The 234,425-nt window shown below is 38.3% G+C and overlaps 19 protein-coding genes, 2 long non-coding RNA genes and 1 other non-coding gene across 45 annotated transcripts; 8 read left to right on the top strand and 14 right to left on the bottom strand.

Annotated features, from left to right (window-relative positions):
* Positions 1–8,533: 8,533 nt before the first annotated feature.
* Positions 8,534–9,265, bottom strand: LOC138912423 (uncharacterized). The gene is made up of 3 exons (XR_011417969.1): positions 9,127–9,265; positions 8,705–8,818; positions 8,534–8,645 (listed from the first exon to the last, which is right to left on the bottom strand). It is a non-coding gene; the product is annotated as an uncharacterized lncRNA (long non-coding RNA).
* An 11,058-nt stretch (positions 9,266–20,323) lies between these two features.
* On the bottom strand, positions 20,324–22,475 carry LOC108065934 (uncharacterized). The gene has a single exon (XM_017154196.3). It carries the CDS (start codon positions 22,403–22,405, stop codon positions 20,384–20,386), a length of 2,022 nt encoding a protein of 673 aa, XP_017009685.2. The 5' UTR covers positions 22,406–22,475; the 3' UTR covers positions 20,324–20,383.
* Positions 22,476–23,819: 1,344 nt separating this feature from the next.
* Positions 23,820–26,094, bottom strand: LOC108065936 (uncharacterized). 3 transcript variants are annotated; one of them, XM_070219311.1, is made up of 5 exons: positions 25,816–26,094; positions 25,471–25,753; positions 24,693–25,411; positions 24,253–24,624; positions 23,820–24,197 (listed from the first exon to the last, which is right to left on the bottom strand). In XM_070219311.1, the coding sequence occupies exons 2-5, from the start codon at positions 25,684–25,686 to the stop codon at positions 23,867–23,869; spliced, it is 1,638 nt and encodes a 545-aa protein (XP_070075412.1). In that variant the 5' UTR covers positions 25,687–25,753; positions 25,816–26,094; the 3' UTR covers positions 23,820–23,866. The 3 variants fall into 3 exon arrangements, with proteins under 3 accessions (XP_070075412.1, XP_070075406.1, XP_017009686.3); XM_070219305.1 differs by having other exon boundaries at positions 24,693–25,408; positions 25,471–25,758; XM_017154197.3 differs by having other exon boundaries at positions 25,471–25,758.
* A 65-nt stretch (positions 26,095–26,159) lies between these two features.
* LOC108065941 (uncharacterized) lies at positions 26,160–28,596 on the bottom strand. Its single transcript, XM_070211498.1, has 5 exons — positions 28,376–28,596; positions 28,033–28,320; positions 27,251–27,969; positions 26,811–27,182; positions 26,160–26,754 (listed from the first exon to the last, which is right to left on the bottom strand). The coding sequence occupies exons 1-5, from the start codon at positions 28,532–28,534 to the stop codon at positions 26,439–26,441; spliced, it is 1,854 nt and encodes a 617-aa protein (XP_070067599.1). The 5' UTR covers positions 28,535–28,596; the 3' UTR covers positions 26,160–26,438.
* Positions 28,597–35,298: 6,702 nt separating this feature from the next.
* c-cup (calcutta cup) lies at positions 35,299–36,295 on the bottom strand. Its single transcript, XM_017154208.3, has 2 exons — positions 36,138–36,295; positions 35,299–36,079 (listed from the first exon to the last, which is right to left on the bottom strand). The coding sequence occupies exons 1-2, from the start codon at positions 36,160–36,162 to the stop codon at positions 35,496–35,498; spliced, it is 609 nt and encodes a 202-aa protein (XP_017009697.2). The 5' UTR covers positions 36,163–36,295; the 3' UTR covers positions 35,299–35,495.
* A 4,712-nt stretch (positions 36,296–41,007) lies between these two features.
* wry (delta and Notch-like EGF repeat containing weary) lies at positions 41,008–68,630 on the top strand. Of its 3 annotated transcripts, none has more exons than XM_070219683.1 (12): positions 41,008–41,116; positions 48,782–50,698; positions 55,599–55,747; positions 60,999–61,162; positions 61,851–62,123; positions 62,196–62,292; positions 63,068–63,195; positions 63,847–63,989; positions 64,841–64,963; positions 66,257–66,368; positions 66,519–66,700; positions 67,311–68,630. In XM_070219683.1, the coding sequence occupies exons 2-12, from the start codon at positions 48,896–48,898 to the stop codon at positions 67,698–67,700; spliced, it is 3,564 nt and encodes a 1,187-aa protein (XP_070075784.1). In that variant the 5' UTR covers positions 41,008–41,116; positions 48,782–48,895; the 3' UTR covers positions 67,701–68,630. The 3 variants fall into 3 exon arrangements, with proteins under 3 accessions (XP_070075784.1, XP_017009787.2, XP_070075785.1); XM_017154298.2 differs by having other exon boundaries at positions 66,266–66,368; XM_070219684.1 differs by lacking the exon at positions 64,841–64,963.
* Positions 68,631–69,542: 912 nt separating this feature from the next.
* On the bottom strand, positions 69,543–96,093 carry LOC108065995 (major facilitator superfamily domain-containing protein 6). Of its 2 annotated transcripts, XM_017154301.3 has the most exons (12): positions 95,199–96,093; positions 91,310–91,432; positions 89,688–89,851; positions 82,060–82,510; positions 79,732–80,131; positions 78,339–78,769; positions 78,132–78,276; positions 77,905–78,056; positions 77,118–77,434; positions 76,562–76,846; positions 74,296–74,403; positions 69,543–69,948 (listed from the first exon to the last, which is right to left on the bottom strand). In XM_017154301.3, the coding sequence occupies exons 1-12, from the start codon at positions 95,344–95,346 to the stop codon at positions 69,760–69,762; spliced, it is 2,913 nt and encodes a 970-aa protein (XP_017009790.2). In that variant the 5' UTR covers positions 95,347–96,093; the 3' UTR covers positions 69,543–69,759. The 2 variants fall into 2 exon arrangements, with proteins under 2 accessions (XP_017009790.2, XP_017009791.2); XM_017154302.3 differs by lacking the exon at positions 74,296–74,403 and having other exon boundaries at positions 95,199–96,092.
* Positions 83,008–84,246, top strand: LOC108065997 (uncharacterized). Its single transcript, XM_017154303.3, has one exon. It carries the CDS (start codon positions 83,086–83,088, stop codon positions 83,956–83,958), a length of 873 nt encoding a protein of 290 aa, XP_017009792.2. The 5' UTR covers positions 83,008–83,085; the 3' UTR covers positions 83,959–84,246.
* Positions 96,094–97,711: 1,618 nt separating the features above from the next.
* LOC108065930 (accessory gland protein Acp29AB) lies at positions 97,712–99,280 on the bottom strand. The gene is made up of 2 exons (XM_017154192.3): positions 98,997–99,280; positions 97,712–98,550 (listed from the first exon to the last, which is right to left on the bottom strand). Exons 1-2 carry the CDS (start codon positions 99,053–99,055, stop codon positions 97,905–97,907), a joined length of 705 nt encoding a protein of 234 aa, XP_017009681.2. The 5' UTR covers positions 99,056–99,280; the 3' UTR covers positions 97,712–97,904.
* A 3,339-nt stretch (positions 99,281–102,619) lies between these two features.
* Positions 102,620–168,839, top strand: Wdr62 (WD repeat domain 62). 10 transcript variants are annotated; one of them, XM_070211513.1, is made up of 20 exons: positions 102,620–103,317; positions 127,410–127,809; positions 155,437–155,528; positions 157,200–157,443; positions 157,511–157,720; positions 158,035–158,454; positions 158,951–159,673; positions 159,732–160,972; positions 161,513–161,841; positions 161,914–162,056; positions 162,321–162,365; positions 162,990–163,101; positions 163,331–165,832; positions 166,040–166,135; positions 166,213–166,358; positions 166,576–166,651; positions 166,713–166,787; positions 166,849–167,049; positions 167,108–167,261; positions 167,663–168,839. In XM_070211513.1, exons 2-20 carry the CDS (start codon positions 127,732–127,734, stop codon positions 167,850–167,852), a joined length of 7,077 nt encoding a protein of 2,358 aa, XP_070067614.1. In that variant the 5' UTR covers positions 102,620–103,317; positions 127,410–127,731; the 3' UTR covers positions 167,853–168,839. The 10 variants fall into 10 exon arrangements, with proteins under 10 accessions (XP_070067614.1, XP_070067616.1, XP_017009728.2 ...); XM_070211511.1 differs by lacking the exons at positions 102,620–103,317; positions 127,410–127,809 and adding exons at positions 129,563–129,679; positions 131,308–131,786; XM_070211515.1 differs by lacking the exon at positions 162,321–162,365.
* Positions 168,840–170,225: 1,386 nt separating this feature from the next.
* On the bottom strand, positions 170,226–170,884 carry LOC108065968 (uncharacterized). The gene has a single exon (XM_017154245.3). The coding sequence runs from the start codon at positions 170,787–170,789 to the stop codon at positions 170,445–170,447; it is 345 nt and encodes a 114-aa protein (XP_017009734.1). The 5' UTR covers positions 170,790–170,884; the 3' UTR covers positions 170,226–170,444.
* Positions 170,885–171,041: 157 nt separating this feature from the next.
* On the bottom strand, positions 171,042–174,179 carry LOC108065967 (protein lifeguard 1). Of its 4 annotated transcripts, XM_017154243.3 has the most exons (7): positions 173,994–174,169; positions 173,686–173,934; positions 172,908–173,624; positions 172,601–172,849; positions 171,930–172,543; positions 171,619–171,870; positions 171,050–171,559 (listed from the first exon to the last, which is right to left on the bottom strand). In XM_017154243.3, exons 3-5 carry the CDS (start codon positions 173,013–173,015, stop codon positions 172,187–172,189), a joined length of 714 nt encoding a protein of 237 aa, XP_017009732.2. In that variant the 5' UTR covers positions 173,016–173,624; positions 173,686–173,934; positions 173,994–174,169; the 3' UTR covers positions 171,050–171,559; positions 171,619–171,870; positions 171,930–172,186. The 4 variants fall into 4 exon arrangements, with proteins under 4 accessions (XP_070070921.1, XP_070070926.1, XP_017009732.2 ...); XM_070214825.1 differs by lacking the exons at positions 173,686–173,934; positions 173,994–174,169 and having other exon boundaries at positions 171,046–171,559; positions 172,601–172,761; positions 172,826–172,849; positions 172,908–173,004; XM_070214820.1 differs by lacking the exons at positions 172,601–172,849; positions 172,908–173,624; positions 173,686–173,934; positions 173,994–174,169 and having other exon boundaries at positions 171,042–171,559; positions 171,930–172,145.
* A 4,804-nt stretch (positions 174,180–178,983) lies between these two features.
* erm (earmuff) lies at positions 178,984–203,507 on the bottom strand. Of its 4 annotated transcripts, none has more exons than XM_017154338.3 (2): positions 203,412–203,507; positions 178,984–181,546 (listed from the first exon to the last, which is right to left on the bottom strand). In XM_017154338.3, the coding sequence occupies exon 2, from the start codon at positions 181,532–181,534 to the stop codon at positions 179,714–179,716; it is 1,821 nt and encodes a 606-aa protein (XP_017009827.2). In that variant the 5' UTR covers positions 181,535–181,546; positions 203,412–203,507; the 3' UTR covers positions 178,984–179,713. The 4 variants fall into 4 exon arrangements, with proteins under 4 accessions (XP_017009827.2, XP_017009826.2, XP_017009825.2 ...); XM_017154337.3 differs by lacking the exon at positions 203,412–203,507 and adding an exon at positions 182,950–183,046; XM_017154336.3 differs by lacking the exon at positions 203,412–203,507 and adding an exon at positions 182,154–182,434.
* Positions 195,776–195,848, top strand: TRNAR-UCU (transfer RNA arginine (anticodon UCU)). The gene has a single exon. It is a non-coding gene; the product is annotated as a tRNA-Arg (tRNA).
* On the bottom strand, positions 202,077–203,021 carry LOC138912000 (uncharacterized). The gene is made up of 3 exons (XR_011417632.1): positions 202,903–203,021; positions 202,609–202,684; positions 202,077–202,165 (listed from the first exon to the last, which is right to left on the bottom strand). It is a non-coding gene; the product is annotated as an uncharacterized lncRNA (long non-coding RNA).
* A 5,370-nt stretch (positions 203,508–208,877) lies between the features above and the next one.
* Positions 208,878–210,156, top strand: Der-1 (derlin 1). The gene is made up of 4 exons (XM_017154193.3): positions 208,878–209,232; positions 209,293–209,547; positions 209,608–209,718; positions 209,785–210,156. Exons 1-4 carry the CDS (start codon positions 208,988–208,990, stop codon positions 209,909–209,911), a joined length of 738 nt encoding a protein of 245 aa, XP_017009682.2. The 5' UTR covers positions 208,878–208,987; the 3' UTR covers positions 209,912–210,156.
* A 380-nt stretch (positions 210,157–210,536) lies between these two features.
* On the bottom strand, positions 210,537–216,103 carry LOC108066007 (BRCA2-interacting transcriptional repressor EMSY). Its single transcript, XM_017154324.3, has 5 exons — positions 215,890–216,103; positions 215,584–215,758; positions 215,243–215,513; positions 211,994–214,172; positions 210,537–211,534 (listed from the first exon to the last, which is right to left on the bottom strand). Exons 1-5 carry the CDS (start codon positions 215,948–215,950, stop codon positions 211,326–211,328), a joined length of 2,895 nt encoding a protein of 964 aa, XP_017009813.2. The 5' UTR covers positions 215,951–216,103; the 3' UTR covers positions 210,537–211,325.
* Positions 216,104–216,891: 788 nt separating this feature from the next.
* Positions 216,892–217,776, top strand: LOC108065940 (adenosine 5'-monophosphoramidase HINT3). Of its 2 annotated transcripts, XM_070211704.1 has the most exons (4): positions 216,892–217,278; positions 217,340–217,530; positions 217,589–217,641; positions 217,726–217,776. In XM_070211704.1, the coding sequence occupies exons 1-3, from the start codon at positions 216,963–216,965 to the stop codon at positions 217,628–217,630; spliced, it is 549 nt and encodes a 182-aa protein (XP_070067805.1). In that variant the 5' UTR covers positions 216,892–216,962; the 3' UTR covers positions 217,631–217,641; positions 217,726–217,776. The 2 variants fall into 2 exon arrangements, with proteins under 2 accessions (XP_070067805.1, XP_017009695.2); XM_017154206.3 differs by having other exon boundaries at positions 216,893–217,278; positions 217,589–217,776.
* Positions 217,777–217,909: 133 nt separating this feature from the next.
* LOC108065999 (uncharacterized protein KIAA2013 homolog) lies at positions 217,910–220,682 on the top strand. The gene is made up of 5 exons (XM_017154311.3): positions 217,910–218,194; positions 218,246–218,732; positions 219,257–220,189; positions 220,251–220,375; positions 220,435–220,682. Exons 1-5 carry the CDS (start codon positions 218,008–218,010, stop codon positions 220,620–220,622), a joined length of 1,920 nt encoding a protein of 639 aa, XP_017009800.2. The 5' UTR covers positions 217,910–218,007; the 3' UTR covers positions 220,623–220,682.
* A 138-nt stretch (positions 220,683–220,820) lies between these two features.
* Positions 220,821–225,064, bottom strand: Got2 (glutamate oxaloacetate transaminase 2). 3 transcript variants are annotated; one of them, XM_017154313.3, is made up of 5 exons: positions 224,905–225,064; positions 222,742–222,901; positions 222,574–222,675; positions 222,258–222,506; positions 220,821–221,721 (listed from the first exon to the last, which is right to left on the bottom strand). In XM_017154313.3, exons 1-5 carry the CDS (start codon positions 224,973–224,975, stop codon positions 221,026–221,028), a joined length of 1,278 nt encoding a protein of 425 aa, XP_017009802.2. In that variant the 5' UTR covers positions 224,976–225,064; the 3' UTR covers positions 220,821–221,025. The 3 variants fall into 3 exon arrangements, with proteins under 3 accessions (XP_017009802.2, XP_070067798.1, XP_017009801.3); XM_070211697.1 differs by lacking the exon at positions 224,905–225,064 and adding an exon at positions 223,944–224,111; XM_017154312.3 differs by lacking the exon at positions 224,905–225,064 and adding an exon at positions 223,949–224,106.
* A 1,993-nt stretch (positions 225,065–227,057) lies between these two features.
* Positions 227,058–227,733, top strand: Npc2a (Niemann-Pick type C-2a). The gene has a single exon (XM_017154191.3). It carries the CDS (start codon positions 227,169–227,171, stop codon positions 227,613–227,615), a length of 447 nt encoding a protein of 148 aa, XP_017009680.1. The 5' UTR covers positions 227,058–227,168; the 3' UTR covers positions 227,616–227,733.
* A 3,561-nt stretch (positions 227,734–231,294) lies between these two features.
* On the bottom strand, positions 231,295–233,272 carry Obp22a (Odorant-binding protein 22a). The gene is made up of 3 exons (XM_017154179.3): positions 233,120–233,272; positions 231,733–233,066; positions 231,295–231,674 (listed from the first exon to the last, which is right to left on the bottom strand). Exons 2-3 carry the CDS (start codon positions 231,790–231,792, stop codon positions 231,360–231,362), a joined length of 375 nt encoding a protein of 124 aa, XP_017009668.1. The 5' UTR covers positions 231,793–233,066; positions 233,120–233,272; the 3' UTR covers positions 231,295–231,359.
* Between the last annotated feature and the right edge of the window lie 1,153 nt (positions 233,273–234,425).

Raw genomic sequence — 234,425 nt, forward strand, 5'->3', positions numbered from 1 at the left:
TTTTCCCTTTTTTCCCTACTTTCTGGTGAAAGGGATACAATATTTGTATTTTCAATTAAAGTTAGCCATTATTCAGTGAACAACTGCAGGGATTGTGTCCTTTTCACTTCCCATTTTCCTATTTCCGCTATTTTCCCAACCAACTCCCACTTCCTGGCTTTCGTTGTCCGTTATCTGAGCATCCGCTTTGGCTTAGTTTCCCATTCCATTTCCACACATTCCCTAACAGAGTGTTTATCATTAGTCCACATGACTTGCCATCCCGAATTTCCACCAAGAACTCCATTCCGAATTCCCTTCATTTGCGTAGTCATACAAAATTAATTAGGAACCTCTTCACACATTAGCAAGTGAAAACTGAGACTCAGGAGGGAATTTGATAGTAAGAAGAAAACTGAGAACGGATTACTATTACTCATATGCCACCAACTCCATTTAATTTCGTTAATGAATCATTCCATTGAGACTCTGCAGGTGGGACTCCGATTTCACTTTGCCATTTACATTAATTTGCAATTTCGGGTTTCTTAAGTGTCTGGTCTATTTTTTTGGTCATTTTCAAGCGTTAACTTGATTTATTCGTTGAGTTCAGAAGAGATGAAAATCAAGGAAAGATGATTTGTTCACCTTAAAGTTCGAAAATGTATAAGGCCACAAGAGGTAAAATAATTTCAAAAGGAAAGAGGTCAAGAAATTCTACAGAAAATCAAATGGTGAAGTTAAACGAAAGTGCAATTTACATTCACAATGAAACGAAGTTATTAACTCTTTTCCATATTCTTCATCTCCTTCCATTTAACTGCCCCCTCAGTTGTCCTTTGAAAAGTTTTCAACTTGCGCTGAAACTGAAATTGCATTTAATTAACATTCAGCCACAAGTTATGGAGGGAGAAATCCTGACCCTGGGATAATTCCATTGCAACAGTTGGTCCCGTGGTTTTTTCCTTATTATTTATCCACCCTTCTCAACTTCACCACTTCAACCTTTCACCCTGAGTAAATCGAAACTTTTATTTCTTCATTACGTCAGTTTAGATCGATTCGGGAAATATCCTTCCTGTTTTCCTCCACGGATGACATTTCACTTTACATATCCTTGCTCTTCGCCACTTAAATTTCCTTCATATCTGGTGACGTGTTTTCGGTTTATTTTGTTTTCCTCTTTTAATTGAACGAAGCGGAGATTTTAACGAATTTATCGACGGCAGGATGGCATCTCCCAGGATCCCCCGCCCCTTCGGCAAAGAGGGCATGGTCGGTTGCCTTGTAACATACTTTATGCATGCCTCAATGGGCGTTCCCTGAACAATGTGGGAAGAGTCGGGATAAATGGCAGATGTCTCTATCGCATTTCACCGGATTGTTGAGTGGCTCACTGGAGAAGTGGAGAATGTGAGAAGAGAAAGGGAAATCATGGAGATACAAGTGTTATCCATATGCAAATGACTCCTTCGAGTGGGTTGCCTCTTCCCAGTTCCCCATTGTTGTCTCCATGTTCGGAGGATATTAACCACCTGGAACATAAGCAGCGGTAGCAAGTGCATCTCCCCCATCCTAGAGACTCCCTTCGTCTTCATCCATCCATAAATCATGCAACACCTTCGACCCATTTCCGAGTGTTCAGCTGTCGCACAATCGTGAATGGAAACAGAGGACGTGACTGCAACTTGACTTTCCCCCTTCCCATGACCCTCGGTTAACCTCTCTGTTCCCCGACAACCGAGATATTCGTGTTCTCCGCAGCATTAGCATCTCAAACAAGGCGAAACATTCAAATTGATGTGACCCCAAGATAAAGAGGGAGCTAAGGGGCAAGGAGGAGGTGTTCATATCCATTTAAGCGAGGAGTGAAACCTCAACTAGTGATGCATTGGGGTCAGGGAGGAAATCTTTATTTTCCCGGCAAAACAGCGGCTTAAAGTGGGTGGAATAGCACAAGAATTTTCCACTTTACCCAAGTGTTTCCATTTGCATTTGTAGGCCAAAAGGAATGCCAAACAGTGAAACAAAGCCAGGAAATGTATTAGAGGAGGGAATAAGAGGTCCTTTGGTGGAATGCTCTCAATTCAGAAGTAAGGAGAAAGGGGCGAGAAGGTGATTCAGCTTTCCTCTGTGGTCTCCATTCGAGTTTCTTCATGTGTAAGTTCAAGGTCAGAAAGTAACCTTGACCGTTTTAAAAGCGAAAACATTCCTCTAATCTGTGTCCGAACTTGTCTCGGACTGTGAACTCATTAAAAATTCTGAAAGCGGAACTGAAAGCATTTCCACAGTCGGATAAAAAAGACAAGTGGGGCAGACGAGTGCGGACAACGATGCGTATGAGTAATGGAATTTAAAGTTGATGAATGGGATGAGGAAAAACATTTAGAAACGGATAGTGAAACACTTTTTGGTGAAAATTATTAAAGGGTAAACGTGACAAAGCAACAACTCAGCTTCAGTTTAAAGTTTTTTAATTTTTACTAGTTTAAATTCTTAAAGATTTCCCTAAACTATCCTAATCAAGTAAACGTATCCCTTAATTCACCTGATGAGGTCAAATGCACTCGCAATCCCTTTGAGTCGTCTAGGATTTCATCTCCCTTTGGCTGCCTTTCATCGGATGCCTGAAAATGCAAGAAAACACTTGAAAAATGCTTTGTTTGCTGCCTCATCGGAACTTTAGTGAGTAGCGTGGAAAAATGCTCTCCAATCAACTGAACTCAGCTGCATGGCCACGCCCTCCGCCCCTAAACCCCCTCCCTTTTACCTATTTTGGATCCAAAATGCGGGCAATAATGAAAGTGCTGACAATGTGAGCCCAACCGAGGCCCCAAATTGCAGCTGCACCTTGTTTTTCCACCCGTTTTCCCCTATTTTGAAGGCCCCTCTTCTCTGCCGCCCATGGCAACCGCAACTCGTTGCTAAAGGACGAAGCCAGAATCAGGAGCAGTGGGATGGGCCATCGGATCCAAGCTGATGTCCTGCGTGAGCGGAATTTTAGACGGGTGCCAGGAACAGAAGCAGGCAGCATCATCTATCACAAAAGGGGGTTACGTTGATCAGGGGTTAGGTGTGTACAAAAATAGAAAAGGGGGAGGGAAGGGGATGCATCCACTGCACTTTGACCTGCATCCGCTCATTACAATTTGGCTTTGTCCGCAGAATTCAGTGCAATTTCCTCCCACTCCAAACCAAAACAAATAAATTTGCGGGTCCTCGATTCAAGTGGGCGTGGCATGTCAGTGAGACTGAATGGAAATGCGCAACCATCACAAATTGCCAGTAAAAACTTTGTGTCAAGGCCTTTAAACCAATTAAGTGTTTGTCGTTTGGGCCAAGTTCGTAATTGGTTTAAAGGGTGTAGAAGGGTGTGAAGAGGGGTGGATTGTCTGTGGTTTGGTGAGGGGAACCCCCGAAAAGTGTCACCGACAAACACTAACAGATGGGAAAAGTAGGCAACCAGAAGGCAATTGACCCAGAAATCCATCTGCCCCCCATTCTCAGCATCTTTTTCCCTTTTGCAACCCCAAATCGAAGTCAAAACAGAACGGGAAATCAATAAAAAGGGAGAGGTGAAGGGAGAACCAAAGGACGAAGGATGCTGCATGCTTTTCTTAACAACAAATGTTGCCAGACATTGTCAACATGAAGCCAGGATTATTCTCTCTTCATTTAATAGCATCCTTTAGATAATTCTCTGGAAAAGCTCTCTCTCTCTTCTGCGATTTTCCTCACTCTGTTGCCATAATTCAGAGTCCAACATCCGTTCGAGGACCACATTTTGGGGGAGGTCAGTAGTCCTTAGTCCTTACTCAGTAGACAGTCCTGCGTCTTGGTCGAAATTCTTATTATTCATGTCAACGACTCGCACATTTAGAATGGAAGAAGGGGAGGGATATGGGTAGGTTATCCACCCGAATTTAAATTTATTTGACTGGCAATTTGTTTGCCTTGGTTGGAGCAGCAAACAAAAGTCTCAATTTAAATATCAATTAGAAATGTTTATCGGGGAGTAAGAATGAGGATGAGCGACGCAGATCCTGCCATCAATCAATGTTCGAATGGGAATAAAATATATATGCAGGATACGCTTGAGTTCCATCCTGATTCATGACTGCAGATCCTTCTTCTGTAAGGAGAGATTCCCTTTAAACTCTGATGAAGATGGAAGATTGAAGAGTTTTGTCTGAGCTTGGGGCAAACTTTTAATTGATTTGTGCGACAGGGAAACTTTTCCCTTCCCCTGTTTTTCCATTTGTCTCTCGAACAACACTGCTCAACATTTCTGTTAATTTGTTTACCATGGAATAAGAGAGACAACAAAGAAGCAGCTAAATCAACAGATAAGCAGAGGGAAAATCTGCCCCATTTTCAAATATATTTCTCAAGGAAACTCGCTTGGAAAACGTAGGAAAAACCACGAGGAAAACTGCGCAACAAACAAACATTTGCGGTTCCAGGAATCCAGAATCCGCAGAGCAAACGGAATATTCGATTGAAATATCTGAGAGACCAAAGGGGATACAAAGAATTCGGCATTAGTTTGTCCAACAACATTTCGATTTATTGGCAAACTTTTCACTGCAAAACAAGCTGTATATCCAAATTATTTTGTTGGTTTTAGTTTCGTTTGTTTGGGCTCAAACTTTGCTAACTTTTTAATTGTTTTTCAAGTCCTTCAGTCATGTAAATTAATTTGGTAATTGTATTTAATATTTTTGCCCATCCTTTTCCTTTGCAAAAAGTTTGGCTTGCCTCAAAAAATTAGTAACTTTTAGTTTGATTGTTAGCCAGAGTTTTCCATCCTTTACAGAGTTGAAAGTAAATAAATATTTTCATTTGTCGGTATAACATTTACAGCAATGTGATGAAAGAGCATTTATTCCAGGAAATGTAATTTATTTTTAGCTTAAGTACTTATTTATGTTTTTCTTTTTCTGGATAAGTGGGTGTAGGAAGTTGGAATTTTTATAAAATTTAAAATTTAAATTTTATTTAATTTACTTTCCTTTTTTATTTTCTCTAAGCAGCTTAGATCCGAGTTCAGTTTTCTTTTGATTCTGGGTCACTTGTCGTGATTTGTATCGCTTTTCCTCATTTCGCAGACAAGACAAAAGGAAAAGGACTCGGAGACAAGGAAATATTGCAGCTAAGCTGGGAGAAAATAAAGAAAAGTTCGCGATAAATGAAAACAAAGTCGCCAGTAAACTTCCCCCACTCCCATTCCGTTTTGTTTTCACTTTTTTAAATGGGTTTTTCCTCCCCATCCGATTTGAGGTCGTGTCACAGTTTTTCCTGCCAACAGATTTGTGGAATTTCCAAAAAAAAAGGAAAGGAAAACCTTCCACTTCTGTTTAATTATGAAATGCAAGCAGAGTGAATGAGTGGAAATGCGGGAGGAGGGCAGCAGTTTTCCATTGTTTGCATTGGCGAGACTTTTCTCCCCGCTTTCCCCGGCTTTCAGTTTGGCCACAATTCTGGAGAGGAAAACTTTCGTGGGTCCTGCAGTGATTTTCCCTTGCTTTGACATATTGAAGCGTCTAAAGGGGCGGGAAAAGTGCTGGAAAGAGGCGGAGCAGCTGTCAATCCCTTGACTTTATGTCTCGCGATTTTCCGGGGGAAAGGGAAAAGCGAGAACCGGCGACGTAGGACCCATTTTAGGCCTTAGTCAGTGGAGCACCCATCGTAATTGCTTTTGTATGCTGAGCATTTGGCTTACAGCGATGGAAGTGAGACAAGGGAACTAAGCTGGCGAGAAAGAGAGGGGGAGATACGAGGGAAAGAGATAGGGACACAAGTGGGAAAGAGAGAGGGGGTTCCCTCGTTCCCTTTGACTTGTTTTCAGCCACCGAATAATTTGAAACCACCAAAAAAGCCACAGAAAAGGAAGCAAAAAATTTCCGCCAAGAGGAAGGTAACACACATTAAAACACACACACATATTAACACAAAAAAGAAAGAGACAAAGGGAAAGAGACTGAAAGAGAGGGGGAGATGCCACAGAAAAAGTTGTATTAAATTATGAGTCTGTGGCGAAATAAATTTGGAAGAATGGAAATTTAAATAATGCGAGGCACATTTACCATAAACCGCCAGTGTGTGTTTTACAGTGAAAAAATCATAAAGAAAGAATTATTTTTTGATATAAAATATAATACAAATAAAAATAAAATAAACATTAATAAATGATAATCTATAGTTTTTCTATGAGCGATAGAATTCTAGAAATATTTTTAATTAAGATAAATTTGTTTTACCAGTGCATTATACTTTAATGTGGGATGTATTCAAAATATGCTGCTCACTTCACCAGAAATTGTTGCCATTTACACGATACTTGGGCAGCCAGAGAAGCCCTCTCTTTCACTCCTCTTACTTCTCATCTCCTTCCAATTCTCTATGGGTAATTTCTCATCTCTATAAATGTGAGTGTAAACGGAGAATGCTGAATGTCTCAGTGGGCCAACTTTGCTCATCAGTCCGCGTAATTTCGCGGTGCAAGTTTCAAATTTGTCAGTGGTCCACGAATTATGTGGCTCACTTCCACTTCCTCTAGATCTCCTCCTAAACTTAAGGAATCCCCAATATGGATGAGGAACTGCCTCCGGCCGAAACAATCTGCTCAGGTGGAAAAAGAAGGGCAACTTATGGGATAAGCTATCAAAATTTGGCTTCTTTTGAGTAAGAAATTAGTTTTTCCTTTGGTTTCACTCCCATTTTAGTTAACTGTAGTTCGCAGAAAGTTTTCAAATGAACTAAAGTGAATCCATGGAGGACTTTTGAGAGTGGAAGTGGGATAATGACCAAGGGTCAGGTTTAAAATCCTCATTTTAGGGGCGGATGAGGTAGTCTCATGCATAGTTAAGTATAATGAATAGAAGAGAACCTTCTGAGTAAAATAAATTCCCATTTCACCTTTAATCTGATATTACAAAACATATTCAATTCTAATATATTTCTGCAAGTGTTCAACCCTTGCCATTTAAGCATAATTAGGGGCTTATAAATTCGATGCTCAATTCAAATTATTGCAATCACTTTCTTGTTGTTCTATTCATAATTTAACCGACTTATTGGTATTTGCATTTGAATGTTTCCATATCGCATATTAATTTCATGTTTACTTCGCTTAGGAAATATCCACATATTCCTCCTCTTTTGACCCACTTTTGCTTGGCCAAGATTTTCCTTCTCCTCCTTCTCTTGTTGCCCCGTAAATATTGTAAATTATTTTGGCCGAAAGCCAGCAAACTGGATTTGGAATTCAGAAACGAATTAAATTGGCAAGCTCGATGGTTCCTCGTCCTTTTCGGCCGTTTTCTAAAGGACATTCTCAGCATTTTGCCTTCTTTTAATTTCGTTGAAATGTCGCGTGCATCTCAATTCTCCGCTCCTTTCCCTCGGGGAAGAATTGCCCGTAATAAAGTCGCCTCAGTCTGGAGAAAGGCCTTTCGCAGTGGGGAGGAGGCCTAAGGAGGCATGGTCCTGGCATTTCTCATCTCATCTCCCATGCTAAATTTGTAGTTTCCCCGTGGTCTCGGTTTCGCCTCTTTTATCGCTTTTTTCGTTTTTTGCCTCAAAATGGTTTACGGCTACGTGAGAGGAGAATTTGCGAAAAGCCAACATGTGTGTCTCCGTCTCTTTCTACATGCTATTCCCATCTCTTTCTCACCCTTGGCATATTGACAGTGGGATTGGGAGATACGCATGCAAAATACGAAAGCGACACAAAATATTCACTTGGCGAATTGACTTGAGAACATTTTCCTTTCTCTTATCCCACTCACGATTTCCCCGCTTGTGTTTGTTGACATTTTCCCGACTCTTTGTTTTCCCAGCGAGCGATTGGGGGAAATCGAGAGGAAGGGAAATACACTCATAGAAATTTTCCGGTAAAATCGCCCTAAAAACAAGGAAAATCGCCCTAAAACGGGGGTCAATGGCGACTAGGCAACAAAATTAGGGCAAATTGCCCTAAAAATACGAGTGAATTTGTCATACATTTAGGGCGATTTTTGGTAGATCTAGGGCGATTTTTCTATTTTTAAAGGTAATTGCCCTAAAAATAAGAAATGAGACCCTTAAACTAATGGCAGTTTCCTTTAAATCCAGGGCGATTTTTTTGGACTTATAGGCGAATTGCCCTGGAAATCGGAAAAAATACCCTTAAACTAAAGGCAATTTTTTATAAATCTAGGGTGTTTTTCTGGATTTTAAGGCGAATTGCCCTAGAAATAAGGAAAAATATCCTAAAACTAAAGGCAGATTTTCATAAATCTAGGGCATTTTCTCTGGATTTATAGGTGAATTGCCCTAAAGCATGCAAAATGCTCCTCAAAATTTCACGGCCATTTTTCATAAATAAAAATACAATTTCAATATATATTTTTTTTGTTTTTATATTTTTGTTTGTTGTTATTTACATTCACTACAAATATATTTACACAATTTATAGTTATACAAATTTACATACTCTCCCATTCTTATTCCTAAATGGATTATATCGGGTTTAAAAATAATAAATAATAAATAACTTTAAAAGAAACGGCTTCCCGAGTCCGCAATGGTGTGCTTCGCGTTCTTGCTCCCGGCGTCCTTTTTTGTTCTTGCTGTCGGCACCAACACTGAATGGAACGCAAGCCAATTTAAAGTTGATTGTATCTCTATTAAATGAAAACAGTCTAATTATTATATGATAATAGAAAAAAAAAGAAGCACTTACCTTCAGAGCTTTCCAAAAATTTGAGCAGGATTATTTCCTGTTGCTTCCTTACTCCTGCTTTTAATAAGTCCGAAAAGTGGTTTGCGAAAGCTGGATCTGAAAAGCGTTCTCGATCTAAAAAAAAAAAGAAAATTTTTTTAGAAATTAATATAAAAATGCACAACCAACACACACAATTTTCATTTAGCCTGCGATTGCGTTTGCTGCTACTCCTAGAAAAAAAAGAAGCAGCAAAAGCAAATTTCGAGCACTGACGAAATGTCGCAATAGAAATTTGGGGGTTGTTTTGGCATATGCACTTGTAAATTCTTTCTTGTAAATATATACATATGTATGTGTGTATTCTGTTGCATCATCTTTTTAACTCAAGCATTATTTACATATACACATACATATATGTAGACTCTTATTAATGATCTTACTTTGTTCTGCCACACTTCCAAAACTTCCGCTTCTGAACCGACTAGTTGAACAGGAATTTCTCCTCGTAGCTGCTTCCACTCAAATTTTTTAAAGTTTCAGCTGCATTTTCCTTTGTTACAGATATGTAAATTCAATTAGTTATTAATATCCAAATTGCACAATTATATATGTAAGTACTCACCAGAAAACAGAAAATGAATCACCTCCCAAGTCCTTTAATAGCGTTTACATTTTTAACTTTTTCACAAACAAAAGGTTTCAAACAAAGACGTCTGTCACTGCCAAGCGCCCGAAAAATTATGACAAAGTCTAGACAATGCAACTCTTTCTACCCCCACCCTTGCCACTACAACGGACGAAAAGTAGCAAAGAAGAAGAAAAAGGGTGGACTTCTCTAAAGTCAAATGCGCTCAGCATCAAAATTCATAGAAAAAGGTCCGCCCTAATATACACACACATTCACTTGTTTTGACCTGTCAACCACACACACATACACACATGTATTACATATGTATCCATCAATTGCGTCTTAAAATTTCGTTTGACTCTTCCTTGTTTTTAGGGCAATTTCAGAACATTTTTTTTGCTATTTTGTTCTGCGTTTTAGGGCGATTTCGCCCTAAAAAGAAGGAATTACTTTTGGAGGCGACTCATAAAAATTCGCCCTAAAAAACAGGGAAAATTTGCCTTTTTGAAAAAACTAACCCTAAAAAATATTTTCCATGGCGATTTTTCGTATATTTAGGGCTAGCCACCCGTATAATAAGACAATTTTCCGTAGTTTTAGGGCGACCTCGGTTTTAGGGCGACTTTTCTAGTATTTAGGTAAAAATTTCTATGAGTGTATATGGCATTGGGTCACGTGCGAATTCATCGATGAGGATGATGATGATTGAGGGGATGATGGAGATGGTGGGCATCCTTGGAATCCTAAAGAATTCGTGGATTGAGATGCCAACTGTCCGAAGACAATTATTCAAGACATGAATACTTCATTCAATACTACAAAATGAAGTAAATATTAAAGAGGCACTTTCGGGTATCCTACCAAAAACAATATCGATTGATAAACAAACAAACCCCTCTGTCAAATTGAAAAATCGGCTGAGAGAATTGTGACGGGATATTGTCTGAATCGCATTGGCAAAGCGTCGGAAAAATCTAGCAGAAAAGTTGCCAAATATGCCAAAATGAAATTCGAGCCGTGACAAGGAAATCGATCAAATGAAATTAAAAGACCTGCGGTTCACAATTCGCTCCGTTTTCATTTATTTTCATCAATCGAAATTTCTCACGGGATTCTCTATTATCTAAAACACAGCACTGAAATTTAAGCTGTCATTTCTGTTTTCCAAGTTGTCATTTTCAATTGTCATTGCCTAATGCCACGCCCCTGTCCGCATCACCGCCCACATTGTTTGTCCGTATAATTTGTTGATTAAATAGCTCAGTCGCGGATATCGGGTCAATATATCAAGGGGGAAAACCGGGGGATTGGGTGGAAGAGTGGTCGCTGCAGCAGTTCTAAATTATTTACCGATGGCCACAAATGAAATGTTCCAATTCCCCTTCCATCTGCATTATTTCGTTTGGTTTTTGGTATTTCCCAATAAATTCGAAAATTGTTTTCCCATTTGGTAATATACCGATTGTACAGGCACTCCTCTCCTCATTTCATTTTCATCCTGAGTTGTACATTGCTGCTCTATTTGCGTTTTGGCTTTTGTCTAATGTTGTTTCTAAATGGCCACTAATTAATTTTTGGTTTACAGATTATACAACATGTAAGTTAGCAAGGTCATAAATATTAATTTTAGTCCAGTAAAAAGCTGTTTACCTAATTTTATATTAAAGTTAATAACAATGCAGACGGTGAATAATTCCACTCACTTTAAGAAGAATTCCAGACATTTAGCCACCCATTTCCTCCTTTACCTCTGCCTTTCGGCATTTAATTTTCGTCTGCTTCCATTCCATTTAACTTTTGTGTTCTCCAGAATTACAAATTCATAGACGCAAAAGTTGATTGCTCCGCAGACAGAGTTTCCCACCTTTCACACCTGTCCTGCCTTTTTGACTGCCCATGAATAATTCGAGATAGTCCGCTGACAAATTGTGTGGCTCGTTAAATTTTGGCCACAAAATTCGCAGCGAATTATGCAAATTTCAATGAAACGGACACAGCGATTCCGAAGATTCGCGAATTCTTTAGCAGTCCAAATTCTGAAAGGCCTTCCTTGCTATTTTATATCTGTTGAGAGAGCAAAACCCGAAGACAGACATTAATTCCGCTTAAATTGTATCCTGGCTTCCTGTTATCCTCGACTTGGCCTACATAAATAATTTTTAATGATGTGAAAATGGGTTCGCAGGCACTTTTCCTATAATTAATGTTGACTTCCTGCTAAGGAACCGCAGGAAGAAAAGGGAAGATGAAAAGCTCGAAGGCAAACCGCAAGGAAAATTGAAGTGGAAAGGCCAGTGAAAGGTGAGGAGCGACATGTGTTTGGAACCTTTTCCGGAAATGAAAACCACTCCAGGGGAAACTCCACTTTTTATACCCTTGCAGAGGGTATTATGATTTCAGTCAGAAGTTTGCAACGCAGTGAAGGAGACATTTCCGACCCCATAAAGTATATATATTCTTGATCAGCATCACAAGACGAGTCGATCTAGCCATATCCGTCTGTCCGTCTGTCCGTCCGTCTGTCCGTCTGTCCGTCTGTCCGTCCGTTTCTACGCAAACTAGTCTCTCAGTTTTAAAGCTATCGGGATGAAACTTTCGTAAAAGTCGTATTTCTATTGCAGGTAGTATATATGTCGGAACCAACCGGATCGGACAACTATATCTTATAGCTCCCATAGGAAGGATCAAAAAAAAAAAACGTAAAAAAATTCTAGCTCCGGTGTTTTTTGAAATTTTACCTTTTACTCTTGGGAATATTTTTTTTTATATATTTCTGAATTTCGGTTTTTTTGTTTTTTAAATCGGATCACTATATCATATAGCTGCCATAGGAACGGTCGAAAAATTAAATGGAAATTAATGGGAAAAAAATTATATCTTTGTTGGTTTTTATTACATTCCCTTCTACTCTGGGATATGACTATTTTGAAATATTTCCGAATTTCGATTTTAATTTTTAAAAAATCGAACTACTATATCATATAGCTGTGATAGAAACGATCGAAAAATTAATGTGAAATAATAAGAAATTTAACATTTTTGTGATTTGTAAATTAATAGAATGATCTGCAAGGGTATATAAGCTTCGGCTTGCCGAAGCTAGCTTCCTTTCTTGTTGAAATTTCTTTTTCCCACCTGTTTGTATTTTCCGATTCCTTGACACCAATTCAATCAGAGTTTTCACTGCAATACTTCCTGCCTTTCCATAACATCCCACTTCCCTTCCACTTCTTAAATTTCTTTGACATTTTCCCATTTTCTTTGGTCTGCTACTTTTATTTAGAAATAATTTCCGCTGCATTTTCCTCACAGAAAGCAAGTTGAAAGTGATTGTAAGAGAGGTAATAAGAGTGAGGAAACTCCAAAGAATAATGTGCATTCATTTGTAGCCAGAACTGAGGAGAAACTGGTGAGAAGTTTCCCTTGTCCGCGAACAGAATTTAATGCAATTGAAATGGCAATTTCCCCGGTGGAAATTCTTTCTCGGACCTTGAACTTCAGTTGAACCCCTCACAGTGCCTCCTAAATTAACCACTCTCTGAAGTGCAATAATTTCCCAACGAACCCAAAGAGGATCCAGTCGGAGTCTCTCCTGATCCACATCCCCATTCACATCCACATCCTTATCCTGCTTCCATTAAGCATCCCCCGAAGAGGAAAAGACCGCAATGCAGTTCGTGTCCGAGTTCCGTTTTTATGGCAGCTGGAAAAGGCGGAAAAGTGGGTGGAAAAGGGGGTAGGGAAAAGCGGAGGTGATGGCACCTGCACATAGGTAAATTTGTCCAGCAGCGAACTAAATTCCAAACGGAAGTGACACTCTAATTGAGAGCAACGAGCCAACTGGGAGGTGTTTTTGGGTGGTGAAAGGAGAGGCGAAAGGGGGTTCCAAAAGGGGGAGAAAGTGGGGAAAGCAGAGAGAGTGGTGAAAGGAGTGGGGAGGATATGTCCACTTGATGCGGGCACTGGGAGTAGCACTAAAAAAAGTAAACTCGTTAATTGCTAAGTGCAAAACCATAAAACGTCTGTAAAGAGAAAAAAGGAGAGGAATTCTCAGGCGGAAAAAGGAAAATGGTTGGGGGAAAACTGTTTGGTTTTGGATCAGGCCAACAATATAAAGAGGAAATGAGAGAATTTAGTAGGTAGGATAAATTATAATGCGGGTTTGAAAGGCAGAAACCAAAAATGTCTGTAGGCAATAAAATAAGAGTTAAGTTTCGTATAACATTTAGACTTGCTATAAAAAAAACTTTACAGTATAATTTTATAAGCATTCACAAAGAAATTAAATGCAAATATATAATATACAAGGTATAACATTATATTATATCTAAAGTAATCCCATCAATGGATATTCCTTTCAACTGACTTCATCCGATTTGCATGGCCCCCAAGTCTCAGTAAATATCAAGGAAATATCTCCCATCCGTTTCGACGCCAAAAAGGATGTTCAATGTCAAGCTCACCTTCGCAGGATTCTAGTTCGACAAATCTGTATCCGCTTTTTGCCTGGCCTGTCATCGGTTTGGGTGAGTTTTCCACCGAACCTAAAACAAGATGGAAATGCGTTGCATATTTATGAATAATTCAGCAGGGAAACTCTTCCTCCGGCTTTTCCTATTTGTTTTGCACAAATTGTCAGAATGTTGCCTGGATGACATTGGCACCACGTGTAAAGCACCTCCTCCTCCTCCTTGTTCTTTTCATCCTCCACATGCCACAAAGTTTGTCCAAAATTGGCCATTGGAATTTATTCATGTGGATGCGGTTGTGGTAAGAGGAAGAAAAGGGAAGAAGGAGAAAGTATCATCATGCAAATCACTCACTCACATCTTCTACTCTTCCTCTTTCCCTATTTTCCACCTTAAAGCTTTCCCAGTGGTCAGTTCGCAGCTGGAAAAACTTGGTCCTGCGACAGCTGAAAAAATGAGTTCCATTTCATAATTATCGTGGGAGGTTGCCAAGGTCCCTGGGGAAATTGAAAAAGAGAATGAGAAGGTCCTTTCGCACAGCTCAGCTGCGACATTTTTATTAAATTTCCGCCACTTTCCCCTCTCTGCAGGATATGAGTTGGCGGGAGCTTTAATTAAAGAAATAATCAAGGGGAGTTTGTCCCTAGTAATATATCAACATCTCCTTCTGCTCCGATTGAACTTTGGGGTGTGACGAGTGTGGAAAGGAGGGATGGGGAATTGATTAATGAATGGGGAAAAGTGGCCAAAAGGTTGCTTAAATATTGGGATAAGAGAAATTGAAGTGGAAATCAGAAAGCACTGGAAATCGGAAAGTACTGTTTCCATTCTTTGGTAAGTTACACACATTTTTAAAAATATTTAATAAATTACATCCTGTTAACCCTTGGCATTTTATGCCACACTTTGCCAAATGGAATTTGTGTTTTCCCCGTTTTTACGATTTGTTTCTCGAAAGTTTATGACTCATCTTGTGATTTCACTCAAGTTCCCGAGTATATTTACAATTTATGGCGGAGAGTAAAGCAAAATCCTGTCTCAAGGCTGCCAGAATCAGGATATCCTTTACCAAGAGATTAAAGGGGAGAAAAGGAAGGCCATATCACTCTGATGGTTCAACTCTGAATTTTTAAAGACTTCATCAGCAGAGTGCAATCGGTTTGGCAATATTTTTCGTTCTCAAGAAAACTGAAGAAAAAACGAGTGAAAATACAAAAAGAAAATGGCAATTAACCGAACAGAACGACAAAAACAAAGCGAAAAAAGGAGAGGAAAAAACAGAGACGAGGAAATTAATTAACAATTGAGGCTATGAAAATGCAATGAAAATGGACGAAAAACAGAAAGCAGATGCGTTTCTCTTTTCCTTCTTTAGTGGCAATAAAAGAAATAAAACAAAAGTCACAATAAACATCCAACAGCAATCAAAGAGCACTTTATTGCCAGCCAAAATGCTTTCCTACAAACTCGAGTGGAAGATATTGGGGATAGAAACTGTTAAAAAAGGATAACACTGTGATAGAATAATTTATGATTTTTTAATGGCAACCACTAACTTGTGGGCGGGGCTAATGGGGCGTGGCAGATTTCGTTGTCCGTTCCTGACGCAATTACGGAACCTGGGAAACTTAATTGCTGCTGCAGTTGAACGACGAGCGAGGTCCTTGAAGTCAAAGGAAGGAGGAGATGGGGATTGGGATGGAAACTGCGGCTGTTTACCAGTTGATTATCGTCCTTGTCGGCTGTCTCCGCTGTTTGTCTGCTCCTGCTCCTGTTTGTGACGTGGATAGTTCGTGGTTGCCTTGGTCGGATGTCCTGCACATCCTCTCCTTTGGATCCTGCAGATTGAAACCAGCCATTGTTCGTCAGTGTTTCTTTAGCTCAGTGCTTTGGTTTATTCTTTGGTTAGCAAGTGAAACCTCCAAGATAATTTTATTGACATTACAACAGCTAACCAGTTTGTGGCTTCTTAATTCATCATAATAAAAGTATTTTTAAAGAGCAATTTATTATTTTAATTAAATTTGGTGTAAGCTTTCTCTTTGTAAGCCCCTTAATATCCACCTAAGTCCCTCATGTTTTCACCTCTCATCTGAACCCAATTTGAATGCATAGCCAACCCGCATGACATCTCGTATTTGGTTTTCTCATTTGGAGGCCTTCATCCTTTTGCCCATGCTGTTTGCCAATTTGGTCAGAATTGTGCAGCTGACCAAATGAAAATCCCCGTGCTACCCCATCCCCTATTTAACCCCCTGCTAATTCCCAAAGCCGTGATTTGCAAACACTTTAAATATGCCAGTGATGTGGGAACAGAATGCCAACTCCCCATAAATTCCAGAACCCATTTCCCCCCTTTAATACTCATTTGTTGGGAGGGCAGTCAAGGATTAAGGATTCCCCAGCAACGGGGATTAAAAGGGTGGCAAAGAGGCACTCACATTCATAACTGTTTTAATATTTGCATTTTTGCAGTGAGTGTTGGAATGCTGAGAGCCAAATTCCACATCGAAGTGAATTTGGGATATCAATAATTTATTCATATGTGGAAGTGCAGAGGGAAAATGGCAGACAGTGAAACCCCTTTGCACTGCCTTTTCATTAACAATAAACCAACGAGTAGGAGGGGGAAACAGCAACTGGACACGCCCCCAATTTGTGCAGTAGGCGCAATATCCTTCCGGTTTCGAGGTTGGCCAATTGAACCGGAAGTGCAATTCCGGGGGGAAAGGGGAATATTGCGGTTGAGCAGCGATTAAAGCGCCTCGAATGCAATCGGGTGTTAATCCTACGCTCGTAATGGGAGATAATTTATCGGAGGAGTCGGTCAATTAAGCGGATGTATCCGCATTCAATCTCAACTTGTATAAAATACTTGCCTTGGCCTACAATGAAAATGTTTAGCAAACTTTATTTGCTCCTCGGACTGCTTCCATGCCATTTCCCTTCACCATTCGCTCTCGAGGATCTCAATCCTCCAAGCGGGTCAAGTGAAATGTGCCCCACAAACTTTTCTTCTTTCCCAGAACCCCCCATTTCCCCACTTTCTTTTCCCACACACAACACATCAAACAGGGAACACACAATGGAGCTCGAGAGTCGAGAAGAAAGTGGAACTTGCGACCTGATTTCTGGGCTTCTCCTACTTGGACACGTTCCGATGCAGATGTATGTGTCTGGGGATTTATGCCAGCAGTCTCAAATTTATGCAGAATTCGCCAGCATTATTGTTATGAAATTTTTGATAAATGCTGCCAATTAAGTAAAAGCTTGACAGCAAACGGATTTCCCAGGAAACAAAGAAAATGAAGGGAGTGGGAAAAAGAGAAGGACTCACATATCGATTCCTATTTGGATTCGGACTGCGGATGAGGTTGGTTTACCATGGGGATTTGGCCTTAAATGCTCCTCATTTATTTTAACACCCAGCGAGAATCGAAAGCCCAAAGCTCAAATGTAATATGGGTACAGTATGAGAAAAATCATGTACCTAACTTAAATTGATACCTTTAATCTCATGACAATTAAAAAAATACCTTAAAAATATATTTTTTTTTTCTACATAGTAAAAGATAAAATAAGACATGGTAAATTAATTTTCTTTCAGTGTAATGGAGGTGTTCCGCTGGATATTTTTCTACTTTGAGCCACCGCCTGTGGCGTAAATATCTGATTAGGCTCCAGCCCACAAAAACTCCGCCCCTTTTCTCCCTCGCAATTTTTCCTTTTCTAGGCAGCCGAACAAAGGGCACAAAGAAAATGGTGAAAATAATCTCGGGCAACATCTGGAGGAAAAGCGAGGGAAAAACGGGAGGCGACTGCTCCCTTTACGATTGAGGACAAGGTTAAGCATTCGGCAGTAAAATGGCAACTTATTGTTTGGAATTGCAGGGAAAACAAGGGAAAGGTGGAAAGTGCTTTATTCTTGAGGTTTTCCTTGGGGAAATTCAGTTGGCAGTGGCTGTTTTCAGGAAATATTGAAAATGTTTGACCAATCACATAGATTATTCTGGCTATAACCTGGGCAATTAGTTGGCTCATTGATATCTGTGGCTTGCTGTTGGGTCAGCAGTTTCTGGTTCATTTCTGCCTTAGTAATGCTCCTCCTTACAGTAGGAACCACTTGACCTGCTCCTGTTTTCAGCATCCTCATGAACGGCTGTGGTTGCTGTGGTCGTCCTGCCACTCGACTTCCATCCTGGACACTCCACTTCAGTTGGGCTCCCTGTAATTGTCCTTGTCTGCGTCAGTTATCCTTTGTCCTGGTTTGCTTCTTTGTGCGGTTCTCTAATAACTGATGGAAATATTATATGCATTTGGTTGTAATATGGGAGATATCAATTTAATTTGATTATCTGTTGCAAATAATTATGTAGTTTTGACGTTCGAAATTAATACTAAACTTTGCTGGGAATTTTCAATTTATCATTGAGGAACATAACGTAAATAATTGGTTAATAATCAGACTTGGCATTTACTCAAATTAAAGATAAGTTCAGGAGAGCAATCATTCAGAGCTTATAAGAAAAATTCATTCGGATTTGGGTTTATTTTCTCAGAATCCGATCACTTTCTGCTTGCATAATTTAAATCATTTAAATCGCATTACTCGCAATCTGTTTGAACAGGCAAACAAGGAGCTGAAATCCTTCCAAACGAATGCACAAAATGTATCCTCTTGTGCCCAACAAAGCATCCGTTTGGCAATTTTATATCTACACATTATTTTTTTTGTTTGCTGATCCCATTCCTTCCCCAGTCAACCATAAATAACATAATTCACATAAACATATATATCCTATTTTTTTGGGAAATTTCAACAATTGAAGCTTTGAATGCATTTTATGTTCTAGTTGGCAGTTTTCATTTTCATTTTCCGCTTTCCAATTCGATTATCCCTGAATGTGTTTTTTTGTACCTACGGATGTCCGTTAAATTCTACGGTTCTTCCTGCTCCTCTGGCGAAACATTTAAATGTGGATTCATTGAGGTGCAATAAATAAACTCGGCACATAAATCATTTTAGCAGCAACTTAAGCATGGAAAATGGAATTTATCCGGCTATCTTATGTTTCTCAGTTTCACACGCAAAATGAAAATAAGGCAGGGAAATAAAACGGCATGTTGAAGTTGGTTATACTCTATTGTTTTCAGAGGTAAACATTTTTCGCATTTTTAAATTTAATTTAAATTTTTCATTTTCATTTCAAAAATATTTTATATGTAGGGAGTTAAAAAATTCTAGATTATTTATTTTTATTTTTCTTAATGAAAGCTTTTTATACCGTATTTAATATTTTTATTCCACGCCAACGAACAAATTGAGTGACTAAGCAGATGCTGCTCCGGTGCTTCAAATTATACGGCGATCCATAAAACATATTTAACTTCCTCTTGGCCGACGCCAAAGGATTCCAAGGATGCCCCGAAACGAGTGTATATAAATTTCGTTCGGCTAAGGACGCCTTGGGGAGAGATTCAAGACGATTGCCGAGACGGGCTGGAGACCAAGACTAATTGGCTAAAAACAATAAAACTCAACTCCTTTAAAACGGAGCAAACATTTGACTCTCCGTCTATCTCTCTCTGTAAGACCTTTCTGTCTCTGTTGCTCTTAAAGTTTTTTGGCCAAATGTTTGCCAGTCCATTTATAAATCCGTGCAGCGTTGCTGCTCTATGTGCCCAGGGGATTTTACCCCGAACAGGACAAGGCAAATATTGAAACTATAAAGCGTTCGCTTTTTGCTCCCTAGCCCCCTCTCTTTCGCACCCCCTCTATCTGTCTCTTTCTCCCTGGCTATATGTGTGCGCTCGGTAAATCTGCCATAATCCTAAAAAAGTTTTTGCTGGTGAGTGGGTTAAAAGTAAGAGCAAACTGCGAGTACGAGTACATGGTACATAAGCGGCTTATGCCATTAGTTCGGAATCGCAGTTGGTCCACCTGCATGCCGTCTATGTATAGTATGGGTATAGCCATAGTATATCCCTCAAAAGTTCCCCCGCAGGTGCTCCATTGGCATCTGCCAACTCATGCGGCAAAGTTTTAAAGACTCGCCACCGGCGGCAGTGGCCACTAATTGGTAGAAGTTCGACGTGCAAAATCAAAAGTTATAACTCACAGATAGTTGGCGGGGGATGATGCTCTGCCACGACCAGAAGCTATTGAAGCCAGTCTTCTGTTTAAGACGAGTGCAGAAAAATCGACTGGAGCTTAGTTTGGTTGGAGCTAAAGGATATGGGTGGGAAACTTGGCCTCCAAAGTTTGCATAAAAGTTGGGGGTAAATGCTTAAAGTAAAGACTAACCACTTAGTTAATATTTACCACCGTGATTTAATTATTAAAAAAAAAATTTCTTAAAATTTAATATGCTTTGTATTGAATATTATGATTTTTTAATTAAATAATAAATAAGTAATTTTGAATTCAATACTATTTAATTTTTTAGTCCCTTTTTTAAATAAGTGAGTGTAGAAAATCTTTAGCAATTACCTTGGGCATAAAACATTTTCCTTAATTTTCTAAAAACAGACCAGAAATAGAAACCATCTTTGTAATAAGTTTATTGTCATATTTCTCATAGTTTATACAAACTGAAAAATCTACAATGCACAGTGACAAAATGGTTCCAGCAGGGGATTCTCGATGCAGTCATTGTTCTTGTTGCCATCGTCGCCAACTCGAACCACATCGCCGACGAGCGAAAGTTTGCTTCCCTGCCGGCGGGTCATTCCCTCGAAATAGGCGTTTCCCGGCTTGGTCTTCAGCCGCACCACGATGTCCCTGTCCTCGTAGGTCCGCTTCTCCCAAAAGGGTCCCTGCTCGGGATACACGTTCTTGTGCCCCCCCTCGATGTAAAAGTCACCATCCCTCTCGGGAGCTGCGAAATAGGCGCTCTCAATGGAATCCAACTCCAAGGGAATGCAAACGGGATACTCGGCCATCAGCTGGTTGATATAATCTATTATAATGCTGGCTGCCTTCCTGGCCACTCGATTGGTTGCGGGTATGGAAACTTGCTTGTGGCAGAGACAAAATTCACTGGGTATATGCGAAGTGTTGCAGGTTCTCCACGGAGGAATGGGCAGAAACAGGCTGACGGCCCTCGGGGTTTCCAAGCCTTTGAGCTTCCACAATTCCTCCGTTTTCCTAGCAATGGGCTTGTCATTTAGGGAATGCAGATCCAAGATATGTTTTAAGGTCTCGTGAAGATCGTAGGTGGTCACCAGACTGCGGGCATTTCCCGCTAGATTTTTAATGGCCGCGGGATACCTTTTCCTCATCCAGTCGGGATAGAGGACAGACAAAAAGGGCTGGCTGTCCTCGATCATTCCCTGAAAGCTCCTACGAAAGCGACCCCATCGCAGGCCATGATCCGACATGAAGAGTATGATGGTATTATTGGTAATACCTGCATCATCGAGACTGCGCAGCAATCGCTCAAATCTTCCATCCGCGAGACGGGGAGAATTGAAGAACTCGTGGAAGCCATTGGCATACCAATAGAAGGAGAAGAAGGGGTAGCGCTGCTTGTGAGGCAGTAATCTATCGTTCATCTCCAGGAGCATATCCACCAAGGTCCTCTCGCCCACGCAATAGGTGTCCGAAATCGTACTGTGCTGCCTTATGACAAACATTTCCACCATAAAGTCATGCAAATTATTGTCCGTTGTCGGTCGCTTAAAGCCCGGTTTGGCATAATAAAACATCGAGTAGGTGGCCATGTCCTCGGCAAAACTGGTATTATAGCCGGCCTTCTTGAACTCCTTCCAAATTAGCGGCAAATCATCCATGCAATTCTGTCGCTGCCAATACTCCAGCGACTCTGTTTCACTCAAACCCGTGAGCAGGGCTATCAAATTGGGATAGGTATTTATGCCTATCTTGTTGAAGCCCCAAAACTCCACATGCGACATATTCTGGCGCATATAACGCACTGTCTTTGGCATTTGGCGCAGCAAATTCAGATGCGATACGGAATCCAGGCCCAAGATCATCACGGAGATCGGAGGTGTCTCCTTATTCGATTCCTTCTCCTGATCCCAGAATTTCAAAGTGGGTGGCGCCTTTTTCAGCAATTTTTCCGGCGGCGGTTGAACGAAGAAATGGGCATCATCGTGCAACGATTTATTTGTAAAAGTATTCATGCACTTCACTCGCAAATGCCTCACCCCCTTGGGAACTTTTACGGCATATGGAAACTCCAGCGAAAACTGTTTTTTACGGTAAAGCTTGACTTTATAACGGCTTGTGACCATCATCTGGTACCAAACGCACTTTATCTGCCAGTCATTGGTTAGATCGTTTTCTTCCAGGATCTTATCGATGTCGCGGGTCAGTTTTAGGTACCACTCCCCGTTGGCCACCTCCGTTCGAAACCACGTTTGATACGGGCACTCCAGATGGAATCGCTCGTCGTTCCACTCCCAATCGGTGTATTTGGCGATGGTCGGGTTCATCACATCCATGGCTATAATGCGACATCCATCTGTGTTCACAAAGAACGCATTATGTATCTTTCCGCCAGCCTCGTAGATCTGCGTGTCCATGAAAAGCAAAGTGTAGAGGACCAGGGCTGTAAGGATCACACCCAGGCCCAATTTGCGAAAGCTTCTCTCGCCCATGATGCTGATGGGTCAAAACTAGGCCTCCGAATGGAGGGAAGAATGATTTAATTCTGGAAAATAAAACTAACAAGACAGGAAAGTCATGGCTTACTACGAAGTAAATTATTTACCACCCCAAAGAAAATATTCATGGAAATCGAACTATTGGATTAATAACTTTAAAGTTTAAACTTATCTTGATAAAATTAATATAACCTTAATACTTTTAAAAGTATTATATAATATTTATTATTCATTATAATATTATTTTATATATAGGCCTAATAGTATTTTGTATCAGTAATTTAAGGATATAAATTGTATGGATATGATTACCAATGGTATTTTCAAAGCGAAAACTCATTTTAGAAAACGATTTTTGACAAAACTTTTTGCAAGTGTTACAAAACTACCCATGAGGGGCCACAATATTTGCCGTCAAATAAAATGCCAACTCTTGTATCCACATCCTTATCCACATTCAGTTGGTGGCTAACCAGGTGCCAACAGCCGTTTCGTTTGGTTCCACTGCAGTTGCTAAACTCTGAAAAGAAATGCGACAGCTGAAAGTCATCAACTCGACAGCGCCAAGAGAATTCGCAACAAAGTGCCAAAAGAGCTTTTGGGGGTCGGAAAGTGTTGGGGAAAAAGACGGGGACTCTGCACTTCTGTCTCATATTTTTGTCATTTTCCCCGGCGCCATTTTGTTGGCTAGCAATTTAATTTCATATTTTATGCAGTCAAAATCCGCGCTGAGCATGCGACAAAAAAAGGTTGTTCTTTCCTTTGGTCCTTTGGTACTGTTCCTGAATTTTGCGCTTGCTCTTTGCCAATCTGCTGCAGTCTCAAGGGGTTAATGGAGTGGGATTGGCGGAGGGTTAAGGTTCAGGGAGCTGACTTGCCTGGGGTCATAATAATAAAGTCAGACCTGATGGCGACATTCTCATCTTTTTTGGCCTCCTGATACCAAATGAATAATGAGCTACCCGAAAAAAAATTCTCTCTTTTCAAAAAAGAAGCCAACATCAACAAAGTTACTTCATATTGCATAAATATCCAAATGCCAATCCGTTGAAGTAATTTCTATTCAAAAAATCAAAATATAGAATTTTAATCTGCATTAAAATGTTAAATCAATCTGTCCCCTTGATCGACACCAAATTTGATTTTCTTTCTTTTTTGGTTTTACTTTAGTAAATAAAAATTTCGAAACAAATAATTCGTCGTACTCGACCTTTTGAATCATCCGTTCCGTTTAATCATCTATGGTTTTTTTATATTTGATTTCATTGTTTGGAAATAAACAATGCGATAAGCAAGTAATTTCCGAAATAGTCATCATGAATTCGTAGAAAAACATATGTAATTAAAAAAAAATTACAGTTAAAAAAGCGAAAGTGCTAAAGTCGAAGTAGTTCGAGATGGAAAAAAATTGTTTTGGGTAACCCATAAATCAAGAAATAATTTATTTTCCTAATATTAATTAACTATATTGTCTTCTACCTTCCGAGAATTCAGAGACTCCCATGTGGGCAACTGGACGTGTGGCGTAAAGTCGTAGGTTAAGATCTTGGGCGCCAAAAATCCGCCATACCCATCACGGCCCTTATAGTAAATTCCAATTCCGGAAAGCGGGACCACTGGGTCAGAAATCACGTCCCGAATGTCAATATAGGGCACAGTGCTTTGAGCAGCATCCTGGTAAAAACCCGTGTTGGTAAATTCTATGTACTGGTTTTCATTCGGGAAAGGTATCGAGGGGACGTGGGATTCTGTGGGCACGTCGACTTCCTTCAAAGGCAGCCTCTCCCTAAAAAGCATGTGAGAGATATAACACTGCATTTGGTAGTAGGTTAGAAAATTACCTTTGTTGATCCCCTGCTCCTGATACCCAAAAGCTCGTTGACTTTGGCTCGATGAGCATTCCTTTTTCAAAATCAACTCTGCTGAATTGGGCCTGCATTTGAAGATGGGTTCCGACCACTTGAAACCTCAGTCCGGTAACCACCGAGTTGTTCTCTACTTTTAGCTCACCAAGATCTATGGATCGCTTCTCGTATGTCAACATGTGGAAGTCAACGGATTCCTTCACATCATTATCGGTTATGGTGTACGCATCCACGGGTTTCCACTGAATAGTGGTCTCATTGATGACTCCGAGTGGCAGGAGTTCGCCTTCCTGAATCTGCAGGTGAAAAATGCGATTTCTCTTTACGAATCGAAGGCCCGTTACGACTCTGAAAGATGAGTTTTTTATTATCTTTTATAAAATATTTCCAAATAATTTTAAGGAAAGATTACCCACCTGTTGTTGTCCACATCGGCGATCATAGGTCGCAGGTTGAAATAGCGATCCGACTTGGGGCTTTGATCATCGCACAAGCAAACGCAGTAGCTGCACTCCATGAAAATCCAACGATTCCAACTTCTGGCTCTGTTTAACCAGGTGCCACATGACTTTTTTCGTCCGTGGACAAGTCCACTTTTGTACTGTATAAACTCGTATCGCCTGTTGGAGTTTTTATCCGCCTGACATATCTCCATATCGGATTCCACAAAGCGGCAGTCGTACACTCCACCTGGGCATTTTGGCTGCTCGGAACAGAACTTATTATTAAAGCAGCCCTCGTTTTTGGAGGATGTGTAGTAGCCGCATCCACGTTTGCATGATCCATCTGTATTAAGATCAACCTCGTTCTCTATGTAACCTTGAAGGAGGCTGGTGACCTCCTCGTAGGTGACCCCGAGTTTATGGTTCCTTGGGTCACAACGCCAAACGGAGCGATCTGTCTGGCTCATAAATTCCTTGATCTTTGACAGAGTGCCTGAAGTCCTTCGCTTGTAGGCTTCCCGACTCTCATTCTCCTCATCGATGGATCCTCCACGTCCGAACTTCCTGAGCAACATCCATGACCACTCCACCAAGGCGTGGACTTTCAGTTCGAGTAGAACGTAGTCCAAATAAAATCTGTAAAGAAATTGCTGAGGGGACTGTGGTGTTTTGCACGTGTAGATTTGAAACTGCTAAGAAAATTTTGTAATGGGTTATTTTTTAATTTAATGTAATTTTATTATAGGTATACCTGGTTGCCCCTGGCCAGTAGTCCAATCAGATCATCTCTTCCGAAGAGTTTCCGGTGAATCTCTTCCATAGCTTGAAGATTCTCGCCCTCTTTTTTCGAGACTTGGGCCTCAGCCAAACTTATTTGTGTTATATTTTCATATTTATCCATCTCAAAGCGTCTTAAACGATCATAATGCCTTGAGATCCAACGTATTTTGTTAAAGATTTCCATCATATCATTCACACCGGAAATACTTCCATTAATATAGTCGTCGGAGCCCAAGGCAAAGGCAGCTGCATGTCTGTGCTAAGGTTTACAATCATAAATGATGCTACAAAATTTTAAGTTAAAAGGTTAACTCACCTTAACTACATTCTCCAATCTTTCAATTTCCTTAAAAGTTTCGCCCAAATGCAACATTTCCCTTTCATCCATATAATTATAGTTTATTTTGGCTTCTATTGGGTTTTGAAAGGCCCATAGAAGGGCAGAAAAGAAAATTATACCACATTTCATGCCGGTCTGAACGAAATAAATTTCGAAGAAACGATTTGAAAGCGAAAACAATGCTAATCACTCTCAGATTAATTATGGTTTCTTCCGAATAGTAAGATTAGGAAACGAGCTTTTCAAACAATGCGATCCGACGATTTATTTTGAATGAACAGCATTTAATTGTACGGGTGCTCTTTATATCAATTTAAACTCTTATCTGGTAAGCTAGGCTACAGTTAATTAATGTGACAAATTTGAATACCCTACAGTGGGTGTTATAATTTCATTGAGAAGCTTGCAAAGCGGTCATAAATTTTTGATTAGCATCAACAGCCGAATCTATTTAATCGGAAAATTAATAGAACAAAATTCTAATTTCTATATTTTTCATAACATTTATGTAAAAAAAAACAACATAATTTTGACGGAACAGAAGTTTGTTAAAAGTTTGTGTAGAATGTAGAGCATTTTAACATGCTGTGAGTGTGAACCTAATCCAACTTTTTGGAATTCATAATCTCCCAAGAGGGCAACTGGACGTATGGAGTAAAGTCATAGGTGATGATCTTGGGTCCCAAAAATCCACCATATCCATCCTCTCCCTTATAGTAAATTCCAATTCCAGAGAGCGGGACCACTGGGTCAGAAACCACGTCCTGTATGTCGATATAGGGCACTGTAGTCTGGGCAGCATCCTGCTCAAAGCCCGTGTTGGTGAATTCTATGAACTGATTGTCACTTGGATAAGGTGTCGATGGGAAGAAGGATTCTGTGGGCAAGTCGACGCCCTTCAAGGGCAAACTCTCCCTACAAAAAAAGTTAAGGATATATTGAAGAAGTTGGTCAGCAGTTAGGGAAATAACCTTTGTTGATTCTCTGCTCCGGATATCCAAAAACTCGTTATAGTCGGCTCGATAAGCTTTCCGCTTTCAAAATTAACTCTGCTGAATTGGGCCTGCATTTGTAGATGGGTTCCGACCACTTGAAACCTCAGTCCGGTAACCACCGAGTTGTTCTCTACTTTTAGCTCACCAAGATCTATGGATCGCTTCTCGTATGTCAACATGTGGAAGTCAACGGATTCCTTCACATCATTATCGGTTATGGTGTACGCATCCACGGGTTTCCACTGAATAGTGGTCTCATTGATGACTCCGAGTGGCAGGAGTTCGCCTTCCTGAATCTGCAGGTGAAAAATGCGATTTATCTTTACGAATCGAAGGCCCGTCACGACTCTGAAAGATGGGATTTGTATTATCTTTAGTAGAATATTTTAAGGTGATTTTAATGAGAGATTACTCACCTATTGTTGTCCACATCTGCGATCACTGGTCGCAGATTGAAATAGCGATCTGACTTGGGGCTTTGATCATCACACAAGCAAACGCAGTAGCTGCACCTAATGAAAATCCAACGGTTCCAACTTTTGGCTCTGTTTAACCATGTGCCACATGATCCTTTTCGTCCGTGAAGATGTCCACTTTTGTACTGGATGAACTCGTATCGCCTGTTGGAGTTCTCTCCCGCTTGACAAATCTCCATATCGGATTCTACAAAGCGACAGTCGTGAACTCCACCTGAGCATTTTGGTTGCCTAGCACAGAACTTATTATCGAAGCAGCCCTCGTTTTTGGCGGATGTGTAGTATCCACAATCATGTCTGCATGTTTCATCGCTGTTTAGGTCCACCTCGTTCTCTATGTAACCCTGAAGAAGCCGTGTGACCTCCTCATAGGTGACCCCGAGTTTGTGGTACCTTGGGTCACAACGCCAAACGGAGCGATCTGCTTGGCTCATCAACTTCTTGATCTTCGACAGAGTGCCTGATGTCCTCCGCTTGTAGGCTTTCCGACTCTCATTCTCCTCCTCGATGGATCCTCCCAATCCGAACTTTCTGAGCAACATCCAAGCCCACTCTACCAAGGCGTGGGCCTTCAGTTCGAATATAACGTAATCCACATAAAACGTGTATAGAAATTGCTGTGGTGACTGAGGCGTTTTGCAAGTATAGATGTGGTACTTCTAGAAAGGTTTGTTCGGAACTTAACTATTTCAGAGGTTTGTTTATTTAACGTATTTAATTACCTGATTATCTCTGGCCAGTTGACCAATTAGATCGTCTTTTCCGAAGAGTTTGAGGTAAACCTCTTCCACAGCTTGGTGATTCTCGCCGTGGCTTGTCATTAGCTGGACCTTAGCCATATTCACTTGGGTATCGTTTTCAAATCTACCCCTTTCGAATCGTCTCATGTCCTCGTAATGAGTTGAGATCCAATCCATTGTGTCATAGATCGCTATCATATCACTGGCTCCTGAAATTAGTACATTTAAATAGTTGTCTGAACCTAAGGTGCAGGCAGCTGAATGTTTGTTCTGAAAATTACTTAGTTTCACTTATGCAACTAGATTTTAAATAATGTTTACTCACCTTAGTTACATTCAGCTGCTCTAATTTGTCAATTTGCTTATAGATTTCTTTCAAATGCAACATTTCTTCTGCATTCATGAAATTATAAGTTTGATTGGCATCTATGGGGTATTGAAGGGCCAAAAGCAGGCACAAAATCAGAATAATTCCACAAATCATGTTGTTCTGTAGCTCATAACTTCAAGGAATAATTCAGAAATTATTAAAAATTATGATTTTCGTGTGATTTGCTCTGATGTTTTCAATTTAATAAACAGAATCTAGCCTTTCGGCTGCTCTATATACTTATATAAATTGAGACTCTTATCTCAAAAATTCGGCTAATATTTTTTCATTTGTTTACTTAATGAAGCTTCTGAGTTATCAGTTATTTCCTTATCAAGCCAGAGTTTTCAAGAATCAGCTGGCTTTGAATATTAAGCAATACAATTGTTCTTTGTAATTTGCATAGTTAATAGTTGGAAAGAAACAAAAAATTAGAATAAGTATTTTTTGAGTTTTTTTAAACTTTTTAAAAAGGGTTTTAAAAAAACACACTAAAACAAACTCTGTTAAATTCATTGTTTGCCAGGGGGTTGAAAACAGTTTAAGCCATTTGTTTGCTCGTTTTAGCTTTAGTCAGTTTCTGTTGTTGTTTTCCGCACTGCGGCGAAAACATTCTGGTCAAAATTCAGAGTCAAACATCTGGTCCTGGCTTTTGCCCTTTGATAAGTAAATTATGAACTAAACGAAAAGCGAGTGGAATTCAGTTGTACTGACTGACTGGACCAAACTTTGAGTTGAAACTAATTTATCTGCTGTCGGCCAAGAGGAGAATTTTCAACGCCATCTGAAAAGATTCTGCAGTGGCTTATGTTATGTACAAAATTGTTTCATTTAATTCGGCCAGGGGCAAGAAATGTTATTAAACTTTCAGTTTATTTTGTGGCACCGACTTGTAATAACTTCTTGCCGTTTGACAAAGCACTCTATTAAGTTGATTAGCATTTATTTGGGGGGAATCGAGGTACCCAAAGTGCCAACCGGTTAATGCTTCGACTCTCTGTCGATTTATTTGAATTAAGTACCCGAGCTGGTTCGTAATGAGCCCCCACTGCGTATGAGCAATATTTGTCTAAATTATGCTCCTTATTTTTTGCACTTTCCTCGCCCAAATTGCTTGCAGTCAATTTGTTCAAACGCTCCGCTGCTTCTCGGCCATCACGATAATGTTGATGATGATGGATTTATGTCTGCCATTTGTTTTAGCTTTTCCCTGCCATCTCCTTACTTTTTTTCACCGTGCTGACTTTGGTTTTTGTTGGCTGTTGCTGTGCGTCGGCTGTCATCGGCAGCAAAGTGAAAAGTGAAGAGTGAAATGTGAGATGTGAGATGCCTGCGCAAAAATGCCATAAATCAATTTTCACAATTCACAAATTGCCCCTGTACAAAAAAAAATTGACAGACTTTGCAAGCCGAAAATGTTTTTTCCCCCAGGATTAATTGAAACAACGCCAACTCGGAGCCTCCATGGGAAGTTCAGTGCTTGAAAGCTACTTTAAGGAGGAATCAACTTGAAGAGGCAGGAAATTGAAGTAAATTGCTAAGTAAAGCGTAGCATAAGCTGTTATCGTAAATCATCTTAAAGGTTAAGGGACTTCGTTTAAGGTGAAAAAATATTAAAAATAATTCATAACAGATTAAAAATAAAATGAAAATAAAAAAAATGTAGGTAAATTTTGTATTGTAAATATATATTTAATATTATGTTATGTATGGAAACATAAAATAAACCGTCCGTTACTAAAAAAAATGTTTAATTTAAATTTCAATGCATTAAAGAATTTCATAACATACTTTCAAAATATGGCAATGTGAAATGTAAATATATTTAAAATCACAAATCCGTTAAAATAGCGAATATAAAAAATGGGAACTGTTCCTAAAATCCTATATCATCCTGTTGGCAGCCTCTCATGAGTCATGACATTTCATATTTACTTCACATACTCATAATTGAAACCGAAGCTGCGTAAAAATGTCACCAGTTAGGCATTAATGCGGCTTTAAATATGGCAAAAATAAGGGCCACGCCCATGGGCGGCAACTGAAATAATAACCACAAGCAGGGGCAAAAACAACAGCAATCAGGCCAGAGTGAGTGGAACTGAGCAGCGCCGGCAAGAACATAAAAAGCCAAATTAGCTATGTTTCACATCAAAGTGCGCATTAAATCCGAGACGATAATCACACACACGACGCACACTCACCCACACACACATAGGCACATAGGAAAGACGTCGTCCTTTGGCTCTTGGTATGCGTAAGGACATACAAAAAACATAATTAACCGCGACCTGACGACAACAGCAACAACCACACCAGCAAACAAGGAGAAAGCGACGAGGACGACGTCGGCGACCTACAAAAAGCCGTCAGCCTAAGGGACCCACAGTATACACTGAGAAAAATGGTAAAGATTCTTGGGAATAATTATCAAATAAATTAGCTTTAGATTAGTTCATTTGGAAAAAAAGTAAACATTGATTTATAAATTAAACAAGACTAAAAATAATTGTAATTGAATATAAAACCGGAAAACATTTAATAATATCAATAAATTAATCATTAAAATTGTGATCTACTTTTAAATTAAAATTAAATTAAATTATTTGTACATTTTTCTTAATACGAAATAGGTTTAAATGGAGTAAACGTTTTCTTAATATTTTCTATATAATATATGCTGGTATATAAATTTCTTAAAAAATTATAAAAATATGTAATCAATTAAGATAATTTTTCCAAGTGTAATCCGCTTCGCACTTGGCCAGCATTTTCCGTCCTTTCCCCCTTTTTCCCATTTCCCGCGTGGCATTAGGTTAATGTGACGAACACAGCTGCTGCCTCTCGGTGTCGCTGGGGGGCGATGCCGGCGGAGCTCGAGCCGACATTTTTGCAAATTACACACTTTTGAATATAAAGTACTCGCATAACGCACCCGAGACAGCCAGTCTGTGGCCACTTTTAATGGGCCGAGCCGGAGTTTTGCCTGAAATTTATTTGCAAACTCCCCGAACCCGAGGCTGTTGGATCCCAAAGTCTAGACATCGCCGGCAAAATGCCTTTGGGTCAACTCTTTAGATCGCAAATTGCATGGCCCCACTCCTCGAGCCCTGAATTGCAATTAAGCTTGATATATGAGACAAAACTGGTTCAGCTTTCGTTTCGTTTGGTTTCGTTTCGCTTTGTTTCGTGTCATTCTGGGTAACATGGATTTATGAATTCCAAAAAGCCATTGGACCTCCAAATTCTGAGCTAGCCCAGCCCAATGCCATTTGTAAATCAAATTTTGGCCAGGCAAAAACATCAAAATGTCTCCATACCCCTCGCAAAAAAAAAGGACGAATTATTGCCAAAATGGTTGCATGACATTTGACTTGTCGCACTGCTCGTTGCCAAATTTAAGCCTCTTCCTACCGAAAATATGGGAAAATCTGGCAAATGTTGTGGCACAAAGTGTATGGAAATTTGTATAGCAGTTATAAATTGTGTTTACGTGTGTTATATGTGAGAATTGCAAATGGAAGCAAGTCTTATAAAAAGGTATACAAAAGTTATAAATATAAAGGTTATTTTAAACAAGAGATAGCACACTCCTCTCTTAGATTTTAGCCTATTTAAATTAAAATTCAAAGTTTTTATAAGCCTTGCATTTGTGCCAACTTTATACAAATTTAAAGAAAATCTCATTTTTATTTTAATGCCTATTTTGTTTGATTTCTTTTTCCTTGATATATTTAAATCCTATTTAATTCATCAAAAAAATAAAACAAACCTTTATAAATTAATTGCAGCCAGCTAAGTAAGTCCCTTGAAAACCTTGTTACAATTCCTTTATTGCCATTTCCATTTATTCACTTTGCCATAATTGTCCATGGATGGCAAATCACTCTCGAATGCAATCAAATTAAAGAGCCAAGTGCAGTTTAATCCTTTTACAAACACATTAAAATGTAGCCAGCAGCTGTTGAGCCACTGCCATTGTTCGCAGGATAAAAAAAATGTTCTAGAAGAGATTGGGAGGTGGAAAAGGAGAAGAAATGGCAAAAGAATTAAAAAGAAAGCGAGGCATTTAATGATAATTACAGCGACCATTAGCAATTGTCTGGCGGCAATAATAACAAAGTGAACATAAAAACCAGACTGCGAAATGAGGAGAAGGACTCTGAAATGCATGGGAAAACTGGATGGGCGGGGAAAATCGGGGAAAATCGCGGGGCGTTGGGAAAATCAAGGGACTAAAGCGTGACGCGCTTTTCAATTACCACAGCCGGGCGCCCGGCTCAATCTAATGAATTGTTAAATTATGTAATGAAGCGTGTACTTTAGATAAATGAAAACTAATTAAATTAACTCCCGCTAGCGACGCAAGCGGCGAATGGCAAAGAGCAGAGTAAACTTTTGGCCAGAAAGAAAGTGGATCCATTCCTTTTCGGCCCGAATGCAATTGAGGCGAATTTAATTTGTGTTGTTTGCAAACATTTTAGTTCCGAAATTGGAAAACTAATTGTTTGCCGCCCTCACACACACACACAGCCATTTGCCTGAGTAAATAGCAAAAACCAGATTCGAGTAGTGTTTTCTGGCAATTAGGCACGTTCCATGGCATAAGCTCTTCTGGTTAATTGCCTTTCACCTCGTACACATCTCTTATGGGCACCTCATCCTCCTCTATTGTTCACCCCTCCACCTGTTTTCTGGTCTATTCTGCATTTAATGAGTCATTCGATTCGATATCGCATGGGTCACGTAAAACATTAAAATGAATGAATGACACTGGGGGAGGGAGATCTCTCTGGCTACCGAGAAAATACGGGGTTGCACATGACAGCCAGATGGTAATAAATTTAGAGTTTGGCAAAAATTATATGGCAAACCATAAATGGTCAAGGCAGGGGGCGTGGCCAACTGGAAATGGACAATGCACAAATCATGAGAATGCGACATTGAAGAGGAGTCATAAAGGGTTTTGTTTAATTAAGGACGGCAAATAAAAAATGTAAAGATAAAGTGCAAGGAAAATGATGAAGCACCCATACAGCTTTTACACTCCAAAAGGGTCATTATTAATCTCATCATTTAAAAGTTGAATGAATAATTCTCGTTACTTTTAAGCAGTATTCAGATCATTAATAATGAAATATTTATATAGGATACATTTAAAGAAATTTTTAACAAAATATTTATTTTTGTAGAAAAGAAACGCAAGTTGGAAAAATTCTGTTTTACAGGCGAACGAGTTCTTGTTTTGTTATGCAGTCAAAACATTTTTTTCAAACGGAATTATAAACGCAGTATAAACAATAAATTTGATAATCTATGCAAATGTTTTAGTCCAGGCAGGACATTCTACTTTTAATCTTGACTCGCCACTACTTTTCCCACACCTTTTCCCAACCTTTTAGGAATCCCTTTCCACTTGTTATTATTGGCCCCTTGCTGTTGTTAACTTTTGAGCCCTTTTGTCACCTTTTCGCTTGATCAAATTCGACACTTCAAATAACACTTTGCCAAATGTTGTTCTTGGTACTTCGGAGTGAGTGTGGTGTGTGTGTGTTGTCCTTTTGCACATTTGACTGAATTTGAAGTGTGTGCTTAACAATTTTTGGACAACTTTTTTAAATTCCTTAAGCACGTCGACTGCCGAAACTTTGGCGCTGGCAAAAAGTAATTTTGATTTTATTAGCTGCGTAGCACCTGACGGCATTCCCTGTCCTTTCTCGCCCTCTTTGTCACTTCTTGGCTTTCTGCTCTCGGCTTTCAGCATTCAGCTTTCAATTCAATTTCAGTCAATTGCGTGTTTGGCGCAAAGTTTTTCCCACACACATACCAACACAATGGGAAACCCGAATCACCCGAAGCCCTGTAAAATTCGGCGACAACTTGACAAAGTCAACAGCTTGATGGGCAAAAAGTGCCAAGGAAAAAAAGAAAAGGAAAATAAAAAGAAAAACACGACAAACAATTTGTTGTTATCGACATTTGCCGTTGTCGATATTTTCCTGTCAAAGCATCGGCGAAAAAAAGATTGCAAGACAAAGCGGAGAAAACTTTCCGATTTTCCAAATGCCAAGGGCTCGGTCAAACGGCAAAAAGAAGGGAGGGAAAATTAATTTGATCTTAGTCAATGGAAGGCTAACAAAAAACCTATACAAAAACAAGAGAGAACGCTATAGTCGAGTTGTTGTCCCGACTATCTAATACCCGTCACTCAGCTAAAGGGAGTGCGAACGCTGTGTCGGGTTGGTGTCCCGACTAATAATCGTAACTCAGCTAAAGGGAGTGCGAGGGAGATAGATATATAATTTTTGATTGCGTATAACTTTTTAATGAATGGTCCGATTTGAAAAATGTCTTCTACATTTCGATAGGTATAAATATACACAACAAAATTGCATTTATACTTCTCGGAAATCTTTAAAGATGTGGGCGCAGGACCCATTTTAAAATCGTTAGTGGGCGATTGTGGGCGTTAGAGGGGGCGTGGCGCTCGGCTAAAATAAACTTGCGCTGCGTAGGAAGCCAAAGAATATGTATGGGATATCTCAACCTTCTAGCTTTTGAAGTTTCTGAGATCTCAGCGTTCATATAGACGGACAGACGGACAGACGGACAGACAGACAGACGGACAGACGGACATGGCTAGATCGACTCGGCTAGTGACCCTGATCAAGAATATATATACTTTATGGGGTCGGAAACGCTTCTTTCTAGCTGTTACATACTTTTGCACGAATCTAGTATACCCTTTTACTCTACGAGTAACGGGTATAAATATTTGGCTACCTGTTTAGAATATTAAATACACGTAAATATATATTTTTTTTATTAATTGTTCATTAATTATGTTTAAGAATTATATTTTCTTCGTAACAGAAACATTTTGAAACATCATAATTTATTTTGTAACCGATTTTAGTTATTAATTGCCTTTCAGGAGCGAAAACAATAAGTCATTTTTCAAATCAACATATTTCTAGTCTTAGGTGCATTGAACATCCCCCTCTTTTAGTTTGGAAGTAAAAGCATTAAACACTATTTTATTGCCAAACTAAAGGAAAGGGACATTCAAAGCTCATTAAACGCCTTCACTTGTCTCCGTTTGATGCTCGCTCTCCAGATCCTCAGCAACATTCTCCAGATCCCCAGCACCCATTTCCACATCCGCATCAATCAGATAGCCTACGATATTGAATTCGGCTTTGAGGCTCCGTTCCCAGCGATTTATTACATTTGCGGCACAGACGCCCATGGAAGCACAGGCAATTTTCAGGAGCTTATTGGCATTGCATCCGGCCATAAAGGAGTAGGGCCCATGGCTTAAGAACTTCTCACGGCCCGGGCTCAGATCATAGATCAGGCCATTCAGGGCGGTATACATGGGAAGATCTGGGTTCAAGCCATCGAAAGCAGTTAGTTCCTCTGTGCTGAGTATCACCACCCCGTTTCCCTGGGGCAAAAGCTCACTTTCATCCTGGGGCTCTGAATCCTCATCCTCATCCTCAATCCCCAATACATCGGATTTGTCGGAATCGCACTTCAATTTGCTATACATTTGCGACAACTTTGTGGTGGCCAAGTAGCCCAGCAAAAAGGAGATAAGCGCCTGGCCAAGAGGACTTTTCAGCAATCGCGTGGCTGTCTCCAAATTGGGACTTAGTCCTTATGCGAAAGGTAAGTTAATAGAGTGATAAATACATTTGCTTATAATTTTACTTACTTGCGGCATACATTTGACCCAGCATTTTTGACTTTTATAACGTTTTTCTAAAAACCATACATTAATTCTGTTTATGTATGTAGTTTTCCTTCTCAGCTCTACATGAATTTTGAAAAATTCTATCAAAACGAATTTGAGTGCAAGCTCAGCGGCCATTTGATCATACTCAATTAAGCCGAGTTAAGAACAATTTACCGCAGTGCGGAGCGAATAAAAATGTTAAGCCACCTGCTGCCAAGCTCATTTACATCATTCATATAAATTACGTGCACTGAAAAAATTTTAATATAAATTTAATTTATAAAAATATTAAAAAAAACAAATTAAAGCCTTCGTGCAGACGAAAATTGTATTTATTGTTTTTAAATCAGAAACCTTAGAACAAATGAATTCAATATTTTATTTATTGTTTTAAAATTAAATTAATAGAATTAATCACTAAACATTTTTACAAGCCTTAATAAAGAATCATGAATTGTAATCTAAAAAACGAAAAATCGAATATTATTTTTTCTTTTTGGCACCTTTTTCTTTGAATGTAGTACACACATATCTGGCTTGTGTCTGCGCCATTTGTTATTAACATTAATGCCAAATGCTATCGTAAAAAATGGCACATAAAAACATTTTCATGTGTGTGTCGCCAGTCTGCTGTCAGTTGCTGTTTTTATCAAATTGGTTGTACTTGGACTTTAATATGACTTAATAAGCTCATTACAATTTTTGCGCTACGAGTATGCGAGTGTGTGTCTGCCAACAAAGTGTAATTTTGCGCCAGGAGAGCGCTATGGGAAGAATACATACAAACGCATATGTAAATACAAGTACAACTGCAGGGCGACTGGGAGGACGAAAGAGTCCGGCGCTGATTTTGGGTGGGATTTAAGCGATACCCTGGGCTTGCTCAATGGCCCGGAAAGCTGAAATTGGTTTGTTGTGGCTCTTTTGTTTAATTGAGCTTTTACAATAGTGATTGCATTTATTTCATATTTATATTTGTCATTTTCTTTTGCTTGCCAGTTTCTTTAAAGCAGAAAATGTGATTATCCTTAAACTTTTAAGGTAAAAAACCTAATATAATTACTATTTATTTAAAAAATATATTTATATAGACTTTTCGATTGGATATTTAATATTTATATTCTGCATTTTTTTGGTTTACGATTTACCTTTAAACAAAATAATATTTTCGTTAAACACTTAAAAAAAACATAAAATTTACTAGTTATTTTAAATACAAGTTTTCCTTATATTTAGTCTTTTTATTATTTATTTTAGTTTATTTATCATTTAAATGACAGATTTTCTTTTTCATTTCATTACATTTTACTCTCCTAAATAAAGTTCCATCATACCCATTTAACACCCTGGAAGATACCCTTAACTGGAATCCAGAGAAAACTGGCAAGCGTAGCGCCGTTTCGTTTCCGCCTTATGCTCGCATTAAAATTTGCATAACGTTGATTTTGTTGCGAGCACATTACGCATACGCCGCGTGTGACGTTGGTTCAAATTGCTTTGGGCACTCGGTTTGCGGCTGGCTGCTTCCTTTGCCTGTGTTGGTTGTTCTTCTGGTTGTTGTTTTTCCTTCTTTCCGGCCTTCTTTTTTCTTTTATTTTAATTTAATAAATTAAAACATATTTCGCATGCTGTTCAAATATAATTACATTTCCTTCAGACCGCACTCGCTTCCGCTCAGCTATGCCTTCTTTTAATTAAAAATAAAAATCACACAAATACAACAACCAAAACGAAAAAAAGAGCAGGAATCTCTTTAAAGTTCCTGTGGCTGCTGTTGCTGTTCCTGCTGGTTATTAATAAACTTTTCAATTGCCCACCAACTGCGAGGGCAGCTGTGTCGTATTAACTTTGTCTGCCAGTCGCCCCCTTTACCTCCTTTCCACCACCACTGTCTCTTGTTTGGCTTATTAGTCCCGCTCTGCTGAAATTTGCTTTGGCAAATGTCGAAAATCCGAATGCCTAAAAAAAAAACACAAAATTTCCACCACAAAGTGCCAAAGCTCATAAGCCCACAAACAGCATAAAAAGGCTGCGGCAAAAGGAGGAGTTCAAAGTATGCGGATGCTGCTTATTATTCGAGTTAATTAAAGCAAATTTCAAAAGGATTAAATTGCCAGCAGATTTGCTTAGTTTACTTTGCTGCAGGCCCTTCGAGGAGGGCTAGGATTTTCAGCTAATGGGATAGACTTGGAAAAGGGAGGAAACGTTAAAGGGTTTAAACATTGACAACTTAAGGAGGGTTTTCCTTCACTTTAAGCATTAATCTTGCCGAAATTCTTGATATTTTTAAACTTTACTGATATTTTTGTTTAAATTATTTTTTAAAAAAACTTTAAAGAAACTTTTATCTAGAAATTCCGGCCATAAAATTGACTTTATGCACTCTGCTGTTTACCCAAAAAGTTCTCTAAAAACAAACCGAGCTTCTAAATTGTTTTCCTTTCGTTTTGCCCGACTCATGCCACATTTATGCAAAGCCAAAACGAGTACAAACATTCCCATAAAATATTATCAAACATTACCAGCGAAGCCTCACTCCATTTCGGCAAAAAACCCCAACCAATCCCCTCGGTGTCCAATGATTTATTCATTGAACTGAAGAAGCAAAGAAATAGCCAAAAAATAGACCGAAAAATAAAAACTCCCACATAGTTTTTGGCCTCGGTGCCGCCCTCACACTCGGCACTTTGGGTTTTCCGCCTGATGCTGAAATATTTTGCTGCACTAACCATAAATAAAAAGTACAGAAAAATAGAGGAAGAGCGAAAATAAAAATAAAAATCAACAGCATTGGGCCCAAACAATGGGGGCACACACAAACAAATTGAGCAAGAATAACAACGGATGAAAAAATATTTTCATGCGACAATTGCAAAAGTGTCAAGGTGCAGGCGGCGCCAGCCACAAAAAAAAACCCAGAAAACCCGGAAAAATAGATAAAAAGGGCCAGCAAAACTGGGGCAATAAAGCGCGGTGCCAATCTTTCATAACCCCTCGTAGCCATTCGCCCACGGAAAAATCGAAAGTTGCCCAACTTTGTGTGCTAAATTCACAGAATGAGAGGACATTTTTTATGCCTGGCATACTTTTAATGCATTTTGTGCGGTGTGTTTGGTTACTGATAGGAAAATTTCAGATGTATGCCAGCATTTAGCAGACAAAGTTGCCCTGGGAACGACTGTCATTTAGTGGGTTTTAAGTGAGATTTTAAACGGGTGCACAGAGGAAAATAGAGGAAATAGATAGAATTCAGAGGAATTATAAGGGTTCTGAATTACTTAATATGCTGATAATTATCAATTAATTAATTAATTAATTATTATTTAATACACATATCGTTTTTACTATGCAATACTTGTAAAATTGATATTAAATAATATCATTTCGTTGAATTCTCTCTCTCGGAAATTCTCTGACTTCGAAAAAGAGACTAAAAAGAGTAAGTAATTCGAAATAGAGCGAGACTGCGCTTTTACTAAGTAATATCATATCAAAATTGATATCACATAATATCAAATTGATCAACTTATCAATTTTTTTTGGGTATATGTATTAGTAGGTCAAACTCCCCATTTTTCTCTCTGCATACTGACAGTTGCTGCCAAACTTTTGGCAGATTTCACTGCTCACTCAGGCAGCCAAAAAATAAATCACACAAACTCCACCGTCGAGTTTCTGGCAATGCATTAAATCAATATCTCACCCACTGTCAATCCGTTTGTTTGTCTGTCTAACTGCCGGCGAAAAGTTTTCTTGCATAATTGCGAACGAAACGATGGAGAAAAATTAATGAACTTCCACAGGGGAAAAGCGGTGTGTGGAAAACCGAAAATCCAAGGCATAAATATCATGCACGCCTGCGAAAATTCTCATCTTAGTTTCGAATTGATGAGAAGGAAAGTTTTGCGTGCGAGCTGGATGATTTTCCGCAATTATCTTCCGCCCACTGCAAAAGTTGCTCATTAAGGTGCCGATGCGAATTTGCGAGAATTCCCCAAACGATGCCAGATTATTAATAACTCTGCTTGTGTGTGGATGCGTGTAAATATTTGCGCTTTTCTCATTAAAGTTTCGCGTATATATCACGCATACGCCGCATTCGCGTTGTGAACAATTAGTTGCAATTTATACGCCCTTACTCAACACAACAGCCGAGCACTCGGCTTAATGATACTTAATGTGTAAATCATTATAATAAATTACATGCACAGGCGATGATAAAAATAATCCACAGCCAAGAAAAATACAAATAAACCGACTCAATCCGCATAATGTGTGCGCCAACATGCCCTCTATATTTATGTATACATATACTTATACTACTTATATATAAAACGCAGTGCAAACAGAGCCAAGTCGGGATTTAAGAGAGGGTCCTTATGCACGCATTAGACATAAAGGCCATAGACATTAGTGCGCATAATGAAAAGCATTTCGCAGCCAAGAGTGCGTCACGCGATGATGATAATGATGATAATAATGGGGATACCAAAGCAACCGCAACATCAAATAGACAGAGAAAAACCGGCAAAACAAAAAAGAAACCCTATATAGAGACAAAACGCTCCACAAGTTATGAAAGCTTCGGCTCCTAACCATCCTCAAATTGTCAGCTGTTCGCCAGCTGTTGTGCCATTCAATGTTTTGGGTAATTTTCAGATAAAACCTTTCGTTTCCGAGCACGAAAATTCCCCTGAAAATAAAACCCAAAACATTTCTCCCGGATGCTGAGTGCGCATGTAGAGAAAATCGAGTTCTCGCAAGTGATTTTCTCTCTCTCACTGATTTTATAGCAAAGCTCCAGGACGTTTATCTCAATCTGACCAGCATCCTGGCGACCAGTAGCGGAGTAACTTTGACGCGTTACGGTTGGTCGCGATTTGGAATCGGAATATCGGCATACAGGACCCCAGAAAGTTTCCCCGGTCGAAGTGTGTTTACATTGTTTGCAAACTAAAGTGAGTTCACAGCCGACCTACCCAATCATCATGATTCTGCTGAAGTGCCCAAATCGTTTTTCGGTCTCAAATTTAATTGGCCGAGTGCTAGCAAAATTTGGAAAATAACTTGGCAACCACAGTGCTTAAATATAATCTTGACTACACGAAGTTTACACATTTCTGAGTTGGGTTTTTCTCCATAATAAAAACAAACTGCCATTGGGTATTTATAATCTTCGATAGAGTATAAAATATTTATGGAAAACACAATCTCAATTGCTGAAAAGTTTAAGAGCCTTTTCAGTTCATTAGTTATTCCATTTAAATGTCAAAATGTTTTCCCAATCAGTTGAAAGGCTTTGAAAACTCGAATAATATATGCGAATGAAAGCGTTTATTGTTATTAATTTATAAATATGTATGGAACTTTTAAATGTTCTTTTAAAGTCAGATAAAAGAGTACAGTTGGTTGTTTTATAAAATTCTACAAAAGGTTTCATTTAAAAATGCATTTAAAATATTCTCAAATTTAATAAAAACAAAAAGACCCAAGAGATAGACAAAAAACACAGAGTTCATAATAATTCTTTCAGTGAAAACCTTTCTTCTGGCTTAGAAAACCTTTGGGGAATTATCAACTAAATGCACAAGCAGGCACACAAAAATAACCAAAGCTTGGGCAGTTATCCCCCCAAAGATAACATTCCATAGAAGTCACCCACAAAATCCTTTACAGTACAAACAGAGTAAAATTCATGAAAAACAAACACAAAGCGACAAAGTGAAATTAACAAAAAAAATAAACACAAAAACGGAAAAAGTGCAAACAGAGGGCCACGCGAGCCAAGGCCGAAGTAAAAACGGTAAACCCAAACAAATAATTTGAAATTAAAACTAACACGAAAAGCAGAGCCAACGGATCGTATCGAATCGGCGGACAAGGGAGTTTCGGGCGGAGTTAGTACGTGATTTTGCTTTCAGGAACTACATTGAATAATATTTACCGGCAGATGTGCAAGGTCCTCGCCTCATGCGCTTGGTATCCCAGGAATTTCTCCCCCTTCTTTCTGGCTTTCAGCACTTGAACTTTACTTAGCTTCTTGTGGCTCCCCCTTCTCGTTCGGTTTTCCCGGCTTTTTCTAGTCCTCTTTTTTCCAGCTTAGCTTAGCGCTTCAAGTGGCGCACAAGAGCTTCGATTTTCCAACTGAAGGTATGGCACTGGATGGTGTGCTATGGAGTGGTATGCGTGTGTGCGGTTGGCTGATGTTGTCACCCACGAGGAGAGGCCTTAAGCGCTTCACTTTACATAGCAAAAACTAGAAGATTGAAGAGATTAGGCCCACACACCCCCAACGACCCAAAAGCCTTCTGGCCAGCCTCTTTCCTTACACAGGAAAATAATAAAAAATCTAAGAGCTGGAATTCATTTAGAATTTGTAAGCTAAAAGAATTTTTTTTAAATATGCAAAAGGTACTATATAATTATTTTACATATGAGGAATTTTTTATTTTGATTAGCTATGTTTAAAAAAATTTAAAAATGTCTTTTTCAACTGAAAATATTCCTGCCTAAAAATATTTTTTTTTAGGTGGATCCCTTTTATTATTTGAAGAACAAGTAGAATTTAAGAAAACTTGTTCGGTAAATTACCAGTATTTAAAAAATATTAAATTTTTATTTTAAATACAAACAGAATATAATTTTTTCAGTGTCCTTTTCGCACTCGCACCTTCTTTTCTCTGTGATTTGTATGCGTTCGCCGCCTTCAACGTGGCCCCAGCTAATGTTGGCTTTAGCTTTGCCCTCGAGGAAAGGGGGTGCGTTGGGTGGAGTGGGTGGCAGAAGGCTACGGGTGCGAAAGTTAACTCCGCCATAACCCCCATCCGCCTCGCACTAAAAACCTCGCCATGTCGCCCTCTCCTTCGCTTTGAGCAAGACGCCGTGTTTGTGGCATAAAAATAAAGATAAATGCGAGTTCTTTACAACGCAGTGCCGAACACTTTGAGTTGGGCGCCACGAAACCCCCGAAATCCCCGTCTGGCTGCGCCCCTTCATACATCCTGAAACAAAGCACTGTGGCCAGTGCGTGGAAAAGTTATCTTAAGTTTGGAAAACTGGAAAATAAGTTCATTTTAAATGCTAAGTTTTTGTGGGGAAATAAAAGCTTTGGTGAAGATGTGGAAAAATTAGGTTCTGTTAAACAGTTTTATATTATTTTATGGACAACAAAACTTTACAAAAATTTAATTTTTGAATAAAAGTATTAAACACTCTGAATTAATTTTCAAAGCTCCTTAAAAGTAGTCAAAATATAATTTAAAATTTATAAAATCCGCAAAGATATTTTTCAAATCAATATTGATAGCTCTTTACTTTTCTCATAAATAATATTTATAGCATTCATTAAACCCGACAAATGCGTACATAAAATAAAAATTTAAAACTTTTTCCACACATTTTCGTTCCTAAATGTTGTCTTTCAAAAGCGGCTCAACAACTTCCACTTAAATCGTCGGCAAATGAGGCAGCACTTCAATTAGGCAATCTGGTTTTCCATCATCCTGGCCACCACTGTGCAAGGACACACCTTGTTTTAAGGTCCTGGTTTTCGGGGGGAGGTGATAAGGGGAGGCTTTTTTGGGTTGCTCTCTGTGGTTGCTATCAAAAAAGCGTCACCGGCAGGCCAAAAACGTGTGGATGGAGTTGGTCTAGGAGAACAGGGGAGTGGAGTGGTTTTTGCGGTTGCGAGTTTTAGATTTCTTCTTCTTTTAGCCTTTTTCTCGGGGCTGTGTATATGTGTGTGTGTTACCCCAAAAATGCGACCAAAGGAAGGCTACAAAAAAAGCACACACATTTCTAAATATACAGGGGGGCGAGAAAATGAAGGAGGAAAGTTGCTTTGCATAGAGCGAAAAATGTTTTTCGCTATGTTTATCTGCAGCGGCCCATCTCCACATCGTCTTTTCCCCGCTCTGTTGATATTAGCGCTTGTTTATGGTCCCAGTGTATATGTATTTTTATACCCAGTACTTGGGGGGTTCGGGATAGAGAGGGTATAAAAAAATTATAAGTAAGAAGAAAGATTGCCTATAAGTATTTTTTGTTTATAGAGATTTTTAATTATTAATTCAATGTTTATTGCATTTGAATCGAATTTTTACATTTTATTTACTTTACCCAAAAAAGTATGCTACATTTTTGTATTCAACCTACGGGTATAAAAAGTTCGTGGCAATCTAAAGATTTTTTTTCGTGTGTGTTTGTGCCACGCTTGGTCGCATTTTAAATTAAGCTTCATTTTTATTTCTATTTACATTTTGCTCTTTCACATCGCTTTTTATTTTTTGCTCCTCTTCTTCGGCTGCTGCAACTGTTTGCCAAAGAAGAAGCAGCAACAGCAGCGGAAAAGTTTTTCCAGACATAGAAGGCCATGCCCCCACCCGCATTTTTTATTTGTTTTTCATTTTCACTTTTATTATTCCAGCATTTCTACAATATTTTTGTTGATGCCCCGCTGTTGTTGTTGTTGTTCTTATTTATTTTTGGGCTGCGCCAAGTGAAATGTTTGATTTATTTTTTATTTGCCATTGAACGTGTTTATTTATGTGTGTTGCGCCCTACGTTTTTTGCTACTTTGCTCTTTTACAGGCTTACTTCACTCCATTTTCGCATTTATTTCCTTGCTGCTCTTCGCCGTTTATTTGCCATTTTTGTTTGCCTCTTATTGTAAGCTTCAGTAAATTGGGAAATTTTTTAAGTGTTTTTATTTTTACTTTTTCCGTAAGCCGGCATAAGATTTGTTTCATTCTGGGAATTAGCTTTGTGAGCATGATTTATGACAGGAAACGTTTGGGGGAGCTTGAGCGTTGATCTCATTCCGGATTACAGAAATGAGTTTTTTCTATTTGAATATACAATTTTCGCAGAGCGGAATGCCGGGGATTTGAAAAAGCTTTGTCAAAAAGAATTTTCAATTTTATTATTCACTTTTTTGTCAAAACTGCCAGGCCTTAAATTTAATCGCTTAATTATTCTCTCAATATTTATGCAAAACGTGGGAATTTAAATATTAGTAAATCCGTTAGCTGTTAACCGAAAGTAAAATACATATTTATATGGAAATTACTTAGTTGTTTAATCACACGAATTTGTGTGGGAAAATTTTTCAAAAGCTTACCATAAGCTGGGCTAATTGGGTATTAACACAGAGAGTGTTTACCCTTTAAAAGACAAAATAGGCTCATATTACTCAGATTAGCTTTGACAAAATATATTTTAAATATTTTGATCTTAAAGCAACTTAATTAAATGAAACGAAAGGCTAAGCTCCTCTTAAAATTGAAGCATTCGCCCTCGGGGAAGCACAGTTGAATAAAAAGTGCAGACTGGTCAGCACAAAAAAGGGGGCAATTGCGGAGCATAAATTCATTTCTCAAAGGAAATATGAAAATTCCCGCAGTTTTCCCTTCTTACGACTTTTTCTTCTCCAGCCTTTTTGTGAATGAGTGTGTGTTGAGCTCAACCGCAAAAAAGTGATGAAAAATCTGGCAATGCGGAGGCTGGAGATGCGAAAAGTTGGGCTCAGTTATCGGGCCTTGCCACAGAGTTGACTTTAAGGGGACTTTAAAGGATGCGAGGGGAACCGGAACTAAGCGGATTTTGATTTGTTTTTGCTCGCCGCTTGCAGCCAAACAAAGAAATGTGCTTAAGTTGTTTGTGCCGGAAAAGTCCCTGATGCTCTTAACTTTTCCCCCCAACCACACACAAAATGTTTGCCCTCTTAAACACAGAATTAACATCCATTTGAGTTCGGTATATAAGTTTGACCCACCTGACAGTCGACCGCAGAACATAAATATACTTTTCAATATGGCCCCAGCCGCAGCATCAAATTGGATGAGTTTTAATTAATTTCGTCATTACAATAATTAATTGAATGCCTGCTGGGAGGCGCTCAAGGACATCCCGAAATGCGGGAGCAGGATGCGCGCAGCTGCAACAAATTGCAATATATTTTACAGCTACTTAGTCGGCATTACACATGCACCGCAGGAGGCAACTTTTCGACGGCACTGTGTGCGACTAGGTTTGATTTATTGCCAGCCATCGGCGCTCGTAAATAAGCAAAACCGAACCGGGGAACGGAATTAAATTCAGTCCTTGGGAGTGCAGCAAACTAATGATTTTTCATGGCATCCAGCATATATGATATTTTTCTTTATATTGACAATGCTTTTCGAACAATTTTTTATTTAAATATGAATTGCTTTTTCTTTTGTGGAGTATTAATTCGGATTTATTTGTCGGAAAAATTCAACAATATTTCCTCATACTATTTCAAAATAAAATAATAAAGCTGGTCAAATATTATTGCAGATTGCATTTTAAAATGCAATATTATCTTTTGTTCTATCACTTATATTTCTTCTATTTTAAATTCTAATAATAATTAATAAATTTACATTCCATGTATTGTACTGTTTCTAAATTTTTTTAAATTTAAAGCCATTTAAAGCGTTTAGAAATACCAGGGAACGAAAATAACTGTTATTATAAATTTTTCATACAAAAAAATCACGCACTTAGAAGGGTCCTAAAAATTTTTTAAATACACCACAATTTTTATTAGCCATTGTAGTTTACAAATCCGTAATGATTTTTATTTTTTGATTTTTATAATAAAACTCAAAAAATAACTGTTATTTTTTGATTTTTATGAATAACAGTTATTCCCTTGACATTTTTGAAAAAATGAAATAATTAAAAAAAAACATAATACCCGTGCTTTTTATAACTTACTAAAAATTTGTTAAAAAAGGCAACCGCGCATATTTTATACCTATATTTTTTTAAAATTTTGTTTACCCACAAAATCGCCATAAATCAAGTTTGAGTTTTATTTTGATCACGACGAATAACTGTTATTTGTCAACTTTTATTATAAAACTCAAAAAATAACAGTTATTCTTTGAGTTTTACTTTACAAATCAGAAAATAACTGTTAAAGTGTGATTTTTAAAATAAAACTTATAACAGTTACGTTCCCTGAGAAATACTTTAGATAAATACTTTTACCGTCCTTTTTCCAAAGATTTAAATCAATGCAAAATTGCTTTCAATTTATCCAAATTAAATGGATTTTCGCCACTCAACTGAGCCAACCAATCAGCATTTGCCCGGGCCAATTTAGTTTAAGCAGCAGTTAGACTTCAGTTGCCTTACGGCCAAAGCCACATTCAAACGGAATATCTAAGATGGCTCATCTCGTTTGGACTGGTCATATGAGACCATTTCGCAGAGCGAGCACAAACCGGTTTAATCTGGCAAAATGTGCCTATAAATAGCTCAAGAAACCTCCTCCCGCATCTCGCATCCTTCTTCAGGATTATGGCTTTTCCTGATAAATCTGTCGCACATAAAGTACCACAACGAACGACTGTTGAACTAGATTCAACATTCATGCCCATCCACACATGAGGCTGCAGAGGGAGAAAAAATGCGAACAAAAATATAACTAATAAAAATATATATCTTAAAATATTTATAATTAAAGTACAAATCATAAACTAATTTCGTATTTTTCCGAAAATTTTATAATTTTGGTATAGATATTTAAAAAAAATTGTAGTTCTTTCAACATAATATCGAATATATTTTAAAAATTTTATTTTAATATATAATATATTTTTCCTTATAGCATCTAAAATATTTGAAGTGCTTCTTTGCTACCCTTTAGCCAAAATTTTTTCTCGCAGTGCACTCGAGTAATTCATGGGGCGACTCTGCGTCTTCAGTTGCGTTGACAAACTGCAGAGATAAGCGTGCGAAGAGGAGGACCAAGACCAAGTACAGAGCCAGTCATGAATGTATGTCCAGCTCGAGTTCCACTCAACTTGGCTCAAGGGGTGTCTCGTCCAGTCCACTGGGCGCAATCAACTGTGAGTTGTCAGCTGCCAGAGACGGGCAACAGTGGGTTAAGCGCGGCGAGCCGCAAATCAATCGAGCTCCCTCCCTTTAAATTCCCAACTGACTTCGGGCTTCAGTGCCCCTTGAAATGCTTTGTCAATTATATAATTCCAATCTTCCTTTTATCGGGGCCATCAAATTCATTTGCATGTATTAGTTATTTTACTTTGTCGCTTATTCAATTTGCCCAATGAATTATGAATGTGCCCACCCGTATAATGGAAGTCATTCGAAGGGCTGACAAAAACATTCGTCCTTCTGCATTTAGCAAATATTTCCAAAGTGTTGAGTGCACAAATTGGTTGCATACTTTCATAGGGCGAGAAGTCCTTTTCGAGGACCAGAAATTCGCTGAACAAGTGTATTTGCCAGTTTATTGTTGGCAAATTCGGAATATGTGTGCGGAATTTGTGTAAATAGCGTGTGTAAGGGTGTATGGATTTTTAATTAATATGTTGCCGGCCATTATAAATTCTATTTGTGCCGTCGGATTTTCGAAATAAGCAAACAAATGTTGTAAAGCGAAACCCGCTGGTAAAATAAATACGATTAAATGCAAATATATATGTATGCCAGAAAAGCCAAACAACGGAAAGTCAGTGGACTGTGGATTTATAAATAAAATATAACCCTTTTTTTTGCAAATTGATGGTTGTGGCCGCAAAAAAAAAACCAAAAATACGTTGTACTAATAAAATGTATTTTTCTATTTACAGATTTGCAGTCGCTATGAGCGGATATTTATAAAAATAGGAACAGCCAGTTAGAATCAAAATAAAAATTTACGAAACGAACGAAAAATTCCCAGAGGGAAATTCAAAGCCAGAAAAATGTGGAAAATCTGCATTTTTACATTGGTAATTGCGGTGGTGGCAGCAACAACAACAACTAGTGAAACCATAACAAATGACTTGACGGCCAAAAGCAACCGAACGCAGTTGAAAATTTCCACCGACGATGAGTCGAGGGAAATTTCCGCTGTGGGCGGGTCAACCTCAACGGCCACGCCCACCACGACGGCCACAACCAGCACAACAACAACGCGGGCAACAACAGTTTCCGAGGAAAATGTGGAAACAACAACAACAGTCAGGCTAATGACAACCACCCAAAAGATGGCCGAAACCGATTTGGTTGAAATAGGCAGCCGAATCAAGGATGCACTGCATCGCATTAAACTGAGCGAAAAGCCAGTGGACGAGGAACGGACAACCACCACTGAACAACCAGAAGCCGTGGATCAGGATGACCAGCAGGAGGATGAGCAGGAGGATTCAGAGGATGTAACGCCCACAATTTCGCCGCTGCAAATTCAAATGCAGGCTGCTGCCTCATATCAAGTAGCCGAAACGTTGGCCGACTTGAATGAGGAGGAGCGCGCCAGATACGATGCCATGTTGGCCCAACAGCCCACGGCCAGCAAACTGAACATAGTGGATCTTTATCCATTGAAAATCGAGGATTTACAGCCCATCATCCAGAACGACAACGATGAGCTGATTAAGCAAAGGACAGTTTTTACACAGCCCGAAAATGCCGAGGAATACAAGCAGAATCTGATGCCCAACGAAGTGGAAATGATGGTCGAGAGGCAGGAGGCAAAGGAAAAGGTTAAGATAAATCAGGAAAAATTGGGAAGCTTCTCCACAACAACTAGCAAACCGAATCAGATAACCACAGCTGATTATACGGGCAAACTGCTGGCCGATCAAGATGATCTCATCACGGAGATAGAGAGCAAATTTCAGCTGCATGAGACCACTACAGTGAAGCCTAGGACTACTACCATCCAACATCCTGGCAACACTTTCATCGATCGGCGGGTCAAAAAGAGCTTCGAGTTTCCCATGCAACATCGGGCCAGCGATGTGATGGCCATGCCGCACATTGACTTTGCCAACACCAAGTTCCAGACGGATGCCGATGCCCCCCAGTCCCACCCACCAGCCTCACATCCCGAATTCTCCACCACAAAGTTCTACAACAGCAAGGAGCTGTACAACGAAATGCTGCTGCACAATAAGCGCAAGTTAATGAAGGCAACCAAAGCTGAAGGCAGTCCGATAAAGTCAGCGGAGGACACAACTCGGGCCACAGCAAACTTGAACGTGACGCCAGAAGGGAAAACTTTCAGTACAACAACAGCGACTGAAGCCTCCACCACCACAACAACAACAGCTAGAGCCACAACAACTGCTGAGTCAACAACCACAAAAACATCAGCAGCAACAACAACTGGAACCACTGACAACCCAACAACAACAACAACCGCTGGAAAATATCAGAAGGAGCTTAAGCGTGCCAAATTATTGCTCAAGGCCCTGACACCGCCAAAGTCGAGTGACAAGCGGACGGAAGTTGCCGGGGAATCCCCATCATCGACAGTTACAGGGACACCGGCCAGCAGCAGCACCACCACAACGATGGCCACTCTGCTGATGGCCACCGCCAGGACTCGTCCTTCGAGCCCAGCTAATCCCACTAAGACCGCCGCAAAGCCAATCGCCAGGCCGCGCATCCTGAGTCGCCTGCAGGAGAAAATCAATTCGCTCGAATGCGAGATCCCCAATGTGCCGCAGGATTCGCATCTGTGGCGCGGCAACGAGACCCACGAACTGCTGCTTCCTATTGTGGTGAGTCCGAGTCCACTAAATAGGTTTTAAAAATCGCAACAAATTTTTACGTCTAGTTTTCTTATCCGCATCTTAAAGTTAGGGTTAGGGTTTAAGGCTTAATTTGTAGCCTTAATTTTTAAATTTTTCTTATTTTTACGAAATATAAGCATCACTATTTCTCTTTGTGTTGAGCGTTTAGGGCTTTATCAAAACAATTGAGGCCTTATTAAGTTCTTATCATTAGACAGACAAAAGGACACACAGGAAGAGAAAGAAAAGACAGCTTAGCAGCTGAATGGAATGGGAACACACGGCGTATGCGTGTTATTCGAGTAAGCGGGTTAAGCAATTAGCTGGTGGTTAAGGGAAAGGGAAAAGTAAAAGGGAAAGCGGTAGGAAGAATAAGGGGAGGCGGGGGATGGTAGAAGCGGGCGACTGACTAACGGACTCCATTTACATAATACGCCTGCTGACGGCTAATTAGTATGGAGGAAGCTTAGTTTTCGGGTCCTGCGAACCTACGGATTAGCCAAACGGAAACGAGAATCCCTAATGAAGCCGCTGAAGTTGTTCGAAAAGATTGATTAGGGATTGAATTCGCAGAGCAACCCGAAACATTCCTTAACTTTGCCAACGACAACCGACATTCGATATCCAATTTCCCTTCCAACAACCGAAACTTGTTAAAACTGTTTGCTCGGCTAATTGAAAACCTTTTAGAGCTGAGACAATTCGGCAGCCGAAGGAAATCAATGGCGGCCGGAGCCACATAAATAAATAACAAGCACATTTGGAGTTAACATAGATGGAACAGGAACAGTTGAGTGGACAAGAAAAGGACATCGGCATACTAACAAAAAAGGATTCTCCGAATCGAACCCTGCAAATTTAATCCCCCGATAAGTTGGCCAACAAAGGGAAATTATTGATCGCCATTTTATTTGGCCATTTCCTTGGCAGCATGTGTATGTGATGGAAATGGGGGAGATGACCCTAAACAAGTTGACCGGAAACATGAAGGTTTTCCCTAGTCCTTATGCAAAAAAGGACAAAATCTGGGGGTGTGCTTACAGTGCGGTTCAGGTGTGTATATTTTACTTATGGCAGGTGTAAATTTAAGCCTTACAAAAAATAGCTTTACAGGAAAAAAAAGATTATTAAATTAAATTTATGAAAAAATGTTTTCAAGCTGATAATAAATGTATAAATGATTTGTGGTCATTAAAATGCCTGTTGATTGACACAAAAAAGTTTAGTAGGAAAATTAAAATAATAAAAACTTAAAGCCGATTATAAATTTACTAATATTTGTGGTAATTAATTAATTCATGACCTCCAATAACTTATTAAAGAAAATATTTTTTAAACAATTTTTTAAAAAGATTAAAGGGTCTCACTAAATTACGAAACGCACTGTCTGCATGGCCGAGAAAAGGGTTATCCATTTCTTTATTAAATCGCATTTGTTGTTAAATCACGAATAAACTAGACAAGGGACTCGAACCGGAGCTCATCTGGCGAATTCCGTCTGGGTCTGGGTTTCAGTTCGGAGTCAGTTTTCACATCCCATATCCCCTTTCATGTCCTGTTTATATTGACGTAAATCAAGCCATTTGCCTGGCCAAATCACAGCTGCTGCCCCTTTGGCAAATATTTAAATTTAAATTCATTTCGTAGAAAATGTTCACCCTTTTCATCGGCTTCTCGGAGTTATGTGTGGGTTCTTTCTGTGTGTTTTTGGCGAACTAAAAACCTTTGACTACACTAGTTTACAGCCGAAATGCTCCCCAGCAATTAATGGCAAATTCTGTTAGTGTTGGACCCCTAGATCACAAAAATAGCACTAATTTTTTTTTCGATGGCACAGTTTTTTTTTAAAGATTTTTTAAAGTTTGAAATGATAAATTTCTGACTTTTTTCGAATTTCTTCTTATATCTCGGCAGATATCCACTTGGTTGAGCCAGTTTTAGTTTTATTTTAAAGTCAATAGATCAGAGCTTAACTTTGCCATACAGATCAATATGATTGGATGAGTAATGGCAGCGCAGAAGCTTGACAAAGATGAAAAATGTGTTTTTTGGTCGTCTGTAAGTCGGCTGTATATATCGTAAAAACTCGAAATAAATCCGTTGAAAAATCATAATGGGTACAAACTTAAAGTGTACATCCTACCGAATAGAACAAGCTGGATATGGCCCAAATCCATGGAAAACTGGATTTGTGGTGGATTTTTAAAGTTCGGATTTTTCCACTTTTTTCGGTTGACAGAGTCCAAATTTAAGATTTATCATAGGCGGCGACATGTAAACAAAAATAATTGGTGTTGGCAGCCGGGTCACTAAATAGCTAAATCAGATATTTAAAAGCTATAAAATTATTAAAGTGAATTTAATTTTTTAATTAAGGTTACTTTTTTCATAAGATTGAACTATCCAAATGGATAGTACTTAGTTAAAAATACTCACAGTCATAACGCAAGCAATTTTATATTTTTAAAGGAATTTTCAGAAATTAAATTTATTTTATAATTTTCTAGCTTTTAAATTTAGCTATTTTTTGACCCGGCTGCCGTCACCACTCATTTTTGTTTACATGTCGCCGCCTATGATAAATCTTAAATTTGGACTCTGTCAACCGAAAAAAGTGGAAAAATCCGAACTTTAAAAATCCACCATAAATCCAGTTTTCCATGGATTTGGGCCATATCCAGCTTGTTCTATTCGGTAGGATGTACACTTTAAGTTTATACCCATTATGATTTTTCAACGGATTTATTTCGAGTTTTTACGATATATACAGCCGACTTACAGACGACCAAAAAACACATTTTTCATCTTTGTCAAGCTTCTGCGCTGCCATTACTCATCCAATCATATTGATCTGTACGGCAAAGTTAAGCTCTGATCTATTGACTTTAAAATAAAACTAAAACTAGCTCAACCAAGTGGATATCTGCCGAGATATAAGAAAAAATTCGAAAAAAGTCAGAAATTTAACATTTCAAACTTTAAAAAATCTTTAAAAAAAAACTGTGCCATCGAAAAAAAAATAATTGCTATTTTTGTGATCTAGGGGTCCAACACTAGCAGAATTTGCCATCAATTGCTGGGGAGCACACCAAGAATATTATTTTGTAAACTAGTGCTAACTGACTGTGGACCGAATGTTTAATTAACATTGGGCCAGGCTGTCTATTCAAACTGCTTTCTGTGTGTTTCCAAGCGAAATACCATTAAATTTGATGGCCATTTGAAGGCTGTTTGGCTGAGGTTCCATTTCCTTTGTTGGTGAGAAAAATTCGGGCAACGAAATTGATTTCCTGTTTACTTTTTGGTCAGCAAATGCCAAATGGCCAATGGCAGCTCGGCCATGAATTTAATTAAGAAGCACTGCAGCATTATGCAAACTCTGGGCCACCTGAAAGGAAAATAGGTATACATTAAGCATTGGCATAATGTGTACCTTGCATAAATTAATGCCCACTTCCTTGGGCCACCTCGAGGTCCTTTTTTCCAAGGACCAGGTACGGAGAAAAGAAAACAATTAAAGAAAGCAAGTTTTGCATAAAAGGTTGAAGCATTTCTTCAATGTTCTGTGTTTTAATTTTCTTTTTCAGTTTTTTTTCCTCTGTGGAGGTCAGTGAAAACATTTTTCAACTGAATTTGTTTACTCTGCCGTTTGTTGTTTTGGGACTCGTTCTGATGGAATTTTTCGTTTTTTTTCCTCCTTTTTCTCTGTTTTGGCTTTTATTTAGATACTTTTTGAGTTATTTAAGCCTAGATGAAAGTTTTCTAGTTTTTTTGTCGGGCTTATGCTAATGATTCAGTGCCTAATGTCCTGCAGGCACTTAAAATGATTAAAAATATTTAAGTGGATAGTTTCAGATTTTAAAACCAAATTAAATTATTTAAAATGATTTAAACGTTTATTTGTTCGTATAATAAAATATTCGAAATAGATTCAATTGGCAAAACATTTTGCGTTTTAAATTATGTCATGCGTAAACATATATATTTTATCAAACCCCCCACTGTTTTATATTCCCTAATATTTGTGGTTTTAATTTCAACAAATTGTATGTTTCCCAAGAAACTCGGGCAAACAAAAACAGGAACTTTTAAATATATACAAGGAATAAAAATGGAAATTTATGCCATTACCTATTGCGGTGTTCATAAAAAAGCAAGCCGACCACAAAACACGCATGAAATTTTCCATGTGACCCAAAAACTTGGCCATTTCCCAGTGGGCCAACACATTCCCCTTTTAGATGTAAATATGCAGCTTTTCTTTTTTTGCGAGCTGACCAACGTACAATGTGGATTTTTATGTGCGTAGAGACAGGCCATTAAAATGCCATAAATTTGAAGCTCCTACAAATCCCCCGAACAGTACAAAAGCGGCACAAAAAAGCGACAGGCAAACTAAACCGCTTCAAATTGCGCAAAAATATGCTAAAATTGTTGGACATAGAAGCGGATCGCATAAAAAAGGGCAGGGATAACCACAAATTCGAGTCTGGGTTGTGGATTATTTTTTCCTTTTTATTTGTATACCGATGGCTCATGTCTGTGGCTTAACCCAAATTAATAAAAATTTGGCAACATCAAGTGGATCCTAGGCATATGTTAGGAACTTTGCTAATATCCACCCCAAATGAACCTTTTCGGCTGGAAGTTTATTATGTTCGGGCTACTACTTATGTAAATTTGTTGTCTGCGGCAAAAACTAAACTGGCTTAAAAGGGGACAGCATCCGCCAGCCCTTAGACAATGTTATAAAAGTGAAATTAGAAAACTTGCTAAATAATTCAGTTCTGAGCTTTTCGGTTCGGCCATCAAACCACAAAACCTTTTAGGCCTCTCTCACGACGAGTTGAGTAACAACAATTTCCATCTTCAATTTGTTTACCTCCAGACCACGGAACACTGTAAGCCGGATGAGAACTGCATACCGAATGTCCTCACATGGCGAGGCGAGGCGGAAATCCAGTCCGGCGACATTTTAATTGTGGAAATCAACGATGCCATGTTGAATCCATCGCACGAGCCGAATAACACGAGCAGGTAAGTGCCAGAAAAATGCCTTTAATTGGTTCGATTCAATTGTATGTGAAATGAACTGACAGTTTACACGTTATAGTATTGAAACTATAACAAACTAGTGTTTATTAATACCTATAGAAATGTAAAACAAAATTTTGAACTTTGAACTTAGTTCTTTAACTGTCTATCAACTTTTGATACCTTTAGCTTTATTCCAAGACCATAAATATTATAACCATGCTATATGGTGGTGTTCAAAAACCTACAACAGTATCAATTTACGGTAGATAAGGGATCCAATCACTATGGACGGCAGTCCATGTAGTGACGAAGCGCACCAGGAGAGTGTGCAAAGGCGACTACTATATATACACGAAGAAATGAAAATCTACTGCGATGGTCCGATCATAATGAATGATACACCTATCGAAAGGTATTGCAAAAACTAACAGGATTGCATACCAAGACTCTAAGAAAATCAATTGGCTTGGGAGAGAGAGCGGTGAAAGTGAAAAAGTGAAAATTTCGAAATTTGGAGCTGTTGGGGCCGGTGGGGATAATTGCCTCCTCGCAATATTTTACTTGTATTCCTTTTGAAAATACCCGTCGAATGAGGGGTCGTTTGTCAAAATCCGACGCTCCGTTCAAAAGTTATAGCCAAAATAGAATTTTCTTCGTCTTCCCAAAATGAAAATTTAATTCTGTTTGTCAGTTTGTCAGTTTGTCAGTTTGTCAGTTTGTCAGTTTGTCAGTTTGTCAGTTTGTCCAAAACATGTTTTTTAAGTTTTGAAAATTTTATATGACGTTCATCACATCGATATAAAAAACTTTTGTTCTACCACTTTTGGAAAAACTCGCTAGTTTAGCGGGAAAACAGCTATAAATAGCTAAAAATCGGAAAGCCGTAACTTCTATACTACTAAAGCTACAGACTTGTGCTGCATCTCGTTTGAAAGGTATTTTTAAATGCTATAAACGCCTTCTATATGCAATTTGTGTAAATGTAATAATTAAAAAAATATGAACAAAAGACAATTTTTTAAAACTTTTTTTTTAGCTTTTTTTTATTTTTCTCAAAAACGGCTCTAACGATTTTCTTTAAAACCTTAAACTGTATAGCCCTTGAGATTCCTTAAATTTTGGTATATAACACATTACTGTAAAAAGTCACGTTTAAAAGTTATTTTTATACGAAAATAGCCACTTTTGCCAGCTCGAACAATTAACGCTCCCTGAGTATTGAATTTTGTGGGAGGGTATCCGAACTGTATTTTAGGGTCATGGAATCAGTAAATTTGCACTTAAGAGTTCCATATAGGAATCTTTTGTTCTACGACTTTTGGAAAAAGCCGCTACTTTAGCGGGAAAAAGCTAAAAATAGCTAAATTTCGTTAGTTTGTAAGTTCTACACTACTAAAGGTACAGACATGTGCTATACCTCGTTTAAAAGGTATTTTGAAATACTTCAACGCCTTTTTAACTTAATTTGTTAAAATACAATAGTTTAAAAATTATGATTGACCAATTTAAATTTAAATGTATATATTAGCTCCTATGAGAGCAAATGTAAACAAACAAAAACTTCTGATATCAAATAAAAACACCTCTTAACGAGGTAAAAAACTAGTGACGACCGCACCTTCAACATACAAAAGTTCTGATATCAACATTTGTGACGAAAAATTATTACACTCGTCATTAAATAGACTTTCTAATATTTTCTCATTCGGCACGCTGCAATAGAAAATGCCTGTGAAGGGAAAAATGCTGGAATAGTTTGCTAGGGCGGGCCGAATGAGAAAATATTAGAAAGTCTATTTAATGACGAGTGTAATAATTTTTCGTCACAAATGTTGATATCAGAACTTTTGTATGTTGAAGGTGCGGTCGTCACTAGTTTTTTACCTCGTTAAGAGGTGTTTTTATTTGATTACATAATCCCCATTTTTTCTCCGTCATTACTTGTTGAAAACGTTGCTGGCGAAACGAAGTTAACCTGACTGCTGGCAGTGATGTATGTAGTTGATCAAAGCCAGTGACTTGGGGTCCCGGCAAAAACTGTCATTATGTGCCATCAGCAACATCATCAACAGTAGCAACAGCAACACCTACACTTCCAGCAGCAACTGCTGCCTCATCATTGAGCTCATCATGTAGAGACCCTTTCACCAGCACCAGACACCTGAGCTCCATAGAAAAAGCTGGGGGAATCCCCTAAACTGAGCATGGAAAAAATATAAAATCACTCCTTTATTTTTACACCTAGTTGGCAGGTGGCGGGCATTGGTTGAGCTATTTTTTCCCCCTTTTTTCTTGTTCCTATTTTTATTTTCAGTTAAGCGCTTTAATGCGCACTGAAACGTGTTTGTTCGGGGGCTTATTATATAATAACGTCCATTAAGGACCTTTATTGATTTTTCTTCAGCACGTCTGCTTGGGAAGGGATGATAAGGGGGAATAGTTACTGGTCCCAGACACGTTTCGCCATTATCATGCCCTTTTTACAGTTTATTAAATTGTTTTCTCTTACTCCACATTCGTTGGTCTAACTCTCGTTTCTCGTTTACCTCTCCTTTATTTCTGTTCACAAATTTTTATTTCAGTTTTGTTTATTTTATAATACCGGACAAAAATCCCCGACAAACTGCGCATTAATATGCGATGTCAGGCAGTTTTCAAAGGCACAGGAAATAAAATTAGTTACATTTATATTTTAAACATTAACAAACATTAACATATATTAAATTAAATAATAGATATTTATGCTAAAATCGTTTTTTTAATCTAAACAAATTTTTTTTTTACCTTACAATTTTTTGTTCGTTTTAAAATAAATCAAATTAATTCCCATTTGACTGTGAAATTTTTTCTGCGTGTTGTCCTAGATGTTGACCATTAGTCATTGGGTTGGACGTACACACACCACAGCTGGCTGACCCTTTTTGCCATGGCAATTATCACGTTTCTCTCGGTTTTCGCTATCATTTTTACCCCGGCTGCTGCACACATTTTTTGGTCTTTTTAATTTAGCTCGGTGGCTGGTTCTTATCTTATCGCTTGATAGATGCCGCCGCCACCCATCAGAAAGTTTGCTCGCCCCGAAAAAGAAGCGCAAGAAAAATTAAAATTCATTTGTCGAACTTTGGGGCAGACATCAAACGCGACCACGTTGGGAAATTTTCCGCTTTTCCTTCTATATATAAATACATCTTTTTTTCTTATTCAGCCCGCGGGCCTGGCAACTCGAAATGCCTGGCATAAGTTCCGATTTCGTAACTTTCCTTGGGGGCAAAATAAGACCGCAAACAATCGAGTTAGTTGGGGGAGTGAAAGTGATGCGAAGTATAGCGCACAATTGAGCGCAGGGCCCGCAGAGAAAAGTTCCCGCCAACTATGAAAATGAGATGTCAAAAAAGTTTTTATTATCGATTTAATATGTGTATGTGTGGGAGTCGGCGGGTCCCAGCCAAGTTAACAAATGCAATAGCAACAAATAATAATGCCACGGCGAGGCGAAGCCAAGGAAAAGCGAGCTGCGAGTGGGTAGCAAATAGATTGGCAAAGCTGGAGGTAGTGAAAACTTTCTGGGCTCGCAGTTTTCTAACAAGTTTTCCCTTTTTTTTTCTCCCACTGACTTGACTACGTGTTGTTGAAAAATTGCAAACTTGGATACTATATGAGGTGTCTCCCTCTGTTTGTGTCTATGTTTCTGCGTCTAGGGCAGTGCTGCCATTTTGTCCTTTTTCCGGACAGATCTGTCCTTTTTTTAACGGGTTTATCCGGAAAAAATTTCAAACATCCCCTATCCGGAAATCTGTCCTTTTTTCAAAAATAAGGTTTTGAGTGTTATTTTTGCCAGTCGAAAGTGTGTAAACCTGTTTTTATATGCTAAAACGCCTTTTTAACCATCAATCTTACAGTTCGGCACTTAAAAAATAATTATTTTTACAAATTATCAAAGAGACGTAAAGCAGTCGATGGATTTTCTTTATAGTACGATTTATTCTGTAGCAAAAAAAAGAGGAAAACACTTTAAAAATTTCTCAACTTTTACTCTCTGCTTTTTTGTCAGAAAAAAATTTCAGATTTTAACGTCTCTTATTCGGGTTTGAGGCAGATATTGCATTTTTTTGTATTACCAATATAGTTACTTGAAATGCTCTTATTATTTTAATAATTTTAGATTATTACGTATACGCACAAAAATTTACCATGGTAAAATGTTCAAACAAAGAAGGATGTGAGTCGGGCGCAGCAGGTCATTACATAATTGAATTTAATATAAAATCCATTTAAATTAAGTAATTATATAACCCATTGGTAAAACAGAAAAATGGAGGCGCATTTACTTTTGTCCCTTTTTTTGTCCTTTTTTAAAATTTTTTGTCCTTTTTTTCCCTGTTTTTTTTTGGCTTATCTGTCCTGTTTTTCAAGCTGAGTGATGGCAGCACTGGTCTAGGGGAAGTCTTGCGATGAGGAGTACAAGGTTCAACAAGATGGCTTCTAGTGAACAAGAGTGTCTCCCTCTTTTTTTTTTTAAATCAACATAAAATAGTGGAACAATTTAAGAGCCTTTAAGAGTTTTAAATAAATGACTTTTTGACAGAGTATTTGTTATTAACGCAATCATAAAGTCGACAATTTAAATGGACCATTAATTTGGGAAAAACAGATAGATATTTTTTATAGGAAATATATTGCTAGCAAGATAATAAAGAATTGTTCAAATTAAAATTATCTTTTATATAAAGTTTTAAAAACTTTAAAAATCTATTTAATGCAGATTTTATGTAGTTTATAAAGTTTCTTTAAAATAAACCCTGCATTTTAACCTCGGGCTCGCCAATTTGCACTCCATTAATATCTACGCGTATACTAAAACCCCTAACAAGAAGTAACCGCAATAACCGCCTGGCAACAGGCCTTAGAAATCCTCAGAATAAACCTTTTTGCCCGGGTTTCTCTGCCCTGCTTCGACTAATTTCATTTCCGTTTTTGTGCTATTTAATTTCCGCTAGAGCAAGGTAACCGAGAGAGAGCAACTGCTTATAAATAAATTTCAATTAATTAAGCACATATACAGGGAGAAAATACAAGGAATAAGGACTGACATCGTCGGTCATATTTATAACTTAAACCAGCAAGCATGAGCCATTTAACTTGGCCCCCCACTCATTGCATATCTATGTATATTTTTGCCCCGTTTCATTCTCACCTGGATTCTGGATGCTGGATTCCGGGGGCCCAATAAACGTCAACGAACAACGAGCAGCGCGGTACATGCCACACAGGTGTATCAGGTAACTCGTTCCGGCCACGAACACTGCGATGTTACCGAGGGCGTCCTGTTGGATATCACGCCGCTGGTGGTCGACGGCAGGAAGCTGGTTACCCTGTACGATAAGGACCTCACCGAGGGAGTTAACCTGCTAATTGGTGAGTAGACGAAGTAGACCCGGTACTAAATTGGTGGCTGGAAATTCGGTTAGCTTCGCTCGATGAAGAGCGGTCTTAATTAGATCATTGTACTTGGCATTTATGAAGACGTTCGTGTTAAATTATATGGAAAATATATTTTAAGCTAGTGGGTAATAAAATGTGTTTAATCGTTTAGTTCAGAATTTGGATGTGAGTTGCATACTTTTTGAATACCAATATATTTTTTTTTAGTTTTTAGTTTATGTTAGTTTTAGTTAAATCAAAATAAATACTAAATAGTAATATTTACAAAAAATAAAGTAGGTTCTTTGAAATTTGTTTTAATTTGTTGAAACGTTTTTAGAAGAATAATGGAGGGTTTCTTTACAAAGATATTTGTAGGTTTCATGAAATGTATTTAAGGTAGATTTGTCGAGCTTTTATATTGTTTTGTTTTTATATTTTAAAAATCAGACACTGAATTTTCTAGCTATAGGGTATTCCAATTTTCATCTAGGCGGCATCAATTCCATCTCGTGTCAATGGAAGTCGCCTTGGGGGAGAAATTTTTCCCCTGTTTTGGGGTTCTCGTTCGGCCTATTAAATACATTTTTTGTTTCCAGCCTTTCCCTGGAGTAGCCTTCGTGTAGCCTTAATTAATATGAAACCCCTTTTTGTTTCTGGTTTCCTTTTCTCTGCCCTCCAGTGGTGTCCGAGCTGTGGGGAGCGCAGTGTGTGCGGCTGAAGGTGACCACCAAAACCGACAATTGCGGCGAGAACGCCGATTGTTCCGGCAAGGGAGTGTGCTACTCGAACTCGGGGATGGAGGAGTACGAGTGCCAGTGCTGCAGCGGATTCGCAGGACCCCATTGCGAGGAGATCGATGCCTGCAACCCGAGTCCTTGCACCAACAACGGCATCTGCGTGGACTTGTCGCAGGGTCACGAGGGCAACTCGTACCAGTGCCTGTGTCCATACGGTAGGTCATTAGCTTAGAGCCTCATTAGTGGTAATCCCATTAATATCCATCCCGTCCACTTTGTCCTCGCAGGATATGCGGGCAAGAACTGTCAATACGAGTCGGATCCCTGCAATCCCGCCGAGTGCATGAACGGCGGCAGCTGTGTGGGCAACTCGACGCACTTTCGGTGAGTCAAAGGCAAACAAAAGAAGAAAAGAAGGGCAGAAATGGCTGAAAAATGAGGGGCTTAGGTGCACTCTGAAAAATTGAAAGGAGCTTTACTATAGTCCCTATAAATAAAGATATTTAATAGACATAAAATCGTATAAATGGGGAAAGCTAGGTTTTTGAAATCACTTTTAAAATGAGTGCCTAAAAGTATGCAGTGAATAAACGATAGTCGTCTTTTTGTATGAATTCAAAAAACATTTGGAATAAAAATATATTGTTGCCCACTTTTAAACACCTTTTAAAAATAAATAAATTTTAAGAGAACTTAGGTAATATAATTAATCCGAAATATATTTCTAAAAACTTTTTATAAATAATTTAAAATATCTAGAGAATTCTGTATACTTTAAGAAATACTTTTAATTGGTTTAAAAGCCATTTAACTTTCTGAAACATATTTCAGAAAAATCTAGACGCTGCACAACTTGTATTTATTTTCCTAGAGTGAATTTCTTAAGTGTAGCAATCATATTTGGTCTGAGTGCAGGGTACATATATCCAGTTGGAGGAGCAGAGAGCACCAGCACCAGCAGCTTTCATTCAATTATCCCGGCCATTGTTTTGCGGTTCTGTCTAGCCGTCGCCGTCTGTGTTTGCTCATAAATGTTGACTTTTGTCGCATTTTCAAAAATTCCCCAGTTTCACCATTTCTCTCCAGTTTCTGTATTGTTTGTTATTCAGTTTTTGTTGCCTTTTGTGACTCCCAACCGTATTAAATGCCCCCTTTGCAGCTGCGACTGTGCGCCCGGGTTCACAGGACCTCTGTGCCAACACAGCCTGAACGAGTGCGAGTCCTCGCCGTGTGTTCACGGCATTTGTGTCGACCAGGAGGACGGGTTCCGCTGCTTCTGCCAGCCAGGTGAGTAAATGCGTCCAACAGTGCACCGAATTCCAGCCAAATAAACGCAAATTGCCATCATTCGTTTGTTGATTCGCTGGCGAAATAGCTCCCTTAATACCAATATTTTGTGAGTTATCATCGTGCAAATTTCACACAACGATTGTCTGCTCTATTATATATTGGATTTTGGGTTTTGCCGCAGAATTTGAAACTAGCTGTTTGATAGAGGTTTCAAACTATAAAACCTTCTATTAAATTAAAATTTAAAGAAACCATAGAGGTAATAATTTTTGTAAGGAGCCCTACCTTATCCACGTCCTTTAAGCAAATCAAATTTTGCTTTTGCAATTGAATTGAAATCAGCGCAAATCAAAAAATCTACATCGGAGTTCATAAATTATTTCATTGGCACAAACACAATTTGCATAAATCGCACTCAATCACAATGAAAGTAAATAAAGTAAATGTAGAAAAATAAAATCGCTGAGACAGAGACGAGGGCAATTCCGGGAAGTCTGCGTCTCAGTCTGTCGCTCAGCCAAAAGCATTTCCCATTTCCAATTGAAATTTCCATTTCATTTACTTTGCACATTTACATTACCCGCAACCTTTTGAACCCTTCCCCCCCGTTCTCAATTTTTTTCTTTTTTTCAAATTCCCGTCTCGCAGGTTTCGCTGGCGAGCTGTGCAACTTCGAGTATAATGAATGCGAATCGAATCCGTGTCAGAATGGCGGCGAGTGCATCGATCACATTGGCAGCTACGAGTGTCGCTGCACGAAGGGATACAGCGGCAACCGTTGCCAAATTAAGGTGAGTGAACAATGTCAAATAAATATAAAATGTAGTCTTACTTGAGTCAGAGCGCAGTCGGAAATACCCTGTAAAATAATGGGCTGCAACCATTCTATAGCTTTAAATTTGCATTTTAATTTTTGGATATGGATATACCACCATTAAATAAATGTTAATCTAAGAGAAATATGGGTATATTTGTAAACGTTTTGATCGAAACCTAATGTTTAAATCGATTTACCAAATTTTAAAACAATCTAAATTATCATCAGTTCTATGGATTTCTTTACCAACCCCATTGCAAAGTTACAATAAAATAAAGATATTAATATCAAAACATTTGGTAGTTTATCAAACGAATAAGTCCAACTATCTAAGTCCATTTTTCGAATTCCTTTTTTTTTATAAGTTATCTCAAAACGAAGCACTTAAAATGTTTAAGAAACAACCAAAGAAGCGTGAGAACATGACTTATAAATCCTCAGCGGAAAAGGAGCCCCAAGAGTGCCCATTAGTCGATTCCAGCTCCCCGGGATAATCAATATTTTGTATTGAAAACAAATCCCGCGACAATTCCCCGATGAGAAAGTGGAAGGACTCGGCAGGCAGTTGTCTGTGGGGCTTGAATGGATATTGATTTAATTTGCCCAGACTTTCGCACACACACATGGGCATAGGAAATGGGATTGGATGTGTGTGTGGGAGAACAGTGTATCCTTCAGATACGAATTCTGGGCAAATACATTTTTGAATACGTAATGAAGTTTCAGCTCCACTCCGTTCGGTTCTGTTCCGTTCTGTTTCTATTCGAACTCTGCTGCCACAATATGCTTTGATTTGTGCCCGCTTTTCTGCTGTGTGTTTTCTAGGTTGATTTCTGCGCCAACAAGCCTTGCCCCGAAGGACATCGCTGTATTGATCATGGAAATGATTTCAGCTGCGAATGCCCAGGAGGTCGCAACGGACCGGATTGTAATCAAATGCCACGAACGGTAAGTCATGATTTATGCAGTTTTGCTTTGCTTTCGTTGGGTTATTTGGTAAGGGAAGGTCCTGCAAAATCTCCAACATATTCCAGCCACAAATTGCTCGCAGTAGCATAATTGTAGCCAGTTTTTGTTGGCCAGCACAATTGCATACACACCATTGTTTGTGCATTTTTAAACTGATTTACGACTTCGCCTCGTCGACCTCTAATGAATAGTCTATGCTCCGCATATTGAAATTGATATTCTGTGTATAAGTTTTCCGCTTGTTTGGACTTGCAAATCAATTTCTATTCAAGCCAACTTCAAGTTCATAAATTGCGTTAGGGTGGGAACTAACTCAAAAAGAATTTAATAAACGCTCAATGGACTTGATAATTTCGTGGTGCTAAAATAAAACTTAACAAAATGTACATAAATTAAGCGTCAAGGCGCCATAATTAAAGCTTTGTGAAAATGATGGACACGCTGACTAACCGCGACTGCTCCAAGGACCCAAGGATTCCGGAGAACACTGTCATTATATATAGGGGGCGGGGGGCGTACAGGGGCGTGGCCGGGTCAGACCGCGGCTGAAAATTGCGGCTGCCAGTGGCTCATGGCTGGTGGCTCCTGTTGGGGAAGGCAGCAAAATTAATTACATTCTACATGCCAGGCACACACAGAAACAGAAAGTGGAAGAATGGCAGAGCGGCAGTCCCTCCATTCTAATTGTTAGTTGGGTGTGGTTAGATGATACTCCAGGCTCCGTAAGTTGCAAAGATGTAATACAAAAATTGTGGTTCTCCATTAGGGGATCATAAATGTGTGCTACTTAAACAATACTTTGGAATTGATAAGAGAAAAACGTTTTGCTGGAAAATATTGTGTTGTTTTTGGGGGTAGAAAAAAATTAAGGTAGCAATTGAAAGAGTTAACAACAGTTTGGGTTGTATAAAACAATTTTAAGAAATTAAATTTAACGTATAAAACTATTTAACGACATTTTTAATAAAATAAAGTATTATTCAGTGTTTATAAAGGAAAATAGTTATTGAAAAATAGAAAAATCGTTATTGTTTGTATAAAATTAATAATTTTTTTGTGACTTTTAAAAATTAATTAATTGTGGTGAAATGATGAAAATAATATGTTTTTTGAGATTAGAAATGGGAATAGTTAATCTAGAAAATAATTTAAGAGTTCCTCAAATATAATGGCTTTCTTTTGGTTACAAATTAATTCTTTTTCGGAGTGTTCTCGGGAATTCCCCATGCACTCTGGCACTCAATCCAGCACCAATGCATTGATAACTTTCAGTATTTCCAGCAATGCAACGTGAATCCCTGCACCCATGGCGGCACTTGTTGGTCCAGCGGCGATAGCTTCTACTGCGCCTGTCGACCCGGATACACGGGAACCATGTGCGAAGGTGAGTTTCCCCGCGGCGTTTTGGGCCTTTCCCGAAAAGTCATTAACTTGATTAGGGCCATCAGCGTGGCCAGGAGGAAATATGTTTCCCTCGGTGACTATCTAACTTTTTTCCTCATACCTGCCTCCTTCTTTTCCGGCCTTTTCGCAGATGAGTTTGTGGTGGAGACGGTCGTTAGTTCCAGCGAATTTATTGTGGACGATGCGAACGCTAGAAATTTTAATGACAAAACTTTCGGTTCATCGGTTGTGCTTAAGAGTCCCATTGAATTGCATAATGCATATTTTGCGGCCGGAGTCCTGGCAGCCGCCATTTTCATCGTTGCCGTTGTGGTAAGTTCCCCGATCCCCAAGCCCCCTTAAATCCCCCTCGAAAGTCCCTGACTACTCCCATGACCGAACGGGGGAAATTGTACTCTGCGGTTATGCAAAGTGCGCGAAATGCCATTGCATATTCATTTCGATGTCGGCAAAATGGTTCGAGCTGCAGCCGAGGCTTTAACCCAAAAGTTGCCCAATCTCCAGGACCTCCAGGCTTAAAGTAGATGCAAATTTATACAATTGGTGTCCGTTCACAATGTGTGCTCCTTCAAGTGGAGAGCCGAGTCCATGCCAATTTATTGGAAGCCGAGAGCAATTCGGTATGCCAAATTAATGCAAACTTATAAAGTCCTGTATTGGACAGGTTGATGTCGAAAGTTTAAGTTGGCTTATTTAGCGAACAAAGTTTGGCCATTTCTTTGGTATAATTATTTTATATTTTTTATAAAGATTTTCAAATGGCTGGTGAATAAATCATATGGGAAAGTTTACTGAAATTCAATTTTAAACTATCTTTAGCTGGACCGGAACCCAAAAGCTTTTTGGCTCCACTTCCATTACCATTACGAGCCAATCCATAACCATTTACCTAACCCCTCGCGACCATTTCTCTCCGTTGCAGGTCACCATTTGTCACTGCAAGGTCAATCAGACGTATCGGAAATTCTCGACACGTTCCACCTCGTTTATACCCATACTGGGCTTCAGTCGCCGCCCGAAAATGCAGGGCAAACTCAACAAACATTGGCTGAGTGGCAAAGGGGCCACCGCCGCGACCGCCACCGGCAGTGCCAATAATGTGGCGCCCCCGGGTGGACCGAGGGTCGGCGGAGGAGGCGGAGCGCAGCCGGGAACTCGGCATTTGCCAGGACAACCCCAAACGCAGACCACGCTGGGTGGCCAGCTGCAGGAGCGACCTTTTCAGCGGCACCTGGCCATGAATCTCGAGAACGACATGTACTACACGGTGGACTTTAGCGAGAACTCACAGCACTCGCCGTTGATACAGTGAGACTTGGACGGCAGCGGCAGCGGCGGTTGGTTAGTCAAATTCACCCCAAACAAAGAGGAGTGAGTGGATATTGGGTTGGGTTCGTGTGATTGTGTAATTATCTTTGATGCTACTCGTTGAATATTCCAAATATTGAACAGTATTCGATAATAATAAACTAAAGACGTGTGTGAAAATTAACTTTATGATTACGATTCCGGGCTAATGCAAACAAAACACAAATGTGTATGATTAATACATGTATCTCTTGGCATAAATAGGCTTAGCAAACTTGTTTATCAAGGTTTATTTTGGCTAAGCACACACCCAAGACCACACTGACACACAAAAAGGATAATGTTTGATTATAAAATACGATGTTGGTGGAGCAGGGAGATCATCTAGAATTATGTAAATGTTTAATATGCTAGCATTCAGTTCTGACTGCCTAAGTTTACTGTATGAATATTGCACATTTGTCCGAGGGAAACACAAATTTATGTTGGCCTTCTCATGTGGAATCGTTTTATGGCTGGCCTGAAGGAGCAGATAGGGCAGACTATCTCGGCTAATTGTGGCCATAAAATCTTCATGAATTTGCTATGCAAATGCCCGGTCTGAAATTCAAGTTTATAGGTGCGCATTTGCATATGGACATTTCAAGGAGATTAAATGATTTGCCTGCAGCCCATAGCGAAAAAGGTTTCTCTGTAATTTTAATTAGCTAGAGTTGGCCTTTGAAAGTTTAAAACTTTTCGCAACCAAAACATCAAAGAGAGTCCAGCAAATTATGTTTGCCAGTCCGAAAATATGACATTATAATGAGCAACAGAAAATACAATTTGATAGCATTTAATAAAGCACGCCTTTCACCGCATTTTCATTTCCAAATGTTTGCAATTAGTTAAATAATAATAAAGCGAAAACCGAATTCTATTGTGTGTTGCGAAATCAATTTTGTGTTGAATGTGTCGCAAATATTGGAATTATATCAACTAATTTCATGAATTTCTGTTTAGTTTAGTTTTAATTAATTTTGCCTCTCCAATAGATTGTTCTGCAAATGGAAGGGTGATTTAAATTGAATTTGGTCAGGGCAGATATCAGAGATTATTGCTGCTGCTGCCGTCGGCCCCGAATGTTCGACCGCAGTCGAAAGTTGTTAGTGAAAAATAATTAGCATAAATTAAAATTGTAGCCACAAAAGTTAATATGTTTTTTGTGCATAAATAATATTTATTTTGAAATTATTTCCATAAATGAGTGTGTGGTGTGTGTGTCCGGGTGCTGGCCACATTTAGCATATTGCTGTTGATATGTAAACATTAATGCTGATCGAATTGCAAAGGAGGTCGGTCGGCGCAACGTAGAGCTCAATTGCGATTTAAATCAAATAAAAAAGAAAAACCGTAAGGCAAATAAGTGAAATAAATTGAGACTTGATGCATCCAATTTTGCATCAATAATAGATTTTCGTGCAATTTGATATGCAGAGAAAAATGAGATTGTAATTAAAACGCTATATTAAGTAATTAATAACGATAAACTGAGGCAAACCAAAATGGAAATGGAAAAATACAAATGGAAAACCAATAAAATAAAATTAATGAGAAGCCTTAGCCTAAGGAGAAAACAGAAACACAGACACAAATAGAGCCAAGCAAATGAAAGTAATGTAATGAAAATGAAATGAAAATTAAAATAAAAATAATAGCAAACTAACCTATGGCAAAACACTTGGCGTTTTGGGCAATTACAGTTTAATTTTTAAGCCAATCAGCAAAATAAAGTGGAAAATTCCAGCGAACCATGCGAAAGGCTTGAATTCAATTTGAATGGGAAAACAATTGTTTGTGTTTGTGTTTTAGTGTTTTCAACAATTTTCATTTATTCAGTTTTTCGGTTTTTGCATAATTTATACATAGACATATACATTTATATAACATAACACACACATGTACAACTAAACAATAGTTTTCATTTATCAATTTGATGTTTCTCTCCATTCCTCTCGCTTTTGGTTTATTAATATCACTCATACGCCACGTGTGGCAGGTCAGAGAATTGGGTTGGCAGTCCATCAAGTGGCGTCGGATTTTTCATCATCCTGCTGCTGCTGCGGCGGCGGACTTTTCCCATTTCCATTCGCTTGTTGTTGTGGTTGCTGCTGCTGTGGTGGCGATTCCCCCTTCTCTTCCCCCAAATTCACAGTGGTCTTCGAGGCGTGCAACTCCGTCTCCTCGGGAATCACCTTGCGACCTTCTTGATCCTAGGAAATGTTAAAAAAATATAAAAATAAAAAGCAGGTAAAAGATTATTTAGTTTTTAACACAGATTTCTTTATGCCATGCGCAATGCTAAATTAATTAAATAAATAGGGTAAGTACAATACCATGCTAAATACAGTAGAACAATCAACTTTTTAAAATTTTGTATTTCAATTAAATATTTTATTTCTACCAATAGATAAATGTATTTAAGTTGTACTGCATTTTCTGCAGTTTAAGTGAGTACACAACCACACACTTCCATCCACTCGGTTTCGTTATTCGCACACATGCAATTAGCAATTAAAAAGGTAAATGCATGCAAAAACCAATTCCATAACGAGCATAAAAATTAACCAACCAATTTCGAAAAAAATAAAAACATAATTGACAAAAAAAGGAGGAAATAAATAGGAGCGGATAAAAACCATCCCGAAGTGTGGCCGCCATCGTGTTGTGCAGTGTAAAGTGCTATTTACAATTTACTCACTCAACTTGCTTTTAGTTTTTCCCTTTGCGCCCTCAATGGATTTTCATGCACATGCGGGCAAGAATAATCAACATGCATGCTAATTTGAGTTTGAACATGAAATTTAAGTGGCCGATAAATTATATTTAATGGAGTTGTAGTTCGATGATTCCAAGTGTATTCTGGTTATATGGATACCACCACATAATGAACGTGTTTGCTGTCGGGGCTGTAAATTATGGGTTCCTATTTAAAATCCCTCGAAAAATAACTAATCAAGTGATATAAAGCATTATAAAAATCCCTAGATTCATGGAGTTTTTATTTTAGGAAGTAATCTTTTAATCTTTGTAATTACTAAAACTTTTATTATATTAAATCATACTTGCAAAAATCAAATAATTTAATACTTTATTAAGCACTCTTCATAATAAGGACTTTCAGCTCGATTTGACCCCTTTAAACTGTTCCCTAATTATTCCTTGGGGTGTTTTTCAGCGGGACATGCTATTTTATGGCCCCTAGCTCCCCCATTCGAATTTCAAATGATGCTTCCATTTTTCCCCCACTCAATTCTCGATTCCATAAGCATTCCGGCTGAGTTCGCTTCGCATATGCACGAATAAACGAATAAACTGCAGCAGTTGCATCCGAGCTGGTTGGGTGTTTTTCTTTATTTTCTTCTTGTTTTTTGTTGGTTTATTGTCGAAAGGCATTTCCGCGTCATCAAACTTTTTGGATAATTCGCCATGCATCGAACGTAGTTTGCTCGTTGTTTGGCTTTTTATTAAAAAAGTGTTTGGGGTGGCTGAGTGTGGGATGGGCGGAAAATGCACCGGCCTTGCAGTTGAATGCACAAAAGTTTTCCAACAAACTCACGCACACAAACAAGTGCACCTACGTATAGAAATGCGCATCTTAAGTGCCATGTGTGGTGGAGAGCGAGAGGAAAACTCAAAGGAAAATAGGGGGAAAATAAAAGGATACACTGGCAGAAAGTTCAAGAAAATAATCGAATAACTTTACTAATTTAATTTACTAAACAAAAACTAATAGTTTGCCAACATTTTAAATTTATATTACTATAACAAATTTTAACATTTTTAAAAAAAATTTTGTTTTGAGCTAACACACAAAAGTATTTTATAAAATGTTGTACAAATACCTAAACACAATTTTGTATTCCTAGATAATACTGACCAGAATCGTTATAGGATTAGAGATTTTTTCTGAGTGTGCCTAGAGAAAGAGGGACAAGAATTTCTATAATGTTCCTGCTCAGTTCATTTTGTGCTGCTTTTGTTTCCATTCCTTTGTTTGGCTTCGAGTTGGTCCTTCCACATATATATATTTTTTTTAAACCCCCCTTTTTTGCCCCTACACTCCCCGCTCCTGTCCTTTGAAGTCCCTTTACAATGGGCATTACTTACGCGCAATTTCGCGTTCACTTTTTGTGCGTTATGCTGAAGAAGTTATTGGCCTCGACGGACAGGCTACGTATATAGCGCGCTATAAAGTCGTTTCTGGCCAAAATCAACAATGACAAATGTTGCCAACAGCACCGAATTACGTGGCATTCATTCTGCGATCATTCCCATAAATATTTCTATTTTTTTGTTGCCGTTCTTTTCTCTCACACATCGATAAATCGCCATTTCATAGGAAAGGAAATAAAAATAATGCTAGCACAAAAAAAGTGGAAGCAAAAGAAAAGTCTTCGTTTCTATGTGTGTGTGTTTGTGGAGGAAAATGGGAATTTTTCTAGCTACAAAGCAGCAGGGGAAAAAGAAGAGGAACAAAACCGGAAATCGTCGAAGGAAGTGGAAACATACACATGTACAAATGTATGTGCAAAAAACACATACACAGAGACGTGAGTTGGCAATGCTAAAATATTGAACATTCGATTGCGATTCGTCTCATACATGGTGCTCTAGCCAGAAACCGTGGTAAAAACAATTAAGAAAAGTTACGATTTTTAATTGAAAAACAGGATTTTGTATCAAAGATTTAACAAAATATTTTCCAACACAAAACCAAATAATTTTAATCGCTTTTGTTTTTGGAAACGTTATTTCTTTTTATAAAAGTAATTTGATTCCAAAATATAATACTCGAATTAAGTTAAATACCAGAAGATTTACACCCTAAAATATTTTATGCAAAAGTATATCAACTAAATGTATCTTTAAAGAGTGTTTCATTATTATCTTAACTTTCCATTTATACTTTACTTTTTTTTTTGCAAATTTCTTAGTTTTCCACGGTCGATTGAAAAGTTTGAAATCATTTGCCACATTCGAGCAGACGATGCCTTTTGCCTTGCTTCGCCTTGTTTGTTTATTCTATGGCATTGTTGTTCCTTTGCACTCCCCCACCCAATCACCTGCCGCCCTGCCCCTTCCCCTCCCCTAGAAGCACCACCCCCACCCTTAAAAACAAACATTGTTGCTTTTTTGCAACAGCTGCCATTGTTATTCCTTTTTGTCAACTTGTATTAAGTTCAACAACAAATCATTTGGCGTAAAACGTAAACAAAATCAAAGCGCATGAAAAAAACCATAGAACAATAGAAAAAGGGACATTTTTTAAGCTAAAATGGAAAACTTTAAAGGAGGGCGAAAAACAAATGCCAAATGGGATGTGAGGTGAATGTGAGGAGAAGGCAAGCTCAAATTGCTCGACGAGTGTGCAAAATTAAACTAAACTCAACTAAGCGTTCAGTTCAGCAAGGAAAGCTCAACTCAGTGACGGCGACTTCAGGGGGTTAAGGGGGTCGAAAGGGGAGGTGGTGCTTGGTTTTGTGGGTTATGCACATAAAAACAAGTGATGCCCAAAAGTCAAATGGCGCAAGTGCGGGCTTTAATTCAACGAAATAACTTAATGCCCGGATGGCTTGGCAAACTGCGACGCCAGAACCACCGCGTTCTCCATCCAGCCAGCTATTTTCCCGCCCTTCCACCCAGAGCCACCCATCAAAAAAAGCAACCAACAAATGCTGCAACGGCGCAGGGAGCTCTGTACATGCCATTGCATTTTCCAGCATCCCTGCACTAAGAGAAAAATATTGCGGTAATCAGAAAAAAAATGTTGTTGCATACTTTCTGAATACTCCATTTCCTTTCATTTTTACCCAGGGATCCGCACATGATGGTAAAAAACTAGTTATTATTTTGCAATGGTTTGGTAAAATTTTAAGAAAATTAAAAAAATAATATATTTAATGTGCCTTAATTTCTCGCAGTGCAGTAGTGCAATATCTTGGCGAATGATGCTGCTTCCTCGGTTGCTTTTGCTACTGCCATGGCCTCTGTTTATTCGCATTCAGTGCTGCATGCTTTCGGGCGCTTGCATCCCAGAACAAGCGATGCCAGAAGGACCCAGACCCAGGACCCCGGACCCAGGACATGCCATGCAGTCGCAGTTACATATGTTTGTGTGCCGAATTACCCTTTGCTCTGGGGTCGCATCGATTGGCTACAAATATTTGGCAGTACAATGTGTTAATAGAGGAGGTGAATTATGTGGCTCTTTGAATTTTAACAACTTGATTATAAATCCTCGAAAAGAGGTCCTTGAATTTCTTCGGTTATCTAAATTAAATTACCTATTAAAAAGAATTTTACTAAATTCTTTTAAATTTTCTTAGGCTTTACTTTATTTTTAAGAATATTGTTTTGTTACCAAAATTTATATTTTAAAAAAATTTAAATTAATAGCTCATTATTTGTTATATTCACTGATTCCTCTTGAATTTTCCTGCACTTTTACAAAGGGTAATTCTGCATTCGATCTTGCATGCTTTTGCTTCATTTTATTTTGGCTATTTTTGGTTTTAACATTTCGTTTTTGTTTTTTTTGTTGGATTCTTGTACATTACCATTAACATGGAGCTGGGTATTACGGATAAATCCACAGCGGGTATTGAAGTTAACAAACCACTTGGATACTTTTTCATGCGGCTGGGAAAAAATGTTGATTCCACGCCCTGTTTGTATGCGAATGGCATTTTTGGCTATAGCATATATTATCCACACATATAGTAAAAAGGGAGATGCACTCACACAGATACACTCACACACACACACACCCATATGATTTCACACACATACTGAAATCGAATAGAAAGCTCTCAGCTTTCTCTGGTTTTGGCAAATTTATTTTGCACAAAGCGAAGTTTTGCTCCTGGCTCGGGATCCTACAGCCGGACTGGCCTGCAATTTGCAAGCGTCGGGCTTTGCACAGAAAGAAAATGATTTGACTGATATATTAAAAATTCGCTAGCTAAGCAAACTAAAATAAATTAAAATAATTAACAATGACTAATTTTTCTTAAATTTACAAGACATTTGTTATTCTTTGAGAAACCGCCAAAAAAACATCTGTGTATCCGTGTAATGAAAATGTTATATTACAACGAAGATTTTTCTGTGTGTAATGACTATCAACTCCCCGCTGAGGCTGCTTCCCCCTTTTTTTAAAAATACTGTTGTGAACTCTTGGTCTTCTAGGGTTTGGTTTTGTTTTATTTTATTCCTTTGCTCGGTGATGTGTGGAGGCAAAACTGTCAGTTTGGTCTGTTTCGCATCGGAATGTTTTTGCAAAAAGCGAAAGAGCAAATGCCAGGGGAAAACTTTGTCTTGCTCATAAATTCATTAATTTGTTGTGTTTTCTCTTCCTCCCATTTATTTTGCTGCTGCAGCATTTGATTTATTGAATTATGGTTGCCTAGTTGCCATAAAAGCCTCGCCTCAAAGCATTGAAAATTAATTACGAAATTAACTTTGACAAGCGGCTTTGTGAGTGCAGATGGCTTGGATTGAGAAGGGTGGCGAGGGGATAATCAATTGCCGGACATATATCATGGGAAGTTTTTAATTAAAGGATAGCTTGGGTGAAACTGTTTGCTCGATTGCAATTGCAACTTGGAGTTGCCGGTTTCAAGTGCAATAAATTATTAAAAAATGTGCAAAGACTTTGACAATAGATATCAGACAATGCCAGATAGCTGGACAAAATTTTAAAATAATAAAATAGTATTTTCAGGATTTGAAAGTAAATGAAAAGTAAATAAAGTTTAAAGCAAAGATGGGTAACTAAATAAATCTTAGGAATTTTTAAATTATCCATAATACATTTCTATCAAAACATCTTTTGAATTCTTGAATGAATACTTTTTCTTTTCTAATTGAAAACTTCATTGTTTCATAATCGACTCTTAAAAGCTGCATTCCAATTCCATTTGCACCTTAAAAACCCCAAGCTGCTCTGGGGATTTGAAAAGTTCCTCTGCGTTCGGAATTTAAATTGGCAAAAATGGTGGCCAGCGGCGAATATGCTTGCCTAGAAAACAAAAACCAATAAACCCGGCTCGAATTCGAGCTGCACGGCAGCAGGAGGAATAGAGGAGCATCAGAGAAGCCAGAGAGAAATCGAATCCACTGGAGCGGCATCAAAAGAAACGACCGCTCGACAAAGGCAACCAAATGCCAAACACACAAAACAACCGCCTCTTCAAAGTCCCTCCCCCTGCTAAAAAGAGTTCACTGAGAAAAAAAACGGTACTAATGAGTTTAGGAAGTTTATAAATATCATTAAAAAATTGTTTGGGATAACAACAAAAATCAAAAAAAAATATATATTAAATGCTGATACTAAAATTAATTTTTTTTAAATATGTAAATCCAATATAAGCATAAAAAGCAGTCAAAACTTTAAAAATATTTTTTATAATCGATCATGAAGTTTAAACAAAAGAAAACTTTTTATTTTATTTTTTATTTCCTTTTTCTGACTTCAGTCGCTTTTTTCCTGAGTGAACGAATCGAAGCCGAGGCGGATGCAGTTGGCCCCGGCTTCCGGTTGTCAAGGCAAAAACCAGAGACAGGACACAGCCGGGCACAAAGGACACGCGGCAGCAGGCTAAAAAGTTATTGTGGCAACAGATGTTGGGTATTTAAAAACCAAACATACAACCGAGCAGTGGGTAGACCAAAAAAAAGCTGCCCATAAAAACAAAAAACAGAAATCAAAACAATTGGCAGCAATCAGCGAGACACTCAAACGCACACAAACACCCACACACACAATCACACCCATTCATAAAAAAGGACGAAAAAGGGGAGCTTAAATAGATATTTACTCACCTCCAGGACCACGCCCTCAAGGGCTGGCTGTGAAATGTTCTTCAGATTTGTGTGATTCAATTTGGGGGCACTGTCGGCCCGATTGCGACCCAATGATTGATTCGACGTCTTGTTATCGGCCTTGCTCAGCATCGAATTGTTCGAGGACTTGTGATTAATCTCCAGTGCCGAGCGCAGGATATCCACCTTGGAGGCACTCCCAATATTCCCGTGCCGGGGAACACCCCTCAAGGACTCCACGTTGTAGCTGCTGCGACGCACCGACAGATGGTCATGGATATCGGCCTGCAGAAATAAAAATCAATTTAAAAAGCGCGCCTCGCAGTATCATTAACAAAATACTGATTATAATCGAAGGAAAAAGCTTTGACAGGTAGACATTTGAAAAGGAAGATAAAGTATCATTAAGAAAAATGTAAGCAATTAAATTATCCATTAAAGCAAGCACTAATCTCATTTAAACTCAAAAAACTTAGACTTTATAGATAAATAAATTAATTACTTTAAATATGTTTACGTGATTTTCTAAAGCCTTCTTGATTAAGCCAAAACTCACCCGCGATCCCCTCGGAAGCGAGGACAAGCTGCCAATCTGATTGTATTTAATCATCAAACTCAGCCGCTCCAAGGACATCGAAGTGCCCTGCTCCTTTGTGGCCGGTTCGGTGAGCTTCTCCGTTTCACCGGCCTCCACCGTCTCCACCTCCTCCTCGGACTCCTCTGTAGTATGATCGAATTTGCGCAGCCAAATCAGATGGAGTAGCCCGTAGGCAATACCTCCGACCACAGCCAGCAGACCCATGTACCGAAAAGCATCTCGAGTTCCAAACTGACCAATGAGGAGTCCTCCAGTAAAACTACCACTGCCGCGCCCTTAAATTCAAGACACACCAAATGTGATTACATACAAGTAAAGGGCCTCATTAGAAAAGTACACGGGGAAAATTAGATTAAATATTGGGTACTACAAAATATGTAAAATATGTTTTCAAAAAATCTTTGCATATATTTGAACAAATTCAAATAAAACGAAATTTTGAAACAAAAATTTAGATTTTGAGAAAAGGACGACATTACTTAAATGTTCAATGAAAATTAAATTTAAATTTTTTTTAAGAACAGTTAATAGATTTTAGAAAATTTGGTTAGTTATAGAAATTTTACAAAATAAAAGATTCGCAAATTGTGAGCAGAAAACAAAATCATTTCAAAAACTCAAAAAAATGTATGTTTTCTAAAAATATGATACATTGCTAAACAAAATTTGAATGCTGATAACTTGATGTGCAAAAAATTACCAATTTTTCTACAACATGTTTTCTTTCTGTAAGTCGGTTACTTACCCAAACTGAAATGAGCCATGCCCAGGACACCAATCAGGGTGGCCAGCAAACTTTTGGGGGCCAAAATCGAGCAGTAGGTCGCGGCAGCCACCCACATAAGATGACAGGATAACGACTCCATGGCCTCGAACGGAAAACACCACCAGGCGTTCCTTTATCGAGGGAGAAGGGAATTGAATTTTGGAATTGCATTAGGCCGACATGTGACCGGCATTATTCGCACTCACTCGATGAAGGAGTAGCCCACCAAACGGCCGGCATGCGAGAAGAACGCGATGATAATCAAATTAACGTGCCCAAAGATCCGTGTGATTTTCTCTGCGCCATACAGGAAGGGAATACTGCTCACGGTGCCCACGGTAATGGTGATGCCTGGTTACAAATCAAAGAAACATTATACCTCTTCACATATTCTGAATAATATCTTAACTCACCCAGCAGATAGTTTGGAGCTCCCAGTTCCTTGAGGTACAGGAACAGGAAGCTCTCGATGAAGCCCCAGAAATTGCCGAGCACAAATAGGAAACAAATGAAGGCAATGACATGAGGCATTTTGAGTAGGTTCCACAGATCTCGGAACACATTATCGGCCGGCAGTTTCTCGCCCAGGGGCATCATTAGTACCGACATTGTGGATATGACCAAGAGTACGTCGTACGTATAGAAGGCAGCCGAGTAATCCGTATAGCCCAAGCCCCTCGAGGAGTAATCAATCATAATGCCCGTTATCGGCGAGAATATGGCCATGCCGATGCTGGAGAACAATCGCTCGCGTCCGAAATCGCCGCCATACTTCTCAATCATTGTCAATGCAATCGGATCCATGATGGTTACTCCGGCCGACAGCATCGTGGTGGCCAAAAATCTGGGGGAGAAATGGAAATATTTCAGTGCTAGCACAGATGTTTGAAGCTGAAATATAACAGAAAAATAATAAAGCGCAAAGACTTTATATTTGTTTGAGAAAAGAAATTTAAATTGTATACAAAAATGTTACAAACTTTGTTCATAAGATAAAAATTCTTTTAAAAGTTGTCTCACTTTTTTTTTTATTTATTAAAAATCCAATTTAAGTATTTTGTATATGGGCAATTCTCTGGGGATGTCAACCAAGCCAAAAAGCGTAAAACTTGAAAAAAACATATTTCTACATGATTTTGCACTGATATTTGATTCTAGTTAGATGGATCCTCAACTAAGCTAAGTAATATGAGTATCCTTGGATAATTTTACGGGGTAATACCGGTTATATGGACAAAAAAGTCATTTTTTGGTATTTTTTTAGTATTTTTTAAAGTGGCTCTTAAACGGTTTTTTTGACGTTAAGGTTGCAGAAAAACCACCTAGGAAAATGACGGAAAAAACTGTCGCGTGCGACATGTAGCGTGTGACAGTCACTTCGATACTAATAAAAAATTAACCACTCAATATTTTGAATTCAAACAAAATACATTTTAAAGAAGAAAGACCAAGGAACACTATGAAATTAACTGCATTAAAATATTCCTTCACGTTTCGTTACAATCGAAAGTTAGGCAGGAAGTCAAAAAAGTAACTTCTATTCGTGTCGCGTGCAAAAGTCTTGGTTTTTTTTATATACCTTAAAAATGAAAAACGTCCCAATGTCACCCCTAGCACATATTTTAGTGCTAATCAAGACCTTTAATTTGAGCCTAGTGCCAAAGGAAAAGAAGAACTGGAAGATAGTATTTTTCACCTGCAAAGCGTACGAACGTCGCGTGCAACAGCAGAGAATTGCCCATATACAATTTTAAAATCTCATTAAAGTATAAAAATATCCTCTAGAAAATATAGACTCTAACTCACCGTAGCAAAAAGTAAACCCAGAAAATGATCTCATCGGTCTCTTTATAATCCGGTGGACAGATTTCCGGTGCATTCATGGTGAAGGTACACCGTTGCATCATGCATTTTACAGCTGCCGAACCCATATTTGTCATATTTGTGCGACGAACCAAGCCGCCACATCTCAAATCCAGATCGTCCATATCGGTGAGGTTTATCTTGCCCCTGACCAAAAAGTCATGACCAAATCGCTGCCGAATATCGGTAACCGTCTCATTGGCATCCTGTTCGATCTCCATGCCCAGTTGCTCGGTTGGATCGGCGAGATCGGGATGCATTTGCAGCATAAAGTAGGTGGCGTCGTCATTATCGGAGTGCACCCAACTGGTCCAAGGCAACTTCTGTTGACTACTATCCGTTACTGTGGGAAAATCAAATAAATATAATTATGGAATACAATAAAAATATTTTTTTAGAGATTATGAAGTTAAAAGTCAGAATTAGAGTTCCCAACTTTTATAATGCTAACTTAATTCTCCAACGCATTTTCGCAACAGAGCTGTAGTTGTAAGTCCTTTCCCCTTCCCATTTTCCCCGCTATGTTGGAGTGAGTTTTTCACATAATCGGACAGGCAGTAAAATTGCTTTTGCACTTTTCCTGCACTTTTCTGCACCCCCGAGAAGCCCGACTTCTGGCTTGTGTCCTGTTGTGTCCCTGATGTCCTGTGCTGGCCATGCATGACCAATTTCCAATTGTGCCAAGTGTCAAGCGTACAGCCGAGTGTAATGCCATCATGTTTAGTTAGTTATGCACTTTTGTCTGCTGCTGTAGAAGCCCCCCTTTTCGTGAATTTCCACATTGTGATTTCTGGCCAGGACATTACCAAAGTTTCAGACTCTTCTCAGTTTTGTTTAGGTGAAATGGGGGAGGCAGTGTGAGAGTTTTGCCAACATCTGATGTACTTTTGACTTATGAGTAGAACATGATTTGGGTTTCGCACTTCGGGGAATAGGGGAATCCGTGCACTTTGTGAGCTAATGTGGAATAATAGTACGTAATAGAAACATTTACAGATTGATTGTAGAAATATACTGCGTGTATTATATTTATAAATAATTCCGTATATTGACAGAAATATTTAACCAAATCTTAAAAAGAATGTAGCTTATCCCAAAATCTAATAAAAGTCTCTATGTTGAAAGCGATCCCACAATTTTCTCCTTGCCAAAACAAAACTGTTTACCTAAGATATTAGCCCAACCGCAAGCACTCTCTTTTCCATCTCCATTGGAAATATTTTCATTTTACCCTCCTGTCTATTTTCCCATACCTAGTGACAGGCAGCCGCCCACTTTTAATAATGTGGAATAAAAACGCCTTTCTGTGAAGTTTTTTTCCGGAGAATTGGAAAAAGTTTCCCCCGTAAACTTTGGCTCCACACAAAACGACAGGCTTTAATGACAACCACCAGCCACCGCACTCGCACGCACTCAGACAGGTTGAATTATACTTATTTTTTGTAGTTTCATAGAGAGTCGACTCGGTCTTTGGCTTTTATGGACCAAGTTATTCTCGGGCTCTGCTCCTGCTACTCCCGGTTAGCAGCTCACAAAAGACGGAAAAACAAACTAATAAAAGTAAAACACACACGGACAGGGACAGGAACACGGACACGGACAAGGATACGGACACGGATACGGACACGGACATCGACACGGACACGGACGGAGTATATGGACATCAATAAATGGCTGGGGAGAGGATAGGAGAGCATTGCAAGTCGACAACAAGTAAACTGAGTGGAAGAACAAAGGAGCTACTACATAGAAGCAACCTGCAATGGTACACTTTTATAAAAATGTATAATTATTTTAAAAATATTGTTACGAAAAGTGATAATATTGTGATAAAATTATTTGTCATATTTTTTTTCTTTTCGTTATTTTAATATCATTATAGAAATAAAATTATAAAATTAACTAATTAATTAAAATTTATGAAACTATCAAAAAAATTTATTAAAAAATTGATCAAAAAATTTAAAAAAAAATATTTAGGGTGTTCAATTGCGTTGCAAACTTTGTAAAGTGTAAAAGTGTATATCAATTCCAACAACAATTTCTATACAAAATAGTTTTAAAGGCCTACTTTTGAAAACTATTTTGTGTGTGCAACGCAATTGAACACCCTAATTGCTTTAAATTGTTGCAGTGCCTTTGATTAAATATTAGAAAAAACAGTATAAATTTTTTCGAGTGCACATCCAACTGGCCATGATAATAACGCTGTGGTCAGTCGGTGGTTGAGCAAGGGGAGTCCACTGTGGACGGGTTCATCACGTCACTTACAATTCAATCCCTGCATGGACATGGCTGACAGTTCGGCTGACGATGACGAGGACTGGCCGGGCTCCAGGCCCACCTCCTTCAGCTGGGACATTGGCGGGAACATGGTCGATGACATATTAAGTACTTCTTGGTATCTGCTCCTCGTTTGCGTTGCGAATAATGCTGGCAATGATGACGCCGGCGATGTGGTGGTCGATGTGGTTGGTGCTGGCGATGTGCTCGATTCCGAGGAGGGTTCCATTGTGGTCGTCCTTGTTGTGGTTGCCGTTAGCTGGGATCTCTGGGTGGTCGACGTGGTGATGGCCGGTCGGACATCATATGCCGGGGTATTCGTGTAAAGCTGAGGATTAACTTGCTCCTGCATCAAACAATAGTCGACGCACTGATGCACGGCCAATTCCAGCTCCGGTTCCTCCGGACATTCTCGACTCGGACACGGAGACCACCAGACCTGCGGACGAAAAATACGAGGGGGGAAAAAGACAATGGAATGTATTGGAAATTAGAAATGGGTAAAAGGATTTGTGCAAGTAGCGGCAAGGCTAAAAGATGTTTAGCAAAAGCTTCGAGAATCCCTGAACATTTGCTCGGACTCTTTACATCGATTGTTTGAGCTGCTAGCAAATGAGATGGGAAATAGCTTTAAAGACTTCTGGGTTTTTGTTTAATAAATAACTAAAAATCATATATCATTACGTTTTTTTTGTTATAGTCAATATCTCAATGATATATACATAATATCTACATAATATCTACACAATATCTACACAACATCTACATAATTTCTCATAAATTTATAGTAGTTATCTAGTCTCAGTATATTTAATATCTGATGGACCTTTATATTAACTTTTTTAGTTCCAAAATTCCACTTCATCAGACTTCCTTTAAAATAAAATCGTTAAAGCCCTAGTAGGCCACAAATATTCCATCACACCTTTCAGCTCTCTGTTCAGTTCAGTTCCCAGTTGCCAAGCTATAGGTAGGTCATACAATCACTCAAGGGAAAACCGAGGAAAATCTAGAATGTCTTCTCTGCCGACCAAGTCCTGGAGCATTCAATTGCGCGAACTGGCCAGCTCGCCCTTTGCCATTATTGCGCTGACCTGTGTCCTGGGATATGTGGCCTATATGAAGACCAGGCGCCAGCATGGAACCTACGATGATGAGGACTACGAAAACGAGGGACACCGCAAGCTGCCGGCTCCATTGACCGGACTACGTCTCAACCGCAAGCAGTTGGCCAAATATAACTCGGAACGTCCGGATAAAACCTATTTAGTGGCCCTACTCGACGTGATCTATGATGTCTCGAGTGCAGCTCATGATTTCGGACCCGGGGGTAAATATGCCAAGCTTTCGGGAACCGAAGTGACTGGATTCATCAAGAAACAATCGTTTTTCGAGATGCGTGACTATGAAACGTATTTGAAGGAATGGCAAATGATGCTGGAGGATATCTTCTATCCTGCTGGCAAGCTAATAGAAGGTGAAAAGAATTTGTTCGTTGAGAATAATAACAAAATGGATTCAATAGAAAAAGAGGAAAAGGTAGAGGAAAAAGTAGAGGAAAAAGTAGAGGAAAATGTACAGGAAAAAGTACAAGAAAAAGTAGAGGAAAAAGAGAAGGTGGACAAGGAACCGCTACAGAAGATTCCCGAACTTTCTGAACTGGATTTGGCTTCACCAGATGAGGGAATCAATTCCGATTGCGATTCTCTGCGCACTGCCTATGATGTTCTGCCTGAACAAGATGAGCGCGTTGATGAGGATGATGATGATGATGAAGAAGAGGAGTTCTCTGACGCCACCCAGGAGGCTAATGTGGTCCTAACCGATGAAGCTTCCAGCCAGACCATATGGAATGAAACAGATGTAACGATGGTGGCCATTTCATAAAGCCCCTCACCTTCTCGCATCATCCATTTGAAATCCAGACAAAAGTGGCACTTAACCCATCATAAGCCCCCAAATATGAACTTAAGCCCTTAGCCATTATAACACAAACATAAATAAAAATCTTTCGGATCTTATGTGTATCTGCATTTGCAGCACTTACACCGAGAAAAACATCAAACACTTTTTTACATAACTCAAAATTGTATATGGCTTAAGATGAGGATTTGTAATATATTCCTATCAAATATATGGGTTAATGTGTCAATAATTTATTATTTTATTATTAGCTATCATGTCTTTTCTTTCACATCCGCTTTCTGACAGTGTCATGCCTGCGGCCATGTGTTCGTGTTTCTGCATATATCCGTTACCAATTTTAATGCGAATTCAATAAGGCTCTTTCAAGGGTTGCAAGGGGCTGATTGGGCGGCAGCATCGAGCGCTCTCGCCTGCAATAATAAAATGGTAATTTCCGTTCACTGCCGTCATCGGCGGTCGATGCCAAATAAATTTATGCCAAACGGCAAACCGAACTCGGGCTCTATAATGGCATAAAATAGTAAACCGCAAGCAACAGGACCTGGCCAGTGGAATACAGGGATACACGGGATGTGCTACATGAGACTCCTGCTCCTGGTCCTGCTCCAAGGTGGGAGATGTCCGGCGAACGTGCAGAATGAACACAAATGTAGCCATAAGATGCGTTTGCATGCCCTTATTGCCCAGCAAATTGCTCTTTAAAGGGGTATTAATAGCTTGGACTTGGGGTTTGAACAGGTAAATAAATGATTTTATTTTTAATAATAAATTGCTTAACAATTAACTATATTTTTGAAAATCTTTCCCTAAACTTAAGTAGAAAAGTTAAAATAATTAATAACAAATAACTGGAAGTTAGGACTTGAACAAGTAAAATAAGCGGAATTATATGAGTAATCCCTTTTACCTTTAGTCTTGAAAATTATTTTTTATATATGGGCACTTCCAAAATGTCGCTCGGGACATTTGCACACCTTTAAAGTTGAAAAAAAATTGTAAAACAATGGATTTTAATTTTAATGAATTTGCTTTTCTTTTCACTCTTCCTAAGCTCTATTTTTGGTAAAAATCTTAATTTTGCACCACTTTTAGTTTTTAAGATATCGGTAAAAAACTGCCGTATTCGCTCGGGACAAAAATAGAAGTGGATTTCGGGGAAGTTCATACAACACCAGAAATTAGCAAATTCTGATGGAATATTTGAATGCGATTTTTTTTAGAATGTTGTTCAAACATGTCGTTGTGAAATGCTTTTGGTTTTACTCAAAAATTCTTTGCCGTTTTTTTTTACGCAGTTTCAACCACATTCGCTCGGGACATGTCGCTCGGGACATTTTTTCCGACTGTTTTGTAAAGCGGATTTCTTTACCTCTATCTCTCAATTGCTGGATGTTTTGCTTTTAACTTAATAGTTTAGCATGTGAATGAAGCATTCAGTACAGAAAAATGTCACATATTAGCATTCCTATAGGATAAATTTACAACAGAAGACAGGTCCAAAAAATAACAAAAAAATAGCCAAAAACTGATTTTTGCGTATATTGGTGGGGTTTGTCATAAAAATAATCAAACTATACTCCAAATTTGTAGTTAAGCTCAGTATCCAACTAATTAGAAACTAATATCGGGGCAAAATCATGTGGAAATATGTTTTATTCAAGTTTCAAGGTTTTTGGCTTGGTGGACTTTTTTTTGGAAGTGCCCATATCTAAATAAAGTAATGTTTTCCGAGTGAATAGTTTTATCAAAAAACAAAAACATATGGTTATATTATTTATTTTCTTATTTCCCGTCTTTAAAAGATTTGTAAATTGTTGTATAATTTTTATTTTCTAATGAGAACTATTATCCTTTTCCAAGGGTATTTTGCATTCGCCTAGTTTTCAACAGTACTACCCCTGTTTGCTGCAGCTATTTTAATGGTGTTATTGTATTTTATGGGCACATCATAAATACAAATTCAATATACGCCCGTGCCAAGTGGGATTGGCCGCCATTGGATGCGTGTGTGTGCGTATCCTGCAGATACATTCGTGAAATGAGGCGAGTGCTGGGGCGTCTTTTGGCCAAGGGCCAAGGACCAAGGACCCAGGACGAAGGACCCAGGATCTCCCCCGAAAATAACAGTTCCATTGCGTTTCATTACGACTAACGGCAGTGGCTGAAGTGCGATTGTGAGTGTGAGCAGAGGAAAGATTTTAATGTGTGTGTGCAAGTGTGTGCATTCGTGTTGGTGTTTTAGTGCGGCTTAAGTGCTGGCAAAACGACACTAAGATAAATGTACGTGATACACAGGCACGGACATGAAACACTCACACTAGCACTCGGAAAAACCCACACAAAGTACCCCTAAAAATAATGGTAAACAAAAAATATTGCTATTATTTAAACAAATAAAATATAGCAGGGGAACCACAGCTTACAATTTTTTATATGAATTTATTTAATATATTTTATTTACATATAAAAATTCCATAAATATGAAATATATTTTTCTGACTTTGCAGAGTAATTGTTCACATGTTTCTATTATTAAAATTTACTAAAACCTTTTCTGTCTCAACTTCGTTATTAAAATTAAATTCCATACCTTAGATATTTTGTATTAAATTACTTTCAAGCTTGTGCAGTTGTTTAGCAATATAAGAAGATTTTTTTGTTAGTGCTTGTAAACCTGATGTGCACTCGGCTTAAGTGGATTTTTTGGCACCGTCTAGAAGTTCTAGAAGAGCCCGAAAATGCTTCCCCGCTCCCGGAAAATCTTGTAGTTGCTTCTGGTGAGCTGTTTCTAATGCGTTCCATTCGCTTGCCGGCTGTCAGGCTGCGTTGCTGCTTCTGTCATTTTCTATTTTCTATTTTCCATTTTCCATTTGAATTTGTTTAGCCTCGGCCCGCTCTCAATCGTAAGGGCCCTTTGGCTTCGTTTTACCATAATATCCCAGTCATGCGGATGTTTCCTCCCTCTACCTCACCACCTGCAAGTCCATAATTCGATTTATGTAAAACTCTTGTAGTCCTGTAGTCCTGCGACTGCTGCAATTTGCTGCCCGGACTCGAGAGCTGCTTGTGTCCAAATGCAATTGCCAAAAGGTGTGAGACTGTCAGCCGGCTGCCCCCCTGAAGTCCATAAAGAATATGCAATCTCGAGAGGATTGAGCGGAGCTGAACTCTGGTCGAACACCTCGGGGAAAAGCTGCTGTGCTGCCTCTGAATGTTCGAATACCCCAAAATCTCTTCCTGGCAGCCATAAAGCATGTACTCAAATTTGTTATGCCACATCTGACCGGCTTAAAGGACCCACAGGACCCGAAGGACACGCAATAACATCCAACCCCCAAAGCCGGAGTCAGAGTCGTTTGCATTGATACGATCATAAGCATAAAGCGCACACACACACATATATATATCGATATCAATAAAAAGGAAACGCTGAGGGAAATCAAAGAAATTCTGGTACAACATATACATACATACTATATCCTTGAACCCCATCGCCGCCGCCCTCTTTCGGATGGCATGACATTTATTTGCTTTATTTCGATGATTTTACATGACGCAAATTTATGCACAAATGCAGATAGAACCAGAAGCAGAACCGAACCAATGGCAGCAAAAAGACCAAAAAATGTGGAATACAAAAATATGAAAAAATAGGAAGGACTATTTCAGCTGCTGCACTCACACAGGGTGACAGAAAAACATGTGCACTCGAAAAATAAATTTATTTAGATTCATCATATTTTAAATACATTTCTTTGCTATGTTTAACAAATTTAAATAAATTTATTTAGATTCATCATATTTTAAATACATTTCTTTGCTATGTTTAAAGACAAGTTTTCATTATTAGAATATTTGGAATTTATTTTTATAAAAATTAATTATTTTATTTAACTTGCGTTTAGTTAACAAATATATTTTAGCATTTCTATACAACCTTAAAAACTAAGTATTTAGTTCTTACCAAGAATACAAATATATATGTTTTAAAAACTTGCGAATTATTAGAGGCATAAGTTTCAATGCAGCTTTCAAAAAGAGGTCACCTTGATCGCATTTGACCAACAAACTGACCAAAAATATAACACACAAAGGGAAAAGTAAAATTGATTTTCAGAAAATTCCTAAATATTTCGTACATAACAGTACTTGAGAGTTAATAATTGTTCCCCTTTTGTGCTTCCATGTGTCCTTTTGTCGAGTGTCGAGAGTCACTTGAATAAAGGAATAACTGCCAAGTCTGGCACTCCGTGCGTATACGTGTTATTTGCCCAGCTCTATCTGTGTGTGCGCTCCGTCGCATTGCGTATCCGCTCCGTGGTGCGTTTGTGTGTGCGCCAGCATGTGGCATGCTGCTGGGAGCTCAGAAATCGGCAGGAAGTTGCCAAACGGAACGAACGTGGCATCTCCCTGTTTTTATTCGCAGAATCGCGCAACGCGGCAACGTGCCACGCATTAGATACACACATACCACGATTGTATGGGAGTTTTTTGTGCTAGTGTGCGGGTGTGTTGCATGTGGCAACATTATGTTGCTGGCTGCCTCGAATAAATGCCGGCTTTTATGTAGTTCTTCGCTTTGCCACATCCTTTGCTCCTTGGTTCGCTCCAAAATAGAGACATGCCGTGACTGAAGTGAGACCATTGTGAAAAGTGGAAAGAGGGCTTAAAAGCAGTTCCGAATGGCTAAGAGGATGCCGAAGATTTTTGGCAACTCGCACGCAACAATTGCCATTGAAAATTATCTAAGGGGCTGCAATAAATTTGCTGCTGGAAAAGTAGCACACTTTAAGATTTAAATTGGAATTTAATACAAAGGAATATAAATTAAATATTTGATACTGGCTAACTTATTTGTGGTTGAAAAATATTAACTTATTTTCCGGAATTTCTTTAGACAGCGTTTTCAAATTTTCATGTCCAAAATCTTAATTTAAGGTAATTTGAACCTATTAAAATCTACGATATTAGTTAGATAGTAACTACACTACAGTCAAAGTCATCGAGAAAATGGGAAATGCATGAAATCGGGGTACGTTAAAGTGGGTGAGGAAAGCGCTGGGTAACCATGAAATAAGCGCATTAAAACTGTACAAGAGCAACAGCTGTTTCCCCATGAGCAGCAGAATAATGCATCCGGGAACTTTTGCCCACAAGGGAAAACTCAGAGAATCGAGGTTGGAAACCGCAGCCACGTCATTTTTAGCTCTTAACTAAACAAGCGTCTAAAGATATTTGCCCACGCACCTCAACCGCAGCCCCCTAAGCAGATTACAGTCTTCTCCAAACATTCAAACTGATTGAAACGAAGTCAGCGCGCTTTAATCGATTAAAGGTAGAACTTTTCATCGCTTTAGAGTGTGCACAGCAAAAAAGGAAATAGTTTAAGTCATAAAAATATAGAATATACGAGGAGTGGTAATGATTTAATACTAAATAATATAAAGTCCGAGCTCTGAAGTATTAAAATGTATACTAAATATTACGAAGTTTATATTTTGTACTTTCATTTTTATACCTAATTGAATCAATTTTATTATTTTGAAAGTATTAATTTAATACGAACTTTAATGATGCAAATTTCACACTCAATAGTGTAGAATTCATAACAATGCTTTTGTTTCTTTGAAAATTTTCTTTTTGGTGTAAAATATTTCTTGTATTTTATTTCAGTGTGTGGAAAAACTTACCTCAATATCGCCGCTGTCTGGATGTCTCAATACGAACGCCGATGGCACCACGCCCGGAATCTCCTGCTGCGGTATAAAGAGCAGCGAGTGATGGAAAATCGCATTCAGGAGCAGACTCATCACAACGACCGGTTTGTATTTGCCAAATTTGTCAACGAGGAAGCCTGTGGGGAAAAAGAAAGAATCAATTCGGGGAAAATGTAAGCGAAATTGCAGCAAGATGTTTGAAACTGCATCGTCCTCAAAGTAAGTTGTCTACAATTTGGCTGCGGGCTTTGATTGGTTGCCAGCAGCTTAAATGCAGTTTAAGTTGGATTTGCCACACCAAGGAGACAAACTGAAAAAGCTACAAAATTCTTGAATGGAGCCTCTTAAATTTGTCACAAAAAATCTTTAAAAACAAGAAGATAAATCTTTGATTTATTTAATAGATAAAATGTAGAATTTAATATTTGAAATTTTTTAATTGGCTGAAGTTTACTAATATATTTAGCTTTAAATTTTTTTATTTATTTGTTCGATTTACTTGTATTAACTTTGTATTAAACTAACTTCCTGACTATTAATAAGAACTACTCTTAAATAACTGCATTTCATTTATTTTTTTATACTACTTAAACTCTTTTCTATCACCCTATTTTATTTCGCTCATATATCTTAAGCTCGTTTCGCCTTTATCGCTCCGCCACTTGAAGCTTTCAAAGCCATTAAATGCGAGTATCTAGGATGATTATAACGCAAGTAGGATGATCGAAATATTTGATGTCGCAACTTTACGAGAGCGTTTTCACTTAGCTCACATTTTATATATTTTTCCCCGGCTTTTATGTCCGACAATTTGACCAGCTTTATGCACTTTTCTCTACACCCTCGTCTCTTTGTTTCAGTTTGCAGCTCCCCCAAACATTTATCTGCAGCGAGTGTCCACATAAAATGTTTAAAAACCTTCGCTGTCGCCAACATTCCATACCGCAAATGCATTTTTTAAAATGCAAAAGCAAATAAGAAGAATGGATAAAAAAACGGTGGACAAAAGGAAGCGAATGCAACCACACGATGGGGGCACTTCACATACAGACAGTCAAAGGAGAACAACAAGAACTTTGTTTAATTGTCATTTAAACTGCAAGTGAATTAAATTATTCGCACTCGTCCGGAAAAGTGGCCTGGTCTAAAAAAGAAAAATGTTTTTGCATTGAAAAAATTTGCAGCGTTGGTGGGTAAAAAACCAATCAAATGTCGGCAGTTTGGTTGAATAAATGTATATTTACGAAACGAAGAGCTTTTTAAATCTTTGTGTTTGGGTAACGATTTTATTCTCTCCTGTAAATCATACAGACTTATTTGATTGCTTTTTAAATAAAATAATTTTTCTATAACATAATTTTTACTTTTTTTAATGGAAATATTGTTTTTAAAGAATTTACATTAAATTCCGGCTTTTATAATAGTTTAAAAACCCACAAAAACGCTTCTTGGCCAATTTCGCTTGGCTTGATTTTCGGTTTTTGCTCTCGTTTTCATGCTCGAGTAATCAAACAAAGGAAAACTTTTAATTAAAATCGACGCACCGCGCTAATTAAGATGCATTAAAACAATTAACCGCCCACCTTTCTACTCACCTGTTATGGGCGGGCTAAGAAAAGTGGTGAAGGGCAGGGCCAGGTAGATAATTGCAATCTCCTCCACCGTGAGGCCAATCGACTGCATGTGAATCGTCAGGTAGGGCAAAAGGGATGAGGTGGCTGCAATGACAAAAGAAGTACAGATTATTGTGCGAAATTATTGGGAATCGAGAAGGAGTACTTAATTACAGGAGGACAGGAAATGTGAAGAAAGGGAAATTGCTCAAACGAAATGATGGAATTTCGTTGGGGTTAATAAAGCCAGTCGAAGGTAATTACAATTTGTGGGGAAATGAAGCGGAGAAAAAGAGCAGAAGGATTAGGTTCGCCACAAAAGGTTATTGAAATTGATGGATGTCTGACAAACCAGTTTGATATATTTCCATAAAGCCCTCTTTTTACTCAATATACCTTTTAAATTTTTTTACCTTTCAGTTTAATTACTTTGACATTATTTTTATTTAATTGATGGACATTGGGCAAACACAAGAGAGTATTAAAAGTATTAGTATTTAGTATTATTTATAACCCTTAAAATGATAATATTAAATTCACAAAACAGAGAAAATGTATGCGTGACCCAAAAAAATATATTTATAATTATCATAACTAGTTGAAGGCTTTTTTTAATAAATTAAATAGATTTAAGACCACAAATTATTTTATCTTAAAATTATAATATCATTTCTTATAACCTTTAAAAGGGGGCACTGCGTAACAGAAAATCGAAAACGGGCAACAGATAATCTTCCTGCATTTTAATAATTTATGGACATTAACGCACCGAGCACGCGTCACGTGGCTGCAGTCAAAAATGGAGGAAAAAGGAGGAAAAGCGCGGAGAATCGTGGATGGGAAATAATGGCAACAAATTGGGCGAAACAGGGAAGCAGTCACATCCCCAATTTTTCCCCAGCTACCATTTCATTCCACAGCCTTGACCAATTTAAATGCAAACACGCCAAGGATCCCGAGCACGTAAAATTCTGTGTGTGTGAGTGTGGGCTCAGAGGGGAAAAGTGCGTGTCCTGAATAAAATTCGATTGTTAAAGTGCAGTTAACACTCGGCCTCGGAAAATGGCGGCTTGAATTCGTTTTTACAGCTCCTGCATCGCCTCAGATAATTAACAATAATACGCCGTGTGTGTGTCTGTTTGTATTTGCTCAATGCAATAACAATTAATTGCTCGTATTGCCGCTGCTGTTTCTTCTCTTTCCCTTGCGCTCCGGCGGAAACGGAAACGCAAGCATGTCAGGGTTGTTTGGCTTGGCGGCCATTCATGTTCGTTCGAGTTCTCGAGCACAGAAAGAAAAAACTTATCAAAATCGATAAAATAAATAAACTTTAAAAAATAATTGGTTTTTAATAATATTTTAATCTGTAGAATATTATAATATTTTGAACGGTAGTTTATTCCCCAATACTTTTCACTGTTTCATAACGTAAGAAGAAAACCCTCACCCAATTAAAAAAATGAATATTGTATTCCTTTTCCTTACAATGTTGTACCAACCAACCAACCAAAACAGAGATTCAGTACAAAAGCAAAAATAGTTTTAATATCGTTCTTAATTTTGTCTGTGCAGCTGGGCAGTGTAAAGTTTTTCCTCGGTTTCGTTCGGTTGGGATCTGTTCCTGCCACGCTGTCATTCGTAATTAATGTCCCTTTGCCCATTTAAATTCCTCATTCTCCCCAAAAACCCACTTTAATAATTATTATTCCGTTTTTCGCCTGTCGCACATATTTTCAACTATGCACAAAAGTTTGGTAACACGTTCAGGCCATCTATGCAATTTGCAACTATATTGCACTTTATTTGTGAATATTTAAGGGGACAGATGGAACCGACTCACAACTGACACTGACAAATGCAAAATGTGCTGTCAGAAATATTAATTGCACTTCATTTATTTGCAACTTTTTTTCGGGGATTCATCGACCGGTGAATAGTGAATTGACATTTAGGGCAATGGTTATGCTGGGTAATTTAATTTCAGAAATTAAAGTTGATTGATATGAGAGAGAACTTCCGAAAAAAAGCGTTACACAAATACTAATAAATATCCCAATCAAAATTTGAAGTTTAAAACCAGTTAAAGCTTTATATTTAAAGTTGTGACAGAAATACATCCACAAACATTTTAATAAAAAAAATTTCACGAAAATGAAAGACCCAATTCAAAAGATCAAAAGACAAAGACGACAGAACAAAGGCCATAATTCAAATTGATTGAATCGAAACGAATATTATACAAATAATTAAATGAAGTTAATTAAATAGCCAAAGGATTCTTATGCAAACAAAAGGCATATTTCAACAACTAATTACAGTTCAATATATATGCATTCATATAAAAGAATGAATTTCCCATATTTTTTCTGACGAGTACTCTATCTCTTCAAAAGGCATATATTATTTTAAGAAAATTTATAAAATAATCGTCGACTATTTTTCAATGCTTTTGAATATTTTAATATTTACAATTGATATTTAATTAATATACGTTACAACTTAATTGGAAAACAAAGAGCAAAAGGAACACACAATTTTACATGGAAAATTGATTAAAACTGCATACAAAAAGAATTACATTTTAAAACAAGCAACATGTCACAGAAATATGAAAAGGCGAAGCCGCAATCATTTTAATGATGCGTCCTGAAATTCCTTTGTCTAGCCAATGAAAGGTATTAAATTACATTTTATATGGCCACACACATGTTCTAAGCCAATTAAATTATTTCTGTGAACTTTGCACTGCCGAAAAACCGAGACGAAAATAAAAGAAATGCCGAAAACTGAATCCTCGGCTCAACTTTACCCAAATAAAAAACGCATTAATACTCATTTTAGTGACAAACCGAGTTTAATGGCAAAAGACAAAGGGAGGTGGGTGGGTGGGTGGGTGGTTGGGTAGTGAAATGTTTTTGCCATTGACCGCCAGAAAAAAAGCATTCAGAAAATGGCGCACGGTCAGAAAACGGAGGCAGCTACACAAATATACGTATGTATATGAACACTCGTCCAAGGCAAATCAAAGTAAACCTTTCTCAAGCTTAAATCTCATAAGCTAGATTTATTTACAAAAGACCCACACACACCCCCCACACACACATTATGAATGCCTAATTGCCACACGCTGGGAAAATCTGCTCAATGTGCATCAGACTCTCTAACTGAATTTATACAAATGTGTTACATCTTTTCCCCAGCCTAATTGATAACTTCCGACCAGCCCAGTCCCCTACTTTTTGGACTCGGGGGAATTCGTGGAGTGTGATAATGAATTCAGATTCACTGCCAGAGAATAAGTCGGTCCCCCGGACTTTGCTCAACAATTTTCCAGCTACTGCATCGCCTATAAATGGTATTTGTTTTGTTGTAAAAAAGTGAAACTGTACTTTTATTCAATAAATATTCAAGCTTTTGATAGGAAAATATTTTTAATTAATTATTAAAAAGTGAAAAGACATTCTATATGTTTTCTTTTTAATAACTTTTAAATTAAGGTTCTCAAAATAAATATTTGACAGTAAAAATTTTTAAAAACTCATATCTATAAATATCTAAATATCTATAAATATCTGGAATTCAGCTTAAAAAAATATTAGCTAAAATAAGAATTGTCACCAAGATAAAAACTTTCTCCACAGACATTTAATTTTCCCTTAATTCTGGTAATATCTTTTACAAACAACGTGTCGTATGCGTGATATCGGTAAAAACCAAGGCAAAACCAAGTGTAAATATTCCCCGCTGTAAAAATGTCTTGCAGACTCATCACATTTTTTTGTACTTCTTTGCTAACGAGGTGGAAAACATTGATAAAAGCGATTTCTAATTGGTTTTTAATGATATATATTTTTTTGTACACATTACTCACCGCCATACATCACGAATAGAGTTATTTTCAGCATTATCAGGTTAGGATTGATGCCGCGCCGCACGCAGAATTCTCCGAATCGCGACAGCTCCACCTTTTCCGTAATCGCCGGATCCGTGGCCATTTCCTCGCTGACCATTTTCCCCATTTTCCCGATTAACACTAACACCTGGCTATTTGCATAGACTCGTCGACCGTTTTGAAGTTCGTTTCAATGGGGGAAAATTGCCACCGATCTAAGTTTCTCGGTCACACACAGATACGCACACAGACTAACACATTGCGAGGCACTCAAAATTAAATCCCTAGTTTATTTTGCTTTTTATGATTTCTCTCGCTGGCTTTTTCTTGTGATTTTGATTAAATTCAATTGAAATTTGTGATCATCAAGGCAGGCCAAGCCAGTTGTTGTTGCTATATATATATATTACACACCAAATCACAGTGCACAATTCGCTTGAGTTTTGTTTTCCACAACTTCTAATACTTGATCTTTGTTATTTTCAATTAGCTTTTCCGTTTAACCCGCACTTTTCAAGGTTTCCACTTTTGCTCCACTTTGGGTTTTTCCTTTCGATTTGTTATTCCAAAAATTCACTGCGTGCTTAGCTCACTTTCTCTATTTATTTAATAATTTCTTTTTTAGTATTCAGTTTTACCGCTCGAACTTTTCCAGTCGCCGTTCGCCTTGTGACTGAGCTGCAGGAAAATGAAAATCTCTTATCAACCTCTCTAGGCTATATCTCCAGATCCCCAGATCCCCCAGATCTCTGAGCACACTGATGATCATAATGATGATGCTGATTCTAACTTAAATTGGTTCGCTTCTCAGTGTGTTGGTGACAGATCTTGAGATCTCTTCTTGTTGGTGTTTTGTTGATGCGACAAGATCGCCGAGAGATAATGTCTCCCGTATTTCTTGAATGGAGATAAAGAGCCAACGAAACCTGAGCGACGGCTGACGTGCGACAATGTCGCGATCTCCGCCAGAGTGACTGGCAGATCGGAGATCCGGAGGAGGTCCGGGGATCTGGAATCTAGCGAAAGATCACTTGGTAGGCCAAGGTTCACCCACCGGAGGGGTGAGAGATATGAACACTGTGGGGATTAAAGGCAATTCAGATACAGAGAAGGAGAGAAAGAAAAAGCAGCAGAAGAAACAGTAAAAAAAATAATTAAATGATTCTGGTTATTTTTGAGCTACAAATCTATTTTTGGCATCTGTATCTGGACATTACTTGATGTAGTTGGATTTAATATCTAAAATCTTCCTTAGATATATTTTTTTAATCAAATTCAGACTTAAAATAAATATAAACAAAAATTTATATTTTAAGAATTTTTAAATTAAAAAATAATTTATAATTTAACGAAAGGATGTATTAAATTTTTTTTTTTAATTTGAATGCTGAAAAGAGTATTTCATAGAGGTCCAATTAGTTTCGTAATAATTTATTTTCCTTACGTTACAACACAACTTAATATCAGCCGTATTCAAAGGCTGTGGAATAGTCCCCCCTCCACTCAATAATTCCACCAAAAGCAGTCTTGGGACTCTTGAAGGGATTTGAACTGGAAAATCTTGTTAGAATCGCAAAAGTTTTATGCATTTCCTCAGTGAAGATTTCAATGGGTTTCTTTAACGTTGCAAACCGAAGCAAAGACCGAACTCAACTGACCAAAAGTTGAACATATCATTTGATAAGAACCGCACATGGATAGATCTAAAAAAAAAGCCATTAGCTGATAGGGAAATTACATGTTCCCAACGATTGATTGATTGGGATCAAAGCACGTGTTTGGGGCGCCAAACGAGCTGATATGTATGGCCTGACAACTGGCAAATTTTCTCACCTCGAATTTTCTCCGCGTGTCCGGGGAATATTTACGCCCCACTGACCCGGCCTAACCTGCATATAAAAGAAGTATAAACCTTTATGTGTGGGGCTTAACTGATTAGCGGCGCTTCCTGAAGGGAGTTCATAACTTTGTTTTGTTAGTTGACAGATAAGATAAGGTGATGCCATCTCGTGTGTCATGTGAGTGCAAAGTAAAATATTTAAACTGTCTCGGCACTAGAAAACTATATATACATATTAAATACACATTAAATTCGGGGATCCGAAAGTTAACGACAGATCGCTGCTGTTTTCAAGTCACTTGGCGTCCTTCTAAGACTTTATTATATTTTTTCGAAATCTTTCTGGCTCAAAGATGTCAAAGATAGAGTGATTATCAGATAATTTTATATTTAGCACGCATCTATCTGAGATGGATGTGGGATATCAGGGGCAAACACAAACATGTTGTAAAACAAAATACGTAAGCAAAGTTGTCCCAGACTGTAGTACTCGTTTTCGGTTTATCAGCAGTGCGAGTTGAGGGAGCTTCAACCAGAAGCTGAAACGAATCCATAAAAAGTCTCGCAGAAAGTGCAGTTAGAAAATATTTTAGCCCATATCGGGCTACAATTTACAATTTTATTATTATAAAAGAATCTTAAAATTCTTTTCAATGTTTATAAAAACATTTGGTTCAATTTAATGTAAAAATTGTCTTTCTTATTTATGATTTTGTAATCTAAGTTAGTTATAATCATATTTTTAATCGGAAGATCTTCTAATCTTTTTATAATTTCTTCTAATAATATTTATCTTTATTTATTAATGGGAATTTTCAGTTAATAATGTGCTTTTCTCTGCACTTTTAATTCAAACTGTCATTGTCCGACTGACAAATGAAATAGCTCAAATTCTCGCATTTGTTATCGTACATAAGTCCGTCCAAGAGGTCAACACAGTGCTGGTTTTCGTCAGAATTGTTGGGTTGACCGGCTCTCCACTTGAAGAAAGGTGTTTGCTTGCCAGAGGCTGAGGACTTGAACTGTCCCTCCTTATCGAGATCATTGATGTCCAGCCAGTAGATGCGATCCTTGTGCAGTTTCGCCTTGAGGGCCGTCAGTTCCTCTTCACTTCGGATGACTGCCAGTTGGGCTCCCATTTGGCGACAGGTTTCGGCAGCAGAGTACCAGTTCTTTCGTATCTCATCCTCGATGTAGAAGTACCTCGAACCGATCAGTTCGAATTTGGGCGGCACAATTTTCTTATCGAATATAATGAGTTTCCTCAACAGCTCCGCCTGCTGACTTTCCAGCTTGTCCTGTTTTGATGCGATTTTGGTCCAGTTTTCCTCCAAAAACCTTATATGATCCAACATGGGTTTCAGCGCCGTCAGACAGAATTCCCCACACTGATGCACCGGGTCTTCCAGTAGGCACACGGATCGTGGTCCAGCTGAAGATACAATCGTATTCCAAGCGAGTAGTGAAAATAGCAACGCCAACTTGTACATTCTGGATAAGTATAAACAATGAACAGAAAATGTTCTTACTGGCGTTTATATACTGAGAGTCAAAATGAGTGCAAGGTGGGTCGATTTGTATAATTCAATTCTAGCCCAGGGCTTGGATTAAATTGAATGTATTTAGTTAATTCTGTGCTAATCAATTCAGCAAACATTAAACTTAAGACGAGTGGTTCTAGTAACAAAATACCAATTGATTACTGAAATTCCAAATTTATTTAATTTAAAGTTAAACAAAAACAAAAATAAAAAAAAAATAAATTTTTTTTTCTTATTCTTTAAATAATACAAAATGTTATTATGACAAAAATAATTACTTTAAAATATTATTATGAAATAAAAACATATTTTAAATTTTAAAAAATTAATTCGTATTTTTTTTATATTATTCTTACATAATTTTTAGAAATTTAAGATATTTGTTAAGATTTTTACCTAAACTTTGTTGTCCAGCTGGCAGATGTAATTGGTTGCAAAGTGGCATTCCATATCATCCATCAGGGCTTTGTCCAGTATAGCGCAGTCCTGAATCCCGTGGAAGTTGTCGGGTTGTCCTTTGTGCCACTTCATAAACGAAGGTCGCTTGCCGGAGGCAGTAACCCAAGTTCCCTCCTTTTCCTGATCTGTGTATCCCAGCCAATGTTTAGTTGCACTCGGGGTTATCGCTTTGACGGCATTGAACTCTAGTTCGTTCTGAAAGGATGCCAGATGTCCTCCTTTTTGCTGGCAGGAGGCTTCAGCATCACTCCAATTCTTCCTCTCACCATTTTCTACATAGAAGTATCTAGCACCGATTTGATAGAAACCAAGCGGCACTATTTTACTGTCGATCTTGTTCAGCTTCTGTTCTGAGTTGTTGACCGTCACTTCAACTTTCTTCATAGTCGCAGAAAGGGCGTCTAACTTTTCTTGAATAACTTGTAGTTGATCCAGGATTGGCTTCTGACATTGCTGACAGATTTCCTGGATATTAATTCCAATTATCTTGTCCTGAATTTCCTTTTGGATGGCCAATGATTCATTTATGTTGGCAGATTGTGTATTCATCTGTTGCTTAATTTGGGCATACTGATCGTATAACGGGTGCAATGCTGAGAGACAGAAGGCTCCGCATTGAAGTGGAGCATCCTCAAGAACACAAACCGAACTTTGCGCCTTCTCGGATTGGGCCGACCCGAAAATAATGCAAGCCGCAAAGGTGAACCAAAAATTAATTTTAAGCGTAAACATTTTTTGAGCGTAGTGCAAGTGAAAGCAATGCTAACAGTCAACTGTTTATGGATACCATCCCCTAATGCCTTTTATATGTTCTCTCGTAAATAAATTATATAATTAAATGTATTATTCAGACACTGCGGTAATGCAAAGGCCAGTGGCTTCTTTAAAAAGCTAGATAAAATAGCAAACAAAGGGTTCGAAAAGCACTCAATGTATTTATTGGCAAGTCACGCATTTTGAAATAGAATAGAGAATTATTTTGGTAGATCATGCATGTTTCTCAATAATTTGCATTTGCAACCAAGTAAAAATGTATATTAGATTTTATATAAAAAAGAGAAAATATATTATTTAATAACAATAAATAAATATATCTATTGCTTTTTTCGAAGTAAATAATCATTTAAATCATTAAAATGTAATCTAACGCGGACATGAGTTCGTGATTAGTACAATAATTAAAAGTTATTTTTGTTTTCCAACAGTTTAGGCTTATGCCCTAAAAACTAAAGTTTTTATGTACATGAAAATTTGTACGATACACCAATCTAAGCCAAACTTCTCTTCCATCCTTTCTTCCTTTTCCTAAAAAGCTGAGCAATTGGTAATATTTTTAAGATTTTTAAATAAAGGCGCAATCCTTTCTTCCTTTTCCTAAAAAGCTGAGCACTTGGTAATATTTTTAAGATTTTTAAATAAAGGCTCAATCGGGTCTTGCTCAAATTTAACTAATTTGTAATTTACTTGCTTATTTACGTAGGGAGCGTGTATTAGATATATTCAGTTCGCAATGTTCTGGTCAAAAATGTGTATTCACTAAGATTAAACAGCGGTACTTAGCGAATACACCCTCCTGGCATAACGGAAAACTTCCGCTAACGTTGATGATATCGATAGTTCTGATATATATCTATATAGCCGCCAAACAAATTATGGGTTACCGAAATTCAAAAAATGCGTGGATTTTAGAAACTGTTTAGTGCTACGTTTTTATACCCGTTACTCTTATAGCAAAAAAAAAATTAATTTTACTATGTTGCTAATACATGTAACTTTGTACAGAGCATCCTGCATTCCACTTCAAAAATGATCCAATATATTTACTGTGTTTCGTGTTCTTCTAATATACGCTACTTTATATGTCTTTTTAAATCATTCATTGGCCTTTCCATTAACTCAGTGCCTGAATAAAACATTAAATTAGGTAATTTATTTTCGGGAATGCATATATAAGGCGCTAGTCAGCGAATATATTTCGATTCAGTTCATTAAAAAAAATGTTCAAGCTCGAAATTAATTTTTTTTACACATCACTTGTAGTCTGCATCGTTATTGGTTTGACCCAATCCCAGAACTCAGTTTGTGTTCTTCAGGATGCGCCACTGCAATGTGGGCCCTTCTGTCTGTCAGCACTGCATCCGTTATACGATCAGCATGCCCACACTCGACAACAGATGAACACCCAGGCTGCCAACATAAATGCAACATTGGCTATCCAAAAGGAAATTCAGGCCAAGATGAACGACCTTGCTGCGACTCTAAATGATACTGTGAAGATTATACAAAGAACCCCTCTTAGGTTTGACAAAGGATTTGAAAAAATTGGCACCCGATACTTTTATATCGAGACAGAAGTTAAGCGAAATTGGTTTATGGCCAAAAACAAGTGCCGTAGAATGGGCGGCTTTCTAGCCTCTATCCAAAATGCGGAAGAGCTCAATGAAATCGATAATAAACTAAGGGGTGAATCTCACTTCTGGCTAGGCATCAATGATTTGGGCAAAGGGGGCGACTACGTATCAGAGGCCTCTGGTAAAAAAACCACTTATTTGCCCTGGCACACCGGTCAACCTGACAACTACAGAAATAACGAGCACTGCGTGCATATCTCTTCCTATAGTACAGGATTTATTAAACGTAAAACAATGAACGATTTTCCTTGTACATTGGAAAATTATTTCATTTGTCAACTGGATCTGGATATTTAGTAAGCAAATAATTGAATATCCTAATTAATAAAGTGACTCTAAATTCAAATATTATTTTTCAACACAAAACTTTATGTTTACGAAAAAATTATTATTACACAAAACATCCGTTTTCTCATTAGCATTTATTTATGCTAGAAACTTTTTTTGATTTTCCAAAAAATTGTGATTTAAACATATCAACTTGTTATTATACCCTTGCAGAGGGTATTATAATTTTAGTCAGATGTTTGCAACGCAGGGAAGGAGACGTTTCCGACCACATAAAGTATATACATTCTTGATCAGCATCAATAGCCGAGTCTATCTAGCCATGTCCGTCTGTCTGTCTGTCCGTCTGTCCGTTTCTATGCGAACTAGTCTCTCAGTTTAAAAGCTATCGCGATGAAACTTTCCCAAAAGTAGTAAATATGTCGGAGCGAGCCGAAAATTCATTGTAACTTTGATTTTTGGCAACTTAAAAACAAAATTGAATTACGCACGCTGAATCTGGAATCCCTGGAACTGCATCGAGTAAGCATTAAACTATAGGTCTTTACTTTATCCGCAAGGGTATATAAGCTTCGGCTGGCCGAAACTAGCTTCCTTTCTTGTTTTTAACTATATTCTGAGTCTTTGCTGCAAACATTGATATTTTCGTACGCAAAACAGCTTACATTTTGGCCAAAAAATTCAAAACTTCCGTTTCCCAGAATTGCCTATTTTTACACATAGTTGGAAGATTTGACGGGAAAAAAGCGGAATTGGCAGCATTAGTTAGGCTGCTCGATAAAACATCGATAAATCAAAATGTTTAAAATATCGATAGTTGTTATCGATAATCACAATCGATAGTTACAATCGATAGTTGGACGGTAGAATATCGCACGCGAAAAGAAAGAAAACATTGGATTCGGGCATTTGGAGCCCACAGCCCCAAAAGCGGCAAAAAATTCGTGGCGTTCGGACGTGTTTCGTTCCCGTTCGTGCGTGCGTGTGCTTGTGTTTTTGTGTTCAGCGTGCGGCGTTTGCGAGGAAGAGGAAGATGAATCAGTAGTCAGAAATACAAATACAAATGCTAATAATTATATTCGAGTGCCGCGGCAATCGGGCATTATCTTTATCTTTATCTAAAGGCAGAAACCGAGATTAGATAAAATACACGGCGCGTATAAAGAGTGGAAAAGGCGCAGAAAGCAAGAAAAAAGAAGAAAAGAAGAAGTTCAAAGCCAAAGTCCGTGTGTGTGTGTGTCTGCCTGTGTGTTCGTGTGCGACGCTTGCAAAAATTGTCGGTGTGTGCGTGTGTTGTTTTTGTTAGTGCACCTGTCTGCAAAATAGAAATAAAAGAGACGGCAAACAAAAACCATAACAACAAACAAAAAAATTAAAACAAAAATTTACTAGAAGAAAAAAAACGCAAAACAAAGTCAAAGTGAAAGAAGGAAAAGGAGATAAAAGCGAGTGAGAGAACGAAATTTGGTTTATAATTGCCTCGAAAAAACCGGTGAAAGGAGAGAAAAAACAGGAACTACTACCAAAAATCCTGTTTTTCAAGGAATTTCTTTATAAAGGTGAGTTTTGAACACGGGCATGACACACTTTCATTCAACGAGTTCACACTTTTTCGGGGGTTGACGAAATTCCTCTGGATGCTGCGTGTGTGTCGAAATTTCTGTGATTTAACCTAGACCAGAAAACACACACTTTTTGAAGGCGGATGAGGCTGGATTCGGGCCCAGAACCACCCCCTTTTGGGGGTGGTTTTTCGCTCTCAGCTGAGCGGCCTCGCTTTTCTCGGTGTGTACATATTTTGAAGGCCATGCCGCAGATAGATCCCATTAAAATCAACAGCATTTTTGAAGGTTTAGGGAGAGTTTTTGCCAGATACATTTGGAAACCTGTAAATCACCCATTCCTAGTTAAAAAATAATATTTTTAAAATGTCTCAATAGTATTATGTAAAGACTAAATTGTTTAATTCAATAAATAAAAAAAGATTCATCTCTAAAATCATTTTTATCTACTAAAATATTTCAGTATTAAATCAAATCAAAGCAATATTTTTTGTAAAATGAATGAAAATGGTTTTAAACAATTAAAGTTCTTGGAACTCAAATTACTAAAAATAGTATAACGACTTTAGAGGGAAATCTTGCACACTGTTTCGTTGATTTTACCCAAAATATTTCAATTATACCAAAAAAAACGTATAAAATGAACTGTCTGAAGAAAGAGCTTCCTTAACGTACGATTTTCATAGCCAAATAAGCCCATAAATGCGCAGAGGCAGACACAAAACAGGTGAACTTGACCCAAACACATGCATTCAACATTGAGATCCAGCCCCTTTAACGCTCGGCTGATCTAGATAAATGCAGAGGGGCAAATCCAAGAGTTGCACAAGGCATCCCCCTTGGCTCCCTCCACCCCCCGTCCCTGCCTTGGACACCTATAATCATTTTCGAAAAGCTCACACGAAATAAATCAGCGCAACTTGGACACGTTTCTTGTCTAGAAGCGAGAGAGATGGCTAGATTGCAGGGTGAAAGAGACGGCAACGTCGGCTCATTAATCACAATGACTAATTTGTAAAGTCTTTCTTACGTTACGTATCTTATTTTTCTCGAATCTTGTGGTGTTTTCATTTGGAGCCGACGACGGCGGTCAGTTTAAGCTCATTAAAGTTACTCAAGGGTTAAAAATAAATTGCGGCGGGAACAAAGGTATAAAGAGCAAAAGAGACGGAGAACAGGGAGCTGTGAAACAAGTAGTCAGATGAATTCAATGCCCTTCTTGGTTTTGAGCCTGATAACACAGATGCTATAAAAATCTAAAAATAGTCTGGTAGTTTTAGATAAGAAAGTTGTAAAACTCTGAACATATTTAAAGCAAAGAACATATTCTTATTGCAACTTATCTTATTCTGTTTGAAATATCATTTTCCCCCCTTAAAGCATTACGAAATTCCAATAAGATTACTGCTGAGCCCCAAATGCCGTATAAAGTGTAGGGCATCACGAAACCCAAAACTCGCGATCAAATGTCAAAGCCGCTCAGTAGAGTTTTAAAAAAAGAGAAAGAAATAAGAATGGTGAGATCGGTGACAGGTGGATTTTGGTTCTATGTGCTGTGGATCTCCACTTCTTGAGATCTTCTCCGTTTTCCAACTTTTCCCATTTTGTTTGTTTTCCTACTGGTTCTTTTCTACCTGCTCAGTGTGTTTGTGTGATTTTTCTGGACTTTTGTCTTTGAGTTCTGGTTTTTTTTTTGCTTTGCCTTGCTGACTAAGACGTTTGCCGGTTGTGTTTTTTTTTACCTGGCGACAGGTGCGCATTGAGTATTTTTGTAGTCGTAGCTGGCCATGTTTTCTAGTTTTGGAATTCAACTCGTTTCTCTCGCTTGAGCAATTTATCTACAGGCGGTTAAAGGAGGATCCCTCTTACGAGGATTTCCTGGCATGATTCTCATACCCAAGCACGTTTAATTTGGTTTTTCTCACTGTAAATGTATCTGCGACTGTGCCAAGCCAAGGGCTCACGTATCTCATAGATGCGATATGAAAAATCTGAATATTCCTACTGCGTCGGCATTGTCAGCCCCTTCCACTTGCATTCTCCCTCTATCTACATCATTGGCTCGGTGCCTTCAGTCTTCTTTTATTGCCTTTTGGCCAGTCTGCGTTCTTTTTTATCTCGGCCGCTCTCTTATTGGCCTGCAACTTTAAACTGTGCCCATTAAATATTATGCCGTATATTCCAACTAATGGGGCATGGCTCAATTGGAAGTCTGTGTTGGCCGCAATCAGCTCGGAAATAAGGAAAAGAAAAGGCTAAGAATGGCAACTAGTAAAGGAAGCTGTAAAATGTTGGTTAGTACGCAATCAAGAAACAATTTGAAGCATTTCTTGATTACGAAAATTGACTTACAAATATTTTTACTAGTTAAAACTTTATTTTATGCGAACTCCTTTCCTTTGAACATAGTTAATTATTAACATAATGCATGATTTTAATATTATAAGATGGTATACTATATTTTTGAAAAAGCAAATAAACATCTTTATTAGGTGCCAATAGAACCACTTTTCTTCACCTTTCAATGAGGAACTCCCAATTGTAACACCCTAAACCAGTTTTCACCTGGCCAAAAAAATTCCCAAATGCATTCCACAAAATGCAACTGTAAATTTGCCAAGGCAACAAAACAAGACAAATAAAAGAGAGAGGGCTCAAAATTATGGCAACCTGGGGGAATGTCTCGACTGAAGTGTGGCCTGCACTTTGGCTCCGAGTCTCACCTGTATATTCTGTGCCCCCCTTTCCCCCCTCGTCTGTCCAACATTTTGGGATAATTTGCAATATGCGTTGCACATCCATTAAGCCGCCCGAAGTCAAGAGTTGCCACCAACAAACAGCAGCAGCAACAACGGCAACAGCTAACAAAGGTGCAACATTTTTGCTGCTGCATTTTCCTGACTTTTCGCCCTCACCCTCCACTTGTTGTTCTGCTCGGAGATTGGAGTTGGCTGCTGCTGTTGTGTGACTTCTACCTTTTTCCTCTCCACTGCCACTTCCATATTTTATACTCTGTCCAAGGGTATTACTCTTAACAACAAACATTTTTAAATTTAAGGTAATTCAAATTACTTTAGAGTTATTAAAAAAAAGTGTTTTTTCTACCGCGAAAAATCAGAAAAAATACTTCATTCATTTCGGTCACAGTTAATACATAAGTAATAACTCAAAAGTCTTCACATTCCGGGATTTCATAGATTTTGTTTCTAAATTTTTTTCCGAACACCCATTAAAATCTTAAAAATACATTTAAATATTATGGATTATATAATATTTTAAATTATTGTTTTTATTAAATCCTTAGTTTCTTATATTTTCAAAAGGAATAAGGAATTTTTACCAAACACTCATTGAAGTCTCTTCAATTGAAAATATATGTTATTTTATAAAATAGTTTTTATTATAGCTATAATTTATTATATTTTTAAAAGGAATAAGCATTATTAATTGGATAAAAAAACATTATTATTTTTCCAAAGTTATCATATTTCCCATTTGATAGGGCATTCAAAAATCCCACCTTCAAAGCCGAGTCTTATTTTATTTCTGTTTTGTGTCTGGCCTTCTGGTGCTCTTCAAGTTTATCTTAGCACTGTGCACTTTTATTGATATCATGTAAGTTGCCGGCGCTTCCTCAGCGAGGCAGAGTTGCAGTCGGGAAATCGGGGAGCCGGGGGTAAAATGGTGAGGTTTGCGAGGGGCAGGAAGGAATTCGGAGTGGATGGAGCACCTCGAGGAGATGAACACATATAGGAGGAGTTCTACTCGCACTTGAGTATGGCTGGAATGCAGTTTACTTTGGTTCGGGCCAAGTTAATGGCAAACCCGATTCGATAAGACATGGCTGCTGAGCACACAGCTCTTCTCTTTCCCAAACCATCTTCACTCGAGTTTGTATTTATGCCCGGGGAACTCCTCCTTACTCCCAGTTCGATTTTCTCCTTCAGCTTTCTTTTTTTTCGCATTCTTCCACGGCCATTGTTTGAGGTCGTTTCTAATGACTTGAATTGCATTGTATTGTTTTGTTGCTTAATTAGAATTTGTTGCCGCATTTATAGTTAGCTACTATTTTTAAAGTATTTTCGCAACGGTTTATTTTATGTGGGAGTCTTGGGATAAGAACTAGTTTTTGGGGGTGGAGCCGGAACCCCCTGGAATTTATGGAAACTAATTTATGGACTGGGAAAGGAAATTATGCGAAATTAGTAGTTTAATTACAGAATTTTATCCAAAATTAATTATTTTTACTACTTTCTGAGATAGTATAGGCAAAAAGTCTTAAATTATTATTTTTTACTAAGTAGTGAGTGTGTTTTGTAATGGTTTTTCCTCTTAAACGCCATAGGAATGAGATAAATAGAGATTATGGGATGAGGAACTGCCAACTCATGATCATGGATCACATTCCATGAAAGGCTGGCAACCCCGGACCACTTTCATCCTCATCATCCCATAATCATTTCACTTCAGTTTACTTTATTTACTCAACTAACGAACTATTAACGAACAACTTAATCAGGGAAAATTGCGGGATTACAAGTTTTAGCCAGCTGCCGCTCCCTGTGATGATTTGGGCTTAGTAACATTGGACGGGTAAACATTGTTGCTCGAAGAGCCCCGCCTTCCCCGCAACATCCCATCGATGTCATAACCCATTAAGTGGGATTGGAATTCGGTCCGCAATGCCTGCAATTGGCTTTGGCCATGGCTTGTGCCAAGTTTGAAGAGGAAGTATTATGCAGTCGGCCCAACAACTGGCCAAAGTTGCTTTTATTTTTGTGGCAATTTTTTAAAGGCAATTTCTCCTCGTTTTTTTTTCCTTTTTTTTGGTGTGACAGACTGGCAATAAAAAAATAAAGGAAAAAGGGAAACAAACTTTATGCGTCTCGTTGTTGTCTGTCCTCAAACTTGTTGTCGGGTTGGTAGGGGCGAATAGTAGGGGAAGGATAGGCAAAATTGTTTGAGAACCTGCAGGGAGGACTTTTTTAAATTTATTTTTTGAATTGCAACAGCTGCGTTTGCTCGGCCTCGTCTTCTCTCGACGGATATTATTGCCTTTGGCCAACTGCCAGACCAAAACTAACTGGCAATAATTATAATTTATTGTTCGCAGCCTAGAAGGCAAATAGTGAGAAATTTGTATAAAAGTTTTATGGAAAACTAATCAAAATAACAGAAAATGTTAAAAGACGTTTTTTATGATTAATTAAACTTAGTAATGTAACATTTATAACAAATGCTAAACAATTAAAATAAATGTATTAAAATGCAATGTATACATTTTAATTCCTATAAGCACTATTATAGTTTAAAATATATAAATAGTTTATAAATCATTTCTTAAAAATAAGCAGCATAAAACAAAATTCAGTACAGAACGAAAAAACAATTAAAATAAATTACTGATAAAAGCCAAAACAAACAGATTTTAAAATCCCTCTAAAAAAATTGCGCATTGCTCATCACCAAAATTAAAACGATTTTTTAAGCGCAATAACACAAGCAAGTGACAAGAAACAAATACAAAAAAAAAAGCAAATTGGCAAACAGATAAGCTGAAGACGTAATACATGAAAAGAAAGGCGAAAGTGAGCGTCAAGTGGCTAAATCAGAACAAAATAAATAAATACGAAATAAAACAAAACAAAAGCAGCCAATTCAACGTAGAATTCTCAAGTGTTTTTTAGTGCTCGAGGCTGTCAAGAAAAATAAAATATATAAAAAGAGATCAAGCAAAATCAACTTATTAATGATTGATGCAATTTCCATTAGTGGGAAATTTGGCCGAAAAATTAGTATAAATCATAAACATTCAGGTCAAATCAGGGCAAACGAGAGGCCTTTGAAATAGATCATCAAGATCAAGGTTTTTTACTATAAATCAATCAACCAAAAAAAAAAAAGAACAATAAAAAACCAAACCAAAATCAATAACAAAGCGATTGCCAAAATTTAGTTGGCCTCTTTTTGTGGGAGTGTTTGCTATTTTATCTGCTAACGCTTTGTGTTTGCCTTCTTGAAGAACGAAAATAAGCAACATATATAGCTAAACCCTCAAAGAAAAAAACTCATGCATGGCAAAAAATCAATACAAAAAAAACTAATTAAGCGAAAAGCTCTGGGAAAAATCGAAAGAGATAGGAAAGAAAAAGAAAATGCGGCACAAGGCAAAATCGGCAATAAACCAAAGAGAGGCAAAACTAAGAGGGAAGTGTGTGCGTCTAATTGCAAAAAAAAAAAAATAAGGCTGGGAGGTAATGGCAAATAAATAAAAATCTGCGAGGGTCAGCAAATATGATTGAATGTTGAATATCTGTTGGCCATGGTCAACACAATTGACTCCACGAGTGCGTGAATGTGGGTATCTGTGTGAATGAGCGCGTGTTTATTGTCATTAGACGGAAAAAGTCAGTTGGGTCAGACGCGGAAAGATAAGATACAGCCAAAACGACAAGTCTGAAAACTAGCAGATATACGTAAAAGTGGCACGATAGCGAGAGCGAAAGGCAGCGAAATTTTAATTTTTGGGAAAGCAAGATATCGCTTTGATGAAACTTCGATCAGAAAGTATCAAAGGAAAAAATCATTAGAAATTTAAATCTAATATGGCGCTTTAACTCGTAAAAATGAATTAATTTAAAATAAAAAAACACCATAGCATTATATTACAAATGATGTTCAATGATATTGTATTGTTATTTCAACTTCGAGTTAGAAAATGTTTTTCACTATACGGACAAATGTACGGACAAGTATACTAACATTTGTGGGCCTCTTTTGTTTTCCAGAATTAAACTCAGCATAGGAAGTGTGGTTTTTATGGGGTTATGATGTCAGAGAATGAAACTACCAACTGTAAAAATTGTCGAATTTATTGAATGGCATTTCTTCTTCCTCTTCTTTGTCTATAACGTTCTATTTTTTCTGTTTGTTCTTGCCAAATGAATTGGAACAAACGGAATACCCCACCCTTTATCTCCTTCCTTCTCTGTCTCATTTCGAATCGCTATTGTTCAGTAATTCAACTTGACCCCTATACACAATATTTCCCTATTGTAGCCGTTGATCTCCTTCCATTTGATTGTAGTTTTTTTGTGTGTCTTGTTACGCCAATTTAAATTTCTACCAACAAAGAAACAACAAAAAAAAACTCAATGAAAAATGAGAAAAGCGGAAATAAAACAAAAGTAGTACCTCATTTTTTGGGAGTTTATTGAACTTTGTGCTGTCAGTCATTTAATAGAGTGCGAAAGGTTAGAGAAAAAATGTTTGCCAAAAATAGTTAAAAATATAAAAAACTTCAAGCGGATTAAAGTTCTCGAGCGAAGCAGATCAAAATCCAAATAAATTTCCCAAAACGTTTGCCCTTCAAAAAACATTTTCCCCCCTGTTGTTTACCTTTCATTTTCTTGAGAGCTGTAAAAGAAGAAAAATAACAACAAGTGTGAAAAGTTTGTTCTATATTTAAATGTTTAAAGATTATCCGATTACTCAACGAGCCACTTGAAACTAGCCCCAAAAAAAATTAAGGAAAATAAACACTTTATCCGCACTTCACTTAAAATGAATTGCTTTTCAATCCGAACCGAGCCGTCGGTAAATTTGTTTAATTAATTCGGGTCACTGCACCTCAGACATTTAATTAAAAGATATAGATAAATGCAGATAGAAATGGGAAAATGGCAGCTCGCGTGCTTTTCCAACCTTCGTATTTTATTGGCCCCCAAAAGTAATCGCACTTTGCTTTGGCTAATTGGCAGCACACCTTTAACCCACGAAAGCCGGACCGCAATTAGAGTCGATTACCGCTCAACTAAATGCTTTTTCCCTCACCCAACTGGCTCGACTTTTACTCCACTTCGCCTTTTCGGTTTTCTAATCGCAATGAAAGTCGCCTTAGTTGCTCGCTTATCAATTATAATTCGAGTTACATTTTCTTCTTTGTAAAAAGAAAGTTCCGATTGGATGTGGTCAAGTTGGAACTGTTGAAAAGTTAAGATAAAAGGATTTTTTTTTAAAGTAAACTATAAAACAGTAAGAATAAGTTTGTAAGCAAGATGATTTTTTTTTTATTTACAAAGAGCAGTAGGTAATTTATATTATGATCTATAAAAATACAACTTTTAATTTTATGAATACTTGTTAAAATATTTAATTTAATTTCATAATAGCCTCACTTTTCTACACCTCCCCCTTTTCAAAATTTCTCCTATCATTGGTTGCGCCTCGTTAAATGCTTTTGACTTTTACTTGTCGACAACATTTATTTAAGTTATGCTTTTTGTGCCTGATATTTTGCTTTTTTTGTGTCGCCTCCAAGGCGCATTATTATTTTCACATATTAATGAAGCGCACGTTTCGTCGATTTTGCTTGGGTTGGGTGCTATATTGTTGTAATGTTTAAAGTATGATTAGCGGTCCGTCATTGTCATCATCCAAATCATCGCCAATGACCGTTGCTGGTTATTTATGCGTTTCGGCTTTTTGTGAGTAAAAGTGAACAAACGACCCTCGAAAGCATTTCAAACAAAAAACACATGACTGCGATCTTTGGCATTCCATTGATACGATTTGAAGTGAGCAAACGTGACGAACTTTCAGTTCAATCGATTTGGTCTGGTCACATGGATATATCTTGATCTTCTTGGGGTCGATGGTACTTTCTATCCATCTTTCTCACTAAACTTAAAGCGAAAGTTTTCTAAAAATTATGCGTGACAAATTAAATATTTAAAGAAATTTAAAGGCACATTTTTATGCTTGATTATTAAATTTCAAACAAAAACTATTTATTTAGGATCTAATATATTTAATTTGTTTATTAAATGTATTATTCCTTATCTGTAAAATTCCCAGTATTTCTTATGCAATCTTTAAGAAATTATATCACAACATATTATTCATTTCTTAAATTTGCCAACATATGGAAACACTCATTCAGTACCCCATTCATTCCCTCTCATTTTGTTCGGCCATTCCTTTCAATAATATTATATTGTTCAATCAGACTAAAAGTTTTTGGCTGGCTTGCGTGTCGAATTGGCATTAATTCCATATCGGACAATTTATTTGCCAAATACAAATTCATTATTTATACGCATCAAATATTTTGGCTGGACACATGTATAAGTTTTTCCTTAACTTTTCCTTGACTTCGACATTCGTTTGCTTTTTTAGCCATCTATAGATATATCTATGTGTTAATAATTTTGCCTTGCCATTAGATGTGAGTAACAAAAGTCTAAACATTTCCGTTGTGGCAAGGTAAGTGTTTGGTGGGAAATAAATAGCAAATATTTTGTATACTCTATATTTGGGTTGATCATGGGCAATTTCATTAAAGTTTTTTAAGTGGTGATAAAAAAAATAGTAGTGGCTAGAATTGATTTATTTCATTACTTACTATTTTAAAAATCAAATTTAAAGTTTAAAAAAAAACACAAACTTGTTCAAATGTATTTTAAAATTTTTCCAAAAACTATTATTGTTTTGTAGACTTTTTATTAACACTAAAACTAAATTAACCGCTTTGCTAACTTATTGCTTTAAAAATAGTATTTACCACTTTTCTCATATTTATTACCTCAACTTGTCCATGTATTTTACACCTCATTTCAATTAATACTTACCTAATTGAGCTTTTCACACGTGTAAAACTACACTTTCAATTGGCAATCAACACAGTGGCGCCCAATCGTAAATTGGCATTTGATTATGCAAGCCGACAGTGGGTGTCATAAATAACCCGACTGCTGTCCGAACTAATAAATTAAACCCGTCCTTCTGCGCATTTTCGGGGGAATGCAATTAGGGTCTTATCTGCACACGGCCAGATGTTTGTCGGTGCCAAGAGTGTTACTATAACTATAACTATGACTAAACTGCGCCGGCAGTTTGGAAATTTCACACATTCCGGCTAAAAAGTTTTCTCAGTTGTCTGTGGCAAATTACAGTTATAAACAATGCGACGATGCCTTGCCACATGGCCAAATGCAGTTGCAATTGTCGGAGGCATTAATAATGCATGTGCACACAAATACACGGCAAGAAAAAAATCAACAAAAAAAATCCACAGACAGGTTGCACATTTTTATTGGCCCGCTAAACGGACACAAAACCATTTTCGCTTGCTTATGCTTATGAATTTTTCTACAACTCTATGATCGAAGTGGACTTTCTAGCCATAAAACCTCAACAAACGTAAATTGCCTTAGAAAGTCAAAGTCGTTGGTTTTATGGAAGGGGGATTCGGAACCCAATGGAACGAGTCGAGTCGTATCTGAGTGGCATTTTTTCATGATTTTTGGCATTGCCGAGGTCAGTGTCGAAGTTTGAAAGTCATTGCGATAGCCGCTTCCTTGTTAGAAGTCTGGGAATCTGTCAATTATTGTTTTTAGATATATGGAGAGGTAAACGAAATGGCAAGGGGAAAGGTAAAAACAGCAGTGGTTTAGATAGAGAAAGTAAGAGGGGAGGGTCTAAGAGTCTAGGCTTGTAATCGAGTTGGTTTGGCGGTTTTCTAGTCTAGCGGAGAGCAAGAACGGTTTTGAAAGTAAGAATGTCTTTGGAAATTGAGTTCTAGAAAAGTTAAATGACTTAAAACTCTTAAAATTTATATAAAATAAAATTGTTTAATAAACAAATTAAATATTAATAATGTTACCAACTTTTAAATAAATTATTCAAAAAGGAAAAAAAATAATATCATAAAATTTATATACTAAAAATCAGTAAATAATAATATCATACCAATAACAAAGAAATATATTTTAGGTCATCATTTCCCATGTTTTATATATTTAGAATACAAATAAGGATTACAGATTTAGGGCATTTGGCAAATATCAATATTTAATATTTGAAATGAAGATTTATTTTACCCCAATACTGTACAAATAAACTCAAAACCCAATCTATAATCAATTGTATTTGCAAATAAAACACAATATTGCAATATTTCCGCTTGAAACAATTAAAACAAATGGTTTTTTCATGTGGGCCAAAGCAAATGGTAAACAAATGCGATGAAATTAAATTAAATAAAAACCGTTTTCGATTTCATAATCATAAATTCGTTGGCAGTTGTGTTGATGGGGCTGCGAATGGGCCAACAAAAGTGGGTTAATTCGCACGAGCAGAAAGAGATAGCCGCTGGGCGACGGAGAGAGGGAGATAGGAACAGATGTGAATAGCTCCCCAGTGGATTTTTATTGTAGGAGAGTATGTTTCATACACACCATGACTTGTTTACTCTATATATTCCCTATTACGATAGCTCTGTGCAAATATTTAATCGCTTTAATGATGTCTATTGTATGTCCCAATGCTTTTGTTATTAATTTTCAACCTGTTTTTACTCTTATCTTTGCAGGTAATAAACAAAGTCTTCTATCAACTTCAAGTCAAAGAGTCAAGGCAAGTTAATGGCCCACAGAGGTACCAGCACAAAAACGAATCTCATATCAGGCAACGCCCATCGTTTAGCTGCTTGTTTAATTATAGTCAAAATAAGCCGAAAAAGAACTAATGCACTTGGCTGTTTATACTTTGAATGCTCTGTTTTTTTGTGGGGCGTTTAGCTAGAAATTTGTTGATAAAACGGGAAAGGAAAATATATGATTATGGGAAAGCATTAAGGAATATTTAAAATAAAATTTTTACATATTTAAAAGTATAAAAATAAAAAGGGAAAAAATAATTTTATTTTTGTTTAATAGCAGGCATATTTACAAATTTTAATAGTTTTTAACGAAACAAATAATTTTATGTTTGTTTTAGAAATCAATTACATAATTAAGAAATGCAATTTTAATATCCTGTCTAAAGATGACTTATTTTTAATGCCGTTTTTAAAGAGTATCTTTAAATATCACCACCCAAACTCCTGCAAATAGAGTTATTTGGTATATTTTACGATTCTCAGGACAACCCCCGCAGAGTTGAGTGCTCCACTTCTGGTTCCAGGTGGCTACACCACCGCCACAACCATCCAAATTAGCCATGATATGCGCTGGTTTTTAGGTGTGTGGAGGTGTTTTTTTTTTTCCCCTCCCTCCATTTTCATGTGGGCGCACCTTCGATGGGGGAAGAATGTAAGCGTTGCACTTAGAAAAATTACCCAGTGGTCTGGGTCTCCCCCAGGTGTCCCCAACAACGACTCCCACAACAAGGAGCAGCACTAACCACCGAAAAAAAAAAGCACATAAAAAATAATAAACATATGCCCAAACTGTCTTCGGTTGAACATGCAACTCCATAAATACCAAAGAACGCACATAAAACACGTCGCTTAGTTCGTTCCACTGAGTATTTAGACCAGACCGAGTTGGCCAGACATAGGCTGCAGTAAACCCCATACCACCTACCTTCCCCCTCCCATAACTCCTCCCCCTTTGGCACACCCATGCCTTGTTGTTGGTCACTGGCTTCCGTCTGGGGAGCCACGTGCTCTTAACTGGCCCGAGTTTTCAGTTTGCAACTGACTTGACTGTTTGGTATTTCTACAGTAAGGCTTTGAAAACGATTTCTATAAAATACAGAAATATTATATCTTGGAGATTCTGAGATTCTGATTTTGAAAACTCGCAATAATATAATAAGATTGATCTATAAAGTTGTTATTTTGTAAAAAATTTAATTAATGTATTGATGATTTCTATAAAGACCGTTTTAAAGGGCTTGTAAAGAAACTTTTCTTTTTCTTCTTATTGGAATAAGTAAGTAACATCTCTATGTACTTAAACTTTTCGATGTTGTACTGTAGTTGTGACTTTTATTGCTGTTGTAGGTATTGTTATTGCTGCTGTTACTATTGCTGCGGTAGTTGTCTCTGTTGTTTTTTTTTCATGTCTGACTGCAGTCGGAAATGGCATTTGACTGTTTGACTGCGTTTTATGCTCGCTCTCGGCGCGACTTAAATTATTCCACATTCGTTGGCTGTTACTTTTGTTGCTGTGTTGCATTGCATTTTGGTACGTGGCTTTTTTGTTTATTTACTTCGACGATTGAACGATCCCCCCAAAGTAACAGAAAAACTTGTTTGGTCTCGAATTTCAATTTTTGCCGGCTTTGATTGTTTATTACCTGGTTTTCTGCCCAGACAGCTTGGTAGTTTTGCCTGGTTTTTGTTTGTTCCTTAAATTGTCTCAGGTTTAGCTTGATTTATTGTCAATGATTTTTGAGGGCAGCAATGCAAACAATTTGTTTAGGAATTTCCTGACTCAATCGACCTAATTGCAAAAGCTTGTTATGATTTTTCTGATAACGTAATTTATTTGTTATGCTTTTTTGCTGTTCGCTTTATTATTATTTATTTATCTAGAGTAAATTCCGCATTTAAGATCAATCATTAATCTACATTTCTGACTTGACTTGGGCGCCAAACCATTCTTCTAAAATTCTTTTATTTTCTCTATTTATCTATCCCAAGATTTTTGGAATTCCATTCACACTTCATTTTACTGACTGACCATAGCTGACTTTGCCAACTGTCCAGACAATTCCTTCAGGGAATTTGCACATCATTTTAGAGCCAAAATACCCTCCTCTTTTCTGTCTTTTCCAGCAGACGAAAAAATAACAACATATTGGTTTATATATACACTTTGAACTCTCATTCCTATACTTTTCTGACATGTGAATTTACCGAATAATATGGCGAGTTTGTCTGCTCAACAAATGTTGCAGTTGGGCAAAAGAAAAAAAATGAGTAAAAAAGTTGAAAAAGAAAAAAATATATATATACGACGAGAAATATTTTTGCCAACATCTGTTCCGATGAACTAAAGCTGGAGCGTGAGAAGCGGCACACGTAGCTGGAAAAAATTTGATATACTTAGCAAACAGAGAATGAGGGGGCAGCTCAAAGTTTCTTACCTATGATTTTCTTCGCTCTTGAGGTGCTTCTTCGCCCCAGACAATCCCCATTTCAGTGAGTTCTGTTTGGCTTGACTAATGCCAACTCAATTTAGCCCAAGCCACTGTCAGCCGTAGTTAGTTGTCGCTTTTCTTCGACGCATTTCCCCCAAACCGCCATTCCCGCTGTGGTTGGAAAACGTCTGGCAATGCTGACAACGCCCCCGCAGGTAGATTTTCCCTCGCTTTCCTTTTTTACCCTCCCAAAGTTTTGCAGACTGGCGAAGAAGAGGGAGTCTACACAAAAAATATTCCTCTCTTTTCTATCAAAACTTAATATTAAAATAATATCCAGTTTTAGTTCAAACGTTGTCTTTAAATTATAATTTGATATATAATTAATCTTTAAAAATATATTTTTATTACAATCTTTATTTAATATTTTTTCCAAGCTCTTTTGGTAATAGTTTTCCTCAGTGATCCTTGGAAAACCTTTAGTCTTTGTTGTCTGCATATTTTTGGTTGGCCAAAATCGTCAGTGTGGCTGCTTCCTGCCAAACTAGCTAAGGTAAACAATGTAAGAAACGATGGTGGAAAAATTACAGAGATGTTAGAAAGTGGGAGTGTTGGGTAATGGAAGGGAATACCACTAAAACTGTTTACTCTTTATGCGTGGTAGTTTTGCGGTGTTTGCTGGGTTCTTAATTTATTCAGGACCGCTTTTAGAATATAGTTTCAGAATAACACCTAAGATTTTGTTTTCCCAACTAGTTGAACAACTATATTTATTGGCATAATTGGTTAGCTCTTCCTTATTTAAATAATAATAAATTTATGCATAACGATCTTAGGGCTCTTGTCAAGTATAAACTCGCTTGAATTTTAATGATAACTCACTCTCTTCTTGACCCGTTTTACGTCATCACGAAGCAGAACAAAGGAAATCCTTTATGGCTCCTCGAAATTCCTTTTGGCCAAGAAGTGTTTTTTATGCCACACACAAAGAACCAAAGGAAATGCAGTTGTGCACATTTTTTTTGTATTTCTCCTGTTTTCTTCAAGGTGTTTGCCCTTGCCCCTTGAGTTCCGTTGAGGTGTGTGTGGATAGCTTCCTTTATGGCTGCTTCCACAAAGGAAAAGAGACGGCGAGAGACCAGAAGAAAGAGACAGGGAAACGAGACTTCGCAGCCAGCTTAATGACTCACTTGAGCAATTTTTTAGTGTCATTATTCCGTTTCCTGGACTCAAGGTTCGCTTTCTTTCTTTACCGTTCTGTTCATCGAATTGTCAAAAAATAATAAAATAATTCTCCTCTTTTTTTTGTGGTTTTCACTCACCTATGCAAATTGGAATGTCATGAAGTCGAAACTTGTGTTCTATGTAACCCGTTTCCCCATTTTTTTCGGTTTCGTTTGCAAATTAAAGCTAACAGGCCGAAAAACTGGGTTAACTTCGGCATAACTTTCCAGCGACAATTGCACAATTGCTGGGCTAAAATTATGTTTAACTTGCTGTGACATTTAATTAGTGTTGGGGGAAAGCTTACCCAATTGTTGACCCAAAAATCCATGAATATCCCCCCAAGACAATGACCTTCGGTTGAATGTTGAATGACTTTTCATGGTTCAGAAATTACTTAAACTTGAACGGTTTTGTAAGTCAAACAAAAGTTCAGTGGCCAAACGTTTAATTGATATTTATGTATGCTTTTAAGTGGATTTTTTGTTTCTTTTTTGTCGGTTTCACGGGGCCCACACAGAAAGACACATCCATCAAGTTGAGGAGATTACGAGTGAAGGCCCGAAGAATCTTGATCTTGACTTATTTCCCATTTCTGTTCTCCGAGCTGAAATTTCAGTTAAGTTGAGTCATTTTGCGGTTGGCTTGACAATGCTAATGAAGTGGCCCATTCGGCGTTTTGCTGCATTAGCAATTGTTACGCCTGGAAATCACTTTTTTTACCCTAGACATAGACGACTTAATGAGCTGATAGGCGACTACAGCGACAAACACGCCCCCTGTGGGCGCGAACCGGCAGCCTGGTTTCTGTCGATAAGAGTTCGCCGTCAGTGGGTGTTGATACTCGTAATTATTTGCCAGTCGTTGATGTATTTGTATAATTAAATAAGGGGAGAATTGAAGTGCTAAGCACTTAGATACCCTAGATATAATACGAAATTTTAAATAACGTCTTTTTTATAATTTTTTAAAGGTTGTGAAAAAATGTGTGGTTTTAAATGATAATTTATAGTTTTTGCGATTGGTAATTAAATGAAATTGGTTATAGTCCTAGCAATAATAAAAATTATTCAGTGCAGCAACTTGAATGCTTTTATATCTATTCATTTGCAAATGTACTAAACTTCAGTATTTTCCCATAATTAAAATGATTTGGCCATAAAATTCAATGTTCTATTTTAAGTAATTTAGTCAAGATCTTTATTTATAATACCCAAAATATTTTGAAGGTTTTAAGAATGTATAAAAACCAATTTAAAAACGGTTTACAGTTTCTGGTCTTTTGTATTTCATTAAATATTTTTTATTGCTGGGAAAATGTAGTTGGTGTAAATGCAATTTCTGCTGCCTGAAACCTTGTTAAATATCTCGCTGCTCAATCTACCCAGTAAATACCCCTTAACCAAGTTTGTCAAGTGTCAAGAAATGGCCAGCCATTTGAGATTTGCCATCGGCCGACAGCTAACAGCTAACAACTAACAGCTGAGAGCCAAGCGAACGGTTTCCGCTCTGTTGCAGCTCCGTTGGTGGGTTGCTGTGTTGCTGGGTTGATGGGTGGCAGGCACTTCCTCCTCCCGGGGGCCCAAAGACCCCCCTGCATTTTCCATTTTCTAATTTTATTACGCGACCACATAACCCTCTCCCATCATGTAGTGTGTCTAATTTTATATAAGCAGAGTGCAGGCAACCGGTTTCTGTTTGTTTCCACACGAAGGTTATTTGATATGATATGAGGCTGTCTGTCAGCTCGGTTCCGAATACGAATCTGAATCTGAATCTGGGGATTCTGGGCCTGCCATTGACGTGTGCAACCTGCCAGCAAAACCAGAAGTCGGCTCTTTTCTCGGCATATTAATTACACTTTTCTTGACTTGAATTCTAAATTGGATTTGAATGAAAGCTGCAGCATGCTGATGAGGTCTGTTGATTTTCCATTTCCCCCATTGAATGTTGTCAAGTGTTGGATTAGACATCTCTTTGTCGAAAGCTTCCAGGTAGAAGTGTTTTTAAAACATTTTAGAGATAATCAAACTAGCTATTAACACTTTCACTAAAATTTGTCACATATATCTTATCAGTTGTTGATTTAAAATAACCATTATAACTTTTATGTTCTTATCTCATATTTATGAGCATTTTGTAGTTGACTAAAGTTCAGTTGATTCTGATCATTGCTAGAGAACTTAAGGTTGGTTAACTTCAGTTGAGATCGCACTTAACTAACTTTTGTGTGATCAGCTGAAACAAGCACGCACTTTGCTCAAGCTTAAATAATAATGCAGTCTGTCAACTGTTAGATGCTTCAAGGTCTAACTCAAGGTGCTTAGAACTATGTTTAAAAAATTATTATAAAATTTTAAAAATTACTTAAATTTATATTGTAACAGGTAATTTTGTTTATTTCAATATAATATAATATTTCTTAATAATTATGTCTGAAATAATAATATTCGCAATCAATTGATGCACTTGAAGATCAGTGAATATGAACATGCAATTTTATAATTAATCATTATAAATCGATGATTTAAGGTCAGCTTCTGATGAACCCACGTAGTATATAACCCATTAAAAATAATGATAATGTTCAGCCATCTGCCAAAATATAATCGCATACATTTGGGTCAAGATCATATTGAAGATATATGTTCTTTGAGTGAGCTAACGTGCCAATTTGAGCTCTTAAAAAAATATGATCTCATCGGGCTGTCAAAGCAATGTATAAATCGATCCTCCCCAGAAAGGTTCTCCAATCTAACGCCTTGTCAACAGACTTGTTCAACATCTATGTCATAATCGAACCATCAAATATACATGTTTATTGCCACCAGTTGATAACTGTTGATGGCTCGAGACAAGAAAGAAAACAAGGGAAAAGAAAAGAACAACTTCTTCAAGAGACAGGTAAACAATAAAAGAAGCCAGAGGCGCCAGCGAAATAAACAAGAGATTTCGAGGCCTCATGACACATCTTGGATTTTTACCGTTCGATTCTTCAGTGGTTTCCCTTCCCATATCAGCTTACAGTCGTTTTATTTTTGCACGCTGATAACTAAAGGCTATACTATATATGTATAATTAACGCTTTTGATAGCTGGAAATCGGACGACGATTGTAGTGACGCCATTTTTCATAGAACGATAGAGTAGTTATATTTATAATTCCTTTTCTTTTTCTTGCCTTTGTTTAAGCTTTATAGGACAGTTCGTTGCTTCCCATTGTTAGTTAATGTGTGCGAAGTTTTTACCTTCTTTCTTTTTTCTTATGTTTTTATTATTTAAGTTTGCTTTTCATTATGTTCTTTTTAGTGGCTTTGTGTCTCAAGTGTGTGCAGAAATGTTGCGTCAATTGCGGAGATTTTCTTCATTATGCCCAAGATGAGGGATTTCTTTTCGTTGGGGTCGTTGAACTCGGTTTCAGGTTTTCCCCGCCGCCTGTTAATTTTGTATGCTAATGTTTTTTGAGTGTTTAGTGGGCTGCTCTTAACAAGCCCTAAACCATTTCACAGCTTTTATTGTTTTCCATATGCAATTGCAGTCGGGCAATTTAACGCTTATTTAACTTGATCTCACTTTTCAGTTTGCTTTGGGTTTTTCTTGCACTTTTTTCGCGGAGATTCACAGGTCCACAGAAAATTGGAAAACCATTTTCATCGCGATTTTGAAATTCATTTTCGTTGTTTTCCTCTCCGTTTGACTTCCGTGTAAATTTTTGCATTGCGTTCGTTTCAGCAGCCTCATTGTCTCGCTTGGAATTATTTCTCCACTTATCCCCTTCTTATGGCCTTTATCGCGCTTTTTCCACATGTTTATTTAAATTTTTCGGTTTTTCTTTACTTAAAGAGATCTCTAGCTGTTTTTCCCTAGACAACACCTTATGCCAAAAGCGTTATAATTTATGTATTACACTTAGAAAAATAAAATAAGAAATCCAAAAAAGTCTACACTTAAAGTGCTCTTAAAAAATATTTAAAAAATACGTTCTTTTAAAAAATACATTTAAAAATGTTTTAAAAAAAATAAAATGTTTTTAAATTGAATTTAAAGTCTTTAATATTTCAAAGTGATTGTATTTTTATTTCCTAGTATTTGTTACTTCCAAATAAATTTTTTCCAGTGCCTTACAAATATTTTGCATATGGCAAGCACATCATGCAAATTTTTGCAGTCGGTTTTCGTAGCTGTTGCCTTAGATGTTGCATGTGCTGGGCCTTAACTAAAGTTTTTTTTTCTTTATCCAAGACGGGTTGCCTTCACACCCTTCAGTCCCTGGCCCCGCCCCCTAATGCTCTACGCCCCTGGGGATGCTGTTTGCCAATCATTGGAAATGGAATTGCAATCATCTTGCGCAACAACAACAACAGCTGTAATATCATCTGCAGCGGCAACAACTCCATTTGGTTGCAATTCATTTTGCATTCCATTTGCAAAAATGTTTACCACATACGGTGGATACGGTGCCACGCCCCCTTCGACGCCTCTCATGGCAACTTAACTGTAACATTTTATTAACACTTGAGGCGTCGAAGAAAATAAAACGCGCAGCGTGCAATGTGCAATATCTCCTCGATTTTCCAGCTTCATTTTTGAGCTCTGTTCCAGTTGAAAATTTAGCTCTAGCGACTTGGATTTCATTTTCATGTGCTGCCCCTTTTGAGGCGCCTTTTTTTTATTGCTTTTCTGCCATCAGGCCCCTCCCAACAAAACCCCCTTGAAACTACTCCCTCTCGTAAACTATTTGTTTAGTGGGCGTTTTTTTGGTTGAGGCTGGTGAATTTATATTTTAATTACATCAAGCTAAAAAGATAATGAGAGAAAATGGTAATTTTAAGTGCATAAAATTTATTTAAAATTTTCAGTAGTAAAAGTGTTAATTGCGAATTTTTTACTAAGCAAGTATTAAATTAAATAAATTAAATTTATCATTAAATTTTTAACGAGTTAAGCCGCGCTCAATTTTTTAATTAGTTTGCTTTTCTATCGCTAATACCATAGCCAGCCGTACTAAATTAATAAAAAATACATTTTTATTACAAGTTCAAGTTCAATAAATAAATAAAAGCTGAAAAATTGTGTAAGTTGCAGGGGGTAATAAAAAAATTCGCAAATTAAAATAAATTATCTCATACAACTATGTTAAAATCTATTAAATTAAATTTAATATTATATTTACATAAAACCAATCATTAATGAGTCTTTTGAAGCGTTAAGAGCCAGCTGTTTCTGTCCTGCTGATTCTTTAGATCATTTTTCCGATAATAAGGAAAATAGTTGTAAAAAATTTCCACATCACTAAATTTAGCTTTTGGGTTCATCGAATGCCTAAATCGAGTCATCAAAAAGCGGCGAAATAAATTAAAACTTGCAAGCTGTTGACACAGAAATTCATTGAACTCGTTTCGCACTCACGAAAAAAGTCAAAGGCCTCAAAATGAATTTAACCAAAGTTTGCAATATTTTTCACGATGCTTGGCTTTCGGTTTTCTTTTTGGGTGCCTCCTCTCCTCTTCATTTGCTAAATGATCCATAAAATGTTGGGATAAAGTGCAGACTCAGCTCAAAATTTGTGCAAACACAATTTCGTAGATGAGGCAAATGCAAACAAATGTGCTTTGCCCTTGAATTTTTTTGATTCATTTGTCGTAAATGGATTTAATGATTTAATTCCACAAAATGGCTGGAATATTTTAAATTCGAGATGGAACATTTAGTGAAGCATGGCAAAAGTTTATATTATCTTTTAGTTTATATTATTTTTTTTTTAATTTAGAAGATAACTGGAAATTGGCAAAGATTTAAAGAATTCGTTAAAAATTTACAATTCCAAAATTTCACTGAATGTTTCTTAACATTCTTCATAAATCAAAATTAAACATTCATTAAGTTAGTTCATTAGTATTAAGTTAAGCCGAGCTTGTATCTCATCAAATCAGATAAGAGTTATTTGCGGCCACATGCCCAACCTCTTCAGCTTTTCAGCTGATCATTTTGGCAAAGTTCAACTGCCTTTCGTTTTAAGACGTCCCACTAAAAACAAAAGAACAGGAAACTGAGGGAAAAACATGTAAAGAGCTTTGATTGAGTGTATGGAATTTAAGATGCCCTAAGTTTAAGATGATAAAACAATTATAAAAGATATATTTTTAAATGCATAATCTATTAAAATATAAGAGTTTTAAATTTCATATGGTTTTCTTTCCCAAAAAATGATTGCTCTAAAAGTATTTCAAGTGTTTATTTGCAATCTATAAAATCCAATTTTATTTTTTTAATTTTTCGATAGTCATTTTTAAGTTTCCCCAAAACCCCCTTAACTACAGGGTATTTTGGGGCCAATCTGAGAACAGCGAAAACGACACGTCTGCTACAACAAGAGAGGCTGCCCAAGTCGATTCAGACACAAAGGCCAGAGCCCAACAATTTGGGTCAATTGACTCACAAGAAGCGAGAAAAAAAGCCAGCAGCCGACAACAAAAAGATGAAATAAAACTTGTTCTCAACGCTCTGACAATAATAACTGCAAAAAATAAAAAAAATATTTTAGAGGAGCGATGGTCAGAGATAAAAATCCGCCCAACATGTTCCAGTTCCTCGTCTATCTAATCAATAGAAAGAAAAATAGGAAATAAAAATTATAAAAAAAATCCAATTGCCTGGGAAAACTGTCGCATAAATCACTCAAAACTGTCGTCGACTGCATTTATTTATGACGGTCACTGTATACGAAAGAAAAACAAAGAAGAAAAGCGGCGGCAGTCCCCCTAATCGATTTACAACTTGATTTGAACTGAAAGCCAATCCAAAGATAATACATAATTTAATTGCTTCGTGTAAAAAGTGGGCGAGATGTGCTGAAAAGTTGCGCGGAATGGAAGCTGACTCGAGTTTTCCCCTTTCCACTTTGCAATAGGATCCTAAAAAAAAAGATATATGGGGAAAAGGTAGAAACAGCTCAATATGTGGGCATTGCAGGTCCCCTTGCGTTTTATATCTTGTTGTTTTGCTTGATAAACTACTTGTTTATTGTCAATATGTTAACATTTATTTATAGACCACTTTTTTTTGCGCTTTCCTCGAAGCTGACTCGAGCAATTAAACAAGTTAACAAATGATAATATTGTCAATTTAAAGCTGATTGCATTAATAAAATCTGTGATTTGTTAATGGCGTGTGCTACTGTTTCTAAAGCAGTTGAATTTTTTAGTTTTTTTTTTTTATTTAGCTGAGAAGTAGTATAAATATTTATATATTTGTTTGTTTCTTAATTGTGAATATAGGATTATATATTCAAACATCATTTTAACTTTAAGTTTGAATTTACGCTAATTCATCCCAATTGCAAACTTTAAACATTGAGCCATAAACGTTAAATTGCCCAAAATTAAATGGCTTTTGCCTTCTTTAGACTTCTCTTCAGTTTTCCCAGGCCAAAGAAAACTTGGTTAGGAAATTAAAGAATTTTCGCAACTTTTGGTCACCTGCTTTGGCATCTTTCAGCAAATTATGCAAAGGAAAATGCAGCAATCGGCATCACACCAAAAATAGAGAAAAACCTAGGAGAGGAAAATTGTTCAACTTCATGACTGCTGGTATCTTCTTCTTTTGTTTGCCATTTTTCCCGCTGTTTTTCCACGCTTTTCCGCCACACTTTTTTGGATTCATTCAAGCAGAGGTTTTGAGGGTTCGCCGACGTCTTCTACTTGTTTATTTTTGTTGTTGTTGTTTTGTAGCCCGCTTTGTATCTGTAATCACTTAGTCATTGTTTTGTTGTTGCTACCTTTTTGCGCATTAATTACAAGTATTTCCTTGTTTCGTTGTTTAATTAACTTGGCCAAGTGCCGCCTATATACACATACCTATATTCGTATATGTAAAACCGCAACCACATCGACCCACTAACATTTATCGCAAGCCCAAGATAAACTTACCTTGTCCCTAATGAAATCATTTGAAATTGCACGACGACATCTCTTATCAATCTGGATGGCAATGTACAAATAAGTGAGAATTACGAATGATTTGTGATTCATGGGGCTCGTTGGAGACGTCACACGACCATTATTGGATGACAATCGACAACCGTTTTTGGAGAACAGAACTTCCCCTCCAGCCGACTGCATCTTGAATGATTTGTCAATAGTGGCAAGTGACGAACTTTTCGAATCTTCTCTGGCTTCCATGTTGATTCAATTGATTTGCAGATTGTCTAATTGCCACACTGATTTGTCTGACTTTGCGATTGTGTTTTGGGTTCCGAGCAAACTCGTAGCAGAAGTTAATTAGGCGTTTAGTAGTTATCGTCTTAAACTTAATTGTTTTCGAATACGGGGAATGAATTAAAGATTTAAACATTATTCATTGATTATCTCTTTGTGGTTGCGATTTTTGCCTTGTAATACGTTTAGCAACACTTTAACCAACAAGTTTTTTATTGAAGAACTTAAACTCATCCCACTTACTTACTTAGCCAATCTTTCAGCCACTTTCCACTCGGCAAATTGATTAGATGGCTCCGAGTTTCCTTCCGCTTTTCCTCTAAACTCTTGACTATTTTATAAGCAGCTTCCCTTCACACCGTTAAAATCAATTTACCAACACTGGAATAGTTAGCCCCGAGACAAACAGCCGCAGCTCTTCAGGCAGCAAATTGACATTGTTGCAGTTGAAAGCTTTCAGTCGCCTTGAACCTCAATCATATTTTATTCAGCGGAAAACTGGAAAAAAGTAAAATCGTGGGGGTAAACTTAGTTTCTAAGAGTTGGAGGGTGGCAAAGGCAGTTGGCCAAGCACCAACAGCTGGAAAAGTGTGCTTAAGGTAAACGAGGAAAAGGTGAAAGAGTCCTACTAATGCATTTTTCAATTTCCCCTAGAATGGCTTAAGTGAGGAAAAGTTTTTATTAAATTTGTATTAACGTGAAGTAATTTAATTTCCTCTCAAGAAGTTTTTTAAAATATTTTATTACTTTAAATCTAATTATTTTCTGTCTTCTCTTACAGCTTGCTGCCCCGCTAAAACAAAAGCCAATTGCAACAAATGCTTCCAAAAAAATTAATAAAAATTCTAAACTTGCCATAAAAATAAAAACATAATAAAAAACAACAAAAACAACAAAAGCTGCCAAATTTTCATTAAAAGTATGCAGTGGATTTTGTGAGCTTTGAGCACAACTCAAAGCGAATTCTTTGAGAAAAACTCAATGCTCAAAGCTGCTCTCAGCGGATTCACCAACCGACCAGCGCTCGCGTATAAGTGACTTGCGCTGGTTCGAAACCCGACTGAGCAAGAAAGAGACAGAGAGAACGTCGAACCACAGTAATCATGGACGCTCCAGATGTGGGACGCATTATAAGAGCGCCGGCGAGGCGCAAACGCAACGATGAACAGTTAATGGATAGGGTGAGTAAATTTACAACATTACACACTTTGTAACCCAAGAGTATAAGAGTTGGTTTGATATATATCCTGGATCTCAGGACCTATTGTGGGTTCCGTTCCCCAAATTTGGTATGTGGACGGCAACTGTAACCCAGTATATAAAGGTTATGTAAATCGTCTATCCTTCCTTAAAAAAAACTGAAAAATATATTGTTTCCCATTTTATTTCTTTATTATTCATGCTTTATGAAAGTCCACAAAGATTTGTTTATGTAAAATACTTTTGTTTAGGCATATTCCACTCCTTTTCTTTTCTGCCTTTCATCGAACTCAACATGGGTTTGTGAGAAGCTCCAAAGATGGTTTAGTTGGGGAGTTTGTCACTGTCGAATCCGCTTAAATGAGCGATCGCCTGCAGCGCGTGTGATCCAGTTTTCCGAACGGTTTTTGTTTATCTTCTTGGCCCGATGAGAAAAATGGAAAGTTTCGCTGCATTCAATCGAACTTCGCCCACAAATGCAACGCGAATGAATGGATTGTGTCATTTATAAGTATATATTTTTTCCGATTGTTATAATTTTTTTTTATTATCTGTCTTTGATTTGATTAATTTGTTGGAATTCCACAAAAAGTATTTTCCTTTTGAAATGCTGACTGGTCATGAGTTGGCGTTGGTTTTTGTCAGTCTTTTATTTTGGTCTGGGGGCTTTAATTGAAAATAGTTGGTTGAGAAAGTTGTTAAATGTTGGTGGTAGAAAAATGTATAGATTTATAGCTAATAAAACCAAAAACTTTTTAAATTAATTTTAAAAATAAGTACCATCATTATTGTTAACACACTTGATGGCAAAAAAACAAATAATTGCACATATCATTCACTTAAAGTTACACCCAGCTAATTAGCATCTTGACAAAAAAATCCTCATCAATCATATCCAGCGATTGTCACCCCATCGACCCACATTCCACCCCGCACCACCCACCGAGCGAATAGGTTCATTAACCATCCCACCACACGTCTCCCAACTCAGGTTCCACAAAGGTAACCCACAATTAAAGAGCGCTCGAATATCAAGCAATTAGTAAAACAAAACAATTGCATTGTTTAATGTCAAGTTCAATGCACGCAGCAAACAGACAGACAAACCACTAACCAAACACCACCCACCCACAGAAAATCCTATTAAATAATAAATAAAATCGAATGTAATTATGAGTCTTTTAAAGAGCGCCAAAGATAAAGAGATCCAGTGACAAAACGATAGAAAGAGAGCAAGAGAAAGCCTTTCGCGCTCTGCAAAAGCTTTCAAGTGGTGACCTCTTCGGAAGAAAATATAATAGGGTGTACACTGAGAGAAAATTTAAGAAAGTGGATTAAAGAAAGATTTGGTAAATTTAATATCACTTCTAGGTTTAATATTTCAGGATCCCATGGATAAAATATAAATATTTGAGATATATTATATTAAAGAAAGTATGAAACTGATACATATGAAAAGTATACGTTACGATCTAAATATTTTGTAAAGTTTTTAGGATATTTTTAAAGATTTAGATTACCAAATTTTAGCAAATCAAACAGCAGACATTTTTCGAGAGAATGGGGATCTGTTGTTGATCGTCAGCTGTTTGGGGCTGCCCCGTTAGTCGCTTGTACTTGCGCTCTCTCGCTCCTCTCGCCATTCCTCTCCCGCTTTTAAGCTTTTCTCTGCCTGCGCCGCCGACTTTGCTTTGCGCTGCTTTAGCTTCATTTGCTTTGGTCGCCGCCTTTCAGTTACAATTCGTATTCCAATTGGAACGCCGCGATTTTCCTGCCTGCTCTCCGCGATTTTCCTCGCGCTTTTCTTTAAATTCGGCTCTCTTCGCGTCTCGCCTGGCTGCATCTGTATTGGTATTTGCAACCCATTCGCATGCAATTTGTTTGTGCAATTCGGAAAATTATGAAAAGTTAATCAATGGAAAACAAAAAAAAAGCAAAGCTAACTAGAAATATCGCAAAATAAAAGTAATATTTTGGCAGGCGAACAAATTGCAATTGACCCGCTTAAATCGTGTTAAACTTAGTTTTTTAGTGTGCTTTTCATGTTTCTAATTTGCCCAAAAACTGCGAAATGACCTTCGAATGTTGTTAGTTGTTGCTTTTGTCTCTTTTGTACATTTTCGGTGCGTGTAATTCGGTCGACAGAGACGCCGACTGCGATGCCAACTGCAGACAACAAAAAGCAAAACAAAAACAAAAATTAACCCAACGCCATCAAGTTTTAATGATCGAAATTATGTTATATAATCTGTAAAAGAGCCAAGAAAAACCGCAAAAAAAAGTACCCAAGTCAATTTACTGCTTTGAGATTCTTGCGGTTAATTTAATTAAGTGATTAGATCACTGCCATATGCAAATTTGAATAAATGATGAAGAACAATTAAAAATGTTCAGGGGTTCAAAAAAAGTATTTTGGTTGAAATTTTAATAAGAATGTTTTCAGTAAAAATACGCTACATATAAAAAAGTTTAAAAATATTTAGGTCATAATTATAAAACTAATTGAAATTTTGTTTAAAAAATACAAATCGCCTATTTGAATTGCAAACACTTTCAATTTCCCTTGGGGTCTCGGTGGCGTATACGCATTTTATCTTTAAATTTGTTTTTACTCCGCAAAATGCTTATCAAATTTCTGATATGCTTGACGGCTGAAAAATAACATTAGAACCATAAAAGGGTGAACCAAAAAGAAACAACAAATTTTGCTTAACAGGGGCCTGAAAATGTAATTAAACATTCATTTATTATCCGAATTAAATGCTACAAACGTAAAATAAACGCAAAACAAATAAATAGAAAATTCGGTAATTGTTTGCAGTTTTTCTTCCTCTTTCTTTCCACCTGATAAGCTTCAACAACGTCAGTAAAAAAAGTAAAGTAAAAAAATTAAGAGTCGGAATTGAAATATCAGGGGAAAAGGTGATAAGCGACAAGCCAAAGGGGGAAACGCAAATTTGTGTGGAACCAAGGTGATAAAAATAAAGGCAATTAAAGTGGTCAGATAAGGAGAAAAGAGGAAAAAGCGAGAGAATCGCTAATCGTTTGCGAGGCAGTAGCGAAAAGTGTTAAAAGTTATTGTAAATAGTTTGGAAGGGAAAATTAAAGAGAGGAGAACAATATTTAGCTTAGTAGTTATAGAACAGCTTAAAATGGGATTCTAAAATATAATAAGGTTTTAGTTCACCTTCAAGATCATTATAATCAAAACTGGGAATCGATTGCATATAATTTGCAATTTAAAGAAATAATTGCATAGTTTTGTTTAAAGACAAATCTTGTCAAGTACCATTTATATGCTTGTAATTATTATACTGACCACAAAATAGAGAGCGGCACACAAATTACCTAGTGTGAAAGAGCACTTTTATTATTTCTGGTATTCAGAACGTAACCCATTTGGCAATGATGACTGTTCCGTTCTGTCAACATCCGCGGCAGCTGTTGAATTTAGCTTATTAAATTTCTGTTGTTTTTAGCAAAATGTTGCGTCCCACAAAGGCAATTGACATTTACAGTGAAATAAAGTGAGACGCTGGAAACGAAATGAAATAAAATAGTATCAAATAAATAAAGCGGATCGCAACGAAACGCTGACCAAAACAAACGGAAAAAACAATGTAATTGTTGAAATGTAAATCGCCGACGAGTGCAATAAAAAGCAGCAGCCGCAGCAGCAACAAAGTAAACAAAAAGAGCGAAAAACCAACAATAGCCGTAGTGAAAGGCGGGTGGAGAAGTGAGAAAAATTAGTGGAAAATCGGGCGAAATAATGCGGCATTTAATCATGACCCCGGCGTCGCTGTCGGCGTCGACGCCGACGCTTTCCACGCTGCACCACCAGCGCATGGCGCTCCAATCGCAGTCGCAGTCGCCGCTGGCGTCGCCGTTAACCCCATCGCCGTCATCGGTCTTCGGCTCGCCCAAGTTCCCAGCGAATTACGAGCGCAGCGAAAAAGTGAGTTCAAAACATGGGCAAACAAAAAAAAAATCAGACAACAAAAAAAATATAAAAAATGGCAAAAGAAAATACATACAGAAAACATGGCATACCCCCAAACAAAGCTCTAAAAAAAAAAGACTGACGACGACCCCATCATAAATTACTCCATATTGTTCATGAATGGATCCACGAGTGCAGCAGCCGCTTGTTTTCCATTAATTATGCTTCCCAGTTTTTAACCCCCCCTCTTTTTTACCCTATGTCGTGCATTTTCCACGCGTTCATTTATTTTTGATGCAAATGTCCCCTTTGTGGGGCAATAAAAGTTCAGTGTTTGTGGAGTGAAGCGAAGCTTTACTTAAGGGGACTTTAGCACTTGACATTTCAATTTAAGTTTTTCCTCGGCTTTCGGGGGAGTTTTTGTTTGGCCAATATGTCAAAAAACAGTTACAGATTTTCTTCGGACTTAAAATATGTAAATTTTAAAGCGAAAATATTTTTCATGGCTATGCAAATGTTAAAAAAAGCTAAGGGTACGAACAGAGCCTTACTCTGCGATTCTCAATGTTAAGAACACCCTTTTTGTTGAAAACTATTATTTCAAAAATTCGGCTTCTACCTTCTGACCTTTATAAGGCCAACCTTTTATGATCTCCTAATTATTATCTGAGTTCGTTTTTCATTTTTCAGCCGCATGCAAGGCAACTTTTCTTGTTTGGCAAAAAACGCAGCAAAACTTTTGCAAATGTCAGCGCGGCGCAATTTGCGGCAAACAATTTTCTAATTTGTTTTTCCCTCGGCGGGGAATTACAACAGAAAAGGCTGAAACTTTTCTACGTTCGACTTGCGTAATGCGCAATAATTAATCAGCAGCAAAGCTGAGGGGGCAAGCTGATTTAACAAGTTGATGTCTGTTTTTTTTTCCCAGTTCTCCCCTCTTTTTTCAGGTGCCAAAGTTCAAGGTCACATCAGCGGATAATCAAACAACATTTTTGCACGCAATTTACATTTTCCTTTTGATATCTGTTAGCCTTTCGTTTTCATTATTGGCAACAATGTTGCAGTTTAAATTTTTTGTTTTTTCTTGCGGCTTTAGAGACGAGATGAAAACTGGGAAAAATCATTTTCACAGCCGCTTTGAGCTTTTTGGAGCAGAAAAAATTTGCTCGTGAGGAGGAGTTGAGTTTTTCCTGCATTTTCCATGTATGCAGATGGATGCTGCTTTTCCCCTCTTTCTACACGACTGCTGGACATAATTGCACCGCCGCCTCCCCCGGTGCCACGCCCACCACCCGCAGAAAGCCAGCAACTTCATTTGCAGCCGTAATTGTTTTGGCCCATATGATCCATCCCCTCGATTTTCTTGCACATTGCTCATACGCCACGTTATCTACGCTGGCTACTTGGCAAATTGAAAGCAAAATGTGCAGCCACTTTTCCTCGTCCCTCGATTGTCCGCGGAAAAGCGGTCTCAACTCGTCTTGATTTTCCTCTTTTTTGTTCTACTTTTCTCTGTTGGCTACAAAACAAAACGAAACCAATGCAAAGTCGTCTTGCCAGTCTTCTGTCTTGTCGGCTGTGTTTTCTTCTAATGACCAGCCTCTCAGCTCGCTGGGAAAGTGTTCATCAAGTCGGTCTTGTCGTTTATCATATTTCGCTATTAGTCGCAAACACGACTTTCTAACTGCACAGAAAGTAAAGTGTCGTTTGGCGATTTGTAAGCATTTATCAAGCCGACTTTCTTAGTCGGAGACGGCTTTTCTTCTCTTCTAAATATGGCCTAAACGATTCTCTTTTTAAGGCCTTCGAACACACAAAGTGAAAACTGCTTTTCAGAGCCACTGTGTTTAATCATTCTTATTTAATTCGCTGGGGGAATTGATTTGTCAGCTTTGGATGAAAGAAAGATTAAATGTTTGCTTAGAGAAGATTGTTCACATTGTTGGCTGGTGCACTCATAGAAATTTTTACCCTAAATCGCCCTAAAAAACTGACTTTTCGCCCGTGGATTTAGAAAATCGCCCATAAATCGTATCCGCTGGCGATTCGCCCGTGTATTTAGAAAATTTTTCTAAAAAATCCCTATGGAAATTTTGTTTAATTTAGGGTGATTTTTCTTGTATTGAGAAATATTTTCCTATTTTTAGGGTGATTTGCCCTAAGTTTAAGGCGTATTTTTCTAAAAGTAAGGGCGAACTTTCTGTTTTTAAAGGCAAATGCCCTAAAAAATTATGCAAATTAAAAAAAATCGTGTTTGAGCATGCTTAACTGAATTTGGGAAGCATGAATTTTAGTCGTGTATATTCTGGGAACTGGGACTGCTTTAGTTAAACAACACCGACGGAGGAGACCGTTGCATATTATTGTATTGGTGTGTAGCTTATATGGGAGCTGCGTTAGGAGGGGGGCCCGATCTATACAACACAGCCGTTAGAACTGAAAAATCATGTTTGTAAACGAATTAGGGAAATAAATATGAGGAGAAAAAACAACTTACTTTTTTTGGTCATTGCGAGAATCGAACCCACGACCTCTCGGTTTAGAGTCTAACGTCCTACCGCTGCACCACAGAGCCATCGCGCAAGGCGACGTACAACGTTAAAATTTGACTAAATGCAATTAAACCTTATATTTTTTCCTGACGACTGTGACAATTAGGGCCGTTTTCTTGCCCGCAAACACAAAGTATGCTTTTAACTCAGAACTCCCATACGTTTTAAGGTTTGAAGACTACTTTAATTTAAAATTCGGACGAAAAAATGTCCTTAGTATTATAACCTTAAAAAAAAAAAAAAAAATCAAATTGAATCACACAGGGTTCGAACCCACAACCCCACGACCTTAGTCCCCATATAGCAAAGTTAAAAGCGCAAGTGATTAGACCGCTGGGCTACCGAATTTCACACTTTTGGAGCGATTTTTAAGGCGAATCGCCCTTGTATTTAGACAAATTTTAGAAAAAAAATTAGGGCAATTCGCCGTTGGATTTAGAAAAGGTCAAAACGAAGCGAATCGAAAAAAATCGCCCTAAATATTAGAAAAATAGAAAAATTAACCCTAAATATATTTTTTTATGGTCACCTGCCTTGAATTTATGGCAAATTTGTCGTGAAAATAGAAAATTTTTCTCAGTTCAAGGGCGAAAATTTTTTTAGGGCGATTTTCTAAAATGTAGAAAATTATTTTTATGAGTGTGTTAACCTGGCTAAAACCGGCTAAGTGGTTCACAATTAGCGGAGTTTACATCTCGATTGATTAATATGTCAGGGTGGGAAAACTGGCTTTAACGAAGATCACTTAATTTTAACACTTTTTATTGGGATATTTTTCAAAAACGTTACTTTTTTAAAAGTGTAAATGCAATTTTGATAAGTCTAAAAGTACTTGGCAAAATGAAGAAAAATTTTTTTAAATCGGACCACTCATTGAAAAGTTATGAGCATTATGTATTTTCCGCTAGATGGCGCCACCTAAAGCGACTGCTTGCATATCTCCATCTCTCTCACACTCATTTAGCTGAGTAACGGGAATTTGCATATTAATTATCGCTTATATCAAAATAAAATACCTTAAAAGTGTTTAAAAAAAAGAAACAAATATTTTTTTCTGCGTCTTATATTCCCTCCATTCACCTTCCCCAAATTTTCATGCCAAGACATAGTAATCATTCAATTAACTATCCATAAGCTTGTTCTTATATTCCCCCCGATATATACTTATCTCCCAAAGACCTTTGAGCGCGGTCTGTGATTTGTGGCTGACATCATGTAATTATTTTAGCAAATGATCGCTTAATGTTTGCAATTGTGGGTGGTACTTATCACGGCGCAAGTGTGCTATTGATAACGCAGAGGATCTTTAGCTAATATTGGGTTTTCCGTAGGTGAATGTGTGATATAATGATGTAAAAAAGTGAGTGTAGGCGTTAAAAGAGTTGCATTTTAATTAACTCAAATCGTGTTGCTGAGTGGCAGGTTACGGCCAGTATTGCCATTTCGGTTTTTCCATTTTCCACAGCGGGTTTCCACCACCTTTTTTTTGGCAACTTTGTGAAAGGAAGCGGTTGCACTTAAGGCCTTGACTTTTTATCTTTTCCTTTCGCGTCCGCTTTCCACTTTCGTTGGCCAGAAGGAATTGAATGCCATAAAGTGATTAATTAAAACTGATTTATACATTTAAATCGTAGCCGTTTTAATCTCAAGCGTCTTTTCCGCTTTTCACTTGACGTTGCAATCGGGGGAAATTCTGAGGAAAAGCTGTGTCCAGTTCAATGGCGTTAAATAGACGGGGTCTTTGTGCCATGACTACAGCATTTTCCACTTCCAGTCCAGTCTCAGCCCTACCCAACGTCATACATCATTTATATCATTTCTTTTTCTCGACTTTTTGTGGTGCTGAAAAATAACAGAAAACTGTATCAATATGCGGCATATGCATCATGAGTCAGGCCCAGAAAAACAAAACAGCAGCCAGTTTGGATCGGTTCAGTTTGGCTGTCTGTGCCCCAACCCATGTTGGCCTCAAAATGTAACAAAATATGCTTACCACATACAGTGGAGACTCGCAATTAAATGAAAGATGCCATCTTAATGGAGGCCTAAATCTTATGAATGAAAGTTCTTTTATTAAAGCATTGATCTTTATAATTTTAAACTGATAATTTGGATTAAAGAAGTAAAGAAAAAAGGTTATTTATAAAATAAGAATATATAATAATATTGAGTATCAACACAAATATTTGTAAAATATTTATATTTTTTATTTTTAGTTCTAATTTTTAACACTACAAGTTTTAAATTGTTTTTATTTTTTGCCTTTGTAATATAAACTAGCCCACTGTACTTCCAATTTATATAAATGTTCAACTTTGCAGTGCTTTATAGCTGTTGCTGTTTAGTTTTTTTTTTGTCGCTGTCGAACTTTGGCGTTAAAATGCATTTTTTCCCCCAGAAAAAAAACGTGCGGCTCGTTTAATTGAAAGGCTTTTGGGCATGCGACAAAACACGACGAATATTGAAAGTCAAAGCGACCGCTCCCGCCCCTTTTGCTTTTGGCCCCTGTACCGCTTCTGATCTCCAGATTGCAGACTTCAAGATTAGACAAAGTCAACTATTGAAACAATATCCGAGTCTTAATTTATGCCCCAGCTTTTTGGGCTTCACCCCGACTTAAGTCTATCAGCCGTTGCTAAGCGAACAATGAAATCAACTTTAAAGGCAGCAGAAAGAAACCACTCACTCACTGGCCAGGCTAAAACCACCAGGCTTAAAACACCACCCACAAGCCACCTCAAACTTGGACTTTGACCAAAAGTGGCAATGCATTAGCCCTTCTCGGGTTACTCTTAAATATTTAAGGGTTTTTGGGAATAAAGGTTGTTAAAAAATTGAAATAGTAAAAAATTTTTTTTTTTGTAAAAATTTATAAGCAATTTTTGAAATATAGACATTATTTTTTTAACTAACCAACCTTTACGAAAAAAATTATATGCAAATCCAAGGTTAATAAAATGCATTTAATGGGTTTTATAAACCGAGATTAGTTTTATTATTATTATTATAAAGAAATTACCAGCAATTAAATACTTAGGATAATTATTTTTATTTTACACCATAAAAATTTCCATAACTTATTATCATATTGCATTTTGTTTAAAAATTCTGAAATTTTGAATCAATAAACTAATCAATTAGAGTACAACCTATTCGTTTCGTGCGAGACTAGATTATTTGCCATTTTCCCTTTTTTGGTCCGATCTCTTTGGGGTTTCTCTCTCTCTCTCTCTGAATGGCTTAGTACACCCGACTTGCCTGTGGCGCTAATATATGCTAATCCCGAGTGCGCTTTTAGATCCGCCGACGACGACGACTGCGACGACACACCCACGCAAAGTCAGGGAAAAATCGGTGAAGGAAAAGCGGAAAGCAGACCAGTCTAGAGTAGCCTTTTGCTGCCGTATTGGGAAAGTCGCCTTTCGTCTTTCCTTTTACTTTCGACTTTTCCCCGGTCGCCGGTTTTAAGCGCTCTATCTCTAGCTTTTCCCCGATGCATTTTGCATTCGGGCTTCTCGTATTGAAAATATCTGCAAGCCGATAGCTATATGTATATTATAGCTTTTCTTGGACTGATCTCGTTTGCTAATTTTCTGTGCGGCCATGTGGAAAACGCTTGGCCGCTTGGCCGAACGCCTCAAAGACTGTTTTCCCTTTTTTCTCGCTTTTCCGCTTTTCCGTCGTCCCTCCTCCCCAATATATATCCACCTTTTTGTGGGAGCAGTCACCCATAGTGGCGCATTTTCTGGATTGTAATTTCCAAAAGCGAGAGAAAAAGTGTTTGGGCCATTTGCATGATTAATGTTTTCGGCCAGCTCGCAGCGTTCGTTTCAATTTCAGTTTTTTCATGTAGTTTTTATTTTGGGTTGGGCTTAGTTCAGTTCAGTTGAGTCGAGTTCAGTTCGGGTTTAGTTAGGTTTTGCTCTGTTGCTCATTGTTTTTCAAGGGGCCGTAGGGCGTGCCATCTTTTACTTATTAGCCCGACTATTAAGCCCAATTACCGATGCACTTACTTGCCGGTCTGTCTGTCTGTATGTTTGTATATCTGCAGGGGGTGGAGCGTTTCAAGGCTGAAGTTTCCGCTTTAAGTACGTGAAAAGAAGGTGGCATAAATAAGGAATGGACCTGTGGTGCTGGAAGTGAGATTGGATTGTGGTAAATGGGTTGGGATTTATTCATGAATTATCTAATAATGGATTAAGTAGGGTTAATGAAGTTTAATAAATGTTGTGCTAACGTGTTAGAGTTTATAAATGGATACCAAGAGAAATATAGAATAATCATAGAAATTCAAAGCAATTTTTTCTTATCACTGTTAATTTTTATGCAATTTATCATACCTACAATAATTTAGCATTTCCATATCAATTACAGCAGCTGTCATTCCTTCGCAGGAATTTCTTCGAATAGGTATATGTATCCATATCAAGCATTGACAACTGCTTCTGCAACTTGTGCGTGATATTGATAGGAAATTTACATATTTTATAGAAACCTTTCCAGACAACTTAGCTGCCAATTGACACCCACTTCGCATATATCTTTTGTGGCTGTCAAAGAACTCACGATAGTTTTACGCCCGGCAATTTCATGCTCCGAGGCCCAAAAGACAGCAACTTCAACAACATCATCATCACCATCTTGAACACAACTTAAAGCCCAGAGAACGTGACAAAAGTGGTGGGACTGACAAATCGCCCAGAGGCTAATTACAAGGGCATTATGTAGAGCACACATAAAGTTCCAGAGGCTTTTGTTCCCGTTTTTTTCGTCGTTTTGTGGAAACGTGAAAAAATTAACGCACATTTCTTTATTGCATTACCAAATCAACGAGAAAAGATCGTGTAACTGTGACATTAAATAAGCCAACGGTGTTTAGCCATTCAGGCGCTTCTGTGGTGCAACTTCTAACCCACATGGGTGACCCACTGTACCCGTAATTCCACTGTGGTTCCACACCTTTCATTAAATGGAAACTGTTGCAGCACTTCTCGTGTTCAGTTGCTTTTTTCTGCTTTTTGTTGGCTGTTTTATTTGATGGCTTTGTTTCCCATGTGTGAACAAAAAGTCAGGCTGACCATAAAACAATGCAAAACAGTTAGAGCCCGCAAATGACAGACAGTCGGACTGGGAAGAGAGGTTAGATATATGGGGGTTCTGAAGTGCGGAACCCATGAAATTATAACAAGTTTTTCGAGTAAGTGTCAATGAACTGAGCCAAAAACAAGAACTATATGGTGTATCAAAATCTGTTTCATTTATATTTATTTATACGGGTGCAAGTAGTAGGTAGTTGGGTCTGATTTAGGGCAACCAAGCGTAGAAAAACTCATCTCAAGCAGGGAAAAACTAAAAAAAAAAACGGTAAAAATTGCTGATATTTTCGCAATTTTATAACTTTAAAAATATTTTATTTATTACTTTTTAAAATCCTGGCAACCATTATTTACCTCTTTTAACCTCACTTACCTATTGCTCAACTAGCCATCAATCCCTCCATCGATTATAAATTGTATTCTTTGGCATACCTTATTTTTTTGCAGCCAACTCTTGGCACCCTTTATAAGCATTGCCCCCACATCTCCACCCCCATTTTGTGATCTTAGATTTGCATAATTTGCACTTTGGCATTGAGCACCGGAAAAACGTGACTAGTTTTTTTCCCTGCCCATTGCCTAACCAAACAGAATTATTCTTTATACTATATATACCACTAACTATATCAGACCGGAGCGTGATTTCTTATGCTTATCGTCATTTGTTTATTTTTGGCTCGCAGCTGAATTTAAATAACCCGACTGGTCCCCGAGTGCAGGTCGGAATGAAATCGAGATTTTTTATTATTTACGATAAGCCACGAAGTTGAGATATGAGGCAAGAACTTTGCCTGGCCCCGAGATGACTTAAACATTTATTTTTAAAATGGCTTGCAAAAATGTATAAAAGGGGATCACGGGTGGTATACGTAATGCGGGTTGATTAGGTGGGAGATTTTATTCGCAGGATTTGTAGAATAATTTGGAAGATAATGTTAAAGACGAAGAGAAGAAAAATTTGATAAGAAAAATGAATTTTTTGTAAATGCTTTAAGCAAACTATATATTTATTTTTGATCGAATTATAATAAGAGTAATGGGGCTAATGAGCTTAATAAATATAAGGCATTTCTCCCATTTTGCTTTATCCCAGCTCAGCGATAAGTTAACCCAAAGTTTTTCCACAATCAATCACCGGCTCTTACAATCTTTTTACAGTCCCCACTCAACTCCTCCTACTTGATGGCCACTTGTCAGCCTGACAGTTTTACTAGCGTTAAGATGTAAACCCTCCGCACTCCACACACTTTGTTAAAGCCGCCAAATTGATGGCTGAAATATTTTGTAACCGCATTTCTTGCTCAATCCCGACAGATTGAAAACTTCACTTGACTTCAGTCTATTCCCTCTTTCTCCGGAAAAGTTTTATGCAATCGCGGGAAAATGGGGAAAGGGCGGTGGGTAGGGTCTGGTTTTTGGCACGTCTTGGCATTTTCCCAGTTTTTCCTCTAGTCGCGATCGTTGAACGTTAACCGCACCATGAAAACGTAGTTAACACTTGGCACTTGCCCTCTCTTTCTGCCTGTCTGAGTAATTTTAAAATGCAGCCAGCATTTATTCTCGTTTTATTTCGTTGCGTTGTGCATTTTAAATTCCCCTGAAGCCGGCCGGCAAAAAAAACATTCAATTGTTTTGTCGCCCGTAGACAAATAAATTTATCAAGAGTTTAGAATCTAAAAGTTGTAGGCTGGCTGACTGACAGAGTATCTATATATGTTTTTTTGCTTTTCTTTTTTTTTTGTTCCACATTTCGACACGCGCAATTACATTTGTTTCAGCCCACTGACAGCATTTGTTGTGGCTCTTTTTGTTTTTATTATTCTACATAGTTTTGTTTGCTGTACTTAAACTTGATTTGTGGCAGTCAATCGGCGAAAAACTTTTGAAGTTCGAAATGCGAGAATGTTGTCTGGCCGGCGAGTGGCAAAAAAGTTGTCAAATTTGCCTAAACAAATGTGTGTGCAAATGTGTGTTTAAATGCTTCGCATAAATATGGTGAGATAAGTGTGTTTACGTTTTAACCATAAACTTTAAATAGTTGAAATTCACCAAGAGAAAATGTGGAAAAATATTTTCAAGCACTAGAGCTGAAAAAATTATCCATATTTTCGATATATCGATTCGATAATATTAATTATTTGAAGGGAAAACACGTAGAATACCGAGAATATTTTTTTTTAGCTTTAACTCTTACTTCATTTAATTTAAAAACAACCTACCAAAAATTTTGGACTTTGATTTCAACACCTTTTATTTATTTCTTTCTGCTTTGTTCTCCAGCTTTTTTGTCTTCTTTCTTTTTTTTATATACCTACAACCCACATGATTAGCAAATTGATTGATGTATGGGCCACTCCTAAATGTTTTTGTTCTCAGATACAGATAATGTATCTTACGAAGCTACCGAAAATCCAGACAGACAGTCTGAGCTCAACGATATTTATAAGAAAAACAATTTTCGGCCGCCCACTTTGGGCTCGTTTCGTTTTTTGACAGATTGACTTTCTCAGGCGGGCAAAAGGTTAAGTGAAGAGATAAGATGTTGGATTCATTTGCATTTTGACGGCGATAATAGGCTGTTTATCTTTTATGAAGCCATTTGCCTTTGACGCCCACACTTTGAATGGGGAAAGTTACTCTTTAGTTCATTTGCTATAATTTATATGCCTTCCTTCTTCGTATTTCTGTTTAGACAACAGGTTGATTTATTAATTGGAGCGAAGTTCGTGTCAGGAATTAGTTGAAACTCCATTTAGCTTGACTTTTGTGATTCAGGTTTTGTTTTCGGCTTTGCAAATGCATTTCTAATGAGATTTGTTTAGTTCTAAGACGCAAAAGCTTTTTTTCTGCTGTCTCAGCAGATGATGTCAGTTCCTTAACCGAAATTTTTTTTATTTCTCTCTTGGCTTTTGGTTCAATTGCGTGCCGCAGAAGTCATAAATAAAACATTTCTCGAGTTGAATCTGAGCTTTCTATTAACCGTTTTGTTGAATGTTCAGCGCGCTGAGTTCGATCATAAATCAAAATTATTTTCTATTATTTATTTCGGGTTAACTTGCGGGCTGAACATGACATTTTTATTAGCGAAGGAAAATCAAGTGGAGATAATTGATTTTCTCCACAGACGCCGGAGTTTTCTCACCTTGCTGAGCTGCCAAATTGCATTTGCCTGGTAGTCATGTCCGACCCAAAAAAATAAAACTTGGATACTGCTTAACATGCTGTAAAAATAATCAGAAACAACCATAACAATTTGTTGGCTTTATTTATCGGAACGCCCACTCAAATGCAGATAAAAAATCGAGGCAAAAAGAGAGCTGCAGCGGCACATGTAAATTGCAAATTGAGGTTGCTAAATCTTGTTGTTTACGGCTCATTGAAGAATTGGTAACTTAATCCCCGCACTGGCTCTTTCTTGGCCATCTCTTTTGACCCAGATGAGTAATCAAATTGTAAGACATGGGCTGTGGTTTTAGATAGCGTCTATATTATTCTTTCTTTGTCTTCCGAAATTTGCATAGCTTAAAAGTTCTTTGTTTGTTGATCCCCAATGTGTGTGGTCTTTGAGTATTTGACTTTGAAGTTGAGATAGTTGTTTTATAGGAATTCCCTTGCAATCAGCGAAATAGATTTTTGAAATTTATTTACATAAAGTCTGGGCTTTCAGTTAATTAAATGTGCAATTTCTAGTTCAGCTATATGCTTGAAAACAATGTATACTTTTGGGATCTATTACCAAACACTTAAGTAAGCTTTCTAAAAATAAAAAAAATAAAAAAAAAAAAAAAAAACAAATAAATTACAAGCTTAATTTAATAGAAATCCCCGTAATAAAAACTGTTCCTCCATTTAATAACCCCTCCTTTTAAGTTCTGCCGCATATAGCGCGTCGTACAAATACCTTTATCAGCTATGATATCATAACATTTATATACCAATAGAAATTGTCAACAGATCTTAATGATTTAATAGTTTAATTTATTTGTTGGTAGCTGCTTGACCTCCTTTGTTAGAAAAATCTAAAATTGTTTTTCTCCACTCAATTTTAAGTAAGATTCATTATTTTTAATAACTTCCTGTGCAATTTCGATTTATATTCATAAATTCACAAATGTTATGCAAGTTAATAATAATATTTAAAAAACTAAGACGCGATCTGTCTGGGTGTGAATTATACAGTTGTTTAATGAGCTCAGGAAATGAGAAACACAAACTTAAAAAAAAAAACCTAAACAAGCACGCAAAAAATCGCGACATACAAAAAACGCTAAATTACACTTGGCCATAATTTAGTTAGCTATCTGTTTTGAACTACAATTTAGACTCGTTTCTTAATTTTATGGCTTTTTGTAAGAGATTCAGATATGGAAGCAGAGAAGCAACTAAACCGAGCTGAGGCGTATTAATGTCTAGAAGTGTTAAAACGATTCGCATAGATTTAGTTTTGATCAAGCAAAAAATGTTTTATACACTCGATGGAAAAAATCCTGAAGTCGAATTTGGAAATGCTCTTTTAAAATAAAATAAATTTAAACTTTAAAATAATTAATTTAGTAAAATTAAATTATTCACAAGGGTTAAATATAATTTTTTTAAAGATTTTATTAAGAGCAACTTACCTCTAAAGTAGTTATACAAACCTCTTATAGTGCAAAAAAAATGTATGTGGGCAGACTTCGGCATCTAGCTGATTTTTAAATTTATGAAATGCCGGAAATGATATATCAATCTCTTCAATGCTTTTGCCGACTTTTAATCAAATTATAAATAATGTCATAAAACCATTTTAATACCACAAAATTAAGTACTTAAAATTTATCACCCCAACAGAATTATGCAGAAAAAAAGAATGCATTTAAGTAAAAAAAACAGAAAAGACAAACTGTGGGCAGATTTTGGGGGCTGGCAGCTGACAGACTGACACTTGTTATTAGAGCCAACACTTTTGGCTTGGGTGTACTCAGTTTTTCAGTTTTCAGTTTTTTTTTTCCATTTTATTTGTCAAATTGTAGCAATTTGGTTAAGTGCGTTGCAACTGCTGCAGCTCCCGAGTATTTTTTGTAAAACATATGGAATTGCATGTATCTGTATCTTTTCAGTCTGTGGGCGTTTCTCCTCGTTTCAATTTGAAACGCATTTTTTTCAAGTGGTTTTTTTCACAACAGCGACCACAACTCCTCTGCAGCATTTAGCAGTACATAAAAATGAAGCACAGCACGAACAAAGTGGAATATATAAATGTTTCACTCTCTATATAATTAAATCTTAAAATGCATTTTGTGACCACACGAAATTGATATTTTTTTTCTGTCGGTTTTGGCTTTATGGGCATTATGTAATCAATATCTTGAATGTGGCCATCAGTTTGTAATGGGTTAAGTCTTTTGGCTGGTAAATTGATATGCAAAAGGCAACAGAAACGACCGCAAATGAAGTGAGATAATGAGGGTTAAGATGTGATTGGGATTGATACTTTGAAAGGGTCATTATGGGCGTTGTTGGAAATTGAGATGCTGATTGGGAAAGTTAAATATATATAGTCAAAATAAATCCAATTAAAAAAATATTTGGAAAAATAAGTTACAAACCTCTCTATAATTAGTTTTTATAAATATATTTATTTATTTAAAGTGTTTAAACTAGTTAATTATTTCTTGATTTTCAAGCGCTTTCCTCTTTATTCCCACAGTAATTACCCACTAAAACCCACACATTACCATTCCATCGTCTTCAATTTACGTCAGCAACGTTCACTTAGCCATTCAAATCACAGATTTGTGTGTCAATTAAAGAAAGCTTACATCGAAAGCGTTTTAAGCGGCTGCTCGGAAGTTTGGCCATATAATTAACACTTATAATCGACCGGAATAAAAAGACTTTCAACTCTATTCCTCTCTCTTTGATCTGCACTCACAAATTACTTGCACAAATAGCAATCATTAGACAAATTGCGCGGCCATTACAAAGTGCACTACGTGCCACCAACAACTCTTGAAAAAAAAATAAAAAATAGGCAATAAAAGCACAGGAAAGAGCCTTTTAACTAACACTAATGCTTGATTAAACTTTCAAATCAACTAAAGCCGTTGAAGATGCAGTCTCCAGATTGAAACTTCAGACACTCCTCCTTTAAAGTTAAGAGCCCGTTCAGCTGGCAGCATCTTTCATCAACTTTGACACCCGAGAGTAACCTGGCCCCTTAAATATTTTCTTCCTACTTTCCATGCACTGTTTTTTTTTTTGTTTTTTTTTCTGGCCGCTTTTCCGCCTTGCCAAAATTTATGGCCAAATTTTCCCAGACTTTTCCAGCGCAAAAGCGCCAAGAGCCATCACGCTTGTCACGTAGTTCAAGTGGCGCGCGGAGTAAATTGCAACGCTTTATTATTGAATTATGTTTCATATTTTATGTTTTACCATTTCTCGTCAATGTTTTTGTCCAACACCCCATGTGATTAGGATTTATGGGTTTATTGATTTCGAATTAATTGCGGAGCATCGATTGATGGCCAACCTGTTGTTGTAACACTTTGGATTGCAGCTAAAGCTGCAAATCTGTGCAATTAATCAAAATTGTCGGCAACGTTTCAATGGGGCCGTCAGATAGCCGAGATTTGTTTGAGATCTCTAAGCTTACCTCATCGCGAGCTTTTTTAATTCGAGCCGTTGAGATATTGACAGATTGACAAAGTGAGCATGCGCCACACCAGAATCGATTGAGTGGGTTTATTGGAGCGCTGATTGAACGGATCGACAGCTGGGATTGAAATGTTGAGTGGTTTTCAAGTCGATCGATGGATTTTCTCAAGTCACTTCTGAGTGATTAGTGAAAATGGGATTTCTAGATTTGCTTACGAAATAAGAACCAAGTAATCCTGATTATAAAACGTAATTAAAATCCATTACTCTTAATTAAACCATTCTCGATCGATATAATCTTAACCATCGGACCAATTATGTAATTATTCTTTATTATCTCGGTCCTAACTCATTTCCAATCCTCCAAAGAGACTCCCCACTTGGCAAACTGCCTTGTTTTAAACCCACAAAGAACGTCGATCTAATCTGCGTCGCGACGCCCAGAACAATGCAAATAAATCATAATAATTATTGATTATAGTTGCCCACACAAATCAAAACGAACAAAGGCTTCATTTCCAGCATTGGTCAAGTCCGAACAAAAGTAATTCGATTGGCAATTTGCATTACAAAAACTATTTGAAAATTGTACAATTGTACAGTCCAAAAATGACAATGAGCCAAAAGGTATTTTAATTACAAATTGCAAGAAGGTGGGATTGGGATTGCAAAGGCGATAAATAGCTCTCCGCAGACAGACTGTGGATGGATAGTTTGTAATTCCAGTGCAGTCCAACGATTTTTCACGGCGCAAATCAAAGGAAAAAAGGCAGCCAAGTGGCACAGCAGCAAGCACCAAAAGGTAAACGGCGAGAAAATTATATGGTAAATTTTTTTGTCAGCCCAAAAAATTATTAAAACATATTGTTGTGAAGTGTCTTAAGAGGTTAAGCTAAATTATTAAAAATATTTTACTTTCATAATATTAAAAATCTATTACTATTAAAATGTATGTACAAGTAAGCAATTTTTTTTTACAGAACTAAAGATATTTTATTTATTTAGATTTTTTTTTTAAATGCTGAAAGATAAATTAAAAATCCTTCACAAAAATGTGAATTACTTTTTTCTGATTTAATATTTTTTTTCGCGCTGTGTATCAACAAACGGCTACCAAACAGCAACAGCAGCAACAATGAGCAGTCTGCATTCATTTGAATATGCGGCGCATGCAGGCGGACGGACCCACAGATACCCCGATAGCCGAACCCCCGATTCCCCCGGGAAACCCCCATATCCCCCGTCCATATCTATCTGCCTAGCATCTGTCAGAGCAAAGTCGCTTGTAACTTTCCCCCATAAACTAGCGACGAACTGCGACTTGGCCATGGCACAAGATAAAGAAATTGGCTGCACAATTTCGGATCACAGGGAAAAATATACGTATACAAAAAAAGGGGCGGGGGAAAACTAAAGGTGTCTGTCAACTGTGCATTTTTTTTTCAAGTGTGCTTTGTTTGTTTGTCAATCTGTCGGTGGTGCAGTGCGTTTCGAGTCTGGATTTTGTTTGGGCATCGGTTTGGTTTTTCAGCCTCTGTCTCCTCATTTCTCTCCACCGATGCCTGATTATTTCACTTGATTTGTGTTATGCAAATTGATTTTCTTTTCTCTCTCGTCTCGTCGACTGTTTGTGTGTGTTTTGGTGAGTTGTTTATGGAAAGGTAGCTACCTTTTTGATTGGCCTTTGTGCAATAGCTAAGCTTATGATTGCACTTGAATCAAAAGTATTCAAAGTGAGCAGTTTATGTGTGGCGACACAGATGTGTGATGATCAGTGTGTGGGGATAAAAATTGGATGTTTATGGGGAGAGAAAAGCTATAAATCAGTTAAAAATTGTTGGACTTCAAAAAACTAGATTTTTTATTTTCTGAGATGGTATTTTTGCTTTTCCTTATCTGATTGAGTTTAAGATAAATGGAGATAGAAGCAGCAAAATCAAACAGTCGCTTGAAAGTGTCGCCACCTATCGGAAATTTTCCTCCTAACTTCTTTTACATTTCGATTGGTTAATTGCCTAATTTTTTTTACGAGTATTGGGTATAAAAATATAAAATGTCTGAATTTTTATTTAAGTTAATTTAATTTTTTCTTTATTATTTTAAATTAGAAAGAAATTTAAATTGTCTTACTAAATATTTAGTTTAGCCCACACTCCCACATCATGTCAAAAATACACAATGAACCACTGTCAATTAAGCCCATAAGTCATAAACGGCAATTACCATATTTTCTGCAAATAGTCAGTGCACAATTCTATGGCTTTATTTAGCAATTGCCACAGAGACTGAATCTTGACCATAGAAGCAGCCCCAACAGGCCATCTATCTCTATCCCTATATGTACAGACATATCTCTATCTGTGGCCATCTGCATCCGTATCTAACTATCTGCATGGCAGTGGTAAATGTGTTCCACTTGGCTGACCCCCGATACACTCTCTCATTGTAGTTTTCAGCTACTGCCCTGCTGTTGATTTGCCTAATTTCGTTTTACGGCTTTTGGAGGGAACAACATCACAACGCCCACCAATTCCGTAATCGTAATTCCGAGAATTTATTGCAATCGGTGGGCAGTGCAGACAGACTATATGGATAACATGTAGATGCCATAACTTTCCACTGTGTATTATGCAGATTATTAAATAATTAAAGCAATCGTGGGTGCCAAAACTAGCGGCAATTGATTAATTGTTTTAGCGTGTTTTAAAACTATTTTAACCCCCATTTCTTGGCCCTCCCGCACAAAGTCGATTGCAGTCGATCTCAAGCAGTCTGAACAGTTTGTTTCGCGTGTTAGAACACCGATTGCTATTTTGGACTTGAGGCCAGAAACGTGTTTTGTCTGTTTCATCGTGAAATATGCAAATTTTCGAGCTTGAAGACTGAAGACTCTGAGTATCTAACAGATAGGTGTGCGTGCCGCTCAAAAACTCAATCGGACAGGTCTCAAACGAGCGTTTTTCTCTCATTTTATTTGTATTTTTCTCTATATTGTATCTCTGGCCATATCTCAAGCTCTCTGGTTGGCTCAACTCTCGATATCGGCGACGTCGTGCTGAAATCGTTGAAATCTCGCCAGTTTCATTTGAGCCGCGCTAAAAACCGATACGCGACAACGGCTGACACAAAAAAGTTAACGATAATAACAACAACAAAATAGTTGAAAACAAATCGCAACAACCACAAACGACAAGCGATTTTTTGAATAATTATAAGGCGACGCTTTAATTGTTGTAAAAAGAAATTAGCAGGCAAGCGAGCGAAAAACGTGCAACGAATATTTTATGAACATTTGCAAAAAATAAGAAAATAAGGGAAAAAATAATTAGTGCTTAGTTTCGGTGGTAAAACAAAAAACAAAAGATAAATAGATACCGCAGCACTGAAAGATACAACGAACCGAACCGAACGGATACAAAGAGAACACCCAAGACGACCTTGACAAAGTCGCAGAAACATAAAGCGAAGCAACACAAGACAAATGCTATAAAGACTAGTCATCAAAAATAGCCGAAAAAGCAACGAGAAAGAAAAACTGAAACTGTAAAAAGTATTATTTAAAGTGTATTATTAATTATACGAAAAACGAAACCACAACGCCCCCAAAAACCAAAAAACAATTACGAATTTATAGCCTTAAGCTCATTTTTTTTTATATAGTTTTTGGTGGGCGTCTGTCTCAAATGTGCCATAAAAACAAAAGATAACGAAGAAGCCAGATTTGCAATTAACTAAATAAGTGAATACTCACCGAGGAATGTTGTGTTGTGTGCCCGCGAGGACCTTCGAAGAGATTGAGCAATGTTCGCCCCCCGAAACTCATCGCCGACTGCCATTTACGGCAAGGAGGATGTGGCAGCCTACGAGGTAAAGGTCCAGTAACGTAACCAGGATTTATTTAAGGGGGGTTTTTACTACAAATGTTGTGTAGCATACTTTTGAAAAAACATGCTTTAGATAGGATTTTATAAAAAAAGGGGGTGTTGAACCCCTTTCTACGCCCCTTTAAAGGTCGTCCACTTTCAGGAACGGAACGAAATCGGTTCCATTTCAACTTTCATTCGACTACTCCTCTACTCGGTTAGAAAGCAAGTTCTCGCTGGCTTTTCACTTGCGTTTGCTTTTTCCCCCTTTGCATACTTATTGGCCAAGAGCACAACATCCGTTTGGAAATGGTTTGGTTTGGTTTGGACATACTATATCCATGACTGAGATTTCTACCCACTCTCGGATCTCGAACTCTATACCGCATGATTCATTTCGCTACAAAACTTTTGTCTCCGCACTTGTAATGGATTTTTGTGGTTTTTGCCCCGGCATAAATGTTTCTACATACAGTTGCGAAAAAAATAATAGCACCACTTCGTCACAGGTTCTTAATATTAAAGAAATATGTGGAAAGCGGGGATTTTTATATAAGAAGTGTTTTTTATTATCTTGATTAGTATTCCACCTATTTGAAAAAATTGATACGGATATCGAAAATATTGTCTACATATAATTTTTTCAGATTTTAAGAAAAAAAGTCAAAAAAAAGGCCGAAAAAAATAATAGCACCACTTCCGTTTTCTTTAAATAAAACGTTACGATGCGCTAATATTCTTGTGTATAAAGGATATATTCTATGAGATTTGACTAAAACTAACTTTTCCTGATATCCAGACATGAAATTGATTACCATTTGGCAATACAAGGACATGTGGAAAATTTTCCAAGTCGGAAAAGAAAAATATTAAAAAAAAAACATTTTGGATGGAAAACGGTCATGAAAACCGGTTGGATTGGATAGGTTTTGGATCACCTTCATTAAGAATGGCATAAACTTTGAAGAATAACACAGAAAAACCGAGTCCTGGCCCATTTTTCCTTCCAAAATGTTATATCACAAAGCACAAAGAATCTTATCAGGGCCAAAGCTAAACTAAAACACGTGCTTAAAATAATAGCGAATATTTTAATAGTTGGATAATGATTCAATAAACAAATTTATAAAACATGCACTTAAAAAAAAATCCTATCCGAAATGGGAAACACATTTACCAGGGCATAGGGCTCGTCAAAAAAAACTTACAAATGAATGCCCGCAAACTTATGAGAATGTGTGAAGGCAAAGTTAAATTGGGTAAGAAGAAATGCTTTTTATAAGTCATGTGTCTTCTAAACACCCAAATTGACCAAAAACATGGTACCAAAACATCCATTTATTGAGCATGGAGCTAGTATTAACATAGGCTTGTTTTTCCTTCTTGAAGTAAGATCAATACGGATGAATACATCGTTCATAAATTATCCTATGATGTAAATAGTAATACTGTAGTAATTCGTAGCTTAAACTGAATACAAAATACTTCTTAAATGAATCTTTGACCAATAAAATCCGGCCAGGATCACGGTCAGGATAGCAAAGAAAGAGTTCGAAAGTACTCAGTCAGCAATATACAGTGACTTGTGTACTCGCTTGACCATAACACAACCAAAAATCGTCGAGTTTTTTTTTTAAAGACAGTTTATACAGTTAATCTAAAACGTCTTAAATCATTTCCGAACAAAATTTGAAAATATATCATGACTTTTGGGCCCCAATTCCTTTATAGTTAGGGTCCTGACTTGTTTAATCGATAGTAAGTCATTATATCCAAAAATCGCAAAAGATATTTACACTTTAAACTTAGATTTACTTGTTAGCTACCGCCAACTAAAGATTAAGTTACCCATTTGTCATTTTTCTACCTTTTATTCTATTTTTAGAGAAGTGGTGCTATTATTTTTTTCGTACGTTTTTCCAGTTTTGCATAGATTTTCTTAAATAAGTCCAGAAACCTTTTATAAAGCTAACATTTTTTTTCATATTCAAATTATGTTTAGTCTTACTATTTAAAACCCGTTTTGAAAAGTTAAAAAAGTTAAAAAATGTGAGTAGGATGACTAGTTAAATTTTTTTTGGGTAAGTGGTGCTATTATTTTTTTCACAGCTGTATATTCTAGTTGAGCTTCGAGCTGCCGCGTTTTGAGGCCCCAGGGTAATTATAGGCAATTAGCTAATGTCGGCAGCTTCTAAAACTCAAAGGAGGAATCTCAATAGAAAATACCAGTCCTATTGTATTTGCAAACAGAAAAATTCTGACTTAATTCGATTTTGTTCTATCGAAAATCTCTTGGCTCGGCTTGGATTTTTGGCTTGTTTTCATAGTCATAAACATTTTGTTCACGTAAGCGCCTTGTGGTCACAAATGTATCCGAAGGTATATTTAGCTGCCATTTGTATGTAATGCATACTATGTATTGCTCTTTGTACACAGAAAAAAATATATAGTTAAAGTTAAAATAATTGAAAATTCACAATTCACATTTTTTAACCCGCTTAAAAATAAAAAAAAATCTAAAAAGGTTTCTTAAACGATTTTCATTGTAACTTATATTGATTTTACGTTTTTTCCAGTGCACTCGTTTTTATTTCTTAGCTTTGTTATGAGGGCCATGTTCGTTTGGCGAGTAAGCCGATGAAAGCCAATTGGAAATGCACGAAACGTGGTAGGGCAAACGAAAATAAGTAACAAAAAAGCATAAAGCACACACAAACCAGAAATTCTGTTTGTCAAAGAGAACAAAAAATAGATTGCAGCACAGATTTTGCATATATTTATGCCAAGAATTAATATTCATGGGATAATGCCAAACACTCAAAAGTCGCTGACTTATCAGCCTTTTAATAATTCACGCCTAAATTATGCAAGATATTCTTAATGAAAATCTTTTCCTGTTATGTTTATTTATTTTATTGATTTAGCTAGTAGGCAATTAAGCCTGGCTTTTGTTTGAGGCGCTAGTGGGGATTTGGCTGCTGGAGTGTAACCAAACTAATAATTTGCGGCATGCCATGTTTAACACAGAGAGTCTTGATTGGATTAAATATAATTATTTATGAACATGTTCAATGTTCAAGTATAAATATTAATAAAGTAATGGAGAAATGGAGCTGAAAACTAATTTCCTCGATTTTCAGTCATGTTAAGTTCTTCTCACCGAAGAAGGTTTTAAATTTGCATATTTTCAGCTCTCTTGGTAAACATTTTCATTGCGTGATTGGTTGGTTTGACACCTGTCCGCTGGAAATGCTTCAGTTTATTTGTGGCCTTTTTCGCTCGAATTGTGGGCAGAAATCCGAAATGCTTCAGACCATGTGGGTTGGGTTTAGAATTTGGCCAACAAATGCAGCCAACAGCTGCGTGCATTGAACTTGGACAAAACAATAAGCAGTAAAGTCAGGCACTTCATTAACAAACCGCGGGCATTGGGCCAAAAGCCAAAAAGCCACTTGACCGAAAAGTGATTTGCCCCGGGCCTCTTGGCCAATTTTACCGACTGGTCATGGCCAAGATCTCGTCACTCGTTAAATAATAATTAATTATCATTTAACTGCCGCATCTGTCACACAAAATGGAAATTTGAGTTCTATTCCGATAGACATAAATTTCGCTACTCTACACCAAATATGTTACAAAAGAATTTCGCTTTGTTTGGCTTAGTTTTTTGTGGGCTCTTTTGTATTTGGCAGCACCCAAATTAAGCTTTGATGAATGGCCTGTGTTGACTTCCGTTTGGTCAAAAAAAAAGAATTAAATGTGTAAAATAAATGGAATTTAAAATACCTTTCGACGGGCGGCAGCAACTGTTTGTGGTAGAAAAAATATGTTTTAAAAATAATGAAAATAAATAAATGAAAATAAGAGAAACTCCACGTGAATTTATGTACAAAATTTTTGGTTTGAAATCAAAGAATTTAAAGAAATGAAAAATTTAACAACTAAACTATATATATAAATAAATATAACTTTTTCCAATTCTTTAAACACATATTTAAATCCCTCAAAACCGACAATCATTTCCAAACAAATAAACCTCTTGAAATTATAAAAAGCCCATTAATTTTTTCCTCTGCTTGTGATTTGCCTAATTATCATTTGAAAACGAATTAAAAACAGCAGTTGAATTCAAAGCTCACGGATTTGGTTGCGCATACGCCCCGTAATTGCTTGACTACTTCGATATCTCTCTCTTTATTTTTCACTTAAACGAAATCGATGCCAGTTGGTCATGTTTTTTGGGGGAGGCTGTGATTATCATTTTACAGTCATGGCTAGCATTTTTTTATTGTTGTTATATTTTAGTCATGCTCAGAAAATTTGTTTACAATTTCACGGCATATCAGTGTCATTAAAAATGCAAATATGCGGGAGAGGAACGAGTGAGAGACCTGAAAACCGGTTCCCTAGATCGACCTTATGCATTAAAATATAGATTTTAAAGGCTGCGTTGGTGTGGCTTGATATTCGCTTAAGTGAAACAAGCCAATAAAGTAATTCTCGTAGTAAACAAACGCTCGGAGCTTGAAGCTACTTGGTTTTGTTTCTGTTTCTCTGACACTTCGAGATGATCTCAGCCGGAATATATTCGTTGACTTTGTATCGGAATCCGAGTTTGCGATTCGCATTTGCGACGCAGAAATATAATCTAACATCTTTTGGATGCTCTCAGCATGCCAAAGTTGACACAGTCGTCGTATGGATCGCCCACTGTTGGGTTCTGATTTACGTCTGTCCAGAATACCATATATCGTTTTTTTTTTTTAATATTCGATTCCAATGCGGTAGTGTTGACTTGCACTTCCTTTTCACTTTGCTATTTGCTATTTTTTTTGCCATAGCTTAAAATACCCAACCTGTTGTGTTCTGAGTTATACGCCCCGTAATTGTTTTAGTTTTTGTTATGGCTTTTTTTTAATAACTAATAAGTAGCTTGGGCAAGATCAAGGTGAAGCTCTGGCGAGGCGTAACAAAGCGGCTTTTAAATACAATAAGGCAAATCGAAAAACAAAGACCCGCAATTGTTGGGTTTTAATGAATGAAATCATTACAGTTCTTTAGGTAACAATAAAGTATTCTAAATTATTTTAAACACCTGAAAATAAATATAAAATATAAACAAATTTGATTGGTTTTTTTTTTTTAACTACGAAATTTGAAACCAGCTTTCGCCCCTTGTGGGGAAATATTAAAGTTAGCAAATTTTGTTAATAAACTATTGATGGAAAACGTAATAAAAAACATTGGAAAATCATGTTAACATGCTGAGGCAATTTCTGTTGTTTATGTTTATGTAAATCGTATAAGGCTGGGTTCAAATGTAAACAACATGATAAATGTGCGAATTGTGTGCGTTAACAATTCACACAGCACGTTAACTTCGCTTGGTTGTTATTTTAGGCAAATATTCCACAAACTGACCTTGCCGAAAGCGAAAAAAAACTTAGCAAATAAACTGGAACCCCGAGTGTTGTGATGTAATATCTAATGTTATGATGTTCTCTTTCCTCTTTTGCAGATAAAACTCAAAAAGGTTTTGGGCCTGACTGTGTGCAGCAATGCGGCTCTGGATGTCTCCCCAGTCAGCGGCCTGCTGGCCTATCCAGCTGGGTAAGTTTCATATATCTCAAGAATATTACATATCCAGCAGCGCAAAAAAGGAAGCCATCAGAACCTCCAACTCATTTCCTTTTTGGTTCAGGGTAAAATTCAATTCCGTTAAATTTTGTGTGCTTTAACTTTGCCCAGTCACAAAAAAATAAAACGAAAAGTGCAATGAAAATGCTTGATTTAATCTCTCTTCAACTGTCGCACATGGCTGCATTTTTCCCATCTCGACGAGGAAAATCTGTGACAGCCCCCGGGGGGAGAGGAAAAAGTGGGAGGGGCAGTGCTGACATAATGTCAACGCGATTGCTGTTTTTCCGCACAGGATTTGCATATGCCACTGAATATTTGCTTAGCTCGCAATAGGCTATTACGCGGCGTATACGTAATAAACTGAATAATTGTAATTATCAATGACAGATTGGTTAAACGAAAGTTTAGTAGAGATAATGGAATGCGGCAGGAAATTAAATGCCATGACAGTTGATATCTCGGCTTAAGGAAAATCCTTGCCAATTAATTTCGAACAGAAGGTCAATTTATTCCATTTACTTTATCCTCTTAAATCTGAATCCTTTTTTCGCATTTAAATTGTCGTTTCTTTATCCTGACAACATTTCAATTATAGTAAATTAAGCCGAGGAACTCTACTAATTATGTGCATTAACAGAAAGGGCATATTTACGCTTCCATTGCGATGCAAAAGTTTTTTTCTTGGCTCACACATGTATGCATAGTACCATTTGCAAGCATGAATAAATAGAAAATGCCGGGGGATTTTTTTTTCACAGACTACAAGTGAACGCTAAATGCACTAAGAAAAATATATAAATTAAAGGGAAGATTTTTTTTAAATTCTATACATATTAAAATGGTAAAAAAAAATGTCACAACATGTTCTTAAATATAAAATATTTTCTATACTTAATTCCATTAATCCCACAAAACCTATATCATAGTTTCTGATACTTAATGTAGAAGTGTATAACCCTAAGTGAAAGATGTGGGCGTGATGCGCTCATTAACCGAGCAACAGTAGCAATAACAGAAATAAAAAAATGGGGAGGCCAAAGAGCAGCTTAATAATGAGCCAGGCGGCCAGGCAGTTAGCTTCTGGCTTAAGAGGGTTAAACGGAGGCAGGAAAAGGTTGAAGGTGGTAGGGTGGAAAAAAAGAGGGGACCAAGCAGAGCAGAACCTACATCCTTGGGCATTTGCAATGTGTAACCAACTTTTACCGCCTCCCTTGGTCAAGGACGTCTTTAAGCGGTCGGGGCCAGCAGATAAACACCATTGAGTGTAAGGACTAACAACTTAAATAGGCAAAAAAAATAGTTTAACAATTTATATTTTAAATCGTAAATATTTTATTCTATTTTTGAATCTAAATGTAATATTTTCACATACTTAATTTACGACGATAAGCGATTTTATTTGAAGCATTCTAATTCATTTGGCATTTAATCAGCAGCGAAACCAAATACTCTCAGTAAATATAAACAAATCACTTCTTAGCAGCTGGTCATAACATTGCGACTAATTAATCACACTTGGGTTTTTTTTATATCATTGTTTTAATGTTTACTATTTGTTTACCAAATCTTTTTTAAACTTTTTCTATAATATATTTAAATATTATTTTCTCATTTATCAACATAATTATCTTAATTTTTCAGCTGCACCGTGGTGCTGTTCAACGCGAAGCGCCAGACACAGGCCTATTTGGTCAACACCTCCCGCAAAGCATTCACATCCGTGGCATTTTCGCGATGTGGTCGCTATGTGGCCACCGGCGAATGTGGCATCAATCCGGCGATCAAAGTTTGGGAGCTGGAAACTCCTAACGGAAGTCTGGAGCACTGCAGCGGCGGCAGTGTTGTTGCCGAGTTTGTGGACCACAAATACGCCGTCACCTGTGTGGTGAGTCTTTTTCAGGGATTTTAATAAACTTTCTTAATTAATAATTCCGATTCGCTTTTGTACGCAGGCCTTTTCGCCCACTGGCAAGTACCTGGTTTCGGTGGGCTCCCAGCACGACATGATTGTCAACGTGTTCGACTGGCGGGCCAACCTCAAGATGGCCTCGAATAAAATCAGCTCCAAGGTGGCAGCCGTGTGTTTTGCCGAGGATGGCAGCTATTTCGTCACCGTGGGCAATCGCCATGTCAAATACTGGTATCTGGAGGGTGGAAGAAAGGTGGGTCCATAGCCTGTAGATATCCCAAAATCTTTGGTAAAAAATTGTAAATTTTAATAATTTTAAAAATAAATATCTTTGATTTCAAAGATTATGTCTTATTAGTAAAACAAAAGCTCTGTTGCTTTGAATATTTTATTTTAAAGTTACAAAATAGAACAATCCCATACATACTGCATAAAATGTAGATAAATTGTAGATAATGTGTAATATGTAATTTTAAAGGAATTCATGTGCGCTACTCTGCTGCCTTGAATATTTTATGAACCACTTTGTGCCGAAGGTCAAGAGCTAATGATTTACGTCCTTTGCAGTACAAGGATCCCATTCCCCTGATGGGACGCAGCGCCATTCTGGGCGACTTGCGGGACAACGACTTCTGTGCGGTGGCCTGCGGCAAGGGGATCTGTGCGGAGAGCACGTACGCCATCACGCGGCAAGGCCATCTGGTGGAGTTCAGCTCCCGCCGCCTGCTGGACAAGTGGGTGCAGTGCCGCACCTCCAATGCCAACTGTATCTGCGTGAACGAGCGATTCATCCTCGTGGGCTGCGCCGAGTCCATCATTCGCATCTTCAATGCGGCCACGCTGGAATACGTGACCACGCTGCCGAGGACCCATTACTTGGGCGTGGATGTGGCCCAGGGCATCCAGATCAACCACATCATGTCGGTGCCGCAGCAAGCCAAGTTCCCGGACTGCATCGCCATGGTTTTCGATGAGCAGCGTTGCAAGGTTTGATGATTAATCAGAGTTCGGAAATTAACACACATGTTAAAAACACGAATAATTGTATTTTACAGTGTGAGCAAAATTGTTGACACGTGTGTCAAATACAAAAGTGATAAAATGTGAAAAATAATTGTTAGCACACACAGCTCACTTTTGTTTTTTACACAATAAGTTATTAACACGACGTGTTTTGCACACTGTGTTTTTAACACAAACGAAAACATTAACGAGTCAAAGGGAAAGTGAAAAACCAATACGGGCCATGATATCTTATTGTGTTAATAACAAGTCGTGTAAAGAACACAAACGACATGTGTGCGTTATTTATGTTTCTAACATATGTAGGATACCATTTTTTACACACAAGTCAATAACTTTTTTTGACTTTAAAAATGTTAAGAACACAAGTTTTTTAGATCGTGTGTTATTTTCCGAACCCTGTGATAAATATAATTAAAAAAATATTTTTATATTCTAATTCCGAATTAAATTCTCCCAGGTGAGCTGCGTCTACAACGATCACTCTCTGTACATCTGGGATCTGCGCGACATCTCACGGGTGGGCAAGTCGCACTCGTTCCTCTATCACTCCACTTGCATCTGGGGCGTGGAGACAGTGCCATATAATGTGGAGCGGGAGCCGTCGCAAACCCTGCCTGAGGAGTGTTTCGTCACCTGCTCCTCGGACGACACCATTCGCGTCTGGGGACTGGACGGGTGTACCAACAATGATATCTACCGCAGGAACATCTACTCCAAGGAGCTGCTGAAAATTGTCTACAGCGACGAGGAGCTGCAGTTCATCAAGGATCAGGGCTCCTCGCTGTTCGACAAGGCCGGAAACTCGTCTTATGATGGACGGAATGGAGTGCGTTGCATCAAGATCAGTCCGGAACTGCAGCATTTAGCCAGCGGAGATCGGTGCGGCAATATACGTGTGTATAATCTGGTCAATCTGCGCCTGCTCACCACCATCGAAGCCCATGAATCGGAGGTGCTTTGCCTGGAGTATTCCAATGAGCGGATCGAGCGAAAGCTGCTGGCCAGCGCCAGTAGGGATCGTCTCATTCACGTCTTTGATGTGGCCCAAAACTATCTGTTGCTGCAGACCCTGGATGATCACAGCTCCTCCATTACCTCTATTAAGTTTGTGGGTGCCGGACTCAATTTCCAGATGATCAGTTGCGGAGCGGATAAGTCGATTATGTTTAGGAGTTTTCAGGTAAGATCTTCTTTTCTTTAAAAGGTGTAGATTTTTTAATCTATATTATCCTTCACAGGGCAACATCTTCATGAGGGGAACCAACACCTCCGGCAAGACGACCTTGTATGACATGGAGGTGGACTCGAATTCGAAACACATTTTGACCGCCTGCCAGGATCGCAATGTGCGGGTCTATGGAACACAGAATGCCAAGCAAACGAAGACCTTCAAGGGTTCCCATTCGGACGAGGGAAGTCTCATAAAACTAAGTCTCGATCCCAGCGGCATCTATGTGGCCACCTCGTGCACGGATAAAACCCTGGCCGTCTATGATTACTACTCCAGCGAGTGCATGGCCAGGATGTATGGACACAGTGAGCTGGTCACGGGTTTGAAGTTCACCAACGATTGCCGACATCTGATCTCGGCGAGCGGCGATGGTTGCATATTCATCTGGCAGGTGCCTCATGATATGATAGTCACCATGCAGGCGAGGATGTCGCAGCAGCGTCTGAGATCGGGTCATGCTCCTTTGCCTCGGCCACTGGCGCCCATTTCTCCGCCGGATGGTATTGTCCTAGAATCACCGAGCAGCGAAATCGAGCAACCCAAATTCGGGGTGGCCGAGAGGTTCTCGGATGTGGGCCAACTGCCGCAGTGGGCGATGCGAAAGGCAGCCGGGGATTCGGATAGCGGAGCCCTGTCCATTCCCACGCCCAGTGGATCCACAAATGTACCTGCCATGCATGCCGCCTCATCGATGGGCAACCTCAGTTCATCGCCCAGTCAACAGATGCCGGGATTGGCACCCCGAGCAAGGGGAAGATGGGCCCAGCGGAGCACTCAGCTGGAGCCGACGGCCGATGATCTGCGTTCCAACTCAGAGAGTCCTTTGGGAACCGTCTCGTCTGTAGGTGGTCATAGCGGTGTGAATGTCCAGACCTCTGATTACAATAGTGCATCTTCCAAGGACATTACGTACAATCAAACGTATTTGAGTGAGGACTCGTCTATTGATTCCGGGATGGAGACGCGAAGGGGCGAGCTCAAGTTCATCGGCAGCAGCAGCAATGGAACAGTGGTCACCGTGTCCTCCGTCTCCTCGCTGGCCGTTTCTGCCTCCAATGGTGCCATGTCAACCGGTTCTGGAGCTGCCCAACAGCGTCTCCAGCTGCCGGATAAAAGGTTGAAGCCGGGTCTGCGCTTCGATACCCACTCCCATGATCATGATGGTGATGTGGAGGATATTTCCGATGGGGAAAGAACCAGCTCCGACCATGGAATGTTCTACAACAACCTGGCGCCCAGCACGCCAACGTAAGTATATAGCAGGGTTCGGAATATAACACACATGTTAAAAACATGTAAAATTGTATTTTACAGTGTGAGCAAAGTTTTTGTGTGATGTGAAAAATTAACACAACGTGTTTTCTACACCCTGTGTTTTTAACACATTTTATGGACATTGACGAATCGATATCTTAATCGTTATTTTTAACCGTTTCAAAGCATATATATATATAATTTTTTCAACTACAGAAAACCGTGAATTTTTCAGTTTAACATATATTTCTGACGTTTTAATGTCAAAAACTCATTGTGTTTAAAAACACGTTGTGTAAAAAACACGTCGTGTAAATAACACAAATAAACTGTATGTGCTATTTATGTTTCTAACACTAGCTACAATTTTTTACACACATGTCAATAACTTTTTTTGAACCTAACACTTTGACATGTTAACATGTTAACATGTTAATAACACAAGTTTTTTACAGAGTGTGTTATTTTCCGAACCCTGATATATAGAAAAGAATGCTAGATATATTACAGTTAATAATAAATTATTTCCTGCAGAGATTTCAAGGTGACGGCCATGAACGAGGACGAGCTGCGCAAGTCGGTGCGCCGTCAGAAGTTCGAGAAGTCCGGCCTTCAGCTTACCCCTTCGGCGCTCAGCGGAAACGGAAGTTCGCATACGGCGAGCACAGGGACGGGAACAGGAACCTCCGATACCGAGGACGAGGGCTCCACGCCCAGTGCCGAAAATGCCGAGCGTTCGCTGGCCTCCACGCTGGGCGGCAGCTCGGAAAATCTGCCCCAGAGCAGCGGAAATAGCTTCCTGCACGCCGCTCTGCCCGAGGGACCGGGATTAATAACTTCGCCCATGGAACGGGGTGGCAGCAGTAAGATATATATATTTTTTATTCAAGAAAACCTCTTTCTAGATTTAATTGAATATTATCTCTTGTTCCCAGGTCGCCGCAGCATCAGTGCGAAGCACAATACGGAAAATGGGAAAAGCGTGGCCGCACCGCCCACCATCACCAAGTCATATACGAGCACCAAAAAGGAGGAGCTGCTGCAGGTCATCAACAAGGTCAAGCAGCAGCTGGAGAATGTAAGTGTAATTGGAGGGTCAGCAATGACCTTTCTCTCCGTAGAGTTTGTGTGCCTTCGCGGTTTTCCCATTTTCTTCCCACTTTTATTTGCCCATTTAATTTTTGTTTTTCTCTTTTGTTGTTCTTCTGTATTTTTATGTGTGTGTCCCATTATTTGTTATTGGTGTCTGGTCTGTCCTCCAATCTCCAACCCCCCAAACCCCAAAAAACACATGCACCCAAAAATATAAAAATAAAATCCCTGCCCGATTTTGTGTGTTTAGGGTACGCGCAAAAATGGCAACACAAGGTTGAATGCTATAGCCGAGGTGAGCCGATTTATCATGGATTCCAAAGACTGTTTCGCTTTTCTAATGATGCTTCAGATTTGTACATTTTGACAATGCTTTAAAAACTAACGGGAGAAAGACTAAAAGCTTTACATTTGCTTAAAGAGCAAATCACAAAAAAAAATTCCATTCACATATATTTTTCCTAATTTTCCTAATTATTGATTAATAAAGATGTGTGATGCTCCCTTCACCCTTCTACTCCATATAACACCACTCAAGCAACTTGAGGAACCAGAAAACCACTTACTTAATTCGCAAACTTCACTCAAAGATCACACTTCATTTAAAAATTTACGTAACTTTAATTTATGATTTGTTTTTAGGGTGATAACTAATTTTAATAATAATAAAACCCAATAATTTATTTGTTTTCTAATTTATTTTCACTTTCAAATCACGTTCCACTTATGCATTCAAATAACTTTGAATATTTTTAAAAATCTATTGTTTTACCTTTTTAATTATGTTATTACTTCCCATTAAATAATGTACCCCACACATTTCGTTTTCTACTAATCAGGTTGTTGTTACGTTAAAATTAACTAATTCATATTACAAATTAACATAATAATTAATAAAAAATATTGTTTTGACCCACAGGTAGGCCATAGACCCCTTCGGGGAAGCCATAGCATATCGGACCTGAGTCTGGCTGCCAATTTGGATGGATCGAGGAATGCGGGCGGAGGACCGGGACGTTACTCGAAGCCAGGTAAGTGATTGGGAAAATGGGAACCCCCCGAGTTAAACCAAATTATAAAATCCCCTCCAAGTTGGATAGTAGGCTAATCTCTCTCCCGTTGTTTGCTCTCTTTGTTGTCTATCTCTCTTTCCAAATATTGCTCTCCTTTTTGCGATCTCTGTGGTAAAAATAATGTAATGCAATACTATGTTTGATAAATATTATGCCCCCTAAACGATACTTTGACTAACCCCATTAGTTGCTTCCCATGACACTTCGCAGTGTATTAGCTCCCCAAACACAACAGCAACTGCTGCTGCTACGAATTCCCAGCAGCAACAGCAGCTTTATCAAATAACCAAGGAGCAACATCCACAAACCCAGCAGCAACATCCGCACTATGCTCCTCCTGCTTCCCAGCAATTCTTCAATTGTGCCGCCCCGAAATCCAAGTTGCAACAAAACTTCCAGACGATGCGACAGGTTCAACAGCACTATCCTCCCTATCCACATCATGTGGGTGTTCATCAGATCCATCCACCGCCTGGTGTTCCCTTCGGTGGCTCTGCAGCGGGATCCTCATCAGCAATGCGTTCCCAGCAGCAGCAGCATCATCACTACCAACAGCAGCAACAACAGAGGGCTAAAAGAAATCCAGCTGGAAATAATAGAAGAACTCCCAGTATTTTGAAACACTACAAATCCTGTCCAGTATCTCCGGTCCACGAAGAGGTTGAATGGTCCGCCGAGGGCAACGAAAGAGGAGCTCTTCTCGGTGAACCCAAAAGGCACTCGGTTTATGCAGATGATGCTAGGACCATTTTGGATATGATACATGCGGATACGGAAAAGATGATTGATGAGATCACGAGGAAGTACGGAGATCTGGATGAGCCCAGTATACCGGCTTCCTACTCAATGCCGGCGAATCTGAGAAACCTGGGAGGACTGGGTTCCACTGGTGATTCCACACCCACGGGCAGAACCACTCAGTATTATGTTTACAGGGAGTTCTATCAGTGCGAGAGGAAAGTGTCGCTCTCGGATATTTTGCAACCCGAGCAATTTGCCGCCAGTCAGAGGAGATTGGATGAGGCCAGGTTCCTGGAGACGCAACGTCATTCCAGTGCCAGTTTCTTCTTAACCGGCCAGCAAAGTCAGGAGTCCCTCTCCCTGCTCTCCGATGGCGAAGGAGGTCCTGGCAGCTATTGCAATAGTTTGGAGAGCGTTCTGTCCGACGAAAGTGATTGCCAGAGTGCTCCGCTGGAGTATCCTCAGACCCAGGTGGCTGTTCTCCAGCAGCGTCACGCTGGCATCCGGAACTTTATCATCCACGGCCCGGTGTCCAAGTCGTACGGGAATAGCCCGAATGCCTACGGCAGCTTTGATTACTATATGCGGCAGCAACATGCCACTGCAACAACAGATAGCTTCGATGTCACTGGCTACAATTTGGAGCCACTGAAGCCATTGCCCAGCTCGAAGACATATCCGCGAATAGCTCCGGTTCAGGCTCAGGCTCCTGCCGCCTCTGAAAATATACCCACTCTGCGCTCAAAGAGCAAGCAGTATAATTCGGGGGTTAACAAATCTTTGAGCACTGATTTCGCCCAACAGCGTCAGCAGAGGAACTCGAATCCCATGCTTTTCGTACGGAAACCCCTTAAACCCAAGCCACCGGTGCCGGTGAAACCACAGAATCTAATCAGCACCCTGAGTCACATGGAGCAAAGGCAGCAGAAGCAGAAATCCCAGTCCAGAACGGCCAGTGTGGTGCAGCAATTCGAGCACAATTTGCAAAAGTTCGAAAGGGAAAAGCAGAGGGAGAGGGATCAGCAGAGGAGGCCGGCGATGAGGAGTTCAGTGAGCTCAGGAGCTCTAGCTGCCACTCAGAGTTGTTTGAAGAAAGTCTCCCGTTTCGATACCAGCGAAAGCAGTAGAAGAGCCACCAGTGTGAGGCAAAAGAGCAGGCCCAAGATTTCGGTGCGTTTCAATACCGTTTCGCAGATCAAGTATACGCCCAGTGCCAAGAGGGAGAGGGAGAGGCAGGCGAGGGAGGAGGAAGAGGAACCACCGGAAATGGAGGTGGGCAGCCTGCCCAGCGATTATGGAGAGCGTAGTTTCGAAATGTATTTCGCGGAGAACGGTAATGCCCCGGAGAACTTAGAAAACATGCAGACCCTCAAACTCTACACGAAACCTCAACTCCAAGCGGTGGTCGATGAGATCCAGCAGGAGCGGGAAAAGTACAGGAAAAACCTGGATAATGCTGGCAAAATCAGTGGGGGAAAGGCAGGGGGAAGTACCAGCCATCAGTGCCAGAATATAGCCAAGAAGATAGACATAATCGAGAAGTTAATCGCCATGGAGGAGAACAAAATGGAGCAAATTCGCTTGGCCACCGAATCGCGTTTGCGGCCCTTTAACTGCAATGCCAAGGAAAAGGGTTATGTGAAGAGTCTGACAATGAACTTTGACATGTTGGCTCGGGGGGAAGAGCCCACAGAGGATGAGGAGCTGACCTCCAAGGATGCCCGGGATCTGTGCGCGTATGCCAGGAATATACGCAGGAATTGCAGTTTGCCCGATGTCCTGGAGAGCACCGATTTCACGGGGATCTACAGCAGTCAGGGTGTGGAATTGGCCAAGGAGGTGATAGCCGACGATGAGGGAGGTGATCAAGAGAGACCAGAAATCACCGAAGATATCACTGATCGCGATGACCTGGGAGGACCGTCGGTTGTTTTGAGGATGGAGCCAGGTTTGAGCCCCATTTCCGCCTTGGTTGTTGTGCCTCTTGAGTTTTCCGCCCACCTTCATTTGCGCACCCGCAGTTATTTAATAGTTTTTATTTTCAAATCCCTTATGACCACCCACCAACCTCCATATCTCGATATCCTAGCACAAGATATTATATGATAACTGCATGACCCGAACCGAAACTAATCTGTATGCACCCACTTTTCAGGCAATCCCAAAACTCTGAATCCCATGCCCATCGAGGAGTCCTCCATACGCCGCGCCTGCTCGCTGAGTGACCTGCACATGGGCAACTTTGGCAAGCGTAAGCACCCTCGATCTTGTATTATTTATTTTCATTATTAAGATAACTAATTGGTTATTTTTGATACCATTTTACAGCTGGCAAATCGAATGGCACGCCGCAGAAGCCGCAGGTTCAGCACCGAAATGGAAATGTCTCGCGTTCGGCCAGCAAAAGGAACAGTTTGCAGGGCAAAACTGGATTGGGTGCCTCCAGCAACTCCATGAATGTCCTCAATCAGGGTGTAAGTATTGCTAATTTAGTATTACAGCTTGAAAATATACATATATCGAAATTTGGCTATTTCTCGATATTTAATTGGTGTTTCCCTTCAAAACATCGACATAATTGAAATAATATCGTCAAAATATCGAAACAATCGATAATTTGTAAGCTGTATATAGTTTGCTACTTACTTAAATTATGGAAAATAAATGTATTTAAATTGAATATATTTTTAGAGCGATTCGGAACCCGAGGACAGCAATCGTTTGCGTAGTGCCACCAACGGACAGGGACGTAGCAACGGACCCATTGGTGAGTATATCTATATTAAATAATATTTAAAAATATCTAAATAATAATTTAAAATTCACAGCTGCCAATCGCCAGTACAGCAACAAGGTCAACAATGTCAACAACAATCGTCGAAAGACGCCAAACTTTAGCAGTGGTGAGTGCACTTTATACCAGTTTCTTGTGAAGCCAAATAATAATTTAAAAATCCCCATTAGCCACACCCATGCAGGACGACTCCAGCTCCGAGGAGACGCCCAATAGCACTGTCAACAACAAGCCCATTGTGCCACCAAGACCAAGAAATCTGGGCTTTGATCACAAGAGCAAGCTAATGATTAACAATACTGGCAGCCCAGGCGGAAATGCCAAGCAGAGAAGTGGAGTGACCTCCACGGAGGATTACGAGGGCACAGATCGTAAGAATATATCAGAAAATATATCAAACTTTATCCTAATTGATATTACTTCTTACAGCCGAGGCCCAAGTACACAATGTGATTAATAAACTTTATACGACTACACAGGCAGCTATGCAGCTGCATGCGAATCTGAAGAATTCGCTGCTGCTGAAGGAACTGGAGAACGCCCTTATTATGTCCAGAAATATGCTGAGCAGCATCACCAATAGGTGGGATAGGTTTTTACTTATTTCTGGTTCTTTTTGCATCTATAGCATTTTATAAATTAGATTTGAAATTTATTTTATTTAATTAACAATATTAATTGTATCACCATTGCATCTATAGCAGTTTTTAAATTAGATTTGAAATTTATTTTATTTAATTATCATCATGAGCTTAAAAATAAAATTATAAATAACTAAATTGTATTTAAGAATTATAGTCATTCTATTCTATTCTATTTATTTATTTGTATGGAGACCATAAAAAATGTTATAAAATTTTCGATAAGTTAATTCAATTAACTTAATTGTATTTTAAATTCAAAAATGCTGTAGATTCATGGAAAGACTAGCAATAATCCAAGTCAAACACAGGCAATTTAATCAAAAATTCTCCTGTCTTTCAGACAAGCGGATAAGACAAACAACGGAGGCGGAGTGGGCGGGGGATTGGGAGTGGGTGGTAGTGGGGGATTGAACCACGAGCAGCTGAGCGCTGACAACGGAGACTATCTGATGATGGTCAACAACTGTGCCGATCTTTTGAGCAATTTACGCACGAAGCACAAACCCGATGACTGTGAGAATAACTCCTAGTGTGTAGAGCTTAGGCTAGACTAAATGACTAAACGAGGGCAGAGGAACTGCGGGAAGGACTAACCAAGCAACACCTATTTATTTAACTGAAACTGAACCACACACACACACAGGCGAATGGCAAACAAATCAAGCAACCAACCAACCACTAATTTGTAATTAATAACCATTCACAGATGATGTAAATTTATTTCTTTAGCACTTAAATCAAGTTGCGTAGCCGCTAAGTTTTCTGTTTCGTTTTTGTGCGCGTGTGCATTTCTTTTAACAATAATTTATATTGCAACCGATTGCGTTTAGCTTGAATTAAATTCTGTAAATGTTAAGTTTAATAAGCAGTTTTTGTACGTGTTAAGTGTTATTTGAGTTTAAGGCGGCGATGATACGGAATGTCGAGCGAATTGTTACAAAGTGCGCTTAGTCTATGCCTTTTTTTCTGTATGATTTATATTCTCCATTTTGTTTATACTCTGTTGTGAATCAGTCAAAATGTAAAAGACAAAACTACGAGAAATGTGTGTCAAATTTGAATATTCCAAAATTTCAATTTATACCCATATACTATGTATGCCTACTCACATTATACTTATACGCATCTAGACATGCCACAAATGATTATATCTGAGAAATGCTTATGTGAAGAATCAAAGATATTTCAGACTTTTGATCAGAGCGAAAAAAAAGAATGTATTTCCAAACACTTTGTTCTGTAATTATTCTGTATTAGTTAATTATTCGATTGTATTTACAACAATTATAACACTACCTATAAATATACATATATACCTAGATATGAACTTGAATTAGTCCTAAAATTTACATTACAATAATTTACAACTAAACGAAATGTATTAAAATTAACTTCAAATAGGAAAAAACCGACACTTACGATTAATTATGCTATCTAAACTCAGAACTAAACTAAAAAAAAACCAACTAATTCAATGCGAAAATAATACATAATGCATAATTTTTGAAAACATTAAACTACGTTTCTTCTTCTTCACTCCTGTTTGCTGTTAACAACAAAAAATCGCCCATTCTGTTAACAACTAAAACCCGGGACCCCTTGGACTTGTGGCCTAAATTTTTCTTTGATTTGGCAACGAAGATTTGGGGGTCTCCGATTTCTAATTCCCCACAGATCTGCCCATATGCAATGGTCATATGGCATCAGGATCCCCAAAAAAAAGCCAAACTTACAAATGATGTTATATAGGATGGGCTGCATTCAGAACCAAATAATATCCTCATCCGCACTCGATTAATACAACTAACTGGCAGGAATTGTGTATTGTGTAACATTTAAGAAATATTGAAAGCCGTATAATAAAACATAATTCAACGTTTACCGGACAAGAGAAAAGATTGAGGAGTCAATTACAGATCGTTTAAAATTACCTTGGCAATCAGGGTTTATTAAAGCCATTAAAGAGATGATTGCGCAGCAGGTGATGTAAGCGCCCAACATGTGGGACACAATTGGGTAAACCAGCCCCCAAACGATGGTATATTATGGGTGTAAGGGTGAACTTCTTATAGAGAGAAATTTTAAAAATCTTTAAAATATATTTTTAGGGGGAAAATGGAAGAAGTATAACATAAACTTTTGTAAGAGACTTTCATATTTTTTTATATCGTGCACCCTTGCCTGACATCCCACTAAGGTCCACCCCAGAGTTCCACCCACCCGGGCAAACCACTTTCTCTCTCCTTTCCGACTTCACAATGTGAGCAGGCAATGGTTGTTCAATTCGGCGCTGACCCACGGCTAAGGGATGGCCATTGATACGGATACTTTTGGCAGCCGTCGGGCTTCAATTAACGTGTGTCAATATTGAGCTAGGCCAACAACCGGGAGTCCTTGTGGACTGGTGGAGAGGCAGGGTCCTGTCCCACTCGATAACCCAATAAAACTGAATGGCCACGTTCGATGATGGACTCACCCCGAAAGCCAACACTCTCCCTCGGTCGTTTGGTCTCTTTCTGGCATTTATGCTTTATGCATAATTTACGGCAGCGTCCAATCATAAAGCGGGTGAAAAAGTTGAGCACGAATCGTTCCCCGTAAGTGCCAGACACGCCCTTGGCCTGAGCCACCCAACTTTTCGAGGTCCCATCATCACCTGAATGTGTATCTCTAACCGTGAAAAAAATAGAAAAAATTAAGTGAACAATATGGAAAGACTTTTAATTTTTGGTGGGTTTTTGGAACAGCATTTTTAAATTAGCCAAAGCACCTGTGGTTTTAATTGGCATTATTGATACGGATAGTTTTTAATATTATACAACAATTTAATTTTATTCCTCGTCTATTTAAATGTACCTATTAATTGACCACTATTTTGTATTTCTATTTTGCTATCGCACTGGCCTTCCTACAAACTTCAAACTGATAATTTTCGGCAGGTAAAAAAAAAACTACAAATTAAATTATATATTTTTGAAAGAGCAAACATGTTTTAGATTGGAAAATATATTGTGGTTTTTAGAACAAAGTACTTATGGGAAGAGCTTAAAATACAATTGAATAATAAAACTATGAATAATGAAAATATAAGCCTGGGTAAGTGAACATTTAAGCCTTAGTTCCTAGTAGAACACATCGCAGTCCGTGTAGGTATAGAAAAAAGTCGATCCGCAGGCGCTGCTGCCATAGGCTCTAACATGATTGTATCGCCGAGCCACGTGAACCACATAGATGATGATCAGAAAGAGCAATCCGAAACAGGCGGCAATAAGAAAACGTATCCGACCCTGAGATGGGGATTTCCGGCATACAGGCTTCATTTTCAGGGCATTATTGAGCCTCATTTTGTGTCCGCACTCGCAGCACCGCACATCATTTAGGATCTCTATCATTTGGCAGCGACGTTGCTCCTTGTACTTGCTAAAAGTCTCGTATAGGCCATCGATCAGCTTCTGCACCTCGCACATTTTCTTGATATGTTGTGAAATATAATTGATATTTTAGAAACTGATTAATTGACAGAAGGAAAAAGGCACTTGTTCTAGAAATATTGCTAACTCGAGATCCCAATGACATATGAATACAAGATACAGATGACATTTATAAGTAAATACCCAATCCTCAGATAATCCTAGATCTTCAAGGAAATATTTATGTAGTAATAACTCGAGTTATTATCAGGATCTGCACCATCAAAAAAATCCCAGAAAATATTTATTAAGTTTATTAAATAAATCTCAGATATAACAAGATAATTTTGATGTACAAGAACAATTTAGGAAGAGCCGCCTCCACTTGAAGAAGCACTGTCACCACTTTCAGCACTATCACCACTATCACCATCACTACCACTCTCATCTTCACCGCGGCCACAATTTCGGGTAACTAGCAATATGATTAGAAGTATGATTATGATCCATACAACGTCACGATAAAGAATCATGGTAGCCACGATGTATTCATGCTTTCCAAACTTGTGACGTGTTTTGTCGTGAACTATAAGTTCGAGGTCGAACAAAACAACCATGATCAGAACCATTACTAGCAGGAAGTTCGCAATAATGTGCAGCCAATATCGCAAGAGACACACCAACAAGATGCCGTGAATGATGATAAGTACCCCAGCTGCAAAGAGGTAGGCCAACGGAATTTTATGGCCAATCTGGCAGGGAACGAATCTCGAATATATGACCATGAGCAGTATCACAAACGCCAGAGTTCCGCAAGGGACCAGTATCTATTTAATAGGAGAAATTATAAAATTTAGGAATTTAGGAAAGCGTATCAAGAACTTACCACCCACGGTTTAAAAAAGATGGCCACCGCGGATAGTAAAATGGAATGCACAACGATCCATATTATGAAGAATATAATTTTGACGGGCCTTTTCCGCATGAGTTTCATCCCGAAGCACAGGATTGCCTGAACTGCTATAAATGCAATAAATGCGGGAATGAAAAATATCCATGATAAGGCGAGAATATACAAGTGGCTTGGTGGATAGGTCCAAAATATGACCAGTGGTAAGAGACTCACTAGCAGGGTTGCCTAAGAAAGGGGTTTTACTTTAATTGTCTGGATCTTGGGTCCATATACTCAAAACTCACGTCCAATATGAGCAATACTCTCCAAATAAACTTACGCTTGACCTTGGGATTAGCGAAGGGATTTTCTTCGCGAGGTTTAGTGCAACAGGCTATATTAAAACCGCAGCACATTTCTCGGCCTTTCTCCTTTCTCCAATTGTATATGTGTCTATCGAGTTTCTTGATTTATTTTTGTGTGACGGCAAATGCTAGGAAAGTGAATGCAAAGAAAAGCATTCTTAAGCGGCTCACATAGACCTTTATTTATATTTTATTCATCATGAATCTATCAGGCCAATTAGGTCCAATAGAAATAGAAAGAGGAATATAATGTCGCTGTAAAGGAACATGGCTGCTAATATGAAGTCCTCTTCGTCAAACTGGTTCTTGTGCGTTTTGCCGCCAATCAACATTTGAAGGTCAATCACGATGAATATGGAGAATAAGAGCACGCCAAAGGAGACATATACTATCCGAAAACTTGGAATAAAAATGGCCACTATACCCATGATCAGTACTACTATACACAGCAGAAAAACAAAGACCCAGCAGCCGGTGAAGTCACAAGGAGCAAATCTGGCAAACAGACCAAGCAAAACCACAATGGCAGCACAAACGGCGACAGCTATGAAAACCTAATGGGAAGTTATTATAATATATTACAAGGTTAATATTCGAGATAAATAGCTTACCAATTTCGGATGATATCGAACCGCGGAACAGGACACCAAGGCGGCATGAGCTATCACATATATCACCAGCAATATGTATTTCCAGGGGGACTTACGAAAGAGGCTGATGCAAAAGCACATCATAATGCAGATTGTAATTATCACAGCCATTGCGATGAGACCTATGTACCAGTGTCTTAGTAAGAACCTCCTCGCACCCATGTGGAAAACAAAGAAACTCATTACCATTACGGTGAAAATCAAGTTGATCTGCAAGGGATTTGGTTTCACGATATATCTATTTAATATTTATCTGATCCATACTCACGGCCACTATCATAAGAACCTTGCTGATGAAAATCCTGCGGGTATACGAATCGTCAAACATCTTATTCTCCTCCCTCCTCAGCCTCCTGTCCCTGCCAAAACACGACATGGTTTCCTATTCAATGATGATCAAGTTCTCAGACCTTGGAAGTATACAGATTTTATTTATTTAATTTTTTAACTAAAACAATTTTAACATATTTTTTGTCTGAATTTGGAATACATTTAAGAAATAGGAAAATTTGAAAAAAACTAACATTAATGACTTCCTATAATTTGACACTTATAGAAAAGACTATTTTACTTTGTTTCACAATAATTTGAATTTAAATTCACAAAATTACTAGTCATCATCATCATCATCATCATCTATCCAACCGGCGAGTCTTAGTATGTACATAAAGAGGTGTATTACGTCATGGTAAAGGACCATAGAAGCAATAATGAAATCATCCTCGTCGTACTGACGTTTGTGCATTTTGCCACCTATAACCAATTGAAGATCATATACTATAAATATAGAGTACGCGAATACGCCGAAGCCTATATAAGCAATATAAACTTGTCTGAAAAAGAAGGCTGCTATGCCTAAACATATTAGGATGATACCAATAATGAAAATAAATGAGTAGCACGAAGTGAAATCGCAGGGTGCGAATTTTGCGAAGAGACAAAGGAATGCGACTAAGACGGCACAAATTCCAAAGGCGAGTAGAACCTGCAGGAAGGAAGTCGAATTAGGATTCGGCTATATAAGACTGCCAGTGATCTGTACTCACAATAAGCGGAGAAAATTTAACTGCAAGGCAGCTGACCAGAACGGCATGGCATATGACGTATATTACCAACAGGATCCATTTAATGGGCGATTGTCGGAAGAGGTAGCGGCAGTAGCACATCATAATATGAATTGCGAATATGATAAGCGCGGCGGGAAGGGCAATCCACCAGTACTGTCGTAGAAATCGCCTGATGGGCACCACCGTTACACAAATCGCCATGGCCGCTGACGTAAAGCTCAGGTTGATCTGCAATGGACAATTTGATCTCTGGAACAACCTGTAACCCCATCACAATCTATACTCACGCCCACTATAAAAAGGACCTTGGTGACAAACTGCCGACGGACTCGCGGATCTTCAAACACATTGTAGCCCAACGTCGACCTCCTGCCCATATTGCAACCCGGCATTTTATCGAGTCCCAAGAACGTAAATGTATCGTGGAAATGTGTGTATTTGTGTACTAATATATTGTGTGATTAAAAAATCAAAGGATAATAGGTAAAGTTAAGTTTTTGTCCTTAAAATTCTCAAAACAACATTTTGAATAGTGTTTTTAATTAAAAAATGTGACTAATTTTAAATAAACGCAGGTATTTAAGTAAGGTTAGTGACTTGAAATCGTTTAAAGGTGATTACATGATTTAGTATAGTTAATTTGTATCAAAAAGATATTTGGAGGTTTAAAATCCCTTAAAAATGTGCTTAAAAGTATGCTGTAAATTTTTTATTAGAAACTGCAAGGCTTAATTACGTATGGTTACATAAAAATTGGTTTTACAGTGAACTTTTCTCAGTCGTCTCCTCGACTTTTTATATGCATCTTTTCCCTAGATTCTGCATAACTTTTTTCTAGCCAAAAGGCGCCAAACCAGGCCGAAATAAAGGAGACTAATAAATAGAATGTAGGCGGATCCCAGCGAGCAGCTTTTCACGTAATGAGCGACGCCTCGCTGCCCGCCAATGTAAAAATGCGGCGTGGAAAATCTCGGAAGCTGCCGGCGCATTCGTGACTCTTCAGGCAGCAAAAACCTGCGGGGCGGTTTTGTCCTCAGGTGTGAATAAGCGTGCAAGAAGTTGACATAAAGCCAGGCAAACGGGCGGACAATGGGCTGGAGCAATGGAATCGCAGGACGATGACGAGAATGAGGAGGATTCGCAGGACTCGTCGGAGAAAAGGAGAAGCTGCATTGGCAGTCGCTGAACCGCACTAATTGAGCCGCGTTACGTCGACTCGAATGCATTTCAATGTGTTGCCAAGCAGCCCGCCGATCCCATCACATATTGTCATCGTTTTCCGGCCTCTCGCCTCGAGCTGGGAAGTCGACCAACTGCTGCCCGGAAAAGAAAACCCAACCGTACCATATATAACCACCCACCCATCCGGAACCTGATCCCAGTCAGCTGCTCTTCCTCATAAATTGGATCGAAGGGTCAGGAATAAGCTGCGATTGTCTTGCAAAGCTCAAATATATTCGTTGACCCATGGGGGATATTATTCATAAAAGATATGAGCATCCAAATGAAAACGTTTATACAATTTATTCATTTATTTCTAAGTTCATATAGTTCATATATAGTTTTATTTCTTAAGTTCATATACTTAAATATAGTTTTAAAATAAATGGATCTTACAAGGAAATGTACTCAAAGTTTTTAAGGTTTTTTAAGGGTTAATAGCTCAATAAATAGAGATCTACCAAAAGTAAAGAGTAAATGGAGCTTTATTCATTAAGTTCATATACTTAAATGTATTTTTAGAAAATGTACTCTGCTTTTTTAAGGTTTTATAAGGGTTAATAGCTCAATAGCTAGAGATCTCTTAAAAGTTGTCAGGATCTCTTCAGTTTATAATATTTATTTGTGCTAACTACATTTTCAAATTTATTATAACGATAGAATTATCCTGGTTTAAAAGTGATATCCCATATAAGTCACCTCAAGGCTCAGCTGTATTTTTTGCTTGTGCACGGGACCCAACCTCCCTCTAGAAATAAAAACTATAAGTACTCATATAGAATTTTGTAATGCACGCATCTTGAGCTCACCCGTGGATTCCTCTTTTTTCTAATGGCAGCCAGCCATTGACATGGGACACTTTCGATGTGGAGGAGAGATGGCAGGAGATCATGTCATAGTTCAGAGAGTCGACAATTAACGTGGGTTAAGTGTTGTTTTGTTCTCCTTTTTTTAGCCAGCATATTGTGCGGAGGAGGATACACTTATATGGCCATTAAGAGGTGCCGAGGGTGCCTCGTAATTGAAAGGAAAATGCAGCTTTAGCTTTTTAAGAAATTGTAATCACAGCAGATTGCGCTGGGCTGAACTCTCAGCTGAGCCGCGTGAAACAAGGATGTACAAGGATACAAAGATGCGAGGATACAAAGCTGAGATAGGTCACAGGCACCGGGGCCAGACAATTCCTCGCACTTGGTGGCGTAATCATATCCGGAAGAGATTACGCTGCAATTCACGCTCGACTTACATCCCTGAATCTTCCCTCCTCCGGTGCATCCATCTCGTGTCCTTATTGTTCTGCCTCATTTCGGGTGATAAGCGCAGTCGTTGTCTGCAGCATTTTCACCCCCCGAGTGTCGGACAATGGAATTGGATTATAATTTTTTATTGTGCAGAGCGAGCAGCTCGAGTGCTTGGGTTTTGGTTTTTCATACTTTTCCCCCTGTTGCGTGCTCGAGTTGTTGTGGCACAATCAAAAGGGGGCGTGCCACGGGGCCCCAAACCCCCGATAAGAGTTATTGATATGCTAAAAACAAAGGACGAAAATATTATGCTTATTTCAGGAGGCTACACAACAAAATTATGGCGCCTGCGGAAATTGTTTATGGCGGGTAAACAGTTTTTTTTGGGGTATCGAATGGGGGGCCGCAAATATGGCGGAAGTTATTATTTATTTTAATTTTAAAAGAATGGGAAGACACAAATGGATTTAGACGAAAAATTTTTATTTTTCCTGAAATACATGTAGTTTTTAAAAAGTATTTTTCAGGGGAAAATACGTTTCTTTTGAAAAATATACAACAATTTTGGATCAACGTTTTTCGCAAAAATTCTTGTTGGTTTTTTCCTGTAACACGGTCAAAAATGGTATTAAACAGCTATTGATATATTAATATTATTTTTTTTCCAATTTCTAGCTGATTTAACAAAATTGAAAACAGAAAAATTTTACAATATTAACTGTTTTCAAAGCTTTAAAATATTTCCTTAAATATTTTATAATATAATATTTACCAGGACCTATATGGTTATTTATTTTAATTAGATTGCACCATTTTAATTAGATTGCACCAATAATATTAAAGCACAACTAATTGAAAGATTAGGATTGATTTTCCTTATTCGTAATTAACGTTAATAAAAATATTTTTATATTTTATCAGAATATGGAACTTTTAAAGATATCGAAAACTTTTTGGGTGTCCTAATTTTTTCCCAGTCTGATATAAAATATACTTATTTTTCTTGACACTTTCGCAGTTTCTCACTTAACCTCTCATTAGCAGCATCCGTTTGAACTGAAATCAAAACAAATTCACAGACCGCGAATCAATAGAAATTAATTAGCTTAATTAATGTCAACCGGCTGGGTGACCAAATCGGATGGTCCGAATTTCGAAGTGCCAAGGCGTCCCATTCGCATAAGCGGGCCGAGAAGTGCTAAAAGTGCGGAATTATCCGGGCTAGATCTGCATGAAGTGCTGCCACCGACCAACCGCGTTCAATTAGCCAAATAAGTCAGTTTGTGTCAGTGCGGTTGAAGGGGGAAAGGGGGTTGGATTTTGGGGGAGTACTGTGCATAGATGGATAGGTAGATGGACACTCGAATGGTCGACTGGGCGTGCATAAGGCAAACATCAAAAGGAATCGACTGGGGGAGCGGCCAACATGACAACAGCTCAAGGACCATTCACATTCATTTCACAATTGGGGGTTGGCCTTCGAGGATACGATGATAGGAATCGAGGAATCGGGTTCAAAAGAACGCCGCGAGGCGGTGTCAAAAGTCATCATCGAAAATTGGGCACAAACCGGCGAAGCTATTCTCTCCTCATCCGAATTGTCAAACTGAATGGCGCTGCCTTTCCATCAGTGGGCGGTGTGCTTGAGCATATGCTGAGGGCCCACTGTACGTCAGTCGTCTTTGATTATTTGCATAAAAAAACAACGCGTCGCATCGCTCGATTTCGCTTTTCGTTCCCATTTGGTTATTCGATTCGGTTTGAATTATTCATATGATAGGGCCAAAGAAAAGGGGGAAAAATGTCAACTCAAGTGGACATCACATGCGTCCTTCCTGACGGCGGTATTAAACCCTTACAATAGTCCGATGTCACCAAATCACATTTAGCAGGATGACAAAAGAGATCTTTAAATAAATATAAATATTTGTACTGGGTTAACAATATTTATATTTGTTCTAAAGCTAAATAACGTTTTGTAATAAAATATTTGAATTAAATTTAAATTTTTTTAGAAATAGAAGTAGTTAATAAAGTATAGCTTTAATCTTTATATTTCAAATATAGTATGTTCTTGGGCTTTTCAAACATATGAATCAAAAATTATTTCTATATCTTTATATTCGTTAACTGATTTTAAAATTGATCAAATATTCCTAAAGATAAGCCAAGCCCCAAAATGTATGCAATAATTTTTTCTTAATATAAAATTTAAATACTTACTTAATTCTTCCTTTTCTTATTAATTGAGCTACCTTATCTATAAGGATTCTTCAGTTGCATTTTTATGAGAAGGCCCAAGAAAAAAGAACCCCACCCATTTGTGGAACCATTTGCACTCCGGGATTCCTTGTCTTTTCTCGAGCCACAGATCAAAGTGCTATGCAAATGATTGAGTCGTGTGCCTGGTCCTGCCACCTGCGGAGTTTTCCCCGAGTGGGCGATGGAAATGGGAAACGGTAAAACGGCAAGGGGGCTGGTCGCCACTAATTAAGTTGCAAATGTCATGCGGCAGACGTGGCGACAGTTTAGAGCCCATTAAACGCGACTCTTGGGCACGAGTAATGCAGCAATAATTGTTTTCATTTCGCATCCATTTGCATTTTTAAGGATCGCAGGAGACAAACTCAATGGCAGCCCATACCGTTGCTCAGTTATTTGCATATATGTTGTTGGGGAGGTTTCATTCGGAGTTAAAAATACCTTTTTTCCCCATAAAAACACCTTTACCATTTAATAATTGAAGAATTGATTTATTGCTTAAACATTATCAATAATATCACTTAAATGCTAAACAAATTCAATGCATTCATCGACCGCCGCTAAAATGTTTCTCAATTTCTTTACTTTTGCGTTGGATTACACAGACACTTAGGGATATACGTACAGTACAGATATCTAGTACAACTCTAAGATACACTTTCGTTAATGTATTTCGGTTGACAGACCCCAAAAAAGCTCTAACACATATCGAAACTTTGCTCTCGAGGATCCGTGTAGCCTATCTACACAGAACTCAGAGCCCTACACATTCGTGACTAACTAGGTAAATCCTTTAACTACATCTATACATCGAGAGAGCTGCTTAAATAGAGTGTTTCAATATGGGACTTCTTAGGGATATACTATATACAAAACGCTGGTTGGAGGAGAAATGTCTTGAGCGGTTGGGTCATCGTGTTTATATTCTGAGTGGGGTATTGCACAAGTTGAAACCATTTGGTGGCTGTTGAGGTTCTTCTTCGGGGGGTGGATATCTGGATAGAGTGGTGGGTGAGTCCTTAGAAGAGTCCATTCAGTGCCCGGACTGCACTGCCCAGAGCCGTGCATCCGAGTTCCGGGGATGGGGACTCGCCGGGTTCCTGCCCGGAATTCGAGCTGCTAGCAGCGGCTGCCGCTGCCACAAACTGCAGTCAGTCGATCAGTAGATCGCTCCTTGAACTGGCCATGGATGATATGGTCGTCGTGGTGGTGGTCACCGTAGAACTGGTCGCCGAAGTCGTCGACCCCGTGGAGCTGTTCAGGCTATCCGCATAGTATCGCTGTCAAAACACCTTGGCTATGAAGGTCTCCGAGAGTCTCTGCTGCTGCTGTTGCTGCTGCTGATGATGATGATGTTGCTGCCCCTGCGGCTGAAGTTGCAGGAAGGCGGAGCCACTGGGATAATCATGTGGTGGCGCCACTCCTCCCAGTTGATGGTGGAAACCGGCGGGGGGATACTGAGATCCCGAGGATCTCGGCCAGGCTGGATTGCTGGTCTCCCCGCTGGAAAGTGGAGGGGTAGTCACATTTATGGGCGGCGACATACTTCCAGAACTCGAGTCCGGGGTAAGTTGTCCGGATGCTTGTCCGTAACTCGCGGACAGAGGCTCCCTGCGCGTATACTCCCTCCTCCTGTCATAAGTCGATGGCATATCCAGATCGTCCAGATCTCCACCGATCTCGTGCAGCTTACGCATATGCTTCTTGAGATCAAAGTTCCTGCAGAATCCCTTGGCGCAAACGCGGCAAGTATAGGGCTTCTTATCGTTGTGCGTGTGCATGTGGAAGGTGAGGTTGTACACCTGATGGAAGGCCTTGTTGCAGATGCTGCACTTGTAGGCCTTCTCCCCGCTGTGCGTCAACTTGTGGTTCTTGTAGTTGCCCTTCTGGTGGAAGCCCTTGCCGCAGTACTCGCAAACGAAGGGCTTATAACCCGCATGGATGCGCGAATGGGTGTTGAGGGTGGAGGAGCGATTGAAGGCCTTGCCGCAGGTCTGGCACTTGTGCGGCTTCTCCGACGTGTGGATGATCTTGTGCCGGCAGAGAGTGGAGGCCTGCCGGAATCCCTTGCCGCACACCTTGCACACAAATGGCCGGGCTCCCGTGTGAACGGGCATGTGGCGGGTGAGGTTGTAGTGGGCATTGAACACCTTGCCGCATTCCAGGCAGGAGAAGGTCTTCGGTTTGCCGCCGCCATTCGCCGATCCCGGACTGCTGTCCTCGATGGATCCTTGGGGTGAAGCTGAACGAGATCGTGGTCCTCCGGCACTAGAAGTGGCAGTTGAAGCGGGTGGGGGAGTCACCTCGCCGGATCCCTGATCCTGCGGCGATCGCTTCCTCTTAAGATTCGCCTGCAATCCCGCCGTCTGAGCCATCGACCTCTGTGCCACTGGTGATTTTTCTAAACTCTGTTGGAGATTGGGAACCGCTTGGGATTGGGCCACCGCGGCCACAGCAGCTGCCGCAGCCAAAGGATGACCTAGATTTCTGCGCAGCGACTGTGAATGATGCAAACTGGCATTCAGGGAGGCGGTGAAGCTGCTCAGGTGGGCAGCACTGGCCAGCGACTGTTGTTGGGCGGTCAATGCGGCATATTGAGCGGCAGCTGCGGCGCACATCAGCTGATTGGGGGCGTAGTAGAGCAGGGGGTACTGGGAGAGCAGCTCCTGGTGGCGGGAGCTCACAAACTGCTGCACAGCAGCCGAGCTCGAAGGTGAGTTCACCACCGATGCAGTGGCGCCCGAACAGGGACCCGGCACATACTTCTTGAAAGCGGAATCATAGTTCACCGCCGTCGTGGGCGAATGATCCAAGCTGATCACCTCGATGGGGCTGCAGGATCGCTCCGAATCGGCATCGATTTCTGGATCCTCATCCTCTTCTTCTTCGTTGTTGGTGGGAAACTGGATTGGAATAGGCTGAGTAACTTGGCTTTGCCTGTGATCCGGTTCCATGATCTTGGCTATGGAAAACTTCAAGGGACACGCCCTCTTAGCGCTCTGCTCCTCCTGCTGCTGATTCTGGTCGGAGGCGGCACTCTCCATCACGGGACTCTTCGACGGCGGCATCATTGCGACTTCTCCCGCTGGACTACACGGTTGCATGCCACGCGGACTCTGAAATAAAGAACAAAGAACCAAATTGAGTATGCAAACTAAGCAACGGGTTATCAATTAATCGAGGGCTTTAAACAGTGGGGGAAAAAATAATAGGTGAACCACCGCAGGAAGTCTTACCCCTTTTCCCATAAAATTCTAATGACTAATAAATATTACATATAAATGGTAAAAATATTTAGGAATTTTTCCTGAGATTATTCTGTTTTTTAGACTAAAAGCCCCTATTGTTGTGACCCCAGCTGTAGGCTTTATTTACCGCCTGATCAGTCAAGTGCGATTAATGCGTTGGCAATTCGGGAGTACAAACAAACGCCAGCGGAGGGCGTGCTCCCAGCGGCAGGACATTTCCGCAGGATAATTCATGGCCAGCCAGCGGGTTGCAATTAAGCCCGAAACCGCAATGCGTTTAATAGAATATTTTTCCCGATTTTTGATTTTTGCATATACGCATTTGCATTTAACCCGTGCTTGCCATTGGACTCACGGTCCACTTAACCCAAACAAAGGGCTCAATCCTTTCGTCAGCATATTGCCATCAATCATAACACAGATTTGTTTTTTGGCGCGGGTCTTGGCTTTATGAGCGAATCATTAAATCGCTTACACTTGGCTGGAGCTCCATCTCCATCTTCCCCATGTGCCCTCGAGTGTGGCTAATGTGCGACATCCGGTGCGATTACCCGACTTCCTTGCCGCTTTTAATTAACTTGATTTGACGCCTCAATAAGTCCCCGGGTCCGAACTGCACATGGAACTCGCTCATCTTGAAGTTTCCCTCCCAAAGTGCGGTTTAATCTTATTAAAAAGGAGGCGTTCACCATTTCACACGCTGACCCGAAGGCAGCGACGGTCAGCCCCCTGGATTTCGAAACTTTCCCCGAGTGTTATAATAATATTCCTTATATAACAACGAGTGTGTGCGGTTAAAGTTTTAAGCATCCGAATTATGTTGGTGTTCTAGTGGCCACTTGAGAGTTTGCTCTTGAAGAGTGTGTGCTGAATCAAGCTTATTAACCATGTGTGGGGAATCTAATTTGATCAGCATATGAAAATTCGGGAACTTTGTCTTGGGTTGAACAAGTATCTTGTTTTAGAAATTTGGACTTAATTAAGTTTTCTAACACTTGAAACTTATTTTTGATGAGGTTAATCAAAAAGTTTTAAAAGTTTAACGTGGTAAAACATAAAGATATTGCTAAGTTACTGCTCAAAATATTTTAATTAAAGTAAATAAATACCGAAATGAAGTTTGTAAATAATTTTACTGCGAATTACGACTAGTATTCACTTTGATCTAAATTGAAAAACAATAAATTTCGATGTTTTTTAAGTTTTGAGTTCCCGTCGGAGTTTTGGCACCCAATTAAAATCTAATAAAAAAGTACTATGCAAATACGTACAAAGTAAACCATATTCAGGCTCTGCCTATGTGGGATATCCAATTCCTTTTGGCAGGCGGCCAAACTCCACTTGTTAGTTCCCAAAAACACAACTATTGACACACACAAATTAAACTGGTTTTAAAGTTTGTCCTTTTGGTTTTTATCTCATTCAGAGTTCACTTGTTTCGTACAAAGGTAGTTTTATTCGAATGCAAATCGAGGGACGCGAGAAACAGGACGCGTTCTGCACAGGATCAGCGACCGAAGCGGAATGAAGGCAAATAGCGAACGGTGCGGGCCTTAAGAAATATGAAAAGGACATACGTCGAGGTCTGAGGGGTGAATCCTGGGGAAACCACCCCTGAAAGTCCTGTGCAGGCAACCTCCCTTGGCCAGAGTGAGAGGTGGAATACACACAGAGAGCAAGGGAGAGAGAGAGAGACGGACATCCTGAATGGGCGTTAGAACGAGATGGATTGATGGGAGCGACAGGCAAAAGGAGAACTTCATCATCACGTTCAGATTGGATGATATATATCCCACGCCGACGCCTGCGTCGCCGTCGACTGCGACTGCATTATGAATGAAAAGACAAAATGTCGAATTGGAATATTATGGTGAAAGAGAGAGGCAGTGCGAAGAGACCGCCCCTAAAATATTTATATAGAGATAGAGCTCAAGAGATGATACATAGCGAGGAGTGATGTGATGGAGGAGGTGCAACGAAAGAGATGGATATATATGGAGGTCTGGAGCGGCAGAAAGAGAGCGATGGAGCGGCCACCTTTGGCCGTATTCCGTTCACACTTGATTTGGATGAGGCGCAGACACCAAAAAATGGCAGCCACCGGTCTCGTGGATCCCTCTCGAGTTGACTTTTTCACTAGTCCGCCCATCCCCCCTGTCTTGGCCACCCCCTCCGGTTGAGCCCTTGCCTTTTGTTGGGCGTTTCAATTGTCGTTTTGGCATTTCGTTTTATCAGCGTCTTTGTTTGCTCACCTTTAGCCCGCCAGCGGGCAAGGATTCTCTGATTCTCCAGCCCTCCACCCCGAAAACCAAAGGCCTCTTCAATGTCCTGCTATCTTGCAGAGAAAATAATGCAGAGAAAATAATTCAGACGTAATCCAATTAGTAATCTTTAATTTACTCAGGGATGTAAGCCTCAGAAATAATATGAAATATTATATAGAATTTATTATAGAGTCTTAAAATAGTTTTTAAGTTGTAATAAAAATAAGTTGATAAAAAATTATCATTTTGTATCATATCTCGAGTAAAATGAAGTATCTATTTGTTAAATATTTTAATATTATGAATTATATTTAAAACCATAATCATCTTTATAATTTTTGTTCCTGTGCATCCATTCTTTGCCGTTTAATTTGATACCCCACGAACATGGCTAAACCAGCACTAGTCAAATATAATCTCATATTCATTTTGATGATATTCTCCAGCGCGGCTTTCTTGACTTTGTTTGCCCAGGGAGCCACTCTACTGATTCCCGTTGCCCCCTTCCCATTTTCAGGACTACGGTTCCAGGACTTTTCCTTGGCTATTGCAGGGCACATGGCTGCTATGGCTGCTTTTCACTGGAGTTGAGCAGTTGCAGCTGCAGAATCGCACAAAAGCACAACTCTTCGGGGACTGCAAAAGAGAGCGTAGGGAGGATTTAAGGGCTCCTTGAAGGACCATGGCCGCCATTTCCAATGCATTTTCAGGTAAACTTGCTCGTTGTGCGCCTCTTGTGTGGGGAAATCGATATGCAAATAGCTGTTCTTTGTTGATTAGATATCGCCATTTGAAATAGGGGTTTAAGGATGGGTTGAATGCGTTGTAAGTAGGGAGTTTCAGATGTACAAATTTTCTTTTGGCAAGTTGAAAGTTTTAAAATTCGAATTTACTTGGTTAAATAGTAAAATTCCGCATGAAATGTATTTTATAAGTGTCATATTAAGCATTAAATCTATTACAATTCTGTAAATTTTAATTACAGTCAATTGAAAACACAAAGCCATTTGTATAAACTGTTTTCTTTTTGTTCAAAAACTCACGTTTTAACAAATTCACTTCTCATCCATCTAAAAACTGCGATGATACCATTATCCTTGACAAATGCAGCAAAAACAGCGTGATTAACTAGAAGCAAAATGAACGGCGCATGCAGAAATGTGCAATCTGCATTTAGTTGAATAAATAAATGCAACGAAAAAAGACAGCAACAACGAGAAAATAGCAGCACACACAACAACAAACTGGACATTCAGCAAACAAAACGACAACGGCCTATGAAGCTTTGATACACTGATAAAAAATATTGAAAGTAAAAAATAAGTTTGTTAATAAAAACTTATTGTTTTTTAGTTATATTTCGAAAATATTATTCATAGAAAAATGTAAAAAGAACACCCCAATTTTAAGAAACTAATAGTTTCCTTCCAACATTACTATATTTTACTCTTTGACTAACCCTTTTCTTTCTCTGTAACCCTGATTTTCCCCTCTCTTTTTAACCTTATCTCTTTTCTACTATCTCTGCTCCTTTTTCACCTCTGTTGATTTCTATTCAAAGGCCATGCAAGCATGACCAAACACACACACTCAAAAGAGGGGCAAAAGGAGGAGGGTACATATATCCTTGATAAGGACAAGGGGAGGAAAACGGGGTGGCGGAGTGGACTAACTGTAAATGCAGAGCAGTGCAGAACGAACTAAACTAAACAACAACAAAAAGAACTTGAAAATCCAGCAAAATGTGCAAAAATAAAATATAAAACAAAAAGTGCAAAAGCTGTGCGAGAAAGAGAGCAAAAAAGAGATGCAAATAGAGAAGAGTTCAGAGGTCAACGGGAAAGAGATGGAAACAGAGTGCAAGCTCTGCTTGTTGTTGCTGTATGTCCTTTTTTACCGCTGCTTTTTTTTAATTTTTAATGAGTTTGCAAAATGGTTGCGGTGCTCTTGGATTTCGCTTTTATATTTAGAATTCTTTTTTTTAGCTCTTGAGGGGTGAGAGTTCATTTCGAGGCTATATAAATTATTTCGCTAACGAGAGACCTTTGAAATGTTAATGGTTAAATGTGAAAGGGCTTAAAGATTTGTTTTACTACGATTTGATTGCCGGAAACTTTATTAACTTTTACTTATACTTTTTATCTAAACGTTTCCAACAAAATTGCTAGAGCCTAGCTGTTATATTATCCTACATTTATTTTAATTTTCTAAAAATCTGTCATTTATAAAGATCATATGTGCTCTAATAATTTATAAATTTTAAGAGGATATTTATATCTACGTCTTATCCTTTCAACCCACCTTACTGAAATATACGGTTAGTGGGCGATCCTAGCACTACGCCTCCCGACTGATCTACTAAACCAATAAAACGCTTCGCATTTCTCGCACCTCATCGGAAAATTAACCTTAAAATTGAAGATTTACACCTCGGAAGGAAGCTGGACTTTTGGGCTGATGCCAGATTGCAGCAGAGATTTCGTAGATTTTTTCCAGGGAAATGAATCAATGCGATGGGAAAATGGTTTTCCGGGGGAAGCAAAAGAGAGCGGCTTGCATAATCTGCGGTAAGCCAGGAGCGATTACAAGGCATTGAACAAGGACCTCGGGACGCGGCGTAGCCATGAGATACATTTGTCCGCAGGACGAGTATGCATATGTGTAACTAGGACGAAAGCGGCGATGGACAATGGCCGGCGATGAGGACCTCTCAAAGGGAAACTCAACAGCTGCCCCGAGGATTCGTCCTGCGTCCTTCGTCCTGCTCCGCTCCTTTGTGGGAACGAGCCTGTGTGGGTGAAGCGCGTATCCAGGGGCAGTGGAATATCCGATTTGCCGAGTGAAACAATTGCGGTGTTTGACCAATTTTACAATTGATGTAATCCCCTAAATCGCCTATATTAGCCATGAGCGGCTTCAGCATCCTTGCCTCCATTACGATTGTCAAATTGAAATGTTTTCGGTTCATTCAAGAGTAAACACAGGCACAAGCGAAAGCAGTTACACTGAGAAAAATATGGGGTGTAAGGTAGAGCAATATTAACGAGAATAAGATGACTTAAAGAAAGTAAATACAGGTCTATAAAATAATATTTTATTTTATTTGGCAGGAAAAATTCTAACATGTTTTAATAAATGCTAACAATTAAGTATCAAAATTTAAAATTAGTTAAATATTTAGAATTTTACTTTAGAGTTGTTATGTGTTCAAACTTGGAATAAATGTGTTCTATATTAAAATTCTATCATCTCTTAGTTCTATAGTTTAAGATTAATTTTATTTGAAGTAAATTTCCTCATTTTTCTCCCAGTGCACGACTTAATGTTATGTGGGTTACGGTTCCGTAGGTTTGTAATAATATTTTGCTAACCTTCTTTTGCGCCCAAGCAAAAGTTCAAAAGGATCTCGGCCGCTGCTTTGTGCTGCGCGTCCTGCGATTTTCGCCGATTACCGATTACCGACACAGATTAAGGGATGTTCCCAAACAATTGGCAGGTTCTCTCGCATTCTGCATTCTGCGCTCGGGACTCTCCATTCTTCATTCGGAGCTCTGAAATCTTCGCTTTCCCTCATAGGCGCGCAATTAGACGAGTTTTGGCCTTTGTCCGCTGCCGGCCATAGACGGATTTCCTTTGGCCATTCGTCCTTTGATCCTTTCTATCCCTAAATCTGTGCACTCGACCAAATATATATTCTGCTTCTGGTGATTTGCTTTTGAGTCGCGCGTATTTGGCGCGTTTAAATAGATTAACCGCCTGGCAATTTGCTCGGTTCCTATCTGGAATATAGGATCTTCTACCTAGGCACTAGGAACTCCAGTACTTCCCGTCCCGCTCTCCTTTTGGTCCTTGCGTCCCGCTCTTTTTTTACAATTAGCTGCGGCCGCCTCCTTTGTTTGCCATCTTAATCTTGAGTAAATTAGTTCATTAAGAGGTTAATTCCCCATAACACCCACAAATTAGACCAGCAGTGGGAATGGGAATGCATGTGAGGAGTGTCCTGTCTGCTTTTCTCTTCTTTTTTCTCAGGTGAGTCGATGGTTGGATTGGCGAATTGTTTGATTGTTTTAAGAAGATTGGTTTTGGGAAATGGAATTGGCCTAAATATATATTCAATTCCTTTTTTGATGATGAATCAATAAAAAAACATAATCTTATTCAAATCTCAATTTAATAAATATTTTTTGAACAACGCTTTATAGATCCCACTTATATTATTAAATATATTATTGGTTCCCACCATCTAGAGCTTAAAAAACATATTTCGACCAGGAGCCAGTTGACCGAGTAATCGCATTTCAAAAACTTTAAAATTCTACATGCATTTGACATTTTCCCTGTTTAGAAAAAAATCCTTTCAGCTAGAATTTATTAATTGGCACTAATAGGCTTAAACAGGCATTAACATATTTAGCAGATTGCCAGTGCCAAAAAGATGAGCGATGAAGCGAATTTGGGAAACGAGTCGCGTGACCCACAAAAAAGGATGTCACCATCAACTTAATCGGAAGCCCCGGAAAAGGGAAATGTATTTCGCAGATGAACTTTCCCAAAAGGGTTGGTGGGTTTTTCGGGCTGAATGGGATGCTTGGTCACCCTTGGAAACTTTTCGGTTATTGTTTGATTTCATTCGGGGCTTCGCTTCGCAGCTTTGATTCGCCTGGGCGGTGTCGGTGGTTTTTTGTGGGTGTTTGTTTGCCAAGTACTTGTTTAATCGGTTTGTTTGTGACATTTCTATTGCCTGCACACCTCCCCACTGCACGCAGCGGCATCCCCAGAGATCTGGTGTTTCACAGCCAACCCAAGGTTGTCTTTGTTTATGTAGTGGTAGGACTGACACGCGTTTAACGCCCACACAGAAGGTGGAAAAGCATGAAGCACTCGCAGAAAATTTAATAACAGGATTACAAATTTTTTCAGAAGAGGAAATAATATAAAATTAAGTGATTAAAAATCCTCTAAAAACTTGAATGCCAAATTCATGGATTTTTCATATATTTTTGTTTGATGATCAATCTAAATTTTAAATTGTGTTAATAGAATTTGAACTGCTTGGTAAATATTTTAAAAATTAAAAAAAAAGTCTCTTTAATTCTAAAAAAATTGTATTTGGTAAAATGGATTGCGATACTTTCTTTATTAAAGTTTTTCTTCTATTTCTAAATATTTCTTTCAGTGCAAATGAAAAGAGTTTTTCCACTCCCCCCTAGAAAAGCAGCAGCATCCCATTCCCCCAATCCTGGGTGGGTGTGTCTGTTTTGCGGGTTTGGCCAACTCATCATCATCATCAACCTCAGAAGCAGTCTCTCTATAAGAAAAAAAGTATGCCGAGGGGTTGAGGGGGTGGCTGTGGGGGAGGCCATCGCTTAAGTGCTGCCAAACAAAAAGAACACATTTGCAGGATGTTTTTATTTCCCCTTATTTCCCCGGGATTAAACCCCCCAAACCTAAACCCAAATCCAAGCGCAACCGCTTACAACCACCCGAAAGGAGTGTGAATTGTAATTACAGTGAAATCAGCTTTTGGCACTTGCTCGGCTTCGGAGCTTCCTTTTCGGGGTTGGGGGATGACTACTGTACTTGTGCATCTATGTGCGTTGTGGATTTCTTTGTCTGTGGGAGGTTTGAAGGGTTTCGGTTTCGGCACAGAGAAAATATAATGGGTAGAAAAGCTTAATTGTACTTTCTGGACTTTAAAAATAAAATTTTAGAAGAATGTAATACAATTTTATACAATTTTGACCGAACGATAAGAGTTGTAGATAACTATATATTTTATATAAAATGTATTATAAATGTAATTATTATCATCAAAATATATTACAAACTAAGTATTAAGACATTTTTTTTAATATTCAAAAATTTTGAAATAAGAGCCGTAAGGATCCAGAAAATTAAAAAATTGATCATGTTTTGACTCTATATTTTCTCAGTGCATCTAGAGTTTTCTATTCTCGTCCTTTCGCATGTGAAGCGTGATTTATTTTTTCCTAATTGGCTTTCGATGCGTATGCTGGCATTTCGACATACACACATTCGTACACCCACTTTTCGTACTCCTCCCTGCTGTCATAATTTCTTTTTGTGGCCTGCATTTTGACAGCTTCGAGAATTCGTGATTTGATGTCTGTTGGGGGCGTTGATTTTTGCTTTCGGTAGGTGTCACCGGAAATTGTGGCTAAGCCGAAAGGGAAATTAAATATCAAGGGGGGTTGCGGAATTATTTTTCGCCAGCATTGGCAAAACACATTTATTAGCGAAATTGACTGTGAAGAAGCATTCAGAATTTGTTTGGGATTTCCTTATTGTTTGGGAGCATGTTAAGTGGATTGGACTCGATGGGTTTTTTGGGGGGAAATACATTTATTAAGGATAAAGTCTTCAGAGGTTATACGCATTTTAGAAAAATAAATATAGAAAACGTTTGTAGAATATAAAGTTTGTAAAATAGTTTGTATTTATATTATTAAGTAATAAATTGTATTTTACCTCGGGCTAAATATCTCAAGGTTTTTCTCCTATTATATTCTTCTTCAGGCATAAATCCATACATCCTTTTGGCAGGATATGGAAAAGTATAGCCAGCAGCGTGTTTTGTACCCTTTCATGATTTAACCAAAATATTTAAGGCAAATATTTTATAAGCTATGCATACATTTAAGCACAATTAAGAAACTAAGCAGGCCAAATTACAGGTATAATCCTGGCCAGGACCTCTCCTGAAACCGCTTTCCTTTCGATCCAAATACAATGGCAGACCCACACATCGGGATTAGGAGATATGGATGCGGGCGTAGGTAGCCTAGGGAATTGTCGGTCCCTTTCAAAGCTGGGAAACAGTCCCCTTTTCGCTCTCCAGAGAACAAATATAACACAAGTGCAGACAGAGATACAGATAGAGATTTGGGAAATGTATTGACAGTATTTTGACATGTTTCCACTATATTTTGATGGGTTATTAGACAGCGGCGAACATAAATCCTGCGCAGCCTTTGTAAGGGCAGCTCTCCTTCCATTCCCTTTCCCGCTGGACCCAAATTAGCACAAATTATTGCTGAAATCCCTTAAGCGTTTCCACTCGGCATAAATAATTTTATTGTTCTTGATTTTCAGCTGGCCGCTGTGATTTATTTCTTGTTCAATGTTGATCAATGATCTGATAAACGCTAGTTCCTAATTGCGGTTAATTTCTGCGGCTAACCATTGGGTCAGCAGCTGCGGTTTGCTTTTGATGAAGATCTATGATCTATTGAAAATATGCTTATGCAAAAATAGGACCTCCCTGAGGGAGAAATACTTCTATAGAAAATATTGCACCTGCAATTTTGAGCTTAAAATAAGAAAATGAAGTAAGCAAATATAGTTATTAAAAAAGGAATTTTTAATTAATTGAACTACATATTTGTTATATATTTTCTCAAACATTAAAGTTATTTTATCTCCATTCGTCTACTTTCTTTTTTTATGACAAAATTAAAATGAAGTTAATATCACATTTCCTTTATTTATTCTTTCAGAAGTCATCACCATGTGTCAGCCACAAAAAGCGGTGTTCAAAAGAAAGCCAATAATAAGTGCTGAAGCCAAATTGACCGATTAACTGTCCTAAGGACATCGAAACATCGAAGGACATGACCGGAAATAAGTAAAAGCCAATAAAAGTCGAGTCAATGGGGAAAAAGCACACAGCTAATGGGAAAATCGAGGCGAGGGAAAAACAAAGTACAATCTGTTTTCCGTGCCACCGGAAGATGGGCGATGGGCCAATGAAGACGCGTGCCACCGCCGGCGTTCAATTTGTTGCAATTATAATTGTATTGCCGAGGGTCGCGTGTCCAGTTTTGATGGAGGATGTCACAATGTTGCATAATACGCTTAACCGCCGAAGGTGTGGCTACCGAGCATGTTAATAATTTCCCGCCCGAAAAACGTTGACACGCGTTTAGAGTTTTTTCCATATTTTATTTTTTCTCCATTCTACAAGGGTTGAGCTTGTGGCCCGGAGACCTGCAAAACGGTGACCTGTGACCTGCTCAAAAACGGTGTTTGTTATTTGTCGCTTTTTATGACAGGAAGCGAAGCGACGGCACACGGCAACAATTTTCCAGCGAACACGAAACACTTTTCATATCCTTATGCTAATCAGCCGGAAAGTGCCTTATTTACCATTATGATTTGTTCCCGCTCGTGGGAGAATTTTGTTTTCCTTCCCGCGACATGGATAGTTAAATATTGTGTTAGGGCTTGTTACTGCAGTTGGGAGGAAGGGGAGAAAAAAGGACAAGCGGCGTTAAAAAAGGGGAAATGTGTGACAAGGTAATTAGCTTGGGCGAAAGGGAAATGGGAAATAAATGGTTATGACAGATCCTAAGTGGATTAGAGGTTGTTTTTGAAGAGGTGATAGGATTATAAAATGAAGAATTAAGTTCTTAAATGATAAATTCTCACGATAAGCTATTGAGAATAATTAAATTATTATTTATTCTAGCACATACGAAATAAAATAAAGTAGTACAAAATTTTAACTTTGAAATTTGAAAAAAAAAATTTTTTAATATTTTGAACACGTTTTGAGTTGGCTTTTATTTTTCTAGATTTTTCTTTGACTGAAATACCAATAAAAAATTACATTCATCGTCCACTTTGTAATTTTAAAAGACTTAAAAAGAAAACGAAAGATGTTTAAGAATTATTTCCTTGTAAAGAAACTCAATTTAATTGAAAGCCTTTCAGGGTGTTCATCTCTGTTTACCTCAAACCTAATTCTGTGCATTATTCCCCTCATAAGAAGTTCATTAAATAGAGAGGCAGCTGCACCTACTAATAATTCCAGTTCATCACAGCCACACCTCCTTCAATCTGGGCACAATCACAATAGCACCGAAGGATCGGATGACGTTAGAGGCTCAAGGAGCGAATTGCAGCAGGCGCTACGCCCCCTTTTGGAAGACGCCCAGAAATGTACTAAGGACGCGAGGCACGCGCTCAAGGACATTCGGGTAGTATTTGCACATGTCCTGCGACAAGATTGAGGCATATTAATTGCTACATATGCGACACACACCAGCGAACACGCCCACAAAGAATCTGAAGTGAGCTAGGATCGTTGAGTTGAGGAATGTGGAATAGGCAGCAAGGAGTAGGCAGGATCCTGGAGCAAGGAGCAACCCTTGGAGACGGCGCTGATCCTTCCGGTGGCTCGCAGGACGACAGGAAGCAATGTGCGCAGTCGAACAATTGTTCAGCCACCAAGATCGAGATTCCTTTTTTTCTGCAAGCCAGCTGCCGGCGGAGATTCTCGCTCCTTCAAGTGGGCAGAAAAGGATAATCGAGCGACTTGTTTGCCCTCGCTTTAATTGTCGAATGAGCATCATTAATACACACCAAAAAAATATATACAATCATTTTTTTAAATTTCTGTTTTAACTAAGTACCCTTCAAAAACAAATCAAAGATATTTTAATAGAAATTTTTAAAAAATTAAAGACACTTTAAATTAAAGACACTTTAAATTAGTTTTTCAAGATTTAATATTTATTATTTTAATTATTCTTTAATTTAAATTACTTAAAAAAAATCAACATAATTTTATTTGGAATTTTAATTGTATTTTTAAAATTAAGAACGTGTAAACAATTTTTCTCCCAGTGCATGATCATCTCTAGCCTTGATTATCCTGCACTAAAAACCGGTTGCTCCTGCGGGGCGTTGTTCGCTTCTTTTTTTCTACTCGCCTGACATTTGATTTCGCTTTCGGCGGCTGTGGCAGCGGAAATGCTTTTTCTTTCTACGGTTGTTGACACGCGATCCTGCGTTACAAAGATCCTGCGTCGGTGTGCCGATCATCCTGTTCGAGTCCTGTTTTTCGTCCTGGCGCGTGTGCCGCGCTTCCGGTTAATTATATTCCGCAATGCCCAAAAAGTCCCCGCAACGAAAGCGAAATCGTCGCTTTCGGCTGGAGAATCAAATGCATATGTTCTCCGCTTTTATTTGTTGTACTCCCTATTTGGATTCGAATTCCTTTTATGCCGCCTGTCAGTCGCAGTCTCTGAGGTCCTGGCATTGTCCTTCGAGTGCTTCGCCGTTCGAACAACTGCTCATTAATTGCCGGTTATGTGCGCTTTTCTTTCTCGAAACGCTGACGAATTTGGCATTTTAATTTGGCTCGTGCCAGCTTGCCTGTAATGCGAGTAGGCGACAGGATGTCGATTCTTAAGAATTTGCCTAGGAAGAAGTTTGCTTTACGGGACTCTAGATTGTATTGATTGTACAAATCGAAAATTCGCAAATAAAATTACAATTATATGCCAAAATTAGATTCGGGGGAATGGATCCAGTTTCTTTGTGCTACAAATTTTTGAAAAACTAATGGGTAAAAATATTGAATATTTTATTCTGAATTATTATTATTATTATTATCTAATGCTAACTTATAGTTTTTTTCTGAATACATTAAAATTTACATCAAAAACCGTTATATTTTTGAAAGGTATTTTAATTTAAGCTATAGAACTATTATTTGCTCTTTTCAAAAAATATTTATTAAATTAGCAAACTAATCTCAGATAATTTTCAACCATTTTCCAATGATAAATTTTCGGAATTACGTAAATTCCTCTTCACTTCCTGATTACCTTGTCCCCCAGGAAAAATGCTCACACATTCCGCACTGCGTTTAGTCCTGGGCTAATTGACCGGTTGGTCGGCCACTTGAGGACTCAATGAGCGCAGCAATAAAATCAACCATAAAGCAACACCACCCCCTGCCCCTCTTATATTTGCAAGTCCGTCTCCTTCGTGAAAATCCATGGCAACATGAGCAATAAAATTTAATATCCGTTTCGAGTGCAAGCAGCGGCGACCAGAAATACTTTGCATAATCTGGCCCCAGGTTAGCATACCAAATATATGTGTATGCATATATTTTTCAGACCGAAATAAAGCCGTCGGAAGGTGTAGATAAATCACGTGGAGCGACAATGCCGAACAAGTGAGAAAACTCCCCCAGACAAGAGCCAAAAAAATAAAAAGGGGGACACTTTCAATGGACGAAAACGAAAGGGCAGAGATAAAAAATCGCCAGGACTGCAAATGGGTAAATTACTCTATTTAGAGCCGTCAGGGGTTAAGAAAGGGGGTGTCTGTGCTGTGCTTTCTGGTCTGGTTCAATTTGATTAATTCGTTAACAAACTGAAAGTAGCAACAGCAGCTAAAGTGAGTTGAGTAATTGTCGAGAGTCACGAGAGGAAATCCTCTCCAACCGAAACCCTAATAAAACCCCCTACAACAGCTACCCCTATTCAAAAAAAAAACCCAACCCCTCCCCTTTATTAGCTAAAAGCGCATGAAGATCGCAGCGAGTTGATAAGAAAGTAAAAAAACTCCGTAACGAGTAAGGAAACCGAATTGAGCACTTGAATGCCCCCAACGAAAGACGAAGGGGGATATTTCTCAAGGGGGTGAGTAAGTAACTCCTCGAAGACGGTATCTCCATCGAACGATCTATCGATTAACCCAAAAAGCAAAACAGACATCACAACAAATTCCAGCGGCGACAATTTATTCAACCTAAGATACTTTTTTTTTCTATTTGTTTTGTATCTAGCCGACGAGCTCTATAAATAATTGAAACTCACACCCCGGCAAACATCGGAACGAAAATGCATACGAAATATTTATATAGCTCTTTTTTGTTTGCTGAGCATACCCAGCAGAATTCTCTTTTGTTTCACAATTTCATGTCGGTTTTTCGTCATTCATTGTTGTGAGTAACTTTCGATTTTTGAAATTCGCCGGCGAACTGGGTGCGTTGCAAATCGACCGCTGTTCGTAGGACCCTTTAGCGCATTGGATAGCGCGTTGGACTTCTAATCCAAAGGTGGCGGGTTCGATTCCCGCAAGGGTTGATAAATCGGCAATTATATTTGCTTGCACTTTTTTTTTATTACAAAAATAAAAAAAAAAAAATAAAATTATTTAAACGATGCACTTCTTTGACATGGCTTTTAAGAAATGAATGCTTTTGAGTTCAGATAAACCATTATTTTCCAATGTGATTCCTAATCCCAATCTTAATCTTAGTCTTGGAAACTAAAATAGGTCATTATCAATGAGTCATTCCATTTTTGCTTTCAGTAAACATATCTATGAAAACTGATAAGCAGTTTATTAATTAAATATATTTAAAAAAATAGGAAAATAAAATTAAAGCTACTTAAGTGTACATAAGTATAATTATAATTATTATAATTAATAAGAACCTATAATGTATAAAGTTATCAGCTTATAATAATGTTTATAGTGTTATTAAAAAATCAGAAAACTACCCAAATTTATATAAACCTATTAGCTATCTTCAATTTAAGTTTTTTTGGGTAATAACTAATATTTTGGTGGTTCTGATAAACAAATTGTGTTTGGCTTAGTAAACCTTTGATGCTTTCTACATCTGGCTTCGCCGCCCACTTTTCAACCTCATTAAGCAGAGCAAATACTTCTCTTTGTGGCTTGAATTTGTTTTGGAAAAATGTAATTTTCAATTAAAAGCAAACTGACAAACGGCAAATAAATTGGCGCCCTCTTCAAAACTATTTGCCCAGTGTAAACAGCGTGAGTACATGGAAGGTATCTCCGGAAGATACATTCAGCTGACTAGAATGGGAAAAATCTGGGAGATGCCGCAAGCCGAAAGGCAAATAAGGCGGAAACTCATGAATCGCGTTCGGTTCGAGCGTAAATTGCAACAGCTGTCGAGTATCTGTTAGATACATCGCGCAGCCAACTAGCCGATAAACAGGCTATTAAAAGTGTTTACATGACCAGGGCAAATATTGACAGAATGATGCAGTCTATAATTCCCCCACGGATTGCTCATGGCGGGGTTGATTTATCCATTGGAACACATAGAGATATTCCCGGCCTCGGCAATTTGTTGTCGCTTGTCAAATGATCAGCGCACATGCAAATTATCCGCACACCAAGGCAACTAACCGTTTGAATCCAGTCCGCCATTTTGTTTCGCTGGGCTTCCGCCTTCAAAAGTGCAATCATCGTTGCTCTATAGAGGCCCCAACCTAGACCCCAAGTCAGACGATGTTCTTCTCGCGTCTGCTTTTAAAAATAAATTCCCCATTTGCGACCCCGTAATTTGCCGACAGTCTGCGGCACAGCCCCCAAATGGCATTGTGCACTATAATTTACTTTTCATCGACCTCTGTCTGAGTGCCTGAGTTGTTGACGGGGGCACTTGCATGTTGGTAATCTTTATTTAAATGATTTCCAAGGGCCAAAGTTTCCCTGAGCAGACTGGAAATTTCTTGGGTAGTAAAAGAGTAAGCATTCTTAAGTGCCTGAATAAAATTATAAACTTATAAGCAAATATCCAAATGTTTTTATTTCAAATTTGATTTTTTTAACGAAGAAATCACTTTTAAAATTTTCTTCAAGGTATAACATTACTTTTTAATAAAACTCGGATAAAAAGTAGAAGGAAATGTGGTATTCGAAAAGTATACAACATTAAATTTGTCCTGAAATTCCCCCCACAACCAATTCCTGGAACCGCCACTGTCCTAAAAATATTGCTCAGAATCAGGATCAAGTTGTTCCCAACCTTCTTCAACCAGAATACTTGCTGAACTATTCAAATGCGAAACAAGTTGAATGCCACTCAACTGCGCACAAAGTATTTCTGCGATGTTCACATGTAAGACCCCTACAGATCCACCCTTTTCTTTTCGTAACCCTTCGCTAGAAAAACACAAAATGATGTCGCCCACTGTGCACAGCTAAGCAAGTTCCTATTTCTCGACTCGAAACTAACAATTTTCGCCACATGAAAAAGCAAAAGTATAAAAAAACGAACCCCCTAACGAGCTGTGAAATTATTTTTAGAGCAGTGCCGCAAAAAGTGGCAAATAATGCAAATATCCAGGCCTGCAAGTGGCTCGGGGAAACGCCTCGCTAGAACTTGCCTTGGAATATATAGTTGCGAAATATCAAGCATGCGCCATGTGGGACAGGTACGAAGCGAAAAGGACAAAGGACGAGGCCCGAATGAAAGCAGCTGCAAAAGGAGCGCCGACAAAAGCGCACAAGGATAATAATGGTGATGATGATGATGGAGTAACTGCAATTAGGCATAATAAACAAAAAGTTACAGTGGATGGGAGTGAATTTCAGGGCTTCGGGAGGAAACTACATAAACGCAGGACTTAATTGCTGGTTTTTCAAGCGAACGAACCCCGCTGAATCCTCTTCCACTTTTCATGTTGCGACTTCCCGTTTTTATATTTTGCGCACTTGAATCGAGTCCTTTATAGGGGTTAGTCCTGTACCAGAATCACGGCGCTCAAAAAATGGCTACACATGGCGATCCTTAATAGCAACCCCTTGGCAAGCACCCAAATCGAATCGGGCCGAAAAACAGAGCAACTATCGGAGCAACCCAGCTGAAAAAATGGTCGACGTCTATTTTTTGCTTCATCCCAGGGGGGTGGGGAAAAATTCCCAATCGCAAACGCAATCCCAACAATTTGTATCTAATAAACTGCCATATGCAAGCCACTGGCTTATTAGGCCCGAAATGTTTGATTGAGTTCAACCAGCCGGCGATATGAGGGTGCCCAGAGCTATGTTTCCCCGGTGGTGGTTGCGATTTCCACAGCTCTGCCACTATGTTGCACTCACAAGTTGATTATGTTGATTTTTTAACCGTTCTTTATTCGGTCTTTTTTATTCGACGGCCGTTTGTTCAAGTGTTGCCCAGGGGGTGTGAGGAAATTTTTATTAAATATTGATATCGCACGGAGTCAGCGACATGTAAAAGATACATCAGATAAGCTGGCCAAATTAAACGGGTAGCGGGGAACGAAGAAATGTGAATATTGTGATGATAAGAGGTTTTAGTTGTATAAGAACTTAATTAAATATATATGTTTTAGATTAAAAACAATTGTGAACCCTATTTCAAAAGTGGATTTTTATTAAAATACTCTGTGATGGATTTCAAAATATCTTTAGCAATGAAATAAATTGACTTGTATCACTTATCTATTGTTTTCCAATATACGTTCAGTCTTAAGTAAAAGGCAAGTTTATTCTATTAAACCATTAAAAAAATGGTAAATGACAACCAAAATGTAGAACAAAGTTTTTATATAGGATCAATCATTGAGCAAATAATAATTTTTCCGCTAAATGGAGCCACTTCAAGCGACTCCCTGCTTTACTGCTTGCATATTTCCATCTTTCTCCCACTCATTTAGCTGAGTGACGGGTATTTGATAGTCGGGGCACTCAAACAAGGTTCTTGAAAATAAAATAAGCTACAATATATTTTATAGTATTTTTCTCAAGAGTCACATAACTGCCAAAAACCTCAATTCCCAGACGACTTTAAAAAATGACCGTATAAAATACAAAGAGCCCACGAAAAAAGGGAACTAATAATAAACAGCGGCGGAGAGCACTTGAAGTGACAACAAAAGCTAAATATTTACATTAACCAATGTACGTTAACCGGCAGAGCGAAGTGGAGGACTCCGCGAAGGACTCTCCACCGCAGGACAGACCGCGAGTTCGATTCCTCGGAGGGGAACAAAACAGAAACTTCTCTCTCCCGCAAATCTTCGACTGAAAACGTATATTTGTATGCGGAACTCGAGTACTTGAGTGGGATGCAGGATTGGAAACCGGGGATATTCAGGATACAGGACTTCGGCTTCGAGAATAAGCGAGGGCAGGCCGTAAGGACTCTGAGCAAATAAACAATTAAAATGTCACAACGATTGCCGGCGTACCCGTGTCAGGAAATCAAAAAACCCAAGGCAAATAAAACGCGAGTGAAACCACAAAATGGAAAGTAGAAATCGGTAAACGCTTCCCTTATTTCAAAGGACTGCATATTGTGTTTTTCATTCAAAAGCGCATTTCACACACAGGCTAACGAGGAAGGTGAGGGAACGAGGAGCAACCACGTGGCGTTTTCAGGCCGCAGCTCCATGCTCACTGAGGCGAAGATTGACAGCGAGGGCGGGAGTCCTCCAAGTCCTGCGAATCCTGCGACTCATGCGACTCCTGCCAAGGCGTTGGCCCAACCCAACGGCACAAATCCCAATTAAAAATAAAAGAAAGCCCGCGTCAGCCAAGCGAAAGTTAAACAGGCCAAAACATCAAGTTAAGTCAAGCTTTTGCACTTAGAGAAAAAATCGTAAAATAGTGGGTCTTAAGATAATTTTAGCTCCTAAACCTAAAATCCCATTCGCTGATTTATAAATTGAATAAAATTGTCTTAACAGTCCAATTAAGAATGATTTTTATTTATCAATTAATTGATTTGATTCTTCTTGAAGTCTAAGCCGGCATGATCTCGAGTTAGCTAAAAACTTCTTTAAAACTTAAAATAGTTATATTGTGATCTAATGCAAAGAATTCATGTTCAATCTCAATACGATCCATATACATTTTTTTTATATTTTTAAACATATCAAATTGATACGGGGCATATAAAACTGATACAAAACTTACTTATAAATACTTTACTTACTTTTTAAAATAAAAATATTTATATTAATGTTTTTAAAAGCCTTGTGTATTATATATTCTCTTCGTGTAAGGCCCTCCTACCTCATTTTGAACCGCATTCTACCTTCACGCTGGGCGTCTGTGACATTAACAATTGATAGACGACCGACGACGGGCGACGACGACAACTGAACATTTGAACATTTGACAGATTGCCGCGCTCAGTTGGTAGCTTCTAAGGACACTTTCCATTTCATTTCACACTCACACACGTCTGATCCTTAGCCACCGCCTGGGGCAACTCACTCGCCTCGAGTGGCCCCGTTTTCCACGTTTTCCCCTGGTGCCTCAGCTTTTCTGCACCCCTTTTCTTTTGGCCCAGCCCCTGGTCGCCAGTGGGCCAAGTGAAAAGTGGCAAGTGGAAAAACAGTCGAGTGGCCGGCTTAGCGGCTAGTTGTCATTTACCAGGCGACGGCTTAAATATTTTAGTTCTTCTGGTCGCCACTTCGGCTCCCCAGGGGTTAATGTCTTTTAGTGAGGGGTTAGGGATTTTCCACCGCGCAAATTTGCATAATTTAGAACGAAAACTTAAAAAAATATTATGAAAGTCCATTTGTTTCCAAATAATGTAAAGTTGTAATGTTTTCTTTGAAATAAAATGATTTTTTATTGATGAAATTATAAGTTTAGAGCTTAAATCCCTCTTTATATTTGAAAAAAAAACAAAATTATGAAATGTAAGCAAAAACGCAAAAATAAACTTTACAAAAAAAGATTTTTCTCTGTTTTTTTGCGGATTTTGTAACTTTAAAATTAAACCATTGAAATATTTGAAATTGAAAAAAAATTTTCAATCAGCATAAAATTAAATAGACGGTAAAAGTAATCTTAATTAATTAAATATTGACAAAAAAAAAACAAATTACTTAGATGAAAAAAAAAAGAAAACCAGTAATATTTTTCAAATTTCAAATTGTTTCAAATTCATAAACAAACAAAAAAGAGTCAAAATGGGATCCAATAAATCTGCGCCAATAAGAAAACATCCAAAATTGCTAATTTATCTGAACCTTGCGCAAATAACCATTAAGATGCATACACTCATAAAAAAAAATCGAAGAATTTCCTTAAAATCTAGAAAATTCTTTCTTGAATTTTTGCCAAAGGCGACCTCACCTTTGTTTCAAGAAATGGTTTTTTTGAAAGGCACCATTAAAACCAGAAAAAATATTTCTTGTTTTAAGAAATTAAATTTCTTAAAACAAGAAAGGGTTTTTTAGAAAGCCACCATAAAAACAAGAAAAAATATTTCTTAAAACAAGAAAGGCGATTCTTGTTTCAAAGGTGGTTTGTTTCTTGTTTCAAGAAATTAAATTTCTTAAAACAAGAAAGGGTTTTTTAGAAAGGCACCTTTTGAACAAGAAAAATTCTTTCTTGTTTAAATTTCCTTTCAAGAAATTTTATTTCTTGATTTAAGAAATAATATTTCTTGAAGGGAAGTTTTATATTAACACTGAAACCCTAAAAATAAAATGTAACTTGGTTTTTTCTTTTGCATATTTTATTTATTTAAATTTAAAACATTTAACACTGAACATTGAAACAATTTTAAATAACACATTTTTGACTTAAGAAAACATTAATATAACCAAATATGTAGTTGCAGGCATAAAAAATTATTTTCTTCGGCTTTCCTCATCTGGAAAAAAAGAGTTATTTGGATATCAATGATTTGTTTTTAGATAAGAATAGATAGATGTTTTTAGATAATAGATAATAATGTAATGTTAATAATAGCCAAAATACAAACACGTTGGTCAGACGACCGAGAGAGGAGCAAGACAGGTAGAAAATGAAGAAGGAAGGGTTGAAAATCTAATTTCAGAAAGAGCCACATACATACATATATATTTACATACAGTCCTTTGCGCGAAGGGAGACCGAATGTAAGCAGGTCAGATCATGACAATTTTAAGAAGGAGTAGAGAGAAACGTCGCGACGCGTAGGTCAAGCGAGCGAGAGAGAGGAGCAGAATATGAAAGGGTTGAAAATCGGGTTTCAGATCGGGTGAGCCGCGTACATGCATAGATATTTACATGGATACATAAGTATGTCAAACAAATACAACATATTTTTCTTACCTTAGAAGGTTTTAAAACAAAATTACAGCTTCGACAAACAAATTATTTGGCTGTTGCAACTGCAGGTATTTTCACTCTGAAAAATAAATAAAATGCGAGTAATAAGATAAAATTATTATAGAACTGTACACCCACAAATTTATGTACAAATGTATGTATGTACGTAGCTCTTAGCTAAAAAACAATTCACCTAAATTGGTATACGCTTGGTAAAGAGATTTGAAATGTATCCTTTAATTACATACATACAATTGTACGCCCGCTATACAAAAAATTATATACATATTTACATACCTTTGAATATTCGGAAAAAGGCTTCACCTCTTATCCGCTTGAAAATCACGTCCATCACTCACGAATTTTTTTCACAACTGACGCTCGGGGGATCAGAGAAGTCGGTAGCCTAGCCGGGTAGTAGTCGGGCCGAGTAGGCCCTTCGTCCCACTTCGTTTTTCTTGTCGTTAACATTCGGCAGCCGAAGGAAGTCAATGGCTACTTTCCTATATTCTAGGGTCATTTCATTCATATATTCAAAGGTGATTTTGTCCTAAAATACGTACAAAAATGTTTTGGCTGCGACGGCAAAACAGACATATGAGATTTTCATTTTTCTATTTTTAAGAAAAATTCTTTCTTGAATTTTTTCCATCGAGAAAGGTTTTCTGTATTCAAAGGCCAATTTTCTAATAACAAGAAATTTTTTTTCTATTTTCAAAGGTAGGCCGATTCAATGGCGAGATTTCCAAAATTTAGAAATTAATTTTTATGAGTGTAGATGGAAATCAAACACTGGGAAAACTTACCAATGAGAGGGGGAAATGTAGCTTTATTTGCCAGGATCCAAGCTCCGAATGTTTACGCACAGCAATTAATATCCCTTTTTTGATGTCTTGAGCTTGAGTTAATATTGAAATGGAATTTCTTCAGGGAAATTCAATTTTCAAAGGTGTCTTATGTTTTCTTTTTCACTTCAAAGCGTGTTTATTATTCTTGTAGCTTTATGTATTTTACTAATCGGCTGGAGGTCAAAATGACTATTTGTTTTTGGTATTAAATCCTGCACACACCCACACACACTCGCACGCACACTCTCGCGCAAAAGGACGAACGGTAAATTTTTGCGACCGCGCTTTCAAGACGTCAATTTCGGAATGTAAATATTTGATTTATGCGCCAAAGTAAATTAAGGCGAAAAACAAAAACGCAACAGCCAAGTTGCGATGTCCTTTGGGCGAACGTAATACATGCACAAAAAATATGGCGACGGCGAAGGCAACGGTAAATTTGATCAATAAGAGAGCGTGCTGTGTTGCTCTGTCTCGCTTTCACACCCACACGAAAATGGCATAATGCCGACGGTAAAGTCAAAAAAGCAAGCAACAAGATATAGTCATCCGACGCGCTCTCTCGCTCTCGCTCAACTGACAGCTGGAAATCGGGAGAGGAGAGCCGCGAAACGTCATTATCATGTAATGCGTCCCGCTCGCACCTTGGGGTGGGGTGGGTGAAAGAGGATGAGGAAGGGAGAGAGAGCTGGGGAAAAAGGTGGTGTGAGTGCGAGTGAGTGTGTGTGCTATTAACGCCATCATGCTCATCATCTGCCTCTCTTCTCTTCTTCCTGATTCTGCAGCTGCTGACTGTCCTTTTACTAAGCGCTTGCTTGCTTGCCTTGCCCCTACATAACCTCACTCCATCGGGTATCCTTAACCCCCTCCCCCACCACCCTGCACTCCTCATGGGTGTGTACATATTTGCACTGCAATTTGGCATCGTCGCGGGCTGCTGCTCTTGTGATTTGCCTCTTTTTGCGCTCTCATTTACACAGGTGAGTACAGTGGTCGCTCGAGGAGAGGAAGGTCATTATTTTGTCACCATGTAAAGTTTACTATTATCTAACATCAATTCTTAAAGCTTGAAAGCCTATTATTATAAGTGTTATTTAGAAGACTAAAAATGTAAAAATTGAGATCTAATATGTAATGAGATTCTGCTTTAATTGCCAAAAATTTAATAAATTATTTATTTATTTAAACTTAATATGTAATCAGTTAAACAAGCCAAAACGATAATAATAAAATAAATGTAGCATACCTTTGCGGGAATATTACCAATTATTATATTTCTAATAACCAGGGACCGTAAATAATCATTATTTGAGATTTTTATTTTAGAAAGACTACTGTGATATTTTGTTTTAAACGTCAAAAATAACGTTCTTTTTACTCTTGTCCACAAAGTATATGCATTTCAACAAATCTGGAAAGCAAATTAACTGTTATTTGTTCATGTCTATAAAGTGCATAAAAACCAGTTAAATTGTTGATTAAAATATGTAAAAACCTCAGTAGGCCTTTTAAAATAAAAATCTCAAATAATGATTATTTTCGGTCCCTGCTAATAACTTTCTTATGTTTGTAGTTTTGTTTTCTTATTCAAATAGTTAAAAATGCTCTTGTCTTTGCTAAAATTTCCATATTAAAATGACTATTTTTTAATCTTTTATAAGTGTAATAATATAATAGTAATATTAAAACTTTTCCTTTTAAATTCTCCAAGGATCAGAACCTACTGTATTTTCTTTACAGTCGTAGTTTTCATTTGGTCCTTTTTTATATTTTTGGGTGCCCCCTCTCACGCTCTTTCCGTCTCACTCTCCCGCTGGGCCATTATCGAAATCGGAGGGCAAAGGCAAAAATAGAGGAGAAATACAACTAAATGCCCTATGGAATCGCATTTTTTTGCAGTTTCCAACTTGGGCATGTGAAATATGCTCCGCATCTGAATTTTCACCCGAATCCATGACAACCCGAATACAAATACTCGCATGTGAGGCCATTGTTTCCCTGTAATGGAGATGGAGAAAGAGAAAGAGGGAGGGAGAAAGAGGGCAGGGTGAAAGAGAAAAGGTGAAACGATTGGGCACCCTGGGAGATTTTTTAATCAAATAATTACAGTAATTAGATGCAAGGCAAATGTCAAAAGCCTGCACGAAATTCCCATGCGTAACGAAAACACGATGAGAATTCACAATTGGCAAGCGATCTCGTATTTCTCCACTTTGAGAAACGATCTGAAAAGGTCCTGATTCTCTCCAGGTACTATTTATGTTCATTTATAAGAAGTTAAGGCTTGATGTATTCAGATTGATTTTTACGATTTTATTTTTTTTAGATCAGTATTAAAAATGATTTTGAAGACACTCAAAAAGATGAGACAAATATTATTAACAAATGTTTTGTCCTTCAATAATATTGAATTACACACTTCTTTTACAAGTCATTTTAGAGTTTTATTTAGCTGTAAATCATTTGAAAATGCAGTAATATTTCTAAGAAATTAAACCATCAACTGCCAGAATTCCTCAGGCAAAAGATTCCATTTAATAATGACAACTATTCCATGAGACTTTTCCGCAAAGCGCTCAAGAAATCAACTTTTTGCATTTTCCACACCTCAAGTGTCTGCAACAATACAACGGAGGGAGGAAAGAGGAGAAAGAGGAGCAGGGGATGAAGACGACGAAGGAGAGGAGATATGTATGGCATTCATTACAGCAATTGAAATGGACAAAAGCCAAAATTCAAGGCAGGCAAAAAAGACGACAGCAAAAGTTGGAAAAGGGATAAAATGTTTGCATATAAAATATTAAATAAAAGACGCAATGAAGGAGCAGAGGAGGAGACTTTGCCATCTCTACATAGAACGCAACGAAATGAGCGAGCACACTGAAAGAATTGGAATTAAATTGGATAAGATTATATAGTCGAACTTTTACCACCGATTATTTGTGGAAAGTTTTATGATTTTTGATTATAAAAATAAATCTTAAACCTACACACAAAAAAAATTGCTTGGTAAAATTGACCAACAAAGATAGTTACGTAACTATTAAAATAGTTACGTGTATTTTGTTTTTGCTTTGGGTTTGTGTCTTTGCTAATTGTGTGTATTTTGTTGTTGTGAAATGACAATTTACTTAGTAGAATTGACAATTTTGCTGGTTGGGGCCTGTTTGACAATTATTACAGTTGATTTTACTAAGTTTTTTTTTTGTGTGTATATTTCGTATATTTCGTATAAACCTTTTCAGAATTAAAAGTGTTTATATACCTCTATATTTTTTATTATTCAACAATTCTCATTAAATTATAAGAAATTTTATAAGAATTCAACCATATGTATATATTTGCAATACTCTTAAAATAAGCATAATTTGTAAATCTTACACACAAAAAAAAAACTTGGTTAAATCAACTGTAATAATTGTCAAACAGGCCCCAACCAGCAAAATTGTCAATTCTACTAAGTAAATTGTCATTTCACAACAACAAAATACACACAATTAGCAAAGACACAAACCCAAAGCAAAATAAAATACACGTAACTATTTTAATAGTTACGTAACTATCTTTGTTGGTCAATTTTACGAAGCAAATTTTTTTGTGTGTACAAAAGAAAATAGATTGGTACAACTTTGAAAAACAAATTCGAAACAGAATAAATGGCAATTTGATATTTTTCATCATATTCATTGTACAATTTCCTTACCAAAATTCAATATAGTATTATAATTATGCTATTTTTCGCCGTGCACCTACGTCAGCGGCAACAACAAAATGACGGAGCCAGGTGGACCGAGAGATCCAGGTGAGTTTTTTGAGTTCCCGGGCAAAAGGCTCAACGGGTGGGTAAATAGAGCCCATCTATGTATGCAATATATGTGTGCTCGGGGGCGGGTGTGTGTGTATGGGTGGCACAACTCGATGATGAGCATGGAAACACCGTTAGTGGGCGTATCAAATGGCCAGAAGCAGCGCAGTCGGCGCACAAAATGGCAGCGCATGCGTCGCACTGCTCTAGCATCCATATTTTCGTATAGCCAATCGGTGGGTGTGTCCTCGCTCACTCACACACACACACACGTACAGTTGATTAGCCTCGACATTTTGTTACTGTTGCTCTCTCGCCATCTCTCTTTCGCTCTCGCTGGAAATTCAACAGGCACCCACACCAACTATCGCCAGCTCACTCACACCCATAGAATGGCCATTCAAATGCATCGGCACTCGAAAAATGTGAACTTTACTTTTTCGCTCAAAAACCGGCTTTTACTTTCGTTGCAACTTGCAATAATTTCGTTAAAAAAAAATTCACAAAAATTAGCCAAGCAAATGTGAGAACTCAATAATCTTCTGTGTGACAGTTGGGGATTTTTTGTTGAAAATTAATCAGCACAGCGGCGTCCACTCGAGAATTCAGGATATTGGAAAAGCGCACAATTTCCAAGTTCATTAATTTCGCACCACTGCATTGCAATCGTGTGCGTTCGTGTGTGCCTGTGTGCTGTATGTGTGAGAGTGAGTGGCACACGCTTCTTACCTGTCCAAAAATTTCATTTTTTTGGATGCCCAACAAAGGCTTCTCCACAAAGATACCACAAAAAGTTGCCAAAAAACAAATTTTCGCTATTTATTTGTGTGCTCTCTTCTGTTATGAATTAAGTGTCCTGCATGTGTGTTAGTATGTGTGTGCGCGCTTTGTTGTTGCCCACCGCTTTGTCAGTCCTCACAAATGTTACCACAAAAAATCACAAATTGCGGGATCAAAGGTGAAAAGTGGAAGGGGATTACCAAAAATAATGATGAAAAATCGCTTAAATCCATCAATAAGAATGTATTTATTTAGAGCAATGAAACAATAGATTTAGATACTAAGGGAACAAATAATTACAGACTTAAATAAATTAATACAAAAAATCTTAATTTTAATTTAATAAATTAAAAGAGAGAACACTTAATTTTTGGTTTTGCTTTATCAATGTGCAGAAAAAGTTGTGAACTAGGAAAAAATAATATAAAGCTTGAAATATTACAAAGGAAGTTGTTATTTGATTACAAATGTTTTTACATTTGAATTAAGTTGTGATTATAAACTATTTATTTGCTAAATTATTATTTACTTTTAAATGCATTTATTTTAAGAAACATCGTTTCAATTTTCTTTTTAATATTTATAGTTAAATTTAAAAGATATTTTTTACAAATATTAATAACGAATTAGAAACATCGTTAAAATCAAATAATTAAATTTTCTATTTAATATTTATAGTTAAGTCTAAAAGATATTTTTTACAAATATTGATAACGAATTAGAAATTATTTTCAGAAAATTAAAATTGAAATGCAGAATGCGACATTCACTGGAAAGCGCGTGCAGTGCAGAGTACGGTCACCCCAAGCCGATAGTCACGAACGGCCCACAGGGTCCATCTCAGGAAAGACACGTAAAGCAAGGGCAAAAACAAAAAAATACAGAATCATCCGGAGTGAAAACTGACAAATTTATGAATTAAACACAAATAAACAGAGAAACCGACACAATGGACGCTGGCGTGTGGTACCGCTCGCTGCCCCGATTCACCCGTTACTGGCTGACGGCCACCGTGGTGCTGAGTATGGCCTGTCGCTTCGATATTCTGCCCCTCCATTGGCTGCATTTGGACCGATCGGCGGTCTTTGGGAAGCTGCAGCTCTGGCGCTGTGTGACGTCACTGTTCGTGTTCCCGATCTCTTCAAATACAGCGTTTCACTTCCTCATCAACTGCTTTTTTATTGTGCAGTACAGGTGGGTTGATATCATATGTTTTTATTCATGTAACTTGACCTTTATCTTGTTGTTTCTTAGCTCGAAATTGGAGAAGGATCAGTATAGCCGTAGTCCAGCGGATTATCTATATCTCCTCATCGTCTCAGCCGTGCTGGCCAATGTGGGTGGAATGATCTTCAATGTCTACTTCCTCATGGACATGCTCGTCCTGGCCATCACCTACATTTGGTGCCAGCTGAACAAGGATGTGACCGTGAGCTTCTGGTTCGGCACCAGATTCAAGGCCATGTACCTTCCTTGGGTTCTCGCCGCCTTTGAGTTCATTTTCCACTTGTAAGTGGTGGCTATTTGCTATGTTTATGGATTTATCTGCATCTTTGTAATATCTTCCAGCTCCCTCGCCTCTTTGGTGGGCATCTTCGTGGGCCACGTGTACTATTTCTTCAAGTTCCAGTACTCGCAGGATCTGGGCGGCACTGCCCTGCTGGAAACCCCTCAGTTTTTGTAAGTTAACGTGAATTAAGTAATGTAAAAAGCAGGTATAAGAAAATATTTTCTCTCCCCTTGCAGAAAGAGCCTTGTGCCGGACATTTCCGGCGGCTTCGGTGGCTTTGGCGTGCCGCCCGAGAGCAGAGCACCACCGCGACAGGCACCCGAAAGTCCTTGGGGACGGGGCACGACCTTGGGTCGCAATTAAAACAAACAACTGATCCTCGAACCTAGACTAATTCCCTTTTTACGGTTTGGTTTTCGTCTTTTCTTAACCAAGCTCTTATACAAAGCAAAAACACACATATTTTTCAAACTATTTTTCAATCACCACTCGATTCTCTGGCAACAGCAATAAGTTAACATGTTAAGTGGCAGGATTGCATTGTGCATTAATGAAATTATATTGATATATGTTTGTACATATATAACCATTAAAAAAAGACAAAAGAATGTTGTAGATTTTGTAATTCCGGGGGTTAAATCGATAATATCGATGGAAGAATAGATAAAAACACCTCATATTTTATTACATTTAAATTTATTTTGTTTAAAATTTCTATGCTAAAAATTTTACAGCGACACGCATCGTTCAACAATATTTTTGTATTACATCTCTTTACTTTTCTGCTCATTTCTGTGGAGAGGAGGAATTCTCAGATTTTTGATGGCGTTTCCGTTTGTTTTTTTTCATTTAGGGGCTTGGTCTAAAAGTTACAACACTCCTCTTAAGATTTGGATTTACAAAATCGACGCATAAAATACTTAACATCTATAAATCGTTAAAGGTTAATCATCTGTGTGTGTGTGTGTGGCATGAGTTTTCTTTTCGTTTCCTCTAAACATTTGTGGTTCTTCTTAGCCGAACTAGGTGTCTATACATATGTATATTTAACTATGCGATATTAGGTTTGCATTTCGAAATTCATCTGATATTTACATGTTCGGTTTTGGGTTTGGGTCAACTAGGGTCTATAATCTCATACATAATTAAGAAATCTTTCAAGTTGAACATTTAAACAATTTTCTCACTTTCTCGCGTGATTCTCGAATTTTTTTTGTGTGTGTACAATTTTGCTTCCACTCTGGATAATTCTAGGCAACTAAACTACAATGAAATTATGCTAGGCAAAAATATGATGGGTTTACGGGGGGCGAAGTGTGGACTCTATTTACAAGCTATACAAAATTAAGGTAAGTCTGCTGGGGCATCTGCCCTATTTACAGGAGAGAAAGGTGGATCGATTCCAGGCTCCGACAATTGCAGGATTGAATGAAAGGTGAAATGAAAGAGTTCAACTTAAACTAACACGAATTCCAGGGTATACTTTTCACTATACGATAATATATGTTTAAAACAGTGGTGGTTGTGTGTGATTTGGCAACTTAACTTTACGCTCATCTTTAACTTAGACTCCACAAATTAGCATAGATAATCTTGCACTTTGCTCCAAGGCTGCGGGTTGCGATAATTAAAAGTAATAAAGGAAAACTCTCGACATTGACGCTAAACTACTAACTAAATCTAATTCGAACCGGGTCTGCTGTGTGCGTTCTCTCACTCGAATATCTCGAAATGGGGGATCCTTTAAGGTAACTTAATTCTCGATTGGTTAGCCAATCTAAAGGGTAGCTGCTCCTGTGGCCAGTGGCTGTTCCAATTGCTTCTTTTGCTGCTGCTGCTGCGGAGATGCCGAGACGATAGCTGCCTTCAAGGTGGTGGTGGCCGTCTCTGGGGATATGTTGCTGGTGCTCTCGATCTCAATGGGCTGCTCCAAATCCATGTCCACATACTCGATGGCACTTTCGTCCTCCGGATGCAGTTCAATGACTGGAAAAGATAGAAGATTAAGGATTAGTTTCGAAAGCCCTTTCATTTCATTATGGTAAAACCAGGGTTCGGAATTTAACACACATGCTAAAAACATGAAAAAACGTATTTTACAGTGTGAACAAAATTGTTGACATGTGTGTCAAATACAAAAGTGTTAAAATTAAAAAAAAACCAATGTGTTATTAACACGACTTTTTTTTACACACTGTGTTTTTAAACCAAATTAAAATTACATTTCTTATACTCTAGGAAACCATGTCAAAAACTCATTGTGTTAAAAACACGCCGAGTAAAAAACACGCTGTGTAAATAACACAGATGACATGTGTGTGTTATTTATGTTTCTAACTTATGTAGGATACAATTTTTTACACACAAGTCAATGACATTTAACATGTTAATAACAGAAGTTTTTTACAGTGTGTGTTATTTTCCGAACTCTGGGTAAAACTTTACTGCTATTGTTCAGGTCCATGGTAGCTTCCTCCTCGTTCCGCTCCTCCATCTCCTCCTCGATGTCTTCATCCTCCTCGATTATTACATCGTCTAGCGTTTGTTTCGAGGGCGTCGTGGCCGACTTGGTGGCCGCCTGATCAAGCTCCATTTCCCAATCGGTGGCATTGAACACCACGAGCGGCGAGTTCTTGACCGAAGTCTGATTGAGTTCCGTGGCGCTGCCATTGTCGGCCACAATGATGGGCATGTTTATAATATCGATGGGTGTGTCCTCGGTTATCAGTTGATTCGGCTTGGGCTTCGTGCCTCCTCCTCCTGCAGGATTCGGGGATGATGCAGCACTAGTCGCAGGCGCTGGTGAGGTGGTGGCTCCGATGACCAGCACATTGGACTTGGGCTTGCTGGTGGTGGTGGCCAGAGTGAGCGCCCTCATTCCACTCGCCGCACTCGCCGGCAGGAAGACCAGGTTGTTCTTACCACCGCCCGCAGTGGCGAAGGTCAGCGTGGTGGGTTTGCTGCTGGTTTGCTTGGTGGTTGCGGTGGTTGCTGTGCTGCTGGTGGGACTAGGACTATTATTCCCACTTGCATTGGCAGGTTGAAGGATCTGCATCTTCTGTATGCTGATCCTCTGCTGCTCTCTCGCCGGCTGATTTGTGGGCGAAACAGCTGTGGAAGTGGTGGTGCTGCTTGTGTTGTTCAGCTTGTGAATGATGCTTCCAGCTGGCAGCTTGCCAGGCTGCAGGAACACCTTGCCGTTGGGTGAGCAAATCTTGATGTTTCGCAGGGCGCTGCTGGGAACCTGTTTAATGGTTGCTGCTCCTCCTGAGCTGCTGGTCAGCTTTATGTTGCCTAGGATTTGTGGAGCAGCTCCTGATGCGGCTGCTCCTCCAGCAGAACTCACTGCTCCCTTAATTTGAGGAGTCGTAACCTTTGCTCTAAAGAGATTTGTGGTTCCCGCTGAGGGCAGCGGCGTAATCAGCGTGTTGTTCAAGCTGCTAGCCGGTATATTCTTGATTATATTAACTGTGGAGGCGCTGCTCAATGGAGTGACCCGCGAATCCTTCAGCGGCGATAAAGGACCTCCAATGGGTTCGGTGTAAGGTAGCAGACGAACCGCCGAGCTGGGCAAAGTCTTGGGTTTGGCATCGCCCTCCAGGAGATTGAACTTCTTGGGCGTGATTTTAGAGCCCGGCGGCAGCAACGTTGGAGTTGTGGAACTGGTCAGTTTGGCGCCCATTGGCGGCGCCGGGATCTGTTGCACGCTGATGATCTGCGGGGCCAGCGGAAGATTGGCGGTGGAAATGGGAGTGGGCGTAGTAACGGCAGAAGGCTGCGCATCCTTTACAGGCGTACTTTGATTCTGCACCTGCACCGGTGAAGCCTGCAGCTTCTCCTTGAAAACTATCGGCGAATTGGCGAAGCCTCGAGAGCCCGGCGTTGTGGGCGAACCGATTTCGGTGGCTCCCGATCCACTTTGCGGCCCATAGACCATGGGTTTTACGGGCTTAAGTGGCTTTAGCGTCACCAGGGGTCTCAGATCGTTGAGGAAAGTGTAGGGGGGCGTGGCTGTGGGCGTGGGCGGCGTGCTGGCCGCCAGCGTTTTGAGTGCCTCATCCAGCACATATTCCACATGCGGCTGCACCACCAGATGATTGGGCACCGGCGTCTCCGGCGATTGCATTAATACTTTCTGTTGCTGGTGCGGCTGCAACTTCTGTTGCTGCTGTTGCTGCAGTTGCTTCTGCGCCCGTCGCCCGCTCTTCGCGGGAGCAGCTATTCGCTTGCCTGGCGAGGATTCGCCCCCTGAGGATGGTGCATTCCTGCCGCCCAGGGGATTTCCCGACTGGCCGGCGGAGGAGGAGGGAGAGCCCAGGCTGTTGGCCAGATTCCGTTTGCTGGCCAGCCGCTGCTTGTGCTTCATCTGCTGCTGATAGAAGTAGCGCTGCTGAAGGGTGCGAGGAGTGAGTCGCTTCTCCGCGGGCACGGATTCTCCCTCTTCATTTGCCGGATTCGAGGATGGACTCAGCTGCTGCGCCTGCTGCTGTGGAGCCTGGGGAACCTGCAGATGTGGCTGCTGCATGTGCCGCTTCTTGTTCGGCTTGCCCTCCACTCCGCTCTCGTTCTCCTTGCGCTTCTGCGTCATTTTCTTCACCTCGTTGGGCACATCGGGTACTTTGAACTGGAAAAAATAATTTTATTATTAAAATTAAATTAAATAATTTTTTATTGAAAAACGGCTATAAAAAAATGATTTTAATGAAAACCTAAATAATAAAATGTTTTCTGTAGAAAAGAAGTATGTAAACAATAAAATTTAAAAAAAAAAAATGTATTTTCTTAAGATTTTAATTCAAGCATTTTTAAATAACATTTTTTAAATGTTTTAGTTTTACTTACGGTTATAAAAAAAATGGAAACCTAAATAATAAAAAGTGTTCTGTAGGAAAAAAGTATGTAAGCAATAAAATAAAAAAAAATTATATATTTTCTTAAAAATTTAATTCAAATATTTTTTTAAGTATTTTAGTTTTTTCAACGGTTATAAAAAAAATTAATTTAATGGAAACCTAAATCATTAAAAGTTTTCTGTAGGAAAAAAGTATGTAAACAGTATGTAAAATTATATATTTTCCTAAAATTTTAAATTCAAACATTTTTAAATAATATTTTCTTAAAATTTTCATTCAAACATTTTTAAATAACATTTTTTAAATGTTTTAGTTTTTCCCATGTTATATAATCCCATTCAAAATTCGATTTGAACGGCAGGGAATGTTCACCCTCTATCGATAACAGATTGTTAACAGCGAAGTTAACAGATACTCACTGTTTTTCTGTTAATGGCAGTTAAAGTTAAATGGCTGATTAGCAAAAATATATTAGAAAAACGTAAGAAAACAAATAAAAAGTGCAAACGAAAATGTAAATTTTGTAAACAATATTAAGAAAAATCCATTTCTGGTTTCCCGTCTAAATTAGTTCTGATTGGATCATGAAATTCCTATTGGAAGGGGTTTAATTGGGAGATTTTACTTACAATTAGGAAAATTATATTCTTTTACCTCCTTTTTAAATCAATTTAATCACATAGTATTATATTTATACACGGATTATCTCTTGGGAAACTTTTCAGCATTGAGTAAAACCAATGCCACCCACTAGATTTTCACCGCAGGTACAGTCTGCACCTTTGCTTTCGCCCGCAGGCAAGAGAAAAATTAATACCCACAGATGGATTATGTAACTCACCGGCTCCTCCAAGATCACCAGGGCGGGATCCTGCTGCCTGCCGCTCCGAGGATATTTCAGGCTCATCAGCGAGGCCTGCTCCACGAGGGCTTCTCCGAAATGCATGGCCGTCTCTGCCGGAGCAGCCAATTTGGCATTTTCCTCAGATACTTTGGCCGCCAGATCGTTGGCCACGATGCTCAGCGCCGTTTGTGGACTAATCCTCGGTAGCAGCGGATAGGGACGTCGTCCCTCGCGAGACCATTCCTGCCAGGTGTTGGGACCACAAACACTAAAGGCGAATAAACATAGATATAGAGTTTTTTGGAAGGGTTTTTCAGCTGCCCCGGATGGATGCTCACTTTTCGGCTATCGTGCAGAGCTGCTCGTCGTTGGCCGCCCTGCGCACCTCCGCCCGGTGGCGCTCCTGGCTGATGTGGAAGTGCTGGCGCAGCTCCTCCAGCAGTTTCGCCTTGGTTTCACTCAGCGCTCCTTGGGCGCGAAAAACGCTCACCACATGCGAATAGGACTCGAGTTCTGGGGCGGAAACGAAAACGTACGTAAAGATGAGGATTCGGGTTAGTTGGCTGTGGGCTAGAAGCCCGGGGGCAGTCCTCGGAAGCCCCCGGAAGCGGCCAGAGTTTCGTGGACCATTTCTCAGCTCTCACCCAGTCGACGCAGCATGCCTCGGCACTCGTCCCGCGACATTTCCAGCGTTTGCGGCCACATCCCGACTCTTCCCTTGATTGGTGTCCCTGGCCGGCGGCGATCCCTTGCTTTTCAGGCTGCTTGAGCTTCGGCCAAGGCTGGATTGAGGCGCTAATTCAAGAAATACGGATAAATGGTTGGATGGATGCTTAAATTAGAGGTGGAGCAGCACCGATGCCAACATCGAATGATTCGATAGGTATCGGTGGCAGGCGATGATTGGCTGGAAGTCATCGATGTTTTTTTAATTTTATTAATATAAATATTCATATTTATATAGATAACGCAATAAACAGCTGTCTAAACTAACTTTATTTTTAGAAATTTTATTAGTTTACTAGTTTTCTGGCGGTATATTTATGAACAATTTAAGTTTTATTTAAACGAAATTGCCCTCATTCATGATTTCCGCTTCAATAGTAACATTTTTTTAAGACCCCTAAACATAATAGAAAAATTAGTTTAAATCTTCATATTTTTAAACATCGATGTTTTGTTAATCAATATTTCCCCACCTCTATTTATTATATATTATGCCATTCACAGCGAAGCAAAAGCAGTGACTGCATCTCGTGACTTTATTTATATACATAAGAATTATTAAAATAAAATAGAACAAAAACTGTCATGGATGATTTATTTAACTTAAATATAAATGCGTTATCTATATTAAGAATACATATTAACATTAAAAGATTTGACAGAAAGAAAATCAAAGATCAGTGACTGAAAACGGTGACTTCAATAAAATAGTCATTAGTGAAAGGGTTTTTATTTAATTAAAAACAATTAATAGATAATGTATCAACATATTGTGTTATTTTTTCTGTAGTGTTTTATTTTTATTAAAAAATTTTATTTCCCGCCATATATTTGAACAACTCCATTGGAATGGCACATGAGACCGTTCGAAGGGTAAAGGGTTAATACCCCGCTTAGGTGTTTGCTCAATTTATCAACAGTTTACCCAACTCCACTCCAAAATCAAAACCGATCTTTAATCAGTTTTTCGTAGAAATAAACGTAAGATACTATGATTTTACTGCCAGAACACTTTATGAAAAGGAGACGACTGTATATAGCCGGCCTGGCTGGTCTGGGCCTCATAATTTTGGTATCGATCTACAATTTTGGAGGCAAGGGAGAAAGGCTATCATCAGAGGTTCGCGACTGTTTCTTCTGCGATTTTGCCCACCATCGCCAAGGACCTCCGCCAGTTTTGGAGGTGGAAACCGATGAATATGTGATCTTCAAGGACAAATATCCTGCAGCCAAGCATCATTACCTGGCGATTCCGAAGGAGCACTTTGAAAGCTTCAGATCTCTCAACAGATCCCATTTGGGATTGGGTAAGAAGCCACGTTTCAGTTGATTAGTATGCATAATAACGATCATTTATTGTATCCCCAGTGCAACGTATGGAGGCGGGAATGAAGGTGTTTCTAAGGTCAAAGAACATAGATCCCGAGGAGGCAACTATTGGTTTCCATTTGCCGCCCTTTATATCGGTTCACCACCTTCATCTGCATGGCATTTTTCCTCGCTCCGATATGAGTTTCTGGAACAAGATCAACTTTATGTCCTCATTCTGGTTCATAAAGGTTGGATAAACCATCTGTTTACCTTTCTTATCAACTAATTGGCATTGTTTATTTCTAGTCCGGGGACGCAGTACGTGATTTGGAGGACCGGGAACTGTGATAAGGGTAGAGGTATGGGAAAGGTTTTATTTTTATAATGCAATATTAAATTAAGAGTTGAACGAAAACTGTTTACCTGTGACTGATTCTCCCCAGTGATAAAAAAAAACCTCAGGTAGCAAATAAAGGACTGTACAAATTTACAAAGCAGAGCGACTTAATAAATCTATATAATTTGTTATAAAACTTTGTCATTAATAAGTATTTTTCAAAATAAAAACCTAGGGTATCAAAAGTTCTCAATCGATTTGATAAATATCGATTTCACGGGCCAACAGTTGTGCCATCGCTATAGGAACTGCCATTCACTGGGAAATAATGGTCTGAAATGTATTTAAATTTTCCGACATTTTCCGGGCCCGAAATTACTGCTGGAAAATGTTGTTCCGCTCAGCGAAAAGCAAATTCGACGCCGGCGACGTGATGCGTCGCCTGAAGCGCCTGGCGGAGGGCACCATGTCCTCCTACCGCCGCCTGTTCCTCCTGCTCCTCTGCGTTTGTGTGGTCTTCTACATGATTCCGCCGATCTTTCGCTATATCTTTCTCAGTGCCCCCGAACCGAAGGGTGAGTGAGCTCCGCCTTAAAGTCCAGGTTTAACCACTATATATCTTGCAGATCCCCACAGCATGTGCATGGACGACCGGCTGACGCCCTTCTTTCTGCCCAACTCCGAGTTCGATGCCAACATTCGTCACGTGTCACCGGGAAAATTGGCCGGCGAACGCGATTTCACGCCCTACGTGGGCAACGGCTATCTGGGCCTGGAGATTGCCCACGACGCCTTCCTGAACATCAAGCATGGCCGGGCCATGCAGCTGCCCATTCGCTTCCAGCCGCTGGTTTCCGTTTCGGGAGGAGCTGCACCTGGTTTGGCTGGTGAAAAAGAGGCCACCGTAGTGGAGTATTTGACGGGGATGGTCCATCGATTCCAGTGCTTCGCCGGCTACTTTGTTTCGTACACCTACTACGCCCATCGCACGCAGCCGAATATCTTCATGCAGGAGGTGCAGATCACGAATACGAGGAACCTCTTGGAGGACATCGAGCTAATCATGCCACGCGTCAATCTGCAGAAGCTCACCCGGCGAACAGTGGCCCTCAGGTTGGGATTAATCCTTTAACTAAAGCTCAAAATTTGAGCCATGAATGAATGGATTCAATGAATTATTTTGAATTTTTTGTTTTATATGAATGAGTTAATTAGAATTTTCAGTTTAATAGAATTGAATGAATTTGAATTTTGAGTTTAATAGAATTGAATGAGTGAATGGCATTAATTCCAAAATAATTTAAACGGTAATTTCTTAAGAAAATGAAAGGGCCATAATTTTGTGATTAAATCTGCCTGAATTTTATTTACCATGCAGTTAACATTGATTTGTTAAAAATTTTCCACTTCTTGTTCTCAAAAGAAAACACAAATAAAATTAGGCAATTTCAAAAAATTCATAAAAAGTATTCATTCATTCAATTCGAAATGAATTAGAAGAACTTTCAATTTATTGCACATAGAATTGAATTATAGAATTAAAAAGAAAGAATTAATAGAATTAAACAAATCTGAAATTTCATGGCATACTATGATAAAACAAAAATTGAATAACTTGTATTTTAACCCCGTTTTAGTGAACCCATCTCCGTTGGAGTCTTTACCTACACCGAGCTGGAGGTTCTCACAGGCTTGGTGCAGCCTCAGCCGGAAACTCCCAGTAAAACCATTGTAATAAGCATTGTAAAACCCCAGTTGGACTCCAAGCTGCAGCTGAGGAAGCGAGGAACAGTTAGAATAGTGTATCCTTTAGCAGTGCAGTACTCGAAACCAGTGCCGGAAGCCCAAGTAAAAGGCATCAGCGAGGCGACCGAACAGCAGGCCACCCAGGCGATGGTCAAGCTGCTGCAGAAACTGGGCTCAAAGGCCTCGAATCCGGGATCCCTTAGCAGCATAAACACCTACCGGCAGGAGCACATCGACGTGTGGACGGATTTGTGGGCCACTGGCTTTACGATAAGCACCTCCAAGGCGGAGAACAGCTTGAATGGCGACCGCATCAATGCCACCATGTATGCGGTTCTCTCGCAGGTGCGCAGCTTCGAGTTCGAGGAGACGGGCGCCGCGAAAAAGGAGGATATAGCCAAGGCACTCACCTACGCCGAAGGTTGCTACGATTCGTATCACACCCTGCAGGCGGAGAATCTCTGGCGTGAGATGTCAAATCTGCAGCAGCTCAATTCCCTAGTTACATCGTGGATGCTGACGTTGGAGAAGCAAGGCTGCCACAATCTCATACGAGCTGGAGCCTCGGGCGTCATCCAAGGAATGGTCCTCAGCTTCGGCAGCTTTCGCTTTAGCAATCAGCACCTGGAGTGCAATATCCATCCAAAGTTTCTGCACAGGGACTTTCACTTCCGCCGCCTCAACTACGGCAATAAAACCCATGTCAATGTCACCATAATTGTGAAGGATGACAACAAGGCGGTGATCAATGTGGCGCTGGATCGCTCGGACAGGAGTTACTATGCCTGCGATGGCGGCTGCCTGGATGAGCCCGTGCTGCTAACGTAAATTTAATATATAAGCAATCCTTAAGTGCTTTATATAAAAAATCTTTCTATTTTTTAGGCCAAATCGACGACAATTCCCAGTTAAATTGACTGAACCTCTGACAGCAATATTATACATAACCGAGGACAAGCAGCACATGGAAGAGCTGCATCATGCCATTCATGTAAAGGAAGTGGTAGAAGGTGAGTTATTTGATCAGTAAAGAAGATCGTTCTCTAATTATTTTGATCTCTATTTGCAGCTCCCGCCCATGAGCAGCATTTGATCGCCCTGCATCGGCATGGCCACCAATTGGGTGGACTGCCTACGCTTTTCTGGGTTTCCGTGTGTGCAATAATCATAGTATTCCACATATTCCTGTGCAAGCTCATTATCAAGGAGTACTGCGAACCGAGCGATAAGTTAAGATATCGTTATAACAAACCGTGATCCTAGTTGTAAATAAAAATTGGATGCTAGTAAAATATGATTATCTAAATGAAAAATTAACTGCAAGCTTTTATACTTTTGTTAGTAGCGTAAGTGTGGTCCGATTTAATACTAATTTGATTAACTAACACTTTCCATGACTGTAATTAACCAAATATTTGTTTATATCTCATATTTCTCCTCGAAATAATTACATACTTGTATATTTTCTATCATTTAAAATGCTTTACTTTCAAAAAGGCAGATCATTTAGCTTATATACAGAGATATAGATAGAGAGTGTGCAAAATGCATTGGTTTAACTAGAGTTCTTGATTTCGTTGGTGCTGCAAAATTCGTACAGGTGCCGCTAAGAAGGTACTACTGAAACTCCATCTCTACTTCGATCTCCACCGGTGACTTTCTACTTGGTGACCTTGTGTATGCTCTCGGCCAGGTACTCCACATTCTTGCTGGTGACTCCCGCCATCGAAACGCGTCCATCGTTGGTCAGATAGACGCTGTGCTCCTTGATCAGCTTCTGGACCTGCTCGGGCTTCAAACCAGTGAAGCAGAACATGCCGATTTGGTTGACGATGTGGTCCCAGTTCTGGCTGGAGCCCAGTTTCAGCAGGTTGTTCTTCAGCTGGCTGCGCACATCGATGATGCGGTCGGCCATCAGCTTGACATCCTTCAGCCACTGGGCGCGCAGATCCTCGTTGTTGAGGATCTCGGCGGCAATCCGGGCTCCATGAACAGGGGGATTGGAGTACAGGCCACGGATGAGGATCTTCACCTGGGACATCACACGCCCGGCCTCCTCTTCATCGGAGCACAGAACAGTGAAGGCGCCGGCACGCTCGCCATACAGACCCATGTTCTTGGCGAAACTCTGGGCCAAACAGAAGTCATGGCCATCGGCCTCGAAGGTGCGAACCGCCTGGGCATCGCGATCGATGTCGCCGGTGGCGAATCCCTGGTAGGCCATGTCGATGAAGGGGTACAGGTTGCGCTTCTTCACCACCTGCGAGATCTCGCGCCACTGCTCCAAAGTGGGATCGACTCCCGTGGGGTTGTGGGCGCAGGCGTGCAGCAGAACGATGCTTTTCTCGGGGATTTTCTGTAAGAAATCATAGGGGTAAGTATTTTTTTAGTATCAATATAATATAATATATAATAAAATAATATAAATTTCTGGCTATGCAAAACCCATATCGTTTTTACATGAAATACTCATTTCGACCATATCAAGTTCGAATTGATATTAAATAATGTAAAATCGATCTTTATGTGCATGTAAATTTCTGGTTATGCAAAATCCATATCGTTTTTACATGAAATACTCATTTCGACCATATCAAATTTACCCCATATCAAGTTTAAATTGATATAACATAATGTAAAATCGATCTGCGTTTCATTGGGTCAAGTATTTTTAGTATTAATAGTACACAAAAAAAAAAGAATGTCGCCGTAAAATCTATATGTGCATGTAAATTTCTGGTTAAGCAAAACCCATATCGTTTTTACATGAAATACTCATTTCGACCATATCAAATTTACACCATATCAAGTTAAAATTGATATTACATACTGTAAAATCGTTTTGCGTTTCATATCGATTTTTTTTTGGGTGTACTTATACCCGTTTCTCACCTTCAGATCCTCGATCAGTCCTGCAAAGTCCAAGGCGCAGGTGTCCTTGTTGTAGTAGCGATACCTATTCACCGGCAGACCGGCGTGCTCGAAAATGGCCACATGGTTGCCCCACGATGGCGATGGGATGTAGATCTCGCGGTTGCCCTTCCAGAATTTGGCCAGGAAGGCGGCTCCGATGCGCAGAGCGCCGGTTCCACTGATCGACTGGGCGGTCACATTGTGCTTGGCCGCCAGACGCTTGGAACCCTGGAATGACAGTGGATTTTAGTGATTATTATAAGAGATATTTTATAGTTATACAATCTATAATTACCGTGCCCAAAGCCAGTTCGATGGCCTTGTTGTAGAACTCGGGCAGTCCAATAATAGTGGCGTATTCCTTGTCCAAATTACGGCTCAGTACTCGCTTCTCAGCCTGATATTAAAAAATATTTAATTTAGTAAAATTAATGGGCTAACCTATATCTAAATCTAAACCCACCTCCCTAACACTTGGCAGCACAAAGGGCTGAGTGTTGTCATCACGATAGGCGCCAGCGCCCAAGTTGATCTTCTTCGGGTTCTTGTCCTTCTTGAAGGCCTCTGTGACGCCCAAAATGGCATCAGGAGGACCCATTTGCACCTCAGAGAACCATGTTGATCTAGGAAAAATAAAGAAAAGAAAATTAGTTTTATAAAAATGTAGTTATTAAAAGTTTTAACCTTGAACAACATTAAATATTCAAGGTTATAAAGTTTCAAGTGTTTTTATTGTTTGATTTATCAAAGGAATGATTAAAAATTAGGAATACCAAAAGGTTAAAAATTTATAACGTTTTTTTCTGATTTTCTACTTTTTATGACCAATCTGCATTTCCGTCCTATCAACCTTTAACCCCCCTTATAAAAAGTACACCCCATGCTGTTCTTATCTGGTTTAAATTTAATTGGTAAGATTAGAAAACTGCTTAGTGGGTTATCTCATCCACGTCTGCCACTTGTGGCTATCATTTATCATTTCGGTTTCGTGACTAAAGTTTGAAAGTCATCTGGAGGTTTTCTTGGAGTTCGCACCCACTGCACTCAAAAAAAAATTTTAGAAAATCGCCTATGGATTTGCTTTACTGGCGATTTTTTTCTATATTTCTGGAATATTTCTTGAATTTAATAAATTTTGATTAATTTGAAGAACATTTTCTTTACCAGTAGAAAATTTTTTTATTTTAAAGAAAAAAATCGCCAGTGAAGCAAATCCATAGGCGGATTTCTAAAATTCAGGGCGATTCATTTTCTGAGTGTGGCAACGCACCACCTTAAACCCCCTGGACAGGGGAGTCTGAGAAAGCCCACCCCTTATCAGCTGTAAACATGTTATTATGGGAACTCGGTCGACGATTTACAGAACACACAATATAGATCCATTAAAGCCTACGTCAGCGATAAGGTCGATGATTGTTTGCTGACGTAGCCGGCTTCCCGAGTCTCTTTCTTATTATTCCGAGCGGTAATAAATCGTGGAAATATCAAACTTAATTAAACTCTTTCAATTAGCTGCCACCTGTATTCGGAACTGATTTGTTTGATTTCTATTGGGAATGGGAACCTTCTGCAGTTCGATAAAACAAGCCGCCTTATAACGAAAGAAGTAGCTCCATAAAATGGAAATCAAAGCACGCGACATAAGCGTGATATGACCACGAATACCCTACGCTCTTTTCGCCCGCCATGTCCGCTGCCCGGGGTCGTTGGACCACACATGAACAATATCCTTCAGCGTCATCAAAATGCTTCTGTTCATAGCGTTACAAATTTGGATGGTCATGTGGAGGTAAGAACAAATTTTGTTTCAAACAAAACTAAAAATTTTGATTTAAAAATGATTTCTGAGGATTTTTTCATGGCTGATTCTTTAAGATACAACAAAGCTAACCTAATTTTAAGATTTTACTTATAAAACTCTTCTTTAAAAATAATTTTAAAATTTTCTAATCACACTAGAATATTAAATACATTTACTACATTTAATATTTAATTTTGTAAACACACTAAAATATTAAATACATTTACTACATTTAATATTTAATTTTGTAATCACAATAAAATATTAAATACATTTACTACATTTAATATTTAATTTTCTAACTTCCTGTACCGCATTTGGAAGTCGTTATCTTCTAACCTATTCATCATGTGGTTTCAAAATGTTCTCCCGAGCGGAAAGAAATTGGCAAAAAATAGCATGGAGCGTCATAAAATTGGCTTTAAAAATAAATACACGTTCATACGTAATTGGAAAATTAGTCTATATAGTATAGTACCGAACCCAAATCATATGCAAATATTAGCGCGAAAGATAAAAACAGCTGGAAGCAGTGGATATCATTGTTTTAGATTTTCGCAATGAGAATGATGATGAAATATACAAAGCCCCTGCGCTGATATAACAATAAATCCAGAGAAAGATATAGTATAACGCTAAAAAACGGCGAACAAATTCGCAAGGACAAACAAATTATGCAGTAATGGAGAAAACAAACACAAATAAGCGCAATTCGACCGGCAACTGCAATGACCTTGGCAAATGACACCGCTGCATCTGCAACGTGTTCAGCGGCCTGCCGTCCCTTTCCCCCGGTCTATCGCCCTCTCTTTCGCCCCTACTCACTTGCAGCGGAGGGCGGCGACGGGCGCCAATCGGTTGCTGATCAACAAACCGCGCTTACAGATCTGCGACATTGTTAAATGCACTAAGTAGTTGTACTATCTTTTTATTTAATTGCAAAAATCGTTGCCAATCCAATCGCAGCTGGCCTCAAGAGAATACTAAAGCAAAGCGAAATGCGGCAAACACAATAAGCTAAAGCTTTTGCCGGTCTGCCTTCGATATATTATCGCATGGTGGCGGGGGTGAAAGGGTGAAAAGCTTTCCAGAGCTCCCACTCTAGCCATAAAAAACCTTATGTCGCTGGTTTCAAAAAGATATCGTGGCATTAATTTTAGATGGAAATATTTTAGCTAAAATTTTGAATTACAAATATCTTATACTAATTATACCCGTTACTCGTAGAGTAAAAGGGTATACTAGATTCGTGCAAAAGTATGTAACAGCTAAAAGGAAGCGTTTCCGACCCCATAAAGTATATATATTCTTGATCAGGGTCACTAGCCGAGTCGATCTAGCCATGTCCGTCTGTCCGTCTGTCCGTCTGTCCGTCTGTCTGTCTGTCTGTCTGTCTGTCTGTCTGTCTGTCCGTCTGTATGAACGCTGAGATCTCAGAAACTACAAAAGCTAGAAGGTTGAGATTTCCCACACATATTCTTTGGCTTCCTACGCAGCGCAAGTTTATTTTAGCCGAGCGCCACGCCCCCTCTAACGCCCACAATCGCCCACTAACGATTTTAAAATGGGTCCTGCGCCCACATCTTTAAAGATTTCCGAGAAGTATAAATGCAATTTTGTTGTGTATATTTATACCTATCGAAATGTAGAAGACATTTTTCAAATCGGACCATTCATTAAAAAGTTATACGCAATCAAAAATTATATATCTATCTCCCTCGCACTCCCTTTAGCTGAGTTACGATTATTAGTCGGGACACCAACCCGACACAGCGTTCGCACTCCCTTTAGCTGAGTGACGGGTATTAGATAGTCGGGACAACAACCCGACTATAGCGTTCTCTCTTGTTTTAAGTTACTAAGGGCCGGTTTCTCGAGTCCCTGTCAAAGTCCCTGATAGCTATCTGTTCGAAAAACTTAAAGACTAGATAAACTGTTCGTAAAAGCAAATCCGCTTTCTCGACTGCTTTAATTTATCTGAACGAGAAACAATTACAGAGTGCTGTTAACGCACAGAATTGTGCTGTCAAGCGCAAAAAATGGCGTGCTTCGATTATTTCATCAGCTGTTTGGGTATAATTCAAAGGAAAAGTCAGCTGTGATTTCGTTTCTTCTTCTTAGTTGGCTTTGGGAAATCAGCTGTCATTCTATCGAGTCGAAAACGCTTAACAGGGACTCCGAGTCCCTGTCAAAGTTAGCTCTCACATTGATGCTCGAGAAAGCCAAAATGCCTTAGCAGGGACTTTCTCTGTTCGAGAAATGTTAGCCGGCACTCGAGAAACCGGCCCTAAGAGGTCTTAAACAATTTAATACATATTTGCTTTTTTTAGATGAACCATAATGAACGATTCTATTAGTCAAGTTTTATTTCCAATAAATAATAAACGTAAGTAATTTTTAAAAAAATTTAAAAATGTTTAAATGAAAAGTAGGTAATAGATAAATAAAAATAAAAAAATATTTTCAGTACAGAAAAGATTTTTCCAGTTCAGTAAATATTCCTCAAAAAATAATCTTTAACACTATGATAAAAAAATAAAAAAAACAAGTTCTATTTACTTGAGGGAAGATTATATCTATTATATTACTTTGTTAAAAATGGATTGGTAAAATTAAGTAACTAAGTAAGCTAAGTAACTACAGAAAAGGTACTACTAATAAAAATATTTCTGTTTATTTTGTATTTGCTCTGGGTCATGTGTGTTGTTTTTTTGTTGTTGTGAGAGTAACTATTTTATTGGTAAAATTTCGTTCGTTGATGGGTTGGGTTTACTATTTTATTGGTTAGATTTATCAATCTATTGTTTTTGTTTGTATAAATATTATCCCAAGTTATTTTAAAGTCTTGAAAATATATACACTCCTTAACCGATAGTTGGTGCCACCATTTGAAATCGGGGGAGAAAGCTTTTCACTTATGAATCGTCGCGCGCAGCTGTTTTTAGTTCTCGAAGAAGCTTTGACTTGTCTTCGGCCTCTCTCCAGATTTAGTAGATTCGTAGCGCTGTGAAAAGGCAGAAATAGGCGATAGCCAACGGAACAGTCCCCGTCTGATTTATTTACCTTGTAATTCAATTAACTGGAGGAAAATGCTGAGGTACGCGGTAATTGCCTGTGCTGTTCTGGTGGCCTGTGCGGGAGCCCTGGAGTTCAGCGATTGCGGATCGAAGACGGGCAAGTTCACGAGGGTGGCCATCGAGGGATGTGACACCACCAAGGCGGAGTGCATCCTCAAGAGGAACACCACGGTCAGCTTCTCCATCGATTTCGCTCTGGCCGAGGAGGCCACAGCAGTGAAGACGGTGGTCCATGGAAAGGTCCTGGGCATCGAGATGCCCTTCCCGCTGGCAAATCCGGATGCCTGTGTGGACAGCGGACTGAAGTGCCCCCTCGAGAAGGAGGAGTCCTATCGCTATACGGCCACCTTGCCGGTCCTGAAATCCTATCCCAAGGTCTCGGTTCTCGTCAAGTGGGAGCTGCAGGATCAGGATGGTGCGGACATCATCTGCGTTGAGATTCCCGCTAAAATTCAGTAGGCCATTCAGCGGGAACCCTCTAATTTAACCTCGAAATTCTGAAGAGAGAGCGCGAAGAGCGCTTCGGTTTTCCCTCTCCATTGTAATCTAATTTAAAATAAAGAAATTTAAACTTAAACGAATAGTTTGAAATTCGGAATATTTAAGATTTCCTAACTATAGTTAGGATCTAACCCCCTAAAACTAGACTGAGTATCAAAAGACCCAGGTCAAGTTATTTTCTATTCATAAAGCAGCTTTTCTGAATTAATTGTTTATATTGTGCAACTTAGTTATTATTATTTCCTCAAAGATTTTATAAAAATAAGCTCAAAATCCTAGGGAGAGTTGATGAATGAGTAATCTTATATGCAATCTCTGAGCGGAAGCCTCAAGTTCAGATTTTTCTCTCTTATTGTAAACCAATTTAAGATAATCTGTTGTGCGGGTCTTGAGTCGCTCTTTTTGTAGGCCTTTTTTTTTATTATTATTTCCTTTTGTTTGCCTTGATTGCATCTTCCGCTTTGATGAAAATGAGACAAAGGCGGAAAAATAAAGAGATAAATCACAGAAAACTGTTTCTTCAATGACTTCTGTTAACAGGCGAAGAACAGAAAATCTATTACCCTTAGTATAAAAAAATTGTATTTTTAAATACAAATTTTAAACAATTTTTTTATATTTATCAATGGGGTTTCATTCTTCAAAAAAGTCAATTGTCCCGCAATCGTAAAATAAAATAATCTACTGTTTTCTTTGTGCAAAAGATAAGTTGATATCAGTGGGAAAATTAAGTGCACTGAGAGAAATAAGATTGAAAATCAATAAAGCTGAAGCAATATTTGTTATCCGAATATCTTATCTAAATCTTATGGAATTCAACTGAGGTAATATTGAGATATAAATAAAAAAAAATTAATAATAATGCAATAAATTGACAAATACCTTCTAGTAATTATGAAATAAAATAAATTGTCTTGATTTGATAAGTTGACTTGGTTCAGAAATTGCAGGTTTGCCTTGTGACATTATAATGCAATCCTGAAACTCGACTCGCTGACTTATCTTTTCTCTCTTTTTTCAGTAGTCATACCAACTACATTGTTTTCTCAGCTCCTTCAGCTGACGTGCTCATACTCAACTGTCATGCCGAAGATAATGAGTAAGCGGCTCTATCGGAATCGAAAACAATGCTCATCAGTGTTTTGGTTTCGGTTTCGATTACGGTCTAGAGTTCGCATTGCTATTCTCATTTTCTGTTCTCCGTTCTTCCGAACAAAGAATAGCCTGATAAGACGCCAAAAACAACTGAAATATCGCAAAATAGCGGAGGGTGGGGTGGGTTTTTCGGGGAGGTTCTAGGGGTAGCAGCTGAAACCAAGTAAAAACACAAATCAACTGCAGCAGAGCTTTCCATTTCGTTTTCTCAATTTCCATTCCTTTTTCAGCCAAAACACACTCATACACACACACAAATTCGCAAGCCATATGGCCATATGCAAATAATACAGGGGGAGGGGGTGGTGAAAAGGGGGGTAAGAGGGGCTATAGTGGGTGGTGCATCAGATAGAATTATCCGCAGTGCGCTAGCACGGGGATATTTAAGCAAAGAAATCGCTTTATTACATTCACTTTGCGCCACGAGTCGCTGGAAATGCAATTCCGACTCTGATTCGGTGTCGGATTTGGTTTTGGATTTGGGATTCCGTTTCGAGAGTTCATTTTTTGTGGTCTTTGAGATAGTTTGATCCGGCTTATGTGCATATAAATGCCAGTATAACTTAAGGATTGATGATTTTGATATGCCAGATTTTCTTGTTGGCCTTTTACGGTTTAGTGTATTTTTAAAAATATTTTTGTGTAATTTTTCAAATAATAATAATGCCAAATTTATGAATATGAATTAAATTATTTAAAAAATAAACTAATAAAATTAAGCATCCTTAATTTAAGAATTACATAACATAATGATAAAAAATTTACCAAAATCGAGACAAAATTAAAAAAAAACATAGCCAATGTCATTAAATTTCAGCTTCCGGTTAGGACTTCTGCAAGTCAGTTCTGTAAGAAAAAAAAAAGTCCACTCCCTCTGATGTTTTCACTTGATTTACATATGAATCCGCATAAAGCACGGCAGTCCGAAACTGCAAAGAAATGTGGGCCAAGCCCCGAGTCCATCCTCTTAACCCACCGATGCGACGCCTAGCAGCCCCCTTAACCCATCTGTAGACACAGCTGACGTTTAAAAACTTGACACAACGCTGCATGCAAAAGTGGGTGGCAATGGGCGGTGCTGAGTAGAAAGGGGCGGCAGGAAGAATAAAAATGGGAAATGAAAAGAAATGTAGGCGGATGTGGGTACACTAAAAGAATAATATATCCTTGGGAATAAATATATGTAAATATCCTGAATAACAAACTTAGCTGTACAACTTTACTATTTAAATTCCTTTATTTTCTGAACTTCGTACAAAATAAAGTTAAAATAATATTTCCGTTATTTTAAATTATTTTCTTTAGTACAAAAATTTAAATATTTAAAGGGTAAATATTTATCACTAAAATATCATTATTTTAAACTCTTTATGTAAAATAGATTAAAACAATTATAATTGCAATTATTATAAAATATTCCTTTCAAAAATAAATTATTTAAACAGGTCATGTGGACTGGTTGGAATGGCATTATTATTTAATTTTATTTTCTGTGCATTTCTGGTATCTCTGCTTCTGGTTGCATATCGTATGAGTTAACCGCCCACCGGGCGCCAACCCCCTACTATCCACCCTCTCCCTTTTGTAAGCCGCTGTGTCTGCACAGAATTTCTTGCATAAATAGCAGCATGTGCGGAGATCTCTCTTTGTCTGCGGAATAAAAATATAAAAACATTTCTGCTCTGGCTGCATTTAAAAGTAAAATGCAACTTCCGCCCCCAATCGAATGTTAATGTTATATGAACAATTTTCGTTGCCATGCGGTTTGCCATTGTAAATAAATTCCGAACTCCGGTTCTGGCCGTGTCATTTTTTGGTCACTGCACAAATCGAGTTTTCTTGTTTGACTCTGCAGCATTTAATTCCGTTAATTACGAGTCCCCACTTTAAAGGGGGGTGTAAGTGTCCCCTTCTTCTGTCGCTGACAGTCTGCCAACTTTATGTTTATTTTTATTTTCATTATGTTTTCATATTTTTTGTTTTGAAGTGCTTTTAGTGGTGTCTAAACTTTAAAATTCTGTGGGCGAAATGGCTTGATTAATTGTTAAAGTTGGCAATTTGTTTATGGCACATGTCATTGCTGCAATATGACGATAATAATGTGAAACTTTTTTATTTAAGCTAGTTTGCATTGGCTGTTAGAAATATCTCCCTTGCCCTTATTGCTTTGAAGGATTTTTCTTGATTATCTTGGCCTAGATGGAAAACTTAAGTTCAAAGCTGGCCCAATTAGAAGAATGACTTGATGATGAGAAGATGAAGAGTAAAGAAATTAAACATCCTGAAACACTACAAAAATTAGTCATTATAATTTGTATCCCTTATATTGTATTCTCTTCTTCTCTGAGATATCACTCTATTTTAATATTATTATATTTCAGAATTTCGAATTAAATTTAACAATGATCGGACGACTTTATAAAATAGCTTCCATAGGAAGGCTAAATAAATTAATGACAAAATAAAACCAAATTGAACATTTTGAAATTTTTAATTTATTAGGGTTGACAATTTTTGTGGTTGGGGACTGTTTGACAATATTTTTGGTTAACCAAGTTTTTTGTTTGTGTGTTGTCTGAGTTTCTTCCTAAGTTTCTTTTCGGTTTTAAGGAAGCAATCGAATTTCTGAGAGGACTCTTCGCACTTATTGGCATCCTTGATGGAGTTGCAGTTGTGTTTTTCTCCCTTGAACCTTTTCCTTAAAACATCCAAAATAGCTGATCGCTGGAAGATACAATTTATAAAGCACTTGACATTGTGAGGATTTTTCTTTTCTTTGTAACTCATCATAACACCAATGGCTTCATTATGAGTAATTTTATTCCTCTTGGCACATTCATGTGCGGTTTTTACAAAACTTGGCTGTAAAAATAAAAAATAATACTTTAAATTGGAAATGCTGTGTTATAGATTTACTTACCTCCGGAGTGTCCAAAACTGAGAGCGTAACTAGAAATGTAGAAATCAGCAGCACCTTCATTTCGCAGAACGTTTTTCGTTCTAGCTTTCAGATATCGCATCTCCACTTTAAAAAGATTCATAAATTTTACACCCCTGTTAAAATTTTTACGGCTTTTTACACTTATTAACTATAATAAATAAGTAAATAAATTAAATTGTGCTAACTTGGTCAATTAATAATATTTACTTTATTTAAAAATCAACTATTTAGGTAGCGGGATATCTTGAAGTTTAATCAGGCAATCGTATAGCTGAAAGGACTTTTCGCACTTATCGATATGCTTGGTCCTGAAAACATTGCAGATAGGATTTCCTACTTCGAGTGATAACCCATCAAGCTTTGCATGCTCAAAGATACAATTTATAAAGCACTTGACATTGCGAGTTTCATTGTCTATTACTGCGGACGGCAGTACACGTAGTGACGAAACGCACAAGATGAGTGTGTGAAGGCAACTACTATATATAGCCGCATAAATGAAAATCTGCTGTGATTCGGAACATAATAGTAATACATAGAGTAATACATCAATCGAAAGGTATCGCAAAAACTAAAAGGATACCAAAGCATACCAAGACCTAAACAATTTTCATCGTTGTACATTCGACTAAATAAATATACCATTTTATAAAACATTCTCATTTGCTACGCTGCAAATATGCTTTTGAAGGCGAAATGGTTATTATTTTACTGAAGCGGACCGAATGAGAATATTTTATAAAGTATATAAATATTTATTAGGTCAAATGTACAAGCATTTTTCGGCACAAAATTTGATATCAGAACTTTTGTATGTTGATAGTACGATCGTCACGACCCTTTAACTCGTTAAGAGGTGTTTTTTTTTTATTTGTAATATTTGTAATTTCCTATATTAAGAAACAATTATTCAGATACACGTTTTCCGTATAAGAACGATTTTACGGTTTGTACACTTAATATTCATAAATATAAAATATATAATATTGTAGTTTCCGATGTCGATCGTTTCATTATCATTATCCTTTCTTATCTTGCTTAATTTTTTGGCTGATTTTAAGGAAGCACTCGAATTTCTTAAAGGATTCCTCGCACTTATCAGCATCTTTGATGGAATCACAGTTTTGTTTTTGCCCTTTCAACCTCTTCCTTATAACGTCCAATACGGGTGATCGCTCGAAGACACATTTTATGAAGCACTTTAACTTATGGGTCTTATTTTTCGTTTTGTAACTTTTCATAATATGCAAGGCATCTTCTGTAGGAATTTGGTTGACCTTGGCACATTCTTTTGAGGCTTTTACTACGGGCCGCTATAGAAATAAAGGAAATTATTATGCTAATGATTTGGTATTATTTGACTTACCTCCGAAGTCGCCAGAACTGAGAGGCTAACTAGAAAAAAAGAAATTAGCAACACCTTCATTTCGCAGAACGTTTTTCTTTGTAATTTTCGGATCTCGCAACTTCTCTTTAAATAGATTTTTAAATTTTACACACCTATTACAAATTTTACGGCTTTATACACTTATTAACTATATTAAGATACGGTTATATAAATAAATAAATAGGTAGCATAATTTTATGTAATATTTACTTTAATTTGAACTTTTTCTTTTTTGTTTTCTTCAATCATGCATTCGTATATTCCAAAAGACTCTTCGCACTTATCGCTATGATTGCTCTTGAAAATTTCGCAGATTCGATAATATAATCCAATCCAATCCGACCCATCCAACTCTACGCGCTTAAAGATACAATTTATGAAGCACTTGACATTGCGAGCTTCATTTTTAACTATGTCACCTGTCACAAGAATCAGGGATTCTACTTCAGGAACTTGGTTGTTCTTGGCACATTCCAAGCTACTGCGTGAGATTGTTTGGCCTACCGTTGAATGGCTAGAACTGAGACGCCAACAGAAATCAAAAACACATAATAATAATGTTGATAATTTCTTAAATTAAGACACAATTATTCAGATAAAAGTTTCCCTTATAAGAAAGATTTTACGGTTTTTACACCAAATTCATAAATATAATTTATGTAAAATTATTGTAGTTTCCGATGTCGATCATTTTCGTTATCATTATCCTTTCTTATCTTGCTTCCGTAATTGATTTTCGATTTTAAGGAAGCATTTGAATTTCTTAAAGGACGCTTCGCACTTATCAGTGTCCTTAATGGAATCGCAGTTTTGTTTTTGTCCTTTAAACCTCTTCTTCACAACGTCCAATATAGTTGATCGCTCGAAGATACATTTTATAAAGCACTTGATGTTTTGGGTCTTTTTTTTCATTTTGTAACTTTTCATAAAATCCATGGCTTCTTCTTTAGGTATTTTGTTGTCCCTGGCACATTCTATAGCGGTTTTTACCAAAGGCGGCTTTAGAAATAATGAAATGTATTTATTTATTGATGTGGTTCAATTTGACTTACCTGCGTAGTTGCCAGAACTGAGAGAATAACTAGAAAAAAAGAAATTAGCAACACCTTCATTTCGCAGAACGTTTTTTGTAATTATCGGATCTTGCAACTTCTATTTATATAGATTCTTAAATTTTACACACCTAACACAATTTTTACGGCTTTTTACACCTATTAACTATATTAAGATAAGGTTATATAAATAAATAAATAAATAAATAGGTAGCATAATTTTATGTAAAATT

The sequence above is a fragment of the Drosophila takahashii genome, chromosome 2L (genome assembly GCF_030179915.1).
Source record: "Drosophila takahashii strain IR98-3 E-12201 chromosome 2L, DtakHiC1v2, whole genome shotgun sequence".
Taxonomy (NCBI): Eukaryota; Metazoa; Arthropoda; class Insecta; order Diptera; family Drosophilidae; genus Drosophila; species Drosophila takahashii.

What these genes read in the sequence shown, in the direction of transcription:
- LOC108065968 (XM_017154245.3), bottom strand. Translation starts at nt 170,789, where the DNA reads ATGTGCGAGGTGCAGAAGCTGATCGATGGCCTATACGAGACTTTTAGC.
- LOC108065940 (XM_070211704.1), top strand. Translation starts at nt 216,963, where the DNA reads ATGATTTTACTGCCAGAACACTTTATGAAAAGGAGACGACTGTATATA. An exon ending in CAGATCCCATTTGGGATTGG is followed by an intron (nt 217,279 to 217,339) that starts GTAAGAAGCCAC and finishes TTGTATCCCCAG; the next exon opens with TGCAACGTATGGAGGCGGGA. An exon ending in CCTCATTCTGGTTCATAAAG is followed by an intron (nt 217,531 to 217,588) that starts GTTGGATAAACC and finishes GTTTATTTCTAG; the next exon opens with TCCGGGGACGCAGTACGTGA.
- Npc2a (XM_017154191.3), top strand. Translation starts at nt 227,169, where the DNA reads ATGCTGAGGTACGCGGTAATTGCCTGTGCTGTTCTGGTGGCCTGTGCG.
- LOC108065934 (XM_017154196.3), bottom strand. Translation starts at nt 22,405, where the DNA reads ATGGGCGAGAGAAGCTTTCGCAAATTGGGCCTGGGTGTGATCCTTACA.
- LOC108065941 (XM_070211498.1), bottom strand. Translation starts at nt 28,534, where the DNA reads ATGATTTGTGGAATTATTCTGATTTTGTGCCTGCTTTTGGCCCTTCAA. An exon ending in GCAGATGTGGACAACAATAG is followed by an intron (nt 27,183 to 27,250) that starts GTGAGTAATCTC and finishes CCCATCTTTCAG; the next exon opens with AGTCGTGACGGGCCTTCGAT. An exon ending in GGAGCAGAGAATCAACAAAG is followed by an intron (nt 26,755 to 26,810) that starts GTTATTTCCCTA and finishes CTTTTTTTGTAG; the next exon opens with GGAGAGTTTGCCCTTGAAGG.
- wry (XM_070219683.1), top strand. Translation starts at nt 48,896, where the DNA reads ATGTGGAAAATCTGCATTTTTACATTGGTAATTGCGGTGGTGGCAGCA. An exon ending in GAGCCGAATAACACGAGCAG is followed by an intron (nt 55,748 to 60,998) that starts GTAAGTGCCAGA and finishes AACAACGAGCAG; the next exon opens with CGCGGTACATGCCACACAGG. An exon ending in GCAACCGTTGCCAAATTAAG is followed by an intron (nt 63,990 to 64,840) that starts GTGAGTGAACAA and finishes TGTGTTTTCTAG; the next exon opens with GTTGATTTCTGCGCCAACAA.
- Der-1 (XM_017154193.3), top strand. Translation starts at nt 208,988, where the DNA reads ATGGACGCTGGCGTGTGGTACCGCTCGCTGCCCCGATTCACCCGTTAC. An exon ending in TTTTTTATTGTGCAGTACAG is followed by an intron (nt 209,233 to 209,292) that starts GTGGGTTGATAT and finishes GTTGTTTCTTAG; the next exon opens with CTCGAAATTGGAGAAGGATC. An exon ending in CTGGAAACCCCTCAGTTTTT is followed by an intron (nt 209,719 to 209,784) that starts GTAAGTTAACGT and finishes CTCCCCTTGCAG; the next exon opens with AAAGAGCCTTGTGCCGGACA.
- LOC108066007 (XM_017154324.3), bottom strand. Translation starts at nt 215,950, where the DNA reads ATGTGGCCGCAAACGCTGGAAATGTCGCGGGACGAGTGCCGAGGCATG. An exon ending in CTCTGCACGATAGCCGAAAA is followed by an intron (nt 215,514 to 215,583) that starts GTGAGCATCCAT and finishes ATTCGCCTTTAG; the next exon opens with TGTTTGTGGTCCCAACACCT. An exon ending in CATGGACCTGAACAATAGCA is followed by an intron (nt 211,535 to 211,993) that starts GTAAAGTTTTAC and finishes TATCTTTTCCAG; the next exon opens with TCATTGAACTGCATCCGGAG.
- LOC108065930 (XM_017154192.3), bottom strand. Translation starts at nt 99,055, where the DNA reads ATGATATGGAATGCCACTTTGCAACCAATTACATCTGCCAGCTGGACA. An exon ending in AGCTGGACAACAAAGTTTAG is followed by an intron (nt 98,551 to 98,996) that starts GTAAAAATCTTA and finishes ATACTTATCCAG; the next exon opens with AATGTACAAGTTGGCGTTGC.
- erm (XM_017154336.3), bottom strand. Translation starts at nt 182,216, where the DNA reads ATGTCGCACATTAGCCACACTCGAGGGCACATGGGGAAGATGGAGATG. An exon ending in AGATGGAGCTCCAGCCAAGT is followed by an intron (nt 181,547 to 182,153) that starts GTAAGCGATTTA and finishes TCTTTATTTCAG; the next exon opens with AGTCCGCGTGGCATGCAACC.
- c-cup (XM_017154208.3), bottom strand. Translation starts at nt 36,162, where the DNA reads ATGCTGGGTCAAATGTATGCCGCAA. An exon ending in GGGTCAAATGTATGCCGCAA is followed by an intron (nt 36,080 to 36,137) that starts GTAAGTAAAATT and finishes CTTTCGCATAAG; the next exon opens with GACTAAGTCCCAATTTGGAG.
- LOC108065997 (XM_017154303.3), top strand. Translation starts at nt 83,086, where the DNA reads ATGTCTTCTCTGCCGACCAAGTCCTGGAGCATTCAATTGCGCGAACTG.
- LOC108065967 (XM_070214820.1), bottom strand. Translation starts at nt 172,040, where the DNA reads ATGTGCTGCGGTTTTAATATAGCCTGTTGCACTAAACCTCGCGAAGAA. An exon ending in GAGTATTGCTCATATTGGAC is followed by an intron (nt 171,871 to 171,929) that starts GTGAGTTTTGAG and finishes CCCCTTTCTTAG; the next exon opens with GCAACCCTGCTAGTGAGTCT. An exon ending in TCTTTTTTAAACCGTGGGTG is followed by an intron (nt 171,560 to 171,618) that starts GTAAGTTCTTGA and finishes CCTATTAAATAG; the next exon opens with ATACTGGTCCCTTGCGGAAC.
- Wdr62 (XM_070211511.1), top strand. Translation starts at nt 131,601, where the DNA reads ATGCGGCATTTAATCATGACCCCGGCGTCGCTGTCGGCGTCGACGCCG. An exon ending in CTGCTGGCCTATCCAGCTGG is followed by an intron (nt 155,529 to 157,199) that starts GTAAGTTTCATA and finishes TTAATTTTTCAG; the next exon opens with CTGCACCGTGGTGCTGTTCA. An exon ending in GGTTGAATGCTATAGCCGAG is followed by an intron (nt 162,366 to 162,989) that starts GTGAGCCGATTT and finishes TTTGACCCACAG; the next exon opens with GTAGGCCATAGACCCCTTCG.
- LOC108065999 (XM_017154311.3), top strand. Translation starts at nt 218,008, where the DNA reads ATGTTGTTCCGCTCAGCGAAAAGCAAATTCGACGCCGGCGACGTGATG. An exon ending in GATGAGCCCGTGCTGCTAAC is followed by an intron (nt 220,190 to 220,250) that starts GTAAATTTAATA and finishes TCTATTTTTTAG; the next exon opens with GCCAAATCGACGACAATTCC. An exon ending in TGTAAAGGAAGTGGTAGAAG is followed by an intron (nt 220,376 to 220,434) that starts GTGAGTTATTTG and finishes CTCTATTTGCAG; the next exon opens with CTCCCGCCCATGAGCAGCAT.
- LOC108065936 (XM_017154197.3), bottom strand. Translation starts at nt 25,968, where the DNA reads ATGAAATGTGGTATAATTTTCTTTTCTGCCCTTCTATGGGCCTTTCAA. An exon ending in GCCGATGTGGACAACAACAG is followed by an intron (nt 24,625 to 24,692) that starts GTGGGTAATCTT and finishes CTCATCTTTCAG; the next exon opens with AGTCGTAACGGGCCTTCGAT. An exon ending in GGAGCAGGGGATCAACAAAG is followed by an intron (nt 24,198 to 24,252) that starts GTAATTTTCTAA and finishes CATGCTTTTTAG; the next exon opens with GGAGAGGCTGCCTTTGAAGG.
- Got2 (XM_017154312.3), bottom strand. Translation starts at nt 224,061, where the DNA reads ATGACCATCCAAATTTGTAACGCTATGAACAGAAGCATTTTGATGACG. An exon ending in TGCTGCCAAGTGTTAGGGAG is followed by an intron (nt 222,676 to 222,741) that starts GTGGGTTTAGAT and finishes TTTTAATATCAG; the next exon opens with GCTGAGAAGCGAGTACTGAG. An exon ending in GACTGATCGAGGATCTGAAG is followed by an intron (nt 221,722 to 222,257) that starts GTGAGAAACGGG and finishes GATTTCTTACAG; the next exon opens with AAAATCCCCGAGAAAAGCAT.
- LOC108065995 (XM_017154301.3), bottom strand. Translation starts at nt 95,346, where the DNA reads ATGGGGAAAATGGTCAGCGAGGAAATGGCCACGGATCCGGCGATTACG. An exon ending in GTCCATGCAGGGATTGAATT is followed by an intron (nt 80,132 to 82,059) that starts GTAAGTGACGTG and finishes ATTTTCCCACAG; the next exon opens with TAACGGATAGTAGTCAACAG. An exon ending in TACCCAGCTCCATGTTAATG is followed by an intron (nt 69,949 to 74,295) that starts GTAATGTACAAG and finishes AACATTTCCTAG; the next exon opens with GATCAAGAAGGTCGCAAGGT.
- Obp22a (XM_017154179.3), bottom strand. Translation starts at nt 231,792, where the DNA reads ATGAAGGTGCTGCTGATTTCTACATTTCTAGTTACGCTCTCAGTTTTG. An exon ending in CAGTTTTGGACACTCCGGAG is followed by an intron (nt 231,675 to 231,732) that starts GTAAGTAAATCT and finishes TTATTTTTACAG; the next exon opens with CCAAGTTTTGTAAAAACCGC.